The 284497-nt window shown below is 51.2% G+C and overlaps 4 protein-coding genes and 4 long non-coding RNA genes across 21 annotated transcripts in view; 3 read left to right on the top strand and 5 right to left on the bottom strand.

Moving 5' to 3' along the window:
• The window catches only part of CDCP2 (CUB domain containing protein 2), a 14340-nt gene extending 2424 nt beyond the window's left edge, over positions 1-11916 (bottom strand). The window contains exons 1-5 of the mRNA XM_038535543.1: positions 11838-11916; positions 8250-8597; positions 5311-5646; positions 4041-4394; positions 976-1154 (exon numbers count right to left, since the gene is read on the bottom strand). Coding sequence (XP_038391471.1) covers positions 976-1154; positions 4041-4394; positions 5311-5646; positions 8250-8597; positions 11838-11916 — 1296 coding nt within the window. The remainder of the gene's footprint in view (positions 1-975; positions 1155-4040; positions 4395-5310; positions 5647-8249; positions 8598-11837) is intronic.
• A 13753-nt stretch (positions 11917-25669) lies between these two features.
• CYB5RL (cytochrome b5 reductase like) lies at positions 25670-45411 on the bottom strand. 5 transcript variants are annotated; one of them, XR_005359760.1, is made up of 9 exons: positions 45256-45411; positions 42199-42489; positions 41142-41290; positions 37801-37888; positions 34337-34441; positions 32514-32606; positions 31030-31233; positions 27120-27449; positions 25670-26471 (listed from the first exon to the last, which is right to left on the bottom strand). XR_005359760.1 is itself a non-coding variant. In XM_038537460.1 (8 exons), the coding sequence occupies exons 2-8, from the start codon at positions 42391-42393 to the stop codon at positions 27246-27248; spliced, it is 1038 nt and encodes a 345-aa protein (XP_038393388.1). In that variant the 5' UTR covers positions 42394-42489; positions 45256-45411; the 3' UTR covers positions 25670-27245. The 5 variants fall into 5 exon arrangements, 3 of the variants coding, with proteins under 3 accessions (XP_038393388.1, XP_038393390.1, XP_038393389.1); XR_005359761.1 differs by lacking the exon at positions 25670-26471 and adding an exon at positions 28048-28144 and having other exon boundaries at positions 27315-27449; XM_038537460.1 differs by having other exon boundaries at positions 25670-27449.
• Positions 45412-45458: 47 nt separating this feature from the next.
• Positions 45459-59917, top strand: MRPL37 (mitochondrial ribosomal protein L37). Its single transcript, XM_038537450.1, has 7 exons — positions 45459-45857; positions 49049-49232; positions 49327-49442; positions 52280-52465; positions 54361-54518; positions 57440-57643; positions 59291-59917. The coding sequence occupies exons 1-7, from the start codon at positions 45512-45514 to the stop codon at positions 59366-59368; spliced, it is 1272 nt and encodes a 423-aa protein (XP_038393378.1). The 5' UTR covers positions 45459-45511; the 3' UTR covers positions 59369-59917.
• A 2355-nt stretch (positions 59918-62272) lies between these two features.
• On the bottom strand, positions 62273-227094 carry SSBP3 (single stranded DNA binding protein 3). Of its 9 annotated transcripts, none has more exons than XM_038537451.1 (18): positions 226938-227094; positions 225956-226028; positions 225652-225713; positions 222904-222988; positions 110214-110303; positions 88125-88205; positions 87138-87197; positions 82984-83050; positions 82814-82890; positions 75819-75907; positions 75080-75128; positions 74391-74426; positions 73791-73845; positions 72339-72409; positions 65254-65332; positions 64977-65005; positions 64742-64843; positions 62273-64050 (listed from the first exon to the last, which is right to left on the bottom strand). In XM_038537451.1, exons 1-18 carry the CDS (start codon positions 226991-226993, stop codon positions 64021-64023), a joined length of 1191 nt encoding a protein of 396 aa, XP_038393379.1. In that variant the 5' UTR covers positions 226994-227094; the 3' UTR covers positions 62273-64020. The 9 variants fall into 9 exon arrangements, with proteins under 9 accessions (XP_038393379.1, XP_038393381.1, XP_038393382.1 ...); XM_038537453.1 differs by having other exon boundaries at positions 75819-75883; positions 226938-227093; XM_038537454.1 differs by lacking the exon at positions 88125-88205.
• LOC119871884 lies at positions 65964-70161 on the top strand. Its single transcript, XR_005359762.1, has 3 exons — positions 65964-66313; positions 69614-69672; positions 69850-70161. It is a non-coding gene; the product is annotated as an uncharacterized LOC119871884 (long non-coding RNA).
• Positions 227095-231239: 4145 nt separating the features above from the next.
• On the bottom strand, positions 231240-235462 carry LOC102151517. Its single transcript, XR_005358910.1, has 4 exons — positions 235301-235462; positions 234129-235010; positions 232226-233460; positions 231240-232087 (listed from the first exon to the last, which is right to left on the bottom strand). It is a non-coding gene; the product is annotated as an uncharacterized LOC102151517 (long non-coding RNA).
• A 16247-nt stretch (positions 235463-251709) lies between these two features.
• LOC102151468 lies at positions 251710-274869 on the bottom strand. Of its 2 annotated transcripts, XR_005359758.1 has the most exons (5): positions 274518-274869; positions 274028-274268; positions 271768-271883; positions 270728-270885; positions 251710-252769 (listed from the first exon to the last, which is right to left on the bottom strand). It is a non-coding gene; the product is annotated as an uncharacterized LOC102151468 (long non-coding RNA). The 2 variants fall into 2 exon arrangements; XR_005359759.1 differs by lacking the exon at positions 270728-270885 and having other exon boundaries at positions 274518-274868.
• Positions 274870-277692: 2823 nt separating this feature from the next.
• LOC111096117 lies at positions 277693-280227 on the top strand. The gene is made up of 3 exons (XR_005358909.1): positions 277693-277752; positions 278535-278721; positions 279808-280227. It is a non-coding gene; the product is annotated as an uncharacterized LOC111096117 (long non-coding RNA).
• The last annotated feature ends 4270 nt before the right edge of the window (positions 280228-284497 follow it).

Raw genomic sequence — 284497 nt, 5'->3', positions numbered from 1 at the left:
TTTAACCTGTCTCTAAGAATGCAACATCTGAGGTGCTTGGGCCACTCTGAGGGCCCCAAACCTGGAGTCAAGGCCTCAAAAATATACAGATAGTGGAAAAAATTCATTTGTAAGCCTCGCTGCCTTTGGAGGGAAGTGGATCCTGTCACTTGAAAGGCCCTTTTGTTCTGTGGAGCCCAGGGACCATTTGGATCACAGGTTGGGGAGGGGGCAGCAGGAGGCAGCAGGGCTCCAACAGCTCTGCATGTTAAAGGGGTGAGGCCCGGGTAGTGGGGAGTTCCCAGGAGAAGGGAAGGCCTCCAAGGATGGTCAGGGTCAGGGCTTTGCAGGAGGAGTCTTCAATAGAGGCTTTTGGGGTGGGTGCCTGGGGGGCTCAGGTGGCTAAACGTCTGACTCTTGATTTAAGCTCAGGTCATGATTTCAGGGCTGTGGGATCGAGCCCTGTGTCGGGCCCTGCACTTATCGTAGGGTCTGCTTGTGATTCTCTCTCCCTGTCCCTCTGCCCCTCCTGCTCGTGTTCTCTCTCTCTCATAAGTAAATCAATATTTTTTAAAAGATTTATTTATTGATTAATGAGACACACACACACAGAGGCAGAGACACAGGCAGAGGGAGAAGCAGGCTCCATGCAGGGAGCCCGACGTGGGACTCGATCCCGGGTCTCCAGGATCACACCCTGAGCCAAAGGCAGACACTCAACCACTGAGCCACCCAGGCAGCCCTCATAACTAAGTTAATCTTTAAAAACATAGGGGCTTTTTAGTTGTCACTGGGTTATACAGCAGGGCCCCCTTCTCTGTCTCCCATTTGAGCTCTTCCTCACGTTCACTCTGCTCAAGTTTGTTGCGTTCTGTGTCCAGGCTTGTGGGGTCACTGAGTCAGGAAGAGAAGCTAAATTTTCAGGAATGGCAGGTGCCTCTCAGCAGGAGTCAGACCCCCTACCCTGGGCCTGCCCTCCCCCAGCCCAGCCCCTACCTGAGACTCGGTGCCGCAGGTGTCAAAGCGGGCCTGGATCCTGAAGGAACTGCCCGCTTCCTGGGCGGCACAGCTGCGGCTGCCCAGGTAGACCTTGGTCCGCTCCAGCGGCGCCAGCGCCTGTGCGGAGATCAGGATCTGGAAGTCCGTGCGGGAGCAGCTCACGTTCACGGGTACGACTAGGAATGGAGGGAAGGAGGGAGGGGCTGGAGGCCTTAGGGGCAGGAGGTCTGTCCTCACCATCCCGAGACCCCACTCAAAGGGAGGCCTAGAGTGGCGAGATGCCTATGCAGCCCGATGGGGGTGTTTGCGTGTGTTGTCGCATTTAACTGCATCAGACATGAGCTCCCCGGGGCAGGCACCAGGCCTTCTCATGTCCTCGAAGCCCAGCTCTCATAGCAGGTGCTGTGAATGTTGAATGAATGAATAAATATTCTTAATCACAAGAAGAGCTACTATTTGCTGATCTCTTTGCCGTGTGCCTGGCAATTCATTCAACCATTTAACAAATATTTCTTGATGGCTTACTATGTGCAGGCACTATTTCAAGCACTGCAGAAATAGAAATGGAAAAAAAAAAAAAAAAGAAAAGAAAATCCAACAGCCCAAACTTTCTGCCTCCTTGGAGCTTACATTCTAATTGGGTAGGGGGGCAATCAGTATGTAAAATGAAAGACCGGTCACAGTGGGCTGCAGGAAAATCAAGCAAAGAAGACAAGGAAAGCAGAGCTCGTGTGTGGGGCTGGAGGCAGAAATGCAGTGTTCCGGAGGGCGGAGAAGGAAGCCTCACTCTCTCCCCATGATGACACTGTGAGGTGGACACAACTAAAACCCATTTTAGTTTTGGAAACTGAAGCTCTGACAGGTGAAGTTGTTGGCAGTAGTTGAGTTGGGATTTTAACCATCGTTGAGTCTATAGGATGGAGTCTACGGGTGATCCCTCCACCCCATATGGTGGGCCCTGCTGCCCTCCAGTCCAAGACGCGTGACTTTCTGTGCCTGGGTGTATCCCAGCATGCATGTGCGTGTGTGCATGTGCGTGCGTGTGTGTGTTTGTGTGCATATGGGGGCAGTGCCTGCCGGGGTGGGGGCCGTGGAGGGGAGAAGGGGTGGCTGGTGGCAGGAAAGGGAAGAGCTGGCAGGAGGAGGCCTGAACTCTCAGCGCGTCTCCGGGAAATGCCTCAGACATGTTTCAGCCTCTGGTGTCTGGGCAGCCGGGGATTTACGGGCCTGCCATCTCCCACGATGATCTTCGGTGGCGCTGAACTGTGTGTCACCCCTGATGGATGCTGAGGTTGTCCTCCGGCCAGGAGGCCGCGTGCCGCCTGTGCCACAGCTGGAGCCTCGCCCACCACGAGTGCCCCTGTCTGACCCTGGGCTCCCACGGGGATCTGGGGAGGGGGGAAGGTGGGGGCTCCTGCCCAGGAACACAGTCGGGTTTAGAGCTGCCCACCTTCAGTCTCTGTAGGCACCAGAAGGAGAAGGGGCTTGTCCAAGATCCCACAGGCCTGGGAGAGGACCCAGGCCCAGAAACAAGATTATCAGAACCAAAGGGGACCTCAAAGATGCCTCAGCCAGTGTCCTCATTTTACTGAGACCCTCAGAGAAGAAACAACCTGCCAGCTAACTGAGGCAGAGCCTGTGGCACCCGAGTCCCTGGAGTGAAGCCCTAGTGAGGTTGCTCTAACAAGGGACAGCTCCCCTTAGCCCCAGGTTACGGATGGAGCCAACTGAGGCCCTGGAGGGTGGGTCTGCCCAGGTGGCCTCATTGCCACTAGCTTGTGGTGGCTCTGCTGTGTCCTGCCCCTTCACCACTTGCATATAGAGTAGAGACAGAGGGAAGATGTTTTGAATGCAGACCAGGCCTGAGACACGTGAGGGAGAGAAATCCACCTGCAGCCGAGGCAAGGATGTCCCCGGAGTCGGGCACTGGGACCCGTGCCCTCATTCCATCTGCATGACTGCCTACAAGGGCATTCATCATCCCCTTGTACAGATGAGGCCACTGGGTGACCAGTAAATGGCAGCATTTGGATGTGGCCCTGGTCTGTCTGTGCTCAGCCCTGGTTTCCTCCCCACTGGGCTCTGTTGGGCCACCAAGATGGTAGACACGGGTTCTCATCTTGGCCGGGCCCCTGCTGCCCACATGACCTTGGTGAGGTGTTTCCTCTCTCTACCTCCCTTTCCACACCTGCACAGCAAGAAGCTTTCACCTGCTCAGGCAGAGGGCAAAATGGGTCCAGAGCATAGGCTTTCCTGGGCCTGTGGGTGAGGGAAGGGTAACGAACAGAGGGGAGAGAAGGTGGTGGCTGCTGGCCGGCCAACCTAACAGGTACTATGGAACCTGGGAAAGCTTCTTCACCTGTCGCTGTAGCTAGGCGTGGCCACCTGACCAAGTTCAAACTCATGAGACCAAGAAGTCTTTTTCTGAAAATGCTTTTGCTTTCCTCATAATAGGACATTTGTAGCTGGCATCTCCCCTACCCTCTCCCAGCCTTGAACATGGACGTGATGATGTCTGGAGTTGTAGCAGCCGTGTTGCAATCAAGAGGCCATCAGAATCCCAGAGTTACCAGCTGAGACAGTGTTAAGTCTCTGAACCAACAAAGCAGCTCCTTAGCTCTAGATCTCTCGTGATGTGAGGAAAACAAAAGCCATTTGTTCAAGCCACTGTCGGTCAGGATTTATGACCGATACAAGCAAAGCCGGTCAGCGTCTCCATGGTTATACCGATTGTTTATCATAAGTGATATGGACATATTGTGTGTACTGGCCCTGGAAACATGGGATGAACCACAGCATGAGAGAGGCCAGGGTCTCAAGGGGGAAGGAGACAGATGAGGGGGAATTAGGGAATGTGGAGCTGGAGGCTAGAAAGGCAGGGCTCTGCAGTCATGGAAATAAGCATGGTCCACATTGGCAGGGTCCCCAAGGTCCCAGAGCAGCAGCCACCCCAGAAGAGATTGGAGGAGCCAAGTGGTGGGATAGAGGGAGGAAGGTGCAGAGGAACCCAGCCTTGTCCCTCCATCCTATCAGCACCACCCACACCCTCACCCCCAGCTGACCTCCAATGTAGGCCACAGAGAAGCCCCTTCGGGCAGTGCTGCGGTCCGTGTGCAGCAGAAGCAGAAGCTGGTTTTGGTTCGAGGTGACCGGCGCTGGCAGGTGGTGTCCACACCAACTGCCCAGTAGGGGTGCCTCCTCGCTGGCCCCATCATAAGCTGACAGATGGTCGAAGTCACAGGTCCTGGTCAGGCTATTGGGACCCTCCAGATCCAGGTCCAGGAAGAACACCTTGACCCGATAGCCAGGAGGCAGGCGGATGGTCCAGTGGCAGTGGATGTTGTTAGGGTAGGAGTCGGGGTACTGTGGGCTGGAGAAGTTACCCCGCACAGCCGTGTACACCTCCTGGCATTCTCCTGGATTGGGGAGGGGGAAGGGGTCGAAGAACAATGATGACGAGTGTAGAGACTGTGACCCTCTGCTTCACGGCTTGGGCAGTGGGCACCGTAAAGGTCCTGAAACCACCCTGGCAGGTGGTGGGCACCATGGTCGGCAAATCAGACAACTGATGCCAAAGCCTGCTTTAAATCAAAACTAACTGAAGACTAGGACTCTCATTCCCATCGGCAGTCCACTTCACGAGTGCTAGTCCTGTTAGGAATTCAACAACAAGACCTAATACTTGTCCCCAGAGTTGAGTTGAACATTAGACTTGATGGACAATGTGGCTCATGACATGACCTTGCTCATTTTCTCACTGCCCCTCATCCAGCTCTATCTTTCAGTCTCACCAAATACCTAGCCTTGGAGCACTGAACCCTCTCTGCCTGCCTCCCCGCCTTCATGCCTACTGAGCTCTCGGTCTCGAATACCCTTCCCTCCCTCTGCCTCTGGCTAACTCTTCCAAAGCACTACTCAATTCTCTCCTCCTCCAGGAAGTCCTCCATGATCCTTACTGTTAACGCCGATCACAGTGGCTTGTCCTTGTCTATTTCCTCCTCTATCTCCTCCACCGTCTAGTTCATTTCACTGTCAAGGGTTCATTCATTTGGGCAAACATCAATCGAATCTCTTCTATGTGACAGATACAGAGACAAATCCACAGGAAGTCACAGTTGGGGGGAGGGGGATCAACGTGTGAATCACAAACATAAAGGATAAATGTTAGATCATTGCTGCAGAAAAACCTCCAGAAGGAATCGAAAGGACTAATTCTGAGTAAATCAGGAAGACTTCCCAGAGGAGGTGACATGCTTCTGCCTTGGCACTGGCCAGGCAGGGCCATGCACAGCATGCACAGGGGACTCCAGGGATGTCCCCAGCCCCTTCTACCTGAGAAGTAGTAGGCCTTGAAGCCCCGGCCTCCGATGTTAAAGTCGGACTTGAAGATCACCTGCAGCTCGTGGCCCAGTGACACAAGAGTGGGGGGCCTGGTGCTGCCACAGTAGTGGTGCCCGTGGGCAGGGACTGACCCCTCAAGGACGGCCACGTAGTCATAGGTGCACTCCTCATTGCCCTCCAGCTGGAAGTCCACGAACACCAGCTTGACGGTGGCAGCGCCAGAGGCCCGGATCACCCAGTGGCACTCCACGTTGTTAGGGTAGTTGTCAGGGTACTCAGGGCTGGTGAGGACCCCCGAGAGGCCCGTCAGGACGCCACCACACACATCTGCAAAGAAGCCCTCCTGAACTGACCTTTCTCCCTACCCATGGCCCCTCAAGCCTCCTCCCTTGGGAACCGGATGCCCCCCAACATGCCACTTGGATGGGTATCTCATCACCATCCACTGAGTGCTTGCTAGGTGGCAGGCACAGGCCTGGCACTTGGCATCGAGGCCGTCTTTTGACACCATTACCGTCGCCCTAGGGGAACGCATAGTGGTTCTCCCCCATTTTATGGTTGTGAAAATGGAGGCACAGGGAAGGTGAGTAACTTACCTGGGCGGGGGGGCTGGGGGGTGTGTCACCCAGACAGATCCTGAGACAGGGTGTGAGCACAAGGAGTTCATTTGAGAGATATAAGGGCCAGCAAAGGGCACTGTCAGGCCTGCTGCCGAGCCCTGCTGGGGAACCCTGGGGAATGGCATCAGGCACACACTTCAGAGTTATGTCCCCCAAGACAAAGGGAGCTGAGGCATTTGTACAACAACTCCAGCAAGTCCAGGCCAAGGGCTGCTGGGGATAGAGGGGACCCACTGAGACTTTAGAAGAGGGCTTCCACTAGGGATGTAGAGGCTGGCAGGAGCCGCTGAAGGGATGAGGCCCCGGGAACACGGGCAGGGCCCTGACAGCATGCCACCCAGATGATAACGGATGCAGGGCCTGGGCACTCAACCGTGGGGTTCTCACTGTCCCCTCCTACCAGGCCCGTGGGGCACAGAGGCTGGGGTGCCGAGTTTGGGAATGTTCTCAAACTTTCCTAACAGAAGAAACTGAGGCTTGGAGAGAGGATCTGGTGAAGTGGAGATGGGTGTGAAGTCTGAAGACAGGTGTCCTCTCAGCTTGTCTCCTATTAGGGGTGTGACCCTGGGCAAGTGATCCAGGCTCCCTGAGCCTCGAGAGAATATTAGAGGTCAGAACCTGCCCAGCCAGATCTACCAGGGGCAGTCTCACGCGGAGTCTCAGAGGCTGGCGAGAAGAGGTGGGTGATGATGAACGCCCTGACCAGCTGGAGGCCCCAGCAGGGAGGGGCACACTGCTATTCCCCAAAACTCCAGAATCTCGCCCCAGGGATTGGCCTTTGTGAGCAGAGTGCTGCTCTGGCCGTGTTTTTCACGCTCGGCCGTGTCATTTTGAGAAGGCACACTCCTTCTCTACTCGCAACTTTCTTGTTTGTGAAATAAGAGGGCAGGTTTTGACAGCCTGTGAGATCCTTTTCCATGTGAACACCCTTAGCAGAGGCTTTCAGACTGTGCTCCGGAGCTTCGCAGCAGGCCCCGGGGCATCTATCTGCCCGCATGTGGGGCAACTTTCATTCCTGTGCTGTATCCAAGCTCTCTACGGTGCCCTGAAAGACAGCGTCCACAGTCACAGGTCATATGTATAAATGTCACTCATTGGAGGCCATCCGTATTGACTTCTGTTTTCCGTGATTGGCTTATAATAAGTAAACGCTAAAAATACGAACTTAGAAAATACAGTAAATGCCTACCAATAAAAATACTGTCTTTATCTCTTTTAGATAGAAGGGATTATCGTGAAGTTCCATGTGTTTTAATGGTACTCCTGTTTTTAAAAATGTTGGAAAAGATTGCTTATGGTATTATGACTTGGATTTGCTAACATTTTAAAAAACTAAGTCTAAAATTCCAAAACTACAATGCAATTAGTCTGTGATTCTTGTGCTTCAGCATGCTACAGTTCTGTGCCTCCCAGGCCAGCTCGGGGAGTGGTGTCCTACCTGAGGCACCACCCCCCCATTGTTGTCTGGGGACCCTGGGTGCCAGGAGCCTCTGTGGCTGTCTGTCGCTGGAGCTGACGTGAGTATGGCCTTGGGCTTAGGTCTGGGGAGAAGGGAGGAGGTCTGAGTATATGAGAGGCCTGGAAGCAGAAGGAATGAGTCAAGAAGAAAGGCAAGCCTAGAAAGGGCTCTGCTCCTCTCGGTAGACTAAGGGGCCTGCTTCCAGGCTGAGAGAGAGAGGGTTAGGTTATATCACATCAAGTGTAAGAGGGGTTAGGAAAGGCTTGAGGAGGGAGGACGTCACCGGCTCCACACAGATGGCCCTCGTGCATCTCTTACTCCAGAGGACTTGGGGTCCCTGAACCTGCGAAGTGATGGGGTGCTGCAGAGGGGCAGGCAGCAGTGGCAGCATGATGTCCTCTCCTTTGTCCTGGTGCCATGACATGGGATAAGGACAATAGAGGGGTGCCTGGGTGGCTCAGGTGGTTAATCACCTGCCTCGGCTCAGGGTTCATGATCCTGAAGTCCTGGGATCAAGCTCAGGGAGGAGTCTGCTTCTCCCTATGCCCCTTCCCCCACTTGTGCTCTCTCTCTTCTCTCTCTCAAATAAATAAATAAAATCTTTTTTTAAAAAAGAGGAAGGATGATAGCGAGCACAAGAGGCCTTGCTCCTGCATACAGTGAGACCCTCCCAGGGCTCCCAGGACCACTGCCGTGAAGGTGGGGACCCACAGCCACCATGACCACAGCTGGAAGCTGCCTTTGCCCCTGAGCTGCGACAGCAGGGTCACCCCGTCTCACCCCACCCACTGCTCTCCTCCCCACCCCCGACCTCCACAGGGCCCCCCTCTTCCTTGCTCAGGCCTCCTTGCCTTTCTGGTAGCCGGCAGAAAAGCCACGGCTGGCCACGTGCTTGTCTGAGTGGAAGACGACAGACATGACGTGCCAGGAGGAGGTGAAGGGCGGCGGGGGCACCTGGCCACAGAACCTCCCCAGCAGGCTGCCCTTGTCCCCGGACGCCCCGTTGTAGACCTCCAGGTAGTCGAAGCCACAGGAGTCGTGGTACTCCAGGTCAAAGGCGTGGAAGGTGAGCAGCACCGAGGAGCCCTCGGCCACCACGATGAGCCAGCTGCACTCCGTGTTGTAGGGGTAGAGCCTGGGGAAGTTGGGGCTGGAGAAGTTTCCGGAAGGTGCCGAGAGCACGCCCCCACATTTGACACCTGGGGCAAGAGGGAAGAATGGCTCAGTCCGTGCTGGGGTCCTGGGCGGTGGGCCCAGCCACGAGGCTGGGTCTTCGGAATGGGTGGGGGAACATGAGGCCATGACCCTATACTCAAATTCCTTTACGCATGTTTGCTCCTTCATCTGCTTAATCCTCAAATACTTTTACCAAGCACTCTTTTACTCACTCAACAAATATTGTCTGAGTGCTAGGTAATGTTCTAGGTGCTGGGGTTTCAGCTGGAGCAGAACAGACAACAATTCTTGCCTTCGTGGAATTTCCTGTGTGGTTCTGACGGGGAAAACATGATAAACACAAGAAGTAAAATACAGAGCATACTGAATAGTGATTAGTGCTACGGAGAAAAGTAAAGCAGGGAAAGGAGACAGAAACGTTGGGGCGAACCTATAATTTTAGATAAAACGGTACTATATGCCAGCCCCTGGGCATGTGCGGTAGGGAATTTAAAAATAACAAATGAGCCACCTGGGTGGCTCAGCGGCTGAGTGTGCCTTTGGCTCATGTGGTGAGCCCAGGGTCCTGGGATCAAGTCCTGTATTGGGCTCCCCGCAGGGAGCCTGCTTCTCCCTCTGCCTGTGTCTCTGCCTCTCTCTCTCTGTGTCTCTCATGAATAAATAAAAATTTAAAAATACTTTTTAAAAATTACAAATGAAAATAAAATTACAAATGATAATACCTCCACCCTCAGTGAAAATGTACACAGCCTACTGCAATGGTACAAGGACATTCTTATGTGCACATACTTGCTTATATTTTAATTTTTTTTTTATTTATTTATGATAGTCACAGAGAGAGAGAGAGAGAGGCAGAGACACAGGCAGAGGGAGAAGCAGGCTCCATGCACCGGGAGCCCGACGTGGGATTCGATCCCGGGTCTCCAGGATCGCGCCCTGGGCCAAAGGCAGGCGCTAAACCGCTGCGCCACCCAGGGATCCCCTGCTTATATTTTAAAAAAGAAAACAATGTGAAGGAAACTAATAAAAATGATTGTCAGGGAAAGGAGTAAACAGAGGGAGGAAAACAGGCATGAAGCTAGACCTCTTTCAACGTTACCTGTTTTATAATTTTGACTTTATAATCATCCCTTTTAATATAATTTTTAAATTAGCAAAAAAATTTTAAGGAACCCTTAAATATCCCAAACTGAAACAAATAAACGTAACTATGTATTGAGTTGGAGGCATATTCACATGGTGAAAAATGATTTCAAATGACTTGGAAATACACTTTTTTGACCGTACCTTCCCAGTGGGATATATGCCCAGGACAAAATGAAGCACAAAGAAATCTGAAACTTGACTCAGGAGGCTTAGTGTTTGTAATCACAGTCAACAGCGCTATTTTACAGTATTTTATGAACCGGAATAAAGCACGTATGTTCATGTCCACAGAAGCTAAGATGTTCCGTGTAAGAGGAGAACGATACAACCGTAAAATTAAAAAATTAAAGAGAACACTTGTGATCCTTGATTTGAATTGAAAACAGTATGAATTTAAGGTTTATTCTTATCTCTAAAAAAGAATGAATTTCCGCGCTCTCTTCACTGAAAAGGCCAAAAAGCATGTACCAGGCCCGTGCTGACTCAGCAGGGCCCTCCGTGGGGAGCGCGCTGTGGAACGGGGGTGGCGGTCCGCTGTGCCATAGCGCTGCAGCCACACGCGGCCCTGGGGGCCCAAAGGACGGAGGCCTAATCTTGCTGAGCCACACTGCTAGGGGAGGGACAAAATCCACAGGGAAGGTGATGTTCGGGTATGACCAGGAGGGATGAAGATTGTTAGTTGGCGACAATTTGGAGGGAGCAAATGGCCCAAACTCACAGGCACTTTGCCTCCCCGAGCCTCGGTCACGCATCCGTGAAATGGGGTGGCTGTGAGCGCCGAGGAGACAAAGCTTCTCCGAGGGCAGCGGATACACACCCGGTTCAGGTGTGCCAGGGCGGGAATCCCCTCTGACTTATGCCTTGATGGCAAGGGGCCGTTCCGTCCCCTGCCTGTCCTTGTCTTTCCCCAGCCCTGCCCACAGGACAGGAAAAGCCCTGGAGTGTTGGAGCAGGACTCCTGTGGCCAAGGAGGCCCTGGGTGCTGGCACAGGCAGAGGCCTTGTCCTCCGGGACTCAGCCCGACGACTTGAAGCCTAGGGTCACCCTGGGGCCTCTAAAACCTGGGAGGCTGGAAAATGAGAGCAGCTAGCCTCTGTTCTCTAGGGGGACTAGAGGAAGGAGCAAGACACCTGGGTACCCAGCCCCCCTCTGCCACCGACCAGGTGACTGGCACGTCACCTCTCCTTCTTCGAGCCCCACTTGAGCCTGTAGGAAACCCAGGCACTGAGGGCTGTTTGTGGAGCCCCACGACGTGCTCGCCCCTTGGCAACCAGTGAAGTGATACTGCTTTAGAGACAGGCCCATGACACAACAGTGCTGGGGCAGCGCAAAGCGACCTGGGACCAGGATGCTGGCTCAGGGTTCTGGGAGCTCCAAGGAGGGAGCTCTGAGGCTGATGAAAGGATGTGGAAGGCTTCCTGGAGGAGGTGGTGTTTGACTGGGGTTTGATAGATGGGCCAGATGTTCTCAGAAAGCAAAAGAAGGAAAGGGACCTTTCAGAGAGAGGGTACCCTGGGGCAAGAGCTCTGAGGCCGAGGCATCTCCAGGAGGGGGTATGAGGCTCTGCTAGAGCACTGGATGCCCAAGGGACACAGGGAACCGAGGCTGGATATTATTCAGAGATTGGGGCCAACCCTGGGAGACACCGAAGGCCATTTTAAGGAACTTGGGATTTTACCTGGCTGGCAGTGGGGATGTACAGCAGGTTTTTGGGAAGGGGAAAAAATCCTCCCTCCAGCAATAAACCTTGCGTTGTTTTTTGAGCCAGTCCTTTAGCCCTTGGTAACTATGCCTTCTTGCACAGGTTACTTAACCTCCTTCTGCCTCAGTTTCTTCATCTGTAAAATGGAGGACTCATCCCCACCTTGGAGTTTGTCATGAAGATTAAATGCAGTCCTATTTGTAAAGCATCCAGCACAGAGCAGGGGTGCTGCAAACACTGTCTTCCACCATCTCAGAAACAAATGCACCCTCGACTCAGCCGCCTCCCACCTCAAAGGCCTCCTGCTTTCTGGCCTCCCGTACGGAACCCTCCTGAGACCCTGGCAGCCCCCCGTGCCCCTGGCCTGGCCACCCTCCACCCCTCCCAGACCCTGCCTGTCCTCGGCAGCGCCTACCTTTCATGGCTTGGGCCCTGGGGCCTGGGGCCAGCAGCACCCCTGCCAGCAGCAGACAGGACGCCAGGTCTGCCAGCATCGCCTCACCGGGGCCCCCACGGGTCTGCAGAAACTGGGCAGGTTGGGATCTGAGGGTCTGGAGCCAGGGAAAGAGAGGGGAGTCTGAGAGGACCTCCAAGTTAATGATGGCCTGAATAATTCATCGGGCCCTCGAATTAGTAAGCTGATCCCCGGGTGCTTACTCCGTCCCGCCCGAAGGTGACGGATCTGGTGTCAGCGGGTTTACACATTCTGAGATCTGCACTGGCCGCACTGTAGCAGGAAGGGAAGTAACTTAGGGTGGGAAAGGAACCCGGTGGTGGAGAAAGGGCATGGGTTTGGGGGTCAGGCAGGTCTCACAGCCACCCTAGGTCAGCTCGAGCTGGCCAGGTGGCCTTGAACAGGTCCCCTGGACTGTGGGTCTCAGTCTTCCTCATCTGTCTAGTGGGGCCATTCAACCCTGCTTGTAGGAAATGGCATACGGCGACATGTGCTGCAGCCTGATGGGAGGCCCAACCCCCCACCCACCCACCGGGGTGCAGAAGGGACCCTCTAACTAGGGGGACAGGCACATCCTTCAGACATGCCTAGATTAGCTCAGACGGGGAGCGAAGGACACTGTTGGAAGATGATGGAAGAAGGCAGCCGAGACAACAGAACGGGAGAATTGTCTTGTACTGCTCCTAATGCGACCACGGATCTGGGCCACAGTGTCAATTCTGGCCAAAAATATTAGATATTCCCTCTTCAATGGGTCCACAAACCATACCTGAGCATCGGTCTGTGCCAGGCTGTGTGCTAGGTGAGAGGTGGCAAAAAGGCCCTCAAGGGCTCTGTGTCCAACAGGAAACAGGACCCATTTCCTCTGGGAGCCCTACTGGGCTCCGCTCAGCCCAGCTCTCGTGCCTCAGCTCCTTCCCTGGGCAGAGCCCCCTCCAGGACAGGGTGTCTGAGGGACACGTGGCACATTCCTGCCTCCCAGTGAGGAGCCTGGGCTGTGGTTTGGCCAACGGGGTCTGAATCCTGGCTCTGTCACCCTCTGCCACTTTGGTCAGGCCGCGGCAGCCTGGGAAAGTGGCCCAACCTCCCTGAGGCCCAGCCTCCTGAGCACGAAGAGGAGAAAGCTAGTCACTTGTCCTTTGCCGCGAGGATGAGATGGTTCGTAGGAAGCCTTAGCCATCGCCTGGCTCCATCCTTCGGAGCAAGCACGATTTTTATTTACCTCAGAGGAACTCAGAGGGCCATCTGCCAGACCACGTGTTGCCTCTGGCCCATCTTTGCATCAGGAGGTCCCCGGGGAGCCCTTTGCTGCCAGCATGGGAGGCCACCTGGAAGGTGTTCAGCAAAGAGCTTCGGGGGTGGTTAGGCCTGAGGGATTGGCTTACCTTTGGGGCTTGACTGGCAGCAACAGAAACGTTCTGCCGTCCCAGGCCCTGTGAGGGGACAGGAGCTTTTATCACACCCGCTGTGTATATGAGAGAAGGTGCTGGGCCTCAGCCAGGAGCCCAACGTCGTGTGCGTGTGCCCTTCCAACGTCACAGGCACACAGATTCCCTGTCTCATAGAAGAGGAAGCTAACACCCAAAGGGAGTTAACATCACAGGAAGACCCTGTGATGAGCAGTTTATCTGGGAGGTGGTCCCGGAAGCATAGGCAGGGGCGTGGGGAAGAGAGCCGGGGATGAGAAGAAGCCAGTTGAGGGCATGTGGATGAGCAGGTACCATTGTGGGAAACGGAGGCTCCAGGCCCATGAGCACCTCCGGTGGCGGTGTAGACTATGCCCACGCTGCTCCAGTGAGGGGTGAGGAATGGCCCGAGAGCGCAGGAGTTGAAGACAAGCTGTCTGCATGCCTAAGAATGGTGAAAGCCATGGAGCCGAGGCCACGGTGGCATCGACTGAGCCATCCAGAAGACTGTCACCATTAGTGTGATTCCACCCTGGGCCTGCTACCCCTCGAACCCCTCACCTCTGAATGTTCCTCCTTCATCTCACTCCTGAAACAGCCGTCTCTCCCACACTCCATGCAACCTCTGCTCTCTTTCCCCCACCCTTCTCCACACGCCTGGCATACCCTTGGCCCCATCTTCTCTCTTGGGCTTAGATTCCAGGGTCAGGCATCCTGCTCTTTCATGACACCTGCTGGACAAGCCCCACGGGCCACATCGTCCCCTGCAGGTCTGGGCCTCTGAGCACAGCTGGGCAGGATCCCGGCACCACACAGCCAGCACTGGCACCTGTTCAGCATCCCCGGCCTCTCCGTGTTCCCCTGGCTGGCCCTCTCTCAGACCCTCCATGGACATCATCCCAGATGGCCACCTGTCTCCCCCTGCAGATGACCTCAGCCCCTCCTGCTGAGCCAAAAAGACGTAAAGCAGAAACCCCTTCATCTCTCAACCCTTATCCTGTCTCCAAGTGCTCATGTGTCCCTGCCCTCCAGCCTCAGGGGACGGTGGTTCCACATCCTGTCTGAGGCCAATTCCTCTCCCATGCCTGGAGCCTGCCCCCCTGGCTGCTGCAGGGACCTAACCCTGCATGAGCTCCCCTCCCCCCAGGTCCCCAGCCTCTCCCACCTGGCTGCCCATCTCCCATTCCCATTTTAGGCACGCAGGCTTCCCCATCATGGGGGTGGCTAGGATGCAAACGCTTCCCACGAGCCTGTGTTTCCCTCCAGCTCCCACCCCTACACATCTGTTGGCTCTCACCCCTACCCATCTTCTTGAACTTCCATACTTCTTAGCTTCACTTTCTCCCCTCTTCTAGGGTCTGCAGGGATGTGGGTATATTGCTACCACAAAAAAAATACCCTCAGGATTTGGTCAGCAAAGAGCAAATCACAGATGATGGCTTTTGGGCTGGCAACCGGTGGTAACCACCAGAGTGCCCCTTGGGCCACTCAAAAATCCTCAGCGACCCCACCCCCCAAATTGCCTCTCCTCTGGGGCTTCCTATTCTAGGTGGTGGCACTACCAACCCACTGAGCTGGAAACGTAGCAGCTGCCTCAGCCTCCCTCCCCTCATCCCCATGTACATGGTTCTGCACTTGAGCTTGGCAAGGACCTGAAGCTCTGAAACCATGGCTCCCCACACCCCACCTGGCTCCTGCCTGCCTACTTCCCTGGCTTGCTTCCTTCCCCTCCAAACTGCTCTCTGCCTCGATCTCTCCAAAACACGGACCTGACTGTGCCACCCCTCTGCTTAGCATAAAATCCCAAGTCCCCTGAGTGGCATTCATGCTTCTTCAGGACATCTCAGATGTCCTTCCTATCTTTCTTCCCCACGTCCCAGCCGCTATCATCTCTCTCACTCACTGTGCCCCTCCTTCTGTCCCATTATCCTTTGACAGACTCTTACTCATCCTTCAAAACATTGCCACCTCCTCCAGAGAGTTGTCCTGCCCCCACTCCAAGCTGGGAGAGTGCCCCCTTCCCTGGGTACACCCCTAACATGGAGGGGATCCCCTGGCTTTTCTGCAAACATCCTCTTTCTTCTCGGGCTTTCGCTCCAGTGTCCGGCACGGGGCTTAGGCTGGAGCACATCATCTCGTTGTCCCCATTCCCACTGCACACCCTCCTCCTAGCACATACTACATGCTCAGCAGCCCCCAGTAGATTGAAAGCCTCGGGAACACACAGCTAAGAAGCATCCCTGTCGATTTGAGCCCATGCTCACCTGTGTCCAATGCATGTGCTCCCCCCACCCGTTCCCCGCCCCGACCCACGGGAGTGGCAGGGGGTCTGGTGTTGTGATTTTGCCCAGAGCTCCTAGAACCAAGATCACGTGGGTTCAGGTTGCAACTCTGGTAGTTACTAGCTGTGTGACCCGAGACAAGTCACTATGCCTCTCTGGGCCTCTGTTTACTCAGCTGTGAGATGAGAATGGTGGCCACCTGTCAGGTGTCGTGAAGACCAGATGTGGAGTGTGAAGAAGACTGCCAGCACTCAGCTCTCTCTTCCCATGTCTTCCATTTGTGTGGACCCCCAGGGCTACACAGACCTCAGGGCTGCTTGCTCTGTTCTTTTTGATACTCCTGGAAGTCACGTCTGGGTGGGGCCTCCCCTGGTCAGCAGCCTGGCCTCGGCTTCTCTCCCAGTCCCCAGGGGAGGCGGTGGTGAAGGGCCGTTAGGGAGTATCCAAGCTGCCCACAGGACGGTCCACCCCGGGGGCTGGGGCCTTCCAGCGTCTGTCTGTGCAGCCTCCCACAGCCAAGCCCTGAGGACACGCTCTCAAACTGCCAGGGGGTGTGTTGGCATCAAGATGATTCTCCTCTCCATGACTGGCTCTGCAGATGCCCAGACGCCTAGCCGACGCGAGGGCTGTCCCTGAGGAGCGGTGTGTCTGGGGTGGGGGCTGCTGCCACGTGTGCCTCTGCAGACTCGCCCGTCTCTGGGTGCACCTGAGTCATCGGCTGTCGTGCTGTTTCCTGGCGGACATGAGCCCATCTTAGCGTCTCTGAATCAGGCACCAGGCACATTAATAATCTCTGTGGGTGACTGTCCATTCCTGCGTGTGAATATGCCCTTTGCAACTGCATCCAACACTGTGCACTCATAACTATTTCTTTGCACACCTGCTCATCTCTGTGCATACTCACGATCACGCCTGCTCCTGCTTCTGTGTACCCACATGTCTCTGTGTCTAGGGATGTGCATGCACACCTGCAGGTGCCCCGCTCCCTCTCTGGATATATACAAACATTTCCGAGGTATCATCCCTTCCTGGGTGCTCACCTGTGTCCGAGTGCAAATGTCATAGCTGTGGGCATGCATGACCGCGTCAGGGGGTGTGTCCCTCTCCACACGTACATGCTTATCTTCACACGCTCATGTCTACTATAGGTCTGTGCCTCGGGTATCACGGCTGGGTGTGCGCATCTGTGCCTGAGTGCTCATAACCAGGTGGATATGCTAGCACAGCTCTGCTGGGCACGTCTACATCTGAGGCTCCTCTCCGACCCTGTTTTGTTTTCCTGTCTACCTTCTGTCTCTCCCCCTGGGTACAGGGAAGGTTTCCATGGGACAGTGAGGGTGCCGCCTCCAGCCTCCTCTGCTGCTGAAGTCTACACTGACAAAAGGGGGTGCGCCAGAGGGCAGTGGGCTTCTGGCTGGGCTGCAGGGAGCCACATCTCCCCACTAACGGGGGCCCTGGGGACTTAGGGGAGCTTCCGTGAGGATAAGCCTGGTGGCAGAGGCCAGGAGGTAGGGACACCAGGGAGCACCCACACCCTCTCTTCCCGAGGTCGGCAGGGACTGGCCCTGCAGGGTGGGAGATGGGCCCATCACATCCCTGACTTTCCCTGCGGGGTCCTGATAGAAGGCCACGGGGTGGCACAGGGTGAATGGGCGAGCGTGTGAGGGAGAAGCAGAAGGGGAAAGAGACAGGAGGGAATAGACACAGCCAACAATCAGGAGAACCAGTGAAGGGAAGGGGCAAGAAGCAAGGTGGAAGCTGGGGAGGCAGGTCCTGATGACACAAGGCTGGTGGTGGGTGGGGGTGGAGTCCCCAGGGCAGCAGAGGGGGGCTGAGAGAGCCCCAGAGCAGCCCCAGGGCTAGGTCTCCGTGAAGAGGACACCGCTTCCCTGCCCCATCTCTCCTCTCTCCATGTCTCTTTTCCTCCCAGTCGCTCTGCCCTGTCCTTTCCCAAGGCTACACCGTGAGGGCCACATGCTGGGAATGATGGCCCCGAGGACCAGGGTTCCTGAGAGGCCCCAGACAAGGGCATGACCTTCACAGCCTCGGGCCCCTGGGCCTGAGAAGTGAGGAAGGGACTGAGATCGCCCCCATTGGTGGGGCCTGTCTGGCCCCGGGACCTTCCACACCGTCTCTCACTGAATCTCCCAATCACGCAGGGAGGGGCTACTGCCCCCACAGGACAGCCGAGGAGCTGGGCCTGGGCAGGGTGGGTGCCCTCAGTCCCAGGCCAGGGAGGGAACCGGGGGCCCTTCGTGGGACCTGTGTGCCCTCAGCAATGCTAGGGCACTGCCAACAGCCTGGGTTTAGTGGAAAGGGTGACGGGTCTGGGTTCAAATCGTCCTGGTTTTGGACCCGTGTTTCACATCTGACAGGCAATGACACTTCGGGCAAGTCACTCACTGGAGTCTGGGTTCCTCATGTGTGCAGGGGGCTTCTTAATCCTGCTCCCATCTCCCTGGGCTGCTGTGTGGACTGAATGCAAGATCTGAGAGGCCAAAGGGCTTTGCAAACTGTGAAGAACTGTGCACTGTCACTGTCTGGGGTGGGGGCGGCACTGCCCTAACAACTGGGGTGACCATGATAGTGAGCTGGGCGGTGGGCGAAGCCCTTTGTGTCAGTCAGGTCATCTCCTGTAATCCACACGTGCCCTCTGAGCAGGCCCTACCATCACCCAGCGCGTAGACGGGGGCACATTGATGACCCAGGATCACAGGCCTCTAAGTGGCAGGACTGGCATTCCAACCCAGAACTGTAGAGCTGCAGGGCTGGTGCTGAGCACCAGATAGGGGTTGGGGGGTCCAGGGAAGTCTGACACAGGGTGTTCTGGAAGGCCAGGAGCAGAGGGGTGGGAAAGGTTCCAGAAGGAGGCCTCCTCACTTTCCCCACCTTTCCCCTCCCTTCGATGGCCAATTAGTCCTGCTTCTTGGGCAGCCCAGGATCTTTAACAAGGTTCAAGGCTATGGAAGGAGAAGCTGCCCTGGTGACACCTTCCCTACTCACCGTAGAGGCTGCTGGGATGGCCGTGCCAGCATTTCAACCTCCAGAGATGTGTCTGCAGTTCTCTACTGCCTCCTCTCCCCTCACCAGGCCCTTGTGTCCCTCTCACCCACCTACCACATCCCAACGCTCACAGCCCCCTCGCGGCCCATCCACACCCAGAGTTCAGGCTCGTGGGAGCCTTCCCAACCCTTCTGCTTTGCTCTAGATACCAAGCCTAAGACCTTTCTGCCCCATGGCAACTGTCGAGCTCCTGTTGTTTGCCAGGTACGTTCATATCCAGACCTTATCCAAGCTGTGTGACCTTGGCAGGTTCCTTTCCCTTCCCCTCTGTGTCTCAGTTGCCCTATCTGTAAAATGAGAATAATGACTTAATAGTTGCAAAGGGTTTAGAAGAAGAGTACCTGGTGAGTAGTGCATTCTATTTACTAATTTAAATTCATTAATTGAAATGAAGTTAAAAATCCTTACAGCAAACCTTGCAAGGTAAGGGTTGCCAGGCTCCATTGTACAGTTTGGTAATTAGAGCTCAGAGAGAGTTGCTTTTATGGAGTCACATATTCAACAAGCATCATGGAGCACCTCCTGTGTGCCAGGCCAAGGCTCAATATTTTGTGCACTTTATCCCACTTAACCCTCATGGCTCTGTGAGGAGGTGTTCGTATCCTCCCAAGGTTTCTAAACCCCTCCTGGGAGGTGGGACTATCCTGGGGAGGACCCCTGGCTGCTGATTGTCTGTCTCCCCTGGCACCTGGTCACTGGAGAGCAGAGACCTGTATTCTATTACACAGCCCAGGGCTCAGAGAGAGTGCTCGATAAATATCCATTGAGAGAAGGAATAAAAGCATCCCTGGCTTACAGGTAAGGAAAGTGAGGTTCCGAGTAATGAAGTGATTTGCCTGAGATCACACAGAACCACTCGAGGGGGAGTTGGGGTCTGAGCCATCTTACAAGCCTGTGTTCTTTCTCTGATGCCAATTCTACCCACAGGCAGACCCATGTCTGAGGAAGAAGATGGGGTCTGAGCCAGTGTGCAGACTTGGGGCAGAGCCTTGGAGATGCTCGGAGTGGCAGGGCTGGGGGCCGAGACCCCTGCAGCCTGATTTGTCACTGAGAGCCCTGGTGACTCCAGTCTGTCCACCTGGTTTTCCCCTCAGGCCACTAGCCTTTTTGGTCATCAAGAAGGCTCTCCAGGCTCATTCATGTTTATTCTCATAGCTTCTGTGACCCTGGGGGACTGCAGACACCTCCAAAGTCAGTGTCTTTGAAAACCCAGCAGAATGTCCACACACACGCAGGTGTTCAGAAATGTTTGCTGAACACAAGAAGGAGGGAGTGACTTCGTCCTCAGAACAGTCCAATGAGGTGGAACTTATTACGCCATTGAGGAAACAGGCTCGAAAAGGAGGGATGTGACCACAGCATCGCATGCTGCTGGAACATCATCTCTGGACGCCAGGAGCACATGTGGGGTGGGCACCAGGCGGCAGGGGGTTGAGGAGTAAAAAGATCTGAGAAAGGAGGCCCTGCCAGTTGTAGATGGCTCTTCAAGAGAAGCTGGAAATGTGGAAGGCAGAGGGGTTGAGAGATGGAAGGCGCACCCTTCTCTGGGATAGCTTTGTCATCATGGGGGAAACTTGGATAGGCTTCCTGGCTCGCCAGATGGAGGCAGTCGAGGCACACTGGAGATCCCCTGGAGCCTCTCTCTGGAGCTTTGGGGGCACTTCCCTGAAGGTGGTCATGTTGCTGGGCATGGAGGTCTGTCTCATGGCAGCGAGCCCTGTGGCCCTTAGAGGGGACAGAGGAAGGGGACCACTGCCCACGAAGACCCCCTTGTGGGCCAGGCACAGAGCTGCACACTTTGTTACTTGATCTCCACCCCAACCCACAGTCATGTGACTCCCACCAGCTCATTCATTCATTCATTCATTCATTCAACAGATGTCACTTCAACATTTGCTGACCAAGACATAGTGCTAGACAGGGCGATGGGGAGGGAGCCGGCAAGCTATGGACCCTTCCCCATGCAAGAGCACTACTTTCTCCATCAAGTGCTTTACCTCTTGTGCATCTGTGTCTTTCCCTATGAAACAGGGAAGATTGAGAGAATTGAGATACCTTAGCCAACACTGTTCTTGTGTCACCTCTCCCACATGCGCACCAGAAGGGACTTGCAGGAAGTCCCTACAAGCACCGGCTCCTGTGTCTTTTTGCCTGAGAGCTCCTCTGGCTGCCAGACTCTGAGCTCACCCCCAGGAGTCCACAAATTCGGAGAGTTGGTGTCTCTGAGCAAGCCGCAGCCCCCCAGGGACAACGGGTGTCACCCCTACTTCCTCACCCCCACTGGGGCATATCTGAAGTGTGTTCTGCAGGCTTGTGGCCCGACCCCAGTGGGTGAGCTCCAGCTGCCCTCCGGGGTAATCTGCCTATCAACAAACCCTTTATCTGCTCTCCTCCTGAACTGCCTCACTGTGCTTCCTTGAATCACCTTCCCAATAAATTTCTTGCACTGAAATCCTCGCTCAGGGTCTGCTTTGGGGCAAAGCCAGGCTGGAGCAGATGACCAAACCCTGGCATTGATAGATAGTAGATAGATGTTCAGTAAATGTTGTTTACTTCCATGGTCATTTTCACTTTTACAGAATCAGACATCTTTGAGAAGAGAGTCGTGGCTCCAACTGAACCACAACAGACTCATCAGTGTCATTCCAGAGCAGTGTGGGCCAGAGGTCTGGGGCTGCAGGGAGGGGGTGGGAAGGGGCCATGGGCCCTGGGGCACTTACTGTAGGCTGAGCCACTTAGAAGCCAGGTAAATCTCTGCACCTGCAATTATAAGGTTATTTTCTGTGTTCTTGGTTTTAGGAACTATTTTCCACTCCACTGTCCTGAATTGTACGTTCCAACCTGGGGTTCTATGTTCAACACCATTGGCTTCAAGCCCAAATTTGATGCTCCTTGTTACAAGCACCCTCATTACCACCCAGCCAGGCCAGGGGCGAAGCTCCTCCATGTCTGGGTGGAGGAGCTGATGCGGGGGCACTTGCCCCTAAAGTTGGCCAGTGTGGCCTACCACCTGGCCCAGTGCGCCCACTGGCCGCCGAGCTGAGAGTTTCGATCTAGCACCTGGGTAAGGCTGTCCCCTGGCCCCATTACAAGCTAGCATGCTCCACCAGCACCGGGAGCAAGGGGCAGAATGACATAGTGGTCTCCAGCTGGACCCTGTGGGATCCACGTGCAGACAGCTTCGCCACCTCCCGCTATGTGAACCCCATGTTCTTCAAGGCACTGGTCCACACCATCTATTGATAGTGAGCCCTGTGGCATGAGGGTTCCTGGACCCACGTGGGGCCCTGTGCTCATTCCTGGCACAGAAAGCTCAGCAACCTAGCTCACCAATCAGTGCCCTGTGCAAACAGCACCCACCCAGGTGAGGCCAGCAGCTCCCACAACTCACGGTCAATGCGAACAAGAAAACGAACATGACGCATCTACAGTACCCCTTCTCAGGCCACCCACACCACACTTGCAGCTGTGTTCCTTTGCCGCTGGCTGGAATTATGTCAACCACGTACAGCTCCCTGCTGGCTGTACAGATCAGAAGCTCTGAGGGGCAGATATCTAGGTCTTTGATTAATAAAAAATGGGAGATGAATTAATAATGACTTAATACATGCAATTTGGGATCAAAATCTTCCAAAGCATGGGGAAAATAGTAAAAAGGGGAGCCCTTGATGCTGGGAAGTTTGAGAACAAGTGCTGTTCTCAGAGGCCAGCCACGAGCCAGGCACTGCTGGGAGACGAGAGAAAGGAGAGGACTGGGTTCTCATGCCGGCTTTGTGCTAGGTGCTGTGCTTGAACACCACACACATTTCCTACAACCTCACATAACCCTGGGAGACAGTACAACCATCCCCATTGTAGATGAGTAAACTGAGGCTCCGAGAGGCCAAGTTATTTGCTTTGGATACTTACACAATTGTCAGGAGATTTTTTTTTTAAAGATTTTATTTATTTATTCATGAGAGACACACAGAGAGAGGCAGAGATATAGGCAGAGGGAGAAGCAGGCTCCCTGTGGGGGAACCTGATGTGGGACTCAATCCCAGCACATAGGATCACGCCCTGAGCTGAAGGCAGATGCTCAACTGCTGAGCCACCCAGCCTTCCCTTGGCAAGAGATTTGAATCTAGGTCTTTCCCACTTAAAAAAGAAAACAAAATAAAACAATATATAAAAAAAAAAAAAACCCAAAGAGTCTGAAACTGCAGTGTCTAGAAAGTCACTCCAGTCTGCTGTTTATGAGTTTATGAGGAAGAGTAGAGGCACAAGCAGAGGGAACAGCATGTAAGCTGAGTGCCAAGGTTGCTTCTCCCACATATTGTTGTCCCTGGACCAGGTCACACAGTAGGTGCTCATGACAGTTTCAAATGGAAACTGGACAAGCCTGGAAGCTTAGAGGGCATAGCCTATCCCAAGGGGGGTACGGATGACTGTGTTTAAGCCTCTAGTTTCTGAAGCACAGTGACCAAGTGCATTTAGTCTTCTTTTAAAAATCTTTCATTATGGACCTATTTCAAATATGGAAAAAGCAGACATCAGTGACCCCATCAGCCAGAGTCACCCAATGTTCGTATTTGGTCATATTCATTTCAAATGCTTTTATATTGAAGTGATGCAGATAAAAGAAGAGCCCTCACCCCACACCATCCCCTGAGGTCACCACCATCCTTACAGTTTGTGTATCCCCTTCCTGAGCATTTGCCATGATTTTCTGTTTTTAAACTTTGAAAATATTGGTATCTCACTGTACCTTGCCTTCTACAATTTGGTTTTTGCTTAAGTATTATGTTTTATTTTTGTTTTTACTGAGTTTATGTTGATACATGTAGATCTAGTTCATTCATTTTAACTACTGTAGGTTATTTTTATTGGTTGAATATAGAACAATTTATTTCTCTATCCTCTTATTGATGGATGTATGGGCAGTTTTCATCCTTTGCTATTTCAAATGATGCAGCAATGAAAATCTTCATACACATCTCCTGGTGCACTCAGGTGTCACATATAACTTTTATCACAACTGCAGCGTGTAGGAACTTATGCACCCCTCTGTGACCTTGCAGAATTGTTTAATGTCTTGGAAGCTCTCTTGGAAGCTTGGTTTTCCTCATCAGCAGCCTGGGGTATTGGTGTGTGTTTTGGTGACGATCAGGTGGTTCAACATCGAGGAGACGTATATTTTGCAATCTGTAAAGTACTCCATATTCTTTGCTTGTTATGGGGGTATTCCACATTTGGGATGTGCTGAGCACACTCTGACGCTGGGGAAACAAAGCCCTGGGGCCCCAGGACAGGCCCAAGATGTGCTCACCTGCAAATGAGGCAGCTGGAAAGGCGCAGCAGCAAAAGGATGCATAAGAACCTGCTCGCTCACCTGGTGCACTGGTAGAGGAAGGCCTGGCTTCAGGGAGGAAGGGAACTGAGCTGAGTGAGTCCTCAGAGGATGGGGAGGCAAAGGTCAGTGGAAGAGAGAAGGGTGGAGGGATGGCCCAGGCACAGAGAGCAGCAAGTGGGAGGAGCTCTACTGACTGGAGAGCCACAGAGCCGGTGCTCATGCGGAACCTAAGGGGGTGGGCGGGGGGGGGGGTGACAAGGCAGAAAATAAGTCTGGAGGGGCAGGCAGAGCTGAGATGTGGTGTCCTAAGGCAACAGGGAGCCACTGAAGGATTTTATGCAAGGAGGTGACAGGCTCTGATGTGCATGCTTGGAAAAGCAGACCGAGTGAGCTCTGGAGATGCGCTGTTCAACACCGTACCTTCAGTCAACAACAATGTACTGTGCACGGAAACCTGTTGGGAGGGTAGCTCTCAAGTGTTCTTACCAGAGTTGGAAATCAGGTCTGGCTCCAGCGTGGAGGGAGTGAGACCAGTGGGGGGATTGTGGGAGATCTGCAGGCAAGACGCCCAGGGCCCCAAACTCAGGCAGGTGTCCTTTTGCTGCGTCACCCAGTCACTCGCCCCTCAACGACAGGCACGGGTGCAGCCTCAGCAGGAGGGGCGGGCAGGATGGGCAGCTGACAGAGCCTCACCTCCAATTCAGAGTCCATCCTCATATGCCCCAACCAGTCCCCTTCTTAGGCTCCCTTATTATCTTGCAAGGCAGGAGCTTTCAAGTCTCTGGACTATATGAGCCCTTTGGGCATCCTGGTACCAAGGGCCTGGCTGGGTCTCCACCATCACCCCACGGTAGGAGACCCCAGTCTAACCAGACTGTATGGATGCCGTGGGGGGTGAGGGGCAGAGAGGGTGACATGTTCTAGGACAGGAGGGGCTGATGGTTATCGCTGAGTGGCTGTGTCTAACGTCTAAATACCCTGTGTATAAAATGGGACAAAGACACGAAAGAACTGCCCCAGAGCCTCATTTCCCCCAACTCTGAGTGACAGTATTGCCTTTGAAGCTTTGACCCTTGGGGCAGTGGCATGTCTCTGGCCCCCCAGAACTAGGCTAAAAGCCTTGCCATCCACTCTCCTAATACTTCTCTTTCTAGAACACTCATCCTTTTTAGATTTATGAGTTTAATTTCCACAGTCCTCGTGGGGTTATAAGCTCTGCGGTGGAGTGACCAGAACTGCATCTGCCTTGTTAACTGGAGTTTCCCTGGTGCCAAGAACAGAGTGTGGCTCATGACAGGCCCCCCAGGAATATCTGTGAGAAGGAAGGGAAAGGAGGGAGGAAGACGCCCACGCTTCAGGAGCCTGGAGCAGGAGGGTCTCACCCAAGTCACAGGAGAGGCAGGAAGGGATCAGGGCTCCTGCTCCTGAGGCTTAGTGCAGTCCTTGCTGCTCACTACACCCCGTGGAAAGGGGCTGCGCCACGGACCACTGTGTCCCAAAGCACAGGCCACGGAATGCTAGTCTCCAAAGATTCTAGTGGACAAAACCATCCTATAGTTAAATAAGCTTGGAAAACTCCGAGTTAAACAAAATGAAAGAAATTTCTTGACCATCAATCAGACTTTTCTGATATGCTTGTGTGCGCAGGATTTTTGGTGGAGGCCCCCAGCAGGGACTGCAATACTCTGCCTGTAAAGCGCAGCCTGAAGCCTCTGACCAGATGCCCGCCAGGGCTGTTTACTGAACACGGCACAGCACGGACATGTGCGGCAACATTTGAGATAGGAAAATCCTATCTCACAAATAGTGGTAACTGCAAACCCCAATACAAATGGGGTGAAAACAGAACTGCTCTGGTTGCAGGGGGCCTGGAAACCCCATCTGGCTGTCCCCTCACTGCTGCCATGCCAGGAACCCCAGTGTCCCACAGAGCCCAGTTTGAACATCACCAGTTATCCAACTCTCCATACAGGTGACATCAGGAAACCTGGCTTCTCATGCCAACCCCACCGTGAACTGTTTTACCTCGGGCAAATCGCTCAGCCTTGCTGGGCCTTAGTTTCCCCATTCACACAATGAGTCTATTAGACGGGATGGTTTCTGGAGTCCTGAGCTTTAATCTCTGGTGTGAGGACGACTGTGATCCCATGACTGTAATGTTCTCACTCTGCTTCTGTGGTCCTCTGACTTGGAGATTTCATGGCTTCATGTTCCAATTCCAGAGTGCCCGCAGCCAGCCCAAGCTGATGCAGCACAGTGGAGACCAGACGGTGGGAAGCAGAGTTCATTACCTGCAGTGCGCTGCCCAGGAGCGCCAGGTCCCTGGGGAGGGCTGGCCCCACATGGGATGGAGGGTGGGGTGGGGAGGGCTGTGGGGGCGGAGCAGAATCAGCAGCTGCTCAGTGGGCAAAGCAGGGAGAAGGACCCAGGTCTCCTGACTCTTGCTCTATCTTTAGATCGCCATAGCAACCGTCACCAGGGCTCCCGGCTGGAGGCGGGCTGAGCTGGCTGCCTGCGGGAGGGAGGGGTATTTGTTTCTGTACCTCTTTTGCTGGGGAAGGACTCTGGGCTGGGCTCTCGAGCCAGGGGAGACTGAGAGCCGAGCTGTCTGCAGCAGGAAAGGCCTGGGCCCAGTACAAAATAACAGTAATCCAGGGCCCACCTTGCTCAGAGAATGTGATCAGGTCACAGACCCCAAGACCGTTGTGTCAGGCTTGAGGCATAGGAGGTGCAAAGTCAAGTTCCTACTCTGAGGAGCTCTTAGCTACCCCTGTGGTCATTCCCTAAACACTTAGCAGGCAACACAGCTGAGCCAGCCCTGAGGCCACAGCAGGAACATACAGTTTTCAGGGAAGGCAGGTTTTAGAACAGGCATTTACCCCTACGGGTAGGGTAGGGGTAGGACGGGACGGGAGTCCGCAAGCCCTCTAATCTAAGGAACCTGGGAAACTCCTGCACCTTCTCCTGCCTACCCCGACTCATTCCGGGGCTGGGCACGGCTTTCCCCCACAGAGGCCTCCTTGACTCCCATGCTGGTCTTTCTCCTCCCCAGGGCCCCCGCAGCCCCATACTCTCTTGCACAGGGATACGCCTGCCTGAGGGAGCTGGGAGGCTTGTGGGGTAGATGAGAGACAGAGGTGCACAGAGGGAAAGCATTTACCTAAGGTCACCTGGCCAGTGAGCAGTGGGGCCAGGCCTGCACTCTATGTTTTCTGACTCTAGTCTGTGCTTCTTCCAGTGTCTCAGTGGCAGGATGCTGGCTGGGGCTTTGGAAGGGAGGCAAGGGCTAAAAGAGGAAGTAGGAGTCCTCGGCTAGGCCTGCACACAGCAGACACCTGGCCATGTCCTTGGTAAACTCGGCTGAGCCACAGACCAATGCAAATGGCTTTCTCCGGCAGGAGCTGACCAGCTCTTCAATCAGGTCCTGGGCCAGGCGGCCAAAGCGGGTCTTCTCCCGGTAGCTCCAGGGAAGCTTCTCCAGGGAGTTCTCCTGAGACAATGAGACAATGAGAAACAGTGCAGGTGACTACCGAGAAGTCTTCCAAGCTCACACGGTTCTCTGTCAAACGAGAAAATTGAGGCAGAGAGGTGGGAAGGCAACCTTCAGCCAGCCCTACCCCAAGCCGGGGATTTCCTGGCCCTGGGGCTCTGCCTACCCTAATGAGCCAGAGGGTGGATGCTTATCCTCCCACGGCAGGTGAGGTACCGGAGAGGAGGCGGACATCCCAGGGCACATCCCAGGGCACACAGTGAGGCAGGCCCCACTATTTCTCAGTTTCCCAGAGGGCACTCCACCTGTCACTCCAGGGGGATGTTTCCTCCCCAAGATAGGGGGCGTCCCAGTACATTTTTAAGGTTGTCCGCCACCATCATTCTGGGAGCATAACATGTGCTCACTTGTTTCATAAAGTTTTAAAGACCTTGTTGATCACAGATATTTACTGAGTGGTCACTCTGCGTCTAGCCCTGTGCAAGGCCCTGGGATGTGGCAATGTCTCTAAACAGAGAAGGTTCCTGGTCTCGCTCTGGCTGTGTGTCTCAGGGATCTGGGGCAGCAGTGCCTTAACCAAGAGGGTGGTATTTCTCACATAGAAAGGCTGGAGGGAGTATTCCACAGTGCATGGTGCCCAAGCGACCCAGGCTTTTCTCTTTCTGCTCCTCCACCCTTCACTTGTGGCTTTCATCCTAGGGTCGCAAAAGAAATACTCCACCTCAAGCTGACTTAGAGGAACTTTTTAAATGGACATTTTATGGAGGTACAACACACATACAGGAAAGCACACCAATCAGGAAATATATGTAGTTAGAAAATCTCTAATGGAGAGAAGACACCATGTAACCAGCATCTAAACAAACAACAGAACAGGACTGTCACCTCTGCAGACCCTATCAAGGCGAGCTTCTAGCTTCTGGGGCTAAGCAGAGAGACAGGAAGGAGGAGGGGGCTGGAGTCTAACCTCTGCCACCGTGTCCCAGCCGAGCAACCATGGCCTCTGTGGGCCACTGTGATGAGTGGAAGCCTCAGGGGCTTGCGTCACAGAGCTCATCTGATCCCAGAGGCCCCAGAAGACAACATTGTGGTGCTCACAGGGGATCCTCTCCGATGATCTGGTCCTTCCCATATCTGACCTCCTAGTTCTGACCTGACCCTTGAGGGCTGGGACCAGCAGGGCCCAGTGACCTTACCTGTCCCTCCCACTGCCCAATCCCCCCAGGCTAGTGAGGTTTGGCATAGCACCCCTCCCCCATATACCCAGGGATGCGGTGGGTCTGGTTGCTACCCAGGTGGGGTGGGGTACCCTTACCAACGATGACACAACAGGGTGAATGCTGTTAAGGAGATCCCGGCCCTGACGGCAGAAATGCTGACACCAGTCTGGGGACTCTGGAGAAATTTCTGGGATAGTCACAGCTCAGCAGAGAGATGTGAGCGGTGAGTCGACGTTAGGTGAGGAAGTGGGGATAAGTGCTCTGGGAGGGGGAAATGGCACCAGCACAGGCAGGCCTGGCAGCCAGAAAAGCACCGGGTACTTGCAACCAAGAGCAGACCAGTGATGCCCCAACATGCAAGGAGGGTGTGCCAGGAGAGGAGGCCACAGAGGTCGGGGCAGCCATGCAGGCTTGGCCATCATCCTGAGAACAGCGGGGAGCTGTGAAGGGCTGGAAGCAGGGTGGTGATGTGGTCAGTGCTGCCCTTCTGGCTGCAAGATGAAGGGCAAACTGGCAGGGAGTGGCTGCAGGGGGAGACCCATGAGGCTGCTGTGGCTGCAGCCCAGGTGGGCCAGGGAGCATCCTAGGTCAGGGAGGCACAGAAGGGCAGGAGGCACCTCCCACTCCATCACCCCTCACCTGCTCCTGTCGTTGACAGCCAGCTCACTCGCCTGCCCAGTCCCAGGCCACTAGCATCATCAATGCCTGGCCCAGGGCTGAAGGCCCTTTATTCCTGGTCAACTTTAACTCTGCCCTCAAGCCCAGGGTCAATGCCAGCTCCTCTGTGAAGCCCTCCCTGCTTGCTGCCAGTACCCTCCACACCCTCCATGTAGGACCTCTCCCTGTGCTGTCTTATACCAACAAGCAGTAAAAATAGGACCTCTGGAGCAGGACCACCTGGGTTCACACCTAACCCTCCACCCACTTGGTCAAGGTTCTTTTGCCATATGTATAGAACAGGCACAGTGGCAGTACAAGCCTCCTAAGATTGTGGTGGGATTAGATGATTTAACACACACAGAGTGCCTAGAACACTGCCAGGCACAAAGAAAGTGGTCAGTGAAGCCACCCCTGTGGCTGTCTCCCCATAGAAAGGTGAGTGCCTGGAGGGCTGGGGGCAGGTCGTCCTCATTTCTGACCGTCCCTGGCACCTGACATGTGGTTGGGGGTGGGGGGAGGAAGGCTGGCCAAGAGCTGACAGTGCCTGGTGCCGGCCTTCCTGCCACTCCTCCTACCTTCCTTTGACCTGGCCCTTGAGTCAGGCTGCACACTAGCCTCTGCTTTGTTCTCCGGCCTTCAGCACTTCCTGTTCCTGCTAATGCTCACCAAGCATGGCCCTCCCGATGTTCATGCCACTAAGCCTTCTGTCCCATGGACAGGCCCACAGAACCTGGGCACCGAGGATTCCAGGACCTCTGGGGCTGGGGTGGGGAAACCTGGTTCCCTGACACCTGCCCCAACCCGGTCACAATAGTGAAGATCACGGCAGTCTTTAGGGACCCTCTGATGCTGCCTCAAATAGAAAACTGATGAGAAGAGTGCTTCACAGTACTGGGCAGTGAGGCCAACCCCGAGCAACACAGAATGGGGGGAAGGCCCTCACCCTGGGGGTGTGTGGAAGAGAAATAAAGGTACAGACCAAGGAGAAGGCAGCTTAGGGCCTGGCTTCTGATGAGAAACCCTGGGCCAGAGGGGAGGGAGTGGGCAGGGTGGCTCGGGGGCATGCGGGAGGAGGGATCTCAGGGGCAGGGGTCAGGAGGCAGTTCAGTATCTGCAGCAGGGAGTCTGGAAGCAGCTTTCTTCCCATGTAGGAGCGATGTGGTGTGGTAGGGACCCTGATAAATTTGGTGAACCCAGAGCAAGCTTGCTCCACCAATTATTGATGGAATGCATGCCTACTCTGTGCCTGGCACTCTGCAAAGCACCAAAGACAGTGTGATGATCCAGACACATGATCTCCGCCAAGAAGGAGCTTATGCCCCCACTGGGGGACATCTGCGGCCTGGCCCACTGACTCCACAAACAGGCCCCCAGCCCTATACCTGGTGACGCCAGAGGCAGATGGCAGGCAGCATGGTGAGGAGGGCTGGAGCTCTCCCAGGGCTCCAGGCCTGGCTTCGCCCCAGCCAGCAGCGTGGACAGATTTGCACCTTCACCTCTCTGAGCTTGGTTCCCGCATCCACCCAAACAGAACTGTACCTGCCTTCCTTGCAAGGCACAGGGGGGTGGGGGTGGGGGTTCCCACCGGCAGCAGAGATTACTGGTATAGTGGGGCAGGGAGGCCACAGCAGGTCCTCAGGTCGGGCACAGGGGGACTGCACAGCCTCAATCTGGGAAGGAAGTACCCATGCAGGACTCACCTGGCTGAGTACAAAGAAGGTTCGGACGTTCCAGAAACGGGCCTGCTCCTGGAGGAAGGTTTTCAGGTAGATACCCTCGAAGGTCTTGAAGCAGCCGACCAGGGTGACGAAGGTCTCGTCCTCTGCGTTGTCTGTTATGCTCTGCAGGACTGGCACCATGGGGGCCAGGCCAGTGCCCGATGCCAGCATGAGGAGCTCACCGTGCTGGGGATTGGAACGGGGATGTGGCAGGTCTCAGCCTGCTCACCCGCCACATGGCCTTTTCTGGGGCTTGCCTGAACTGCACAGCACATCTGAGTTCCCCTGTCTACATCCTCCAGGAAGCCATCCTGGCTTGTGAGGTCTGTGTAACAGCAATCATGGACTCTGGGGGCTGATGATACATGAAATGGTCTAGCCCATCCTCCAAGTGGCTTAGTTGCTTTCTTGCGAATCTCCACAGGACTTTGCTTACTACCTCCCAAAGCCATTTGCTCTGTTATAGGCTGACTCCCCTTGCCAGGGAGATCTCTCTACCTCACACTGAGCTGAAATGTGCACCTGCCAAAGCCTTGTCCACTGCCCCTATCTCAGCCCTGCCCTGTAGGCTGCCTTCTCCACCCCTAGGCAGCTCTGCAGAGATCTGAGGGCCCTGACATGGATCCCTGAGCCTGCTCTTCTCTAGTCTGAGATACTATGCATAAGCGCCTAGCACGGTGCTGGCACAGAGGAGCCACGCAATAAAAGTGAATCTTTCCTAAGAGGCCCCAATGCCGCCAACCCATCACTGAATCCACGAATCCATCTCCTGGCTCTCGGTCTGTTTAGGAGGCATGATCTTCTTTAAGGTCAGTGCTTTAAAGGTTAGCTCCTGACCTATGTGGCCAAGCAGTTACCTCCTGCATTCTAGAGCTTAGGCTTCTAAGAATGCAGGCCAAGTTTTCACCACTAATGCACATCATGCCCCTGCATGAAACACTCCCTTGAGTATCAGTCATGCAGACATGGGTATAAATCCCCTGCTGTATGATCTGGCCAACTGCTTCACTTCTCTGAGCCTTGGTTTCATCATGTTAAAAATAATAACAGCTCCTCTCCACAGTAGCACATGCCTCAGATTTGTCGTAGGATTAAACGAGATGCCATCAAGTGTCTGGTGTGGATCCTGCTGCTCCACATGATTTGACCCCTTCTGTCATGGAGCCCCGCTACTGGACACACCACCCTATCCTGCGTGCCCCCAGACTCCTGCTCCCACCCCTGTCCCGTGCGCACATCCTCAGCCTCCTGGTCCCCAGCATGTGTGCTCCTCCTTCTCCCACCACTGCTCAGGGTCTCTTTTGGAAAGTCTTCCCCGAGCCAGTAGCATGTGAGAGGTCCTTCTTTTGCATCCCCACCTCTGTGCACCCTCCTCATGACACTAGTCATGCCGTACTGCCACCATTTGTGTAGGTGTCTGTCCCCCATCACACTGTGAGCTTCTGGAGAACAGGGCCTTGTCCCACCTGTCTGTGGCCCTGGGTGGGGTCTGAGAGTGTCTGGAAGGAACACATGGACAGATGCTCATATGCCAGTCTCAGGGCTGCCACGATATCCATCTACAATGAAGATGAAGGCAGAGAGGAAAGGCAGGGCCAGGGAGAGGGTCAGAGCAGCCCATGTCCCCTGGGCATAGAACCAAGCCTTAGCCGGTTTCAGCAGTCACATTTTTCTGTGTGAGATGCCATCTCTTCTCTCTTACTGACTAGCCCTACAACCTCCCTGGATAGGAAGTACAGAGACTTGGTAGGGGCATTCTGTGGACATGGAGAAGGCTTCACCTGGAAATGCTCAGAACAATGTTCATCAGGTGTCCCCTCTAGGTCAGAAGGAAACAAGGACAATCCTGGTCCCTGCTTTCAGGGGCTGGGGAAGAGCTAAAACGCAAGGCTGAGCATGGTTTATACTAGGAGTATGCTGCAGAAGAGTATTGCAACATACATACCACACATGTCTGCAAAATGGAGGTAGCAGTACCTAAGAGCTGCCGTGAGGGTAAAATAAAGTTTTATACAGCAAGTGTGAACATCAGAACCTGGCACATAGGCAGCACCATCCACGTGCCTCATAGTATTGTCACACACATGTGTGTGTGCATGGCTGTTCCATCCATGTGTAGAAGGGGAGCTGGAAGGTTTCTGCCATGGTAGCGAGCCTGGTATGTCTGGGTAGGCAGCCTACAGGTGTTCTTTCTTTTCTTCCTTTTGCCTCTCCATATCTGACTTATTATTATTATTTTGGTAATGTACAAGTACTGTATTTGTAGTAAGGAAAAAAACAATAAAAGCTATTTTTATATTAAACAAAAATAACAGAGAAAGGAATGATTCATTATTTTTCATTTGCTTTTGATTTGCTTTGTTGCCTAATTATAAAAGTAATAGGTATTCACTGTGGATAATTTGGAAGGTATAATGAAGAAAACGAAAATCACCCATAATTCCACCACTCAGAGCTACTAACACTGCATTGCATTTTCTTTTCATATTTATTCCTGTGCATTTAAACTTAGTTTTCCAACCCGTTGTATATGCAGTTTTGTACATAGTGTTTGTCACCTGATCTTATAGCATAAGCATATAACATCATTTATAAACATAATTTAAAAATCCAGAATGATATTCTATCAAGTACCTGTAACCCATTGTATTTAACTATTCCCCTGCGGCTGAATATTCAGTTTCCTCCAATTTCCTGCTATTATAAATAAAGCTTCAGTGAACATGTGCACAAGAGGCAGCATTTGGATTCTTTCCACAGGACAGACTTCCAGGAGTGGAATTACTGGGTCAAAGGATTTGAAGATTCTTAAGACTCTTGGTACGCACTGCCAAGCTGCCTTCCAGATAGGCACCAACTGATGAGAAATTATTAATTCTTGGGCACATCAGGGAAGGATATGAATATGCCAGGAAGATGAGAGAAAGGGCCTCTGAGTGGAGAGCTATGGAGTATATTTAAGGGAGTAGTCTCCACGGTGTTATAGCTGGAATGTGAAAGTGGAAAGATGTCTGAGGGTCTGATGGTACAGGAGTCCTGAGTACCAGGTATATGAGTATGGATTTTCTAGGCAATGGGCAGCCCTGGATAGTTGTAGAGCATATGCAGGCAGTTTTGTTTATTTGTGCCCATCCCATCTCCTCCCATGTCCAACCCCAAGGATGCTTTTGGGCTTGGGCTCGGGCTCAGGAAGACTACAGTGCAATTCTCCAGCCTGAAACCTAAAAACTGTGGTCCTGGAAGCTAAGCCAGGAGGGGTCTCCTGGGGACTTGGTGTGCTGGCACTGACCTGGTTTGGTTTATAGAAGAAGTCGCCGAAAGGTCCTCGCCAGAAGGTTGTGTCTCCTGTACTCCAGGACTTGACATACCGGGACATCAGCCCAGTCTCGTAGCACTGGGAGCAAATACAAGGAAACCTCACTGGGATGGATGCAGGCCAAGCGCCTAACATGGGTTATCTCACTGAATCCTCCTAGTTGCCCCAGAGTTGGTACATGGGTCCCAGTTTTCACATGAGGGCCCAGAAGCTTATCCAGAAGGAAAATGGTGAGGCTGGGATAAGAACCACAGGACCGACAGGCTTACTTTCAGAGGTCTCAAAACCACATGACTAGGGGGGTCCTGTGATGTAACATCACTGAGTAAAGAACTGGGTATGAGATGATTAATGGCAACTGACACTCACTCTACTGGGGAGACAACAGGGGGTGGTGGGGACTGTGGTAAATTGGTGAGTACATGAATGCTCCTTCTAAAGGAGGAAGTTGCTTTGCAGATTCTGGATTATGGATTATGGGAGGTGGATTATGAGGCTGATGATGCCATATCTTCTGATTTTCTAAGAGGGGTAAGAGATTCAAATTTTTTATTTTTGAAACATCAGAAATTAATTCTAAATTTAAAATGCTGTAGGCCCAAACCAAATACACTTAAGTGCTGTAATCCATTTGCAGGCCACTCATTTGCAACCTCTTCATTACCTGTCACTGTCTCCTGGCTGGATGGAAAAGCAAGGGTTGTGGAGAGGATTCCTTCATGGGAGTGGGCAGGCACCATGCTGGGGCTGCATGGAAGACAGCTAGACCTTAAGCTCCGTGAAGGCAGTCAGTGCCAGAACCTTGGAAAAGACTTCGTAGATATCTCAATGAATCAGTGAATCAATCCAGATTCAGGCCCTTCCCTTAAGGAGCTCACAAACTAGGAGGGCCAAAGTCTCACATATATACAAGGTAGAGACAGTCTAATACCCAACGAAAAGGACAGAATGCTGAGAGAGCCCTGAGGAGGTACAGTCACTTCCAATGGAGTAGGATCAAGGGTGGTTTCCTGGAGGAGGATGCATTTGAGCTGCACCTTGCAGACGAGGCAAGATTGCATTCACTAGGGATGGGAGCAGGAAGGCACACAGGGTTCTGTATCAGATGTGATATGGTCAAGGGTAGGACAGCCCAAGACATAAGAGTGTGAGGGAAAGGGGGAAGCTCTGACAGGACCTGAAGGGTGTCTGGAGTGAGAATATAACCAAGTTTGAAGGAGACTGGGCTTTGGTCACCAGACATGCTTTTGAATACCCACAGCTACCTCTGGGAGCATCTCTGACTTTGTTGGGTTCCATATGCATCAAACAAGGTAAGTCCACAGCCCTCCTGTAGGAAGTCTGGGAGGGAGGCTAAGTTCTCCTCCCAACTCGCTGGAGGCTTGTCTCAGAAGATGCCTGTTTTCTGGACCCCGTCTTGAGGAAGCCATAGCCCCAGGTATGGCTTCCATGGCCCTATAGCATAGACAGCACTCAAGGAGAAAGGAAGGATTCTTCTGTGTCTCCAGCACGTGCGTGGAGCCTGCTCAGTCTGTACTCATTAAACAGAACTGACACTGAACTTCTGTTCTTCTATGTGGGATCATGTTACCCAAGGGACCTTGGGACAGTGACATCATCACTCTGAGTTTCAGTTTTTTTATCTGTAAAGTGGGATAATGAGATTTACTCTGCAGGATGGTTACGAGATTGAAAGGAGATGATGAACATGAAGAGCTGGAAAGAGTGCCTGGTGCCCAGACAGTGCCCGAGAGATGGGAATGCCTCCCTCCCATCCACAGGGGAGGTAAACCTAAAAAACTCGCCTGCCTCCACAATTTGCAAAGACATTTCCAGCTCTTCCCAGCCAGCGGCTTAGGGATAATTAAGCATCTCTCTAAAGAGAGGCTTTCCGGTAAACGAAGGAGAAAATCAGCCTTGCAGCTGGGAGAGATCCAGCTGCCCTGAAGAACTATCTCCAGGCTTATCCTTTCAACAGAAACACACCCAGACAAGCAGCTTGGGGAAGCAGGCCATTTGGAGAGGATTTGTGGAATCTCCCAGACAAACAGTTGCGTGGAGAAGGGATCCCATCCAAGCTTCTGTGTGAGGGAATAAACACTTGGGCTTTGACTGCAGTCAGGGAAGGCAGGAGCCAAGACAGCCCTGGGGTCCTGGAGTCAGGAGGCCAGGACTTGCTCACTGGCTACACTTCTTAATACTTGTGGAGCCTTGGGTCCTCCTGGGGTCTCAGTTTGCTTGTCAGTGAAAGGGGAATAATAATTCCCGTCCTACAAGGGAGATAAAGGATGTGAAAGCTATTCTTTTTTTTTTTTTTTTGAAAGCTATTCTTAAACATCAGTGTTCCCTAGGATTCTGTTTGGGAAATGATGATGGAGACTGTATATCAGGTTGACCTTTGTGAAGCTACCGTTTCTGTAAGTCAAAAATGTTAGCATATCAAAAGTTTCATTATTTTTTCCACATAATCGTATCTTCAAGACCTCTTATACATCTGGTGTGGAGTCCTTGGGTCCTAGGGGGTGGGGCAGTATTTGTACCCAGCCCATTTTGTTCATCTCCTCTCTGCCAAGTGCCCCTCCCACCCCGGCTGCTCCCATGAGCACCTCTCTTCAACCTCAGACTGGGTACAGTTGCCACAAGACCTTGTTTCACCCCTCCTTGCCTTTGGTCATCTGTCCCCTCGGCCTGGAATGCCACTCCCTGTCACTGCCAATTTGTATTCCTTCCTCAAGGCCCGAATCCAATGCACTAGCCCCATCTACTCCCTGAGAATGGTCTGAGGCCCCACCTTTTTGCTGCTCGTCCCCTTCTATTCTGAGACAAGTGACGAACAGCTCCTCAAACCGTGCCTCCTCTGCCATCGTACGTGCTGTTTCCGGCCCTGTGACCTTCCTCCACTCCTTAATTTCAATGCACGGTTCAAACTCAGCTTCTGTGAGGAAGCCCCGCTGCCTACCCTGCACCCCCAGCTGCCCTGAATCAGGTTGAGGCCTCATGTCACGGCATCTCTCACATTGTACTGCCTTGGTCTGGCCCCCCATCCCAGGGCGGGAGTGTATCTGACTCATCTTTGAAGCCTAGCCACCAGTACACAGCAGGGACAGGAGACTTGGTTGCCCCTTCCCTGGGGCTCAGTGCTCACTCCCTCCCCGTGAATAGCTGAGAAGACGAGAGGGAACAGCATTACTTTTCTCAGTCTGAGCCTCCTTTTCATAGAATCTGTCTCTGCTGCGGTCTGAGGTGACAGCTCCCCTCCCCTGGGAAAGGAGGAGACGGGAGAAGGTTTCCTTCACTCTGACTGCACTTTCCAGCCAGCCTCCTCCCACGTGAACACTGGCTTTTCCCCCATGGGGGGCACCGCCCCATCCTGACCCAGGTGGCAAACAGAGGTCTGGTCTGTACCATCCTAAGAGCATCTGCGTGGGTCAGCTCACCTTGATTAAAACTTCAAAGTACCCTTCTGCATTGGCAGGGCTGATGGGTGTATAGGCTCTCTGAATTTCTAAGTCATCCACCTTCCCTCTGAGAAAGAAAAGCATATATATGGTCAGGTAGTCAGCCAGGCATTTGACAAACACTTATAGGTACCTACTCTGTGCCAGGCTGGGGAAAGCTAGCTGTGGCCTGGCCGCCCCAGTGGTCCTCACTGAAGGTGGAACAGAAAAAAGGAGTGTTGGGCTCCCCCACTGCCACATGCTGGCTGTGAGACCTAGGCAGGTCACTGATCCCTTAGCTGCCCCTCTGTAAAGTGGGGGCAACCATGTGTGTCCCTGTTGTATGGTTTTAATGGGATCACAGATGGGAAAGTTTTCAGAGAATCCACTGATGATGTGAGCTGTTTTTAGGACATCACTGTGGTTGGTCCTGACCTCTTCCTGACCACAGAATGAGAAAGATAAAGACTGCTAACATTTATTAAATACTTACTACCGGTACCAGAAGTATCAGAATTAGAAGGATCCTCAAAGTTGCCCTAGTCGAAAGCCTCACCTCATGCATGAATCCTTTTTATGATGTTATCAACAAGGGGGCCAGGATGATTATCATGAGCAATAATAAGAGCCATGTTGTATTAAATACCTACTATGGACCAAGCATATTGTGTACATTACCTCATTTAACCAACAATAACCCACATGAGGAAACCAAGGCTTAGGATGTTACTCGCCTGAGGTCACACAGCTGAAATTCACCCTTAGCTCTGTCTGACTCCAGAGCCAGGTTCCTCACACGACACCTCAGAGGTTCTCAGGAGCATCCAAGCACCCCTCTTTTGAGTCCTACTGTGTATAAAACTTTCTTCTCAGAGGTATGCAAACATTAAAAAGGCTCCATCCTGGGGCGCCTGGTGGCTCAGTTGGTTAAGTGTCTGACTCTTGATTTCAGCTCAGTCATGATCTCATGATCTCGGCAGGGTCGTGGGATCAAGCCCTGCTTCAGACTCTATGCTCAGTGGGGAGTCTGCTTGGGATTCTCACCCTCTGTCCCTCCCCCTTCTCGCACACATGTACTCTCTCTTCAACAAATAAATAAATCTTTAAAAAAAGAATAAAAAATTACAAAGCCCCATCCTAATGCATCAAAAGCAAGAAGCCAGACCAAAATATTCAAGAAATGCTTAGAGAACAACCAAGGAAATAATAAACACGACATGTGGTGTGGCAGGGATGCAAAGAGCACTGTGGCACCTGCTACCACAGAGGTAAACACGGACACACTCCACACGGAGGGAGCCCTCGCACGGGGAGCTTCAAGAGGCCTCCTGGAGCTTTTGCTACCATCCTGGGTATGAAAGAGGCAGGCCACTGACAGATAAAAGTGGGGACAGGATAGGAAGTAATCCAGGCAGAAGGCACAGCCTGGGAAAGACCTTAGAGGTAGGAAATGCAGAGCAAGCCAGGAACTGGTGAGTGGGTCATGAGGCTGGAGCAAGGCACGAGTGTGAGGGAGGAGTGGGGAGAACTTGGTAGGGAAGGAAGCTGGGGCCTTGGGGAGCTTCCCTGGAACACCAGAAGGGAGTGACATGGTCAGATACCTGTTTTAGGGCTGTCACTGGAGCAGCAGAGAGGGTAGAGGAGAGGGACCAAGCTCAGGGCAGAGTGCTGGGCATCCCTGATTCATGAATGGACGGTTGCATGGGGTTGTGGGCTGCCCTGGAGCCGTTGGGATGTTGAGCTTTAAGGACAGCCAGCCAGGCCACAGGCCGGATACACTGGGCACAGACACCAGGGGTCAGCATGAGGCAAGTGGCTCAAATGTGACCAGTAGTAAGATACTCTCCTCATCCTCTGGCTGTACCTATTTTTTTTTATTTTTTTTAAGATTTTATGTATTTATTTGGGGGAAGAGAGAGAGAGAGAAACAGCAAGCATGTGTGAGTGCACAGAGGGAGTGGCAGTGGGAGAAGGAGAGGTAGGCACCCTGCTGAGCAGGACTCTGAACTCGATTCCAGAACCCCAGGGTCAAAGGAAGACCTTAAAGGACAGAGGCCCCAAGGTGTCCTTGGCTATACCTTCTGTCTGCTTTGCTGGATCCTCCCTTTCCTGCCAATACCACAAATGCTGGAGTTGTCCGTTTGGCCCTTTGTCCCTCTTTCCATGCCTCATATGCTCCCAAATGCCATCCAGGTACAGGGTGATAATTCCCACACCCACATCTAGAGCTCATCTCTCTCTGCTGAGCCTCAGATCCAGAGTCAACCATCTAGCAATGCCTCCACCTGGAGGTCCCAAAGGGCCCTGACCCTGGGCAGGTGGGCTGGGAGGGGATCAAGATTGGGGGAGCTGTCAGAAGGAGGCTTGGAAGAGGAAGAAACTGCAGAAGACACTGGTAGAGGGTAGCTGGGGAGCCAAGCTGTCTCGGTTTGAATCCTGGCTGCAGGACTTACTACCTGCATGATCCTGGGCAAGTCCCTTATGCTGGAGGACAAGTGTCCTTCCTATCAACTGGCACTACTATTAGATTCATACTGCAGGCTCTAGAGGCAGACGGCTTGCCTTCACATCCTGGCTCCACCACTTCCTAACTGGGTGACCTTGGGCAAGTTACTGAACCTCTCCAACTTTGGTTTCCTCCAAATACACAGTTGTGTGAGTATTCAATGAGTTGCTAGGTGTGAGAATACAGAACTGTGCCTTGGAGAATAAATGCAATGAAACTGTTTGCTGCTACTGTTGGTTATTATGAAAACACAATCCCAGAACCCTCTGAGTCAGGCAGCACTACGTTTACTTTAAAGGTGATGAATGGGGATCCCTGGGTGGCGCAGCGGTTTAGCGCCTGCCTTTGGCCCAGGGCGCGATCCTGGAGACCCGGGATCGAATCCCACGTCGGGCTCCGGTGCATGGAGCCTGCTTCTCCCTCTGCCTGTGTCTCTGCCTCTCTCTCTCTCTCTCTCCCTCCCTCTCTGTCGATCATAAATAAATAAAATATAAAAAATAAATAAATAAATAAATAAAGGTGATGAATGGGGATGCCTGGGTGGCTCAGTGGTTGAGCGTCTGCCTTTAGCTCAGGGTGTGATCCCGAGGTCCTGGAATCGAGTCCCACATCGGGCTCCCTGCATGGAGCCTGCTTCTCCCTCTATGTCTCTGCCTCTCTCTCTCTCTCTCTCTCTCTCTCTGTCTCTCATGAATCAATGAATAAAATCTTTAAAAAAAAACAAATAAAGGTGATGAATGCAGGCTTAAGGAAAGTGAAGCAAGTTGCCTGTGACCACACAGCCAGCAAATGACAAAGCGGGGCTGCAAAGCTCTGGCCCTCCCACTGAGTGTACCGTAGGATGAGGTGCTGGCCAGGCCGCAGGCCGAGCTGGCTGTTCCTGGGGACCGCAAACCGAACACGGTAAGTGTCCTCGGTGAGTCTGTCCATGGCACTGATGCGGAAAGCCAGGAAGGTCTCTGGGCTCAGCCTAGATGGGCAGCTCTGCAACAGGAAAATATCCAACAGCTAGGCACAACAGACACACAAGCACCCACAAGCTCCTTTCTTGCTGCCCCCCAGAACAGGCTATTTATCTCTGCCTGAAAGTTTTCTGTATAGTAGAGAGTAGTCTCCCCTCCCCTCCCCTCCCCTTCATGCTCTGATCTAAGAAGACCTGAGCTTTTCATACTGAGCTGCCCCTGCTCAGAAGCCTTCTGTGGCTCCTTTAGCCACAGGATAACATGCAGTCTCTTTAGAGGGATACTCCACGGGCCTGTGGACAAACCTCAAGCTTCATTTTCTCTCCGATGTATCAGATGCCAAACTTGTCTCTGTTTTCCCTGCTTGCTATCTGGGAGTTTTTATTTGTTCAAGCTGTGCCCCTTATGCAGAATATGCATCTCCAATGTATGAAATATCTATTCATCCTTCAAACCTGCCAAAAATCCAGATTTGCAAAATTTAGAAATTGATGGGAACTTAAGATGATCTAATCCAATATTCTCATTTTCCATGTGGGGAAACTGAGAACTGAGGCCTGAGTGGTAGTGGCTTACGTGTCCAAGGTCATCCCTGAGCAGGAATTCAAATTCATGTCTTCTAAGTCTCAGCCCACTGCCTTTAACATTCCAGCCACCCGCACCTCCTTCAGGAAGTCCTCTCTGAATGTCATGACTCACAGATCTCTCTCCTGTAAAATGCCCAAACCTCATTCACTCCTGGAACGACCCCATGCCCAATTCAGGGTCACGCTTTGAACTTGGATCTGTCTGCTTCTATTAAGCACACTCTTTTTTCTCTGCTGTGCAGAGTCAGGAAAAGCTTCCCCACACAGGTGCACTGTGCAGGGCAGAGGCCAGGCTGACACTGCCACCCTGGCCCTTCTTGTCTGAGGAGCAGTGCTCTCTCACCTGTGGCTCCTCCCCATTCAGAAGGCTCCTGTCCTTGCTGGCTCGGGCTGCCTCCCACCTTGCCAGCTCTCGGTGATAGAGGTCAAACACACAAGGTGAGCAGCCACTGCCACAGCATTGAGAGGGCAAGGGCTCCACCGGCCGAAGCTGCAGCCAGGCTCCCTCATCATCATTCTCCTCATTCTCATCCGTCATCAGTGGGGCTTGAGCAGCCTGGGAGGGACAATTGGTGCTCCTCCCGGAACAGATCTGACTCTGTGAGGCCACAGGCCCAGACCCTCTGTTGTTGGCCTGAGAGAAGGAAAACATGTGGGTTACACTCTGGTCACCTCTATTTCTCCCATTCTGAGGCCTGCAGGTGTCACACTCTGTGTGAGCAGTGGGACAGGGATGAATCAACCCTGAGATCGGCTGCCTGGCAGGGGAAGCAGGCAGACGGGACACAACAATCAGAGCTGGCAACCAAAGTTTCCTGATTTCTTCCCAGACTTTGAGTGCTGAATTAAGCACTTAACATAGAAAACCATAATGAATTTAAAAAATATTTCAAATGATAAAATATAATATTTAAGTGTAATTTAATAATTATAAAATTATTTAGAAATAAGATTAGCAAACAACGCTTCTGTAGCTACCATGTAGTCAAGTACAAAGAACCTTGCTAGCAACCCAGAAGCCACTCCTATGTGTCCCTTCCTGATCACCTCCCATCCCCCATAAAGTAACCATAATCCTGACCTTTGGTATAACCATTCCCTTGCTTTTCCTTGGTTTTGCCACCTTTGTGTACAAATTTAATCACTATAGTTCAGCTTTGCCGGGCTCTTGCCTTTATGTAAACAGAATCCTACCAATGTATTCTTTTGTGTCTAGTTTCTTTCAGCAAGGTAAGTCACCCACCAAATTGCTGCATTTCATTTAATCTTTATAATGAGGCTGGTACTAGAGATGTCATTTTATAAATGGGAAAACTGGGGTCTGGGGCGGGGGGGCGGTAATAATGTACACAAGATCACATAGTTCCTAAAAGACAGGGAGGTCCTGTTTCTTGGTTACCAATCACTTCCCACAATTCCTAACCTTTAAGGCCTTTTCTACTTTTCCTGCTTCCCATGTCCATTTACACTGGAGCTTCCAATGATCCCAGAGGATGTGCTTCCAGTCTCTCCCTACACCATCCATTGGCACATCTGCCACCAGCTCTAATCATGACAGTCTCCCGCTTAGCAACGTTTAACAGCTCCCCAATAGCCTACTGGCTCCAATCTAATCTTCTTGCCTGGTGCCCCAGTCTCCTTCTGATCAGAACTTGTCCAAAACCTCTTATCATTTAGTTTTGGAAGGGCAGTCCCTCTGTGTGCATGTGCAATACATCTTTTTCTTATACTAGAAAGGGCTTGGTTTCAGAAAACTTGGTTCTATTGCTCATGAACTCTATGATTTCAAGAAGGTTTAGCAGGCTTGAGGGCAAGGATGGTGTCTTATTCTTTCTGTATTCCACCACCAAGCACAAGCCTGGCATACGGAAGGCTCCAGTGAATGGTGAGCGCTCATTTAGTTTGCAGATAAGGTCTCGGAGCCAGACCAGCCACAATGCTAGGTGTTGGGACATAAGATGTAAATAGGACATGGGCTCTCTACCTTTATAGAACTTGCAGCCTAACATGAGGTTATCTCAATCCAAACCATTTTTGTTTTGTGCTATGGACCAGGGATGCATTGTGAGTGAATGAAGTCTAGAACCCTCTTCGTGCTTTTTTTTTTTTTTAACTCTTGCAGTTTTTGCAAGATAAGTGAGAGAACAGAGAGCTCTGTGAACTGTAATCTGCAAGACAGTGTGAGGGTTATTCCTATCAGTACTTGCCTTGAACCTACCTTCTCTGGGTCTTAATTATCCTACTTCTTTGATATTTTGGAAATTGGCAGAGAAGTTGGCCAAGTCCTTCATGAACTTTTAAATATTTGGTTCCTGGGATCCCTGGGTGGCTCAGCGGTTTAGAGCCTGCCTTTGGCCCAGGGCGTGATCCTGGAGTCCCGGGATTGAGTTCCACGTTGGGCTCCCTGCATGGAGCCTGCCTCTCCCTCTGCCTGTGTCTCTGCCTCTCTGTCTCTTGTGAATAAATAATAAAATCTTAAAAAAAAAAAATTTGGTTCCTGCCTCCTTCTAGCCTCTACCTCTTCAGTATAAGAAGCGCTATGTTTAAGCTAGGACTTGACACGTTGTTGCCTCTGGTAGGATGACTCTCTCCATCCTTCAGGGCTTTTCCTTAAAGGTCACCTCCTCTGAGAGGTCCACCTTGACCCTCCTCCTTCTCCTTCTCTGTCATGCACCCTATTTGTTTCTATTATGTATTGATTCATTTAACATATATTTGTTAGTGCTAGGCATTGTGCTAGGTGCAGGAGACAGAGCAGTGAAGAAGCAAAACCCCTTGCGCTCATGGGGTTTACATTCTAGCGCGAGAGACATCATGAGACAAGATCAAAATGGAAAACCTGGCCTTTAGTGTTAAATGCTAAAAACGAAAAAATAACTGGGGGAAAAGAATGGAAAACACATTTGCCAGTTGCAACGGCTTATTCGTGGACTTTACTTGCTTTCTACCCATGCACTCTACATTCCATAGCTGTTTTATTCACCAACGCAAACCAAATGCCCATCACAGGGCCGAACACATTGCAAGCAGTTGATAAAACAGGTGTTGGTGCAAGGAGCAAAGGAACATTTTTCCCAGCTCTGGCCTTGCTTCTGGGACGCGGACAGGTAAACCCCGAGGAAAGGGGGGAAACTAACTCCCTCCTGACGCTGGGGAAGGGGCGTGCAGTCGGATGCAGCCATCTCAGGCTCGGGGAGGGGCAGCGGCGAGCAGCGGGTGGTGAGGCAAGGAGACGGGAGCGCACCCCCCACGGCCCGGGCGCTGCGCAGGTGCTCTAACTTAGGGGCTCGGAGGGAAGTACCCTACCCAAACTTCAACTGCCCAGGTTGCCCTACGTTGGGATCGGAAGTACTGGCGTTCTACCCCTAGTCCTATCCCAGCCTATCCCAAGACCACTCACCTCCACACCTGCGCCTCCCCTCGAGCTTCCTCCAGGTGCCGCCCTCCCGAGGGAGGCGGCGGGGGGAAGGGAGGGTCTCTAAAATGAAAATAGCCTGTGGGGTGGGGCAAGGCTAGGATGTCTCGATTATGATTGGTTGAAGTGGCTGCCACTCACGAAACGAGGCTTGGCGCCCCGCCCCTTTCGCTCCCAGCAGGCCTTGCGCGCGGGAACATGGCGGCGTCCAGGTAGAGGGCGTGAGGGGGACCGAGTTGGCATGGCGCTGGCGTCGGGGCCCGCGAGGCGGGCGCTGGTTCGCCCTGCGCGGCTCGGCCTCGGGGACTGCGGGGCCCCGGCACGCGGGGCGTACGAGTGGGGCGTGCGCTCCACGCGGAAGCCCGAGCCTCGGCCCCTGAACAGGGTGTACGACATCCCCGGACTGGAGCCCATCACCTACGCGGGGAAGATGCACTTCATGCCCGGCCTGGCGCGGCCGGTCTTCCCGCCCTGGGACCCTGGTTGGACGCACCCAAAGTTCCGCCGCCCGACTCCGGTTCACGAGCAGCCGCTGTACAAGGATCGGGTCTGCTACGTCTTCCACCAGCGCTGCCGCCTCCTGGAGGGTGAGGCCCTATAGGACGGGCAGGAGGGGACCTCGTGCCCCGTCCCTCCGCCCAGCACTGGCCCCAGCCCCCTGTGGCCTTGAAACTTCGTGGGTCTCGGTTTCTCCGTCTGCGAAATGGGTAGTGATTACGGCCTCTGAGGGTTTCGAGCCCAAGTGGGATGAGAAGCGCTGCTCCCGTGTGAGGCAGGATTAGAGAGCTGGAGGGGCCAAGGGAACAGACCCGGCTCCTGCCGTCCAGCTCTGTGATTCGGGGCAAGTGGCTGAATCTTCGGGAGCCGGCCTCTTCTGGGAGCTCGGGGTTCTGACTAGGTGGGCCACACTGACCCTTCCAGCTCTTAACGCCCTGACACGTACCTGTACACCGAAGAATTAGATGGAGGGAGGCTAAAGCATGCTTAATCTCCTGGCCTCTGGCCTGTTCTCGCAGGATTGGTGAAGGTGACAGAGAGGGACGTGGTTTGTGGGCACACGTGCTCTGGGTTAATAGTGAAGCCAGGGCTCTGTCTCCCGTCTCCTAGGTCCCCCTCCTTTGTCAGAGGTCAAAACTGAGATGTTTCCAGGAAGGGGTCTGGACCTAAAAGCCATCTGGCCTGCTTCTGCACCCCTTTCACTAAGAGCAGGTCAAAATGCCTGAGCCGAATAAAACCAGTCTGTGTCTAGAGTAAAACCAGAAGTTATTTTCCAGAGTCCGGGGAGGCGGGAGGGAGGGGCTCGTTTGTTGAGAGTCTCTCCCTGTTCTTGCTGTTCTTCCCTAGTCCCTTAATCACGTGGAAGTAGAGCAGGTTCTGAAAACACAAAACAGTCTCAGGGTCAGTGGGAGCAGTTATTTTCCAAAGAGTAATTAGGAAAGGAAGACGCCTGGCAGGATTTGGAAACTAAACCAAAGAATAAATCCTAGATTTGCCGGGGGGGGAGTAAGTCAACTGGCCAGCCTCTGAAGCCACTCAAACCCATTCCCAAAAGCTGAATTTCTGGTATCTAAACATTCCCATTGCCCTATCAGAATGCTGAAATGGACCTCACAAGACTTGGCGTCCCCCTCCCCTTTTTTTAAAATTTATTTTAAGTAGGCTCCACACCCAGCACGGGGCTTGAACTCACAATCCTGGGACTAAGAGTCCCATGCTTTAACAACTGAGCAAGCCAGGCGTCCCACCCTTAAGTGACCCTGGTAACATGACCAGGCTTTAGGGCAGACAGACTCAGATTTTCCTCCACACCATCACTTACAGGGTATGTGACTTGAAGCAAAGTCTCTGAATTTCATCCTCCAGTTCCATTAAAATCCCATCAGATTTAGAGATAAAGTTCCTGGCACAGGATAGGTGGTGATGCTCAGTAAATGGCAGCTCTAATAATTACATATTATTCATGTACATAGTGAATCATAAAAATCTCAATTTTTTAATCCATTGTCAAGTTTAAGGAAAAGTGGCATTGTAGAACTCAAACTCTGACTCCAGTCCCATGTTTTTTCTGCTGCACCACAAAATTCAGAAGGTACTGTTCTAAACGCTTGTATTTCCCAGGTCCTATAAGTCTCAAAGTGAAGTCTTACTGTCCTCATAGCATTTCATTTATTAGCGCAAAGTAAATTGCCTGAGAAAGTCTCCTTCAAAGTATCCTAGGCTCCATTTAATCCTAGGCATAGCTTTACAAATGAAAATAAGTCTCTGAAACTGGTGTTTTCCCAGTTGGCACAAGTAGCCTACTAACCAAAGCAGTCACCAGCCTGCCATTAACTTGTAACTACACTCATGGAGAAGAATACAGTATTAGCATCGTTTTGACGGTAGGAGACTGGTATGTAGATTTGATGCATAATTTAGGTTCCTAATGCTGGGCACTTTCTTCCCTCAGGGAAGCCCGATCTGGGGAAGGTGAAGTAAGGGAGTTTTGCTTGGCATCGCAGCCCATCCCACTGACAGTAACTGTCCTTAATGTTTAAAAATGAAGCAATCTGAATCCAATCTATTTTTCTTTATTGATATTACATCTTTTCCCGAAAAGTATTTCAGGCATCTTACAAAAATTTTACAGCACAGCCAAATTAAATTAAAAACATGGAGGTGAGGAAATCCACACAAAGGAAAAATAAAACACTGAGGTGAATACAAAAAAAAAATCCATTCTGTGAGGTTCTGCTTGCTAAAGGGGAGCCCTTAACTTGGCTCTCAGCCTGTTAATGATACAGAGACAGGGTCAACTGACTAGGCCAGTTGCCTGTTTCTGTAGTTTTATTAGAACATAGCCACACCCACTTGTTTACTTGTAAGTGGCTGTTTTCATTGCTACAGAGTTGAGGAATTGTGACAATGTGTACAGCTCAGAAGCTGAAAATATTTGTTATCTGGCCCTTTAGGGAAAAGTTGTTGACTCCTGTTATAGAGAAGAACATTTTCAGTTATGTAGTCTCACTATGTCCATAAGACAAAACCATGCTATCCCAGGAAAACCCCAACCTTCTGGTAGTAAGGCCAGGGAGGATCCTGTGTAATAAATAGAACATGTGATCCTTTCAACAAAAAACAGCAATGCATTTCATACAGCTTCTGCATACAAAAATCTGCTTAAAGATAGCTCATTATAGAAGTTCAGGGTTAGGTGAGATGTGAAAGATTATGTTTCAATGTTCCCCAACTCAGGGTCCCTCAAGTTATTCATGGTCTCTTATTTCCATTATTTAACAAAAACTATTTTCCCTTGATAAAGCAACATGGGCTTAATCCTTGGCCCACACCTAACAAATGGAGTATATTTGGTAGACATGAGCTTTTCCAATCAGGGCCTTGGATGTGGGTTAATAAAGGGATCTAGGATTTGAAATGCTGGCATATAGTCTGGAGTCTGAATCTTGCAGGCCACAGACAGACTCTTTCCCGCAAGATTCAGCCTTAGGAGCCCAGCCACCTTTGCCGCTTTTTGAATCCCTCCAGGGCAGGCACGCACCACCTCAGCCAGCTGTTGACCATCATTAGTTGGTCCTGAAGCTGAGTTGAAATCTGGCTGTCCTGGCTTCCACTCTTATTTTAGTTCTGACTCCTCAGATGTCCTAGCACAAATCCTGATTCTCCCAAGGCAGACATTTCCCTAAGATGGTACTGTCAGACTTAAGCAACTCCTACAGAATCGTTTTCTTTTTTTGTTTTTTTTTTTTTTTTTTTTTTTTTGTGACTGATTACCCCAAAGGTGTGAAGCAGGCCCTCTGGCTTACCAAGGCCAAGTTAATAGAAGGCCTTCCTGAGAAAGTGCTTAGCTTGGTCAGTGATCCAAAGAACTATATAGAGAACCAAGATGAACGCGTTCTGAATGTGATCTCTCATGCCCGTCTCTGGCACTCCACTGAAGACACCCCCAAGAGAGAGGCCTACTGGTAAGTTTCCCCCAAGGCAATAAGATTTCTGGTCAGTGGATCTTAGAGTCAACCTGTTGCTTTACATCTCCAAATGTCTCTTCTTTCTTCTAAGTCCAGTCATCGTGGACAGTCTGATACAGCTGTGTAAATCCCAGATTCTCAAGCATCCCTCTCTGACAAGGCGGATCTATGCCAAAAACTACACGTTTTCTACTACCTGGAATCGAGGTTGGTCATCTTGGTGTTTTTTTTGTTTTGTTTTGTTTTGTTTTAATCATTCTGCTCTTAGCCCCACTAACAGCTTACCAACACCACGTCCATACCTGTGCTCATTTCCATCCTTCACAGACCAATTTTGTAGGCTCAGACACATCCTCCTATCATCAGCCACAGACCAGACCAGCCTGTTTTGGGGGATAGGAGGGACAGAAAGAAGAAGAATCTTTAAACAGGCTCAATGCCTAGCATAGAGCCCAAAGTGGGGCTTAATCTCACAACCCTGCCATCATGACCTGAGCTGAAATCACGAGTAGGACGCTTAACCAACTGAGCCCCAGGTGCTCCTCAGACGTTTTTGTTTTTAATCACTTCTTCCCATGACTTAATTCACCCGTATCTGTTGAGTGCCCGTGAGTGCCTAAATGTTGAAGAAAAGAAGTAATAAAGCACAGGCAGTCTCTGCCTTCACAAAGCTCATACTTGATTGTAAGAGCCTTCTTGCTCCATTCATGCTTTTCTCTTTTTCCAAATCCATTTTCCGCATAGCTGCTAGAGTAATCTTTCTAAATTGCACTTCCCTCCCCTGTTCAGATCCCTCACTGCCTCCCAGGATCTCAAACCATTTATCATTGGATGCGACCCACTGATTTGGCTACCAGCTAGTCTTTCTGATCTTCAGTCCATCTCTACTACCCCCACCCCCACTGCACCTCTTGGCCAAATTTACACTTCAGCCACTTGCAGCTTTTTGGCATCAAGCTTTTACACCTTTTGCACTGTGCTGTACATTCTGTCTGAAGTGCTTTTTTCTGCTTTCCACATTTGGCTAAATTCTTGTCTGCAAGGCTCAGCCCCCTTCCTATGTGAATGCAGACGTTAGCTAGTCTGCTTCTGCGCTCCTTCTGCCCATCATACCTATTTTTATCAGAGCACTTGTTGTACTGTATTGGAATTCTCTAATGTCTTCTCCATCTGCCCCACTAAACTGAACTCCTGACAGCAGGGACCACATCTTACTCATTTTTGTACATGGCATCTAACAGTTCATGGCACATGAGCAGTGCTGACTGAAGGGATGGGTGGGTGATTACCACTCTGAAGTGTCTTAGGGATATTGGAAGCACACCAGTATTTTCATTGGTGGAAATCCGGAGCAGGGAAACTAGCTATGGAATGATTTGGGATTTTCAGGACCTCTGCTTGATCAGGTTTCTCCCAACTTGCCCCTTTTGAGTATGTGCTTCCTGGCAAGGAGTCAGCTATGCAGAGGTAATGGCATCACTAAGGAAATTATGAACCTCATTCATAGAGGAGTACTTGTTGGCCCATCATCAACTATTACCTCTAATTAAACTGCCCCATTTGGAGCTGTCACTGGAGGAGGGATGTGGAGGGAATTGAATTGGAAACCACACTAGAGTGGTCTGCGGGGAGAATCTAAAACCCAAGGTTAGGAGAGGTCCAGGCACATTTATCTTCTTGCAGATTATATGTGAGGAAACAGGAAATACTTTAGAAAACTATTCTTGAGGTGTGGGTGCGTTTTAATAAGCGGATCAGAGTTTATCCATGCACAGATGTAGTATTCCTGCTTTACACACCCAGTGAGGGAGACTGCATGCTAATTAGATGACAGTGCTGTTGACCAAACCAGTGTTTGGACATAGAAGATCATCGCCCTTGATCTCTTACCATTGCGTTGTGATCGCTTATTTCTAAACACCCAAAGCGCCTTCAGAGGAAGATTTGCCCCCTGGAGAAATTTCAGGAGGCCATTCTCAGGGAGCCTTTCAGGCACATTTTGCCTAGTGGCACACAGCCTCCTGTGGGGACCTCTGTGAGGGACATGTGCACACGCTTGCAGTGGCAGCTTTGCTGATTTGTCCGGTGTGCGTGTGTTTCCTCATAAACTTAACAGCTATGTAGCAGATAGGCTGATCCGTCACAGGTGAGGCTCCTGACTGGCCTGATTTTTCCTCACTGTCAGTTGTTGAAGACAGCTTGGCTCCTTTCCTGAGTTTAATAGCCTTTCTCCTTAGTCTCTAGTCACCTCCCTCCCTCAATTCTCCATTCCCCCTTCTACATCATGCCCTAATCACCTGGGTTGTCTCAGTAAACTGCTGTGGGGGAGCAGACTTCTGTGCCTTTGCACATGTTTCTTCCACCTTAACTAAAATGTTTTTCTTTCCTTTTTCTTGCCTGGGCACACTGTTAACCAATCAAGGGCAGTTTTGCCCCCTAAGGGAGATTTGGCAAAGTCTGGAGACATTTTTCATTGAACAGGGGGGAGTTGTACTGGCAACTGGTGGATAGGAGCCAGGGCTGCTGCCAGAACTCTGCAGTGCACAGAACAGTTCCCCTCACCAAAGAATTATCCAGTCCAAAATGAGAATACTGCTGAAGTTGAGCAACTCTGCTCTTATCCATCCTTCGGAAACTAGCTTAAAAGCATCCGCTTTTGGGAAGCATCGCAGGCCTCGGAGGTCAGTTTTCCCCATCTCTTCTGTCTCGGAGTATGGTTCACACTTCTGTATGCGCTTACTACCTAGGAAGCTTCTTGAGAGCAGAGGGTAACTCAATCATTTCTGGTCCCCAGCGTAGAGCAGGTGCTTGGGAAGATCTGGGTGGGGCAGCCCTGAACCCACAGAGACTGCCAGGCTTCAGGGCTCTTTGGTGAGGGAACACAGGAAGAAGAGGGCATTGGTTGGTCCCCTTGTCAGCATCTTGATCAGAGTTTTGTTTTCTGCGATCAGGCTGAGCAGCTAGGAAGGCACTAAGATTTGAGCTACATGGCAGGATGAAGGCTCTAGACCAGGGTAGACTGATTGTCTCTCTCCTCTTTTTAGAGTCTTTTCTCCTTCAGGTCTGTGGTCCTAGTGGAGCCCGACTGAACAGCAAGGATCCGCTGCCTGCCATTGCCTCCAGAGAGGAGGTGGAAGCTACAAAAAATCATATTCTTGAGGCCTTCTATCCCATATCTCCCACTATTGACCTTCAGGAATGCAATGTTTATGACGTGGAAGACAACACGGGTAAGTGTCATAGCCTCATATCTCCAGGCAGTGAGGAGATGAGGGATGCGCTTTTTCCAGAGGAAAGGAGCATACTGAATACTGTGTGCTTGGCACCTCACACGCATTTTTCCTAAGAGCCATGTAGCAGCCTATCCCCACTTTGTGGGCAAGAAGATGAGACTCAGGGAATCTAAGGGGTTTGCTCAAAGGCTGACTTTGCTTTTGATCCCTGAGGTAACTGTTACATCAGAGTTGTAATGGGTGGCTGAGGGGCTCTGGGCCAGGCGCCAAGTCCTTTATTCACAAGTCCCTTGAAAGACGCCCCTCTTTCTATGCACCCTATAAACTCTGGCCGACCTCCTGCAAGGACAGAGGAAGCCCTACAGGCCTTGGATGGAACTATTCATCTAAACTCCATGGAATAAGACACCGCCACCCCTCTGGCCACCACAACAGAAACTGGAGCATCAGGCTCGCACCCTCTAGTCCGCCCCTAGGAGTCCTAGTGCCTGCCTTCTAACCTCATCTCCACGGTGACAGCTTCTAGCAGGCCCAGCCTGCTGCCACAACCTCCCAGCTAGCCGGCCAACCTGACCTGGGCTCTTTCCTCTCAGTCCATCTGGTTCCCAGTTCCAGAGCCACCCTTCTGAAACACAGATTCTGCCCCTTGCCTTCCTGCCTGCGTGCCTACCTCCCGATGCCTCTTGGGTACAGGTGGAACTCCTCAGCTTACCATCTGAGGGTTTGGGGGGCTGTTCTCTGCCCCTGCACCACCCCTGCCCTGTCCAGCTACACACAGCACACTGTGCCCTTCCTCACCTCAGGCTCTGGCGTGCCCTCTCTCCCCTGACTGGGGTCTGTGGCCGGCTGCTTCTTTCTGTCCCCACCTCAGTAGTTCATCTTTGGAGTCACTCCTTCCCAGAAATGCTCTGGGGTCCTCCCGGTCATCAGGGCCCCTCCCTCTGTCCTTTCCCAGCCTCCAACACACCCTGCCCACATCTTCACCTGTCCCTTCGTGTGGGGCCCCCCAGACTGAACCCCTCAAAGGCAGTGGCAAGCCATGCTTGGCCTCTGTTCCTGGCACCTGGCTGTACCTGGAGCCTGTCTCAGGCTGGCTGCACAGGGTGCTAGCAGCTAAAGCCAAGACGGTGGCCCAAGGGAGGGTGTTGCTCTCAAGTAGTGCTTGCGTCTGGGTTTTTCAGAGCCCATGTTTTCCCAGCTTCTTCCTCCTCCTCACCCACTCTAACTAACCCAGGTTACTCATTCCAGAAGCTGCCAGCCTACCAAGAGTTTACTCTTAGCTGTGCAGGGGACAAGAATGATGGCCTGGCAGGGGTGTGGCTGGGGAGAACAAGGGCTAAGCTCTAATCCTCAGTGCCAGGATTTGCAGATCACTTGTGAGTATGAAGCGAGTCACTTACCGCTAATAATTAAGTAGGGAATTTTGCAAATGATTTGCTTTAAAAAAATAATTACTCTAGTTTTCAGGTTTTCTCCTATTAACATCCCTGTCATCTATGTGCTTGAATAGTGAGAAAGAGGGCGGAGTTAGAGTCAGCCCACAGGAATGACCTGACACAGGTTGGCAAAATTTTCAATAAAGAGCCAAATAGTAAATATTTCAGGTTTTACAGGCCACATATGGTCTCTGTGACAGCTACTCCGGAGACATTGTGTAAATGAGTGGGCATGGCTATGCTCCAGTAGAAACTTTATTTTCAAAAACAGGCGGGGGGCCAGATTTGGCTGGCAGGCAGGCTGAAGTTTGCCATCCCCCGAGCTGTAGTGATAACATCTGCCTTTACGGAGTCTCTGTAGTGCCTGGCACTGAGCCAAGGTGAGGTGACTTTCTAAAGGCTTTGGGACAAGCTGATGATCCTTTTTGCTCCTCTACCTGATTATGCATCTTGCAGGATTCCAGGAGGGTTATCCTTACCCCTACCCCCACACCTTGTATTTCCTGGAGACAGCAAATTTACGACCACACCGCTTTCGACCAGACCAGCTGCGAGCCAAGATGATCCTGTTTGCATTTGGCAATGCCCTGGTTCAGGCCCGGCGCCTTTATGGGGTATGTATGTGGAGGAGACCACCGAGCTACCTTATGTGATGTTGACTTCCGGCCTTACACTGCTCGAAGAAAGGAGGGAGGCACAAGGGATTCCTTCCTTGACTGAGGAGTTCTAGGGACAGGTGCTTCTATCCACCCTACGGAGATACCCTGACATCTGCCTGGGGCCTGCTGTGTGCCTGCGTGTCGTTTCCATAAGCCACTTCACTTGTTGATCAGAATAGCCCACAAGGTTTCTTTATTATCCCCATTTTCCAGTTATGCCCCTGAGCTGCAGGGAGGCTAAGCAGCTTGTTCAGCCTTACATAGCAGTGAGTGGTGGGGAAAGGGTCAGAACTAGGTGTGCCCAGCTCCTAAGGCTTGAGTTACTTGTGCTCTTGTACACCCCTTTGATTCTGTGATAGCAGAACCAGAGCACAAGGCTCCATTGGGCAGGAGGAGATAATGTAGACCTGTCTCCCAAGAGAGGACAGGTTCAGGGACCAAGATACCACTTGGTGATAGCCCCTTAATTCTCAGAGGAGGTTTCGAGGACCTGGATGGTGGAGAATGCAGGCTGAGTGGTGGTCCCACAAGAGCTACCCCCAAAATGGGGGAGAGCTTGCCCTGGGAGCAAAGGCCTCCCGTAAAAAATAACAGTATGGGATTCCTTCAGCAGGCCTGGACACTGGATCCTGGGGTGGGGGGCGGTAGGGGTGTGGGGAGTGTGTGTGTTTGTTGGGCGAGGGCTGAGAGCTGCCAGCTCCTGAGTCTGAGGCCCTCCAGGAGGAGACTCATGATGTTCTGTTTCACCTGTTTCCCATCCTACTTGATCTGAGATCTAGGTGGGGTTGCAGAGGTGTGGTTGGCCAGATGAGATAGGGAGTGGATTGGACCTTGCTACATGCCAGACATTTAATGAGGATTCTTTAGATCAGTGTTTCTCAAAGTATGGTCCTGGGTTAGCTCATGAGCATCATCTGGGAACTTGTTGAAGTACAAATTCTGCATCAGAAACTCTGGGAGTGGGGCCCAGGTAACCAGTGTTATAAGAAGCCCTCCAGGTGATGCTGGAATAAGCCCAACGTTGAAAAACACAGCCCTAAAATTTGAGAACCACTGCATTGTTTGATCCGTACAGCAGCCCTCTGGCAGGTGCCATTAGCTTCATTTTACAGATGAAACTGAGGTTCAGGAAGCTAAGTACCTTTCCCAGTGTCACAGCCAAGAGATTAGCAGCTGTTACATCTTTATGTCACCTTTTTTGTCTTTTCAGTCCTTGAAGGTTGTCTTTCTTCCATTCCTTGACTACGTACTCATGAAGGCTCTGGAAGGTTAGATGACTTGCCCAAGATCCCATAGCTATTGAGTAGGGAAGCAAGCATTGGAGCCCTGGTCCCTCCAGCTTCAAAAGATGTGTTGCCTCTCAACTCTGGGGCAGGGGAAGGAAACAGACAGAGTCGCATGCCAGGTACCCAGTCTGCAGGCTCATTGTAGCTTCTGTGCCAGCTGTTGCCAGCAGAGCATGGGTAGCAATGCTACCACTAATTGCCACCCGGTTGGGTAGGAGAGGAGACCTCCCCCACCCCTCCAGGTACAAATTATTCCTGGGGATGTGAAGTTGAGCAATTATGGGAAGTGCCTCCATGTAAAAGGTAAAATTGCTGAGAAATTTATGTACTACCTGCAGTTTTATTGATCTGTAGAGGGAGATAAGAGTCAATACAGAATTCTCAGCTAACACTTAGAGGTACTTTTCTTTTTATTTATTTCTCATGCAGCTAAGAACAGGTATTTCTAAGGCCAACAGTCCCAGTGTGGCCCACGCCGAGGTCTGACATTAGCTATTCCTAATGTCATCCAGCTCTGGAGGGGTGAACGTAGGCAGCATTTTTGAATCAAGGATGCTCTGCTTCATGGGGCCTGCCTACCGGGTCTGTCCAGCAGGTAGCCATCACCAAACTGGACTGTTGGAAAGGCTCAGTGGGGTCAACGTATAATTTTTCATCCGCACGGGACACTCCTGGGCATGAAAAGAGGTACTACCACCCGATATCATGGGATGTTAAGTGTCAGCTACAATGTTAGAGTTTTCAGTGATTTCCTAGCATGGCATATGATCCTGGCTCACCTGTCATGGGCAACCTTGTACTGAACCTCAGTTTCCCCATCTGTGAAATAGGAGCAGACTGCTGGATTCATGAGATTACCAGTGGCTATAGAACCACTGTGATGCCTGGCACACGAGAGGCTTGCAGTAGCTGGTTGCTACCATTACTGTTACCAAGTAGTGCTGATTTGAAGGGATCATCAGCAAATGTGCTGCCAGGTGAAAGCCCGGTGCTGGCACGGTGGTGTGGGCATGCCAGGGATCTGACATGTTCTCAGAGCTGCCGGGGGCACAAAGCTCAGGTCAGGCGACTGCCTGCAGGTCCTGGGCATTGTGCAGTGCCAAGCCCTTTGGAGCGAGGCACTGGCTAGTCTGCCTCCTGGGGCCACACGTCCGTGTGATGCCACCAGACAAGTCTCAATTTCCTCATCTGTCAGGCAGTTGAGAGCTGAGCAGAGTAAGGTCATATATTACCTGACCCTCCAGGTTAACATTTGGTGGAACTGAGATCACTATTTGGATTTCCCATCACCTCCTGTGCTCTGCCACTGGCCCGTCCTCACCCCCCCCCCCCCCCGGCCCCCGGGCAGGAATTACTGTCACGTGTTTATTAACCAGGAGGCCCGGGTCAGGCAGAGCCAGGCTGGGGGAGGGAGGGACGGACTCGCCCTGGATGGTGTCCTGAGCTCCTCCTCCTGTTACCATTGCCCGGTCATGGGAACCTTAAGCGGGGCAGGCATTTGTAGAGGCCGGAGCTAGAAGCTGCCTGTTCCCTGCTGCTCTTCACCCCGGCTGTTGCTGGTTTGATGGACTCGTCCCCCTCTCCTCTCAGAACCACACTAAGGTTTTGGAGCAGCCGGTTGTTGTGCAGAGTGTGGGCACCGATGGACGCGTCTTCCAGTTCCTGGTTTTACAGCTGAACACCACAGACCTGGCGTCTAACGACGGCATCAAGAATCTGGTCTGGGTGGACTCGGACCAGCTCCTCTATCAGCATTTTTGGTGTCGCCCAGTGATCAAAAAGAAAGTGGTTGTGGTAAGTCCAGCCATCTCCAGCCTGGTGATTAGAACAGGGCCATTACACAGTTTCCCCAGAGTGAGCCAAGGGTGGGGTTGAAGGAATGCTCACAAGTGGGACCCTGGCTTTAGGGACTTCTGCCCAGGATCTCTACCTGGAGGGCTTGTCCGCTAGAACGGTGCCTTTCCACCCTGGGCCCTGCCCAGTCCTCCGCTGCCCTCCTGCTTCCCTGTGCACTCAGCACGCCCAGCTCTTCACAGCGCCCCTCTGGGCCTTACTGGGTGCTGCTGCTACCCTCTCCCCCTGCCTTCCATTTCTCTGTCCTGTCCTTCCAGGGTTAGTGAAAGGACCCACCACCCACTGCTGCCCTCACTGCAGTGCCTCGGGGTGGGGTCCCTGTAGCCCGTGTTCCCCCATCATAGCACAATCCCGCTGCTATTCTGTAGGTTTTTCTCCTCCATCAAACTGAGCTCCAAGCTCCTCGGAGGCAGGGCCTGTGGACAAGGCATTCATCATTTCTTCCCACGGACGTGGGATTCGTCCCATGGCCTTGTGACTGTCACACCCCAGGGCTCTGCTGCCAGAGTCCAGGCCTGTGTTCTGTGCAGCCCCCTTGTCTAAATTCACTATGTGACGTCAGGCAGTGATAAGCGCACTGAAGGGTCAGGGCAGCGTCAGGGGCTGTGAGAGAATGGAATAGGGGTGCCGGCTGTGTCCTGGGTCCTGCACGGCCTGAGCAGGTGTGCTGCGTGGAACTGGTGTTGGGCCTTTGAAAAATGGGCTTGTCAGCTGCCTTGTTACCTCTCCCGCATCTGTCGGTGCTGTTTCTGCGCAGGAAACGCCTCTCTGCTCTGGGCCCTCTTCTTTCTTTGGCCCCGGATACCTTTGTGTGCCAGCCACAGCCACACCAGCCACGTCTGCCCTCTGCTCTTACCCTGCTCTCCTCTCCTACATGTTTCTCTGGGCTCTCCCTTCTAGAACACTGCCTTAGCGGCAGACACATCCTGGTTAGTCAGATGGCTCCTCCACACCTCTCCTCAGCTCCTGCACCCCCGTGCAGGCCCTGGCCTCAGCCTGGCCCTTCTACGTTCCGCTCTGCACTGGTGCATGTACTCCTCTCTCTGAGGCAGCCTGCTTTTGCTGTTTCTCTCTGGCCATTCTACTTGCCCTTTAAGACTCAGTCATTTGTATGGAAGACCTTCTCCCCTGCTTTCTGAGCATCTTTTCCCTACCTCTTTTGTGAGGCCTATCAGCTTTTCTCATCACTGTTGGAACGTCTAGCTGTGAGCTCCTTGAGGGCAGAACCAGATTCAAGCCACTGTTGGGCACAGGTGCAGCACAGAGAGAAGGGGCCTGAGCAATGTGTGTGAAGTAGTGAGAGATGATTTGGGGATGCAAAGGGGGCAACAGACCGCTGGTTGCAGTGAGAGGGATAGGGGATGAGGACAGTGCCAGCACACGTTCTGGCTGGAAGCACTAGGAGTGCTTTGTGTCCCCCAGCCCAGCCGTGTAGCCATCAGTGCTAGCTCCCCGCTGCCCCCCTTGTGCGTGAGAGGAGGTGGCAGTGACTATCCAGGCATTTAGGATTTACATAAAACCAACCTTTCTTTTCATTGCTGCTATTAAACCTACTAGCAGGATCCTAACGGGCTGTGTTCTTTCCAGGAACCTGTTGGGCCAACTGGTTTCCAGCCAGAGACGTTCAGGAAGTTTTTAGCTCTGTATTTGCATGGTGCTGTGTAAGCCAAGGACCGACCTGAGGTCTGAAGCCCCCTCGTCCCCCTTCACGCAGAAGATCCTGCCTCTAGAGCAGTGCTGGGCCTGCCGGAACCTCAGTGCTCCTCCAGCCTGCTGGTCTGGCTGCCAATAAAGAGCGCTTCTGGGGCCCTGGAGCCCGTGCCTGGTGTGGGGAGCTGTCAGGAAGGGCGCCCGTAGCTGCACAGCGGCTACACCGTGAGCCTGCCTGCGTGTGCGTGCGGCCCTGGGGCCTGACCTGGCCCACCCTAAGCCCTCCCTGCCCACGGCCCATCTTGACTATAGATAAGAATCTTTGTCTCTGGATTTCATCTTCTTCACCTGAAACTTGAGGTTAACATGAACTACCTTGTTTCGAAGCCCGTAGATGATGTATGTGTAGCATCTGCCACGTGATACGCTCTCTCTGATGCCTGCTGGGTTCCCCTGGGACTCGGAATTGCGGGCACATTCCATAATGACTGCAGGGAACCTGCATAGAACATGCATTGTAGATTTCTCCCTGGTATTCGGGTTAACAGAGCAAGTCCATCCCTGGTTCGGCTGCGGCCTCTCTTTCACGTAACTTCCAAGTCCTGCTCTGGGCCCGGCCCGGCACCTTAGACGCAGCATCCTCTTTGATCCTTGCATAGTTCTTGCAAGGTAAAGAGTGTTTCCACATTCAAGAAAACTGTTGATTGCCTTATTGTGTGCTGGGCCTTGTTCTGGGTCCTCCACAGAGGGGACGTGGCTGAGAGCAGTTAGCCAGAGAAGCAGTCCGGTCATGCCCGCTGCCTGCGGGAGGGCCTCTGAGGAGAGATCTGAGAGCAGTGTCACGGCCACCAGAGCTGTGGCCAAGTGGAGCCCTACTTGTGTCTGGTTCCCGGGCTTGCACAACATCCACTTTGCAACTTAGTTTTTAGGCTTGGTGGCATGGTGGTGGCTGTCTGAAGCCAGGCTGTGCTGGCTGAACCCCTGGATACCAGTGGAAACAGGAGGGGGACGGCATGACCGCCTAGCCAGCCAACCGGGGCCGTGGGAGGGGCCAGCGCTGTGGGGTGGGCCTCGGAGCTGAGCCCACAGCGCCCCCCATACTCAGGCCCCCGCACAGCTCTTCTGCAAGGTGACGCAGACAGGACTGGCGGTTTTTACCTCCCCCTATAGGTGGCGGAGCTGGGGCTCAGAGACCAGGTGGTGTAGTGGGAGGAGCTGGTTTTCTCCGTGACAGAGAGGTGATGACAGGTGCCCACTCCACCAAGTCCCAAGTGCCTGCCCCCCTCAGCCTCACCACCTGCACCCAGGCTTGGCTCACTGCCCAGGGTGAGGAGTCCAGCCTGTCGGCAACAGTGTAGCCCCTTCCAGCCGCCACCCCCCACAGTGACCCACACAACACGGGTCTCCGTCCCTGCTGGGGCATGATGGAACCTGCGACCAGGTCAGGATTGGGCCCAAGGGTACCCCACTGCAGACCTCCTCTGGGGGCAGTCCAGCTCTTAACAGTTTAAAAACACCTGCTCTGTGGCCAGCCCGGCCCCCTCTGGGAGCCCCCAGGTTGCTGGCACAGCGACTGGCTCCACCTTCCACTGCCTGAGCACCCACACACAGGTGACCGCACACGCTGGGGTGGGGGATGCAGGGGTGAGTGCTCAACAAACATCCAGTTGCTCCAGGAGTAACAGCACCTCCTGGGTGATCATGGAACAAGGAGCACAGATGTGGCCCCCAGCTTTGAGGAGCACCCCCACCTGGGGGGGCGCTCAGGGTTCTCACCCGTTTAGCGGACGTCAGGTGTGGGGGGGGGGGAGATGCGAGGCAGACCCCACTGTAGGCTGGGACCTTCCCTGACACCCCCGGGGCCCCCTGCAGCTCAGCACCCCTCCACCATGGCTTCCACCTGCACAGATGGCAGCATGGGGGCATCCTGGGGCCCAAGTGGCAGGCTGCTCGTCATTGCTGTCCCCTTGCCTGCACTGGGTCGGCCCGTGGCCGAGGCTCTACGCTGCTGGGACCGAAACCTGCCGCTGAGGATCCTCTGTGCACAGCAAGGTCCGCCCCCCTTGTTTGGAGGCGACCGCGCCGAGGAAGCAACGTGGTTCCGGAGGAGGAAGGGCAGGATGCAAGCCGCACCCCCTGGGGCCCCCTCTCGTGCGGCAGTAACCCCCCAGCAGCCGATGCTGCTGTGCCTGCGAGCCCAGGGCGCCGTCCGAGCCCCTCACCGCGGCCCCGGGAGGAAGAAAAACCATCCGCCCCGTTTATGGACAAGCCACGCAGGGAAGCAGTGGCCAAACCAGGCAATTTGCGCCTGGAGGGCCCCGGCCTCGCGGAGCTGCGGAGCCCACGTGTGGCTCCCACGGCGCTTCCCTCCGTCCTGTGGGCCTGGAGCAGGGTCCCCGGGCCGAGGCCGCAGCAGGCTCCACTTCGCAGATGGTCCAATCCGCAGGGCCCGCTGCTGAGGCCGCCCCAGCCCTCCTCGCGCCGCGGGGGGCCGGGCCCCCTGGGCCTGGGTCTCCCCATCCAGGGCGAGGCGGCTGCTACTCAGGATCCTCCCAGGCCCCGGCCTGAGGCGCACACTAGACCACCGTGGACGGGAGGACCGAGGACCGCCGGGGGGTGGGGGGTGCAGCCCCGGGTGCCCAGAAAACCGCACCGGGAACCTTTTCTACTTCCTGAACATTCTGGCAAACCAACACGTGTTCGCCAGGCAGGAGACGAAGTGGACTTTAGACGGTCCCCAAATACGGCCGTGGGGCCGCGGAGTCTTCCTTCCCCGAGCGCCCCGACCCCGCTCACGCGCCCGGGAGGAGCCGGCGGGCACCCGGGGCCCGAACCGGAGGTTGCCCTAACCGGTCACCCTGCCGTCCTGCGGGCAGTACATAAACCCCGAGCCGCGCCCCCAAACACGTCAGGAAGGGCTGCGGAAAAAAGATGTCCCTTTAATAAAACGTTATCAACATATATCGTACACAAACTACAATGTATCATAATTACTTTTCTTTCCTCTCTTAATTCAGAACCAGACTACAAGGTAAGAAAAACACAGAAACAGCTACAATGTTCCCAATAATCCGCACAAGGTCTTTTTTCAGGCAGATGGTATCTCACATAGTATGATATACATGGATCAGGGAGGGAGGGAGGAAACAGCAGCTACAGGGGCGCGGGAGGAGGGGCTGTAAATGTACAAAGAATTCGGGTGTCTTCGGGGCAAGACACGGAGGTCTCGATGGGGGTGTGAGGTGACGGAGGCCGTGGGTCACCCCTCCTGGGAGGGGACGGGCTCCACTGCCGCATTTGTCGGTTTTTGAAAATAAAAACAGGACCGGAAACGGCGCGTCTGTTTGGTTGGTGTCCCCGCCCCCCACAGCTATTCCAAAGTCTTTCCATCCAGTTCCAAGCGTACACAGAGCAATTCCGGTCAATTTCCCATCTTTGAAAAAGAAGCAAGAATCAAGAGGAAAAAAAAAAAAAGTAAAAGAAAACCCAAACTCCAGCCCTACCGGGCCCAAACACACGACGAGGATGATGCGGGCCAGGGCCGCGGGACGGGATCGCACGGGTCACAGCTGCCACGTCCCAGGTCATAGCCATCCTGTCGGGGGCGGCCTCCCCCCACGCGCGCCGGCCAGGCCACGGGCCAGCCGGCAGGAGTCTCGCTGGGAAGAGCGGGGTGGGGCGGAGGGGGGGCCGGCGGGAAGGTCCGGGAAGGAGGAGGAAGCAGTCCTGGGAGCACAGTGCATGCCACCGGGTCACAGCAAGCATCCGCCGGCCGGAGTCCTGGAAGCAGTCGGGCAGGTGGTGTGGCCCCTCGGGCCACCTGGTGGGGGGGTGGGAGGGGAGGGGGTCCTGGGGTTCCAGTTGTGCAGCCGCTGGCGCCGCCACCTCGGCCCGGAGAAACCGAGCAAAACTAAAACAGGTTCCTGACCCTCCCCTGCCCATCGCACAAACCAAAAACCCCAAGTGGAGAAAGGGGACTTGCTTTTCTCTTTCCAAAAAAGGCCTTTTGAAAGAAACCACCGATTGTAAACTGCCCAGTTTATTATTATTATCATTATTTTTAGATGGCTACAAAGACAGCGTGAGACCTCACACCTAGACTAGCTTTCCTGGTGGAAGGGCTTGGGTACAGACAGCAGGGCTTGGTTTTTTTTTTTTTTTTTTTTTTTTTTTGGCCTTTTTTCTTTTTTTTTTTTTTTTAAAAGAAGAAAGCAAAGAGGTTGACTGGGGTGGGGCGGGGGGGGCTTGCTAGAAGCTTCCATTTTTAAAAATTTTTCCCCCAAAAAAACCCCCCTGAAAACAAATTTAAAAATCCCAGTAACGGTAAAACCCCAAACAAAACAAACAACAAAAAAGTGTCACGTACATAAAAGGTCCTTTTGGGAATGGCAAGGGGTGGGAGTTTTCTGGTCATGGACTTGAAATATATTTTTATTTTGAGTTTTGTCCTTCATGTTTTATGGAATAAAAAGTTCGGCCTTTTTATTGCATGAAACTAAAATTGGGATGGGTGGGGGGGCTGGAGGAGAGGGTTGGGGCTGAGGGGGAGCAGGAGATGCCCCTCCCCCAGCTCCTGGGTAATGACACCTCACTTCTTCTTGCATAATTTCTGGCATCTTCCTGCCTGCAATGCCGGCTCTCTCAGCGTCTCGGAGAAGAGGAGGGGATCACACGCTCATCGTCATGCTTGGAGAATACTGGGGGGGCGGGGTGGAAGCAGAGACGGGGTTGTGAGGGCCAGGGTGTGGGGGCCCTGGGGACTGCAGGTGGCCAGTGTGGGGACGTGGCTGGGCGGGCAGCCCCCCCGTCCACCCCTTCCCCTCTCAAATCCCCCCTCCTTTCCAGCTGAGGAAGCAGCAGACCCAATGCCCCCCACAGGTCCCCCCCATAGGGCCAGCCAGGTCAGCCAGGGTGCCCTGAGGGGAGCCTGTCTGGGGTTCTCCAAAGCTGCTGGAGCACAATGCTGTCTCTTCAAATGAGATTTTCTAAGTAGAAGGCAGCCCCTGTGCAAGGAGACCCCAGGAACTCCAGGGGACATGGAACCCTCTTCCCCAGGACACACACACGTGGGCCCCCAGAGACCATGCTGCCCAGAGGCCCAGCGGCCAGAGCCTGGGCCTCCTGAGACCCAACCCAGGGTCCTTCCAGACACTTCAGCTTTCTCAGTATTGGAGGCATCGTGCTTCCCTGCAGAAGCCTCCAGAAGGCCCTGCCAGGGGTCAGGGTGGGGTCAGGGCCACGCAGCAGGAAGGTGAGGGCTCTGCACAGTTGCCAGGCTGGTCTTGGCCAGGAGGCTGCACAACTTGTTAAATAAGCAGTCCCAGGTCCCAGGGCTAAGAGGATGGTCTGAGGGCAACATGGGTGGGGGTGGGTGACCGCAGCACTTACATTGTCATTCTGGAAGGAGTGGAGGAAGTTCCCTCCTAGCTCACCATCGTCTCGAGGGGTGCCTGGAGGATTGCTAATGCCACTTATGTTGTTAGGAGAATTCTGGAGAGAGGAGAGAGGAGGTGAGGCCTGGTGCCCCAGCAACCTGCCCACCAGATGGGGAGAAAAGCTTTTTGGGGCCTCAGGGCTGGGGGAGGGTGGATGCCATGAGGGAGGAAACAGAGGACACACTTACTTTTGGAAGTCCATCTATGTCACCTGACCCTGCAAGGAAGGAAGACGGACTCAGTTTCTTGTTTTCTCTTAAGTGGAGAGGCCTCCGAACCACCACCCCCCCCCCAAAATCCCACACTGCTTCTGTGCCGACAGTCTTCTGTCCTGCCTGGATCTCTGAGGATCTTACCATGGGCCCAGCCAAGGTACTGGGGAACCAGGCCTGGCAGAGCCAAAGACAGTCGCATGGGCAGGGTCAGGCAGGGGGCGGTGTGGCCACGGGGTGGGCACCCACTTACCTAACGATCCGTTCATGTGGTGTGGCTCCATGCCGCCCATGCCTCCCATCGGGCCGTCGGAGCCTGGACCCATCGGGAACTGGGGGAGAAGCACAGGGCATGGTGGTTTAGTGGGCCCCAGGCCCTTTGCAGGCTCTCATGGGCTCCCGCACCCAGCTACCAAACAGCTGTGCCCTCAGGGAGCTTCCATTGTGGCAGGGCCCCTTTGCCAGGCCCCCCAAGGTACCTGACACCAGGAGGCCACAGCTGGCCCTCTCCTCGGCCCCTGGAGCTGTACAGGGCAGAGGTGCTCGGCCCTATGCACCCAATGAGGAAACAAACTCAGAGAGGGAAAGACACTGGACCAAGGTCACACAGTCATACGGGGATAGGTATGGACTTGTGCTCTATCCCTGGAGTGGAGCATATGGCCTACCGGTCAGAACCCCCTCCCCCCCCCCCCCGCCACACACACACACAGACACGTGAGGATACCAAGCCGGGGACCAAAAGTATTAATGCTTCTCCTCCCCATTTTACAGATAAGGAAACTGAAGCAGAGCGAACAGGGAAATGCTTTGCTGGAGCCCCGTCCAGAGGAGCTGGGAGGGGCTGGGAGGAACTGGGACAGGGGCCTGGGGCAGGGGCAGGGGCTTGGGCCTTTCCATAGCCTATGGATGCTGCTTCCTGAGAAATGAAGGATTTCCATGGGGGAGGGGACGTCAGCTCTACTGAGAGATTGGGGGGTGGGGAGGGGAGCAGTCAGGCAGGGCAAGGGAGGGTTTCTCTCCTGGGGACACTGCAGAGGGGCCACTGATCCCTGAGCAGAAGGCCTGAGGGGCGGGATCGGCCCTAGCCCAGCGAGGGGAACTATCAAACCACTTCAGAAAAGCAGCAACCAAAGGCCAGAGGTCCCATCACTGGGTCATGAAGGGACACTGGGGAGGGGAGAGGTGGACACCGCAGAACGGAGGACTGTCTGGCATCTGGCCTATGCTGGGGGCTGGGGACGCAGAGCGAGTCACTGCTCAGCTAGGCCCGGAAGAGGAACCCACAGCTACAGACGCCCAGGGACAGACGGGTGAGTTCCCAAGGGAGCCGAGGCCCAGGCACGGCCACAGCTTCAGGAAGAGGCACTGGGGGGGGGGGGGGGGGGGGGGGTGGGCAGAGAAGTCAGACCCGCTGCAGGGCGAGGGCCAAAGTCATCAGGGTAGGACTTGGGCAGGTCCCGGAAGCCGTTCTGGGTAGGGGGCCTGTAGGAGCACAAGGGGCAGGGGGCCCAGACCGCAGGGGCTCCCACCCGCCACCTCCACCACAGCGGCAGCCTCCTGGCCTCCTGGCTTCCCCCTCCCCAGAGGCTTCCCAGGGCCACATTTTTGATATCTGGCAACAAATTTCATACTTATTAATTCAAATGAGACGAGGACGAGGGTGACTTTTTATAGGGAGTCAACTCGGGACAACCCAATGACCACACAATCCCCAAGCACGATAATGTTATAAACAACTACATGTTTGTGTGCATGTGTGTGTGTGTGTGTGTATTAAAGATTTTGAGGTTATAGATCATTGTGTTTTCTTATTATTAATTTTTTCTAAGTAGGCCTCATGTCCAGTGTAGAGCCTAACACGGGCTTGAGCCTCATGACCCTGAGATCAAGACCTGAGCGGAGATCAAGAGGCAGATGCTTCACTGACTGAGCCCCCCAGGCGCCCCTCTTGGATATTATTTTTAACAGCTTTACTGAGCTGTAACTCACAGACCATACCATCAGCCCACTTCAAGCATACAATTCAGTGGTTTCTCGTATATTTAGAGTTGGGCAACCATCACCACAATCCACGTTAGAACCTTTTCATCATCCCATAAAGAAGCCCTGACCCATTAGCAGTCACTCCCCACCCTGCTGCAAGCCTCCCAGCCCCAGACAACCATTAATTTGTTTTCTGTCTCTATGGATTTGCCTATTCTGGACATTTTTGCGTAAGTGGAATCCTCTGTGAGCTCTGTGGCTGGCTTCCTTCGCTCAGCTCGGCTTCAAGGCTCACTCGTGTTGGGGCACGAATTAGGCCTTCACTCCTCCTTCTGGCCAAATCTCGTCGCACCGTATGGAGAGATTGCACTTTATCTGTCTACTCCAGCAGCAGACGTTCAGGTTGTCCCCATGCTTTGGCTGTTGTGAGTACCGCCACTCTGAATATTGAACAGGATTACTCTGTGGACATATGTGGTCATTTCCCACGGGCAGAGACCCACCGAGAGTGGAGGTGCCCCATGTCACGCGGTGGCCCCATGTAGCCTTTTGAGGGACCGCCACACCATTTCCCACAGCAGCTATATCATTTTCCATTCCCACCAGCAGGGGAGGAGCCCGCCCACCCCCACCCCCGCCCCTGGGTCTCGCCGGCCTCTCCCCTACCGGGCCTGGTTGGTTCCCAGCCTCGGTCCCCAGTCATCCCTGGGAGCACGTGCAGGGGCACGCGGGGCTGGTGGCATCTCCCGGACGACCACGACACTGGGTGCCTTTCTGTGTGTTTACTGGCTACCGGTACATCTTTAGAGAAATGTCTGTTCAGATCATTGGCCCGTTTTTAAAATTGGGTTTTTTCACTACTGTTTTCAGAGTTCTCTGCCTATTTTGGATTCAAGTCCTGCATCAGATATGTGATTTGCAAATGTTTTCTCCACTCTGTGGGCTGTGTTTTTGCCTTCCGGATGGTGTCCCTTTGAAGCGCAGAAGTTTTATATCGTGATGAAGCCCAATTTATTTGCTTTTTTCTTTTGTCACTGGTGCTTTCCGTGTCACAGGTAAAAAAGCTTTGCTTTCACGCAGGCCACGAAGACTGACGCCTCTCTTCCTCTAAGCCTTTTATGGCTTCAGCGCCGGCAGGCAGATGGAGGGTCGACTCTGCGCTGATTCTGGGTTTTGGCGTGAAGCTGCGGTCCGGCTCATGCACCTGCCTGGGGATAGCCAGCTCTCCCTGCACCACTTGCTTATTCTGTATTACTTTGCCACATAAATGCTATTATTTCAATAAAGCCATAATAAGGCTAGTTAACGGGAGCAGGGGATAGAGGATTAGTTAAATGAATGGTTTGTGTGAGAAAAACGTAACAGTTTTATAATGTTTCTATTCTCTAATACAGTAATTTATTTGAGCTCTTTATTGGATATTTAAATTTTGTAGGCTATATTACTATGTAGTCTTAAAATACACAAATATAAGATTTTTTTTTTTAGAGGCTAAACGCAATGGACTGATGAAACAGATATTGCTTATGTTTGATTTTTAAAAATCATGTTTCTTGGGGCACCTCGGTGGCTCAGTTAGGCGTCCTACTCTTGATTTCGGCTCAGGCCATGATCTCAGGGTCATTGGATCCAGCCCCGAGTCCGGCTCCATGCTCAGTGGAGTCGGAAGTGTGTCCCTCCCCCTGCTCCCACACGCCCACTGGCTCTCTCAAATAAATCTTTTTTAAAGATTTTGTATTTACTTGCTCTTGAGAGCAGAGCATAAGTGGATGATGGGAAGGGAGAGGGAGAAGCAGGATCCCCGCTGAGCAGGGAGCCCGATGTAGGGCTCAATCCTAGGGACCATGGGTCCTGGGACCATGACCCGAGCTGAAGGCAGATGCTTAACCGACTAAACCACTGAGGTGCCCCAGTAAATAATCTTTTTTAAAAAATTGCATTTCTTTCTATCCTATAATAGGGCATTTTTGCTCTGTCCACCCCCCCTTTTTTAAGATTAGAAAGAAGTTTTACACAAAGAGGTAGCTAACATAGTTTCTTTGTGAGGTAAATGTCTTGGATAATCCATTCAAGGAAGACATTTGTCCAGCTTGATGAAGCCTACGTGGGAACAGAGGTGGCACCTGAGGCCACATTTCCAGATGGGACCAGGCTAGGTTGAAGAGACACAGCAAGAACATGAATCCGAGCTCAGTTTTCTCCGGAGGCTGCGGTGGAGCTGCCGGGGACCCACCTTGCTCTTGTCTGCTTTTCCACCAGTACTTCTCTGGATTGCCAGCAGCTTCTAGCCCATGCTTGTTAATTTTCTTATATAGTGGTAAATGCAAAAATCACTGTGACTTGCCACTCTGCTCTTATGAGGCCCTGGCGTCAGTCCAACACGGGAACACGGAAACACCCTCTCCACAAACACATCTGTGCACAGAGTACTTGGGATTTTACGGATTTGCACAGGTTTTGGAGCCTGCAGGAATTCACTTCGAGCTCTCCTAAGAGGTGCATCACACTTTGTATCTATGGGCTGGTTTAGGGAGACAGGCTGTCCTGTCTCAAATGTCCATCATTTCTAAGCATTCTGAAGCACCGTGGATCTCGTCCTTACTTAAGCGTCTCTCTCTCTCTTTCAGGGAAAACAGTTTAAAGCACAGAGGTGATGTTACCTTGTGAGATCCAAGATGGATTCCAAGTAAGTTACAGTTTCAATCAAGAAGCCAAGAAAGCCCTGCCCTTTGCTGGTGACAGGTTTTGAGTTCTCAGGCAATCTCATTTTCAAAACCAAGTCACTACTTTGGCCAATGGGGTTTGACCCAATCCCCCCAGTGGCCCCTCATGGCTCAGGTGTGGTCTGTCCATCCTCTTCTAGGCTCCCGGTGGCCCCCTGAAAGGATCACCCAACAGTTCTAAAGCCACAGCATAGACACATCTACCTTACTGTAATTCCTCTCTACGCCCTCACCTCAACATGGTTCCCAGGAGAGGAGGACGTCACAGTGGGCCGAGCTTTCAGCACCTTTCCTGTGGCCAGCACTAGCTCTGGCCACTGTGCAGGCAGGTGTCTGGGTCTGGCTCCGCCTTCAAAAAGCCCCAAGTGTATCTGCGCATTTTGAGGAGATTGACAGGTGACCAAAAATCTTTCATTAGGAAAGCCTGGCCTCACAAGGAAGTAAGCCGTACTTCTGCAGCAGTGCTGAGGGCACGGTGGGTGGGACAGTCAGCAGGTAAGGAGTTTAGATGCCAAATGAAATTTGCCAAATTAACCGTGTGCTGTCTGCCCAATATGCAGACAGATGGGCCAAGTCTAGCTTGTGTTTGGACAGAACAACAACCGTCTTTGCTTTGTTTTCTGCAGTTTCACTAAGATCATGGTAGAAATCAACACGACGAGGTGAAGCTCCAGCTTTTGAGTCAGTACCAAAGAGCCAGGAACAGGTTTTCATCACCGTGATGTGAGGCACCACTTGGCTGCAGAAAGCTCCCGAGAGGACTAGCTCGACATCAAGATGCCCTCCTCTGTCACCACACGGGACTTGGGTGCAGCCTTCGAATCCGGAACCGTGGCCTCCTGAGCTCAGGGAACTGCAGCAGGGACAGCCTGGTGGCAGTGTCGTTGGAGGGCTGTGCCGGCACGAGGGCTGTGCCGGCACAAATCCGGGGCCACTGTCCCCCTGGTCGTGCCCCCCGCCAAGCACCTCCATTCCAATGGTTCCTCTCCCCAGTCCACTGTGCATGTCCCCCCCGCCCCACAGCTGGCACCTGCCAATCCAGTGAGGCCCGGGCAGCGCTAGTGCTGCCATCCTGCTCCCTTCCAGCCCCTTGGCCCAGAAGACAAGGTGCCCCTGGCTTGCAGCATGAAAAATCAGGCCGTGCAATCCTGACACGGGGCCGAGCAGCTGATCTGCAGGCAGAGTCGAGGCCGACCCTGTCAGGGCCCTGACCCTAGTGCACTCGAGCCCCACCCCTCTTGGTGCCATGATGTGGCCAGCCTACCAGGAGCTGCAGGCCATGAGCGCTGGCATCCGTGGTCGGGGGAGCCGTTTCCAGCTGCCGCTGAACACCCTGAGCGTAGTCCCCTGCTCTGGGGCTGCAGTAAGGGCCTTACACTCTGGCACCCAGCCTTCTGAAGTTACTGTCAAAACCCCGGACTTTGTGTCCTGGGAAGTCGTGTCCTGAACACTGAGCTTTTAGTGCTAAACCTGATAGTCGGTCACCCTAATGAGAGGCAGGGATGACTAGCATGCTGGCTGCCCAGGAGAGGGACAGGGATGGCGGAGCAAGGGTTAAGGAGTGCAGTTCCCCTCCCTCTCCATCACATGACCCCTGGTTCAGGTCCCTCTCTGCATAGAGCAGGCACCCAGGAAGCCTCATTTCAGAGGCTGCCAGAGGATTAGACATGTGCAGTGTCCAGCATGGGACAGCCTCCAGGCAGTGTTGAGCATGGTGAGTGATCCACCGGTCCTATCAGGACCCAAACCAACAAAACCAAACAAAGCACCCCAAAAGGCCCGAATAATGTTGGGACCCCAAGTCCACCCTCTGGCTCTGCAGTCCAGACTGTGCATTTGGTCACACAGCGGCCTCCTTTCCAGGTAGTAAGTTCCCTGAGTGCAAGGTCAGCGGGACTCACCTCCCCCACCTAGGAGGAGGAGCCGTCTGTAGACGTGGGTCAGAGCAGTCCTGCCCTCAGGGAGCTCCCACCTGGGAGATGGAGACAGGCCACAGCTGCAGAGCCAAGGGCCACCTGGCACAAGGCAGCAGACATGAGGGGAGTGGGTGAGCAAGAATCAGATAAAGTGGAGTCTGAGCTGCGATATCACTGAGGGTTGGGGCTTGGAGAAGCCTAGGGGGGAGGGAGTGGCCTCTAGGCCAGGCAGTGACACAAGGAGAGGCCAAGATGATGCAGAGTGTAGGAGTCCTGGGGCTCCCAAAGGGGCCAGAGGCACAGGGCAGACGGGACCCCAGATGGGCTCCAGCAACCCACAGCTCCAGACCTGAGAGGCTGAAGGGCGGCCGGGGGGCGGCACAGCCCATCAGCAGGGATGGTGTGACCCAGGCCACCCGCAGCCTAGTGGTTTCCCAAACCGACACCCCACTCCAGAGCAGTGGCAACCCCCACAGTGAGGCCAGGCACCCCACTCTGACCAGAAGGGAGGACATCACTCTACCCCCTTCTCTCCCAGCTACGAAATGGGAACCGAGTTGCCCAAGAGTTAAATCACTTTTCTGATGGTTTATTTTATTCATCTTTGGTAACAAATGGCTGAAATCAATTAAACTTGCTTTCCCCTCAGCTGATGAAGTTAATTATGATTTGTTATGGTATCTGATATGTAAATTATTAGAAAGCGGACTTACGTTGGACCGGCTGCCTCCAGGCGGCACCGGATTAATCATTGTGTAGATGTTGTCACTGGAATTTGTTGAATCTGTAGAACAGTGGAAACCCACAAGTCGGGGTGATTAATTCATTTCTTAATTAAAACAAACTCGTGGCACTTGAACTCATTCTTTTGTATTTTATCACCTAAAATCTCCTCTAAGTACCACCATTTTCTGGCTAATTTGTATTTAATGAAGATTCACAAAGTTTTTAATCACAGAAAATTCAACTGTGAAAACCACTCAACCCTGAAACGAAGAATTCCAGGATGTCTGGACAACAGTGTGAATGTGGCAAGGCGTGTGGGTGTGTGTGTGGGGGATCTGAATTCTCATCTCCCCACCCCAAACCAAACGTGCTCCCCAGACACTGCGGAGGACGATGAGGGACAGCCAGACCACCACCTGCGCTCTCCCCCAATCCCACCCAGCAGTTTTAATCAAATCGGGGAAAGGGAAACGCCACAAATTACCCAGGGGCCACCTTGCCCAGCTGATGGGACAGGAGGGAGAGGCCAGGAGGGGGCTGGAGACGAATTAACATATGGAGTGGTTTAATGTGACCCAGTCTGAATGTAGGTCATGCAGCTCATAAAAATGCAGCAGCAGAAAGAGGGAGCAAGAGCGGGAGCTGAACATCACAGCTGCCAGCCTGACCACTGCAGCTTAGCAGCTTCCCTGCTACTGGGAGCTGAGGAGTCTGGGAACAGAGGGACCCATCTGTCTCCCAGAAAAGTCTCCTTAGAAATTCAGCTAACATGTTTGTATCAGGAGCAGGCACCCTGTTCCTCAGACAGAAATCCAACTACTTTTTATTTTTATTTTTTTATTTTTTATTTTATTTTTTGGGTGGGTAAAGGTGTTTGTGGAATCCCTTCTAGATGGAAGGGTGTTCTTAGCTGTGAAAGAAGTATAAACATGATGCTGTGTGTGTATGCGTGTGTGTAGATGCCCACATGTGTGCACGCATGCCCTCTTCTGATCAAAGAAAGAGGGAGAAGCCATCCCCTGCATAGATGACCGGAAGCCAAGAGCTCTGGGAACTCTTGAGGGACCATCATGTTACACAGTGCTGGTCCCAGGAGGCCAGAAATTCCAAAGCCCCTTTTCAGGCATCTAGAGAAATGCACAGCCAGGACTGGTGCTTACCAACTGGTGCAAGCCGAGGACAGTGAGAACCCTCGTTCCTGGATCTCCCTCCCCACTGCACAGCCCCATCCTTTAACCAGAGATGAGGAGTGGCCTGGCTGAGGCCACAGGGCAGGTTAGTGGCACCAGGGGACGCCTGCCTCCTAAATCCCTAATGCCAAGGTACCTGGTGGGGGAAACATTGCTCAAGAAGAATAGTTGGTGAGCTTAGGCCTGGCATTTGGGCCCCTCCAAGACCCCTTATGATCTTAATGGTACCCTCTCCCCAAGCCTTCTCACCTGCGGGACTAGGCATGATGGGTGTTCCTGGGGGGCCACCACCACCAGGAGGTCCCTGGAAGGGAGATAAAACTGACATCAAACATCCATGACAATGATACAGGTGGGGAGAAGCCACTGAGCTCCAGTGACATCAAAGATAAGTGCTTGCCCAGGGCCCAGCCCGGTGTTAGCTCTGGTTAAAGCTCAAGCAGGGCACACGTGTTTAAGCCTTGGGAGAGCTGGACTTGGTCTACAGCCCCCCAATCATCCCCATCGTTCTCCAGACCCAGAGGCAGCTGTGGGTGTACACATGTGCTCACACACACACCAATGCAGGGAACCAGAGGCCTGTGGTGGAAGCCAGCTGGGCCACTGGGCAGCCCCCAAGATGGGGACCCAACTCTAGGTCTTGTTGGGGGATTTCTGGGCCACTAGAAGGTACAGATACCTGAATACAGCAGGTATCTGTACAGATAAAGCAGGTTCTAGCATAGTTTGGAACTTGTACCCAGAATGTGTTGTGCAAGGGAAAGAAACAGAGACCCTGGAGAAGTTCTCTCGCACATTCAGCCACATGTGGGCTGTGACACGCAATGCTCCAAACCCACACATACTTACCACGTAGGTACCAGGTGATGAGGAGGAGTATGGAATCTAAAAACAAGAAGTGGGGGAGCCACGTGTCAGAGTCACTTCCTCTCAAAGAATGTCATTGGGCTTCCAAATCCACCTGGGGACACACCCCCTTTTTGCTGGGGAAGGCTGTGGGACCCCCTGGTTAGTGTCCCTGGGACGGCCAGGGGTGTGAACAAAGCCCAGTGCCCACACTGAACTGATCCCGAGAGCCTTGGCAGGGAGCTCTGAGGGGGTGTGGACATGGGAGGTCCTCCAGGTCAAGAGGACAGGAAAGCAAGAGCTTCTCCCCAGCCCCGTGGCCTTCTGTGTGGAGCCCATTCCCAGCTAGTTCCTCTGGGTGTGAGAAGCCAGCCCTGCCAGGGAAGAGGGGATCCCCAGGGGTTTCTACGTGGAGAGTGGTCTCTGAGCAAGCCCCCTCGGCTCACACATCAGGGTTTCTGCAGAGCAATGGGCTGGGCTGGGGCCGAATCCCTGAAGGCCGCAGCACCTTACTCCAAGCCTCACTTATAGCAGCATTCGTCCCTGCAGGCATCAGGGGGCGGGGGTGGAGAGTCCTGCCGCAACCCTGCCTCTCATGACACCTCCAACCTGGGGACAAGACCACCCTGTACCCTAGGAGCCCCTCCCTCGCAAACACCACCATCACCATCCCATCCAACTGGGGTACTCACTGAGTTAGCACTGTTAGGATTTGGCCAGGGCCTGCCAGCTCCCGGGCCCCTGAGAGGGAGAGAGAGAGAGAGGACGACAATGAAAAAGGTCTTATCAACCCCAAGGGGGTGGTGCCAGCAGGGCCAGAACGAGAGGGCTGACATCACTAACAGGAAGTCCTCCACAGTCCTAGGGCCTTACACACCATCTGGTTCTCGGGGAGCAAAGTGCAGCTCCTTGAGTGGAGAACTACAAGCTCCTATAGATCACACGGAGAATGTGTAACGTATATAAAATCTCCTGTGTGCATTTTCCCAGGAAGGGAACCCACAGATTCTCCCAGGGATCTGTCCCCGCAAGGAGGGGTTAAGAAACACTAAAGCACTAGAGCAGCACTGTATAGGGGTTCAGTCTCAATCCTGTCACTCAGAGCTGTGTGAGTACGGGCAAGTTACTTCACCTCTCTGGGCCTCAGTTCCCTCATGTGTAAGTGGGGGGTAATAACCACCTCACAGGATTATTAGGAAGAGTGGGGGGTCTAATGCCTGCAGCAGGCTCTGAGCCACAGCCAGAGAGGATAAGCCCAATGCAGGGCACGGGAGCTCTTATCGCAGTGTCTCTGACATCACTCCACTGCAGAGGGGACTGACGTCCAGAGAGGTGCCCAGAATTATCATCATTCACCGGCCATTCGGGGAGTGACAGAGGGCGGGGCGAGCCGCAGGCTCTGTGCCACCAGTGGGGTCAGCTGTGCCTTACATGTTAATCCCGGGCATGGCGGGGCCAAGGGAGTTGGGTGGTGGTCTCATGCCGCTGCCATAATTCTGCAACGATAACCAAGGGTCAGTCTATGAGAAGGAGGAGGGGAACCAGAGAGAGGAGGAGGGAAGAAAGACAAACAGAATATAAGCAAGAGGATTAGTCTGTGGAAAGGATCTGATGAGGAAAAAAAATAACATATTCATTAAATAAGGTGAGGGGGTGGGAACCACGTGACAGGACCACAATGACAAGCCAGCACAGAGGGAGGCTTCGGGATGGTTCTCTCGAAAGCATGGGGATGTCCAGCAAGCCCTCACATCTGTCTCGGGTCTTGGGTGAGTAAAGGAAGTGGGCTCGGAACAGAACCGACAGGGGAACACTGCCCACATCGGAAACTCTGAGGCTAGGGGCAGGGTGGGTCTGAATGTGGAAGGAGGAGGAGTCCTGAAAGGCCTGGCCAGTGGCTGTCCCCAAAGTCCAGCACATACAGATACCCCCTTCCTTGCCCCATGTCTGGGCTATCCCCTAGCCCCGGGATCAGGATGCCTGATTCCAGCATCAGCCTGTGGGGCCTGCGACACACACAGTGCTAGAGAAGCAGGAAGAAAACTCTCGGGGGAAGAGTCCTACCTCAGCTCAGTACACCCCCCCAAGGCATAGCACAAGGGGTCACGTGAGTGCCAGATGAGGAACCTCTAGTCACTACTACCCCTGGCTCTCCACTTCCGATGCTATTTTCTCTGCAGAAGAAATGCCTTGCTTCCCTTCTCCACTTGGGCTCCTACATATCTTCCAAACCCAGCTCGAAGAGCACCTCCTCTGTGAAGCCTTCCCTGTACATCTCTTAGGATGCTCACTCCCATAATGCCTTGCAATCCCCTGACCCCTGCCACAGCCCATGCCACACAGGGCTATGATCATGGCCATGTGTCTCTCCCACTGGGCTCTGAGTACCTTGTATGTGTGTGTTGGGGGGGGGGGGGGGGGGAGACACTGTGTCTTGATTTTCTCCGTACGCGTGTCACTCCACACACCAGCCATCACAGACTGGGTGCTGAATCAATGAAGGAGTGAGTAAGTAAATGAACAGAAAGTAAAATTAGTCTGGTTGTAGCTTAAGCTCTGCCTTTATAGAATCCGAAAAATGTGAGGTTGGTGGAAATTTGACAGCAAAGAAATAGCTGAGCCCATAACCAATTTGACATACAGGCCCTGGGTTGTCCTTCTAACAATGCCACAAAGCTAGTATGAGTCCCGTTTTAGAGAAGGGGAGACTGAGGACCTGACTGCCCGAAGTCAGTACGCCAATGACTCCACCAGGGTCTAAACCTGGATCTGTAAGCCTCTAGGTCTGCACTCTCCCCACATATCTGCTGAAAGGCCATCAGGAAGAGCAAAAGGCCAGGAGGCTGAAGAGCCCGAGCTGAGCAGCTCCGAGCCAACATCATGCTGGAGCGGAGTTCTTGAGCCGAGGCCGGGTTCCTGAACATGAAAGCCGTGGGCCCACCTGCTCTCCCTGGTGTCCCTGACAGCGGCCTGGCGTCTAACAGGACACATGGACAGTGTGTAGACAGTAACTGGCAAACAGCAAGGCCTGGCATGGAGGAGGCAGGGGGAGTGGGCCACTGAGGGATCCCAGTGAGCTCCGGGACGAGCCAGTGCCAGGCCTGGCTTATAGACAGGGCCACGGGCTGGCAGGCAGAGCCACAGGCTTGAGGTCAGAGCACAGGAGAGCCCGGGCGTGGGCACGGGACACCCCAGTGCTTACTCTGGCTTAGACCGTGCCGGGTGCTCAATCATTACAACTGCTCCATCGCAGCCCCCCACTGGGAAGACGAAACCGCTGAGGGTCAGGAGCAGAGCGACAGCCCCCCGCGGCTGTGTGCACAGCAGAGCTACGGCCGGAGGCGCGCAGCCCAGCTCTGGCTCTGCAGCCGCCACCTCTGCCCCGCTGCCCTGCCTACGCGGTGGAGACGGAGAGCGGGCCGGGAGGATCAAATGAAATGACAGCTTTGAAGTGCTCCTTCGGCTCTCGGACATGCGCTCTGGTTTGGGATGCTAGCAGAACGAACACCAAAGCCCTTAATGCTGCCTTAAGCATCACAGAACCTCTGGTCTTAAAGGGTCCTCCCTAAGCCCCACGTGCAGCTCCTCAATCCCTCCACAAATCTCAGCCTCACTTCCGCCGCTGCAGGACAGGAAGCCTGCAGCCACCCCTGGCAGCCCGCTCTCCCCCGGGGCACAGCCTGGCCACTTCCAAAGGTTTCCCAGACAGAGAACTCTCCTGCGGGCTCCCGCCGCTCCTGCTGCCTCTCTGGCCCACTGCAGGCAAGGGAAAGGCTGGCCTGGGGGCTAGTGGGGGCGGGTGGGGCTCGGGCCGCTGCGGCACAGACTGGGCGATGGGAGGACCAGCCAGGTGCTCACTCCTGGGATGTGCCCGCCCATGCGCTACACAGACCCCCGGGGAGCCAGCTGCTGTTCCTACCTCTAGCTCACCTTCCAGAGCCTTCCCAACAGCAGCACGGCCACTTCCCAAGAGGGAGGCTGCCCACCAGATCCTCCCTGCTAGAGACACAGACTCTGGAGGGCCACTTCCGCCTCCCCGTTTCAAAGATGACAGGCCAGAGGCCCAGAGAAGCCTGAGATTTGCTCAAGGGTGAACAGAGTCGGGGGGTAAAAGTAGGGCTGAACTGTCAGCTGTGGGGGAAAGTTCTCAGAGCAGAAACAGCAGCCCTTTCCCCAGAGGGCTTGGCTTGAAAGCATGGTTTCAGAGACTCCACAGAAATGGTCCCCTTCCTTCAGTGCCCGCCTGTCCACGTCCCTGGACTGCAAGGTGTGCCCAGCAGCCAGATGCTCCCCCTTCCACTGCTGTCTGCACAGCTCTGCAGGGACGGGGCAGCTGGACGCCCGGATGGACCCTCCACGCAGTTTGGGGCTGGCCATAGCTACGGAGGCAGTCACCGTCTTCCCACACCCTCACCCTCGGCCCCTCTTGGCCACCCTGGACCCTAAGCAGAAGGGTCTGGTCTACCGGCAGGAACAATGAAGGGCCCCCCTGCTGGGGACCTCAGACCGGGCACCAGGCCCAGCCTGCTGGCCGGCTGGCAGGGCTGGGTCCTGCTCCCCCTCTCTGCAACTCCCAGGCGCAGGGGCTCTTCCTGGTGCTGCCCGGAGCCCGCCCAGCACTGTTGTCACCTTCACACATTCCAGTCTTTAGGACAGGCTGTCAGGACAGCTTCCTGGGCAGCAGGGTCCTGTCCTCCATCCCCCCTCCCATCATGCAGGGCCCCCTGGGGGCCCCTATGGGTGCCCTCCCCCCTCTTTGGGGAAAGTGCTTCATATGGCCCCACTTTCTCTTCAGCCAGCCTCCAGCTGCTCTGGCTAGGTTTCTGATCCTTCCATGGCTTGCTGGGGCCGTTGCCCAGAAGCTACAGGCAGCGCCAAGAAAGAGTGGGGCTGTCCTGGATCAGCAGGGAGATGCAGATTCTTCCGGGCAGCACAGGACTGTCGCTAGGGACCATGGTTACCCCACGATGTGAACTGTGTCAAACACAGACCCTCGGGGCTGCTGGCCACCTGACGCTGCCCTCCATCCCCAGCCTGAGCACCAGAGATGCTAGCAAGCAGCACCCATGCGCTCTATGAGCCCCAGCACCTGGGAGGAGGCCTTGCACTCTGTCCATGGGAGCCCGGCCAGAAGGCCTTGCGGTTCTAGACTCATTCCAACAGGAGCCACTTTCTGAAAAACTTCGCCAGAACGTTCCCATCTGATACCGACATAATTCTTTAAAGAAGGACTATAATTAAGTAGATCTATTACCTCCCTTTGGCACTGGCCGTTTCACCAAAGCAGAGTAAAGCTTGTCTGAGGCACTCAGAGAAAAGGGCAGGGTGATGGCTGGTCTGCTGGTTCGTTTGTGACATTCAGGCTAAAATGCAACACAGGCTCAGGAAGTGCAAATGTCACTCCGTCCGCCTCTGAAATCTATAAAGTAGCCCCAAGACTACACCGTAAATATTCGTTGTTGGGAAGGTTCTGGAGTGGTGACCGGCTATTAGCAATCTTATTCCCCACTTGGAACTGCAGGCTGACGGTTTCCCACCTGGGTGTCTCTGTTCTCAGCCTGGCACTGTGCCTGCAGTGGTGCTTAGCAAAGGCTGCTTCAAGGGGCTAGTCTAGTCTCTTCTTCTAACAGCCCAGGCTGTGGCAGAGACAGGACTCCCTCCCTGAGCCCAGGTCTAGGGAGACAGTGGGGTGCGTGAACACCCTGCAGGCACCTTATGCTGTTTCTGCCAAACCTACCGTGGGCTCTGTGAGGTGATCACTCAGCTGCCCACTTTGCAGATGAGGGACTAGAGGCCCAAGCCGGCTGAGCTGCGGCTGGAACCAAGTTTTCCAGCACTGAGTTCTGAGTTCGTCCCTCTCCTGTCTGTTGGGAGTGACCAAGAAAGCACCCCCAGGGGATAGACAAGAAAGGGCCAGAGCAGGAGGTAGGGTGTTCCTGCCCTCTCAGGCTCTATAGTGCCCGCTCCCTGGATGACCCCCAAACCTGTCCCAAACCAGGCCAGGCCTGTCTGCCCACATTCTGGGTTGTTCTAAGGGAGATGTGGCTCAGAGATTTAAGACTGCACTCTACCCAGAGCAGTATGGGAGACATGGACAAAGCACTTTAGGGTCTCTCTACTGATTCGATAAAGTCAAATAAAAAATAAGACATTTCCAGAGCCCCTGAGGCTCAGGGGGGAGGGGGTGCATCCACTGGCCTCATCCCGGGGCTAGCTTCTCCCTTCCCTCTCGGTCAACCCTCTTAGGACCTCCAGGAGAGTTCTGACTTCGCACCCTGCCTGGTGAAGCCAGGAGAGCCACATGGGCCCAAGAGGCCTTCTTTTGGCAAGACCTCAGCCTTTGGGACCCTCACCTCTTTAAAGCATGCGACGAGAGTGTGCCAGACTGCTGGTCAGGGACATGACGAGACACCTGCTCGGCTAGGAGGAAGTCCTAAACTTACAGAATACTCTGCTCTCAATCAGCTGACATCCATTCCCAGCTTTCAGAACCCCAGTATTATTAATACAGGCTTAACTCTGTTAATGGCCTTAGCCAGAAGAAAAAATTAAAAAAACAAAAACACACATGACTCAAAGCAATCATCAAACCCAGGCAATCAGAGTCCTAAACACCAATTTTAAGTCCCCAAGTTGGAAGACACAGACTACTTACTAAGAGTACCCCATGCCAACCGTCATGCCGAGAACTTGAGCCTCCCCCTTTGAGCGTTTCCTATTCTGCAGATGCTGGTCTCCTTCCCATTTTACAGATGTAGCTGCTAAGCCTCCAAGAGCCCAGAGGGGCGGGTGGGGGCCTTCCCAGTCCATCCTCTTGTGTCCCCAGATCCCCCAGGATGTGGAAGTCCAAGATCACTTGCTTGTCCACCCCAAGAGCATCTCTAATGGGCAGCTGAGGGACCTACAGATTCCGGACTCAGGAGAGGGAACACTCTGCTTTCAGACACTGCTGCCCCTCCCAGGAGTTCCTCAGCACAGCCACCCTGCAGAGGTCAGCTCAAAACACCCACATGGCAGGAAGGGGCCGCTCTGGTGGCTTAAAAGGAACTCATGAAAACACAAGCTTTGGGGAATTTGAGGAAAGAAAACAAACAAACAAGAAAACCAGAGCAGCAATTGGTATGGGCTTGCTTCCTTTTAGGATTATGGGGCCAAGAGGAGACAAGGACCTCCCTAAAATCTTTCAGCACCACAGATGTTGCAGCCACCACCGAGAAGAAAGCAGTGGGCTGGGTGTGCTGTAAATACAACTCCAGATGGAGCGGAGGACTCTGGGTGTGGGCAGACACCTCTCCTTACAAAAGCAGGGCACGTGTCTGCAGGCCTGTGCGTGGGAGCACTCCCCCTCCCCCAGGGAACCAGAAACCTGAGGAAGGGCCCAGAGAACGCAAACATCTGTACACTGAGTCAGGGAGACGGACCCCAAAAACAAGCAGGCTTCCAGGCAGGGCAGAAAAAGGAAGGAACACCCTACAGCAAAACCCTCCTGATCTCACTAAACGAAACTCCCCTCTCCTTATTTAGACTTCCAGGTTCTTTTAGATAGTCAGATCAGCAAACTCTCTGCCACAGCTACTACAGGAAACAGAACCACTCTCAAACACTCAGAAGAGTGGGATCTAACCATGAGAAGGTTCGAGAACAGGAATGGCCTGTCAGACCCCCTGTTGGATGGTCCTGTGGGACCCTGTACCTGTGAGGCATGGGGCTAGGTCACAAGGAGTAGACAGGGCACTTGACATCATTTTTTCCAGAGATTTCTGAGGTGTCCCTTTTGACAATGGAACCTCTCTGGTCAGAAGAAATCTTAGCTTGGAGCCGGGGCATGAAACCAGCAAAAGCCCTGGGTTCAAGTGGGTATTGGGGGCCCTGGCCGGCCTGGCCTCCTCTCAGTTGGGGTGGCATTGCTGAGAACCACAGATATAGAGACATTTCCTCTTCCTCTCACATCAAACAGGTGGGGAACCAAGGCCTATTAGGGCCCACCTGCCCCTCGAGGTCAAATGATTCACCCAAGGACAGACAAATGATGAGTCCGTTGCGGGCTGAACTAGGGCCCCTCCTTTATCTTGCCTTCGGGTCACTAGGACCCCGAGCCAGTTCAGGACCCAGGACAGGAAGGCTTTGGGATTCCTGGAGGATCCACACCACTGCTCCGGTACCAGACCCTCCACCTTCCAAATTCCTCAAACCCTGCCCATGGGAGGATCCACCAACCTGGCTGTCCATCTCCCCCTGCCTCCCAGAGGGCCCCTCAACTTGGCCTGCTGCTTGCCACAGGGGGCTGCTCCTGGCCGTGTGCAGAGAGGGCAGCTGGGGACCCCTGCGAGGTGAGTGACATGGAAAGGCCGACAGACCATGGAAGGAGGAGAGTAGGCGGGTGCACACAGATGGCCAGGGAGATGAACAGACAGACAGGTGGTTACCTGTGGGCCAGGCCCCATGGGCCCCATGCCTCGAGGAGGGTTCATTCTCTGCATCGATCCTCCCATGTTGGGGTGCCCTGCACAAGAAAGTAGGTGAACTGTGAGGTGGTGGCGGGGGCGGATGGGACAGACTCCCTGTGAGCTGTGGGAGGCCCCGCCTGGCCCTTTACCTTGTTGTCGGGTGGGATCCATAGAATTGGGCAGCAATGGCTGGGTCCCAGGAACTCCTCCCGGAGGCTGAAAGAGACGTGAGATCTGTGCTGAGTGGCTGGGGACAAAAGAGACATGCCCACCTGCCCTGGCCCTTTCACTACCCATCTGGGGGCACTCGAGAACTTGACCTCCCGGCTGGGGCTGGGGGTGAGGTCCCCAGGAGTGGCCGGCACTGAAGCTGTTATCAGCAGAGGGTGCAGCATGTGTTGGGACAGGAACCGTCACACATCCTGCTGCCTCCATGCATCTGTGCTCCTGCCAGAGCTCAGCCTCACCTTGGCCGCGCTGCCTGCCATACACCCCTCAGCGGCAGCCTGTCCCCCATGCTCACCTCCCAAACCCCAGCCACTGCAATTCAAGCCGAACCCTGTTTTTCCTTCACCCCATGGAGATGTAACTCACTCTATCCCTTCCCCTCAAGTGTGGGGTCCAGGAGACCCGCTAGCTAAAAATCCTATCACTACACAGGGTCTTCTTACAGGGGAGTTAGGGAGGAGGTGGCCTTTGAGATTTGGATGGGGAAACTGAGGTCCCGAGCCCCAACAGCCCCCAGTCACCTACTGGCAGAGCCAGGAGAAGCACTCAGGATTCCCACCCAGTCTTCGTCCTCCATATGAAATGCCTCCTTCTGACCCAAGGGGTGAAAAGGAGGCCTCCCAGAGAGTGGGGAATAGGATGCCCAATGAGAACCTATTCCCTAAAGCCTAGAGCAAGTGGCAGATGCTGGTGTGATTGCTATTAAGAAGGTGAGGACAGGGTGCCACGGGTCTCCTGAGTGACGCTTGGCACACTCACTGTGAAAACCTATTAAAAGTGATTTACTTGTGACTGAAGTTATTTCAGTGGCAACCGGGAAGAAAAGAAAAACACAGCAGCAGGGCTGGAAGGAAAGTATGCTTCTAGAACCCTATGCCTCAGGATGAAACCGAGGCCCTTGCCTTTGTGAAAACTGACCACCTTTTCCCATCTGCATTTGCCAGTGCTTCTCAGAGGCCGGGCACCTGGGACAGGGACAGCCCTCCACCCCATCCCCAGCCCTGACTGCTGCTGGGGGGGACAGCCCAGCAGGGAACTCTAAACCAGCTGTGGAATGAGGTGATGGGAAGCAAAGAAACTAGTTCTCAGTGTTGTCCCAAGCTTCAGAATGGGGTATATGTTCGTGTGTGCTTGTGGGAGGACCTGCTGAAAGTTTCCAGTGCCTGGGGGTACTCACAGTCTGTCCCTCTACCCCTGGGTCTTAGCTCTTCTGACCTCTTGCTTTCTCCCAGCCCTGCTTCCTCTCCCCAAGTTCCCAAGGTCTGAGTCACTGGAGTAGTTTGTGTCTGGCCACTTGGGGATCTGGGTTATTTCTAGACCCTGGTTACAGGATCCTGAGAGGATAAAGGCAGGCCTGCCTCTGAGGCCATCTGGTTTAGGGGAGATCCCAGCATGGGGGAAAGTAGACCGGGGACCCTCCAGGTCACAGAATACCCCTAACCCAACCCTGATGGAGCAGCCGTGGAGGTTGGGCAATCACTCCCTCTTCAGTACTCCAGTGAGGACAGTTCTCGAAGGAAGCTCCTCCTTGGGCCCCACCTAACCCTGCTGGGTCAGGAGCAGAGCAGGGCTGCCTGCAGCTTCAGAGGGAGCCTGGGCATTGCTTCCTTCCCTCCCTCACTGGAGCGACCCCGATCAGGGAGGGGACGGGACAATCCCGGCCCCCTCTACAAGCGAAGGCAGATGTGCCAGAACAAAGATAAAGGCTCTCATACAGAGAAAGTTGAAGCCTTCAAATGGAAGAAAGCAAAATAACTGCTTATATAGGGGACTGCAAGCACATACTGTGTGCTCTCTTGGAGCCTGCTCGGGAAGGTGACGCTCCGGGGCTGCCCCACAGGCTCCTGGAAATAGGCCAGTGCCTCTGCTATAGCACTGTGGGGCGGCCACAGGAAGCGTCTGCCCAGGGAAGGGACAAATCCCAACCACATCTGCACGGTCACCCAGCTGCCTGCCCCAGTCCCCCAGTCAGCCACAGGGCCGGCGGGGGCTCCTCTGGGACATGTACAGCCCGGCTGACCCCCAGGGTTCATCACCCCCTCACCTATAATCGCTTGAAAAACAGCAATGCTTTTTCTATATACAATCCCAAAACTATCACTAGGGAAGCAGGTGGGAAGATGGCCTTGTAAGGCTTAGGGAACAGGTTAATGATCCTTAGCTTCTTGTCCCCCAAAGTGCCTTTCTCATTACCCTAATACAGGGGGCCCCATGAACCTGAGCAAGTCCTGCTGCCTCTGCTTCCTCCACCTGCCACAGGGGAGGACTGAGCTCACTGGAGTGGCACAGTGCCTCCTCTTCAACCTGCAGCCCCAACTGAGGCACTCGCCACGAACTCCCCAGGTACAAAATCTAGGAAGGGCACACCCCTCCTGGAGGGCAAACATTTCTTGAGTTTGGAGAAAACTGGAAAATCGGTATAGATTTCCAATAGGGCAAGGGCGAAGGGGGTGGGGAGGGGGAGGGTTGGGACAATTGGTTTGTAACTCGAGGTGCAGATGATGGATTTATTCTCCATTTGCTCTCTTGGGCACTTGTTCATGCTTAACTGATAAATAGGAACATACATGTTTCCTCTCGTGTCCCTTAATTGCTGGAGGAAAGGCCATAATGATGATACGGAAGCATCTGCTCTCTCCACGGGGCAGAGGCCAGTTCAGGCCATGGAGAGCCCCTGGACATGCTGCGGGAGAAGGTGCTGCTGGGGCCTGTGCACGTGATGGCAGGGGAGGCCCCCGCTGGTGACCGAGGCAGCATGTGGACTACACGGAAAGCTAACCGAAGTGGGTGAGGTGCAGAGGAAATCAGCCCTGGGCTGAGAGCTGCAGACCAGCTTGATCTGGCTTACTGCAGGACTTCCCAGAATCCTGTTTCCTCATCTGTGACATACCCAAGGGTCCCCCTCCTTGTTAAAAAGTTGGGTCTCTAACCCTTGTCTGAACCTCTCCTTCATGTCACAGAAAGAGGAAACAAAAGACTTTTTGGAGAGCAAAAAAAGTCATCGGAAACCTGATCGACAATTCAACTCTACAACTGGAAGTCCCTTTCTATGATGGTCTCTCCTTGGGCCCTGGAGCTCGTACTTGGGGGCCTTTCTTACAGAGCCTGGAGAACAGAAACAATCAAGCCACTCGAGTTGGTCACTGAACTCCCAAGTTCCAAGGGCAAAGGGGCTGGACGCGCTGGTGATGCCGTCAAATTTTTGGAGGGGCTTTTGCAGGGTCACTCTAAGAATTATGTATAAAAAACACTTTGGCACGAAAAGCAATCTCCCCAACATTTAAGTTTCTTTTCAATCTTTCATCGCCAAAGATACTTTATCGTTACCTCTCCAGCTTCCTCCCACTGCTCCCCGGGCCACAATAAGCTGAACTATGGAGGGTGGCATGGGGGCCGATTTCTCCAGACCACCTAGAATTGCCAACCCTAATGGGCCAGCACAAGGCACACAACCCCAGGCTGAGAAGCCCTCCCCGTAAGCAGACCACTTTTCTAATTATACAAACAAATCCTTTCTTGTTTGGAGTTGGGTCTGGGAAACAGGCAGACATTGCTTAAAAACTCACAAATGTCCTGCTCTGCTGCATCCAGCCTCCTGATCTAAGCATTCCTATGGGCCATTTCTCCCCTTAATAGCAGGATTATATTTACCAGCCTTGGCAATTCTCAAAAGCTTCCAGGAAAAAATGCACGTTGTCAATTAACTTCATTAAGGAGGAAGACCCTTTTCCAAGAAGGGGCTGGAAGGGAGGGGCAGGGGCATTACCACCTTCTCTAGAATAGCCGAAACCCTGCATTCCCATCCTGGCTGCTTCTGCTGCTGCCCTCTGAACTCCAGAGCCAGCTGTCCAAAGCCCACCAATGAGAGGTAGGTGAAATGCTGTGAGAGGGGCTGTACTGTGGACACGGAGTGGACACAGGGCCCGCCCCAGGGACCCACCTGTAAGCTACTTCCTGCATTCCAACCTGCCCCTCCACCTCCCAGTTCTTTCCCCAAATTCTGCTTTGAGTCAAAGTCCAACTGGGGCCAAGGGTAGCTGGGTAAGGGGAGAGAGAACATGAAAAGGTACAGTACCTGGTTTCCCATTCTGATCGGGGGCCTGGGGCCGCCTGCGTATCGCGGTGACATAAAAGGCTGCAATTATAGGGAATTAGTTCAATGACAGCCTGCACTTCTGCACAGCGAAAACACGAAAGCACTCCACTCCACAAAGTCCAGTTTTGTTAAAACTGGTGATCTTTTAAACTCTCTTTCTCTCGGTGGCCTCTTCCCTCTGGGCAAAGCTTCCTTTGGGCAGAGGGAACAATAGATGCAGAGGGCACAGCCTGACTCGGCACTTGCCCATGGAGATCTATTCTGGGTGGCAGGAGAGCGTGGCTGGGACTTGGCACGGGACGCGGAAGAGCAGTTAGAGCAGTGCAGGGCAAAGGAAGAAACCTCTGCTCCCGGGAGGGGCAAATAAAGACTCACAAAGGGAGTTGTACACAAAATGTTCAGGGTGTGCGGATAAAGCTGGACACGCGCGCACACGCACACACAGAAACCACTGACAAAAGGTGGGTGGGGAGGGGAGCGAGGATTTCAGGGGGGCAAACATAATGAGAACAGAAAGGGGCCAGCGGGCTCCCTAACTTATGCAGGGCAATGGGCAAGAAAGCTTTCTCAGCAGCGAGAGTGCACACAGAAAAGGCTAGGGATGCAGCTTCGGTTACGGACAAATGGTTAACCAAACTCAAAAAACCAAACCAAAAGTGAGAGAGGAAAAAACAAAAACGCAAAGGCCACTGACAAGGTCACAGAAATAGATTTGCTTTTCTTTTGGTTTCATATCTAAGCGGGGTGTGATGTCCCAGGAATGAAGACTATTTTCGGGGGGGGGGGGGGGGGGGGAATATTTATTATTATTATTATTATTATTATTATTATTATTATATTTCGTTTGTCAATAAAGACTCGAAAACCATGGCTAGAGCACATTTTGATTTTTGTTTTTCCTCTGCTGGCTCTGTCCTCCTCGTGCCCCGCGCCCCCCGGCGGGCAGGCGAGCCACAGTGCTTTTACCTGACTGTGGGGTCCCATCATGCTGCTGGGATTGTGAGGTGGAGGCTGTGCGTGCGGCGAGGGCTGTGACCCCGGAGGACCCTGTGAGGCCAGACAGTAGAGGCAGGTTATAGATCACAGCACATGGAGAAGCGCAGAAGCTTAAAAGAACAAAAATTAAACCAAAACGAAGGGCAGGCGGCGGGCGTGCGGGCGGGCGGGCGGCGGGCTCTGATTGGTGGGGAGGTGTGCGCGGCTGCTTGGGTCGCAGGCTCAACAGTGCAGGTGGCGAGCAGGAGGGAGAGAAGCCGATGAACACACTCACGGGGTGCTTTACAGGGATGGAGAATGAAACCCAGCTCCTTTGTCAAAGCACGCAGGAGCAGGGGCCCGGGCACCGTCTACCATTGGAGCAGAGTTTGCCATGTTAAATACGCTGGTTGTGATGGGCTCAGAGAGCACAGTGAGGCACAGCAAGTGCACCTGCTCTGCAAAGTGTGCAAGGGCCACTTCTGAGCGCAGAAGAACCCAGAGAGGCCCTGCCCTCTGGGAGCTCCCAGTCTAGGGCGGGCTGGGGCAGGGGGGGATAGAGATAGGATGCGGGCTCCCAGGCCAGTCTACTGAGGGCAGGGGGCCTGATGGGTGCACAAGAATAGACAGGAAGAGTCAGGCTGTGCCAGAGATCAAACAAGGAAACAAAAGGACGGACCATTACCGAGCACCCACTCGGAAAACTTTGCTAATTCACCTTCACTTAAAAATGGCCCCATGAAGTGGGGTTTCTCATTCTTTTTTACCAGTTAGGAAACTGGATCTCCAGGTATGAAGGCATCTGGCCACAGCCACACAACTGGTAGATGGCAGAGCCAGGATGAGACACCTGATGGATGCAAGGTTCACCCAGGCTCCTGCAGCCCAGAGCTCAAGCAGGCAGGTGCAGAGGAGCTAGGGGGATGGGGCTGGTGGTCTGGGACTGCTGCGTGGGTGGAAATGTGGAAGGGCTGGGCCTTCCACTCCAGTTGGCGGTGAGCCACCTGTGGTTTCAAGCTGACTCCAGAAACCGTGGGCTATGCTGACCTTGACTACCCCCACCCTAAAAAGATGGGCAGGAAAATTCACTTAAACCATGTGGTTGGTCAAACTGGGATGCAACCCATTAGTGGGTGGAGGAATCAATTTAGTGGGCTGCAACCATCGTATTCTATAAACCTGGGACAAAAGAAAAGAAACTAACAGCTCCATGTGTTTTAAGGCAGGTATTTCTCACTAACTTTTTTCACATTTATACATACGTGTGTCTATGTATACTGGTTCACAAAATCAAACATATTTCCTACTGTGGGTCAATCATAAAGGACAAAAAGCCCATCTTGGAAGCTCCTTCCTACTTGGGATGCTCAGAGCTGGACCCTGGTGCTGTTGCTGAAGAAAGTGCCCTAATTCACTCTTCTCTGCCCTCGAGCATGTCATTACTTGTGGAAGTCACGTTTGAGAAAAATTCAAAACCTGCACAGGGGGCGGGGGGTTGCATTAAAGAGGAGAGATGGAGAGAGAATCTTTGAGATGCAGGAAGGATTTTGTCAGCCTTCTCCTTCAAAGCCAGGCTGCCCAGCCTCCTGCCTGCTCAGCAAACTGCGGGGAGCTGGGACAGGGCAGAGGGGCAGGGCAGAGGGGTGGGTCCCAGCCGGTGGGCCTGGAGACCCAGAGAAGAGGTGTGCAGGTGCCGTATGGGAAGCCAGGGGTGCCACTGAGGACAGGCCTGGAGTTTCTTGGCCAAGTGAGGGGCTGCTCACTTCCGGAGAGCTCTGCAGAGCAGATGTTCCCCTACCTGCCATGCTACTAATTTCAACAAGTGTGTGTCTTTCTAGCGGCTGCCAGCAACGGCATGGTTTGTTACCATGAGCAATTTTCTTAATTAACAGACATTAATTAGCCATTTAGCAATTTTGCAAGCATTTGTTTAGCGGCTTTCCTAAACATGAATACCACTGTGATAATGGCACTGATTAGAGGGTCCCCTAATTAACAGTACAGGGAAGGAAAATTGAAATCACATAAATTAAAAAGGGAGGGGAAGCTAATGAAGGCGGGACATATTTGCACCTGCAAGTCTTTTGTACCATGAAACTTGGGTGCAATGTAAACAAAATAAGATAATTCAAAGCCAACCCCCAGAAAAAGAAAAATAAAAAGAACGGAAGAAGAGGGTTTGAGGGTGAGGTCCAGTTGCCAAGAGGGGGCAAAAGGCCTTCTGTCGGTTCCCAGCTCTTGGCAAGAAAGGAGCGCCTCCTCCCTCCAACCCTCGTGGCCCTCCCTGGTAAGACCCAGTGCTTCCTTAGAGAGAGCAGTGTGTCTCTGGGCAGGACCCCACACCTGTGGCCCCATTAGCCAGGGGAGGCAAGTAGTGGCCGAGTCAATAACTGATTGTAGAAAACATAAAGAAAGCACCCAAGAGTGTCTGGCCCCCACAGGGGGCCTCAGTCATTGGCAGTCCCTACTAAGGGCCAATGCTTGAAACTGGGTCTGGAGGGCCATCCCAAGCTGTCTCTCAGCCCTGGATTCTGGCTGCTCGGCCCCCCCGCCCCCAACATCCAGAGGGCAGGCTGGTATGTGCGCCTCACCTCTCTACCTCCTTCAGAAGCTCCCTGGCTGGACTCTCAGTGAGTGGATGCCGCACAAGCTCGCCTCCAAGTAGCTCCTCAAGGCAAACGGCCAATGAATATTAAGGGCTTGGGAGCATGCGGCTGGTCAGTGAGGCTCCGGCCAGCTCAGCAACTTCTCTGGCCAGTAGGCTATTAAGTCTAGGGAGGAAGTGGCATTCTCAGAAGTCTCCCCCAGTAACTTGGAGCCAGGGTTTGAAACAAGAGAACCCTAGCCTAGGCTAGCAGTTATCCAGAGAGAAAACCCCACCAAGATCTCAAGACAGGTGAAGCTCAGCACTCGTCTCCCACCCCAGGGTCGGTGCTGACCAGACTGCTTGTGTATTTCCCAGCATGGCCCCAAGGACCACTGGGAGCTCTATGAGCTGGAAGCTTTTCTTCCATGAAGTCAGAAGCCTATCAGTTCCCAATGGCTACCCACATCTAGCCAAAGTTCCATCCTCCATCTTCCACATCTCTGTTACCTCCACTCAGCCTGGAGCTGTCTGCCACTCTGTGTCTGGACTCTGTCCCCGAGATGGTATGTGACAGCACATGGAGGGACCCTAAACACTTGGCACATTCTCAGGAGAGAGAATAGGGCACCACACTGGAAATATTTGCTTCTGTTAAGAAGACAGACATTTTCCCATTTCCACAAGGAAGGACAGAATTTGCTGCCCTGTGGTTTAGTGGGGCCAATAAAACATCTCTCTCTCATACCAAGCATCCTCAAGGAGAGATCAACAGGTAGGTGTAGAGAAAACAGACTTTGTGGTCTTTTCAACTCATTACCCACTTGGTCAAAAGGCTACATAGGAGGCAGACCAGAAAGGATCTTGTTTGAGAATTTTGACCTTTGTGGTTATGTTGGTCTCTTCTCTCCCCCAAACTGATCAGACCTGGCAGGCAGGGGGAGAAGTTTAGGGTAGAAGGTGGGAGAAGGAAGGAGTCAACACTGATGATGAGTTTTCCCACACAGGACGGCTCCTCCATGGGGCCTTCCCAGCTTCTACTTGCTGAAAACTTTAGAAGAATCCAAATTAGGTGTCTGAAAGCCTGTTTGGCCAAAAAGAACCTCGAAGTCCAGCTCCACCTAGACTGTGGAGGCGTTCTGTCTCGGGAACTGCCTAACCCCCTCCCAGCACGCCACAGAGCGGGTAGTCATCAGCAGGCATCTGCGATGCAGAGTACTGTGCTAGGTGAGTTGGGGGTCCCACCGGAAGCTTGGGAAGAACTCCACCTGCCCGCAGACTGTCAGGTGACCCTGACAGATCATCACTTCTTCCAATGTCCTTCATTCACAGGAGAGAAAAGAGATGCTGAGGGCAGAGGCGTGACCTGCCCACAGAGAACTCGCTGGTGGCTGAGCCACATCTAACCCCAGCCCAGGGATCTCTTGAGGATAATCATGTTCCTGTCCATTGTAGGTAAGGAAACAAGGTTTGGAAAAAACAGGGTTCAAATCCAGACTCTGCCACCAACAGGGTTTCTCTTCTGCAGTCGGTTAAATGGGAATAATAATGAAGTCACATGTCCCACACAGTGGGAGTGGCCTTCACCTGCGTTAGCTCGTGTAACCCTGAACTCCTCTCTGGAAAGGCTGTCTGTCGCTCCATGTCACACCTCAGAGGAGTAAGGCCACTGAGAAACTATCAAGCAGTGGAACCAGCCTCAAAGTCTGATTCTAGAGTTCCAGGTGGCCTGAGCTGACCCACTACTCTCACAAGCCCACCAGCGGAGCCTCCGTGCCACACATGGCACATAAGGAACAGAGAGGAACAAGTCCAAGAGGCTGAAGGACGTGTGGGTGCAACTCGTCACTCAGCCACACACATTCATATTCTAGATGCTGGCCTTGGGTGCCTGGCTAGCCCCATATCCTGGGGATGGGTCACAGAGGTGCATCAGACCCATCTGGCCCTGGAAACTCCCAGGCTAGTTGGGGAGAAGGATGAGGACACAGTGACAAACAAGCTCAAGTGTCGGTTTAAAATGCCATGGGGTCCAACAGACGGTGACAGGTAAACTGAGGGCCAGAGTTATCCACAGAATGTTGGCCACCAGGGAGCTTGGATGAGAACTGAGGTCCCTGGACTGGTCACAAGTCTTTCCCTGCAGTGCACTGCCCCCCCTCTGGGGTGACAGCAGGGGGATGTGCACCCAGGGGAGACCCCAATCAGGGAACCCTGCAACCGAGTCTGGGAAAAAGCAGCAGCAAATGTGCCCACTTCCTGCCTGGGCCTTCATTCTGCCCCAGACCCTGGTAATGGACTTGCCACTCTGTCTCAGGCAGTCCCAAGGTCTCTGACCGGAGATAGAGAACTCCCGCACTTCCTTTTTATTCTTTCTCCTCCAATTCCAGCATTGGGTAGTGTTACATCTAGCCGCCTCTGAGAGCCACTTATGCAGGGCCCAGAGAGATTCTGCTATGGGTGTGATCGAAGCAAACACTGGGCTGTTTCACTAAAACCCTGGACATGGAAAGTTCAGTGAAAGAGCCTTTGCCATCACAGGCATGGTGGGGAACAGAACACTCCCACAGCATGAGAGACCCAAGGTCTCTGCAGAAAGGTACTTCAGAGCATCAGCAGGGGCCACTTAGGCCTCTAGGTCACAGGTGGGCTGAGTCCCTGTACTTCACCTGAAGCCATCCTCGAGAGGTAGATGGGCTTATGAAGCATGATAAGGAAAGCTTCCAGCTCCACAGCCCTGGCATCTGATCCCAGCTCCTTCAGGATACAACGTGAATCCAGTTTCCTCATCAGGAGAAAGGGACATAGCAGTGGGGTGGTGCTGCAGACGGCGCTAGGAGCCAGGGAGGTTCCCAGGCTTCCGCAGTCACGCACCTCATGCTCTGGTGGCCACTCGCTGCCTGTGTACAGGGAAAGCTGGAGCTGGGCCTGCTCTGCCCGGAACACTCTTCTCAGCCTGCTGAGAGCCCACACCCCCTCTCCTTCCTGAAGCCTGCTCTGCCCCAAGTGCACTCCGCAACACGTGGTGTCTTCCCCACACATCGTGTCTCATCTGTAGAAGCCACACAGGCTGCTCAAGAGCATGAGCACTACCTTCTACCCCATGTAGACATCCCGGTCAGGGCCCGAACAGGGCAGCAAGGCTTGGCCGACAGGCAGACCCCATGGCCATGGTCAGCCAGCCCCGGGGTGGACATACCCAACACCTTTGAGTTTAAGGAACCAGGAAGAAAAATTAGTACCAACAGGGTGACCAAGCTGGTCCTCTGAACTAAAGATTCTTACAGATAAGAGAGTCCTTTAAAGTAAAAAACAAAACAAAACAAAAAAACCCACGGTGATTTTTTTTTAAGCTGAAAAGTAATAAAAGCTATATGCCAAGTTTAGTATTTCCAAAACTCCCCGATCCTTCCCCCAGCACCACTGCACGCTCCCCAAAGCTGCCTTTTCCCAGACCCTCAGGAAAACAGAGCTGAGACTTAACTCCAGGCTTTCTGGGTGCAGAGGTGAGCAAATGAGGACGAGCTGTGGCCAGTGCCAAGCGTTGGGCCCCAAAGCCCAGGGGCCTCGGGCTGGAGTCCTGCCTTATATCCCTGATCCTTGGGCTGCTCATCTATAAGGAGGGAGAATTCAGGTGACATGTTCCTCACAGGGAAACCATGAGAGTACTCTGTGAGCTGCTAGGTGCTCACCTCTGGCCAAATTTGTCTTGTATCTTCACAGAAGGCCTTAGGGGAAGGCCTTGGAAGTTTTAGGTGGCTCAGAGACCAAACACTCCACCCATCCCCATCTCTCCTCACTCATGGGGCCACTGGCCCCTGGCCTGGCAAGGCTGGGGTGGGGAGGTTATCGACCGGCAGTGGAAACAGACGACTTGCATTATTAGGGGCCTGTGTAATCTGCCTGTTGGGCGTGTCACTTTAATTGAGTGAATATAAAATTACATTAATTACACACATGGTAAAAGGCATGTGGCAGACAATCCAATTTGCTCCTTGGACACAAATGCTGACAGAAAATGCTGTAAACCCATTCTGGGGAGAGGGCCAAGGTGTGCCCTAGTGCTACAGACACCCCATGTCTGTGAACACAGTCTGCTTTGTCCCTGGAGCACGAACCTGATCACCTGGCTGGGTGAGGGAGCGGGGAGCTGTAACCACCCTCCCCTTTAACCTGTACCTCATCAGAGGAAGTTATTCCTTTATTTTGACCCTATGGGAACAAAGTTGGCAATGGCTTGCATAGTTGCTTTCCTATCCTGTCTCTAACTGTCCCCTCCGTGAAAGCAGACACACATGCTTGTGTGTGTGTGTGTGTGTGTGTGTGTGTGTGTGTGAGGTACGGGCCAGAAATGGAACTGAAGTTACCAACTCAAGGGCAGAGGGAGCCTGGGCCATCTGTGTGCCCACCCAATGGCATGAGCCCCAGAGAGCTCCAAGTCAGGGGCTGTTGGCTACCTGGGAAATGAGTCCATAAGAATCATGACCCCCTGGGGGCACCAGACAAGGAGAATGGGTATTGCCAGAGAGAGGTAAAGTGGTGGTGGCCCATCTTCCTGGGATGGTGGGGAAGCCATCAGTTAGAGGGAGCAGGACAGTACACAACGTCTCCCTCTTGGGGTCACCTCTGCAGACTATCAGCAATCTACACAGCCACCATGGTCCACTCTGTGCAAAGATCAGCAGAAGACTCATTGATTTCTGTCTGAGCAAAGGCCCCAGATGACCTCCCCTTCTCCCTGCACCGCTCTGAGGAGCCAGGACAGTGCTGGGCAGACGACAAGGGCGAGAGGTCCGCATACGTGTGAATCTGGCGCCAAGACACTCACAGAAGGTGCTCAGCAAATGTTCTCAAGAGACATGAGGCACGCTTGCCCCATAGAGACGGAGACGCAGAATCAGCAGGCAATGGTTTTTCAAAACAAAGGGAGGAAGTGTGGCAAATGAAAGTAGTGGCAGTGTCCAAGACCTAATGCAGAGTTCTGGCACATACCGCCCCCGGCCTCTTTCCCCAACCCTATGTGTAGACAGGAAGACTGAGCCCCGTCTCTCTGGTCCCGGGGCCAGGTTCAGTGCCCTGCACCACACTACATACCCAGGATGGAGGTGGGGTCAGCTGCAGTGCGAGGACCCCAAAAGCACAGCCACCATGCTGAGCAAGGGTAGGAGGAGGCAAACTATGGCTCAGGGCCAAAGATGGCCTGCTGCCTGTTTGTGTAAATAAAGTTTTATCGGCATACAGCCATGCTCATTTGTGTACTGTCCAGAGCTGTTGTTATGCTTCAGTGGCAGAGCTGTGACAGAGACCAGATGGCCCACAGAGCCTAAAATATTTACTATCTGGTCCTTCACAGAAAATGCTTGCTGACCCTTGGGAGAGGTAATGGCTTTCAAGGTTGAAGAGGGGGGAAAAAACTGGGGTCTTTTAAAATTGTCGAGGTAAAATAAAACAGTGTTATATCTACTTTCTGATTTTTTACCTTAAATCCCTCCAATAAGACAAATGAAACAAAGATTAACTCTACTGACAATAAGAAAACTGCAGTCCAATGACATTACAGTATTATTTATCAGAGCCATGATTTTTCCCACTGAACAGAAATGAGCTCTGGACCAGGGGTCAGCAAACCTGAGCTCTATTTCTCCTACCAAGATGCCACATGGCCACTCTTATAGCCCTGGTTTTTGTAACCACTGGTCTTAAACAAAATGACCTTTCATCACTATAACAAAATAGACAGCATTCCCATCCCCTGGCTGGTCCCAGAGTATCTCCTTGCTGATCATCTCCCCAGTCTCATTCTCACCACAGTACTGGGAAATGAGCTAGTCCCTCGAATGCCAGCACAGAACATTCTGGGGGCTCAACTGCAGCCCTAAGTTCTTTCAGCAAGTTCACACTGTTTGACCCTCTCCTATACAGTGAATTAGCTCTAGGGTTATCTCGGGGCAGGGCTCTACCTTGAATGGCTACGGTCAGGATAGGGTGGGGGACAAGAGAGGTGGCTCTAAAGCTTTGGGGCCCCCCTGCTAGAGATTCTTTGTATGTGCCTGCATCTACATAATCAGGCACCCTTTCCAGGGACACAGGAAAAAGCATCTGCGGAACGTGTGCAGGACCTAGTCTAGCAGGCGTGCATCAAGCCACTGGGTCCTAGCACCCTGGAGGGAGTGCTAAGTGCTGGAGATACATGAATAAACAGTACTGCAGACCTCCCTGAAAGAATCCCAGGCTGGTGGGAGAGACCGCGGTTTAACTATGACCAAACAGAGACAAGGAGCCAGGTATACCAGAGAGCAAGAGACAGCAATTACAGCATCATCACATTCAGGCAAGGCCTGGAAGGATGAACAGGTGTCCTCTGGCAGAGAAGAAACAAAAGGCGACTCTGGGCTGAAAGACGGGAGCCTATGCCGGAGAGGCAGCGTGGGCATAATGCTGGAGGGCCTTATGCACCAGGTGGAGACCCTGGGGCTAGGACCTCTGGATGGAAAAGTCAGGTCATTAACCTTTCCGAGCTCCTGCATAAGACTGGCAATCAGATTGAGGTCTTGGGAATCACACATCCATTCCCTTCCTTTCCAAAGATGCTTCTATTGTGTCTCTCAAGTTAGAAATCGAGATTTGTGGCCAGTGGAAGACAGAGTTCATAGCTTTCTGGACACTACACATGGAATATGTACCTGCTCTCCCTTTAAGCCATACTCTAGCCCTGAATAGCTAGCCTTCTTTAATGTTGGCAGAGGAGCTGGGACCCAGGGGAAGGTTTCCAATACCCAGGCCTAGCCACCATGTGGGTTTCTAGCCAGGATCCAGATAGTAAACCTCTCTTCCCACGACGTATACTCATGGCTGTACAGACCAACTCTGTAGGTAAGCTGGAGAGGTAGTAGAGACTGACCTGGGATCCAGAACCATGCCAATCCCCGGGAACAACTAACTTTGCTAAGAGAACCAAATCCCCTACAACCAAAAGCTTGCCTTTACTCTGAAAATGGAGAGTGCTGCAAAGATGCATCCTACTCCTGCCCACCAGCCTCCCTACCACCTCTCACCAGTGCTAAGGCTCCCCTGTTAATCACATCAGCATTGGTGAAGGCGAAGCGCACATTAAAAAGGCAGGGCTTCATCCACCCAGAGAATTCCTGTTCTGCTTTAGGATCTCTGGACACACGCACGCATGCAGCCTTCATCCCCCTACCCTTTCACACCCTGACAGACAATTCTGAGAGTAAAGATCTCATCATATCCAACCAGGAAAGGGAGACAGGGGACTCTGGAAGCTACGCATCCAGGATGCAAGAATTCACCCCCTACTGACAATGAGCAGAAGAGGGTTGAGCTGAGAACAGGAAATTCAGCCAAGATTTCCCCTTTGGTTTGCAGCTCCCTGGATGACCGGGTGGTCTCATGTTACCTCCTCCCTGAAGGAAGCAGCTTGGGGAATGGCCCAAGATCTCATTGTCCTTCCTCAGCTAAGGAGAAGCAACAGGATGGGGCAAAGGAAAGAGGCAGGACTCTGGGAAGAAATGGGTTTAGGAAGCCTGCCCACAGCTACTCCGCAGTGGGTTATGTAACCTGGAGTGCCTCAAAGAAGCACAAGGCCAGCTTGGGGTGTGTGTGTGGGGGGGGGGGGGGGGGGGGGCCCACGAGTGCTGTTCAATGAACCCCGGATTCATGGTCTAGGAGCATCATCTGCAGTCCCTCCATCCCCACCACAGTTGCTCACCTGGCCTGTAAAGCTGGATGCCCCACCCATTCCCAGAGAGCTGGACGACTGAGATACTGGGAGTCAAGTATTTAGTCCAGTGCTGGGAACTAGCCCTCACCAAAGGGAGGCTGATGATAATGCAAAGCTGTGGCTCAGATCTTCCCCACCTCGAGCAATCCTTCAGGAGCCCCTTTCTTTGGCGAAATTTTCCTATGACCCCGATCCTGGCATGCTGCCTCCTTAACTGCCCAGAGTCTCATACTAGAAGCATGCCCCTTAAGTGCCCTGCTTGATGCTCAGTGCTCTTCAGCAAACTCTGCGGGAATCGTCTGACCCCTGAAGTGGTCACTTATTTCTTCTGCCCCAAAAGCCTCTGATGTCTCAGGGGACAGGAGCCAGATCTCTTCTCTCACTGCACCTCCCATGCAATCCTCCTGATGTTGGGTGTTACAGGTGGGCAGACTATGGCCCAGAAAGGTAAAGCTGCTGCTCCAGAACAGACTACAGGTCTCTAAACTCTTAGAGCCTTTCCATAACTGCAGAGTAGGTTTCTTGGGACCAGATACTATAACTACTCTGAGGAAGAGGTACTTCATCAGATCCACATGTGGGACATGTGTTTTTTGACCTTGGGACAAGGACAGGGCAAGACTTTGTCAAAGTCTTCTTGAATAAAACTGACCCGAGACTGAAAGACTTCGAGAAGGGGAGGAGAGAACCATGCAGTCTGGAGAAGAGGCCACACAGATGGGCTGGAGGAACGGAGGCTGGGTCTCAGCCTAGCCTCCTGTCCTGGGGGATCAACAGCTCGTTCAGTAATGGTGTGAAGGCAGCAGGGCTTAGATCACAAAGAACTGTGTCCTACCAAGAAGCTGGACCTTAGTTCTCTACCACAGGGATGCCATCAACAGGAAGAGTGCTCCAGGGAGGGGAATCAGCTGCCCGCTGGCCTGCAGTTAGCCCAGGCTGGGGTCGGCCCTGTGGACTGTGAACACCTGCAGACAGGTTCTGCTTGGCCTCCCGACCCTGGAAGCCAGCATGGCACGGCAGAAAGCTGTTGCTTGAGTATCGCTGAAGGAACAGATGACTGAGCACCTCCCCTGGAAAGAAGGGCTTGTGCAGATGTCTGATCTACCTTTTATTCGACTACATTTCCAAACTCATAGCTGGTGAAGCTGTTCCTATTTTACAGGTGGGGAGCTGAAACTCCCAGGTGAGATCCACTAGTGACAAAACTCAGGATGACTGGCAAAGACCTAGCCCCCTAGGCGGGAGAGCTGACATCAACTCACGATAAGGAGTTCCTATTAATGAGCCCGGCAGGAACAGAATCAGAAGCTCCTAGACATACAACCTGCTTCCCTGTCTCTACCTCCCCTGTAAGTTCCCACTGGGTGGACCAAGGAACAAGGAGTTAAGCCAGGTAGGGCAGGATTAAGTGAGATACACATTAAAAGAACCAAGCAGGGCCTGGGGCTTAGTAGGTGTCATATACATCAGTCTAACAGAAGGGCTAAGTACTAAAAAGCCAATCAATCTCGAAAATACCCAGAACTTCTCCCGCACATCACTGCCCCCAAGGCTGTGCTGAGTCCCTAAGACTTACTTCTTGGAAGAATTCTTACTGTGGCCCTTGCCCTTGAATGAGCTACAAGACCTAGCCCCACCCTGACCCCTAGCTCTGAGGGAAAGAACAGCCCCAGGACATACATGCATCCACAACACAGAATCCTGAGTGTTTAGCCACCCCAGGCATCAGGCAGGGCTTCGTGGGCCTCATTTCATGGCATCCTCACAAGCGCCCAAGAGTTTGGGGCTATCTTCACTCCCAACACCAGGTGAAACAATAAAGTTCGGATAGGTTAACAGTCTTTTTCAAGGCAGCCGACATGCCAGCCCAGGCCACGTGACCTCAGGGCCTCCAGGTAGGATGGAAGGCCTTCAGAGAGGGTGAGGAGGGGGATGGTGAATGAGCTCCAGGGGCTCAGGTGCTCAGCTTCTGACTGCTGATCAATATGGATCCTGAAGCCAATGGGTCATGTTCCCATGGCAGTGATAAACCATCACTGAACACGAGTAAATGTTTCTATGTAGAGTCCTTTACAGAGCTCCAAAGAGAAGACATTGCAATTTGTTGAATGAGCTCCTCTGTGGAGGAGCAGCAGACTAGTGCCCAGAGGGGTCGGGTAACCTCCCCCAGGACACATGGCCAGGAAGTGGCACTGGGGTGTCTTGCTCCAAAGTCCAAACACGGGGATCCCTGGGTGGCGCAGCGGTTTAGCGCCTGCCTTTGGCCCAGGGCGCGATCCTGGAGACCCGGGATCGAATCCCACGTCGGGCTCCCGGTGCATGGAGCCTGCTTCTCCCTCTGCCTATGTCTCTGCCTCTCTCTCTCTCTCTCTGTGACTATCATAAATAAATAAAAAAATTAAAAAAAAAAAAAAAAGTCCAAACACTATGCTTTGTGTTGCCCTCTTCAGAGATGTCTGTAGGAAGCCTCTCCCAGGGCTGATGCTCTGCTCCTCCTCATCACTGCACTGCATACAGAGCTAACGTGGTGTCCCCTGGTTAGGCAGCCCCCAGGGTAGCTCAGCACCCAGCATGGAACTGACACTTCATAGAAGCTGTCACCTGCCCCCTGGCCGTACTCTTACCAAGTGTAATCCCACCATTTTGGTATTGGCAAGAGACAGAGACTTGCTGGATGACAAGTAGGCCTGGCTCAAGGACTTCATTTATCTGAGGGCCTTCATCTGGGGGAGGGAGTTGTCCAGGAAAGGTCGGCTGAGGAGTTAATTTAGGCAGAAACAGGACATGAACCCCAAACCCACATTGTGGATCTGCTGCTATATCCCAGCCCTTAGGACAGCACCTCACAATTAGCACTCGGCAAGATGTGAGAAAGCCCTCTGACCCCGGTCCAGCCCCCTGGCCCAGCCCCGGCTCCCCGAAGGGCAGTTTCCTTTCAGCATGGTGTGATCGTATTCAGGGGGGTCTACCCTGAGCCACATAATGCCAAGGCATGTTATTATAGGATTCCACTGGAATTCTCCTCCTCCAATCTCTTCTGCTACAAGGGCTGAGGAATTTGACCTTTTTTTTTTTTTTTTAAAGGGGGAAAAATAAAAAACCTCAGCATGATTTGCACAGAAGGTGGAAGCAGGAACACAGGAGGGTCTAGCCCCTTGGCTAAGTATGAAGAAACAAAACAAAAACACAGGGGGCTCCCCCATCCTCCTGAAAGGTGGGGGAGGATCTTGCGGGGGGCGGGGGGATAGTCGGCGTACTGGGACAGCTTTCAGACACAGGGGAAAATCTAAGAGAAAACCCAGGACTGAAGGGGAAAAGGATAAATCAGCCCAAGTTTTGAGCACACGGAAGTGAAGGGGCTGCCAATCCTTAAGGACGGGATCCATAAAAGTCAGAGATCTGAGTCGGCTTACAGCTCAGGGGGAGAGATGGGACAGCCTGGGGTCTCCAGGGGCTTAAGGAGCAGCAGCAAGAATGAGTCCAGGCCTCCTAGACCCAAGGGTCCTTCCGGAAGACGCTCCCCTTCCTCTCCCCACAGAGGGAGCAGAGGCCCGGGGCTGGGGGTCCCCGGCGGGGAGGCAGAGGTGCCCAGTGGCCGGGCTCCCTGGTGCTGGGCCGGCTCCGCGTTAGGGGGCGGTCGAGGCCCGCGGAGCAGCCGGGTGCTTTGTTACCGAGCAAATCTCCCAGGCACTGACTGCTGATGCAGAGCTAACAGGGCGGCAGACACTGATTTATGTTCAACTTTCCATTTCATCAGCGAGAGTTACGGCGACACGCGGAGTTCACGTTTTTCGGAGGGGCGGAGAGGCGGCTCGAGTGTGCAGACGCACACAGGCCCGCACGCGCGCACACAGGCACACGCGCCAGGCCTTGCCGCAACTTTGTTTTCCCTTTCAGGAGGGAGGGCGAGGGGCCCGCAGCCGGCACGCAGCCCGTGCCCGGCACGTCAGGAGTAACCTTTTGTCCGCGGTTGCTAGGAGCCCCGCGCGGTCATCTGCCGCTGGGCAGACGTTAGGCACCAGGCTGGCTGCCGGGCGGGGCAGGAGCACAGCCTGACCTTTGTGGAGGTGCTGTTGGCAAGAAGAAAAGGCCTTTTTCTCCCCTTCTCTCCTGCCCTGGCCTTTTCACACAGGCCAGGCAATTGTCGGGGGAGGCTTGTGTGTGCATGCGTCCATGGTGGGGAGGTGGAGAGACAGCCCAGGTGACAGTTTCCCAGTTTCCCAGCAGCCAGGGGTTTGTTTCGACAGCCCTCTCAAGCACTTAAGGCCCAGAGAGGGGAGGATGGCTCCCCAAGGACACACAGCAGGACTGGACTCAAACCAGGACGTCCCACAACCAAGGCAGGGGTCCTCAGGCGTAAAGCCAGCTGCTGGCTTCTTCACAGTAGCCAGGGGAGGGGCTGCTGCTGCGCTTGGAACAGGTGGGGCTGGGGTGGGAGCGACCCAGGGCCCAGCAGTTGGGGTGCCCCGCCTCCTCTCTAATCCTTCCCAGCGGGGGTGACCCTGCCTTCTGTCAGGCTGGAGGCAGAAGGCAGGGTGGGGGCGGGAGAGGAGGGGGTACTTCTGTCCCCTGAAGAACTGGCACACTCACCCCTGACACAGCATCTCTGTCCTCCTCTCCCAGAGAGACCAACGCATCTATCAGAACCTCTCCTGTCTGCAGCAATGGGGGGGGGGGGGGGGGGGGGGGCGCAGACAGTGCAGTCCAGAAAGGGAGGGGATTTGCTCCCCAACAGACAGGGTGTTCATCAAGAAGCTCTAGAGCCTACCCCCCACTCCAGGGCCGCCTTCCCCGAGCAATTCCCTGGCCATTGTGAACCTCAGTTTCCTCATCCAGAGTGGGAATGCCGTTAGCTCTCAGATGTAGCTCACAGGGTCAAATGGAATCACAGAAAGGGGTATCTTTTCTAATCTAGAGAGTGTTCCACCAACACTACAAGAGGAGGTTAGACAGTTCCACTTTAGGACCCGAGAGCACTGGCTGGGAGCCTCCAGGGGCAGGCGGGCAGCCACAAGACCACCTCCCTCTGAAAGCAAAAGGTCTGACAGGGTAGGAGGCCCCTTGACAGCCTCTCACTACCTCAGCTTAATGCAAGTCAGAACCCTGGGCATCCTCCCAGCTCTGCTTCTCCCCACTCCCACATCCAGCATGGGGCTGTCCGTTCAGGGCAGGGAGCCCAGGCCACTGCACCCAGTCACCAGTGCAGCCCAGGTCCTGGCCAAGTCCCCCTCCCCCAGAGAGCCACAGCCTGAACCCACATTCCCAGGGTGGCCAGCCTGCCACAAGCCCAGCTCTTCCAGGTCACTGGGGGTCTTCCTGCAACCCCGTCACTCCCCTTCTTAGCAACCTTCCATGGCTCCCCTGTCTTTACATTAAAGTCCTTCAAGTGTCTATCCAGGCCGCTTGCCCTTTCCCACCTACGTCCTGGCACACTGTGCTGTCTCCCCAGTCACTGGCATCTGCCTGCCGCTCAGGCCTCACTCCTCTCTGAGAGTTCCTCAGGGAAGTTTCCCAGATGGAACATAGGCTAGGCCAGATGCTCCTTCGCCTGCCCCCAAGGCACTGAACTCCCAGTGGAATCACTCCCCGCCTCCTCCACCAGACTGTGAGCCCCTGGAGGACAGGTCCACGGCTGCCTCTTTCATCCACAGTGCTCACCAAGGCTGCGTGACTGGGAGGCCACTATGCCCTCAGAGAACTTGCCTGGCCCATGGGCTAGGGGATATCCAGCAAGTCTGCCAGGCCTCCCATGGCTTAGGTCCAGGCCTCAGGCTGCCATCCATCAAATGGAGACCCATGCCCCTGCCCATCAAGTCCTCCTTTGGCAGCAGGCTCTGAAAACCACACAAACAAGGTGGTTTGCTTCTTTCTAAACCTCTTCTAGTCCCGCCCTGGCCCTAGTTAGACCCTAGAGAGGTCTTTCCTGCCTCAGCAGCTTTCTGCCAAGAGAAATGTCAGCTCACAGTGCTGCTGCCCACTTTCCACCGGAGAGGAAGGCAGGAAACAGACAGCACTTGGCCCAGTTTTTGGGGAGCACCTGAGCTGCTGCCACTGGCATGCCCTCACTTACTGGGCTTTGATCATCCCTGGAAACACACCGTCCCACCCCAAGGCGCTCAGTCCCCAAGGCTCTCTCTCTACTGGGCATTGAATCTCTACTTGGTTATCACTGGTGCCAAGCAGCTCACTACTGTGTTAAGTTGGCAGGTAGTAGAACCATCTTCCATACAAAGACTCAAATTGGCTTCCCTCTTCTTCTGTCTGAGGGATCTCAGATCTGAGGACTAAAGCCTTGCAGACTGCGGCAGGTCTGAGTATTTCATTTTTTCTTTAAGATCTATTTATTATTTAAGTCATCTCTATACCCAACGTGCGGCTCAAACTCACAACCCTGAGATCATGAGTCGCATGCTCTTTTGACTGAGCCAGACAGGCACCCCTGGTCTGAGTATCTTCTGTCTGGCTGAACATTAGATACTTCTCGTCAGTCATCAGAGCCCTCCTGAGGCGGCTCCTCTCTGAGAGAAACCCCAGCTACTTCTTCGAGAAATAAGGAGAGTGCTCCCTGTAATAGGAAAGGTCCAAGGTCGTGTGTATTTATCTCTCCCTCTTAGTTTTGGATCATTTCTCTGGTTTCTGGACCATATACATCATATGCTTCTTCTCCTCTTTCCCCCCTCCCCCCTGCCCACAACTGAGGGGGTGGGTTCTCTGGGAGTAGGCCTCAGAGGTGGGTGGACTTGGCTGGCAGGAATGAGAACTCACTGGAATGGGGGCGGAGGGGGGGGGGGCATGTCAATCCCTACTGTGCCCCACTACAATGGAAAGAATCTGGGGATTGTTCAGGGCAAAACATACTGTGCATTTGGCAAAGGGGGTTGGGCCCTCTAAGATTGTCTTTTCCAGAGAAGGCTCAAGCTCTAGCCCTTAGACCTCAGCAATACCCGTCCCCATCATCAGTGTGGCTCGCCCCCAGGTTCCTGCCTCCACAGAGGTGACAGAGAAGGCGCAGAGTTAACCGTTCTGGAACAAAGACCTGGCCCAGACATAGTGCAGACCAGGGTGCTCCAGCAGCACCAGCTCACCCAACAGTCCTGATGAAGCCAACAGTCCTGAAAAAGCTCCAGCAAACACTGCCAGCAAACTCTCCAGCCTCATCTCCTACTGAGCACCTATGTATCACCCACCTCGCTGGGACACCATCCCAAACTGTGTTGCCCCCAGGAAGCCCCCAGGCAGGCCCCGGCTTCTCCATTTCTTGCTACAGGGCATGGGTTTGCCCATCAGTGTCTCTGGCAGGCTGGCTACTCCTGGGGGCAGGCTATGACTGATCAGTTCTGGCCCAGATTCAAGCCCCTTGCTCTCGCAGAGGTGGCCAATAACTATCACTAACCACAGTCCCGTCTGCCTCTGGGCCTCCATTCTGCATCTATAAATGAAGTACGGACTAGATCAAGAATGCCAAATACACAGGTCACATACTACCACTTACATCCCTGTGTTCATGGCAGACACTGCCAGTCAGGATCTGCTGAGCACACACACAGCTTCAGAATCCTCCTCAACAGTGTTCCAGCAGCTACCACTAACAATCAGGGCTGGCGCCTGAACAGAAACACTGCTTGCGTTTCAGAGAAGATGGCTAGGGTTCCTCTTTCTCCCTCCATCATTTCCCTCCTTTTCTCTTATTCTCTATCTTCTCTCTAGAGAATCAGATTTGTTATCTGGGCTGCTGTGGAAGAATGCTGGGATCCGGAACCAGCTGGCTTGGGTTCAGATGCTGATTACAGCCTGCAGCTGATAACTCTGGGGCAGGTCATACACCTTTCTGAGTCTCACTTTCCCAATCAGGCCTGCCTCCTCTGCAGAAGCACTGGGATCAAAATGAAAGTAAGTCGCATGTCTACAAATACGACATAACTGAAAACAATCACTGGAATTTAAAACAAAACAAGAACAGAAACAGCCTGTACTCAATGCTCCCTTCTTCGTGACTCCTGCCCTCCTGCAACTCCCCGGCTCTAGACCTAGAAATCCTCATTGGATGTTGCCTCCCTTAGAACTACCTTAGGGCCAAGGAGCTGGGGGCCCACTCAGACCAGCAGGTCTAGCCAAAACTAAGCGGAGTGTGCCAGATGTGCAGCCCAACTGACTTAAGCTGCATGGGGGAAAAAAATGCCACTGCTGGATTATGTAAAACCCATCTGGAGCCAAACCAGAAAATCCAAGTTGGAAAGGCCCTCAAAGACCATCTGGTCTACCCTGCTTCATCTACTAGTGAGGAAACTAGGGCCCAGGGATGGGGAACAACTTGCCCATGGTCACTCAGCAAGTTCATGGACAACCGGGACTAGGGACTAGAACAGCTGTCCTCAGGCTGTTGTCTTCTGCATCCTTCCCCACTACAGAACACCACCCCTGGACCCTCCCAGCCTGGTCAGAAAGAGGATCTAGAACTCTGGGACTGGCTGGGCTCCACTTCTGGTAACGTGAGCAACACAAACTCAGTTCAAACATTTCCTGGGTTCCTAGTGCACACCAGTTGCTGGGGATGCCAAGATGAAGGCTGTTTTTTTTTTTTTACAAGGAATGCACACAGTAGAATGTCCTTGCTAAGTTCTACCATAATGCCAAAAAACCCAAAACATTTCCCAATATTGTGAGGTATAGTCAGGCTGGGTCCCAAACCATCTCTTTGCCGGCCCTCAACTTTCTACCAGAAACATCTCATACCACAGGACTAGGGCACTGTGCATCTCAGAAACCTAAATAAGAAAAAGCCCACAGATGGAACCTAACGTGTGGACAGCCAAACCTTCTGACTTCAGGAGTAGCCTTGCAATCTAAGGAAGTAGCCCCTGTGTTCCTTTCTGGGCTAGGATGGGGGGTAGATAGCTGCTCCCTCCCACCCACCCTGGAGGCACTACTGGCTTCAAATTTTAGCACCAACTGAGGGGTGGAGTCCTGATGCAAAAACTGGGCCAGCCACCTTAGGATAGGATCTGGTCAAAGCTAGATCAGTCAATCTGGGCTGGCTCCCTGGTGCAGCAGAGCTGCCCACTCAGACTGTGGCCAAGCAGGGAAAGAAGTGCAATTGTTGGCAGCAGATAACACCTGATAGCATCTCTATTTCCCTTCTAATATCGGAGTGGCCGCCTGCAAGATGAGCGAGGGGCAGGGCCAGCAATCAATAGCTAATATTCCCTCTGTGAGCTGGCCTACTCCGGAAACGGACAGTCACTACCTCCTTCCAGAGAGATACCCTTTCCCTTCAGCAGTGACCCAGCCTGAGTAGTTCAGCATCACAGCCAGGAAGCACTGTATCCGCCTTCATCTTCATCTGTCTGATTAGAAAATGATGTCCTCACCTGAAGGGGGGCAGGAGTGGAACGATGGACACAAAGTCACCCAGGACGCAGAGAGGTCCCTGCTCAATGTCCCCCCTGCCAACTCCTGGTGGTTCATCCTGACTGGGGATCAGAAAAGACCTCCAGTCAAGAGGATCCAAGTGTTACCTCTGTTTGATAGTGGCTGGAAGTGGCCAAATAAGGACAGGAATCAGTCTGAGCTTTCTGACCACACACCCCTGAACGTCACAGGGGAGGGCCCGAGAAGTATGTCTGGAATTAGGCCTTAACCATGGACAATTATACCAAAGCAGGAAGTTAAGAGCTGCCCACATATCAGGCAGACCTTGCCTTGCCCCAGACTCAGGCCAAAATAGAAGTCAATGGCCTATTTAAAAAAAAAATACAGTTCGCTATTGTCCACCTCTTCCCACCACAGTGGCCTGTACTGGGCACTCAGATGCCAGCAAGCAGCCTCAACAGGCATGCACACACACACAGGTGGAGCCTGGCACCTCGGGCTCTGTCCACCAGGCAGGAAAGCCACAATTGCACTGTATCGAAAGTGTCCATGCATTGTGTGTGAGGATGCATAAACCTGGGAAAGAAGTCCCAAGCAGATAAACACCTGTGTGAAAGGCCACCAACTGGTACACAACACTTGTCTGAAGTGCCCAGAAAGAAGGTTGCTCCTTGCATGGATGATCGTCTCAGACAGTGGCTCTTGGGCTGCCCTGCCCCTCTGGGGAAAGGGCAGATGCCTACCTGGCTTTCTTTCTTGAGTCCATGAGGTTTCCAAGATTTGAATGTCTCATTCTCTTTCAAGTCTGGCCCCTGGCCCACGTCTGATGCCTCACCACAAGCCAAGCCCCAGGCAGTGCCTGGTCTGGTCTAACCTGGAGCCTACACACAACCATTTCAGAGGCTGTACCCCTTTGAACTCCAGGGTAAGGCTCCAATTCAGGCAGCAAGCTAAGAATACATAGACATAAGTGTGGCCATCCAAAGCTCTCAACCGCTATCCCTATGCCTTTCTCAATCCCCTTACTGCCACCACGGTGGTGGGCAATCTGCTCTTTCTGGTTTGGGACAACACCCAAATTTCACCTTTCCCTCCTTGGATGGTGAGCAGCATTGTCCAAACCCTTGTCTCATGGGACTCAAGATCAACTGAAATGTGAAATCTTACAAAGGAGAAGTGTCCTCTAGGTCATCCCCCACCCAGAAGAAAATCCCCTTACTATCTCTAAGAGAAGTTTGCCCCTTTTGCTAGGATGTCTTAATAACAGGGAGCCCCTGCCTCCCACAGCCTGCGTCTGACTGCTAGATGCACAAGGTATGAAATTCTGGCTTACACCAAGCAAAATTCTCTGTGGACTTTGCCTCAATGCTCCCAGTTTTAAATTCTTGGGCTTCACAGAGAGATCTTGGCCTTCTTTACTATACAACAGTTCTTTCCATATTCTTATCTGGAAGTGCTAGCCTTTCAAAGCAGTGGGGAACACAGGCAGGTTCTCAAACCTGCCACAGACAAATCTGAAAGAATGAGATGTTATACTGAAGAGCTTCATCAAAGAAGCTCCTTCCAGCCCTGCACGCTGATACCTCTCTGAGATGGCATTCTCCAGTCTCAGCCTGGTTAAAAATCAAATGAGTCCCCCCGCCAACCCCCACCCTCCCAAGGGGACTGCAGAGATAGGAGGAGGAGGAGGCACAGAGAGGACAGCAGCCACACCCAACCCTGACAGATGACAAAGCCCCCAGAGGCCGACAAGGTGTCATTTGGAGAAGACGGGGCTCCCACCCCATGTGGGACCTGCCCGTGTCTTTGGCGGGCGGAATACGGGCACAGATGCTCGTGGGATGCCGACTGTGATCACACTCGGAAAAAATCAAGTGGTTAACCAGAGGGAAAGGATTCTGAGACCTGCCAGGATGGTGGGTTCTTTGTTTTTTTTTAGATTACGCCTAAGGTTTGTAGTTTGGACAAGCAAAGTAAACAATGACGATGACAGCAGGCAACAAAACAGAAACAAAGAACAGTTTACTTGTTTAAAAAAAAAAAAGCCTTTTGTTCTAGAAGACAGCTCCACACGGACTTGGAAGCAGCCCCACCGCCTCCCCGATTGGGGCGGGCCATGTCGTGACTTCGAAGCTGGTGTGAAGAAAACAAGCTCCAGCAGAAGTGACACAGCACATGCAGGGGGGCTGCTCGCCATCTCTTTTCTCCTCTCCTCAGTTTTTGGAAGGGGTGGAGAAAGGGATGGGAAGGGTTGGAACCAGCATAAAGCAACTGTATTTAGACCATGGCAAACTGAGCTACTGCTTCTTGTCTCTCCCTCCCTCCTGCCTGCCTGGGCCTGGCCTGGAGCGGAAGGAGTACAGGACCCAGGGGGCCCAGCACATACCTGAAAGAAACCCGGAGGGATGGGGCCTCCCGGCATCCCATCGTTGGGGGGAATGTTGCCAAGCACAGGGCTCGGGGCGGCTGCTGCACTCTGCAGAGACAAGGAGGTGGACAGTTAGTTGCTGCACATACCATAAAACACTTGGAACTCCCACCCCTGGCTGCCCCCCACCCATTCTGTCTGCCCATGTCCTCCACAAACACTACCTTCCCAGAAGGGTCTCCTGCTGGGCAAGCAATGAACTCTTTGAGCCTCTGTTTTGCCATCTCTAAAGTGGGAGAACAATGCCCACACTTCTCATTGGCACCACAGTGCAGGAGTAGGTGGCCAGCACAGTGTAGCTGTTGTTAATGTACGGGTGCCCTGCCTTCCCCACTCAACTGCTTTATGAAGCTCTTGCAGGGCAGTCGAGGTGCTTTATAAATGTTTGTGCCTCCCCAAGAGGTTGCATGCTGTATAGAGAGCAGATCAATAAATATCCACAACTTAATGAATGAACAGCCTTGTTGGGAAATGTCCCTGGAGAGGCCAAAGGAGGGCGTTCGTTTTGGGCCCCATCAGGGTCTCGGGTCTCACAGCAGATGAGGTAGGCTGCCCAATGGAGGGACTAGAGGCACTTTTCTTCTTCAATGCTGCTATTCTGGCATTTACCTGGTACATCTGCCTCAGCAAATGCCTCCCAGGGGTGAACACACGTCGTTCTCCCCAGCCTGGCCCGCTTCCAGACAATCTGCATCCCACCTGCCGTGTGGTCAGCATGTCTGAGCCTGATGGGGCAAGTCATGCCCCCGCCCCGCCCTACCTGGGCTGGTCCCCTGCACACACACCCCTCCCCCACCCAGGCATTCCTCCTGCAGGACCCCCTCTCCTACCTCAACGTCACCAACCTACCCACACCCCTTGTTCCCCCTACCCTTCCGACTGAATTTGAGACTCAACAGCCTCTCAGGGGTCTGTTCTCCGGGACAAGAGTGAGCCCCCCTGGGGTCAGGAAACGGAAGGCCTCTTTCTCTCCTACAAATTCAGCAGAATTCACTTCTTCCCTTTCCTCAGCCAGGAAATAGGAACCAGAACTCCTAACTTCCAACTTTGATAGAAGGAAATGAGGTAATGTGTGAATCCTATGAACACACTACATGTAGCAAGATGAACAGATATCCCCTGGGGATCAAGACATCTGGGTTCCAGTGCTATTACCTGTACTAGCAACCGATGGGGATGGCCATGAGCAAGCCCGGTGGCCTTCCCACACCAGTTTCCTGTAAAAAGTGGGGGATCGCTGTCATCCTGCCTGCTCATTGGGGTTGTGGAGGATTATGAGACAGGATGCACTGTGTTTTGTAAACCGGGAAAGCTTGGTAATCTGGAAGCAAGGAGGGCTCAGTATGGGCATGCACTGGGTGTCTCAGGAGACCCAGGTAAAGAGACTGGGGTGGGGATGGACTGGCCAATCTAGCCCAACATTTTAAAATGCTTCTGCCTACTGAAATGCAACCCTCTCTATAATTAAAGAGACTCTACTAACCATCCTGCCATGTGTTGCAAGCATCCTCAAACATCACGAATGAGGACAGTGAGGTCCATGCCGGGTAAGAGCCCCACTCAGGAGGGATGGAGGGAGGGGCCACCTGCCTTGCACCCCCACCCCACCCCAGTATTATCTGGGTAATGGCCACCTGGGAGAGTATGCTAGGCTATGCATTAGCTGCACCATATGTCTGTGTTCGATGGTTCTGTGGAAATGCAACTTTTCAGGATTTACAGCCAACAGTCATTCCTCGGAAGCAGGGGCAGAAAAGTTTGAAAGAAAAATAGGAGTGACGTAAACAGGCACCCACGTTTTCTTCAAGTTCTTTCAAAGACTGGTTTTACATATAACTCTTTAATCCTGCAGGTACTTATTTTGGTACAGGATACAGATTCTACTCTTCAGGCATGACCTTGCTCCACTCATTTGAAATCCGGAAGCAAAAATCTCACAAAGGCTTGGATCTGTTTCTATGCTTTTAAATTCTGTCCTAAGTCTCTATGATTCCATTGTCTCGACTAGAGTTTCACTATGTATTTTACTTTCTCCTCCAATTCTTCAGTGGAAGTTTTTGGCTCATTTTCACCTACCTATCCCTCCAATGTCAGATCATTTATAAAAGTCACCCTCCTACCAAAAGAAAAAAGTTCATATATAGTGTACACACACACACACACACACACACACACACACAAACCCGGAGTAGTAGAAATGACATCTTTCTCAAACAGAGGGGCCCTCCCAGAACATGGTCTTTCTCCAACCACTCACATCTCCCCACAAGTTCTGCAGTTGAGCAGGTTGGGAGGTCAACGACCATAATTAACGGGTAGGTGGGAGTAGTAGGCAACAGCCTGGGGAAAACCAAAATCCTGTCTTGCTAAAACTAACTAAATGTTTTATTCAACAAATGTGGCACTGACTTGTTTGTGGGACGAGGACGAGAAAGATGGAGTTCCTGCCTGGGGAGGCCCTGGGTGATGTGTATGGCAGGAGCCACTGGGCCTGACGCTAGAAATAGGCTGGGTCCCTCCTGCCACCCCCTCTCCTGCCCTGTCTCTCCCTGAATACTGAGGCAGCCTCTGAGGTGAACACAAGCACCCTTGCTTGACAGAGACACAAACGTCTGCGTGAGGAAAGCAGACTCAAGACAGCCCTCTCCCATTTCTCCTCCTCCGTCCGGATCCACTCCTCCCCAGACTTTAACCCAGGACAACACTTTGTTTTTACAGAAAGCTCTGGAAAGCCTCACCAACTTGATTCTTTAAATTAGCATTTATCATTTAGCATACAACACTTATTAGAGAACACAGCAAAGGAAAAAAGAAAATTAGCCACTGTGTTTTCTTAAGGAATGTCAAGAGCACTTCCCCTTCTCGTTAAACAGCCAAAGAAAACATGAGTTTTTAATGAGTCTAATATTATATAGAAGTATCATTACTTACCCAACTTAATTAACATGCATTACATCAGTGTTCGATACCTTTGGTAGTTACAAAATGGTACCTCTTTGGTATTTTTATTTTTTTGGATCACTACCTCTTGAAGTGGTCTATGCTGGCCACTTGTAGATCTACTTTTATGGTAAGATGTTCATGTCCCTTGCTATTAGTGTATTTGACTTTTTCCTTAGTGGTAAATAAGAGCTCTTTATATTTTAAGGACATAACATAAGGATATCTTAGAATTTAAAAAAAAAAACAAAAAACCTCTTAAATGAAAATTTGAACATGGGAGCATGACTTACAAGGCTCCCTCCCTCTGAGATCTCATTTCCCTACAAAATCTGAAATGAGTCCATGGTTCTAGGAACTATGGGTTGGTGGGTGGGCCATGGTTCTTTGAATGTCAGGGCTGGGGTAACTATGTTTCTAGAAAACAGATGGTGTAGTTCTCTGACATCTGGGTGGAGGACAGATTTTTGCTACCCTCCAAGGAAAGGAAAGCCATGTTAACAGTGATTAAGGTGGCAGGAAACTGAGGAGACAACTTTCATCATTCAAAGCCTCATCCACAGCAGCAAAAATAAGCCAAATAATTAACCTGAATTATGACAGTTACTGCTATTCTTTGATTACGAAGGCAACATGTATTTATAACGGGAAAACTTTCAAAAGGGCAGAAAAGACTGAAGAAGCAAAAGAGTGGCCAGCAGTGTTACAGGGCAACAAAAGGGTTAAGTACTAACTGCTGCTCACAAAACCCAATCCATTGGACCCCCTTCTCCCACCCCCGCACCTGACAGCAGTGGCTGTTTTACCTATCTCCGAGATGTGAGGCATACAGCAGGTGTTCAATAAATGATTACGACTTTTATTATTCAAAGACCTGCTCAAACCTGGCCATCTGGAGCCAGGCCTTTCCGGACTGCTAAGAATCGGCCTCTCCCTGCGGTTTCCAGCTTTGAGTTAGAGCTCCATTAAGGCACTCAGCAAAGCGTCTCATGTGAGTTTTCTCTAAAAACACAAAACCCAAACCAAAAGCCCCTGACACTCACTATAGCTGCCGGGGCTGTGGTGGGTGCCGGGGATGGAATCCTCCTGCTGGAGCAGGATTTATAAAGAGCGTTGGATTTTGAAGCTGGAGACCTCCCTGTGGGCTCAGGTCCTGGCTAAGAGCCTCAGTTTCCCCACATGTCCAACGGCAGGGCAAGACATGACAATCTCCAGGGCCCTTCTACACTGCTCTTCTCAACCCAGTCCACACACCCAGGGGGCAAGGGACTGGAAAGAGCAGGTCCTGTGTGAACAGGAGAACAGTCCTCTCTCCGGAGGACTCTGAATTTTAGCGCTTCTCTGTTCACTACAGAACACTTAAGAGATCAAAGATTAAAAACCACCCAGAAATCTCTTTGTTATCAGAGCCTGCAGGTAACAGCCAGTGACATCTGAGCTCCCCGTGCCCAGGCCCCCCTCACCCACATTTATCTACATAGGCACACATATGTGGACTAAAAAAAGTAGAATCAAATCAGGCATGCAGTTTGGTAACTCATGCATTTTTTAAAAGAACTAACTGAAAATTCTTTTCTAAATAGAAAACAGGCCTTGCCCTGGGTGGTGTGGCCCACTCTAGCCAGCTGCTTCCTCCATGACTCAGGGGCAACAGTCCTCTTGAAAAGCTCAAGGTGCCTCCAGACAAGTGCCTGAAGCTCCTCAAGCTGCCCCGCAGCATACTGTCTTTTTGTTCGTGGCCTGGGAGCCTTCCAAGGAGGACTGATCCCACAACCCTCTCCCTTAAGAGTAGGGTTTCTTTACGATCCCATGGTGGTTACACAACCACCAGGCCCCCGGGCTTCACTGCAGCGCCTCACCCGCGCCTCACCCTGCACACGGACTGGTTTCACACACGCACACATGCCTACAGCGACAGGCATCCTGTGCTAGCAAGTTGATGTTCAGGAGAGACCGCCATGCCTGTGCTGAGCATCCCAATGTACCTCTGACAAGCCCACCCGACACCACTCAAGTACAAACACACTTGGAAGTCTCAAACATGCTGCTGGGCCCCTTTCTCGCTCTGGAGCAAGAAGTCCCCTGTGGCTGCAGGAATAGCATGGTCAGTGCAGAGGAACCAGGAGAAGCTCCCAGAAGACTCTCACCTCGTAACTCACAGTTATCTTGTGGAAAGTGACAAGTGCTCAGGCTTCCTTCTCAAAGTGTGGGTCTGGAGGATGTACCCTGTAAGGTGTTATCTTCCAACCCCACCCCAAGAACCCCAGTTATTCTCACTCACAAATTAACATGGGACAGCTCCCTCCCTCCCCCGCATCATACCCATTTTCCCTCTTATAAAATGATCCTCGGGGTGCCTGGGTGGCACAGTCTCTTAAGTGTCAGACTCTTGGTTTCAGCTCAAGTCATGATCCCAGGGTTGTGAGATCAAGCTCTACGTTGGGCTCCAGGCTCAGTGTGGAGTCTGCTTGGGATTCTCTCTCCTTTTCCCTCTGCCCCTCCCGCTTGTGTGCATGCACTCTCTCTCTCTTTCTCTCGAAAATAAACAAATGCATCTTTAAAATAAAAATAAAAACAATCCTCTGTACACAAAGCCCCTAGAAAACTGAATAAAAACAAACACTCCAAGGGAACCGTGGGACTCCTGCCAGCTTGGCCGCCCCTCCTGACTTAAAAGGCTGCAAAATGGAACTTTGTTCTGCAACCCCCTCCCTCTTCGTCCCACCCCAATACTCAGGCCTAGGCATGTAGCAGCACAGAGCCCACATGCAAAACCACCAAGTACAGCCTTCCTCAACTGAAACTCCACACAGGCCATGTGGCCAAGCACCCAGGACACCACAGGGTGTGTGGCATGTGGCCGGGTACATGCAGCTCGGCAACACAGGTCACTCAGAGGAGTGAAGGCACCTCTGTGCTGCCTACATGAGAAGGGCAAGTGAAAAATGATGGTCTTTGTGGGACCAGGGGAAGGAGGGATGCTTGCAACGGTATCATCAAGACAGAGGCTTCAGCAATCTGTGCAAAATATCGGGGTGACCTGGATCCCTCTGGGCCCAGTTTCCTAGAGGGAATGTTAATCTTAGCAGGAGAGATGAGCCGGAGATGTAGACAAGGGAGTGGAGAGAATGTCATCATCCAAACAGAAAAGGCCAAGATAGAGAGAAGTGGGGTCAAAATAGGGAGAGAGACAGAAGAAGCCTCTAGATTTTACACACAGATCATAGAAGAGAATCTGTTCTGGAGAATGGGGACTCTAATTCTGCAGCTTGGAGAAAACACAGAGCTGTTGCTATGTGAAGAGACAGAACCAGCTGGCATTAAAAATAGGTTTAGATGACACACAGGAGTGAGTGACACAGGATCCCTGCCCCAAATAGCCAGGGGGCAGTCATGTGGAAGGAGGAGTGGACGTGCAAGATCTCTTGGTGCCAAGGGATGGCTCTGGGTCCAGAGGTAGATGCTCAGAGCTACAAAAAGCTTTTCCACATCTGAGCATCAGAGTGAGTTGCCTCAGAAAGTGATGGCCTATGTTAACTTGGGGTGGCTCACAGCTGGGACACAGCAAGAGCATGCTACAAATCGGAACATGCGGGGTTGATCTCTGTTCTCCAACCGACACCCATGCTGGCTGTCTCAGCCTCAGTTTCCCCTCTGTTAGAGGGGAGAGCCACATTACCCTACCACTGTCTGGTGTTTCCCCCTGGGAATTATTATCATAGAAGAGCTCTAGAGTGAGGGTCCCTGGACAAGGGCTCCCACTTTGGCTGCAAACTACCTACTGTGTGACCTGCTCAAGACTTCTTGCTTCCAGCCTCTGCTCAGCTCCAGACAAGGTGCCTGAGGTGCTGTGGTTTTGCTGAAACAGTGGGCATCACACTGAGATCTCAGTTGAGTGACCAGAAAAAGAGGCCACGGGTAGGCAAAAAAGACCCTGACCTGCCATAGCCAGGCCATCAGGCCCATGTGAGAGCTGTCCTGACACCAGAGCTTCTTCCCACATCTCCTGGGTGAGGGGGATCAATTCAGGGACATAGAGAAAGGATGCGCAAAGAAGCAACTGTCTTCCATCCTGACCCCAGAGATTAGGACAGAGAAGAGAATGGCTGACTGACTCAACAGCCCCACAAAGAGGTCATTTCTGTTTAGCAGTAAGGAAACAGGCACAGAGAAGCACATCATCATAAGTGGCTCTGACTTTAGTCTCCCTGTCCCTCCACACCCCCACCCCAATCTTGGGTCCAGAAACCCCAAACAGTCTCCCTGCCACCCTTGTAGTTCCCCAGGAGGGTTCTGTAATGCTTTTTGACACTTATGACAAGAAACAAGAGATCATTACAAACATGAGGCAAGCACAAAGCAGTCTCTGCATCTGAGATCATCTACACGTTTTGCTCTTCTTCCTAAGTAGACTGACCTAACCCTGCTCCTTCCAGCAAATAGCTGAGCTGGCCTTCAGGAAGGGGTGTGGTGGTGGTGGGAGTGTGTGTGTGTGTGTGTGTGTGTGTGTGTGTGTGTAGGAATGCATGAACCCATTGAAAAGTCTTCTGGATCTAATTGGCAAATTACCCTAGGAAGAGAAGGAAAAACAAGGTAGGTGGGAGCTTGAAAAGGTTACAAGGGCTTTACATGCGTCGGACGCGCTCGGCAGACACTCGCTCTGGGGCTGCTAGGATGCGCCATGCCTGCCAGGGCGGCAGATGACAGTGCATGGCTCTGCCCTCGAGGTCCAGAGGAGGATGAAATGAGCCGCGGTGACAGAGCGGAGGGGTGTGGGCAGGTGCTCCAGGCGGGCGCGGTGAGGCGGGGATTAGTGGGATCAGGGAGGCTTTACGGAAGAGGTGGCACTCAAGCCCAGGCCTTAGAGGATGGCAGGACTCGAAGATGCGGGCGGTGATACAGAGGTGAGAGATTACCGCTGTCATCTCAACCCTCCCCGGGAGCCAGGCCCGACAGCCTCTCTTTCAGAGCATAGATGCTGCCAAGCCTCCACCTCGCCAGGCTCTGGCCCAGCCCAATATCGGGGGGTTGGGGGGGGGGGGGGAGGGTGGAGAGGGGCAGCGTGCCTGGGGCTTACTCACTTCCCTCCTTAAAGGGGGACTGTTCTGCAGGAAGGCAGTCAGCCACCCACCCCCCACCGCTGCCTGAACTCATCCAGCTACTCTGGCCACAGCTTATCCAGTTCCCCCCAGCATTCCCGACAACCCAGTAGGGACTCCACATGAGGACATCAAGGGATCTGTCCAGGGTCACAGAGCTCAGATGGGCAGAACTGGAAGTCAAGCCCAGGTGTGCTAAAATCAGAGCCCAGTTCTCAGACACATCACAGCTTCTCTGGTCTCAGTTTCAAGGCTGATGCTCCAAGATGGCTTCAAGATGTTCTCTGACCAGAGAACAGAGGTCAGGGTTTAAGGCCCAGCCCTTCCATTCTCCAGGAGCCCTTCACAGGCATCTCTAAAGGGGGGAGCCCTCTATCTTCTTTGGGGCGTGGGGAACTTGAAATAGGACTCTCAGGCAACAGGTCCAGGCAGAGACAGGTGATCAGCAAACAGAAGCCCCTGAACCAGCGACACAGCACCAGGCCGACATCAAACATGCTTAGTTCCTAGGATTCCATGAACATGAAGCAGGCCAGGGAAGGAAAGGGGGTCAGGGCTATCCACAGACATCTTCTGCTCAACAGAGGTCGTGCTTCTGAGGAGTGGCCTCTCTCTACCCCATGTAGAGAAATAGGATTTCATTGTTAAAAATGAAAACAAAGGCACTCCAGTCAGGATATTCCCAGAATGAAGAACTGGCTTCTTTCCCTGTGCTGAGAAGGCCAGGGCCACCATGCCACCGGGCCTTGCTCATCCATCCCAGGGAGCACCCAACTTCTGGGAACTGGATCAAAGGGTACCGTTTGTGTAAGAGGTGGAGTCCCACATAATTAATACCTGGTTATATCATGGATGCTGGCCAGGGCACCCTCCGCCATGTGCAAACACCTCTCTGGCTGGGCTGCACAGCACAGGGCGCGGGTTCTAGGCATGTACACGCAAAACGGGGGAGATTAAGGGCTAGAGGTGCCCTCACAAATGAACAGTACAGAGTGGATCAGCCGCACACTATTTGTGCAACACTGATTCTCTTCTTAAAGAGAGATGAGCTTCATGGCCTGGGTTTACACCATTAGCCCCCCCCCCCCCCCACACACACACACACAGTCTTAAAGGAGCTACTTACAACCGCAAACATGTCATAGTAGGCCAGTGACAGCTCCTTAACAAGAACACTGGCAGTTGCCTCTGCAAGGCAGAAAATTCCCTGGCGTGGACCCACACACACGCTCAGTTCCAATGACAACTTAATCCTGCCAGGACTGAGGTGTGCAGAGAACAAAAAAATTGCCTGCTTCTAGAAACTTTTAACTTTAGAAGAAATCACTAAAGGCATGACCCTCAGCACATTTTTCAAAAACAGGAGACCACACTTTGCTTGGCTGGCGCCAAATTTAACGGGGACAGTCACTTGCCCTCGGCTCATCCTCTGCTGCAACAGGACAAATGTACAGTCTGAAAAGTTCACTGGGGTCCCCTGTTATCAAGGCCAGAAAGGCAGACACTTGGCCAGAGAAGCCAGTGAGTGGCCCACCACAGTGGTTTGCATGACCGGTGCACAGGCTCAGAGCTGAGCAGATGCCGCCTCCGCCTTGAAAGCACGCATTAATTGCACTAATTTAGCTAACAGTCTCTGTTTCGTCCCCCACCCCAGTCAACCAGCATCCTTTGGTACTGCTGGAGAGATGCAAGCTGTTGGCTTTAGTGTTATTTTGTCAGCCATTAAACGATTCATCGGAGTCATTAATTGATTTATTACTGCTGCCTGCTCAGAGGGTTTAGCAAATAGAGAATGATGTAGGTCACAATGCAAAAGGAAATTGGACCAAACAACACCATGAGATGCTGGGCACTTAGAGAGTGAGCCACTGTCCACTCGGGAAGCCCTCCATGCCCAGCTGTCAGATGGGGGGACAGCAGAGCTGGCTCTCCTGCCTGAAATCCGGGTGCCAGACTGCCTCCCGCTCAGGCGCTGGTGCTGCCAAAGACGTAGACAGCAGAGAACCTTGTCCAGAGGCCCCTGGCAGCTGGCTCCCAGGCACCTGCCAGGCATGATCACCAGCAACTGGGTACGAGGGGGAGAGAAGCCTTCACTGGCCCCCACCCAGGCCCGTGTGTCCACCCTCCGGGGGACTACGGAGGCCAGGGAGTGGTCCCAAGCCAGGGCTCTGCTCCTCTGGAGGTAACAGGCTCCTGCCACTCTCTCCCTATCCCTGCACTGCCCTCAGGAGTGCCGGGACAGCAACAGCTGACAATAACAGGTGCCTCCTAACGCCTGGCCCTTCAGGACTTCTCTCTGACCCTGGCCACAGTCCTGGGTGGTGGCAGTGAAGAGAACAAGCACTTAGTTATACAGCAGGCCAGGGCACAGCCGTCCTGGGTATCGGACCCAGGTCCTCCTGACTTCAAAGTCCACATCCCCTTCCCTCTACCATTTAGCTGACACCACAGGGCACTATGGCTCAGCCTCAACAAGGACTCCAGCCAAAACTAATCGGGGGAACAAGACACCAAAGCAGCCCCCTTCTTCTCAGAGGCCCCAGTGCCTCATTTATAAAGAGACAGAGTCAAGGTGAGTGAGGCCTGAGGCTCTGCAAGAGAGAAAGACTGTGGGACTCAGTTCCTCCTACGCCCCTGAGGCACTGGCCCCGCGAGATGCTGATGGCTTGGCTCTGCTGCCAACACAGATCATAGACCCCAGGGGCCACTTTCTGGTGTGCATGCTCCTCTTGCTGGGGCAAGCCCTCCCATGGTTTCCCCTGCTGCCCTACCTGCCCTTCAAGCCACAGCCCAAATGCAACAGGTCCGGGAAACCTTCCCAGAATCCAGCCAGGCACCGAGTAGTTCACGGTGGAGGTCTGCTGCACTAGATTAGACTAGAGAGAAGTAATTCTCATCCTGCCCTGCTCCCAATTCCTCGGGTTGTGAGCAAACACAAGGGAGTGTTGTTGAGATGAAGGAACTAGAATGTTCATTTTACAGAAATGTTAACATTCCCAATAGGAAGATTATAGGGTCACAGATTCTGTGTGTGAGGGTGATGGGGGCGGGGTGCTATACACATATCTCCCTCTCTAAAGCAGGAAAGGTAAATCCTCTGGTACCTTGTGTGCCCAAAGAACCAAACACAGCCAGTCTGGTTGACTCAAGTTCTATAATTACAGGAATCAACCCCTCAAAAACACATCACACTCCCACCCTGCTCAGTGGCACTGTGGAACAGAGCCCACCCTAGCAAGCTTTCAGAGTGAATCACCTCAGAGGGTGATCATTTAGTTTGATTCAAAAGTGATGCAGAAGGGCTGAAGAGCCAGGTCAGGTATACACCAAGAGCTGGTCTGCTTTGGTCCTTGATATAGCCCCAACCCACAGAGCTAAGTCTGCAGCCTGCTATGGACCCGTGGAGGATTCGAGGGCAGGGTAGGAGTTGGGGAGGGCCTCTTCAGAGCTCCCACAGAGAGGTCCACAGATATTTGCTGGGTGTCTATCAGGTGTGTAAGACAGGGCTTTCTTGCTAGCATTGCCCCAGAACGGGTCCAGAGCATCCCAGAACACATATCCTTTTGGGATCCTAGCGAGAAACCTGCTAATGAGGTGGGGCCAGGAGCCCAGCTTGGAAGCACCAGAGATGACCTAGCCAGTCAAAGGCTAGGGGACAGAGGAGTTTATCTACTGAGAATTCTGACCCAAACATGGCTAATAAAACGGACCCAGAATTTCCCATAGAGGTGGCACGCCTTCTACTCCATATAGGGCATTGAAACTACAAAAGAAAGTCTTTATAGAGAAGCTCATCAGGGTTCAACAAGTGAGATACTTAAAGTCTCATAGAGAAAGAATCATCTATTATCATGGACACATATTTAGGACTCCAGCTCACGAAGGCCTTTCCTTTGTCCGTATTTACTTGATGCGCACACCCAAGTGCCCTCTGCACAGGTTGGTCCTTCTCCCTGGACCACCCCTCCACACTCTCTCCCAGGGTGATGCCTCTTCGTCCTTTATGTGTTCTTCATCACAGCACTTGCCACATCTAACTGTTAATTCCTTATTAAATTCACCAGCTGTCTTCCCAGGGACAGGGGCAAGAATGATGTACACAGCACAGACGAGGTGCAGGCTCAGTAAGTATTTTTTTGGATGAATAAAGTCCTTGCAGAAATCCTGCTTTTCAAGAATATCCACTACATCTACAAAGTCAAATTCTAAGACTAGTTAGCTCAGTCACTCACTAACTTACCATGTGGCTACATCCATACAACCACTCCCTTCCCTCTAAACAACACATACATATACCCACACCCACACAAAATACCCAGTCCTGTCTTAGAATACACTGTTTCCGTTGTCTGCAAAAGTCAAGCTTTGGGGATTCAGAAAAACCTTGGTGCTACTTGGCCCTTTGTGGCAAATGACTTGGGCAGGTCACTTCTAGACTCACTGGTCAGGTCAGTAAAATGGGATCATCTTTATACCTCTCCTCCCAAGACAGCTATAAATTAGCTAAAGCTAACATCTGGGCAAAGCATTGATAGTTGTGAGGCCATGACAGGAAGCTAAACTCCCACTTTGGAAGGAAGTCGAGACTAAGCCCAGTGGACTTGGTGCAGTAAGCGGATTTGAATTATGAGCTGCTGAGATCTGGCCGCTTCTCTCAGCCCTCTTGGCCACGCCTCTCTTCCATCTCTAAACCAAAGCCTAGTGATATTCTCAGATAGACTAGATGTCCTGGTTTTCTATCTCCCTGAAGATAGAGGTCTGCACCACTGACCAAGGAGCCTCTTTTTCCAGAGACTCCTTAATGAAGCTGAGAGAACCTGCCTACCACCTATGGGGCTTGGGGACACAAAGGTGGGAGGGGCCCCTCCTGGGCATGGTGGGAAGCTGAGGAGGGCTGCAAGGCAGAGGTTCCACTCTGAGATGCCTTTCTCCTTGTTCCACAAAATGCACCCCGCAGACAGGAATCCTCTGCCAATCGGAGGACTGCCCTTCACAGCTGGACCCTCCAAGCCACAGGTTTCTAAGAGACATGGTTCCTGCAATCAGAGATGAGCCACAGAGCCAGCCCTGAGCTCACTCAGGAAGAATGTGTCCTCTTCCTCCTCCTTGATTCAATCCCTCACTTCACATGGAATTGAGAACCTGAGAAAGGCAGAGAAAAGAGGTAGAACAGAGACCAGGCTCTAGGAGCCCACAGGGCCCTCTGGTTGCACCCCTCTTCTGCCCTCTCCCGCTGCTTACCACGCCCTGGGAATGGCTCTAGCCTCTCACCAACCAGGCCTCAGGTCCTCCACTGCCCCAGGGACACTGTGCTACTTTTGCATTCTCTCCCAGACAAGCTCCCTATTACCCTCCATTTATCTACCTATAGAACTCTCAGTCATTCATCAACAGCCAGCTCAAATGTCCCTGCCTCCCAGCCCAGGGCAAAGTCCCTGAGAAGGTTCGTGAGCTAGAACTCAGTATCAGAAGATACCAACTTTCACCTGCAAGTGTCTCAAGATCATCCAATAGAACATTCACTGCCAATGAACTCCTTCCTACCCAAGGGCTGCTGTAGTAAAGGGCAGAGCACAGTGGAATGAGGGCCTCCAGGTCCCCAGCTAATTCGGAGAGGCAGGCAATTCACCCCGACTCAAGATGCTCCCTCAATGCAAGACAACACCTCTACTCGGGTTGGCATGAGACTTAAAGCAAACAAGGAGATGATAAAGGGCTGTGATCTCATGTCATCCCTTCCCTCCCCCTCCTCCAACCTCCCTCTTCTCTTGTGCCTTGAGCTTCAGTCATGGGGAACACTCTCTGGTTCCTAACCTGTGCCCAGACCATCATTCCCTCCCAAATGCCATTTCAACTCTCCATCTGACCCTTGGGCCACCCTGGGCAGGATAATTTTTTCATTTTCCAAGCCCATGTGAAACTCTACCAGTGACTCTTCCAGTATTTTCTATGTGGCCTTATTGGAAGGACAAAAGCTCCCTGCAGGATTGTTGGTTCCAAAAAACAAAATCCAAATATTTACTATGCCTAATAATCAATAACCATCGAATGACTGGAGACTATGAAAGAGCTTTTTGGACAAAGCTAGGCCTGGCTCTTCTGGGAAATTCCTTCCTTATTTTCCACCTTTAGAAAGATGTAACTTTAAAGAACTGAACAGACTTTCATAAACCCAAATGTGAAAAGGGACAAAAAGGGGCCATACCTTCCAGTGTTTCTATGTTTTTCTCCTCAAGCAATCATTGCAGAAGAGAAACATGGAAACCCTGGGAAAGGTTTGAATTTGAATCTTGCTTCTGCCGTAGCTTGAAACTTGTGAGTCACAGAGACATGGCAGGACTATCCATGATGGATGACCAAGTGCCCCCCTCTGCTGCAAACACGTCTAAAGCAGTCTGTTTTTCTTCTGTTTTGTCTAATTCCATTTGAGGCCATGGCCTGGGTCTTCTCCACCAAAGACATAAGTTTTTAATGAGATTTGGGTAATCCACAGGCCTTCAGAAACTTTGAATCTAGAACTCAGAGAGGAGGGGCTCCCATGGTCCCTCTATTGTAGATGTGGCCCCAGGCTCACAGACATGGGTCAAGGGCAAGAGTCGGGTCTGGGACTTAGATGTCCCAGACATCCAAAGATGTCTGTACCTTGGCAGTCTCATCTGTAAAACTGGGCTAATAAGCCCTGCTTCACAGAGTCTATGAAAGTTAAGGTTCTGCAGCCTCCCCTAGAACTCTTCCTGGCCTCCATCCATCGGGTACTCAATAAATAAGTACCTGTTGAATAGACACTCCTGCTAAAACCCTCCTCTATGCCTTTGCTCTACTGAGGAAGGCCTCACTCACCCTGAGGGGACCAGCCAGGCAGTGCTCACCTGTGGACCCCCCTGAAGTTTGCCGGCCATGATTCCCAGCAATGGAAACAAGTCACCACTCAAGGTGGGCACCAAACCTCCCAACGACTTGGACGTGGGAACTCTACTCCTTTGCTTCACATCTGACTTGTCTTGCTGGTAAAGGTCACGATGGTGAGGTATCTTCACAAGGTTACAGTTCTTCCTGCTATCACAAACCAATGTCACCCACCCCATGGCCCTGGCGGGAACCATATAGAAGACATCCGTCATAGAAGGGAAAAAACCTTAACCCTGCGACCAAGCCCTCTGGTTCTGACACCAGTTTGGGGCCTGGTCTCCTCAACCTGAATGTGACCATCTGTCAAATGGGAAGTCGTCACTACCTGCCTGGCCTACCTCATGCAGGAATGTGAGGCACAAATATTGAAACAAACACAAAACCTGGTGTTACCCGAAGGACAACACCCCCAGTCCCCAGACCACCAAAGTGGCAGGAAGAAAGGAGGAAGCTGAGGTGACAAAACCCTGGCTAGCTGTGCCACCCACCCCCCCACAGTCCTTCCCCTCACCTACAAAACTAAGGGAGTGGGGATTGGATTCCTGGTCCTTAAACGTGGCTGTACATCAAAAGCACCTGCAAGCTCTGCAACCACCCAGCTGCCCACCCTTCCCAGGCTGCAGGGATCCAGCTTTTTGGGAGCTCCTGGATCAAACGTTCTAGCAGATTCCTCCTGGGTTCTGCCTCTGCCCTAACCAGGGAAAATGGACCGTGGGTCCAGCGATGACTAGCCAGATGGGCAGTCCTCTCCTGCCCCTTACCCTCCAGGCTCCCAGGAGGCCTGCAGGAAGCCTCTGGATGCAGGTCGGGGCTTAGACAGCCATCCAAACAGGTACGAGCCCAGATGTAATTGGCCTCTCGGTTAAGCTTTCTAATCTCATTAAAGCTGCCTGCATCATGCAGACCACAGCTCTGCATTTAATAACAGAAGAGCACTGCCCTGCCTGAGGTAAGCTGATTAGGTCTGGGGAGACCCGAGAGGACGGGTCTGGACCATTGCCCCCTGGCCCGCACCGGACCCCTCGGCCCTTTCCACGCCATGCTGTGTGCAGATGTCACAAACTCAGACTGTAAGAAGAGGGGGCGTGCTGCAGAAGGGGCAGGCAGGCAAGAAGTGTTTAGAGCGGGCAGTGGGGGTGGGGGGACACAGGGCCAGGCGTGCCACCCACCTTGGAAGCCAGCGCTGTCCCTAGGACTTTCGATACATGTAAAGCATCAAGTAATTTTATTCCCTATCTTTCCAGGGTGTGATAACACCCACTGCACCCCAGGAGACAGCTGCCCCTCTGGGCAGAGTGCAAGGCTCACAACTGCTTCCCTCCCCCTTCCCCCACTGTCTCCCCCATTCACAGTGGGAAGAGGGCTATGGTCTGGAGTCCAGACAGCTGCTCTGCATCTTTGGAAGAGAAGACCTGTCCTGCCAGCACCCTTCCCCCCCCCCCCACCCCTCTGAGAGGAGGTATCCCGACGTCCCTTCCTGATAAGTGTGTGAGGAGGGCTGAGGAAGTATCCAGCTCCTGGACATCAGTCAACGTGTGCAAACATCCCTGTGCAAATACATGTCATCCACTTCTCGATCATCCCCTCTATCTAAATACATCCCAAGAAAATAACTTGGCAGTGGTGAGAAATTCTGCCACAGCTCCAAAGTAGCAAACACACACACACACACACACACACTCATATACTCACACATACTCTCATACACACACTCACACACTCACTCTCATACATTCTAACACACACACACACTCCTACATTCTCACAGTCATAAACACACACATACTCTCATACACATTCTCACACACACTGTCATACACACTCACTCTCATACACATTCTCACACATACTCATACACATTCTCACATAGTCTCATACATTCTCACACTCATACACATTCTCACACTGTCATACACACTCACATACTCTCATACACATTCTCACATTCTCACACACAGTCTTATACACATTCTCACACTGTCATACACTCAGTCTCATACACATTCTCAGTCATACACTCACACATACTCTCATACACATTCTCACTCACACACTCATACACATTCTCACACTGTCATACACACACTCTCTCATACACAATAACACACTCTCATACACATTCTCACACTCACATACACAGTCTCACACTCATACACACTCTTATACTCACACTCTCACACTTATACACTCACAAACGCTCTCATACTCTCATGCATTTATACTCACACTCATATACACTCACATACACTCTCACACACTTATACACTCACACTCAAATGCTCTCTTACATACTCTGTCACACAATCACACACACACACACACACACACTCTCTCTCTCTCTCTGCTCTGTTCAAGGTGCCACACTGGGTCAAGGACAGGCATGGAGACACACACACACAGTCAGCAACCACCCAGAGTAGGCTAGGGGTTCGGTCCTGCTGAGAGAGGCTGGTTGTTATTAATATTTAATAGGCAAGATAATATTTTCGAAGGGAAGGGATTCCACGCAGGTTCCGAGCCAGGCTCACACAAATGCCCCATCCAAGGGAGATGTTGGGGGCACGCCCAGCCAAGTACACATACACACCCATCTCCACCCCCTGTGGGACTCACATTAAGACATTGGCAATTTCCACTCCACTTGCCAAGAACCCTGCCCCGTGGAAACAAAGGCAGCAGTCATGGGGTGGGCTAGCGCATCTTGGGGACCTGGCCACTGTCTCCCCAGTCCCATCAGTTCACCAAAGAGGAAACAAAGGCCCACAATAGGAGACAGATGTGCCAAGAACCTGGCCAGGGTGCCACTTATTCCATCACACTTTCATTCTTTGGACAATTTGGATAGTGGTGGCTTTAAAAAAAAAAAAAAAAATGCCCTCAGCTATATCTAAGCTGCCTACAATCACCACTAAGCCCACCCTCTAGGGCACAAGAGCAATCAATTATTAGGGAAATATCTGAGGGTCAAGTGCATGTGGGCAATCCTCCAACCATGCTAGCTCTAGGTGAACCAAGCCAACGTCTCAGCCACCATACAATGCCTCAGTGCCCATCCACCTCACTCTCCATCCAGACTGGGTCCTCAAACCTGGAGCACTCACCAGTGTCCTCACTGCTGTAGCTGCCCCAGTCCTCCCCTGGTCCCTGTTCCTCTCCCCAGATTGACCTAACCAGGCCACTAACGATGCAGGTTCAGAAGCTCAGGGGACTGTATGCTCTGGGCTGCATACCAGCTGGACTGGGCCCTTCTCAGTTCCAGCTGCGCCCACACAAACCCTCCTTCCTGAATGTAGCAAGTCTCTTCAAGCTTCTGAGTGTTTGCAAACTATTCCTTTACCACCCTGCAATGCTCTCTTCCAAATACTCCCCTTTAGGTCATCAACTGCTATTCCTTTTTCCTTTGCAGGACCCATAGAAATCTTCCCCGAATATAGGAAGCCCTCTGGGTAGAGCCTTCTCTTGGGATCCAGCAACAGGTCTCTTGGAGCACCATCAGCATCTGCTATGTAACCTCTTTCCCACTCAACTGTGAGATCCCACAAAAAGTCTCTTAGGCATCTCCCAAGGCCCAGCTGAGGATCCAGCACACCAAAGGCACGTTTAGGCCCACTCCATTTTCCAAAAAACCCTTCAAGTCTCAGAACCAATACCAGAGACACTGTTCAATCCAATCCTAGTTGTTTTAAGTCAAGAAAATGAAGGCCCAGGGAGAAAGAGAGAGTGTTAATATCACACAGCTCCTTAGCAGACCAGGCTGGCAGCGGGGCCTGAGTCCTCGTTGACTCCTTCAAATAGGCCAAAAGCCCCCACAGCAAAACCAAACTCAGGAGAGTGCTACCAGGACCAAACATCCAAGAAAGAGGGGCAGGAGAGAGGTGTGGAGGCAGCCCAGGAGCCCCAGAGAAGGAAATGGGACAGGCCAGCCTGGAAACCCCAAGTGGAAACTATTAAGAGTGTCCTAACCAGGTGCTCGACAATGACAAGAGGAAGGACCAAGGACAGGACCTGACACAGGGAGGAATTCAACAAACATATGCTGTTGCACAATTCATGGCACAAATGACCAATTATAAACCAATGCAATGCATGGTATCGTACAGGCCTGCACTGGGCTCCAGGATCCCAAAGAAAGGAAGGATTATTTCTGCCAGAGGGTGGGGCAGTCTGGGACAGCTTCACAGAGTGGTGACATCTGATCAGACACCATCTGTTATTTTTCTCTAATTGTTCCACATGTGTGAAATTTTGATTCTAAGCTAGAATGTGGACTCCGAGAGGCAAAGGCTGTGGCTACTTCTCCTGCTTTCCCCAACCCTTCTCTCCAAAGCATCCATTTGACAGGGCTCCTCACAGACACTAAGGCAACACCAACAGGAGTGACGAGCCACACCTGTCTATTGCAAAGAGGAGGTAGAAGCAATGCTTCTGGCTTCCCACAAGTCTGCTTTACCTGCAGAAGCTCCCTGAAGCCCATCAAGGAATCCAGCAGTGTCTGGGGCACTCCCAACATTCCAAATGTCCCATGCCCCTAGTGTGGCATTAAGAGATGGACACCCTTAGGCTCTTGAACACTTCCTGTACCTAACGGGTGGCACTAAGTCTTCTTCCACACCTTACCTGCTTCCCCCTCTCAACAGCCCTGCAAGGTAAGAATCAACACCCCCACTTGACAGACTGGGAAAACCGAGGCTTGTAGAGAAGTCACATTGTGAGGTCAGCAGCAGGCCCACGTGGGTCTTTAACCATATCACACAGCCCATATTACTTCTCTGCCAACAGTTTCCTATACAAAAGCATCACCAAGATTGCTTGGTAGGAATGAGTTAGTGCCCATCCAGATATCCCATCTGCAAAAACACTACCACCAGCAAACCAACTAACCTCTGGAGCAGACCATACCTGGTGGGGGTCACTCACACAGACCATACCATACCCCAGTTTCTACAGCTGCACCCTATCTTCTCACTTTCCAGAGGCTTCAACACCCCGCCCCGCCCCACCCCACCCCCCCCACACAGCCACATCCTAGTTTCCATAGAAGCCCAGAAGAATGCAAACTCCAAAGATTCCCTTTCTTGTTTGGATAATGGCCACTTCGCAATTCTCCCTCCCACACCAGGACCCTCGCTGCTCCTGAGCAGGCGTTCAGGCCAGGGAGAGAACAAACGGGAGGGGATGAAAAACACACACAACAGTAAGCTGCAACCCAAACAGAACTAATCCATTCAGAGCCCAAAGAGGCTGAGCAGATGGGAACCCGGCATTCCCCCGCCCGCCACCACCCTGGGTTCCGGGGCCTTCACCACAGTGTTATAATTATAAAGGGTGACCCAGCCACATGCTCTGGGGGCCGCCCCTACTCCCAGGCACCCGCAGGCACCGCCTTCATCTGGTTTGTGTTTGGAGCCCTCCCCGAGCCTCCCCCAAATCATATGCACAAGGGCAGGCATGCAAACACCCCAGCCTTGGGACACGCTTCCATGGGAAGGAGGGAGGTGCCAACTTTGTGCACGCCCCTCTGGATTCTGGGCAGGAGAGGCAAAACACCCCTAGAAAGGCTCCCACCCCCATTCTTCCCAGCCCAGTGTCCCCTACTCTCCCTCTGAGCACCTCCACATGTGCAGGATGACATCTTCCTTCATGGCCATCTGCGTCTGTCTTCTCCACCCAGTGTGTGAGGGCAGGGCCAACCTGTGTCATTCATGGTGACACCCCCAGTGCTTAGCACCAGATTCAAAGATATGCTGAATGAATGCAGTCACAACTCCAATTAGGTATACTGCCAGTTTTATTCCCTTATATGTATTCCTGTTTTTAAGCCTTAAGCCCCCTGAGGATAGAAATCCTGCCTTGTTCATTCCCTCCTCAAGGCCTGGCACTTTGGGGGTCCTCAATAAATACTTCAAGCAAAGAAATGACCATTCACCGCCTTGAAAACACTGAAGATCCACAAATGGAGGGATAGCCACCGGATCAGGGAATGTGAGGGCCTAATAGAAGCTTCACCCTGCTCATTTGTAAAAGGAGGGAGAGTGCCTTCTTTGCAGCCACAGACAAGTCAGTGTGGCAGATGCAGGACTCGCATCTGGGTCCTGAGGCCCACCCTGCCATGGCAGAGGAGACAAAAGGCACCAAAGATGCACTCACTGCTCTAAAGAAGCGGGTGATCTGGCGGGGCAGACGAGACAGACACGTGAAACAATTAGTGAACAAGATAACCGCCAGGCTGACGGTATTATACCCTGATATAATAAAGTACACGCTGTACGACACAATTAGAGACAAGACTGAAGCACACTGCACTAATTACACAGGACAAAGAGTGAGCAAATGGGAGCCGCTGGGCTGCTTGGAGTTGTCACAGAGGGCTCTGGAGACCAAGGAACCCGAGGTGAGTCTGGGGTGGAGCCTCCACCAGGAAGCCTCTCCAGATTACCACTCCCTCCTCAGTGCTCCTGCTCATTCCCACCCTGAGCTGGCCGATCCCTCTGTCACTTGCGGTCCTTCTCAGGCAGTCTGATATCGACCACCTGTGTGGTCAGCCCAGCGGCAGGTGGCAGGTCCTGGCATCAAGCCAGCCCCTGGTAACCAGTCAGGGTTCATCATTTCAACATGCACAACCACTATCCTGAGCCTCTGCATGCATCACCTCATTCAGGCCTTACAACAACCCCAGGAGGTGAGGGCGTGTGCTTCTGCAGATCATAAGCTCAGAGCTGGAAAGTCCCCTTCCCAAGGCCACAGTGCCAATAAATGGCAGAGTCAAGAGACAATATAAACCATGTCCACTGCTCTACAGATCTCATGCTCCTAAATCTCCACATCCACATGGTCCAGCATGGAAGTGGGCTACCGAGTACTTCAAGATGTGGGCAGTTCAGAGATGTTAAAACAAAGACCAGATCTCAAGGACTTGATATAAAAAGCCAGTATGTAAAATAACTCATCAATTATTTTTACAGTGATTATATCTTATATCTGACTTATAGTATTGTGGACATACTCATTTATAAGTATACTACTGATATGAATCTCATCTGTTTTTTTCTTTTTTTTAAGATTTTATTTATTTATTCATGAGAGACAGAGAGAGGCAGACATAGGCAGAGGGTGAAGCAGGCTCCCTGCAAGGAGCCTGATGCGGAACTTGATCCAAAGGACCCTAAGATCACAACCTGAGCCAAAGGCAAACATCTGCTCAACCACTGAGCCACCCAGGTGTCCCTCATACATTTCTTTCCACTTTTTTTTTAATGTGACTATGAGAAAATGTTAAGAGGATAGGTGTGGTTGCATTCTTGTGAACATTGTGATGTTTGTGAATGAATGAGAGCAGGATGCAGAGAAGAGGACAGGAGGATAATGAAGGTAACATTTCAGACAGTAGGAAGCACAGAGCCAAAGAGTAGCGGGGAGGCAGCCCTGAGCCCTGAAGGCTGGATGAATGGGGGTGACGTTCGGCTAGAACTAGTGGAGGGCTCAGTCAGGTATACTGGTGCCAAATGACAGAAAACATGGAAAGCAGAGCAGGACTCCACCCTGGGGGTTCTGGTAAGAACAGGCGGCAGAGCTGTGGACCACACAGAGAAGAGAGCTGGGAACGATGGCCCAGTGTGACTAGTGGCCTAGAATTAGTTGCCCACCCAGCTGCCTTGTAGAACACAACAGCAATTTCTCAATTTCCTGAATTAAAGAGCATTGGAGTGGGTCTCCCCCCCAGGGCCAGGAAACTTGTTCCAAGTGGGCACAAACGTTCTGTGGTCACAGGGTTAGTCTCACGAGGGGGAGCAGAGGAGGCCGTTTGGAGGAGGAAGGGCTGGTAGGGCAAGGCCAAATGGGGGTTAAGGAAGTGAGGGTGGGCAAAGGACACGGCAGGTGGGGCTCTAGAAAAACAGGTTATTTTAGGCAGAAGGTGTGATGTGTGCGTGCAAAGGCTGCCTACATGGTACAGGCAGAGGCAGAAGGCAGAGCCTGGAGGGGTCGCTGGAGCCAGGCCCCAGGATTTTCTGCTGATAAAGACTAAATACCATTGGTGCAAGGCTGGAGGTTGAGTCTGGGAATGTGGCCAGAAAACTGACCAGTCCTCACTCGTGGAAACAACCCCTGGGCCTGGTCCAAAGAACTCTCAGCTGTTGACTGTTGAGAAGGTGACCCCAGAGAACCCCAGAACACCCCTCTCCCTGGCACCGCCAATGCTACCACAAAGGGGTGAGGTTCACGGGACCGATGTGGCCACTTAGCATACCCAGTGAAGATCTACCATGACAGGCAGAGAGCCAGGCAGACCAGTGCCAAGGTGTCTGGAGGGAGGTGTGGCAAGGGGAGCACGGCTGCAGGTAACAAATTCCAGCTCTGACATCTGCACCCTGAAAACCTTCGGGCTGTTAGCTGGGTAAAAGAGGAACCACAATCTTACTCCCCAGGGTCCTTAGGAGAAATCAAGTGATTCGGGAAAAGTGAATTACCCAGCACAGACCCAGGCCCTTCCCTTTCCAGTGTTACTGGTCCCCCGAATGCCTCCCTTCCACAGTCGGGGAAGGCACAGCACCTGCCTAGCACAGTGGGCAACACATGAAAGGCATTCAATAAATAGTAAAATTTCTATTATCAGATGTCATGGCTGAGGAACAGCAAATTAGATCCAGTTAGGAGAACAGAAAGTTACCTCAGTGAGCAATCACAGGGCCATGGAACACTTCTTAAAAAGAGAAGGAAGCGTCAAGCTGCAGGCCACTGCCTGCATTTGCCAGGCTGGGCAGCTCGGAGCCAGGGCAGAGCAGCAAGGTACTCAAGTCTGGATCTTCTCATAGACAAACGTGAGAGCCAGAAGGAAGCTCGCAGGTGAGGTCAGGGCTCACACAGCGTCACCACAATGTGGTTCTCTCTGGTAGACTTTTTTGCCCTCTCTGTTTTGTCCCAAGCCCAGGCACCCTGACCTGCTAGTCATTTTCCCACCCTTCCCTGTCTTCTACCAAGATCCACTCCTACTCTTCGTCACTTGTGCAAACACTCTACCCTTGGAGGCCCCAGGGACATGCCACCCACGTTCCTCTGTGGCCCTTCCCAGACCTCCCCAAAACCTGACTGTGGTGCCCCTCCCCCACTACCACTCGGTCCCCGACTCCTGGCACCCTTCTATCCAGGCTGGCAGCTCATGGGTTCCTTTCTTATTCCTCCTTGTAAGCCTCCGTGGCCGGGCAGGACTAAGTCTGGCCCACACAGAACCCACGAGGCCTTCCCAAGGACAGAGTGGAGATCATACACCTGCTAAAGAGTGGGAGGGATGTGATAATGTACACCTTGGTGCGATAAGCCTCAGGCTGGTGTCAGCCCTGTGTCACACAGCACATCCACCGGAGGACAGGGGAAAAGCTACAAGTCTGAACAGGCATAGAGTTTCAGGCCAGGACACCAGGTTTGCTATCAGCAAACATCAGGTTATCTGAAACCAGGCTGCGTAACAGGTAAAAAGCCATGTCCACAGCACGGCCTCACCTGACACCGTGTTCACCCCTTACCTGGGTTATCCCCTGGGGAAGGGGTGTGTGAGACCAGCACCCTGGCATCTGACGTTGCTCAGGAGCTATTATGGGTAGTATCACCGTAAAGTGACAGAAACAGTTTTTTGTGTTCGTTTGGTGCAAAGCACTTATTACGCTCACTTCTCTCTACCTTCATGCCAACCCCAAGATGTAAATACTTTATATGACCCATTTCACAGAGCAGGCAACTGAGGATTGGATTGCCAGGGTCACACAGTTGTAGCTGGCAGAGCTGGCATCTGCCTGATGCCGAACTCTTTCCGTAACCACTGTAGTCTTCCCCACTGGCACCCACCACCATCACTCACCTTGAAACTCAATCTGGAGATTGCCAGGGGGAAATGATGAAGACTCAGATAGGATTCCAGCTGTTCCCTGTTCCCATAGCCCCCAGGATGGATGAAACACAGATTTCAATGGGTCACCCAGGCCCTGCCGCCCTGGAGTACCCTATAATCCCATCACACTCTATTCCTTCTGCTCTTCTGGCCCTAGAATCCTAGGGCGCACTGCATGAAGGAAACCACTTCCCTAACATTCTGGCTGCCTGGCAAACACCACTCTCCGATACCAAATCAGCTCTAGCATCACCTTCCCTACCAATCTTTATACCCACTCCTTGTTTCCCCTGAGCCTGGAGAAACGCCCTCTTCTCTCTCTTCTGTGCCTGGCTTACCCTGGCCTGGACCCTGCATGGAACTACATGCTGTACCGTACTATGCTCTATCTGGCTTTACGTGATGGTAGGCTCCTTGAGGGCAAAGAACCCATCTTAATTTATCTTTGAATCCCTAGTGTTGTAGAATAAAGTAATGTTCTAAAGCACGCGCGCGCACACACACACGCACACACACACACACACACACACACCCTGCCAAACAACTCCCAAGCCCCTCACCAGAACAATATGAAAATAACAAAGAAGATTAGAATAACACACCAATTCGGAAGGGCAGGGAGTCATCCCTAGGTCAGCTCAGAAAATTGAGAATACCTAAGAAAAAGGTAATCTCTGCGGCTGGCTTACGGAAAAATCTCACTGATTTGGAATAATTAGGGATAGAAGATGGAAAGCTAGTATGATTTACCACTGTGACAAAGTTACAATGTACTTCTGACTGTATATGAGACACATACAGAATACAGCTTTAGTGAGTGAACAGGGCCCATTTGTCAACAGCATACCCAGAGCGTGTAAGCAAACAGAACACACTAATTTCGAGCAGTGCAGACTATCAAGCAGGTTTTGTTATCTTCCTGCATCTTAGGACACCACTCATTTGCTTGGCAAATCTGTCTTCCAGCCTTGGCCTGAGGGAGTGAGGCATGAGCTCTGCCTTGAGGGCAGTTATAAAATTTCCATCAGACCCCATCAAACTGAGCCGCCTCCAAACAATACACAATTCTGCAAGTAGCCTAATGAGAGCCAAAGTTTCTACAACAAGCCAGATCAAGTCAACATAGTCTTGAGCTTTAGAACTGCATAGCAAGAGAAGGGAAAGGAAGCTGGTTCTCAAAACAGTCAGCCTTGCATCCAACTGATATTTGGGGAAATGTCCCTATTAGGATTTGAAGCTGATGGCACTGTGAGAAATTACTTGTCCTTCCACAACATATTCAGTGGGCTGGGAAAACAGCAGGCGGTCAGAAAGTTGGCTTCTCTACCATTCCTGACACCACCCAGTAAAACTCAAAGACTCTGGAGTGGTCCTGAAAATCCCTAACTCCCCAATTGCCCTGTACTAAGAAATAACCAAAAGCCTCAGCCACTGCCAAAAAAGGAAAAAGAAAGAAAACCCCAGGAACACGGCAAATCCATGTCCAACTCCTTTGCCCCTTAGAACAAAACCCATTGCAGGCGCACACAAAGCAGGAGAAGGTTGGACAAAGAAGAGGCCAGGTCACACTCGACAAGGCGCTTTCTTGTCGTTTCCAAAACAGAACTGTCCTCTATTAAAACACTCTTGTTGCTCGGATGTTGGGGGGGCGGGGGGAGCACGCACAAATCTCAAAACAAAAGATGAGCCGTGGCAGGGAGGGGAGGCCTGGAGCCTGCTCCTTCTCCCTTGCACACTTCCCAAGTGTTTGAATGCCCGCGGATCTCGGTCCCCGAGCTGGCAGCTGTCTGTTATTATCCTAGCAACTCCGAGGGCCCCAGCACCAGGGAGCGTGTCCCGAGCAGGTGAACGCCATCTGCCCGGCTCTGACAAGATGCCCGTCTTCTCGTGCCTGCTGCTGCCAGCAGGCCATGGGGACCTCAGGGAGGTGCAGCCAGCCTCCCACCCTCTCGGAAATGGTTCTTCAATGCTCAGCCAGGCTTTCTTCTCTCTCCCCAGGGGCCGTGGGCTCAGTCACTACCTGGCATTTATCACAGAGGGGGAGCTCTTTTGAAAAACACTTGGTCACCTTTCATAGAAATTTCTAAAGGCATTGAGAGTATGCTTTTGCAGGGTGGGGGAGGTTTGCACAGAGTTGGGTATACATACAGAGGAAAACAGAGCCCACCGACACAAACCTTCCAGGGGTTAATTTTAAGAAAGACCTTTAATTGATCTACTAAGAGAAAAAAGTTTTCTACCTGCCTTTTAAAAAGCACTCCCCGCATTAGCGAAGAAAACATTCCCAACACACCCTGGCCCATTTCCTCCTGCCCCCACCCTGGCTGTTTTAATTGGGGTAAGTGGTTCCCTGATGCAATTTGCAAAGTACTCCTCCAGACCATGGGGAGAGCAAGAGCTAAGTGGAAAAGCAGGGCTGGGGTGGGCACAGGCCCGGGAGAAGAGCGAGAAGGCCAAGTGCTCCCGTCTGCCTCTTCTGCTCCTGGGAAGAGGAGGGTCCCCACTCCAGGTGTTCTCACTGGCTGCGCTGTCCAACAACTGAAATGCCTGCGCCACGTGTGACAGGCGGAGCTCCACTTCACGGGACAAAGCGAACCACATGTGGAGCCGGCGAGCCGACAAGCCTGTGAGAAGGGTCTCCGTGGGGTCCGACTCAGGGCTCTCCACACCAGGAGCTAAGGGCACCTGCAGGGAGCACACATCCCCAACCTCACCTCTCCGGAGTCTTGAGCAATGAGAAATCTGTGGTTTGGTATCTTTTGAGCCACACAAGCTTCCCTGATGCCAACCAGCGACAGACTTCCTTGTCTTTGCTAGGAAAGCCCAGTGGGGACAGGCACAGGGAGAGAACAGGCCACCCCAGAAGGGGGCAGCAGAGTTCCGGTCTGGCCTTGGGCAGCCTGGGCTCTGGAAAGAAACCCACCGACAGCCTAGGAGTTAGGACTCGGGTCCCAGGACTGAAAATACCCCAGGGAAGGGGGTGACAGACACAGGCACTTTCTGCTTTGGAACAAAAGCCAGAAGGCAACGAGGAAGTGTGGAGAACCTGAAGTCAACGATGGTCCTGACCCCTATTGACTGTGGGGCTCTGCGGGACTCTGAGGATGAAGACAAGGTGTGAGATCCACCTAACGCAAGAGGCCACTTTGGGGCACACTGGGGCAGTGCAGGTGCAGGCTGGGGAGCCCTCAAAGGACCTGGCCAGCAAGGCCTCCAAGTCAGCCCTGTCAGAAAATAAGCAAGACATGCAGCCCACAGGGGTGATGCAGCCCACAGGAGTGACGCATCTTGGCCTTGTGACCACCACAATCACCACTGTCACACCGGGAAGGAGCTGCGGGCCACGAGGTTCAGCAAAGCAGCCCAAATACATTGAACAAGCAGCCCTCTCATCCCCCACCTTCCACCTCATGCCCTGTGCATAAGAGGATCTGATTTCTAAGGTCTTCTGCCAGAGAACCAGCCAAATTATCATCACCATACAAAAGCAAGAACGCAGCCAAATGAACAGTCCTTGAATTACTCCACCCAAACTCCGTGTTGCTAGGGTCCCACTGGCATCTATAGCATTTGGACAACTGTGCCCAGCATACGTACGATACAGCTAGTGAAAGCTCGTACACATCTGTCCCAGCCTACACCCAACTGCCTCTCCCCTAGCCTACACTGGCCTCGCTGCCTTTTCTCATTCTTGTGCAACAAAGCAGCAGCCCACAGGAAAAGGGCTCCAGCCCACAGCACCAGCTCTGAGCTTTGTAGTATTTCAAAGGAAAGGGATTGTTTGGGGCAAGTGGTCAAAAAGGGCTTCCTTTCACAAGGAGGGTGGAGCTCACGATGAGCCTGGAAGAATAGACGGGATTTCACAGAGAACATGCTCCCGTTCACTCCTCCACAGCCTCTACTTTGGGCTCAAAGGAAAGTCATGATCTGTTCTATGCCGTTAAGGCTGTCCCATCTTGTCCCAGCTCCTGAGCCCAGTGTTCAAGCCAGACCAACCCCCATGCCCAGAGATGCCAAGACTCAAAACCTGCTGTTCCCACCTGGGAGGCAGAGGCCACAGGACAGAGCCCCGCTGAAACCCCTGGGTGTCTCCTCCCCACTAAGCTCCCCTTCCAGATCGGGGTATTGAGCCAGCTCTCTGGAAATGTCTCCTCCACTTTGAATCCACTTTGGAAAGGCAGGCTCGGTTGGGAGGCTGGGGAGGAGCTGGGATGGGAACATCCTGTCTGCATCAGGGCATGGGGGTGGGGCTCAAAGGCTGCCCACGTGTGCTTCAGGCTTTTTTTTCTTCCACTGAGCAGGAAGTGTTCATTCGACCGACAAACAAGCATCTAGGGGTCGTGGTAGGGTTAGGGCAGTGAAGCCAACCCCTGATTTGTGGAAGTGAATAATCCAAGACAATGGGTGTGTGACAGCAGAGAAATCAGCTCCAGATGCAGGCCAGAGCCAGCTGCCCAGGGACCAATCGGGTAATCAATCCTGTTGATATGTTTATTCTCAAAAGGAGGACTTGGGGGAGGGGGCTAAGGCTCCGGCCCAGACAGACAATGGAAGGCATCTGGGAGCTGGTCCTATGAGGCACCCCCTCGCAGGCACAATCCGGCAGGCACAATCTCGGGGTTCTGTGTTCTCTTCTGCTTCAGGACTTCCCTGCTCCCCAACCAGGAACTTGGGGGAAAGGGAGATGACCACACCGAAGCCAGTTGTGTGTCTGAGTTTTCTGAAATCAACAGCCAAATCCCCTAGCACTGAGGGTCTTGCCAAAGTGCTGGAGACCAGAGACCCCCCTCCAGGAGATGGCCGGCTGAAGGCTGCCCATCACCTCTGTGCAGAGGCCTTAAACTGATGCTACTTAGGGTCAAGACTGTCAAGCTTTCCCAAAACAAGCCTTCCTGGAACCTCAGAGCAGCTAGTTAATGGGAACCCTGGGATTTTCACTTTGCAGACCTACAAAGTATCAAGGTGGGTGAAATGAAAATGGGGGACTGGTAGGGCCAGTTAATAAGCAGCAGAGTTAGGCCCAACACCAGAACTCCCTTCCTATCCTGGGGCTCTTCCCAGGCACCCAAATAGCTCCCGCCCAAAACATGTAACGCTAGACCAAATCCCCAAGGGGAGATAGGATTACTTGGTTTTCTGCCAGATGTGGGGGAGTATGACCACGCAATGGCAAACCACACCAACCAAGCATATGGGACACATCCCAAAAAGCAGGTTTGAAGACCTAACATGGCGACGCCTGGTTGGCTCAGTGGTTGAGGGTCAGCCTTAGGCCCAGGGCATGATCCCAGAGTCCCAGGATCGAGTCCCACATTGGGCTCTTTGCGTGGAGCCTGCTACTCCCTCTGCCCCCCTCTCTCTCTGTCATGAATAAATAAAATCTTTAGGGGGAAAAAAAAAGACCTAACATTAACACCAATTCTGTGGAAAAGCAGAAAGAATAAAGGACTCTCCCCTACTTCACAGAGCCCTTACACCCACAAGAAGATGGGCATGAGAACCCTTCTATATGATCCAATGTGACCAAGAGCTGTAGCCTTATTTAAGTTGTACCCAGACCTGGCTTGTGCAGTCTCACCAATGTTGGCAAGGCAACAGGGACTCCATGCCTGGCACACACAGGAAGCTTCAAAATGCAATGACTTGTTACATAGTTAGTTAAATGGATAGAAGAAAGCTGGGCCTGACACCTCTAACACTGCTTCCCAGGACAAATATGCTATGGTCTTAAATATTTCCTTAGATCCTTCCTAAAAAGGACCTTCCCTGGAGGAAACATGTGTGGAATGAGCATCCTAGTTAAGCAGTAAACACCTGGTCACTGCTGTACCCCAACAGGGACCAGGGTGCTGGCTTGCACTGTCCCTTCCCAGCATGGAAATTCCATGAAGTCAAAGGTCACCTGGGTACGAATACTGGACAAGGAGGAATACTTGTTGAATTGCCCACCCTTTCTTGCTGGTAAGGGGAGCCCTTGATGAATAGGGAAGGGAGAAGGGAGTCGAAAATCCTAAGAACAAAAGAACGGCAGAGCTTGTCACTCCGGCCCTGATCATCCATGGCACCCTCTCCAGCCATCTGTCACATCATATAGAAATTCCCTGCGTGTGATTCTGTCTGCCTGGAAAGACTGCTGGCTCCTATCCATCTCCCTATCCCCACTGAGTGTGGTGCCCAGGAGGCCCCATAAACATTGTTGAACAAAATGATGAGCCAGGGCACCATCAGAGCCTGCTTGTGCACAGCAAGCATTGGCCACGCCCACTCTCCAAGGCTAAGGCTTTCTAAACCATGCAACTTCCTCTCCTTAACCTTGAAAGCACAGAGCTCACAATGCACACAACAGCACGAGATCACACCTGGCCTACCTTTGTTCCCATCAGCCGCCCTCTCCTCTCTCTTGGGCAGCTGTGAGTCCCTGGCAGTCAGGGAACAGAAAGAACTCACCACACTCCACCTGGCATTATAAGAAGCACACAGCGGTCGGACTTGGTGGTTGGTACAAAAAGTAGAAAAGTCAGGGTTATAACATTTTTCATCTAGAGCAAAAAAAAAAAGAGCTTCCTTTAAAAACGTGTTTCGTAATCCCCAGAGCAAGCAAAAATGCAGTTAGAATACCCATTTATCTATTCTAGCATCAGTATAAATCAAGACAATCCTTTTGAAAATAATTTACCAAAATGACTTAAGGATCTTGAAAGGAGAGCCCCATACTTTCTGACCCAGTAATTTCACTTCTGGAAATTCATTCCAAGGAAATAATCCAAAATAAAATGCTAAGATGTTCACTGCGGTGTTATGTACCATGGTGGGGTGGGAAGGGGGAGGACACAAAGGTCTATCCAGTAAGAAATGAATAGCTAAATAAAAACCTAGGCAGCCATTGAAGTATAATCAGGAATAATTAGAAGCATGCTCATCAAAAGAAAAAGCAGGCAACAGACACACGTGTAGACCCAGAGAGCATTTTGTCCAAGTCTAGAAGTTGTGATAAGATAATGGTGGAAAGCATGTTTTCCTTTCAGTTTCCAAACTGTCCCTCTCAAGCTGATGCTAAAGATCCACCTTAGGTGAGGGGAAGAGCCATGCCTGTGTCTCTGTCCTCCTCCAACCCCTCTACCTCATGACCAGGCCTGGGACTTCAGCGAGGGGACAAGAAGTCGGGGAGGACTCTGAACCATGGCAGCCGAACCTGGTTTCAAGCTCTGTTAACAGGACACCTCCGAGAATGACATTTAACCAACAGGAACCTTCCAGAAACATTTAAATACCCCCCTAAACTGCCAAACCAGGCAGGCAGGCTTCATATATGGTGTGCATGCGCATACAGAGAGCCACGGTCCTCAATACACAGAGACAGATACACCATTCCATCCCCAACAGCCACGGTGGCCAACTTTCTGCCCCAGTCAGCCATCTGGGGCTCAAAGGGAAGGTGTCAGATTGATCACCAGGGTTGGATTAAATTTTTTTTTCTTCTTAAATCCCCTTAACTGAGAAAGCAGCTTGAGCCAATTCTGCTTTTCTCACAGACACCAAAACACCAAGCTGTAGTTACACCAGTTCATCTTCACACCCCCAGCGTTTGGGGGAGGGGAGGACCAAGCTTCCAAGCAGCTCTCCGCAGTCTCACCTCCTGGGAGAGAAACTAGAAGCACAGGCTTAAAGGAATAGGAAGCTGGGAAAGGGCCACATCCCCAGCCACCATCCTCACTGTACCCCCACTGCCGCCAGGGTCTCCTTCAGAGAAGGAGGTGGCACTGCCTCCCACAGGCCTCTCCAGATCCCCAGCTCAAGCAGGAATATTTCCCTCCCTCCGCTCTGCTCTGCTATCGCAAAGACCTTCTAGACTATCACACTACTTGCAGCCTGACCCCTGCCACTTAACACATCCTTATAACTTACTGAGAGAGTGATGGGAGAAAGAAGGTTATAGTGTCCCAGGATACACCAGGCACCTTCTTCCCACGATCTCTTTTTCTCCCCTCAGTGATCTGACCAAGGGTATTCCCATTTTATAAATGAGCAAACCAAGTCTTGGAAATGCTGCAGTTCTGTGGTTGAGTCCTTCATATTCTAGACTTTCTACACCACACTGGCTGTTGCAGACTGTGCTCAACAGAGCACAGGACAGGGGACCATTACCAGGCACTCAGTGTGTGCCAAATGCTCCTACATACACTCTTCTGAATCCTTCTACCAGCCCGGAGAAGGAGAACTCTATTCTCATCCCCAATCTCCAGATGAGAAAACTGAGGCTCAGAGAAGAGCAGACTACCTTCTCACCCAGCTCCTAAGTGATGAGCTAGACTTGAGCCCACCCCCAACCCTGTTCAATTGTCCAAAGCTCCTCCAGGAACCAGCCTGCAAACCATCTGTGTAGCTCCCAGCCAGGTCTGTACCTAACTGTGTGTAGGTACTCCAGACATGTGCTTTTGTTGAGGGAGAAGGGAGGCAGAAACCAGGGTAAAGGAACTTCCCAGGATTTACCTCTAATGGGGGACTTCCAAACACACAAGCAACAGCAGCAGCAGCAGCAGCAGCAGCAGCAGCAGCAGCAGCACAGGACCAGGGTTCTCCTGGGAGAAGAATGCTGCCTCCTGGCTCAGCAGCTTCTTCTGAACCTTACAACCCACTGCGCCCATCTTTAGCCCAACCACTAGGAAGATCCTTAATCTCCCACCAACTCCCAGTGCAAACATGCTGTTTCCTGCTTTACTACCCAGACCCTCCCTGAATTTATTCATGATCAACCTTCCAGGCTGATGCCAGCCTTCCAAAGACACAGTGAACACCTCCAGGAAAAAAAATGGCCAAAAGCAGGTTCTGCATCAATTTATTAGGTTATAAAAAAAGGGTCCTAGGGGCAGCCCAGTGGCTCAGTGGTTTAGCGCCGCCTTCAGTCCGGGGCCTGATCCTGGAATCCTGGGATCAAGTCCCGTGTTGGGCTCCCTGCATGGAGCCTGCTTCTCCCTCTGTGTCTCTGCCTCTTTCTCTCTCTCTGTCTCTCATAAATAAATAAAAAAAATTTTTTTTTAAAAAAAACAAAGGTCCTAAAGAAAGAAGGGGGGAAAGCAGTGAAGACATGGTGTTTCCAGTATTTCTGCTGTCCTTGCATTCGCCTCTTCTCTTTCAAGGAGGCAGGTGGTATGGGAAAGGCCTAAGGAACGAGCCAACCACAAAGATTAGTGCTCAGGAGCCTCGCTTCAAAGTCACTATCTAGACAGACTCCACAACTTTCCAGGTTTTGACAGGAGAAGGGGGAGGGGCTCTCTCAGCTCACAGAGTCCTCTGAAATGCAAGGACCAGAGGCCACCTCCTGCTGCTCCCACCATCATGGGCACATGGTACCTGTTCCACACCAAGCAGAGCAGAGGGGGTAAGGATTCAGAGGTGAATCAGAAGTGCCCCTGGCTTCCAGGGCCTTCCAGTCCAGTGGGGAAGAGAGCCACCACAATCACCAGAGACTTCCAAGGGAAGAAAAGCACCAAGTAAGTTATGTGGAAGATGGGGCACCTGGGTGGCTCCATTGGTTTAGCATCTGCCTTTGGTTCAGGTCATGATCCCAGGATCCTAGAATGGAGTCCTGCATCAGACTCCCTGCTCAGTGGAGAGACTGCTTCTCCCTCTCCCTCTGCCTCTCCCCACTCCCATTCATGCTCAGGCTCTTGTGCTTTCTCTCTCAAATTAATAAATAAAATCTTAAAAAAAAAGTTATGTGGAAGAAAAGCCAATCTCTAAGATGAGAAATGCTGGCTGGCTCTGGGCTCTGGCCCCCATTCCCAAAAAAAGAAAAAGAAAAAAGGAGAAGGAGGGGAGAGGCCTGGCTTCAAAGATGCCAAAGACAGAGGTTACACTGAACAGGTTTTAAGTTAACAGCCCCGTTACCGGACAGTCAGGATCTCAAGTATCATCCAGGTGCTAGGAACCTCGGAGCAGAGCCACAGAGAGACAGGCCGAGACTTCAGAAAACAAGGTGGAAGAGATCAGCACGAATAATTTCAACCCACAATCTCAGTTAGTCCAGCTACTAGCACCATCCCCGGCAAATGGAGACATTCAACCCATGCTTTTTGTGGGATGAATGAATAAATGGGAATGCCTGGAAAAGAACCTGGAGCCTAGTCATAAAGGGTAACCTGCCCCTCAAAAAGCAAAAGAGCATCAGGCATCCTGGGTGGAGGGGACTACACATGCCAAGGCACAGTGACACAAGGTAAGGGGGCATATCCACGAACTCCAAGAAGCCCCTCTGTTCATGCCTGAATGACAAGGGATGCCCAGGGCAAAGGTCCCAAGTCCACAGGGCCCTGGGCTCAGCTGCAGAGCATGGGCTGCATCCTGAAGCAGGAGAGAAAGCAGGGGTGTCCAGACACAGGTACAGCATGGCCAGACTGCCATCACAGAAGCAAGAGTTCCAGGGGCAGTTTCAATTCACAGTCCAGTGTCCCCCGTCCGTTTCCAGGTAAGGAAATAGAGGACCTGAGGAGGTCCAACACTTGCTTGAGGTCCAGTGGCTGGATGGTGTCCATCCCTGGCTTCCGTCCCAGGGCTCCTTTTGCCACCCATACTACTGTCCTGAGAGCGTTCACTGCATTACCTAAATATTCCAAAAATGCCACAGAAGCTCTTTTGGATGAATCTGCACAAACAAGTGGTCCGGCTCTGGGGCCTGGGAGGGTCTTCACTGGCCTGAGCCCCAGCTTCTGCCTCCTGTGAAAGATGGGGAATAGATGCTGAACCGAGAGAGCGGCCATGCAAACCAAGTGAGGGTGTGTACAACGTTGGCATGTTGACCCTCTGAAGGATGGCTGACTAGCATCATTCACTCATTCAAACACACCTGAGTGTCTCCTGTGTGCTGTTCTGATCAGGAAGAGGAAGCTGGAGACCACTAGGACAAAAATGGACAGAATGTTTCCCAGAGTGGACGGCGGGAGCAGGGGGTGCAGGCTGATGGCCCTTGGTCTATAGAGTGAGGGATTAGGTAAGCAAGGAAGAAAGTGAAGCCATGTGTTTTATACAATGTTTGCCTGCTTGGAGATAAAACCAGAATGCTGGCTGAGAAAGCAGCTGGGAAAATGGAATGCAAACTGCTCTATCCTGCCCCTTCCAAAATTCTGAGACTGAAAAATTAGTAGGTCTCCCCAGTATCCAGGGCTGTCGTTGGGGTACAGCTAAGGTCTGGATTCCAGCCTTCCCAAGGCACAGTGTATGAGATCACTGTTCAGGAAAGCTCTGATCTGATCAACATCCACTATCCAGTATCCACTATCCTTCCCGTGGCTGGCTGGCTGCTGAGACAGGTGCAACAGGTGAGAGAGAGTAACACACCGTTTCAGGCAGTAAGGGTTTGGTGAACAGTGTTGATGTGGACTAAAGAACTGCATGGACTTGAGCTCTTAGGAGGTGTGCTGCAGTGCTGCCATTGAAGTTTTGTGGCTGGGAGGACTGGACAAGGAAAAGGCATCAGTGGGTTGAGGCCTATGTGTACAAGCAGCCATGGCCAGTAGCCCACCAGCAATGACAATGGCCAGTCTTCTCTGATCTGGGTCAGGAGGCAAGTCCCTCAAGGACCCACAATAAACAGCTCCTTCTTATCACTACCACCTAATAATGCACTTGGCACATAAATTCAAGATGGCACCTACTAAATACCAAAAGATAACAGCCAGGCCAAGTCAAGCAGGGACACAGCGTGTGCACTCAAGAGATGCAGAAGGCAAGGCCCTTTCTCCTAGGATGGGCAGAGGGAAGAACAAGAAGGAACAGCTGTGGTCTCCAAGAAGTAAGTCAGCCGTGTCCCCTGCCCCTCCAATCAATGAAGCCAGGTTCAAACAAAACCAACAGCCCAAAAGCATGAAGTCAACTAGCGTTACCAGATGGCTTTGAAAGTCTAACACAGTACCTGTCATGGGACAGACACCCCATACAATCAGTGGTTTCCTCCAAAACTGCCCCTGGAACCTTAAGGGTGGCGGGGGTGCTGAAAATAAAAACAGACAGGTTCCCTGCCTTCTGGGACAATACTGATAAATAACGACTTACACTCCACAGGTCTGCTCACTGAACCCTAGCCTATGATTTTCAAGGAACTCAGGAAACGACTCCAGGCTTTCTGGACAAGGAAAAGGCAGGATATCTGAATTATTAGAACATTCCAGGGGAGGGCAGAGGAGAGACGTCCAGCATCCTTCACCCTCCCCCCACCCCATCCCAGCACTGGGAACCAGTGGTGGGCCCTGGAGCAAGTCAATAAAGCTCCCAAAGCACCTAAAACTACTCTTTAGGCAAAAGAAGGGGGGGGGGGGGGGGGAGGAAACTTTGAAAAAAGAGAAAAGAAAAAAACCTCTGCCTCTAGGGCTTAATTAGCTTTGTGAAAGGCCAAGAGATGCACAGATAACAGGTACTTTTGCCAAAAGAGGAGAAAACTAAACTACTCCTGGAAACAGACAAGATCCATGTCCCCAGCCCCCAGGACCCCTCTAACAGGTGGGGCTGGGAGTCAGGCCCTGGAAACCAGTTCCTCCAGCAGGGCAGGATGCCAAAGCACCCTGTGGAATGAGGCTCCCCATCTTCTCTGGAGAAGGTAGCAGGCGCTCCAGCCTCCTGCCCCAGCCTGCTTTGCCAGCCCCTGTCCCAACAGGCAAGAAAGGACTGCTGCTGGCCTCACCTGCCATACTATCTGCCTTCAGGCAAGCAGAGGGCAGAGAGAAGGCCTGCAGAGCGCGTGGGGGGGGGGGGGGGGGGCGGTGGCGCATAGTGGGGTGGTTCCATCTTGGATTCCAGAAGTCTGGATTCTGGTGACAGGGGAGGCATGCAGTGAATTCATCCAGTTCTGGAGATGAAAAGTACTGACCCGGGGGATCCCTGGGTGGCTCAGCGGTTTGGCGCCTGCCTTTGGCCCAGGGTGTGATCCTGGAGACCTGGGATCGAGTCCCGAATCAGGCTTCCTGCATGGAGCCTGCTTCTCCCTCTGCTGTGTCTCTGCCCCTCTCTCTCTCTACGTATATCATGAATAAATTAAAAATCTTAAAAAAAAAAAAAAGTACTGACCCTGTAAGGATTACAGGTGAACCTCTGCTTCTACCCATAAGCAAGGCTGCAAAGACTGGGGAGAAGAAGGTGGGGAACCAGCAAAGATGAGAGTCCCCTCCCTTGAGGCTTGCAATGGCTCACCTCAGCAGGTGGGGTACGGCAGGTATGCCTCTGTGCCCCACCCCACCCCCACAGGAGTTAATGAGTATCAGTCATTGAAAGTCCGTGGCACGAGGTATTGTACCGAGTTTTTACAAGAACCTGCTCACGTAATCCTCAAGCATGCTCTCCCAAGGATATAGCCACAGAGTGGAGGAGCTCGGAGGGTGGGGTGGAGTGGGGAAGACACGCAGAACTTGTTTCTTGGAGATCACAGCTGTTCCTTCTTGTTCTTTCTTTCGCTCATCCTAGGCCCCACTCTTCCAAGTCACATCTCTTTTCCAAATACCCCTGAATTCCTGCGGTTAGTGACCAAGAAAGCTGGCATTCAAACCCAGGTCTGTGGACTCCAAAGTCCCAGCTCACGGGCACCAGACGCGGAGACAAACTCTCAACAGTCTCTGGGCTGTGGACAAAAATCCCTCTCGGCAATCAGAGAAAGAAGGATCAGGAAAGGGGTTTGCCCCTTTCAGACGGCCCTCTGGCATGGCCCCATTCCCTCGCCAGCCCCTGTACCACCACAGGGGCCCCCACCATCTCTGGCAACCCTGAGGACAGCCCCAGTCCCCACCGCAGAGATGGCTGTTCACTCAGTGATGCCACAGGTCAGGCAGCGGGAAAGAGCAGCAACCCTCAAGGCTGGTGTTCACCCCGGGCGCTCCCTGGAAACCCTGTAAGGCTGCAGCTTCGCCTGCCCACCTGGCATTCCCTCCCCAAGGCGATGGAGGCAGGCCTTGCGGGGGAGGAAAGGAGAAAGCCAGCCTGATTTACAGAATTTACCAAATGGGTCAGTTTTTCACCAAGTTCCAGGGCTTTGGGGAAAGCTTCAGGTTTTTAGGAGAAGTAGATTAATGGCAGGGAGTTAATGGGGCAGTGATATATCCTGCCTGAAATTTTCTGAAAAGTTCTGTGTTGAGGCGTGCAAGTCCAGTGGACCTGCCATGATTTAGTACGGCAGCCCCTGAGAACGGGCAGGCCCACTACATCGGTAAATCTGCTAAACGAGGTAGTTTCTGGAGGGCGGTTTATAAGATATATGGCCTGACGTGTTGCCAAACTTCCCAGCTAGCTGAGCCCCAAATGTGAAGACAACGGGAGAGCCAAGGCAGAAAGTTGGCCCCCCTCTTCTAGGAGGCGGGAAAGTATGCAGGGAGCAGCCAATGCTGGAGAACCAAGGAAAGCTGAACTCAAGTTCCCTGGCTTCCTGCTTGGGCGGGGGTAGGGTTCAAGAACAAAGGAGCTGAAGAGAGCAGAACCAAGAGGGAACTCAGACATCATCCATGTAGTAGTACCATCTTTCCAATGGGAAGACAGAGCCTCAGACACTAGCACACAGGGCAGCCTGGTGTCTCGGATCAGGATCTGACTCTACCTGGGCAGTCACATCCCTGCCCACCCCTCCAAACCCCAGCCATACCCCTCTGCCCAGGCCTGCCCTTTTCTCAGAAAGCCTCTCCTCTGATCTCACAGGGAAAGGGCAGGATGGCCCTGTGCCTCTCTAGCTCAGGTATCACCAGGCTCACCAGTTCATCTGGGAACTACAGACATTGCCTAAATGAAGGAAGACAGAGTCACCGAGAGTATAACCCTCCTCTCCAACAAGCCCTGTGGGGAGAGATCACACACACCACCCCAAGTCTTTCCGTAGGCAACATACACGATCACAATCATCATCCCAAGATGAGATGCTCCCTCACTTCGTAGCTCCCACTGATGTACAGGTCCGTATCAGATCAATTACAACACCATCATTCCCCGTTACCTTTGCTGAAGGATTTGATTATTGGATTAATTTATAATCTGCCTTCCTGGTTGTTTTTCTGCCTATTGCTCTCTTTATACCAAAATCACATGTAAGTAGAACTTAAACAGTCCAAAAAGGCCTTTGAATGTCTCGACTGCTGATGTCAACTCATTAGAAGCATTACTGCTTCTCCTCTGTTTTTCTCCACACTCCTCACCTTATTCTGAATCCCTAGAACCAAAACCCTTATCTGTGGACTTAACACAGTGCAAAGATAATCCAAGGGAAAGTCCTGCTTGACATCAGAGCTGTGCTTTCCAGTGGATTTCCAGCACCCACCCCAGCCATCTGGGACACCTCCACTCGATGGCTCAGCAGGCGCGGACTGGGAACCGGGCACAGAGGGCTAGGTACTGACGCTGGGTCCCTTTCAAGGAGAGGGTGCGGCGGGTGGCTGCAGCAGTGGGGCTTAAACTCTCCAATCTCCCTCCTGGAGCTCACGGTAATCTGATGATCACAGTGGATAATTAGAGTCTCTTATCAAAACAATTAGCGGATGAATGAACAGCCAGTTCTGTCTCCAACACAACTGCACAAGAGCAGCAAGGAGGGGGAGGCAGAGGCAGGGGAAATGACAAACTGCAGCCGCTGGCCATCCTGCCCACGCCTGGGGACAGGCGTCCCAATTCTAAAGCACACTCGTGGCTCCAGCCTCACTTTGGACTCCTCCACGCCCAGGCCACCAGCATTTGCCCGGAATGCCCTCCCTTTGTCAGCCAGCCCGGCTCCTTTCTCTCCTACTCTGGGAAGAATCTGCCTCACCTTCCTCCACCCTCCTCCCTACAGTTTCATGCATACCCTCAATTTACTCAGGAGCAGCACTCAGGGCTCTTACTTTCTGTGGCTACTGGCACCCAGTAGGGGCTCCAGAAACGCCTGCTTCTCTCCCTCACGACTGATGCGAAGTGCTCCATGGGAATACCCAGGCCGTTCCACCCAGTGCCCTCGTCTGCAATCTCATTAGCTAATGTTTAAAATTCAAAGCTCCTCCATCATTCCCGTGTCTCCCCATCTGTAAACAGGCCTGTGGGTCCAATACCATTTGTTTCCACCGGCAAAAATACACAAGGATTAGCCAGAAAGCCCTCTGGAAACATAATCCGAAGTAGCCTGGATCGGAAAGTGGGACCGATTTGCCTGAAGAGGGGGTCCCCTCCTGCTCAGTTTTTGGACATAGGAAATGAGGCCAAGGAGAAGGTAGGGGACACAGGATGTGTACAGGGCTCTTGCCAAGAGGTGACCCAGGGGAAGAGCCTCTGGTTTCTAAACACAACTGAAGACACTGGGAGGTGGGGGTGCACCACCTCAGGCCCAGCCTCTCTAGGGTCTTACCCCAGTGCCACCCCAACAGCAATACATTCTGGGGTGTGCTGGTGCCATGGGGTGTCCCCGCCCCATTCCTGGTGTTCAGGAGAAAGGGAGGGAAAAGCAAAGAAAGAGAGGAGGAAAGGGCAGGGCCCAACACAGAGTTCTCCCATCTGCTTTTGTTTTCCATTGCGTTCCTTTCAAGGTCTGGGTTCTGCTAAGCCCCCGAAACCCATGGCATCATCTGTCCACTTCCCCCTTTACAATCTGCCGCCCTGCCCGCTCCTGACAGCCATCAATCACTCTGTAATGTGCTGACCCCAAGGCTCAGGGGACGGAATTTTCAAGTCAAATGTAGCCGTTAACATAAATAAAGCATTGCCCTGGATTTCTTCCTTTCTTTCTTTCTATCTCTTTTTTATGATTCTGCAGCTGCTACTGGGGACTCGGTAGGCAACAAAAGTGAGGCCAGACAGGCAGAGTGGAATGGCAATTCTACTTTTCTGAGTCATAACAATTATGACGTGGTGATAAGAAACATTTTCTATGAATTTTTAAGCACCAGTTATCGTGTTTTGCAATTGTCCCCCAGGAAAGGAGGACAGATTCTACAGGCTACGAGCCAACTGTCCTGAGCAAGGCAGACCCCGGGGTCCCTCTGGCAGCCCACCCCAGCACACCCCCCACCCCAGCTGGGGCTCACTCTGCATCTTAAATAAAGCAGTGTCCTTTAAGCACATTTACATGCAAACGGCTTCCATGTACCAAATATAGTTCCGTAAGCCAGCGTTTATTTTTAAACATGAAGAAGAGTCTCCCATAATAAAGCTCATGATAAATGTTATGATCCTCAAAATGGTTTTTAGGGGAAGAGGAAGAGCAAGTCAGGGGCTGGGCGGGAGAAGGGAAGCTCTTCCCCGGGATGGGACTGGGAGCAGGACCAGAGGAGGGGGATCGGCCCTTCTGGCCCTTCTGCTGCTCGGGGCCAACAGGACTTCTGTCCAGACAGAACCCTCCCCCACACGGCCCTCCCCTCCTCGTTCCTGCACTCCCTACACAACAGGGGAGCAATGAGCAAAGACACCGTCCGCGATGCCAAAGGGACAGTCGATGCCAAAGGGACAGTCGTCAGAGATCTAACCCACTGATCCAGAAGAGGGCAGGAGCCCCGTAAGAGCCAGGTGTCTGCAAAAGCTCTGTTCACACGCTACAGCCAGGGCCTTTGAGTCAAAGCCAGGCTCACTTGAGACTGGAGGGCAAGGTAACTATAAGCTTCTGGCTCAGCTACCGATCTTCTGTGTGGCCTTGGCCAAGTCACAGCACTTCCCTGGGTCTCTGTTTCCTCATCTCTGTAATGGCAGAAGCTGGCCTAGAGAGAACCCTGCAGGTTCATTCAAGGCCTAACTATGCATGACTACCTCTCAAACCAGAAGCTCCACTGGCGCTCTCCCTCAGGCAGACGGCAGCTTTGCCCATTGGGGTTTCTAAGTTCCTCAACCAATGGAACAAGGTCTTGACATCCTCACTTACATCGTGAAAGACCCTGCGGTTCCTCCAACTCCTTTTGGTATCTTTACAAAAAGCCGCGCACAATAACAACAGGATATGAAACCCACAGACTGATTTGACCCTCTAGTGGCATCTCCCTCACCTGTGGCCCAGCCCTCTTCCAGAATCATCACTGAGCATAGAAGGTGCCAATACCCCACCTTGGAAATGTGGTGCTTTGTATCGCCACAACAGGCACTCCCTAACACCAGGCCTAACTTCCTCCATGTTATACTGGAACAGGGAACCAGTGTTTGCCGGTCTCAGAGGCCCAGGGTGGGAGCATATGTTTTCCCTCCCTAGATCCTAGGATCCTCTGACTGGTGGGTTTTCATGGGAAGTGAGAAGGGTCCCCATATGGAAGCAGCTAGATAGAAGCCAATGCCTGTTTCATGGGTCCAACAGTAAAGTTCCAAAAAATATTCTGGAAACTACCAGACTCAAAACTGAGGAAACAAATGTATCTCCTGGACTTTCTGGAAGAAAGGGACTTTAGGAGTCTAATCCCCAGTCCCCACCAAAACTCTGCTTCTGGAAGAGAGGGATATACCACTGAAGGCTGGTGGCTCTGAGTTTGAATATGCCTGTGACCCTGAGAATGAATGATAGACTTTTTTTTTTTAAAGGCTGTTCAAAGCAGACACATTTAAAAAGGCTGCATATTTATCTTTCTGACATTTTTAAATACGTTGCAAAAAGCAGAATCTTAAATCAAGGTACATTTTTAAAAGCATGTTGTACCAGGGACAAAACAGCTTCCTTTCTTCCTTGAAGGAGCATGCCTTCTGTGGAGCAAGGATTGCTGCATGTGACAGAGTCTGGGCCTCCTGCATAATCGATACTGAGTTATGTTTTGGAGGCAGCAGGACAGCCCGCCAGGCAGGAACCTGCAACCACACAGAGCCCAGTCAGAGCCTCTGTGTCCTACCTGGGCCTCCAGGCTCAGCCCAGGCCCCATGCTACAAGGGAGCTGAACTCACCTCAAGGAAGCCACGGGCTCTGCAAGGGCTCCCCAGAAGCAGACATTTTCCAGACCTAATTCAAGGATCCAGCTCCCTGTCAACTGTTCCAAGACACAATCAAGCAGGGAGCCCCTCATTTCTTTGGAATCTGGATGCCATGGTGGCAAATGTACCACACAAAACAGCTGCCCCAGCTGCACTGTTCTCTGAAAACCAGGGGAGGGGTCGGCCCTGGGGGCTGTCCTCCTCACCCCACAGTTCACATTAGGGCTGGCGCAGGCAAGGGAGAGGAACCCTGGATTTGCTCTTTGGGAGGATTTTGGTCAAATGTTACATGAGCTGGGGGGAGAGCCTTCAACATACACTGAGGAACTGTGCATCCCAAATGATCCAGGTTTCCACCTGCTGCCCAGCATACTGATGCCCAGCATGGCCTGGTTATACAAGTATCCCAGTTCAGATCCTATATGGTCCCTAACAAACGCACATCAGAGGCTTGAGCCAAAGGAGGAAAGGGACCTGCATCGATCCCTCACTGCAGGCAACCCCCAGAGCAAAGAGGGCAGAAACAAAAACCTACAGGAAACTGCTCTCAAGGGCTATCGCCCATGGGTTCTCCATCACACCTGACCCAGAAGGCGGCCTGGGCCAAAGTCTACTGTCAAAGGAAAAAAAGCAACAGTCAGCTGCTGCCACTATGGAGGAAGGCTACCCCAAGGGACCACAGTGCCACTCGAATGAGGATTGGTGGTGACCATGAGAGCGGTGCTACCCATGTTGCCTTACCCATGTTGCCTTACCTTACACTCCACTTCACCTGCAGTTCAGAGGGAGTTAATAATGCCCCCCCATTTGCCCGGGTTCATGTGGCACGACCCACTCACCTCCAGGTGCCTCCTCCAAGACCACTCATCTCTTCCTGTTTCACTCACCCTTGTGGTTACATTTGACCAAATTCCTCCCAAATTCTTCCTGGTATCAAGTATAAGATGTTACTAGAAATTGGCCTTCCAGCAGTCTTTTGAGGTAAAGGGGAGCAAAGGCGACCCCTTCCTTGTTTGCTGGGGTCCCTCTCCACCATCACTGGTCATCTCACTTCCCCCCGTCCATTCTCTACCAGAGTGAACAGAGGTGCTCGGTGCTCCCTGCCTGTCATGCTCACAGTGAGGACACAAGTACTGTCTGCTGACACAGACCAAATCTCAATACAACCAACAGCTCCAACTTTGTACCAGTTCACATTCCTCCCCCAAGCCTAAACCAGAAGACATAACCGGCTCAGAAATCCCCCAGGACAGGCTCCCACCCACACCACCACCAGATGGCAAAGAGACACCATGAACAGATGCCCCCAGCCCCCCCCCCCCCCAGGCCACCCTGACTCTGCCACCTCTCTGGAGCACTCAACTCTGTGTGGAGGATTGCCACACTAGTAGTGGGGACAGGGTCCTGAGGTGCCTGTTAAGGCAAAGCTTGGGACCAATGAGGAATCAGCTAATTACAGTCACTGAAGGCATTGTTAAATGGTTTATTAAACTTTGCAAAGAAAAATACGTCAACATCCATCAATGCAAATGCTTCTCTATATACATCAAGCCCTTGAATATTTCCTCCTAAGCAGAAATAAAGCTTTACACATGTGTATGCACATAAGCACGTGCCCAAAAAAGGTAACCTCTGTATGTAAAATCAACTATGTAGAAAGGACAGGTACATGCCTGGCTGGAGAGACAAAGGCATATCATCTGGATGAGGGCATGTTATACCATGGAAGTGTGTCCGTGCATGGACACAATACTTAGACCAGATGCTGAATCATTTCCAGATGCTACTGTCTAGGACTGCCTTTGTTAGGGAAGAGGAGAAAAAAGCTTGCCCTTCATGTCTAGATACTTGGGTTCAGGTTACATGAAACAGGACTAGTTCAGAAAATAGTGCAACTTCACAGCCAAGGCAAAAACCCAAGAACAAAAACCATACCAACAGGACTACAGGACCAAGCCAGTCACAAAAGGCCGAGGACTCTGGGTTTAACGCTAACTCCCCTCTTTCCACCAGACACGTGTGGTCTCACTTGGACAAAGCAGGGGGTCCCTCAGGCCTAATAACAAGGCTGGCATGCCTCCCACAACAAAATCCAGTGGCGTCTGATGCAGGGGAGAGGTCGCAAGATTTGGCTCCTGCCTGTGCTTGGCCATCATGCCTGCCTCAGGGCCACGCCAATCAGCTGGCCAGCCCTCCATCAGCAACCTCTCTACCCTGAGCAGCTGCCACCAAGGGCGGGCAGCACTGGTGCCCACAGCATGGGTACACAGAAAAGAGAACTGGCAAAAAAGGAGCCAAGGACCAGCATGATCCCTTGTCCCAAGCGCCCACTGGCACCCAAAGCCAAGGCAACAGTCCCCTGGTGAAGCCAGAACTTGGAACGCACGCATGCCCTGCACCTACCAACACAGGCCTTTCCCATCAGCCCACATCACCTGCCTTTTCCAATAGCCTGCAGGCACAGGTCCACGTGGGTCCCACTCACTCTTGAAAATCATTAGTCACAGGCCTGCAGGGCTTGGAAGGTCACTGGAGGTTATCTAGTCCAAATCATCTTATCGCCCAGATGAGAAACCAGGGCTCAGAAAAGTTAAGCAACTTGCCCCAGGTCACACAGCTCAGAAGTTGAAGTTAACTGGATCCCAAAGCTGCCTGGCTAAGCCCATGCTCTTTCCACTCAGCTAAATTCCCGTAAACCAGCTGCCCCTACCAGTCCTAGAAGGTAAAGGAAGTAACAACGGGGATAATCAGACAGTGGCGGCCAAGGAAGGAGCAGCAGTGGCAGCAGAGGACAGGAGGCCTGGGTGGCAGCCACAGTCGCCACAGCAGTCAGCCCCGCAGAAGCCGTGGCATGTGGAGGACCGGGGACCTGAAGCCAGAAGCCCCAGGTGCCAGTCCTGGACTCACCATGGACCACCGGCCGTGCCTTGGCCATGTCAAGGTGTAGTCAGAGGCTGTTCCCTCATCAGTAAATGAAAGGGCTGGACAGGAGCATCTTGTAAGCTCCACCCCCCACCCCCAGCCCCGCGTTCCCAGTCTCCTGGCCCTGACTATAGCGGTGCCAGCTGGTTATGTGGCCTCCAATGAAGTCACCTCACCTCTCTGTGCCTCTGTTCCCTGGCCTGAGACAAGGAGGTGACAGGACGGAAACCAGAGCTCCTGGGTTAAGAGCACCAAGAGGCCAGGTGGGCCTAAGGAGTGCCCCCCAGAGGCCCAGCGCCAGCACACTGGCTCCCCCACCCTTCAGCCAAAGCTGCGGGGGGACAAGGGGCCTGAGTGGGAGTCAAATGCATCGGAGACAGGCTGAGTGCCCACAGGGGACCAGAAGGGACAAATAAAGCGTGTCACTCCTGGCACTCGGGTCAGGAGGCGAACAAACACACGCACACGCCTCCTCCCACGCAGCATTGTTCCTCGTGCCTCCGTCAGCAGTTCTGCCGGGCCTGACAGCCGGGGCTTCCTAATAGGGCAGGCTGCACCCGGCGGACACCCGGTCACTTCCCCTCCAGTGGTCCACCGGGACATGCCACTGCCTGGGGGTGGGGGAGGTGCCAGGAAAGCCGGCCTTGTCCTCTCCTCAACAAAGGACGGGGAGCCAGCCAGCTACCGGGGGCCCGGGGGGCCTCTCAGACCCTACACAGGTGGTCTCCTCGGTCCTCCCACCTCTTTGGGCATCCCGGACCATGGGCCCTCACCTGGCAGTGGGGAACTCCCTACCTCCCTCTAGGGGCCTGTTCCACGACCACCTGGTGCCTGGACTTAGGAGAGCAGAGGCCTCTATTTATACATCCACCCGCAGGCTGTGGTTCTGCCCTGGATCCAAACACAACAGCGTCCTGCAGACAGGCTGCCTCACAGAACAAAGGACACAGCCGGCTCCTGCCCTCCCCCCTCCCCACCCCCAGCAGTGGCAGCCATGTCCAAGGTCATGGGGCCTAGGTATTAACAACTCTAAGCCAGACAATCTGGGTTTGAATCCAGCTCTGACACAAGCTCCATCATCTTGGGCAACTGACTCAACCTCTCTGTGCCTCAGTTTCCTGATCTGTAAAACCAAATAGTAACAGAATTGATATGTATAAAATTAACAATTTTGGTAAAAAAATAAAAATTAAAAAAAAAGCAGCAGCAGCAGCAGCCACTCTTTGGAATGGCGCTTGGCACACAATGAGGACCATACAGAAGTCAGGCATCATTAAAACCACCTTCAAGCTCAACGCCAGCATTTCCTCATCCAGCACCCCCACCAGCTGCTGACCCTCTCGTTCACCACAGAGAGCACAGGCTCTGGTGCTCTGGGTTCCAGTTGGCTCTGCCACTTCCTTGCAGTGTGACACTGGGCAAGAAATGCCATCTCTCAAGCCTGGGTTTCCTCTTCCAAAGAAAGAGGCTCTTCTGACCTACCTCAAAGGATGACTTTAAGGATGGAATGATAATGCATGTAAAGCACCTAGCTATTATTATGAATTATTAACAACAACAACATCATCCTTCTCCTCTTGGACATGATCCTTGTTCAGCGAGCCTGCGCTACTTTCTTTCAGCCAAGGCCAACTGCCGGGACATAGGACCAACTGTCAGGTAACGCCGAGGGTCACTTTCTCACTTGTTGTTTAAAATGAAGCTCCCCATCCTGTGCCTATGAAGTTGGTATTTTTTGAACCCGCATACAGGACTTTCCATTTATACCTATTAAATTCAATCCTGTTGTTTTCTACCTGGAATGGGAGCAAGGAGGTTTTGCTAATCAGCTCTGACTCAACCAGTACAGAGGTGCTGTCCCCAGAAACACTGCAATCCCCAAGAAATCACAGGGTCCAGAGAAGCCGGGCTCTCAGAACTAGTAAGGTGACAGCCAGAGCTGTGAGGGCCTGCGCCAACTCTGCCCCATGTCCGCCAAGCACCAGAACACGAGAGACAGTTCTTACTACCAGAGCCCTATCAGGAAGAAGGGACAGTACCACACTTTCAAAACTAAAGCCACATGTGGAAACTGTTGTCATAAACACAGCCCCTTTCTCAAGGCCTCCACTGCATTCCTCCCCAGAAATGTGTTTCATTTCTTCAACATAAACACAAATCAGATTTATTACATTCCGGTGATAGTTCCAGGATGGGGATTGAGAAAGCTGTGTTTCCTGGGAACAAAAGGCATTTGTGCCTAAGTGTGCAAGGAAAAAGAGCGAAAAGCGAAAACTGCCTCCCGGACTCTGGATCTAGCAACCAGGGGCCACTGGCAGAAGCCTTTATGCAAGAGGATCTTTCTGCCATCTGCCCTGCAATGGCTGCAGGACACAGAGGCAGACTTAAGGCCGGCGTTCAAGATCCCATGTCTGGCCATACTTAAAACGGGCCCACCGTGGTCTACAGAGCTTCACGCCATTTAAAGTCTCTCTCCCCTGAAGCCAGACAGATCAATGCCACCAACCCTTTCTGGCACCCACAGTGGCCCAGCAAGGAGTGAGACTCATCTTGGCCTGTCCTCAGGAGACAAGAATACAATCCTGGAAGACAAGCACTCTGTCCCCTGGAAGGTGGTAGAGAAGCAGCTGGGGAGGCGGCGGAGCTGGGGTTCCCACTCAGACTTTCAGTTCCTACCACTTCTCTGCAGAGGGATTCCTGGGGAATGCAGGCAGGAAAAGGAAGCAGTTGGGGGAAGGGCAGGATAAATGAGTCTCAAAGAAGGGAGGACTGGGAGCAAGAGCCAATGTGACATCATGGGACAAGTACGAGCCCAGAGCCGGACAGACTACTCAAATTCCAGCTTCACTGCTTCCTGTGTGGCTTTGCACAGATGACTTAACCTTTCTGAGTTTCAGCTACCATTTCTGTGAAAGAAGAAAATGAACAGGACCATATCTAAGGTTCTCTTAGCAATGACACTCCAGGTTCTAGCTAGGAATTTTTATGCCTTTGGTGAGCACTGTTGAAACCTTTCACCAGCCATCCAGAGGAACCCACCCAAGCCCCTCCTGAAACCCTCAAAGGCCCTGGCTCCTCACCTCCCACCCTCTTCCCCTCCTGCTCTGGGGGCACTAACGTGAAGGAACTGGATTCGATTCCTGCCCAGGCTCAGTGGGCACCCCAGCTGCCATCTACCTACAGGAGAAAAAGCCAGCACTGGCCAGAGCCTCCCAAGCCCTGAGAGCCAATGGGCACCTGGCAGATGTCCCACCTCTGCAGACTGGCCTGGTTCAGCAGCTTCTCAAAGTCAACAAAGGAAGGTTTTCAAATCCTAAAAGGTTTCTCAAGCCCCTTCTAATCTGTCTGCCATTTTGTTTCGTCTGCTCAGCTCAAGTCAAGGGGAACTTGACATTTGGAATACTAACTGCAAATAATCCCACACCAAGGACAGGGCTGGCATGCTGCAGTGTCAGCATGTGGCTCACAAGGATGGTGGGGACACTCTAAGACATTCCAGCTATCTGCAGAGGGTCCCAGAAGGCACATGTTGGGTCAGGCCCCATACCACCTGCACCAGGACCACCCAAAACTGTCAGCTACCCCAAGAGCAGGACTGTATTGAATTCACTGGCTTCTCAACACCCCACCCACAGTGTGGTTGGTGGACAAGAAATGCTATCGTGGATGCTCTGTTGGTAGAACCTATGTCAAATAAAGTGTACAAACAGTGGAAGTAGAAAAGGACAGTGAACCAGTAACCAGTACTTTTGCAAACTCTTGACGTGAGCCCCTGCTCTGAAGTAGCCATACCATACTAGGTTGCCCCAGGCAAAGTGCTATGCTCTGTATACTTCCACTCTGCAACAGATCCCACAGTTGGCTTTAACGGTGAGATCCACCAGCAACCTTGCCACTCCTGGGACCACATGCCTCAATCAGCAGGATCTGCAGGTAGAACCACATGCTCATCCCTGTCACACAAGCTCGGGCTCAGTGCACAAGACAGGCCAGCACCCAGGGTCTGGGGAGCCAGCTACCTTAACTCCTTCTATGCAATAACTCACTCAAGTATGTCCTTTTAGCAAACAAGGTGCCGGAAGTGCCAAGAGGCCTGGAGAGACACGGACTTTAAGGGCAGGCTTTGTGTGGCCCAGGCTGACCTCCAATCTCTGACCTCTGAAGCAACAAGGGCTTGGCTGACATACAGCATTTTTTTCCTCCTCAAACTTTTCAAAGACAGCATGCCCTTTGGGTATAAAAATAAAATCCCAGAACCTCAACTGAGTAATAAAGTAAGATATGATGGCTATACCCACCGGTAATGTCACGTATGTATACAAATAAAACTCAAAAGTAAATAAAACCAAAATACATACTTGGAACCTCTGATCCCCCAATTCATTAAGTCAATTCTTGCAACTCAACGCCTCCTCCAAGAAGCCATCTCAATGCCCTTTGTGATCCTAGGCGCCTCTCCCATGTCCCACAGCCCCTGTGGCCCCTACTAAGACAGTCCAGGGTCCCCAGTACCTAACAAAGCCTAGCCAAATTCAACATTTACTCTCCATTTCCCCAACTAGACTATGAAATCCTTAAGGGATAATACAAGTTGACCCTTGAACAATACAGGTTTGAAACATACTGGCCCACTTATATACAGATTACTTACAGTGGAGTGCAGTACTGTAAACAGATTTCCTCTTCCTTAGGATTTTCTTACTAACATTTTCTTTTCCCAAGTTCACTTTACCCTAAGAATACACTATATAGGGATGCCTGGTTGGCTCAGCGATTGAGCGCCTCCCTTCGGCCCAGGACGTGATCCTGGAACCCTGGGATCGAGTCCCACATCGGGCTCCCTGCATGGAGCCTGCTTCTCCCTCTGCCTCTCTCTCTCTCTCTCTCTCTCTCTCTCTCATGAATAAATAAAATCCTAAAAAAAAATACACTATATAATACACATAACACACAAAGTATGTGTTCATCCACGGTTTGTGCTCTCGGTAAGGCTTCCAATCAACAGTAAGCTATTGTTAGTATTTAAGTTTTGGGGGGGTCGAGAATAACATGTGGATTTTCCACTAGGTGGGGGCTGTCCCTCAACCTCTGCGCTTGTTTAAGGGTCAACTTCACTTTGCAAGTACCTGGAGAAAGACCTGGCATGTATCTCAAACTGAAAACCCATCTGTTGAATGTAATAAAGGAGTGGATAAGGACATAGCCTCTTGCCTCTCTGCAGCCGCCCTCCACCCCAGGAAGGAGTCTGAAGAGCCCTGGAAATCTAAGCCCTAATAAGACAACTCTGACCTATCCAGGGTGACTGCATGGTCACTTTGGGTCCCTCTGCCTTTAGAAAAATATATATACTCAAGGGACATGAGCTTGAGTTTCTATACAGACCAAGGCAGCAAAGGGAGTTCTCTCTTCCCAGCTGAGGCTAAACAGGGACCCAACCACAAACATCCAGTAATGCTGAACATGACGTGAACAATATAAAAATAGCTGCTCTATCTTTTGCCCCCACCCTTCTCCTCAGCAACACAAAGGGCAGAGCAAAGTGACACCCCTAACGAGTCTTAGCTTGTTCTTGCATGGACAGCCCCAGCCTCCTACATCTGGACCAGCTGCTGTGAGCCAACAGGGGATTCCAAATTACATTTTAATTACCATAATTTTTCACAGGTACCTGAAACCAGACCATGACAACAGCACAAGGAATCCCCAAGTATGATGCATGAGGTCCATGTTACCAGCTAGTCTGTGTGCATACCTTTTCTCCCGTGCCCTTCATTTCATGGGGTACTTTACAGTTTGCAGAATGCTTTCAGAGGCCCTCTCTCTCCACAAGCGCCAGATTAAGACAAGAGGACTTAATAGCAGCCTCTAAAGTATGGTGCCCTCTACAGAGACCTGGGGTTGTTTTGTTTTTTTTTTTTAGAAAGGAAAACTGGGGTTTGAGGCTCCAATTCTTCTCCCACAGGGCTAATAGGAATATTAAAGATCAAATAGAAAGCATAGTGAAGATTTTTTTTTTTTTTAAAGAGAATGCACCTTTAGGGTAGCTCACAGTGAGCAGATGGTAGGTGCTTAACAGACACATATGTTCCAGGTAGATGTGTTTGCCTATACAGCTAGCCAGAGAGTGAGCTCTGGAATTAATCTGCCTACATTTGAATCCAGGTTTTGCAACATTTTAGCTGTGGGATCTTGGGAAAGTTAATTAACCTTTCTGGGCCTCCATTTCATCAACTAGAAAATAAGGATGAGAATAAAAATTACTTCCCAGGGTGACTCTGAGTCCAGAGAAATAAGTGCAAGTAAAGTACTAGCAGGGCACCCAGCCCTAGCATATAATAAGCACTCAAAAAAATGTTTTTTTCTTTTTTCTTGGCTGGAGGAGAAAGGAATTAAAGCGTCTTAAAAAGAGGGAAAGGCAAAATGTACAGTTCAGCATTTAGCTCCCCATTCAGGCAGACATTGCAACGGAATTCTAAAAGGAACTGGGTGTGGTGGGGAGCCAGGACCCCATGGCTGGCCCACTCTAGTTCTACCTAAACACATCTTTCTTCCCCTACAGAGAGCATAAACACCTTCAAGGAAGGGACTGGGTCCTGTTGCTTTCTGGTTAGCCCTTAGGTCCCTGACATGTGACTGGCATAAAACTTCTGCTCAGTCAATATTTACAAAATTAATTGAACAAATTAATTTATCTCTCCTGCCTCTGTGCATTCCAGCTATCAGAAAGAAGCAGGCTGCACAAAGAAAGCCCTCTAAAGGGGCTTGTCTCTTTTCAGCTGCAGTAATATTTGCAGAGGGAGTTGGCGTCCCCATGCATGCCAGAGCCCTAGCCCACTACCGGGGCTGCTTGGGGCTGCAGAGAAGCAGGGGCACTTCCCCTGGAGGCGCTGCGGGCTCTGCTCTTGGGGGGAGGGCGAGCGGCATCAAGCCCACCCACGTCCCCAGATTGTGGGAGTCCCCACACCTGCTGAGGGGCAGCAAGAAGGGGGCAATAAAGGGGCAAGCGGCTCCCAGTGAAACCCCAAAAGAAAGCCCATAGGCAGTGACGAGCCAGTGCATGCTTTATTTTTAGCCACAAATGATGGAAAGTTACTCCCGGAATGGTGCAAATTTTGCCTCGTCACCCTCCATCCCTTTCCAGGAGGTCCAGGGGGAAGAGGAATTTCTGCAGCTCTCTCAGAGGCGGCGGCGAGGGAGGACACAGAAAAAGGTGAAACCAGGTGGGCAAAGAGAGGTGGTCTCTGTGTGAGCCACCAGCTGTCGTTCCCCTACCACCACCACCACCACCACCACCACCACCACCACCACCACCACCACCACCACCAAGCTGTGGAGCCTCCTGAGGTCGCTACACCTCCACCTCCTAGCAGGAGGTGGGGTCCCCACCACAGCCAATCCAGTAACTGGGCCCTCCTGCTGGGAGGCACAGGAATGTGGAATCAGAAAGACCAGAGTTCCCATGCCACCTCTGCTGCCTCTGCTGCGTCCTGAAGCAAGCAACTAAGTCCACTGAGTACTGGGTCTCCATTTCTCCACAAATGGTGCCTCCCCGGTGGAGCCATGGCATGGAGCAGAGGAAACACAGTGCCTGGCACCTGGTACCTCATCCACAAGCTTTTAGCCATTAAACTGGGGCCCAAATCAAGGTCTTCAAAGGCTCTGCTGTGTGATCCTGGCCCAGTCCTTTCTGTTCTCTGGGCTCCGTGTCTTTTCACCCACTAAGGGGACAGACTGGCCCGGACAAGCTTCGAGACATGCAAGCTCCGAGGTGCTGCCTACCCTGGCCTCTGGGGCTACAGGCAAAAGTCTCCCTGTTTCAAGTGTTAGAGGTTCCACTCTGAAATCATATCCTGACCTCAAAGTGGGCCCCTTGCCGCCAGGAATGTTAGGAAATCATGGTGAATTCTGATCTCAGACTGCATCCATGGGCCAAAGAGAATAGACCCTGACCTGCCATCTCTCCATTCCACAAGGATTTACCACCCCCTTTACTGTGCTGTGCTGGGCAAACAGGACAGACCAGTCCCTGCCTTCCCCCCCAAGCCTAATTGCTAAATGCTGTAAAAGGTAAGTTAATTCTTTTATTATGCTTGTGGTCAGAACTCAAAAGAGAAGTACTGGGAGCCTCGGGGGTCTGTATAACTGGAGGCCTGACCCACATAGGGTCAGGAAGTACCCTTTGGGGCTGAGATCTGAAAGATGGGCAGGTGCTAAACTGGAGACCAGAGGTAAGGGAAGGGAGGGACACACCTTCCAGGCAGGGAAGGAACACTTGGGAAAAACCAAGAGAAAGGCCAGGGTGGCTTAAGGGCACAAAAGGAGAGCAAACTGCCCCAGTTGGGGCTGGCAAGGCAGGTTCTCACAGGTGGACTGTCATACTTATGGGAGGCCTCCTCCATTCCCTCCAACCCCGCCCCCAGAGGGGGTTTGCTGGAACCTCTGGCTTTGGGTAAAGTTCCCTGCAGAGACCAAGCCAGCGAGATAGAGCTAACCCGGGCACAGCAGAGCAGGACAGCCTTCGGGCCCAGAACACGGGCATGGCATCCTGGCCTGGAGCTGGCACCTACATCAAGAAGGACCCTCCTCGGGGCAACCCGGGTGACTCAGTGGTTTAGTGCAGCCTTCAGCCCAGGGCTGAAGAGACCTGGGATCGAGTCCCACGTCAGGCTCCCTGCGTGGAGCCTGCTTCCCTCTCTGCCTGTGTCTCTGCCTCTCTCTGTGTGTGTGTCCCTCATGAATAAAATAAAATCTTGAAAAGAAAGAAAAGAAAAGAAAAGAAAAGAAAAGAAAAGAAAAGAAAAGAAAAGAAAAGAAAAGACCCTCCTCAAACACACTTTTGGTTTTTCTAAGGTTTTGATCCATCCCTGCCTCTCACTCCCACTTGTTTGACTTCTTATTTTTATTTATTTATTTTTAAACCGGGGCCTGGGGATCCCTGGGTGGCGCAGCGGTTTGGCGCCTGCCTTTGGCCCAGGGCGCGATCCTGGAGACCCAGGATCGAATCCCACGTCAGGCTCCCGGTGCATGGAGCCTGCTTCTCCCTCTGCCTGTGTCTCTGCCTCTCTCTCTCTCTCTCTCTCTCTCTCTCTCTGTGACTATCCTAAATAAATAAATAAAAAAAATAAAAATAAAAAATAAAAAATAAACCGGGGCCTGCTTACGGTCAAGTTAATGCATTTTTAAAAAGAAAGCCTCGAATGTGCTGCAGCCGTCCCTCAGCAGAGCTGGGTGGATCAATAGCCCTCTCAGCGTTGTTCTGCCTCCACCACCTCCACCACCTCCACCACCAGAGGCCAGCAGGGTGGGGCGCCAGGTCTACCCCTCCCCATCCTCACTCCCAGGCAAGGTCTCCCACACCCTGCCTTGTACCACCTACAGAGTTAAAACCCAGCAAACAGAAGGACAGACTCAAGGAAGGGACAGGACACTGGACAGTCTAAAAACTTAAGTTCTGATGTCAGCGCAGCCTTGAAATCCTGGACAAGAGACTTCTTGTACCAGTTTCCTAAGCTAAAAATGTGGGCATATGTCTAAAAACTGAGCGAAGTAATGGGAAGAGGGATGTGGGATGCTGCTGACCAGAACATCCCAAGGACCCTGATCCTGTCCCTCAGGTGCCAGGTTCCCCCAACTAGGCAGACTGTGCTCTGGGTGGAGGCACAGAGCCACCCTGCTGTCACAGATCCTCCCTGCCCACCTCCCCCTCCTACCCCCTCCCCCCCTGGTGAGCTGCCATGCTTTGAGCTCCCTCAAGTGAAAACCCTCCCTATGCCGACAGATGGGAAGTCCTAAAATACAGCGTATGGATCATGTTTCGTGACTAGCAAAACACGCCAGCCGGGACACTTTGAGAACCCGGCCGGTTTTCAGGAACAGGATTTTACACATTTCCCAGGATTGGCGGATCTGTGCTCGCCTCCACCCACCTGCAAGCTCTGGAGCCCAGATCCTGTACCAGGGAGATACTTAGGACAGGTGGAGACCTTTAGGGGAGGGGAAGCCCCACAACCAACAGGTTGGCGGTGCCCTAACCCCCTGTGGCTTTTGTTATTATCATTTACTGAGCACCTACTACATTCCTTGCTACAAATCGGGTGTTTGGCACATGCTCTCAAGTCACAAGGCCTGTGTCGCAGTCCTGACTCTGACTCTAACTCTCTGGCCCTGAGCTCGTCATTTCCCCCTCTGAGTTTTGGCTTTCTTATTTGCGAAATGGGGCTGGGAAATGAGCTGCTACTAACAACCACGGTCACTATTCACAACATCATTAACCATCAGGTAGCTGTCACCAACCCCACCCTACACAAGAACAAAACAGGCACCACAAGGCCATGCTAGTCACAGGGCACACCCAGTGGCAGAGGGGCATGGCTTTTCTGAATGGCCACAGGGAATGGCTTCAAAGGGTCTTCAAACCCCTTGACAGTTATCTGTACATGTGAATATGCATTGTTTGGAGAGAACATCCATCTCATCAGTCTTGCGAGGACCTGTGGGCCCAGGAAGGTGAAAGCTGTGCTCCATACTGGACACACACAGGAGAGCAGTCCTGGACTCTAGGACTTGGAACAAGGATTACACCCATTCCCCACTCCCTTCTCCCCAAAGGAAAGAAACTGGCTGGGTGTTTTTGTTTTTTTGTTTTGTTTTGTTTTTGTTTTGTTTTTTGTTTTGTTTTGTTTTGTTAAGATTTTGAGAGAGAGAGAGCACGCGCATGGGACCAGAGTGATGGGAAGGGGCTAAGGGAGAGGGAGAAGCAGACTCCCTGCTGGGCAGCCAGTGGGGGCAAATATGCCGTGTTGGGGTTCAATCCCAGGACTCTGGGATCATGACCAGAGCCCCCCGAGCCAAAGGCAGACGCTTAATTGACTGAACTACACAGGCACCCCAGAAATTGGCTTTTAGTAACATTAGTTACAAAGAGCTCCAGACTGGAGAAAGGAATGCCATGGGCAGTGAGCATGTGGGCAAGCCTCCTGGAAGGTAAGCCTTGTGCTACACAGGCTCTGGAATCTTACAAGAGGACTTGCAACTTGGCAAACTGAGGCAGGTGGTCTCCACTTCCGAAGGCTCTGAGAAGAAGGGAGACAGTGGCCAGGAGCCAAGCACCTGGCAGCTGAGGAAGCATTCAGTGGGGAGGGTGCTGGCCAAGAGGCACCTATGGTTTGATGGCTGGGCTCAAGCAGCCAAATGGACTGGTATTACCACAGTGCATCTGACCTTCTACGGGCAGGGGCATGTTCAGAAAATAAGTCACACCAACACAATTCAAAACAGGGTATTAACAATATTAATCTTTGGATAATGGGAAGTGCCAGAATTTTATCTCATTTCCTTCAAATGAACATACACCCACAATAGCGCTTGGAAATAAGACATGAAGCTAATTACTCACAACATTACCTATGTGAAGCACATGATCAGTCTCGGCATCGTGAATATTTGCAGAAATAGACTCCTGAGGGCCCCCTCTGGCAATGGGGGACCCAAGCCACTCCCAAAAAAGCTATCACTCTGGAGACAGAGTGAGGAGACCAAAGATACTTCCTTGGATCCCCTGTGGCTTGGTCATTTAGGGACATACAATTGTCCTCCTGTAATGACTGGTAGACGGGGCAGTGAATCTTCTGGACTCAACATGTTTTGTTATCTTCAGAGCGGTGAAGGCCTCGTAAGAGGTGAAAGAATTGAGGGAAATGCCTAATTAATTTTCTTTCTCTTTTTTTGATGGGGTGGGGGTGGGTGACAGAGGAGAGGAAGGATGGCAGAGAGAACAAAGTCCCCCCACTGCCTAAGCCCTTGCCGCCCGCAGACAGCGCTCTGAAGCCTACGGCGCACTGGTGTAAATTTCACTTGGCATGTGTGGTTTTTAGTGGCAGCATTTTGAGGATACATATAATCCTGACTTCCTATTTACATTACATTGGTTTTCACCAACACAATAACTACAAATGCTTTCTGCTCCACTCTTGTCATCTGTGTGGAAATCCTTCTCAGACAGGGAGACTGTAAAGTCGTGGGAAGAATTCTCATTCGTGGCAAGACTAATCTCAGTTCTCTCTCTGTTCCTACAGGAAACTTCTGGGAGGGAAAAAAGGGGGCTGGCCCGACCCGTAAGACACTAACCCACACCTGGCTTCCTGTTCATACACAACAAAACACAGGAGCCCTTATTTAAAAACATCCCTACTGACACGACACAGTGTTTGCCCTTCCGATAAAACAGTTCCTAGCTACCATGGCTGCCTGGGACAGACACCCAGAAGCACACTTCAGAGGCCTCCTAAGCACCACCCTCACTTGGAAGGAGGAAACTTAAGCACTGAAAAAACCTCCAGATCCAGGGGTTCCCAACCACCTCCTTCCAGAGGGCAGGGCGAATAAATCCTGGCTTGATCCAGGTGGCCTCCAAATTAATAAGACAGGAAGACAAAACCATTTCGAAGGTCATCCCTGAAGTAGCTGCATGTAAAAGCCCTGGTCTCCACAGAAGCTTCTCATGGTAAAGGCCATGCAGTACCTCCCCCTATGCAAGGCCAAGCCCAGAATCCTGCCAACACAGGATTCCTAACATGAATGTGCTGGACTGACTGAAATTACAGAATCAGTTGGGGTCTTTAAGGTCCCTTAAAACAAGAATTTGAATACGCTCTCTGGATTTGGGGCCAGCACCAGCATCCTGTGTTGAGGGTTGAACTGGGTCCCTCTAAAAGATACATTCAAGTCCTGACCCTGGTATCTGTAAATGTGACCTGATTTGGAATCAGATCTTTTGAAGATATACTCAAGTTAAGAGGAGGTCATACTGGATTAGGGTGGGGCCCTAACCTACAACTGGTGTCCTTACAAAATAAGAGAAATTTGGGCACACAGACACACAGGGAGAATGCCATGTGATGACAGAGGCAGAGCCTAGACCCATGCAAGCCAAGGAACGCCAAAGACTGCCAGCAATGCCAGAAGATAAGAGACAGGCACAGAAGGAACAGATCCTCCTCTAGGGCCTTCGGGGGAATATGGCCCTGCCAACACCCTGATTTTCAGCTTCAAACCGCCAGTACTATGAAATAATGAATTTCTGTTGCTTAAAGCCAGCCCCCCATAAATAAATAAATAAATAAATAAATAAATAAATAAATAAATAAATAAATAAAGCAAGCAAGCCTGCCCATTGGGGTAATCCTGCAGTACAGTAAACGAATCCATCCTGAATTCTTTCCAACCCTCCAACCTCCAACTACACTCTCATCCACCCCCTTCCTCCCTCTCTGCACTGTTCCCAATGCAGTGTTACATGACCCACTCTCACATCCATGCAACCACCCTTGAACTTCCACCAATATCTGCTGAGACAGGTTAGAGTCCTGTCAGGGACACAAGGTCATCTTTACTGGGTGGTGGACTCTGCCCCTTGGCCTGCCAACTGATTGCAGCCAAGGAGAATCTGAGGCAATGCACAAGGTATTAGGAAATGCAGAGATGTGGGGAAGCAGGTTGAAGGTGGGTGGAAATTAAGAGACTTGGCAGAAAGAAGGAGAGAAAAGGAGAAAGTTCAAAAAGGATCCTGATGGTCAAGGGCACAGACAAGAAAGTGGATGTCATCTCCCCTGCCCGCCATGGCCAGCCACATGCTTATAACTCCCTCCCCTTTCTACCAACTTGACACCTGCCTGCAACTTTACGTCAAGAGCCTGCCAAGCAGGTTAACACTAGAGAGCTGACTACCCACAGAGCTGTTGCATTTTGAGCTTCCACAAAGAGAAAGCTAGCCCGCTTCCATCCAGGGGCTAGGCTTTATTTGTTTTGGATTTTCAATACCTGGAACTTGGTGTGGCCACGTTAACACAGGATGACCAAGATGCTAACCAGGCAGACAAATGAGGTTAAAGGTTTCACATGTTGCCTCATGCTTGCCAACTTAAGGAGCAGAGTCACCTGAGGTCCTGAGGCATAAGGGCAGGTCTTACTCCCCTACAACCCTCGCAACTCAAGATGGCAGCCACCAATGTGCCTCAAGCAGCGAGGCCAGGGGACTGACAGAAGTCAATGGGAAAGTCATCTTCCACTTCTATGAAACCACCAGAAGCAAAAGAATCCTCCAGCAGGGGCAGTGGCAGTGATGATGGTAATACACATCTAGCCGGTTAGAGATCACACCAGAACCTTGTACCAAGGTTCTGGCACTCACATGCAAAGCAAATCCACAAAATGAAGCTGGCCTCAAGTGACAGGTGCAGCGCTGGACAGGCAGCCTAACATCTTGTTGAGAACCTGGGCTTGGTTCGAAACCCAGCTCCAACTGCCTTCAAGCTGTATGCCATGCATCCAGCCAGCAAGGATTTACTGAACACCTACTATGTGCTCTCGGTGGCCTCACTTGCAAAAATCGGGTGACAATACCTGCCTTCCTGAAGCTCTTCTGAGGACGGAACATCGAGACACATATAAAATGCCCAGCACAATGCTGGGCATATTAAAAAGAGCCCTTGTGAAAGAGATCAGAGTTATTATGGTCCTATTTTCCAAATCAGAGCTTGACACCCAAGGTCTCCATTAGTACCAACCCCTAGAATGTCAGCTCCATGAGGACAGGCAGGGTTATCATCTGTACTGTTCCCTGCTGTACTCCAGAACCTACAACTGTGCCTGGCACATGGTAAGCACTCAAATGATAGATGAACACCTGCTGGGTGCCAGAAATCTAAGGCACCCACTATTGGCAGAGGTATTAAAACGGTCATGACAGGGCAGCCTGGGGGGCTCAGCAGTTAGGCGCCACCTTCAGCCCAGGGCCTGATCTTGGAGTCCCAGGATCAGGTCCCACATAGGGCTCCCTGCATGGAGCCTGCTTCTCCCTCTGCCTGTGTCTCTGCGTCTCTCTCTCTCGGTCTCTCATGAATAAATGAATAACATCTTAAAAAAAAAAAAAAAAACTGTCATGACATGCAGAACAAAAGGACAGAAATCTGATATTATAAACAAGGATTCTGCTTCCCAACAACCGAGGAATGAAAGGGCCACAGGATCCCCCTAAATGAAGCCAAATTAAAAGAGGAAACCAGCACGGAGCTGCCTCTGGTTGCAGCCTTGGAGAAGCACACAGGCTCCACCTGAATCAAGCAGGTAAAGGATTAGTGACATCTTAGTATTCTTCATAAACTGAGGTCATCATACAAGATAGGTAGCCAAGGAGGAAACGAGTGTAGAAGCGCTAGAAAAACATATAGAAATCACTGCTTTACAGATATCTTTTTCAAGAGAGAGCTCCCACTTTAGTCAGGATTCACAAAAATGCCCCCTTTTTTAACTTTATACCCGTTTCTACTTCACGTTCAAACACCCTGGCAAGTGTCCTGAAATGCATAACACAAATTGCTGGCCATGTTGAGCTCCTTCGTCCATCACCCACCCAGGGTCCCTTCGGCCATGGCTGTTGGCTGTCACTCCAACTCTCCTACCCCAGATTAAACCTCACCAAACCCTAACCTGGGTACTGAACTGGAAATGCCTTTACCATTCCACCCCTAAGGGCTGTATCTCACCTGCCACTTCCCCCCTGGGACTATTAAGAACCACTATGATTAAGACTCAGGGGGCATCTGCATGGAAAAGCAGGACACCAGGGGGACACCTGAAGGCCAAACCACCGCCTTCTTGAGGTGAGTGACCCGAGGGCAGGTTGCTTCCCTTCCCTGAGCTCCAGGCCCACCAGCCAGAAAAACTGGTACACGATAGTAACAGTGCCTCCCCACTGGGTTGTTGTAGAGGGCTGAAAGAAAGAATAAGGGAATGGCTCCTAAGGGGTCCTCTTCCAAAGTGAGACACAAATGCCGTTACTAGGTACTCTGGTCTTCACTTTCTCACCGCGGAAGGATGGACCAACATACATGCTAGAAAACTGGCCCAAGCGCAAGGCAGCCCTTGCAAAGCAGATGGGGTCTTCGTTTTTCTCAAGTGCTGAACAAGTCCAAGAAAGGCTGTGGTGCGATTTACAAGGGCCACAGCCAAGAGAGATTTATACGCGTATGGCCTTCTGATGGCTTTCTAAGACCGTGCACACCCTCGTTTGGCTGAGGACCTCAGCAGCAAGTAATTTTCTAATTGATTCATTAGCACTCCAATCAACTACTACTTTAGACACAAAGGGCCCCACTCGGGTCTGAATGCCTAAGCCAGGGATACTGGATGAATGAACCACTCGCCTCTGGTTAGCTCGGCCCAGAGACTGTGAAGAGAACCCCCAGAGGCCCTCCAGGAACCATACCTACCTGGGAAAATTACCCAGAGTCTGGAAACAGAGCCTACACAGCTTCTTAACTGGTATTTTTTGTAATGAGAGTCTTCTGACTAGAACATGATTATGCAAAAATGCTACATGAATGAGATCTTAGGCAAAAAGCCTGACAGGAGATACAACCCCCATTACACACCCCCCCAAAAGAAGTTAGCACAACGTTCGTTTAAGTGGTGGAATGATGGGGTGACTTTTTCTTCTGCTTTTCAGAATGAGCATGTACAGGACATTTAATTCCTTCAGTTTTCTCAGGTGTAAAGCCACAGCAATTACACCCAATTCCCAGTTACTATAAGGATGAAATTAGATTATGTATGAATAAGCAGCACCCAAGAGCTGTGGGCACTGGACAGTGTACCAGCCTTACCCACCAGCTCAGTGACGAGAGGGCCAAACTGCCTCTCAGGCCAATAATCAGAGTTATGCTCAGGGAGGTTATAAATTACTCCTGTCACTTGTGAATTGTTGAAGCCACAAATGCTAAAAATTCACAGATCTCAAGGGTAAAGCTGTGATAATTTAAATATAAATTAAGCTTTAAAAACAATCCTCCTTCATTATTCCATATTCCTCTGGCATAGGAGATACTCACATAGGACAAGGTTCCTCAACAGATTCACCTAAATAAGAAGGAACATGCAGCAGATGCTATAAGGGAATGGTCAGAAACTTCACAGGCCCTCATGAGATTCAGGACCTGCTTGTTGCCTGTACACTCAGATGTCGAGAAGTCCTCAAATGTAACGTGGCATTTTGGAAAGATTTCTGACTCACCCAAGCCTGGATCAGCACTCTCAACCCACTCAAGCAGCCAGCCATCCACCCAACCCACCCTCCCACCTACCCATCACCCATCCAAACATTTCAAGGTTTATTCTCCACAAGGAACTCCCAAGAAACTGGGAACTCTCAGCAAATAGGCTTCCTTATTATGAAAGATAAAAACTTAGCAAGCACCGTCAATCTGCACAGCCTTGGGCTACATGGAGATCAAGGTACATGAAAGGACCAAAGGCCTAAAGATACTAGTTTCCTCATCAAAACCCAAAACTTCAGGGATGCCTGGGTGGCTCAGTGCTTGAGCATCTGCCTTCAGCTCAGGACGTGATCCCATAGTCCCGGGATCAAGTCCTGCATCGGGCTTCCTGCATGGAGCCTGCTTCTCCCTCTGCCTCTCTCTCTCTCTCTCTCTGTCTCTCATGAATAAATAAATAAATAAAATCTTAACAAAACAAAACTTCAGAAACTAGCACAGGACATCTTAGGAAGTTTGAAGGAAATTGATTCAAGTCCTACTTCACCTAGCAAGAAGTCACCTGTTACCCCAGGAAGTGACATACTCCAGAAAAACTGAATGTGTCCAAATTTCTTGGCTGGTAGGTATGGAGGTTTCCTCAAGTGACATTGTGAAAAGGAGTCAAACTTTTCCACAAAAATTCCTGAGAGAACCTTTGTCAGAAACTGTCCGCACTGGGTCTGCATCCACCCCACACTTCCTATGAGGCTTCGTCTCATCTCCAAACCCCCACCTCTCTTCCCCTCACCTCCCACTCTCTAGAGAAGAAAGTCATCCATTTCATGTCTTACTATGGCAACATTAACACAACAAGGCAAACAGAAAACGTGGGTGGCTATCCTGAATCTCACCTCACCAGGCTCTGGGCAGGAAGCAGCTGCATTTCACTCATCTTTATGACCATCCGAGGATCTACCATGATTGGCATTGTACTCACTACTATTATTACTGTTGGCAGAAATACACAGAATAATGCAAAATTTGAGAACCACCTCCCCCCAATCTCAATCAACTGCTTTAAAACGTCAATATGGGGGTAATTTTTTTTTTAAGATTTTATTTATTTATTCATGAGAGACACAGAGAGAGAGGCAGTGACACAGGCAAAGGGAGAAGCAAGCTCCATGCAGGAAGCCCAATGTGGGACTCAATCCCAGGACTCTGGGCTTTAGGCAGGCACTAAACCACTGAGCCATCCAGGCATCCCTATGGGGGTAAATTCTTTGCCAATTTTTTTTGCTCTAAAATAGAGGATGGTTCATGATAGAAGAACCTCAACAAAATCCATGAGGCTCAACTAAGATTCCCCCCACTTTACAACAAGCACAAAACCTACCCAACCCCATAGAATATAAGCAGACTCCGAGGGGCATCCCTTGAATGGCAAACCTGAGAACTCTAGGAGAAAACTGGGGGCACAAGGTCAGAGGGAAGAGCTGGTCCTCAAGTAGTCCATCCTCTGTGTGGCCATCAGTTTCCTCATCCATAAGGAAACCACTGAGGCTCTCCATACACCTCTGCCATGGGGGAGGGCAGGGTTCTGAGGGCCTCGGCCAGCTCTGGAGCCAATACAGTTTGTTTTCTTTATTCTGCATCTAACCAGGCTTCGGCGCTCTAATTACAACACAGCACATCTATTCTTTCCATGGAAATCAGGCCCATTGTGAGAGAAAGAATTTTGGACAAAAATCTAAGTCAAAGTGGGAAAGAACAAAATCACCTCCACTTTTATATCCTAGAGGTCCCAGAAATCTTCACGTCAACCCATGTGCCCCCACTCCACCCAGTGACTTACCCTTAATACACACACACACACACACACAAAACCCAATCCCAGCAGCTTCAATCCTGAAGATCTCTTCCTTTAGTTGTTCTAAGATGCTTCACTTGTAAAGGCCCTGTGGACCTGATCTGGCCTTCCCACCCCTAAGCCAAGAAGATCTCTCCCCGTAGGAAAATTAAAACTTAGAGTATCCAGGTGAACCACCTGAGAATCAGAACCCAATTCTGATCAACCTCTCTAGGTTCCACAGAAGACAGACAAAAGTGGGCAGAAGGCTGCCCACAAGATGTGGCCTGACCCCTGTCTCCCCCACAGTGCCGCCCAAAGGCGAGGGCTTGAAATGCATTAAAATGCCTGAAATGGACAAATTAACACAAGCCAGATAAAAACTAGCTAAAACCCTAAAGCCACCTTCTACAGTGACCAAAAAGCCAGCCTGAGGTCCAGAAGTACAAAGAGACTTTGCCAAGACGCTGCTTCCATCCCCAGACCTGGACTGAGTGATGGGAGAGGGATGGAGGACGATGAGGTCAATTTCAGTGTTTTACAGGTGGAAGACTGTGGTGCAGAGGAGACTGACCACCCAAAGTACACGGGCACAAGAAGCTGGGCTGGCCGTGGGCCCTCAGCTGCAGGTGGCACACCATGTGCCCTCCCAAGAATACTCCCACATCCCAACACGGGGTCATGCTGGCCAGCAATGGGTGACTCTTTCATTCCACTGCCCCAAACGATCCTCTGAACTGTAATCCTACTGCCTATGGACTCTCCTGATCTTATGAGGATGCATGTCCTTTTATCATCTGCAGTGTAGGTGCACCTCCCAATCCCTCAAACTCCCACCCATCAAGAGACACATTCCAGCCCAACCTTCTCACACACCTGCCATACACACAGTAGATGGGACGGTCCAACACGGACCTGGTATAGCAGGGGAAAGTCCCTGTGTGGGATCCAGAAGCCCCAGGAGTGGAATATGCCATTGCTTCTGGTCCTTAGCTTCTGCGTCTATGAAATGGGAACAGTGAGCCTCCATAGCTGTCCTCTGGGCCTTTAACCCACAGACCTCTCTGCACAGAGCTAACTCTCTCAATGGGGAGAGGCAGTAAGCCATATAAAATTCCCTGACAAACCCCAGGCACACTCAACCTCTCTAGAGGGAAGAAATTCAGAAAAGCAAGAAACCCAAGAAGCCAACCAATTGGAAATCCCTTTGAACCTGGGCCCAGGCTAACATGTAACTCTGCACAGGACACAGTGCTTAGGAAAGCACAGCCTCTACACATGCCAATTATCAGGCCCATGGATTTCTGGGCAATTACAGCCAAGGGGAAGAGAGGAGAAACAGAGCCGACCCCTCTGAGAAAGGTGTCCTCAATACAAGGTCACTCTAAAGGAAGGTCCCTCAGACTAGGAGCCTCTCTGGCCAGGACCATGATGAGACCTGTCCATTCTCTGCAGGGCCCAACACATGCAACCTCTAACCAACATCTGCTGAGTGAACGAATGAGACTAACTATCCTGTCCTACTTCTCTCTGCTCTGGGCACCAGGCTGGGAGCACAGGAGACATGCAACTCATGTGCTGAACTGAATTTCTGGACCACGTCCATCTGGAGGTATATACAGAAGGAGGGAACCCAGTGTAAATATTGCAATGGGGGGGTCTCTCCCGACCTTAAATAGGACCCCCAAAATTTAAGGATTCTTGTCCAACTAAAGACGTTCCCTGAAAATCCTTCTAAAAAGCCAGTCCCCTCTGAGGGCACTAGGAAACAGGATTCGATTTACACGGTGGTGTTTCAAGAAGGCAGCTATTGTATGCAGGAAAATGAACCGGAGTGCAGTCTTCTATCCACACCCTCCTCTTTGTGCAAGGGGACAAGTCCCACATTAGGGTTCCTGGAACCCAGCTCCCTCTCCTCCGCCCACCCTGCCTGGCCAGACCCCCATTAACGCACTGCTAGTGCCATCAACACTGTTGTTTTGGAATGTGCCAGTAATTCTAGTGGCAGGAACAGCAAGCTTTAAGCTCAGCAGAGAAACCAGCTGGAGAGGCAGCCTCATGAAATAATGAAATGCCAAACCAACCCCTACATCTTCTCCAGTCTCTCAGGTCACCTACCAGATTAGAAGGCCTGTTGCTACGGCAACCATATCTTGCAAGTGCCGGCTGAACTTCCCCATAATTTTTAACCCTTTAACTAGCTTGAGGAGGGTAGTGTGCAGGCGAGCCCAAACCATGGAGAGTTGGCTGGCTCTGGCTGTGCTTTTACAAATTAAAGCAAGGACGGAGAAAAGCAGCGGGCAGGGGGAAAGGCGAAGGTCCCACTTAAGCAAACAGACAATGCAGAAGAGAAACGTAGCACACATCCACCTTGCCATCAGCCACAGAACCACCACGATGGGTGCCGCACAGCAAACTTTTCATGCACCTGGCAACTCCTGCAAAGTGCGGGAGCCAGGACAAGATGAGAATAAACAAAGCCAGGACGGGACTGTGCCTGCCCCTCCCGGCCAGGCTCTGTGCCCCTGCGCTGCAGACTTTGCCGGGCCCTTCTGTGGTAAGCAGAAGGCGGACAGGAGCCAGGCGGAGGGGGACAGATGGCCAGGCAAGCACTGGCACTTTCCAGTTGTCTGATAGACGCCTGCTGCCAAACAAGCTCCCACCTCCCTGCAGCCCCCCCCGCGCCCCCCCCCCCGCCCAGTACACACACACACACACACACACACACACACACACACACACGCGCACACACGCACGGCTCCTGGAAACTGCATACAGCCTCCAAGGCACTGGAGCACCAGAGCTCTGGGGGTCGCTCCGTCCCTCCTCTGATCCCCCCACATCTGCAAGGCGTGGGGGATGCGCAGGCAGGAGCATCCACTCCCTCAATCGTCCAGGCTACTCTCTCTCTCCTTTCAGGGGGAAGGTCTTTCACACACACCCCCAACCCCCAGCCACTAAACCCTCTTTGTGCTCCACGACCAGAGTTCATTGGGTCCTTCAGGAATAAATCTTAAAAATGACTCTCCTCAGCCTCTCAGATTTGATGGGAGAAACTTAATGAAACCATGCAGGGGCAGAAAAACACCAGCCAGACTCCAGTACTAGGGGGTGAAGCCAGCCCCTTTACCTCACACCACACTGTCTGTTGTGGGGGGGGGCATGAAGGAGAAAGGGAATAGGGCCAGTAAGCATGAGCAGAGGCTCCTGACCCACAGTCCGACTGATGGGGGGTCCTGTGTGGTTTCCCAGAGGCCGAGAAGAGGTCTCTGGAAGGAGGGAAGCAAGAAGGGGCTAAGTCCACATGAGAGCAAAGACAAAGCCTAATAAAGGCACAGGAGGGAGGGGGAAAAGGAAGCAGGCACCCTGGGACCCAAAGGACAGGCTGGACAGCAGCAGGGGATGGAGGGTGCTGCCCATGTCTCTCGAGAGTGCCTAGCACAGCACTGCCTGCCACACTCCCGCCCCCCCCTCCCACAGCAGGCACTGGACAAATGCTGCACACACACACCACAACCCCATGCTTGACAGAAGGCAGTAGATTCAGTTGGGGGGGAGGGGCGCCTGGGTGGCTTAGTTGGTTGAGCATCTGACTGATTTCAGCTCAGATCATGATCTCAGGGTCGTGAGATCATGCCTGGCAATGGCAACAGGCTCAGCACTCAGTGCAGAACCCACTTGAAACTCTCTCTCTTCCCCTGAACCTTCCCCATATTTACATGGGCTTGCCCTCTTCCTCTCTCTCTCTCTCTTAAATAAATTTTTAAAATATATTTTTTTAAAAAGTAAGTTGGGTGGGGGGCAGGATGTACAACATGGGGGTCAGGAGTGCTTCAGTAGGTTTTCTTGGAGAGCAGGAAGGGGGTGCCTTGCCAGTGTCCCAACACTATTAGCAGAGAAAAAGGAGAAAATTCAACCCTTCCCATCCCTGTCACCTTAACTCCCTGCCCCATATTCAACCACTGTCCATCCAGCCTGGCCACCTCCACCTGTCACCCATGCAGCTGGACACCTGGGAGCAAATCCAGTCCAGTATATTAAAGTCCTAATGTTCTCTCTGCCAAGTAATTAACAAAACGTACCACAAACGGCACAGCGCCTGGAGAGGAGGGATGATTTTTTATTAGCATGTTCACCTGTCACCCAGGCCTTCCACACGCAGAGCAGTCAGTCAGTCAGGTTAAAGAGGAGCTGAGCAGAGGCTGTGGGGTGGGGGAAGCTCTGTCCCTGCCAAGAGGAAAGGCAATACTTCGGCTAGAGTTTTATCGTTGGGCTGCATGCACTGGCCACCGTGATACCTGGGGTATACCTCCAGAAAGAGCTGGAGAAGGACCCTCCAAAGCCAAGGCAGTTAGGCAATCAGTGCTCACAGAATACTCCCCATACCATCCAGACACGGGGGTGTCCTTATAGTCGAATCTCCTTCCCTAACCTACTCAAGGGCTGGGCTGTGACCACACGTTTACATCCCTCTGCAGTGTCCAGGATGGGGCAGGAGCTCCAAGAACATTTGGGAGATAAAAAGGAAATCAGCTTTTCCATTGTAACCCTCCAGATGGGCAGGCTGCCACCAAGCTTATCCATTGTTTGGTCTCATGTATCCAAATCCTTAGGTTCATTCAATAAATCCTTACTGAGCACTTACTATGTGCCAGGCATTGTGCGTACAAGCATGAGGACTAACACACCTGTCTGCCCTCGAGGAACACCTCTCATCTGGCAGCTCTTCTCTGTGCACCACCAGCTCTCCACCCCTGCCTGTGCTCAGCAGGCCCTCGGTATTTGATGGAAATGCTGGACTCTTAGACTCTCATCAGGTGCACCCCTGAGGCTTGGCCAGCGTGCCCAGTTCAGGTGGAGATAGACAAAGGCAAGGGCAGAGTCATAGGGCTTCTGTGCAAACCCCAGTAGCCAATGGCCAAGGCAAACCAGCCAGAAGCCTCACTGACAATTCCACAACTGTTAAACTAAAGACCCTGTCGTAGGGGGCTGCAGTTCTGGCCTTGCTCCAGGTTAGAAAGCACCAGGAAAAGAGACAAGAAGCCTGGCTTCCAGCCACAAAACCTAACTTAACCTGCCATGTGACAGGAGAACGGGGTACAAGTTGATTTCTAACCTCTGGCCCACAGTATCCCCCGATGTAAACCAAGGGAGTGGTCCCATCTAACATCTGAAGACACCCTAACAAGCAACATCAGGAGAGAATCACCATCCTGGCCAGACAGGGCTTTGGAACAAAGGACCCAGCAAAGAGGATTCCAGGCAGAGTGGGCACCCTGCTACCATGTCCCCACCCACCCACGCTCTCAACAACACAGGGAAATTCTACCCACAGCTCTGAATAATAATAGAAGTAACATTTAGGTAAGGTTGGGGATTAAGCTAAACCTCACATAAGAGGCAGGGATGTTGGCATTTGGAAGCAGGAAACAGGCCTGGGAACGTACTTAATACCTACCACAGAGCAAAGCGGATCACGGCCAGCTCCTGACTCAAGAGCATCTTCGCCCCTGCCACACTTCTCCCTCTTGCCAACTCCAGACACTTCGAGGGTGCCAGGCCAAAGAGTGGGGCTGGAGGTCAGTTTTGGAAGCCACATTTTCAGAAGAACATTGGCAAACCAGAAGCCAGGAGAGAAGCCTTCCAAAACAGAACAGGAGCTATTTTAAATGGAAACCCATTGGTGGAGGCGGAGAAGTTTTATGGGAAGAACAGAGAACATGAATGAGTTGCTATAATTAACCACCCCCCCAAAAAAAAAAAGCATAAAGAAGAGGGCATCTTTCTACTTGGTGGTGGTAATACCAAGAACAATTAGAATTAATTCTAATTGTCTAAAACTGAAACGTGCCATCCCATCAGGTGGTGAGTTCCCCATCACTGAACATGAAGCAGATGCCGGAGAGAAAACTTGGGCCAGGGAGGCTCAAGTTCAGAAGGGACTTTAGAGGTTATCAATTGATAAAATGCTGATGGCAGGGAAATGCAAAGGGAAGCATTCGGGCCTTTCATATTTTAAAATAGCTTTTCCTTAAGGGGGGGGGGGGGGGTAAGAAAAGCAAGGGGAAAAAAAGTGTAGGACTCCCAAGGAGGACTTGAAAATGTTCTTCCTGCCCCTAACCTACAGAGGGCTTTTTATCAACAGAAAGTTTCCCTGAGACAACCTTGGTCAAATTCTTGCGGGCTGCAGAGGTCACTGTTTTTCTGGCAAAAGCTGCAGGTGGCAACTGAGACCATGGCTAAGTAAGAAAGCTCCATTATGTAAACACTAAAATGCTTAGGGTGCCTCTGCAGAGCACAGAATCAGATAGCAAGCTGGGGAGCAGACCCCATATAAGAAATGAGGCAGACCGGCACTCATCATTTTAAGGGGGCAAGCTGCCACGTAGGCATCGTACGCCAGCATCCTACAACCTGGCATGCTGAGGGTGGACGGTGAGCTGCAAAGAGCAGTCAACACTCACCACCTACAGGGAAAACTGTTCCGATCACGAATCAGAGGGTTACCATGGACTCAAAGCACGACCTCCACGCCCTGCCGGGTATCAGTGAGAACCAAGTATATTATAATCGCTACTCAGAATTTCATTTACTTGCTGAATGCTTAGGACCTAGAACAGTGCCCCGCACATAACATGTGCTCAAGAAATACTTATAGAAAGAACAGGTATTTAAAACGAATAAGCAAACCAAGTGGGGCACCTGGGTGGCTCAGTGGTTAAGCATCTGCCTTTGGCTCAGGTGGTGATCCTGGGGTCCTGGGATTGAATCCCACATCGGGCTCCCCATGGGGAGCCTGCTTCTCCCTCTGCCTATGTCTCTGCCGCTCTGTCTCTCATAAAGAAATAAATAAAATCTTTAAAAAAAAAAAAAAAAGGCAAACCAAGTATCTTCTCCCTTAGTTTTAGAGTCAATTACGTAACTTCTTTTCTCCCGCTGATTCACCTCTCTCCTTGTGTTCAGGCTCAAAATATTACATGAAAATTATTTTTGCATTCTCCAATTCTATGGTGGGATAAAGGAGCTGTCTAGAAGCTTAGGGTAAGAAGCTATGGCATGGGAACATGGAACCCTCAATTTGAGCTCCACAGGGGTAGGAATTTTTGTCTGTTTTGTTCACTGCTTTATCCTCAATAATGTGGTACAACACTGGCACATGGTTCGTACTCAACAAACATCGTAAAAGCACGAGCAAACACATTCACTGTACGATCTTGGCACATCGCTTCTCTCTACAGGCCATCTTTTCTCAACCAGAAAATGTTAATGCCACCGGGCTCAGGGGTCCCCAGCCAGCTCTAATATGTTCCAAAGTCTGTGATCCAGGTGAGCTGGCCTACAAATGGCTTTGATCAGAAGACTGCCTGGGTCCCCTCAGGAGCTTCCACAAGGAAGGAAGCTAGGAGGCAGTGTGGTGCCATAGAAAGAACACAGGCTTTGGAGCCCAAATGTTTAAATCCCAGCTCAGCTCAAGACACAGGACTTAAGGGAATGTCATTGAACCTCCTAGAGCCTCAACTTCCTCATCTGCAAATTGGGGAGACCACGCCTAGCTACCTGTTCAGGTTGCAGCCTGGATTATAGGATAATGCACATAAAAGCCCCTTGAAAGGGTTAAGGTTAGCACAGAGCAAGGCCCCACAAACCCTCACTCACAGAGGGACCCACGTCATTTCCAGCTCTAGGCTTTACAATTACTTCTACCCTTAAGGAGAAGATGCCAATTTGGGACAAAGTATAATCAAGACCAGCTCACAAGGTCACATTATTTGAAGATTCACAATCTGTAACTTGGCCTGTCCTATGTACAAAGATGTAAATGTTTACCATGTGCAGTTCATCTCGAGCTTTTTGCTCCCTTCTCAGAAGACTGAACAGACAGTGGTTTAATGAAGAGAAGGGGAAATATTTGGAAAACTGACCACCCCTAGTAAGTAGACAAGAGCCCTTCTGAAGCTGCAAAATTCAACCCATGCTGGTGGCTGGCATGGAACAAGCAGAGAAATGCTGCCCCCAACAGAGCAAGCCCTCCCAGGCCTCAGGGAGGAGGTGAGGAGCCCATTCACCCTCCTCCCCACAGGCCGGATGCCAGCAAACAAGCAAGGCCCTAATCAGCGGTATATATCAACACAGCATCTATGAACAGCAGAAGTGACAGCCAAAATCAAGACAAGTGACCTTACTGGACATACCAGACATATTCAGGCCTTTCACACCACTATGATACTGCCAGGCAACGTGCGTTATCATTAAAAGGTAAAAGGCCTCGTTTTTTAACTCTCCCTGACTGGGAGGCGTGGTCAACTCCCCCACCACGCACCCCACCCTTTACCCCTCCCTCCCTTTCTCACTAAAAGAACGTGCAACCAGAAGTTCTCCTGGAGAGAGACTGGGGGGCATAATTAAAACAGCTCAGGAAGGAGGGGCTTAAGGCCCGGCAAAGGTTTCTTGGGTGGCTTAAGACAAAATACAGCATATACATCTTTTCATTCCTGGTCTGGCATCTTATTTGCTTATCTTCACTCAGGTATTCACCTCCGTGGTTAGGACAAGCAGAGAAGACCATCAATCAACACATCCACGCGAATATCCTAACAAGGGAAAAAACCCTCCCTCTTCTCACGGGTCATTCATTTCCTCACTCTGGCCCAGCTCCCCAAGAGCGTGCTGGGTGGTTGATGTCAATATTGCACCCCTCTGGACAATCCCCAACACAAATAGGTGCTCAGTTAAGAACAAACTTCCTCTGGGCGCTTCACTGGCCCAGCCAGCAGAGTGTGCAACTCTTGATCTCAGGGTTGTGAGTTCAAGCCCGTGTTGGGTGTAGAGATTACTTATAAACAAACAAACAAAACTTCCTCATGCCCACTGAGTGGTCTACTCCACAGAGCAGACTCTCCACCAATAGTCCTCTCGACCCCCCAAAATAGGCCAGGCAACCCCACCAGGGGTTGCTGTGTGGAAAAACAGTCTTCACTAATGAGTGGGGGACAGGCGTCTGGGCTGTGACCATCAGGCTGAGACCTCCACTGCACCCTGGACTCCCCGAGGCACCCTGGGTACCCTGAGGTGGGCCCTACACAGAGGCAGGGTCCTGTGATCCGCAGAAGGAAGTCAGTCCACCAGGAAGGAACACCCAATGGGACATTTCTCCCTCTATATGCTCCCAGCCTTGAAAGCTTCAGGAAATAGCAGGTCCCCAAATCTAACTTTTTTCATAGACCAGGTAGTTGGTTTTCTTTAAGTCCCAGTTTATCTTCTTAAGCTGTCCAAACATTTGCCAGAGTATCTCAGCCACATGCTAGGCTGCCCTGGAGGTCTGTTCTGCTTTTAGTGGTCAATTTTTTCCCCTCTTTCTCTCCCCTCAGATAATAGCAGAGCCTCCCATTTATAAGAGCTGCGTGCCTCCCGGAAGTACGAATCTGCCGGGATGGGGCTAGTGGGCCAGAGTGAAGGGTGGTCTCCAAGTGTGTCTGCACAGCACACCGCTGGTTCACTCAGCCACATGTTTACATACACGGAGAGTCTGGGAGAGGGGGGTGGGGCAGAGGCCTCCCAGCCTGCCATCAGCCATCAGGATGCGACACTCTCTGGAGGGCATTCCTGGGAAGGGAGGCACCAGGCCTTGGGAAGCCCACTCTAGCACAGAGCCCTGAACGCCCAGAGACTATTTGCTGAGTCACATCTCAGTTTCCACAGGAAAATGATAAAGACATTTGCTCGTCGTAGCTGTGTGAGATTTTTCAATCCAGAACTGCAAAGCTCTTAAAAGCACACTGCCTTGTTTTGCCAATCTGGGAAATGGGGACAAGTGTTCCCTTCTCAATTTAAAAGGGAAAGGCCAAGGGAGGATACACACAGCTTTCAGCAATGATGTAAGTAATGTGCATTTCTTCACCTGGAGCAAAAGTATTATTTTAACACAATTCAAAGAAATGTGAGACAATCTTGCCACCAAATCAGCCATCTGATACCACACTGACAGTTACAAAGAAGAGGGGTAACCTTTATTTATACTCCTCCCCTCCCCCATCACTAACCACAGTCTCCTCAGGCCCTCAAACAAGTAGCCTCTTAAAGAAACAACCTGTATATGAGTGGGGAGCACAATACTGTTGTCCCTGAAACCACCCTGTGTACCACCTTTTTTTTTTTTTAATTCTTGGGTGACACACAGAGAGGCAGAGACATAGGCAGAGGAAGAAACAGGCTCCCTACAGGAAGCCCAATGTGGGACTCGATCCCAGGACCACAACCTGAGCCAAAGGCAGACGCTCAACCACTGAGCCACCCAGGTACCCCACCACCACCAATTTTTTTATGTCAAAATAAAATGCTAAGAAAGCCATACAGCAACAAAAGCAAGATTTATTTCCTCTCTCGCTGTAAAGGTATATCATAGGGAAGATCTACAGGAGAAAGATAGAGGGAAAGGTTTGCTGTTTTGTAGTAAGAGAGCTTCCTTAATCAGACTTAGGCTGGGATTTACCATATATTACAACTCTTCAGAGTAGAGTAATTGGCATAGTTAGGTACTCCTGCTCTCTAGAGAAGCTGGACAGGCTACCTCCCCAGTTACCAGAGGGGAAACAGACCAGGCTCCTGGCAAGGTCAGGCTCAGATTTGGTCCTGTAACTCAAGTCAGAAATTCTTCCCTGCAGACTAGTCTCATGCAGACGAAAACCTTACAAAATCCAAAGAGAACACTCTAGAGCTGGGTTTGGCAAGTTAAGGTCCATGAGCCAAATTGGTGACCCACCACCTTAATATTTCTTAATATTATTTCTTAATAAAATTTTATTGGAACGCAGACACACCTCTTCATTTCTGAATTATACATGGCTGCTTTTATGCTATGATGCAGAGCTGAGTGGTTGAAACAGAGACCATACAACCCACAAAGCCTAAAATATTTACTACCTGGTCCTTCACAGAAAAAGCCTGCTGAACCAGAGTCCAACCAATCCACTACACAAAGCGTGTAATAATAAATGGGTTTCAGAATGAGGACAGCTAGTTCAGCACCTCCACTTTTGGAGATGGAGAAACTGAGGCACAGAGAGGAAGAAGTGACCTGCTAGGGTCAGACTGCTACAAAGACCGGGAAGTCCCTCCTGCCTTTCAACCTAGCACTCCTTTCAACATAAAGCAACAAAGCAACAGGTGAGGCTTCTCACAATAAAACACCACAGACCAAATAATAATAATAATAATAATAATAATAATAATAATAATAATAATAATAAATAAAACAAAACAAAACAAAACAAAACACCACAGATAGGAAAGCCTGGGTAGTTCAGTAGGTTGAATATCCAACTCTTGATTTTGGCTCAGGTCATGATCTTGCAGTCATGAGATCCAGTCCCACGTTAGGCTCCTAGTTCAGCGGGGAGTCTGCTCTAGATTGTCTCTCTCCCTCTCCCCACTCACGTGTTCTAATAAATAAATAAATCTTAAAAAAAAAAAAAAAAAAACAGTGACAGGAAAAAATACAAAAAGAAAATTAAATTCTACAAACATATTAATGTTTGGCCCAGGCTTAATATCAGCAATGTAATAAATGGGGAGGGGAAGAGGACATAGGATGGTCTAAGCAAATTAACATTCAAAAGGACAGACTATTTTAAGCCCTTTAGAAAATACCCCTTCCAAATACCCAAAGCACATGTGCTAATTACAAATCCTGCCCTCTCCCTACCCAGGCAGATGGCCACTCCTTCTTACCGCAGTGGCAGTGAACTTGGCAGTCCTGAACTGAAATGGTCTTTCTTTACCAGTTGCCTGCAATTCTAGCTTCTCTTGGTTCTCACGCAACTCTGCCCTTGAGGAGACCAAATTAGTGAGGTTTGTGCTCATTTTTACACTCTAATAATTAAGACTTCTCCCAAAAGGAGTGCTCAGCACTCTCCCCCAGAACAGTTGTGGGAAATTGGGTAGAGAGGGAAATGGAGATGGAAAAGACCCAGGCCTTCATAGAAGGGACAAGAGGGAGAGTCAGAATCCACATCTACCCTTTCCAGAGCTTTCCTCAAACCAGCACTAGGGAAAACACTGGACAACGTGAGCAGTGCATGGAGATGAAGCAATATTACAAAGTGAAAATTAATTAGCTGGCATGTTGACAGAGGCTCCATTGTGCCACACGGTGAAGCAATCCAAGTGCAAGGGCATCACACACAATGTCGAAAGGGCCTTGGCAGCCACAGGTACAAGAGGCGAGGACACTCTCTGTTGTGTTACCAACATGGTTCCCTCAAGGAAGGTATGCGTGTGTGTGTGCGCGTAATGGCTAGTAGAAGACTAATCTGGAGGTAGATTTTCTTAAAAATCTTCAACACAGCAGTGACCAAAATACAAGTAAGATTCTATTCTTTGAGAAGCTAAAGGGAAGGGCTACCACTGAGGAACAGCAAGAAGCTTGCCTATGAGCCACCGAGTGGCCCGAGAGCAGGACAGGCAGGTGGACGCCAGGAAGGCAGATGCTCTCCCACTCAAGTGACAGAACAGAGGCAGGAGGAGGCCCATCTACCATAGATATTAGTGGCTGGAAGTGCTCCTTTATCCGCTTGCAATCACTCTATCCAGCCCTGTCATGAACTGGCACTCCTGCCACCCCTACACTGCCATTCCCAGCTCTGCCAACAGCTGCCTCGCCCCACCCCAGCCTTGCTCACATTAGTTGCTACACTCCTCCAGCCGGGCTGTCCTGGAAATCCAGCAGGCTGTGCACCACTGCCGTGAAGAACACCAAATACCTGTGCTCCGATCTAAGCTCAGACATTTACCAGCTCTGTGACCTAGGTCAGGCTGCTTAACCTTTCTCCGCCTAACTCCTCACTGCTACGATACAGTTCTGGCCTCAGACTTCCTCCTCGTGTGGGCTAAATGAGTCTGTTTATGTGCAATGATATGAATACTGACACAAAGTCAAGCCTAAATAAGTATTAGTAAGGCCCCCAACTCCTCCTTCTTAGAAGGCACTTCCTCCAGAAAGCCTTCCTGAAATCCTTCCATGGTTTAACTGCTCCGCACTGGAGCCTGTAGCTCCATCTGCTGCTAACACCTCTGGTGGCATTTATAGAGGACTTATAGCTTATTTTGTATTCGCAGCTATTTATAATCATTGTTGTCCACGTGACTCTGAGTTGGGCAGGGTACTAACTACATCCATTCCCATATCCTGCAATACTGGCAGCACAACCCAGGTAACTTTCTGGTACCTTCATTTGTAGTACCTTCATCTGGTACCAATACTGGGCCATTACATTGTTCTCTCATAATTCTCTCAAAAACCCCATGATGCTCTAGACTATTACCCAAGGATACTAGATGGGGGATCTGACACTTACTCTCCCTTGGATGGGTGACTTAGAGTTACAGAGTTAGTTAGCACGCTGCTGTTTAATTCTGGTTTGCTGAAATTAAAGACACAGAGTACCCATGCAATAGGGCCTTGGGCCAGAACTGGACTGGGTTTCAGGGCTGAACCAGAGCAGATATTCACACATGTAAATGCAAAGAAAAAGTGCAGTGGGGGTAGGGTTAGGGGGCAAGGAGATTCTCCTCAAGTTTTATTTTATACACCTCTGTGTTTTAGCAATATTTAACCCAAGAAGTACTTTAACCCAAGAGGTACTAATCACATAATTAAAAATTAAGAATCGTGTTACAAAAAAAAAAAAAAAAAAAAAAGAATCGTGTTACACTCATCTCCAGCAGGACCTATAACCACTCAGATTTCACTCTAACAAAATGTTGAGATTCCTGGACAAAAGGCTTGGTACAGTCCAGCTTTAGAGTCAGACAAACCGGGCTGCCAGTCTCAATATTATCTCTCTCCTTATATACTGCTCAAGGTACCAAAATTCTCAGAGCCTTGAATCTCTTGAGCAGGAAGGGAACCTGACCTCACCCTGAGTTTTCACGAGGCTCGCGTTAAGTGGCAAGTAGCTCTAATGTAGCGGTCTGCACACAGGAGGCCAGAGTATGGCCACTGCCCCCCCTAGCTTTGAAGGGTTTCTTCTAGTCCACATCCACAAGATGGTCCTTCTCCAACATGATCTACTCGGGCAAAAAAAAAAAGAATGCTATCAACCACCATTCCTGCCCATAAACCCCCAGCCCCGAGCCTCCCCTTCTGAGAAGGTCGACCACCCTTTAGGAGCCAGGCAAGATTCTGGCTATAAAACCAGTGACAGAAACCTTCTGGCAAATGAGGCCCCTGATGTCCCATTGTCTCCGTAGTCCAATCTGTGCCTCTTGCACAAGGTTTCAGGGACATAAAAACATTCAGATAAATGGGTCTCTACTACAGAGCTCTTACATGGGGAAAAACCTCTAAATCTAAATCAATTAATACGTATGCAGTCCCCACCACTGGAGCCAAGCTTCAGCAGGGCAAGAGGAGAAAGAACAAGGGCCGGGTCCCAGCCCTCCAGCGCCAGACTGGCCAGATAAGGCCGCACAGCCAACAACGGGAGGCCCTGCACTGACTTCCCGGGTGTGGGTTACCGAGGTCAAGGCTACCAGTGCAGCTGGCATCTCCTGACACTGCTGGTTAGCACCTTTGCCAGGAACAATGCTGGCAAATGAAACTCAGACGTCTGTGAAGCAATGTGGTGGCAGTTCTGACGCACTAGTGGTTATAAGGTGTGCTGTGGATACCATATGACCCAACTGTTCCACATCTAAGAATGCTATCCTATGTGCGCACACCTTGAGCCATGAGGATGTTCACCTCTGTGTTGTTTACAGAATGAGAAAATTGGAAACAATCTTAATATCCCATAGCAAGGGACTGGTAAATTATGTTGCACTCAGGGAAGCAGAATACTTGGGTGATCACTGAAAAAGGCAGAAAGTATCTAATGACATAGAAGGGAGGAGGCTTATGAGAGCCCTTCACCTGACATCAAATCAGAAGCTTCGTGAAGAACAGACAGCTATGAAGGATGGAGATGCTATGCCACAGCCTGGGAAAAGAGACTTGTCTTTGGACTGCCAACTAGACCAACAGTAGTCGGGTGGCGGGGGGCGGGGATGATCACCAACTCACAACCCAGTCACTTCCCCACCTGCAGTATTTTTTTTTTTTTAAGATTTTATGTATTTATTCATGAGAGACACAGAGAGAGAGGCAGAGACATAGGCAGAGGGAGAAACAAAATAGGCTCCCCATGGGGAGCCCGATGTGGGACTCAATCCTGGGACCCCGGGATCATGCCCTGAGCCCAAGGCAGATGCTCAACCACTGGGCCACGCAGCATTCCCTCTTTCTTTTTTTTTTAAAAAGGGGGAAGAGGAACAGAGGAGGAGGGAGAAGAATCTTAAGCAGGCCCTACACCCAGCAGGGAGCCTGACGCAGGGCTCTATCTCACGACCCTGAGATCATAACCTGAGCTGAAATCAAGAGGTGGATGCTTAACCAACAGAGCCACCCAGGCGTCCCCCCCCCCCCACCCTTTTTAGTATTTCTGAAACCATTTTAGGATTCCTCAACCAAATAAGGTCCTGTAGTCAAACAAGTTTGAGAATCACTGTATTTTATACTATCTACCCACACCCCACTCCCTTTCTCTACCCCACTTCTGGGATCTGCAATGCATCCCAATGCACTAAGAACTCGAGACACCCTACATTTTGGAAACTGCTTACGCCTGCATTTCTCATGAGCATCTGGCTGCAGACCCTTCACTGAAAGCTGTCTGAATATGTCACTGAAATGCTAGGGAATGCTGATGGACTAGAAAGTATCCCGGATGTGGCCAGGAAGCATGGGGACCCTGTGCCTCTCACCTACTAGAGCATCTTCAGCTACATCATCTCTTTTTCCCGGGTGCACCCTCTCCACCGGAGCTGCATTAAATCAGAGGGCCACGATGGCCAGGAGGGGAGGCATAAAGGTGGGAAGAGTTCAGTGGGCAGGATCCTCAGCACCTCGCTTCCCTTACACTAGTGGACAGTTCCATTTTCTATTTTATTATTTGGTCTTCCACATAAGACTTCATGTAAAGAAAGGGCTCTCCTGCTACAAAGAAAAAAAAAAGTTGAAAAACCACTGAAGCCCTATAAGGTCCCTTCTAACTGTTACAGTTGACTTTCTTTAAATTTGTATTTCATGTGGGAAAGAGTCATCTCAAATGGAGAGGCTGGGCCAGTCTTCCTGGAGAAGGTGAGGGTTTGAGCTGAACTTGCTCCAAAAGACGCTCCACGGGTTTAGGGTTGGGGATGAACCAGGGAGTCTGCCTCTGGGCAGGAAGGTGGGGAGCGGGGTGACAGTGCTGGGGGAGATGAGAGGGTCTGTGCAACTAAGTGGACGGATGAAAAGGCACCTTGGAAACCAAGGTCAAGAATAGCCATGTGGAGGCTGGCAGCAAGAAATCGGCCGATGTTTGAAGAGTTATGCGATCAAAACAAGAGAGCCACTAGTTAGGTGACCGTGGCGGATGGTTTCTGTGGCTCAGCATGGAGGAAAGGCTGAGGTGAAGAAGTGCTCATGGTCTGGCTATCCAAGGTCAAATGCAGAATTCAAGGTTCAACTTGAATGAGAACTTCAAACTCAACCTCCACCTCAAACCTGGTATAGAAGGATGCCCAGCACAGGCCTGGATATTCAGACTCACCAACTAGTCCAAGAACATGTCCCAGGCATTCTGGCCAAGATAGGATCCCCAAGGATGGCACCCTAAATGGCCTCCTGGGCACACATACCCCTTGAGGTTATCACCCCTCCACCGCTCAGGATTCCCCACCCCCACCCCAACCCATGAGGATCTTTGTGTGGAATGGAACTCAAGGTGTCTGAAAGAGAAAGGCATCTGTGCTGCCTCCTCTATGCTTCCTCCAACCAGGAGGGTTCGATCACATTTTGGCAATTAGTGTGTCCCACCTTCCATCCCCTTCTGGATCCCCATCTGGCACTTCAATTCAAGCAGCCCTTCTTCGGTCAGCCACCTCACATCTTATGGAGCCTCTCCAGGGCCTTCTGGAGGCTGGCAGTTGGCTCTGGCAGAAAGGTACAGGACTTCCAACTGGAATCCAGTTACAGTACACATCTGACTTTCACTTATCTAGAAATCCAAACAACCAGGAAATGCACACGACGTCACTGGCCAATTTCCAGCTGGTGTGTGACACCGATGACAAGGAACTCCTCTTGCATGCCGATGTTATTCAACTAACAATAGCTGGCTGAATGTGCTATCGAAAATAATCGTGAACCTGGGGCACAAGGAAAAGAGTCACCGTGATCAACTTGCAATGTCTGACATGAACAAGGGAGGAGTGTTGGTGTGTGTGCCAAGCATGTGCCATCTGTCCTCTATACCATGACTAGCCCTTCAGATTGGATTTTACTTTAAGCTTCATCATATACTGGACATGTGACTTGGGAAAGTCACAAAAGCCACCTACCTGCCTTTTCATCAACAAAACAGGATAAGAAGCCTTGTCCATTACTCCCCCAGGACTGCTGGAGGGTGCCGACAAGCTCATGTACAAGAGACCGTGCTCTAAAGTATCCAGTGCAGGGGATTATGATATTTGAGGGATTATAGTTCCTCTCCACAAGAGTGGCCCCGAGGCACTACACGATCCTGAAGAGGCTTCTAAATCAACAAAGAATTAGCACGAGCGTGGTGGCTGTGAGGGTGACAGCCCTGATGAGGCGAGGCTCAATTCTGAACTTGAAAATGGTTCTCTGCTCCCGTCACACAGGACAAAGGGACACTGGGGTCCCTGTGTCTGCATGGATTCTTCCATTATTGCTTGGCACTAAGCTGTGGGCACACAGGCCCTGGAGACCACAGAGCCCAGTTTGCAAATCAACAGGGCTACCACCTCTTCCCAACAGTGGTGAGATGGGAGAAAAGCAATGACACCATTGCCAGAAGACCACCTAAAGGGGGTCTTGCGGTCTGGCAAAGGGCCATGCCGGAAAGCCGCCAGGCAACCCCAAAGCTATGGCCACTTCTTCCACTGCATTATTTTTGTAACTGTACTGGGTCACTGAACTGGACTTTCTGTATAGGAGCTGCACGTCCTTGTAAGACTCAGGTGTTGGAGGTCCATATCTGGTTTAGGCCAAGATCTGGTTTAGGGCAGGCTCATACACCTGTGCCCAGGGTAACTGCGTTGCTGGTGGAGTAGAGTCACTATCATGAGCTCAAGCATCCAAGTGGGGCGGGGGTGGGGGGGTGTCTCTGGAGTCTGGTTCTCAGGGGTTTGAGTGCTGGGTCTTCCATGCTGTGGGAGCCTGGAAACATCTTTTAGCTTCTCGGTGGCCCAAGTTTCAACCACAAAAATGGGATAATACCTGCCTCGCAGGGTTGGTTATGGCAGTGAAGTCACTGCACACAGGCAAGACCAGAGCCTGGCACAGACTAGGAGTCCACATGTCCATGAACAGGCTTCACCTTACACAACCGGCATGTCTGGAAGGCTCTCTGAGAAAGCCTTGGTGAAATGCTAAGCCTTGCCTTACGACACACAGGAGGGCCTGCTGGAGCCTTTCCGTGATGTTACAGGGGAGGGCAGGGACGCGAGCGAGACACACCCAACTCAGAATCTCCGTGCATCTTGTCAATTACTGTGACTGGATGCATTATCCACCCTCCAAGCTGTTTCCTTTCCTATAAAGTGAGGCTAACATCACCCCACAGGACTGATGAGAGGACCATCAATAATAATTACTAATATCGAGAGATAAGACACAATAATGAAAATGACTACTGTTTACCGGGGCTGTGCGCGTGCCAGTGCTGTGCTGGGCACTGTGCCCACATTTTATCTAATCCTGCCCAAGTCTCATAGGCTCCTGGCTTCTCCAACAAGAAGGGTGGGGGAGGGGAGCCTGCCTTTCGGGTGAGTATTTTCTACCTTGCAACCACCCCTCCTTGAGTTGCTGGGGATGACGGCTCCCAACCCACAAAGCACTCTCTGAGCATGCCCCGCAGAGCAAACTCCATCCAAGAACCTTACTTTGCTTCATGGACATGGGTTATTCTCGTTTTACAGATAAAGAAAGTGAGGCCGGGAAGACTCCTCAACTCGCCCAAATAGTGGGTCATACCATTAGTTAGCTAATGAGCATCTATCTCTCAGTGACTAGATCTGGATCCTGTCAGGCAAGACAGTGACTCAAAGCCAGGGGGGAGGAGGGGGGCGTCTCTGGATCCCGGCTCTGGGGGGTTTGAATGCTGGCTCTTCCATGCTGTGTGAGCCTGGAAAGGTCCCTTAACTTCTCTAGGGCCAGGTTTCCAACTGTAAACTGGGACAGTGCATGCCTCAGAAGGTTGGTTATGGGAATTAAGTCACTTCACATAGGCAAGACCAGCGCCTGGCACAGACTAAGAGCCCACATGTCAGCCACTGTCACTGTTCACTGTCCAAGGTCCTCCCCTAAGAAAAAGATCTGCACTTGCCTGAGACATGCTTCTCCTCTACTTACTTGTCTCTGTCTTCTTTGAAGCCCAGCTGCAACGTCTCCTCCAGAAAGCCCTCCCAAGCCCTCAAGCAGCCAGACACACCCCTCTCGGGGCTCCCCTCAGATTTGGCCTGGGTCCCCCTCCCAGCACTGACTCTGACCTATTCAGTCGATTGTCAAATCAATCTGCCTGCCCTTCAGGACAATCAACTTGATCCTCACCCAGTTCTGTACCCCTGGGACACCATGCTTTTGGCAGGACCTAGATGACATTCAATAAATGAAACCAAGTGACTGGCAAGCCACCCTTCCCAGGTTTCCGGTTCTTATGCCAGCCATCTTTTACTGAGGAGCCAGGAGTGCCAGGGAAGGTGCTGAGCATCCATCGCACATCTGCACTGCTCACAGACACCTATACCGTGACCCACTTTATGGATGGATAAACTGAGGCTCAGAGGGGCCAGATAATTAAGCTAAGGACACACAGCTAGAGAACAGCTGGACCAAGACAAGAGCAAATCTACCTGACTCCAGTAGACCTTCCTGCTTAGTCGTCCTCTACTTGGTCTTTGCTTTTCCTCCTTTTCTATTTTTGGGTGTGTATGGTTTAACAGTGATACGGTATCTTTTTGCACAAAGTGAGGTGTCCCCACATGTAATTTCCCCGTTACTAGGAACAATTAATAGCAAACCAACGGGCCTCTGCACTGGATGGCTCTGATGTGCCCAGGCCCTCCTCCCAGTGTCACCTGCACTAACCCACTGACACAGACACTCAAATGCCACCTGACTGACTGACAGCCTGGCTTCCACCTTCTTCCCTCTTCCCCTCGAGGGCCCCCAGAACCAACAGGGGAAGTTGGTTGCTAATGGCAACGGCCTTGGGAGCAAGGTGAGACCTAGCAGCCCGCTGCTGAGGGCTGGAGGGAAATTTTCAAGAGCCTCTGGGGCCTCTTTCCATCAATCAAGGCGGCCTCTTCCCTGCCTGGGCCTCAGTTTCCTCTTCTATAAAAAGCAGGCACCACCCTCCCTGATTCTAGTTGTAGAGCTGAGAAGAGTTATGGGAATCCAGGCAACTGGGCCTTGTGGGGGCAGGGAGTATGGGGCCCTGGTTGGATTTAGATGGGCCAAGCAAGTGTTTTTAAAAAACAGGAATACCTTCTGGCACCCTAGCTCAGCAGACCCGCCCCTCCACCCTCCCACCCCCACCCCATGCACACACACACACCCTGTAAGGGGCTGCTGCACACTGAGGCCTCAGAGTTGAGCGCCATGGGCTGAGCCTATTCCTGGCTGTGTGTGATCTGGGACTACTGGAGATAGAGCTACCAGTATTTTCATCCCATCATCCTTACTAGACCAGAAACCTGCTCGGACAGGTAAGACAAGCTATTCTCGACGTTTAGAGCTGACACCCAAGTTGTTCACAAGAAAAAGACATAGCTGTCTGGGGGTGGCCAGAGCAGCCACGTAACCGACAGGCTGGAGTCCTAGCTCCCAGGGCTACCCACAAGGCAGGCATGGGCTCCTCTGAGCAAACACCCAGGGAAGGCGGTCTCAGCCCCTACGCCCTTTGATACTAATCCCCTCAACTAGCCACAAAAGGGCAGCCACCCCATCCTTCAGGAACCAAAGCCCAGCCCCTCCCAGCTCAAGTTCATGACCTGGCCAAGCCTTTCCAGGATCATCAATACCAAATACCGAACATTTTCCAGAGAGAAACTGGTCTACAAATCACACTCAACTATCCTTGGTGGAGGCTTACACTCTCCCCACCTCATAGATGAAACGTCGTATTGTGAGGTCAAAGGAATGAAGCAGTCAGTGAAGCTGTTCATGGGGCACAAGCTTTCTCCAGGCCTCTGCCTCCCTCCTCGAAGCAAACTAGTACCCACTGGGCCCAGCGCCCTGCCAGGAATACTGAACACCCAGCCCTGGCCCCAGAGAACTGAAGGGGAGCTATAGCTCATGTCTACGACACCCACCCTTAACCCGGGGTGGGTGCCCTAACTGGCGGCCACTAGGGCATGATTTTGCTTTGAAATGCTTTCCATCCTCACTTTGTTGAAAGGATACTAGTCTAAGCTTATGCACAAAGATGGAACTCTGGTCTAGGGGAGGGGCGAAGGGCTGCTCCCCAGGGAAGACGTAAATGGCAGCATGGCAGGCACCCTACCTCCTGGGGTAGGAGTCTCGCAACAGGTAACTCTGTCCTATGGAAAAGTCAACAAGGTGGCAGAGAGGAGAGGAGACACCACCCAGCAGGCTGGAGGCCAATAACACAGCCCACCCCTCAGGTCAGCTGCCCGCACTGCCCACTAGTTTTCTCCTGTGAGGTTCTCCACTTGTCCACAGATGAGTCCAGGGCCTGCTTCTGTCCCCAGATGTTGGCAGGCCCCTCAAGTCAATGAGTTTATTAGCATTACGGCAAAAATCACCACAGCGAATATCACTGGAGTCTCAGGATAGCCTGACCAAAGAATGTCATCACCATTTTACTAATGAGGAAACCGAGGGCAGGGAGGTGGCCACCCCAAAGGGCACTTGATAAGGTAAACAGAAAAACCCAGAGGTGGATAACAAGCCACTAGGTACTATTAATTCCTGTTTGAGGTCCTCCATTCAGTTACAGGTTTATTAGCAAAGGAGGGTGGTGGCCCCAGCAGATATTACTGTTCAGGATGTGTACCAGTGAGTGACACACTCTGAATTCTTGTGTTCAGGTCGGAGCATCTAGTCATCTCTAGCTCACCTTCCTCAGGACTCCCATGCTGAGACTTGGCTGATGCTGCAAGGGGCCACCTCAGCAGCCAGTCCCCTTTCATTGACAGCAGTCACTCCCCAAGTGTCAGGGTGTGGACGGGAAATCGGCCCTGGTAAACCATCTCATGAGACAAGACACAGACACAGGCCACAGTCTCCCCCCTCCCCACCCCCACCAGAAGTCTCGTCATCAGGCAGAGAAGATGGTCAAGGCAAGCACTTCAGGGTTCATACAGGAATCGTCTTTTATGAAGCACCAGCTTTTAAAGAGAGAGGCACAGCCAGAGGCCTTCCTTTGGACTTTATCTGGACACAGACAGCTGCGGTGGCCCTGCCTATAACTTGAGGAGCCTGGGCGGCAAAACCTTGTCCACTGGGCAATATGGCACCAGGCCAACCCTGAGCCATCCGACGGGCACAGGTGGTACTGACCAGGCTCAAGGGCCTGGCACCGAAGGGGAGGAAAGGGGAGGAAAGGGGGGAGGACACACAGGGGAAGGAGAAAGGAGAGGTGGGGGGAGGGAAGAGGAGGGGAGAGGAGGAGAGGGGAGGGGAGGGGAGGAAAGAGCCTTTGTGCTGGCCTCCCTTCCCCCACACAATCCCCCAGAGCAACAATCAGTTATGCAAATAGGAACCCCTCCCCCAAGCCAGAGCTGCCAACTGCTCCTAGGCCCCTTCCCACTCCCTCTAGATTTCTAGGTCCTTCTCGGGTGTCTCCTTTGCTCCTCTGCCCCTTCCCTCCCTCCCTCTGCGTGTCTGTCTGTCTGTGTCTCTGTCTCTGTCTGTCTCTCTCTCTCTCTCTCTCTCTCTCTCTCTCTCTCACACACACACACACACACACACACACACACAGAAGCACAAGGCCCTTAGGCCTTGCCCATTCGGAAAAGAAAGCTGCCCCTGCCCCCCACCCCATCCCTTAAGGTCTTTGGTCTTTAGAAATTAGTTTTACCCTAATTTTACCACTGCCATACTCATTTCTCATTTGGGGGCCAGAAACAGCTAGTCCAGGGGAACAGTTCACAACTGGAAGATGCAATCCATCGCTTAGAGCTTCACAAAGTAATGTGAATACACCACCCACTTCCATCTTATTTTGCTAATTCTCTCAATGAAACAGAGTATCTGAGGGTAAAAATCAGCTTTGAGGCAGGGCCCTCACCTGGCCTGGTGGTCTATGTTGGGCACCCACCAAGTACATGGAAAGTCCAAGCTAGGTGACAACTTCCAGTGGGGCGGGGTTGTTCTCAGCCACCACCACCCCCCTTCTTTTTTCCGCAAGATACATACTTCTGATTGTTTCAGTTTCAAATTACCATCAGCCATCTAAATTGGGAATCCCAGAGCAGGCACCACAGGTGCATCAGAGGTGGATATTCAAAGCAGGCCTTATTTACAAATGGTGATGCAAATCTGCCCCATAAAGCTGGACACACAACACACAATACACACCCACACACAATACACACCATGGCCACTGTCCATTCCCACCAAGGACCAGGGCTGTGAGTGTCATCCATCCCCCACAATGTCGAGATGGCCAACAATGACCATGACCGTGACGACAGACATCTTCGGGCACACAGGGAGCCTGGTGCCTGTTGTATCTTGAGTTAAGCTTTGCCAGCTTTGAAATAAAGACAGTTGAAAGACAGCATAAATGTTTTTCTGAGTCCTATCTACAGACTGGTCAAGTCTTCTCTTACTTCCTGGGTAAAAAAGTTCCAAACCAAGGGAATTTAAAACATTCCACTCAAGGAATGCCAGAGGGCAGGCCACAGGGACTATTTTTCAAGAGGGCAAAGAGTAAAGGGTACTCTGGCCACAGGCCTTAGGGCCTCCTCTCGCTCTGCTCCCATTACTGTGCTCTCATCAGGTGAAAGTGACACCCCTTTCCCTTGGGAATGGTTCCCCCACTCCAAAACCCAAAACCCAAAACCAAAACCCACCGTGGTCCCGGCTTCCCCTGTAAGGACAGTCTCTGGGTTCCACCTTGTAAGACCTCAAAGCCACTCTGCAAACCAGAACCAGAGCTCTCCAGCCTCCCACAGTGCATTTGCTGAGAGCACACTGTCTACAGGGCACTATCCTGCCTCCTTCAAATACTTAATCTAGAGAAGGGAGCCTTAGGCGCTTTTGTCATCTGTTCTTTACAGAGAAAGAAAATGAGGCTGGAGAAATATCAGGGCCACACAGGGCACTCAGAAAGGACAGTGCCTCCCCCCACTCTCTAGCATCAAAATGGGGGTCTCAAGTCTGCTAGAGCATTCCCAGCAACAAATACCAATGAGATACATTTCACAAATCCAACAGTTTTCACGTTCTAACGGATCCCTGTGACTTTGGATAAAAATCTGAAGGGCAGAATCATATGTAAATTTGAAAAATATCATCTACCAAAACAACTCAGACGGGAGTATTGGTGAAACGTGCTAGAAAAGTGGGTTAGAAGACAAAAAGTGGCTTTGGTGACAGCATTTAAGACACTCATGCCAAAAATGCACGTGGAGACCTAGAGTCAATTTTTTGATGTAAGTTGAGAGCAGAATATAACACTTCTAAACTTACATGCCCTCTCCTATAAAGCGATGATTTTAAAAGTATAAATTAATAACTTTAATACTTTAAGGAGCAAAAAATACTTGTGGCAACAATGAAGCCACACCAACCTGCCACAGTTCTGCTCTGCATCCACACCCACTTCCACCTGCTGCAGGCCTCAGCTCTCAAGTCCTTTTTTTTTTTTTTTTAAAGATTTATTCATTTTGGAAGACACAGAGAGAGAGAGAGAAAGAAAGAGGCAGAGACACAGGCAGAGGGAGAAGCAGGCTCCATGCAGGGAACCCGACTCTGTTCCCGGGTCTCCAGGATCACATCCTGGGGTGAAGGCGGCACTACATGGCTGAGCCACCCAGGCTGCCCAGCCCTCTCAAGTCCTACATAAGGTGCCCCTCCACGCAGCCTCAGGAAGCACACACCTCCCACCAGGTTAGAAAAGCAGGCACTGGGGTAGCCCTGGTGACCCAGCAGTGTAGCACCGCCTTTAGCCCGGGGTATGATCCTGGAGACCTGGGATTGAGTCCCATCAGGCTCCCTGCATGGAGCCTGTGTCTCTGTGCCCCCCCCCCCCCCCCCCCCCCCCCCGCCAGGTCTGTCGTGAATAAATAAATAAAGTTAAAAAAAACAAACAAACAAACAAACAAACCAGGCATTGGAGTTCCCACGTCACCAGGAAAAACTCCACGCTCGTCCTCCAACAAATTAAGGTAATAGCTAGACTTTTCCCCAACATTCAATTTTTCCTCCCCCCAATTTCTGCTTAAGCCCCTAGTCATCGCTAGCTCGTTTAAAGATAACGAACCCTGGGCAGCCCGGGTGGCTCAGTGGTTTAGCACTGCCTTCAGCCCAGAGCGTGATCCTGGGGACCCGGGATTGAGTCCCACATCAGGCTCCCTGCATGGAGCCTGCTTCTCCTTCTGCCTGTGTCTCTGCCTCTCTCTCTGTCTCTCATGAATAAATAAAATCTTAAAAAAAAAAAAAAAAGATAACGAACCCTATCTTGTAACAAAGGTGGGGGTGCTCTGTTGCCCAGAAGCATGGATCTAGCTCTTCTAGAGTTTGCCCAGCCTTGTTTCTAGGTGTCACACACAGAACTGGTGACCAAAAGGGCCCCCAAACCGCTCAAGGCAGGAGATCAAGGAACTCTGATGGGGACCCCAGGGTCTTTCAGCAGGGAAGGGGGTGAAAGCTGTGCCCCTGCCACAGCTACAGCCGCAGATCCCTCTAACTAGGGCAGGAGCACCCCACCCCCCAACAACAATAACACTGTTCCTTCTGGAAGGGCTACCAACAGCTGCACCAAACTTCCAAACTAACCACCACCTTGGGGGTGCTGTGGCCCCCCTGTCTGGTTCCTTCTAGTCCTTGTCAGAAGGTCCAGGCAGGGACCCACCAACTACTTTTGTTTCATTGGGAACAGGCAAGGCGGGGGCCTAGGCGGCCACTGGAGGCTCCACTGAAGTTTCACTGGTGAGTGAGTGGCGGGGGCACAAAGGAAGGAACCGCTGGGGGAGGGGAGGCCGCAGAGCTGGAGGGCTGGGACAAAGGGGACAAGAGACAAAAGGACAGGAAAGGGAGCCTGCTTTCTCCTCTGAGGAAGGAACTCTCCCTCTAGCCTGATATTTCACTCAAACATCCCAGGCTAGCAATGGGAGGCGGCTTCAGGTGACACGGACACCCCTCCGGCCTCAGCTGCACACTGGTGGCTCCCCTGGTCATGGTCGTCCTCTGCCCCCGGCCTGTCCAGGCCCCCTTCCTCAGCCCACTTGTTCAAAGTCAGGGAGGCTGCTTTTGATCAACTGCCTCTCTCCAGCCCCAGCCGCCACCCTGAAGAGAGACAAAGAATTATTTATTTGGAGAAAAGAAAAACCCTCAAAGTGTCAGCCGGTGACAGACATGATACTTTCTATACAGGAATGAGGAGGCAGGAGCGAGGCGCCAGGTTTTCTAGTCTGCGGGGGGCTGTCACCAGCAACACACAAGCCGGCCACCCTCTGTACCCTCAGATGCTCTCAAACCCTACCTGCTTGGCCCTTTGGGTTTTTTTCCCCTTAAGACCACCACCTACCTCACCAGGAGATTGTGATAATTAATCTATATTGAAAAAGAATGTGTCCAGCACCGGGATGGGGTCTGCAATCAAGATGGCAAAATCTGAAACGTGGGCGAGGTCAGACCAGAAAGGCCTGGAATGTCTGGCTCACGTGCAGAGCCTCTGTCCCACGGTCAGGGAAACCTCGGAGCTGTCTTTACCGCAGCTCCTGATCTGTTTCGTTTTGATCTGATTTTGAGTTTAGTAGAGGAGAGACTGAGGCCATCATATTTTACATTAACAAAGCAAAACTGGCATCCACGCAGAGGCCCAAGACAACAAAGGGGCAGTTTAAGGGTGAGGCCAGAAGGCTGACTGTCACCGCCAGCAGGGGCAGCAGGAGAAAGGCAGGAGCCACCAGTGCCCTCTTCCATGGACCACAGCCCTTCTATACATAACACAGTTGGCTCCTTCCCTCCCTGCTGCCACCCATGCCCCTGCCAGGCCAGAGTCCCATTCCTCGGGACACCACTCCTTGGGATATCCAGATAGCTGAGCACCGCCAACACACCAGGCACAGCACAGGTAGAAAAGTCCCCATCCTCCCAGCAAGAGCTTCCATCATCATGCATCAAGCCCTCCACTCCTACTGTTTTGAAACTCAAGACTTTTAATGAGCACCGACTATGTGCCAGTCCCGGGGGGCTCACTCTTTCATAGGGGCCTGGGAAAGGGCACTCCCAGTCCAGTAGTGGAGACAATGGGGGCTTGAGGAGCGGTAAAGAGCCTATACTCAGAGAAAGGAAAAATGGAACTGGGCCAAATGAACCAGAGAGAGGTTGGGAGGGCTGCTCCAGGCTCCTCGGTCCTGGCTGGGCTGGGCGGCCAAGCTGGTAGCAGCCACAGCTCCCGTATCAAGTCAGGGATGGACTGTCCTCCAGAGCAGCAGATGCCGCAGTCCCAGTGGTTGAGTGACCCTTTCTGTGGCCTAGACAGGCTAAGTCACACCTCCCCTATGACTTCTATTCTCACAGATCCTCCTCACCCTCAGGCCCAACGTTTGAGTCCCAATTATACCCTGGATGGGGCCCCAGCAACTGACCCACCAAATAATAAGACCAACGATTGGGCCACGATCAGCTCTGATCAAAACCCACCTCTCAGCTCTCAGTGAGAGCTTCTGTCCTCATGAAAAGAATGCCGAGGTGACACATGCTCCTCGGAATCATTTTCATTAAAAAGTGAGGGGGAAAGTAGCTTGGGTACCCCAAATGTCAAAGAAGCTCTGGACAGGACAGGCACAGGCTTCCTGAGACACAGCAGCCCAGAGTGGCCCTGGCCCTCCCCAGGGTGAGATATTCCGGAACAAACTCACTGACTCACCAGAAAAGGGTGGCACTGTGGCAGGCACCTGTGCCTCAGTGGTGGCCTGGGGCCTGGCTGCAATGTCCAATCCCCAACCGCGGGGGGGGGGGGGGGGGGGGGGGGGGGGGACATTTGTGCTTTTGGTAAAGCCTGGAAAACTTAACTCAGGTCTGAGAGAACAAAGACCCCCTAAAAACATCCTTAAAACCAGCATATTTTTCATTCTTTCATAGTTTATGTTCTTGCAGATTTGTGTTTCCAATAACCAGTTTTTCAAGAAATTTTACTGGAATAACAGCCATGCAAGGACATTTTTGTTCCACCTCTTCTGTCTCCAAGGTACAATCGTCACTTTCTCCAAACTTTTAGCCATACCCTGACAAGGGCCCCGAATGGCCCAGCTGTGCGGAGTCGCACACACACCAACACCGGGACGGGGGAGGTATCATTTACCAGCACTTTACAGAGAAGTAAGTGAACAGGTAAGTCCAAGCAGTCAGGCCAAAATCCAGAGCCCCAGGCTGTGGCGGCCCCAGGGATGGGGCAGGCTAAGGCACACTTGACCTCTTTCAAGGGAGACCTAGAGGGTTCTTTGGTGCCCCCCTCCCCCCCAGGAGGACAAGTCCATCTGAACCTGCACAAGGTATTATCTACTGTTCAAAGATGCGCAGTTAGGATCTTAAAACACATAAACCCCAGAGAAAGGGGAAGAACGTCTATGAGTTCTGTGAGGGTAAATGATCTGCTGCTGCCCTGTCTGCAGCCACACCTCAGAGGCATCAACTATTTGATGAATGAAAGCTAAACTGACTGGGTGAATATCCAAGAAAACCAGGGATCTGCTCTAACCTCTCAGTAGATTTTGGATAAAGTGGTGTTTGAAGGAAGTGATTTCAAGCCTTGGGAAAAGCCTGTATAGCTGCTTTAGAACTAAAGCTGCCCCTCCGCTGGGGTGTCACCGGCCCGTGGTGAAGAACAGGTGAAGAGCCATTAGCAATTAGGAGCCACCGCGGCACAAACTCCCTCCCAGCCCAAAGCCTGAGCACCACCACCACCCCCTCCCGTCCCCAAATCTTGTTTATCCTCCTGGCAAAGCAAACCTTCTTCTTCTCAGATAATGCAAAGGCCAACCGTACTAGATTTGCATGGCCTGATAAAATCACCACCAACGCTGAGTGACAGGGGGTCCAATCATGAAATATTCCTACCAGATAAGCGCAACAGTTACAAGAATAAGAACCTGGCTGCTTCCCGTGATCCCACGTTAACACCACACTAAGGCACCAGCTGAGGGACAGTGTTCAGGGCTCTTAGCCAGGTCCCTGCCCACCCTCTTCCCCATCCTCTATAAAAAAATGCAAAAACCAGGCAGAAGAAGAGTCACAGGACTTTCAGCCTCAGAGATTTCAGCAGTTAGCAAAAGGTTGGGCTGAGTGAACACTAAGCGTTTCTCTGACGACATTTCATGTTGGAAGTTCCATCAATATGTCAAAGACCTAGTTCAGAAAAGCCAGGCGAACAGCAGGGCCAGGGCAGTGAAACCTGGACATATGCTGAGGGCATTAAGGCTGCAGGGAGCCACTGAATGCACCGACGGAGCCCAGCTAGGTGGGCAGCCTCCTGGTACTTCCTGATGACTTTCAGTCCACAAATACAAACTGGAATATCCATCAGGTGTCCAAAGCCCTAAGTTTATGGGCCATGCCTGATGGCTCAGATGATTATGAGAGATTTCTGAGAATTCAAGGATCTCTGAATTGAGACATGAAATATGAATAGAGATCCCCAGGGGGAGAGAGAACAGTGGTAAGCACTTCAAGCAAGGAAGAATAGCCTGTGCAAAGGCCCTGAGGAGGGAGCCTGGCCCTTCCCTTCCTTAACTACAGTCTGGGAATGTTTGGTAACCAAGTCTAAGAAACTTACATTGTCCTAAGTGAACCCTGTATTTTCCACCCTCACCATAAAAATACACAGTCAACATTCCAAAATTCCCTCAATTTTTCCCCCCACCATACAAGGTCAACCACCTTCTGACCCCTCACTGCTGACCACCCTTCCATTTTTGCAGTGGTTTCCCAAAAGCAGAGGCTTCTAATCCCTGAACAGCTCACACGCGCCTACAGTTAAAGACACACCCTAGCTTCCTAGCTGGCCAGTGGTCATCCAGGCTGCCTGTTCATGTCTGCAGAACAGGCCTGGACAGGGACAAGGGAGAACATGTTTTCTAACCAAAAGAAAAGAGCAAACCAATCTGCTCTGGGCAGCATAGGCCAGGAAGGAAGTAGGAAGTCATCCTGAGTGCAGGAAGTCCTCGCTCATCCCTAGATGAGACCAGACCAAAGCCCAGCAACAGGCACTCAGTCCTGGGAAGGGAAAGATGGTTTGGGGGTAGGAGGCAGAGGTGAGAACACTGCTCTGCCTCGTACACGATGTGCTGAGGACACACAAACACTTCTAACCAAAAAGCACTTGGTTCTCTTGGAAGCTCTGTCCTCACCCCCACTCCCCAGCAAAAACAGACTGCAGGAAGAAAATGAATCAAGTTTTACAAGCTTCCCTATTTACCCAGGACTACAAATCTATCAGTGGGGAAGCTTTTAAAATAAACTCTCTCCTAGCAATGTCACTTCCTTTCTTCTAGTTGCCACTACACACACACACACACACACACACACACACACACACACCCCACCTCTTTAACTTTAGCTGTGGATCCTGAGTCTGAAAGAATGATTCCAAATTCAGAACACACACCAATCCACCACTTGTAAGTATGTCCTACATTTTATTCGGCTCCTCTCATTTACTTGTGTGTCTAAACATACCTGGTGCAGCTCCCTAAGCAGGGATACTTTCCCAAGAGCACTGGCTACCTTTTAGCCTCTCGTTCTTTTATTCCGGAAATACTATTGGGCATCTTCTAAGGTGCTTGGCATCCTCACCCCAAAACAGTACTGCAGGTTGAGTGCAACCCATTTTACAGATGAGGACACGGAGGCTCAGTTAAGCAACTGGCACAGGTTATACTATAAGTAAAAGCCCTACTGGGGATTAGAACCTAGGCTGCTTCACCTTGTTCTCTACACTCTGGTTCGCCGGCATCCCATATATTTCTCAAAATCCAAACTGAAAAATTGCTTCCTTTAAAAAGAGACTCATTCTGAAGGCACCCGGGTGGCTCAGCTGGTTAAGTGTCTGCCTTCGGCTCAGGTCATGATCCTGGGGTACTGGGATTGAGCTCAGGTCATGACCCTGGGGTACTAGGATCGAGCTCTGAGTCAGGTTCCCTGCTCAGTGGGGACTCTGCTTCTCACTCTGCTTCTCTCTCTCCCCCTCCCCCACTGCTCATGCTCATTCTCTCTCTCAAATAAATAAAATCTTTAAAAAATACATACATATAGGGACGTCTGAGTGGCTCAGCGGTTGAGCATCTGCCTTTGACTCAGGGCATGATCCTGGGGTCCTGGGATTGAGTCCCACATCGGGCTCCCTGCAGGGAGCCTGCTTCTCCCTCTGCCTATGTCTCTGCCTCTCTCTCTCGTCTCTCATGAATAAATAAAATCTTTAAAAAAAAAATACGTACATACAAAAAATATTTTAGAAATTTAAAAAGACTCATTCTGGATCACCAGCTGCTTTAATAGTAAACTTTGAAAACCAAAGGCCATTTCAATTGGTATTTCCAAAATGGATCATGGAAAACTCAGAAAGCAGTAAATAGAGCCTGTGCTTCAACATTAACGGCACCACTCGGGGTGGTTCCTTGAGGTACAGGGTTTGGGGTAGTCTTTCCAAAACAGGGACAACGCCCAATAGGTCATGAGGAAACAGCAGCCCCTTGGCTGGGGAAATGGGGTTAGACCCTCAACCCACAGTCACTAACCACAGGACCGGGGCAATGAGAGGCAAGGCCTCTGAACCTCCTCAATGGCTTGAGGCGCTCCAGATAACATGACCTATGTGCAGAGCGCCTTACAGCCCCCAGGGCTGACCACATGTGAGCTCCCAGGAGCTGAGGAGGAGGGCAGGGAGACAGGAAGGCTCTTCTAGCAGTTGAGAGGATCCAGGCTATGCTGGAGTCTAGAAATAGCTCAGATCTCACCCCCAGTTCCAAGACTGCTTACAACCTGTATTCCAGTGTTTGCAGGGGAGGCAATGAGATAGCATCCCCCAGAAAAAAATAGAAGGACTTTCTCCATTTTAAAATCAGCCTACTCGGGATCCCTGGGTGGCGCAGCGGTTTGGCGCCTGCCTTTGGCCCAGGGCGCGATCCTGGAGACCCGGGATCGAATCCCACATCGGGCTCCTGGTGCGTGGAGCCTGCTTCTCCCTCTGCCTGTGTCTCTGCCTCTCTCTCTTTCTCTCTGTGTGACTATCATAAATAAATAAAAATTTAAAAAAAAAATTTAAAAAAATAAAATAAAATAAAATCAGCCTACTCCATTCATCCTATACTCTCCGCTGGCTTTCTATACCCCTAAATTCATGAGTGGGCCCTACCTTCTGACCCCATCTTCCTGCCAAGCAGGTAGCCCCTCTCCTATCTGGCCCACATAACTCCATAACTCCGGCATGCCTGCCTGCACACAGCCCCTCTGCCACCCACCTGTCTGCCCCTTCCCGCTACCCTACACCTGGGTACCTCCTTCCTACACCCTCACCTTGCTTCATCCATAAAGCAGAGCAGTAAGAACTTAGGTCACTCTCACATGGCTGCCTAGTCTATGAGAAAATCCTTTACAAAAAGTCAGATGCAGTTATTCACGTGTGCTGAGGTCTCTGAGTCCCACACACATCCCATACACAGCCCTTTACTCATTAGACTCTGTCTCCTGCTGCCATCACTTCTGGGATGTTGGTCAGAAAAGCCCCATGAAGTGAGAAACGAGGGAGGATCCTAAAAAGAACTCTAACTCAATGACTCGACTACTTGAAGCTGAGATCCAACTTCTCATTTAAAGCAAAAACAAAGCTGCCAAACGCCAGGCCATCCATCCTTGAAGAAAGGAAGGATTTCCAGCTAACCCGTCCAATGAAATCCAGTGTGGCCTCTTAACTAAAATCCCCCTACTCTATGGCAGGGTGTTCACGGATTATTTTCCTTCAAAAAACAAAACAAAACAAAACAAAACATAATTTACACATTGAGTGTCTTTACTTTCCAAACCATTCAGAATTAGGGAAAGGGGGGAAAAAACACGTCTGTTTCTATTTGAAACTGTCAAAATTAGCATTCAGTAATTAAAAATCACACCCTTTCTCTTAATAACCTAACCAGCATGATACAATCAGGTTGTGCCAACTCTTTAATCTAATTGACTAATTACAGATTTTAATTTAGTCAGTTACTGAACAACTGTTGACAATTTGTTTTCATTAGGGACAGAACAGAATAAATATTTAGGCTTCCAGTCACAAAGACTCCTGCAATCAGTTCTCCACCGTGACCCCAACTTCAGAGCAGGCTCTGGCTCTGGCAACATCTTGAGACACAGGTACACACACAGCTCTGGAGCCACTTCTCAGCTACAGCCCCGCACACACCTTCCGCCAAGTCCCTCCTAAGGCGAAAGCCTGAAATGCGAGCGGCGGCCTACATTCCCAAAGTACAGGCAATTCCCAAATTCACACACGTCACTCAAGAAGTGGCAAACACTTAAACGTTGTGAAGAAAAATAAATTCAACGCTACATGTCACTGGCTTTTAAGCAACAAAGTAAGTTAACAGTCAAAATAGGTTTATCTGCATTCATCTCACTGGGAAGCAAACTGTCACTGACATCTTTTTTTTTCTTTTTTAAAGAAATGTTTATAGGTTTCTTCTGAAACAATCCAATTCTTTCAAAGTGCATTTTTACCCCAAGGTCTCCACCAACTCCTAAAGTCATCTTAAAGTTTCTTAGAGTAACAGGATGGTTTGAAGGCTAGGACAGAGGCTCTGGGTTCAAAACCGGACTTTCCTATTTAATGACCTCATCACCAGTTAAGCTTCGAAAGAAAGGGATAAAAATATTTACCAGGACTAAACATCATACCCAAGCACAGCACCCGGCCCAAGGTAAATGTGCATCAGATTCCAGTCACCACTGTTTCAGAATTCACTGCCCCCAGGCTACAAATCAGGAAACTGAAGCCCAAAGAGAAGACAATGCTCGGTCGAAGGTTACACAGCCAGTAAGTGGGGAAGTTTGTTTGTGAAAGAGGACTTCTGCCCCAGGGATCCATCTCTTCCACTGTAAGCCAGCTGAGAGCAGTAGGGAACTTATACTTATTTGCAGGGGAGGGGGCTGGAGGTCTCAGGAGCATCTTCTGGAGATGGGAACCTTCCACACAGAGTCTTACCAGCCTTGGGCCACCCATCCTCCAAAGTGGGTTTTCCCTATAGGAAAGCTTTGAGCAGCCTGAACTTGGAGGGATGACCCAGAAAGAACTCTGCCTTGTGCCCCTCCTGACTCCAGGGGGAAACACAAGGGTCTTCACTCTACAAAGCCTAATCCTGGCCATTCCAAAACAAGCCTACAAAGAGCCTCCCTCATTGTTAGGTGGACAAAGCACAGATGGAATGCCACAGGTTCCCAGCCAAAGAACTCTAACCAGGTCCCTTGAAAACCCTCCTGGAGCCTGAAGCCTGGTTGGTATTTTTTTAGGCTCAACAAAAATCAAGCCTACCTCGGGATGCCTGGGTGGCTCAGTGGTTGAGCATCTGCCTTTGGCTCAGGGTGTGACCCCAGGGTCGGGGGATTGAGTCCCACATCGGGCTCCCTGCATGGAGCCTGCTTCTCCCTCTGCCTATGTCTCTGCCTCTCTCTGTGTCTCTCATGGGTAAATAAATAAATAAAAATCTTAAAAAAAAAAAAAAAATCAAGTCTACCTCAACTGAAATGGAACCAAAATTCCCAATGTGTTCTGTTGACCAGAATTCGACCAACCTGGCCTGCTCACACTAGATCCCCTGAGCTGAAAGCAGCTCTAATCAGCAACTCCATAGTTCTTCTTCCATTTCTTCATTAAAAGTGACTCGATGCATGCAATCTATTTGCCAGTGAAATATCTTCAGGCATGGAGTCTACAGGAGGTGACAGAGGATTAATAAAAAGTGACCTTGTAAGTGAAGAGATGGGGAAACTCTCCCATTAGGGCATGCAGGCCTAAAGCAACAAGTCTTCCTCCTGGCCGAGGTCACTGAAAACCAGCCCAGTAAGGAACCATCAGACCCACAGGCAGGGCTTCAGTTTTTGCCCATCTCCCTCGGGACACATTCCCACCTACTCCTCCCAGTACCAGTATCAAAACTACCCTGGCCTGGGCAGTGGGGCATCAGTTAATTAGGCAGCAAAGATGCCAAATCTGGTACTAATTCCTGGGGAGGCAGCATGGTGTGATAGTGAAAAGCACTTTTTCTAAAGATTTTACGTATTTGAGAGAGAGAAAAAAAAAGAGAGAAAACACGCATGTATGCACAAATTGGAAGGGGAGTGGCAGAGAGAGAAGCAGCTCCCCACAGAGCAAGAAGACCCAGGTGGAACTTGATCCCAGGACATGGGGGAACATGACTGAGCCGAAGCAGACACTTAAGCGACTGAACCACCCAGGTACCCTGCACTTTTTTTTTTTTTTTTTTAAGTCCACCTCCAACATGACTAGATCTCTCTATTACCTCCGTTTCCTTTTCTGCAAAATAGGAAATGGAAACAGAACTTAACACTGGACTGTTTGGAGGAGAACAAGAGATAAAGCCTAAAGGACTCAGAACAGCGCGTGGCATACAGTTAGCACTTAAACTTGCTCACTGTTCTCAACTGTTCTTTCCTTCATGAAAGGGGAAGAAGATCACGTCCCCTACATTGCCCCAAGGGGGCAAGAATTAAATAAGAACACTTTCTCGGCACATAGCAAGTGCTCAGTAAACTCGAGTTTCCTTCGTTAAACCAGGGATCTGTTATTACTAAGCCACAACCCTGTAAGTTGAGTTACTTATCTCTCAGCAAAAAACTACCACCCCAACTCCTAATGGCTCAACCTTCCATGGAAGATCGTTGGCCCTCTCAAGTAGCGGCGGCCAGAGTCCCTCGCAGTGATTTTTGCCTCATCTCTTCTCTTCAGGTTCCCTTTGACAAAGATGCTGCTAGCAAAATAATGCCAAAGAAAGTATGTGGCGACAGTCAACTAGATTTAAGTTCATTTTCTATAGCTTGGGGTCAGAATCGACTGATGCACTCTAGTGATCAAGTTTTCTGCAATTCCCTATTCCACGCATTAGCTCGCTGACAGAAATTCACTGCGGTATTTAAAGTGGCAGCCATCACAACTAACTCAAATTGTATTGGCTTCCCCGATGCTGAAATGCTCTGCTGAAACCATCAATTGGCCAATTCAGAGATAACGTGGTGGCTGAAATTCCCTGTCATGCTGTAAAATCCCTTCTGCAGCAGCTCACCAGCCCGGAGATCCGCAGCGACACCTGCCACCAGAGCCGTGGGCCGGGGCGGCCCGTGTAACACAAGCGGGCTCCCGGGGCGGGAGCTGGTGGGCAGCGGGCGGCCGGCGCTGCCAAGAGGAAGGGCCTCCAGAGAGAGGATAACACTTGCTACTGGAAGCCTTCTAAAAGACAGCGAGAAAGAAGAGCAGCACGCACACGCCCCACACCAGGCCTGCCCACTGGGCCGTCTGCCCCTCAGCAGATGGCCGAAGCCCCACGAAGCCCACAGCATCACCCAAAGAGAGCTGCAAAGTTCCTAGCAGGTGGCCCAGAGGCGCCTGCCTCCCCAGTAAAGGCTTTCCCAACTCAACGGCTGCCACGGGCATCAGGTGTCCATCTGGCCACAGACCTGCTGAGCTACCATCCCACTCAGGCCTCAGTTTCCCCATCTGCAAACTGAGAGGCTGCTTCTTAATACATGTTCTACGATCTGATGGCCTGTTCGCATCTCAGAAAGCCTTCCCAATGGGGGAACCCCAATTTATAAACCATTTCCACACGCTCTCATCCAGCTTCTAAAATGTTTGAGAGGCAAGAAAAAAAAAAGTCCAGGCCTTACTTCATGGCGTTTCCTATCACGGAGGAACCAACTAAGGCTCCAAGAGGCCAAATAACTTACCCCAGGCCATCTGAAAGAATGAGAACTCGGAACTCTGGTCACCCGGGTCCAAATCCCGCGGGCCAGCCGTGACACTGCCTGAGCTCCCACCACCAAGTGCACAGAGGCGGCCCACAGCAACCACCCGGGACTACCCGCCCACCATCCGCGGCTCTCCCGGTCGGGTCCTGCGTGCAAAGCCCCACCTGCCTACCCCAAGAGCTCACCAAGCTGCAGCTAGCATCCCCGCAGGGGCGGGGTGTGCCACCCCACAGCCTGCTCTCTCCAGCAGCCTTTTGTGACCAGAGAGGACGATCAGAGGAAAACCTCTGACGGGGGCCCCAGGGAGCAGCTGTGCTTCTTAAGGTCAGAGGACTATGAAACAGAAGTGAAATGTCAGGCGCTTCACCCAAACACACAAAGAGCAGGAGACACAAAGCCTGCCTTGGGAGCTGTGCAAACAGCGGTCACCGGGAGGGGACGGAGAATCTGAGAGGCTGGGCCAGCCTGGGTCAGCTGTGATGCCCTGAGACCTATTCTCAACATTCCTGCCATAGCCAGAGACTGAGCCCTGAAGATGTTCAGACAACACCCCCCACAGGGGCCACCTGGACCCGCAGACACACAGGAGGGCCGGGCAGGAGAAGCTGCCCAGTGGCCAGCCAGCAGGGACGAGCTGCCGACCTCAAGCGGGAGCCACTGCTTATGCAGCATTTGGCAAGCACCCACTGAGCACCTTCTACGTGTTCTCTGCATGAAGAATATGGCAACAAACACCAAAGGTGGCCACCAAGGAAACCACCAAGCACCACCCTGGAAGCAAGAAGCATAGTGGAGAAACAATTCTCTCAAGAACCCTCGGAGGTGGGAATCCTTCCCTCCTTACAGGAGGGTCATGACCCCATTTGGCCAAAGTCACTCCACTGGGGGATCCCAAGATTCCACTTCAGCCTCCTCTGGGCTTGTGGCTTTCAAAGTTTTGTCTGAGACCCACAAGAAGGCAAATTTTACTTCGCAAACCCAGGACACACGTTTACACACAGAGATCACGGAACACAGAAAGATACTTATGCTTACTCCATGTGATACAGTTGTTTCATTTTTTGTAATTGCCAGTCGTGACCCACTAAGCTGATTTCCCAAGGCACTAATGGGTCACAACACACAGTTTGCAAAACAATGCGTTACCATGTACCACTTGTCCATCTCCATTAAAACGTGTATTTAACATACTTGATCCCTGGGCAAGGATCAGACCTTTGTCGCTTTTCAATGCCCGAGTCTAACTCACCAATGTGGGGATTTATTGAAGACTCTGCAACAGGCCCCGGGAGTGGGGGGTGGCACACGGGGTAGTAGAGATAAGAGCGCCTGCTCTTCAAGAGCTTTTAATCTACGAGTTGGGAAGGGAAGAGATACAGCCTTGACCCAAATCATTCTTCTTCTGGGCTGCAAGTAGCAAGTGAATACAGACACAGAGTTCCCGGAGGTGGAAAGAAAAGAAGAAAAGAAGGGTATTCCCATGGGGGTGGTCCTGGCAGGGCCAGTGGTGACAAACACATTCCAGGGTGGAAGCAAAAACTCCACCTCAGGTGGTGTGGTATCAAGCAGGGACCAGAGAAAGGGTCAGAAGGGGCAGCAGGGAAGTTCCAGATTCCTGTATCAAGAGAAGTGGCCAAAAGAAGAGGAAATGAACACTGAATGAACAACCCAGTCCAGGTACCACCCAGGAGAGCCCTGGATGAGATGAGACACGGAGGCTCGTCTGGAGGCTGTGTGTGTGTGACCCTCGCCCTCCAATTGCTCAAGGGTACTTGAAGAAGGCAGATTCAAATCCAGGGATCCGGAGCACCAATCAACAGGTGAGGCAGCCAGTGACAGTTCCTGCCCAAGGCATACACCCTGTCACACTTAGACCATTCTCCAGCTGCCTCCCTTTTAGTTGTGAGAAGGCCAGGATCCATACAGGCCCCGTGGTGAGGTCACAAAAAGGATAGCACACGTGTACATGGTGTGTACTGGCTGCACCAAGCCCTATTACAGGTCATGGGGTGCGTACAGGTGCATAAGTTCATTTAACCCTCATGACAACCTTATACGGAGGATATACTTCATCAACCCCATTTTCCACCTGAGGGAAACGGAGAAACAGAGGCTCATTAACGTGCCTGAATTTGCACAGGTTGAAGTGAAGCAAGGCAGCACAAGGCAAAGGAAAAAGTCCCAGATCTGGATTAGGTTTGCAGGTTTGAGTCCTACTGGTGACCTCAGGTGGGGCACCTTTCCTCTCCGGAACTCAGTTTACCTATTTGTAAGATGACGAGGTGACCTCCAGTTCCATCAGCTCCAATCTTGTTATGTACATTTATGTTAAATACATTTCTCGGCTGCCAGAGAGGGTGGGACTGTTTACCTCCTCCCACCATCTGTCCTGACTGCATCTCGGTCTCTCGGAAGACCCAGACCATCTCCCACGAAGCTTTCTACGCACTTATCACATCCTGGGCTGCATCTGCCTCTTTGACGAGACAATGAGCAGAACAGGCGCTCAGTCAGTGAACCAGATCAACCCCGCAAAACTCATCGGTGTCTCCTGCTCCTGGTCTGGGAGCCAACTGACCAATGTCTCCCTGAGGCTCGGCCAGGAAACCCAAAGAGAAAGCAGTCAATGCACGGGCACCAGCTTCCCACAGACCTGCGACAGTGACACATCCCTTCCCAAGCTCACTTCCTAAGGCTCCTTTTTCAGGACGCCAAGCCTAAAGAGTCAAGTGAAATGTGAGGCAGGCTACACACCAAAAAGGATGACAACAAGACGCCAACAGAGCAGCCTCCAACCCTGTCCATCCCTGTACATCACAGCACATCAGAGCACAACTAACCTCCCTCCTTGCCTTTCTCTAGACCACTCCAGGGCAGGATAAGCAAGGACGACACTTGTGCTTTTTTCACAGTGGAGAGAAAGATCTTGAAAAGTGCAGGCTCCCCCAGTAACAAAAGGTGTGGAGCCAAAACTTGAATCCAGATTTCTGCTGGTGTCAAGTTGCAAGCCCCCCTGGGTCTTACCACTTCACTGTGCAGGACTGGGACAGGACTCCTCTGCCCCACACAGATAAGGGGTACAGACGTCTCAGGGGAGCATTTATCAGGGCCAGCTTGTGGCAGGACTACCCGCTCTGCCCCTTGCAGGGCTGTGGGGATGAGACAAGACAGCTGGTATGGAGGGAAAGACCCCATGACACATCAGGGGAGCCCAGGCACTGCAGGGCATTGTTGGGAAATTCAAGTGTTCCAAAAGTTCCTACAGGTGGGCTTGCTCTCCCAGAAAAATACGCTGCTGTCCCCATCATTTTAAACGTTTGGGGGGACAACTTTAGAGCTGCAAAGAGAAAGTAAACAAACTCACCAAGCACAAGCCACAGACAGACAACCAATTGACGTATAGGATACTTCACTCTCAACAACCATGCAAAGGGATCATCACTCCACCCTCCACAGAGGCAGGAACAGAGGATCCGCAAATCCACCCCACCAGGAGAGGACGGTGAGGCCTGGAACTTAGGTGTGCGTCCCCACCACCACTCAGAGCCCAAACCCTTCCAAATGCAGAGGATTGCAGACCCGAGAAAAGCATAACACAGGGAGAGAAACATCTCTAAAACTCATCTCGCCAAGGCTCCAGAAAAACCCCATTACCCTGGCGAATCAAAAACAAACAATCGTTATTGTCTATTTGCTGTAAGCTCCTAGCAACATGTATTAAAGAAGTTTATGTGAATCATCTAATGCACTTGTGCCATGGTCAAAATTATTACCAAGCTAAAAAAGATTAATTTTTCTAAATACTCTAAACCCTAGACGCTATTATAAAGGCTACAGCTAGTGTAACATTTCTGTTATCTTGGCTGACAGGCCCTCAAGCGCACATACCTCCCCTCCACTTCTCCCTCTTAAAACACACACACACACACACACACACACACACACGCATGCGCGGGCACAGGCATATACACACACAGGCAGGAAAGTCAGGGGAAGGGGGCAAGGCAGCTCTGGCCTGAGGTCTCCACTAGAGAACTCGCTTCCCTTGGAAAATTAAGACAGCCTAAGGGACACTCTGGGGAGAGCTGGGTGTCTCTGGCTCCTTCAGAGCACTGGCTGGCACAGAGCTAACTCTCGGTCCAAGTTTGCAAATGCGTAGCTAACAAAGATGGCATTATGCAAAGACGTGCACACGGCTGGTCTTGGAGTTCAAATGAAGTGACCACTGCCAAAAACTTTGTTTGGGTCCCCCCACTCTAGCACCACCACCACCCCCTGCCCCTGCCACAGCCCCACCTCCCACCTTGAAATAAAGGGCAAGGATTTGCAATTTGGGGTCTTGCCGCCACTTGAAACCCATTAAGGTGGCCGCACAGCCTGAGTTCTGGCAAAACGCAATTCCAGTTACTCATTTAGTGTTTAATTAGCCACCGATAGAAGAGTCTGGCAGCCTCTGGGGTCAGAGGAATTGCAGCAAACAGGGTAGAAGCCCGAAGAAAGGATGCGACACAAAGTCTAAGCTCCAAGGCGGGTGGGGAAAGAAATAACTGTGTGTGTGTATTTTGTCTTTTTAATCTGCCACACAAGGGTGCCAAGGGTCAGAGCCAAAGGCAACTGCTGTGAACTTGCCAGGACCTCTGGGCAGATGGCTAGGCTGGCTTATCTCTGGGGAGAGCACTCCCCAGCTCCTCAGAGCCAGGTCGTGGCCCTTTCCCTCTCATTCCGCCTTCCCCTGCTCCCAAAAGGTTCTGGCGGGCGTGGACACTCCCAGCCTGGCAGGAACCCCAGCTCAGCACATCCAAGGAGAGCCCTCTCAAATATCACTTTGCTATTTCAAACCCACCAAGGACGCTGGACCCCTGCCACAGAGCCACAAATACCTCAGCTCCCTTCCACGCCTAGGCCTCTGGGGCACTTTCCTAATCCCCTCTCACCGCCTGGAGACACAGGCTCCTGGAGACACAGGCTCACAGCGGGGTCAGGGGTCAGCAGAGTCCTGCTGCAGGGGCACAGGGGCAAGGGAGCCAGCCCCACAAGAGCAGAACAGAAAGGGACCTCAGGTCCTCAGAGCATAGAAACTGGGGCTCTCTGGGACCTCATGTCTAGTATATGCTCTCAGTTCTTTCCTGAGAATCACAGGAGGGCTGGGCTTAGGAGCAGCAGCCTGCACATCTTCCGAAATTAGGTACAAAGTCTCCTTTGTGGGGACACATGTATTTTCTGGAAGGGAAGGCCAGAGCTTTTATCACATTCTCCCTGCCACATGGGCCACTGCACCATAACAAACTCCCTTCCCAAGTTCCTGTCCCACTTCCACCAGTGACTCTGTAGATCACCTCTCAGGAACTTCAGACTAATTCTGCTGAATGCATTTCTTCAGTGACTCTGTAGAGGAGACACTTGGGGTCAACTGCAAACCCCTTCCCTCCTCCATTCAGCAGAAATTCTGTTCTCAAATGAGGGCTGTCAAAAGCTGAGCAGCAGAACCTGAAACACCAAGAGCTAGCCCAAGCTCTGCCACCCCATCCCCATGCCCCCCCGCCCCGACTCAGCTACATGCCCTTAGACAAACTATCTAAACTCCAGGCCTCGGTTTCCTCATCTGTGAAATGGGGATGAAACTTAGTAACACCTGACCAGTAAGGCCACCGTGACGCCAAACCACAAGCACGTGCTGAAAGGGGCTATGAGAAATGTAGTGACGTGAGCAGCGCAAGGAGCCCAGCTGCCCTCTAGCACCTTCAGCTCAGAGGCCTGCCTTAGGCTCTTCCCTACTCCACTCATTTCTTGCCATCAAGAAGAAAACACACAATTAGCTACCACAAGGAGAGACAGGGCTGCTGGGGAGCCAAGAAGGCACCAGAGACACTTCTTTCTACCAGCCACACTGACCCTAGAGGACAACCGAGCAGAGAAGGTGGCTAGGACACCACTGGATGTAAGAGACACAAGTGGCACTGGGCATGTCCACTCCACAAAAGGCCAGGACCCAGACAACAGGGTCCAAAGAACCCCAAGGGCTTTTACCAAATACCCTTGAGAACCACAGCTCTGGTCTGACTGAAGAGCTGGGAAATGACAGCAGGGTCCCTATGAGCCTCCTCCCAGGGTCAGAGCTCTTCGACTTAAGGTAAACGGATTTTTCAAAAAAAGTCTGCTCCTACACCAAATGCCCTAACACTCCACGTTGCATCTAGTCAACATCAGGGCACTCATGCTTACAAATAACGTGCCAGGTGTGTGTTGAGGGGGTGAGGGGCAGTAGACTCTGACTCAAATAAAAACTCACCAATTCAAAGAAAATTTAAGTCCCCTCACCACTGAGTCACCTGGTTCATTTCAGGCCCCACAGCCTGGCCTTGACCCATGATCACTTGATCCCTGACACTGCTATCAAGAAGAGGTGGCAATTTGCCAGGAACATAAATTTTTTTCTCCAGAACAGAGACCAGGATCTTCCCAGTTGAGGTCCTTTCCAAAGACCCTTTCAGTCCCACAGCACCTGGGCACGCCCCCTCCACCCCTGCCCTGAAAGCATTTAATACTCACTACACCCCCCCCAAGGCCTGGGTGGTACCTGGGCTGCACAGACTCCCCCACAAACCAGGAGAATCTCTGAATCACCTCAACAGCAAATGGAAGGACAGTTACTGCACACTTGTATTAACAAGAGGTAAGGTAAGGTAAGGTAACTAGTTTACCAGCATCAGAATCGCCTGGCTCAAGATCACTCGGCAAAGGTGAAATCACCAAAGGAGTATCTTCCAATGTTCCAATGGCTGCTCCAAGCCAGGCTACTCAGTGACCCACAAATTACCTATTTTTTCCTCACCCATAGCTCCTTAACCCCTTCATTCAATTAGCACACATGCCTACTGTGTGCAAGGTATTGTGGGAGCTACAGAGATGAATAGCTCTGTAGATCGATGAATGGGCTCTGGCATGGAAAAAATTAATAAGCTGTGGTTGGAAAGACAACCCTAAAAGAGAAATTAGTCGGAATAGGTACAAACAAATGACACTTGCTACGGACCTGCAGGGCTGAGCCTCGACAGTGTTAGGAGCACCAATTCTGGAATTAGCTATGGCCTGAGTCTGGATCCTCATTCTACCACTTAGCTGCAAATTAACCTCTCTGCCTCAGCTTCCTCATCTGAAAAATGGAATTAGCAACTCCTTCTCTCACCCGACCACTGGCAGCTTGAAATGAAAGACTAAAACCAAAGCACCCAGCACAGGGGCCTGGCACACGGAAAGCCGTCAGCAAAGGCTCTGTATAGATGGTTTCCATGGACAATGAGATGGAGTGATCAGAGTGTGCAGAAAACTATCACCAAAGTCCACCAAGGAGTTAAAAGATGAATAGGATTTGAATGGATAAGAGAGGCATGCATTCCAGATAAGAGGAAGGGAGCCCGGAAAGAGACAACAGCAATTCTAGCAAGAAGGAATGAGGGCTAACTAGATGGTAGCCATGGGAATGGAAAGAACACAGGAAGATTTGAGAAGCACAAAAAGAAGAGAGGGTTCCTTTTCTCAATTTTCTCTTAATTTACCAGGGGCTCCTCTGTCACCTCTGCAATCCAATGCCACCCCATAAAATACAGATGTTCCCTCTCTGTTCCCATTCATCACTCCATCCCTGCTCCCACACCACCTCAATCTCAGGCCAGTGACACCAAGAGAATTCCAATCTAAAAAGAAAGGGTTTTGAGATGCCTGGGTGGCTCAGCGATTGAGCGTCTGCCTTTCGGCTCAGAATATGATCCCAGGATCCGGGATCAAGTCCCACAATGGGCTCCCTGTGAGGAGCCTGCTTCTCCCTCTGCCTAGGTCTCTGCCTCTCTCTCTGTGTCTCACATGAATAAATAAATATTTTTTTAATGAAATAAAATAAAATAATAAATAATAAAAAGTAAGAAGAAAGGGTTTTGACCCCCGCAAATCTGTGAATCTTGGGCCTCAATCAGTAGGACTTCAACGCTTAGTAGCATCTTCTACACATTTACACCAATTTCAGTACTCTCCCCATAATTATGCCACCATTCCTTAACAAATAATATTGAAAGCAAACCCATCAAGCTTTCCCTGCCACCCATACTGTTTCAAGATGGCAGAACAAACCACAAACTGCCAGAAAAATCTTACATCATTTACTAGAGAACCAAAATTAAAAATTATTAAACTTCTCTGACAGCTTGCAAAAGATAACATAGACATCCTCTACCATGAGATTTCCTTCAAACAGGCACATCCACTAACCCCCACTCTAAAATGAAACTACTTGCACAGCAAAGACTGACCATATAGGAATTCGCTCTCCGTACGTTTAAAAGAAAAAAAAAAAAAAAAAAAAAAGCAAGATTTTTTTTTTTTTACTAGGTAGAAAGGTCAAATTCACCAACTATTTTTATATGCCTAATGTACCCTCCTAGCCTCCTCCCCCAACCTCTAGCTCAGGAAACCCTATGATCATCACCACGGATTTTCCCAGAAGAACCACATCACAAGAGAACCAGTCACCTCACCTTTTACTACTAAAAGTTTACCAGACCATGAGTGCCATTTGCCAGCTTCTCTTTCTCAGCTCTGGAGAGGGCAGAAGGACTGGTCCATTTTCTGAGCATTCTGTTCCAAGGGCATTAACTTTTCAGTCATAACAAAATTTCATCCCATTAAATATTCTCAAAACCAATGCAACCTCCAGCTGAGTTTCTGACTCCTCCGTAGTGCTGGAGAAATTTTCACCATAAAAGCATTCGTGGTAATGGGATATGACCACTTGTAACACTCAACCAGATGGGTTCTAGTGTCCTAAGCCAGTCTCAACCTCTGCATGCAGGGGACACACATGGCCTGGCCAGGTAGGTGAGCTCTGACAATGTTCAAGAAACCAATTTCCATGCTCTAGAGCTTGAAGACCCATTCCCACCCACCTTATGAAAAAGCGCAAGACCAAATAAAGCACCTCTTTCTTATGTGCATGTGCTCGCTCGCATGCATGTACACACCCCATCTACAAGGCCATTGGGAAGCAAAGACTGGAAGGAGGCCGGGAAGAACTGCAGACACTTCCCCTTCCATTTCCCATCTCCCCCAGATCATGTTTCATCTGATCATAAATTCTGACTCCAACCCATGTTTGGAGTCTAATTTTTTTTTTTTTTTTTGAGGGGGACTGCCATGGGAGATGGATATGCAACAGACATCACTCTTATAAGCATTTCATAAATCTTAAGAAACTCATCCAGGTAGAGGACGAATGACAGGGTAGCAAGTGCTATGGTGTGATGAAATTAACTATCTTCACAAGAACGTTTTGAACACAAGATTATGGACCAGCCAAGTACCTCAAAGTATACGTGGTCTTAGTGGGCACAGCACGAGCCCTCCAACACACACAAACACACACACGCGCACACCCCAAAACAATTTGAAAGACTGCTCCCTGGAAAGTAAGGAAGGAGTCCATTTCACCAAACTCTCCCTCAACCACTCCTTCTGCTCCAAAACACAAGTTTCATGTTTGCTTTTTTTTGTGGTGGTGGTGGTGGTGGTGGTGGTGAATTTTTTAATTAAACCAACACCAAGGAGGCTCAGTCCCTTCCCAGCTAACTGTCCACTCCGACATCAACCTCACATGGCTGAGCCCTGAACGCCACCATTTAATCCTCCAGATAGGTATCTACACTCTTTGCATAATTACCACGTTATGAAACACCATTCACCAAGTTAGAACGGAGCAAGGGCAGCAGGGAGGTGAGCAGAACAAGAAGAAAGGCCAGGAGAAAACAAAGACCATTGCCAATTGGCTGTATATTTGCTTCTGGTACTAAAGAAGTTAGAGCTATCCAACCCTGTAATTATTGCCAGGATTAAAAATTTGTTACTCACGTAATCATGAAAGGCTTTTGCTTCACTCGAATGTTCACAAGTGTCTCGCCTTTCAGGAGCTGCACAGTAAAGGTCCCAAAATACACTGCAATCGAAAAATAAAATAAGATCGGGTTACTAATTATCACTTGTGTACCAACGACAAGAGCACAGTGTACAGTGCTAAAGGCACTAGGTCTCCCAAAGACTCGATCCCACATTTCCAGTCTTCCTTGGGCAAACTCAGGCTTGAAAACAAAATGGACCAACCTCTTCTGGCAAGCCCGACATCTGTAGTAAGAGTGTTAGTTCTCATGGATCAGGCACCTACTGAGTGCTGGCTGCCTCACACCCGTGACCCTGCTTGCAGTGACCATGGTGCTCTAAGGCAGGCGGCTATCCCCACTTTATGCAAGGGGCAGCTGAAGCTTGGGCAGAGTGGTACAACCTGTGCATGGGTGCCCAGATAGGATAGGCAGGAATCTGGATAAAAATCCCTGCCTGCTTCATCTGTGCTCCTTTTACCAAGCCCCCACCCCCCCACCCAAAATGGCTACATTTCATAAAAAGGTTAAACTGTCAAAGTCAGGACTATGATTCATACAGGGAGCAATCTGGGTGACTGGCAATAAAGGAAACCTACAGGTTCTTAATCTCAGAGCCCAGAGCCTACACCCCCCCACCTCTCCCTCCTCACCCCTACTCCCATCCAGGCCCTCCCCCAAGGAATTCTTATGCAAGAACCATCCCCCCCACCCACTCAAAGAATGCATATCAATTAGCCAAAGGAGAAGTTATAGACAACCAAGTATCTTGTCCTTTCTTGTTGAAATAGCCTTCCTCACAGAGGCACCTGTCCACCAATCCTGCAAGTGGGGGAAGGAGAGAGTAGATATCTCTGCTCTAGGAGAGCCTAGATATCTCTGCCTCATCCCCCTCCAAAATTTGGTGCAGTCACTCTAACACTTTGTATTACACAAGAACAGACGTACAAGCCATCTGTGAGCCAGTAACACCTTACACAAACATGGGGTAGTCACTGGTATTAATACAGGGTAGAAACCCTCACCAGGTCAGGAGCCTAAGGCCCAGGGCCGGAAACCCACTTGAAGGAAATGGGCACCAGAGCAGAAGTCTGACGCCTGGTCTAGTGCTCCTGTCCCCATCACAAACAAGCTAGTTCTGCGAGTCATCAGACAAGCCATCTCACTCAAGGTGTCTGAATTCCATGGCCTGATGGGCTCTGAATCAGTGCCACCCCTTCCTCCCACCTGGAGAGCCTCAGCTGTCATTTGCTCAGGGTGGCACAAAGTAACTTCTAACCAACAAGACAACAGACACAGCCACTCAGAGCCACCACTGCTCAAGTCCAGCACAACAGACTCCTCTCTTTCAGGGGGAGCTGAGACAATGCATGAGAAGACCTGGGGGGAGGGGGTGGGTTGATAGAACGGATAGAACAAGAAAATCGGGGGCTTCCAGCAGCTGCAGAGGGAGGCTAAAAAACATTCCTTTCTGCCCCTTGAAGCTGCACATATTTGATTAACTCCTCCGCACACTAAAGATTTCTAACGCTACCAACTCCCCAACCCCTTCTCAGGAACTTTTACTCCGAAGCCCAAGATTCCGCAAAAGCCCAAGATTCTGCAAAATACCATGACGGTCGGGCACACCCACCTCTGCAAACCACCCCCACAGAAAACCTATCCCCCGCTCCTACAGGTAGAATCCTGAGGCCACAACACCGCAGTTCTGAGGTTGGCAGAAGTAATTAAAAACTCATTTTCTCTGTGCGAGTTTGAACAGATACTTCATCCCCCCGCATTTCAAAGAGACTTGAACAGTAACGTGAACCGGTGGTCAGGTAAACGCTCTAAGATCCCAAGACTCGGCACTCTGATCCTTCCGAACTCCACCAAAATATCAAAGGCCATTCTGCTTTCTTGTCCCTTTCAAAAGGATGTCAAAGACTCCACCAATCGGTCCCGCAAAACATCCAGGTCTTACGCTCACAGCGACTCACTCCTGCTGACCCTCAGCCTCCCTCCTTACCTGCCACAAATAAGAGAGAGCCAGGAACTACCAACTACAAGCACTCCCTTCAGGTCAACAGCAAGCAGTTAAGGTTCTCAGTAAAATGAAACTTTGTGGTTTTAGGGATGCTTGGGGGGGAGGGGGCTGGGGAGGAGGGCCCACAGAGGAGAGGAAGATCCAGTCAGTCTGAATCAGTATCTAAAGGAAGTGGCAGCCCCTTCTTGCTTTTCCTCAGGGTGCCTGGGAAAGGCCCCAGCGGCTTTGCTCTCTCCAGGTTTGAGCTCACAGAAGAAAAAGGAAGGGACAGGCCAGTTGTAAAACAGACCTGGTATCCTATCCCCCCCACCCCACCCCCACTCCAACTCCCCCTAATTAAAGCAGCATGCAGAATTGACCAAAAAAAAAAAAAAAAAAAAAAATCCTTCCAGGTTTTCTCAAGCCCCTGCCTGGTGCCCCAGAGAGAGAGACAGAAAAGTAGAGGAGTTTCTTTGTAAACACTAAACACGGTTTAGTAGGTTTCTCAAGAGGAGGGCAAAGAGAAGGCAAAAACTTTAGGCACCAGCCTCCCGTCTTCTTTTGCTCCTTCACCAGCCCCGGTCAGAGCGCCCAGAGGTGCCCCGGTCTGTGCCAAGCCTGAGAGCTAAGACACGGGGGGTCTGCTCCAGGCCTCCTGTCTTTGTTCACCCGGGACCCAGGTCTCAGAACAAAACCAAACAAACTACCACAGAAACTTACCACCACCACGAGTGCAAAAACCCAGGCGGTTCTCCCAATGTGATGTTTTTTTCCCATCGAATCTGGAAAGCAGAGAGCAGACACCGCTTAGAGGGGCAGAGAGGACGGGCGGGCTGGGGGCTTGGGGGGGGGGGGGTATTAGCCAAAAGGCTGTGAGGACCAACTAACAATAAATGCCAAAAGGTGATAAAAATTCAAAATGGTGGCCACAGTGGCTGCTCCTGAAAACAAAGGCTCTAAGAATAGTGGGGAAGAGGGGGTGTCAAGAAATTGGATGATGGGGTGGGGGGGCAGTCGCACTCACCTCCGACAAGAAGGTCTGTGCAGATTTCTGTGCTCCTACGTGCAGTAAATATTCGTAGACGTATAAAGCTAACCTGGAAGGTGGGCAGGGGGCACAGAAAGGGGGAAGGCGTCAGGTCGCCCGGGGCGCTCGCCCTGGACCTCGCCAGCCGGCTCCTAGCCGCGTCCGCGCTGCCTGCCCCAGGGGCCCGGGCCGGGAGGGAGGGAGGGCGGCCGGCCTGTCGGCGCCCCGGGGCGGGGGTGCGCACCGGAGGACGCGCCGCCCCGAGCCGCGAGGGCTGCAGAGAGCGGCCCCCCAAACTTGAACTTCCAGCCGGCACCGGGGCCGAGCGCAGCCGGGTGCCTCCAGCTCGCGAGCCCGCCGACCCCGCCGACCCCGCCGGCTGCCACCGTGTGCCCCGGCCCGGGGAGCGTCCGCGGAGACCGGGTCCCGGACCGCGGGGCGCGGGGCGCGGGGCGCGCGCTGGAGGGGGCAGCACCGCGCCTGCCCTGCCCTGCCCTGCCCTGCCCTGCCCACCGCCCGCCTCCCCCGCCCCCTCGCGGCGACGGTCCCCCGAGCCCCGGGCCCAGCCGGCGCCGCCGTCCCTGCCCAGCGCGGCGCCCCGAGGCCGAGGGCGGGCACGGAGAGCGCTCCCGGCCGAACAAAGCCCCCGGCACGCACTCCTCACGCCGCGGGCGGACAAAAGGAGCCTTCGGGCTGCGGGAGCCGCGGAGCCACGCGCCCCCTCCCCTGCCCGCCCCGCCGGGCCAAGTGCGGGCTCGCGCGCCCGGGACCTCGCCCACCCCGGCGGCCCGACCCCCCCGGCGCCTCCAACAATGGGCGCCCTCCCACGCCGCCCGCGGACGGCGCCGGCCCCGGGGCGCAGCACCCCCGCCCGCCCGCCGCCCGCCGCCCGCCGCCCACCTGCCGCCCGCCCGCCGCCCGCCCGCCGCCCGCAGCCCCGCGACGGCGCGGCCGCCACTTGGAGGAGAACAGGGCTTACTTTTCCCGAGCCTGCCCGTCCGAGGGCACCGCCGAGCCTTTGCCTTTGGCAAACATGGTCTGCAGGGAAGAGGGCGCCGAGCCCCGCCGCCGCCGCCGCCGCCGCTCCCGAGCTGCCCCCTCGCTCCCGGCCCCCTCCCCGGCCTCGCTCGCTCGCCCGCTCGCGCTCTCCTCGCCGCGCTCCCCTCCCTCCCCCCCGGCGCCGGCTCCGCGCTCTTTCCAGCTGTCAAAGCGTCAGCCCCGGCCGCGGCCCCATCGCCCTGGAACTCCTCCCGCGCCGGCTCGGCCCGAGCTGCCGCCGCCGCCGCCGCCGCCGCCGCCGCCGCCGCCGCCGCTCGCCCGCCGCCCGCCGCCCGCCGGCTCGCTCGCCCGCCGCCCGCCCGCCCGGCTCCGCCTGCGCCGCCCTCCGCGCCTCCGGCACCGCTGCCGCCGCCGCTGCCGCTGGTCTACTTGGAGCGCAACCGAACGTGGCTGCCCGGGCGAGGAAGCGGGGCGGGCGGCGGCGGCCCGCGACGGACGGGCGCTCCGGCCAATCGGCGCGCGGGGGCGGGCCCGGCGGCCCGGGAGGGACGCCCCGGCAGCGCCCGGCCCAGGCAGTCCCCGCTGCGGCCGCCTCCGCCGAGCCGCGGCCCCTGCTGCTGCGGCCGCGCCGGGGGGCGCCGGGGGGCGCCGGGGGGCGCGGGGGGGCGCGGGGGCGGGGGCGGGGGCGCGCGCCTCCCCTCCCCGTAGGTGCCGAGGGGGAGGGGGAGGGGGCCGGGCCCGGCCGCGGCGGGGGCCGCCGGAGGGGGCGGGGGGCGCTGCGGCAGCGGCGGAGGGGAGGGGGCGCGGACCCCCCAGCGGAGCGCCGCCGGCTCCCTCCCGCCACGTCCCTCTCCCTTATCGGCCCCTCGCCTCCCCCCGCCCGGCCCGGCCCGGCCCGGCCCGGCCCTTATCTCCCCCGCCCCCCGCCCCCCGCGCCGGGTTCCGACCCCGACCCCCTCCCCACACTCCCGGCCGCTCCCCCGCCGCCCCGCCCCCGGCCCTCCCTCTTGCCCAGTGCGCCGCCCGAGCGCCCGGCCCGGGGCTCCACGCTGCGAGCTGGGCGGCTCGATCCGGCGCCGAGGCGCGCGGCGGCTCCTTTACTACATCATTAAAATACTTCGGAAAGCCCCAAAGTGGAGCCGCGCGAAGAAGGTCCTTGGCGTGCTTTGGGGAGCCTGGGGGAGGGGACGGGGGACTTGCGCTAAGACAAGGGAAGAGTGATAGCTCCCAAATTTCTCAGGTCGGCCGGCGCTGGCAACTTAGCCCGTCGGCCTCTCCACGGGAGACCGTGCCGCTGCGGGCGGGGTACGGGGGCGTCACCTGGGCGCCCTGCAACGTGGAATGCGCGCCACAGGAATCTGCAAACTTCAAATAAATGGAGCTAAATTGGGGAGGTGGGGGGGGATGAGAGTCAGACTTGGGGGGAGGGGAAGCTTCCATTGTCAGTGACCCAGGTGTACAATGGGAAATGGGGGGGGGGGTGGCAGAGTGACCCAGCTATTTGCCGCTGACTCCTCTCTGCCCACTCTGAGAACCCCGAGTACACACGATGAGTCCCTTATTAGACCAGGATCCGGCGAAATAGGGGAAGACTCCCCCATTTTCAGACTGCGTTTAGAGCGCGGTTCTCTTTAAATGTGATAAAACATTGTCGGCACTGTCTCTTTAAAAGAGTCAAGCAGAAAAAGCTGTGTAAGCGCTGATTGGCTGCCTGTTTGGATACATCTTTAGGGGAGCCTTGAAACTGTTAGCCTAGGTTGATTTTTTTTTTTTTTTAACTGCGCTGTTCCAATAAACAAGTAACGCCCCTCCCCCTAACATGCCTCGCACCAAACAATTAAAGGATAGGTCAGTGTCCTGGGGAAAACACGTTTCAAGTAGGAAAACTCAGAACTAAATTTCTACAAAATAAAGAATAATCTCCTACCATTAAAGTTTGCCTATTTTGATCTATTGGAAAGAGAAAAGGGGCTTTTGAAAGAAATGCCCCGCAGCAAACCGATCTGCATTGGTTCAGGAAGGAGACTCGGTGCATTTTTGGAATAATGTTCTACTCCGTGTAACAGTCTCCCTAAATTAGAATACAGCCAGGCCCTACGGATGCCAATGGACGCACTCTGTTCTCTGCTGGGACCTAGAGATCGCAGGGGAAGGTGACAGATAAAGGGAAATACTGAACCCCAGTCTATGGTTGTTCGTAGGCTAGCCCCTAGTTGAGAGGTTGTTTTGTGAATGAGAAGCATGGATGTTGGGAGGGAGTTGAAATACAACGATAGGGGAGAGAAGGAAATAATTACAGTTATTTTTTCCCCTAGGCGGTTTAATTTAATAGGGCTAACTTAAGGTGCCTTAGAGCCCACGCTAATTAAATTGGCCTGTTCATCCCCTTCCCCTGGACTTCTATTTTTGATGGGCTAGGAATGGCCAGGGATGGCTTGTCAACAGACTGACTCACAAGAAGCCTGACTCATCTTGGGTCTGCAAGGCCCACGAATTACGAGTATGGTGAGTATCCATCGGGTCCTGGCTAAAGGAAAACACTGCCCTTCTCTAGCTCTATGATGGCAGCATCTACCAAGTTGGCCATGCCCTATCAGCACCAGGACTGCGCCGCAAATCTATCTGTCTGGGCATCATTTTCCTCACCTGTCAAATGGGAAAGGAGGGTTAGAAGATCTTTAATCTCTCTTGAGAATTTGATGTTCTAGGATGCTGATTTTTCCCTTCTATAGTTTTCTTTCCCCACCCCCAACCCCCACCCTGGAATAAAAGACCTTCTTCCGGAGCATATGTAGCAGGAGAAGAGAAGTGGCATTCAGGGAACCTGTGCCAGGTACTCTGTCCTTGTGGTCTGCCCTTTGCTAGGCCTTGACACAGAAGGCTTGTGATGAAGCTAAAAGAGTCAGTGAGAGGACCCAGAGAGAAAAAACAGGGAGCCCCCCAGCCTGCTAGAAAGAAGGGAGTTGACAGGCACCTGAAAGCAGGACCACTCCGCAGCCCCAACCAGGTGTGCATACAATGATCCAAGATGCAGTCCTATCAGAAACCAGTCCAAACACCCAAGAACAGCCTTCAAAACCGCAACCCACCTTTCCCCCCACTGAACACCCCCCTCCCCAGCTCCACCTTCCCTAGACCACACATCTTTTGGCCTGCTATTTCTACCTGAATGCCTTCTAACTCAACATCCCCCTTTGACCATAGAAGGCTAACATCGCCTCCTACGCTGTGCATCTCTTCCAAAACCTCTTTGCTCTTCACTCCTGGAGCAAAACTCCTCTGTCCCCCTGCTTGGTCTCATTTTGCTTGAACCTCCATAGTGGTTCTCTGTTCATTCTGCCTATTGTTGTAGCCAGTTGTTTACTGTCTGTCTCCTCTACCAGACCAGGCAGGGAGAGGAACTAACTCTGAGTCATCGGTGTGTCTCCACCACCCGGCGCAGGTTCGATACTTGTGTGCATTATCAACATTCAGTGTGCATACCAGGGGCTAGGGAACCAGGAGAGGAAAAAATGGTCTCATGCTCAAAGTAGCTCTGGGCCCAAGCTGGAGATAAGAAAGGGATACTGCCAACAATGGGATTAGATAAGGCCCCTCTCCCAACCCCACCCACCTAAACCACAGCCACCTGGAACTACTATACTTTTGGTCCCCAGAATGTACCAGGTCATTGCACGTAGCCACCCCAGACTCCTTCATTCTTTCTTCCTCCCTTTCTCTGTCCCTCCCTATCTTCCTTCTCTTCTTTTAGTACACATCTATTGAGCATCTACTATGTACCAAGCACTGTTCCAGGTCTGGGTAATTCTTACCCAGAATTCTTACCCAAACAAAAATTCTTACTCCATAGAGCTTCCGCGGTTGGGAAATCCTCTGTCCAAAAGCCTCTTTCCGTGACAGACTCCTACTAATTCTAAGATCCAGGGGCACCTGGGTGGCTCAGTAGTTGAGCATCTACCTTTGGCTCAGGTGGTGATCCCGGGATCCCGGGACCCTGGGATCGAGTCCCACATCGGGCTCCCTGCAGGGAGCCTGCTTCTCCCTCTGCCTATGTCTCTGCCTCTCTGTGTGTGTCTCTCACGAATAAATAAATAAATAAATAAAATATTTACAAAAATAAAATTAAATTAAAATTAAATCCAGCCTGGGCAGGTAGCACCTCCTCTAGGAAGCCTTCAGAGGACGCCCTCTCTGAGCTCCCAGACTGGGCCAGGGGTCCCCTGGTGGCCCCTGGGCCTCCCCAAAAACCCAACAGATTGCAGATGCACACTGCATAGGCATGGACGTGTGCATCTCCCTCATGGGAACACGAGTTCCTCCTTAGGGAATGACCCCCACTTACCCATGGAATCCCAGTGCCCAGCAACTGTAGTAGAAGGAGACTCAAATAACTAGACGACCAGAATGAGGAGGAACAGGCAGATGAGGTTGGAGAGAAGGGATGGTTAACTTCAAGCTTAGGCTAGAATGGCCACTCCTTCACTCAGCGGCCAGAACCAGGAGGGCAGAAATCTTGGGCTCTGGGATCAGCTTGGCAGTGGCCAGGCCTCCAGAAGGTGGTGGTTAAAGGAAAAAGATGTGAGGCTTGTTGGTTGTGCTTGACAAGGATGCCAGAGGATCTCCTTACCTCTCCCTGGTTTAGAAGCTCTTTTTCAGAGTTCCTCACAGCTGCTGGGGGAATGGAGCTCCCCTCTGGTGATGATTGGAATGGTCACCAAGTGAGTGTGGTATAGCCCATCCCCCTCCTGCACCCAGCACAGTGGGTCCTGGAATTGAATGGAGGCACCTCTGGTCAAAGCCTCAGGCTGCTCTGCCAGGGAAGGGGGACCCAGCCCAGGCAGGTCAGCCCTGGTTTTAGGGAATCAGGAGACTCCAGGGACCTGGCTTTCACCCAGCTCAGGCCACTCTAGTGGGACGTCCCCTCTGTGAGCCTGTCTAGGAAAGAAGGCAGCCAAGATGTCCAGGACAGGCAGGAGGATGGAGCGCAGGAGCCCCCAGGGAAGTGCCGGCTGGGCTGTCGGTTGGTTGGTGCTGGCCAACCCAACACTTCTGAACGCCTCCGGACAGTGGAGATTCGCTGCTTTGAAGACTGTTTGGAGGCTCAACAGAGATAGTAATTGGAGAAACATTCTGTAAATTGAAAAAGATGATTAGTCCTGATGTTATTAGCTCAGCAGAGCCAGCAAAAGGAGAGGTGCTGAGGAAGAAGGAAGTGAATTTAAGTACACAATCAAATGTGTTTTGAAATGTCTTGTGATGGACACACACCTGTGCTGAGACACCTTGTCGTAGCAAAATGGTTTTAGGCATTTTCTTGAATGGGTTTTGTTCTTTCTAGAAAGCACCTACCAAGTGCTCAGCCCTCAGGAGCCAGGGATGCTGAAAAGTACAAAAAGATACAAGGCAAGGTCCTCCCAAGGGTAAGTGGGGAAGAGAAGCCAATGCTGTGGTCCTTCCAAGGCTCCTGTCGAGCTTCCTCCACCTCCTCTCCAGGGTGCCTGGGCAATGAGTTCCTTCCCATGCCACCCACCACGAAGCCTTCTGAAGTGTCCAGCACTGGGACACAGGTGCCTCTTGCATCCTCCATTGGCCTTGGGCCAGCACGTCTCTCTGAGCACTTGCCGGCTACATCCTTATGCTCACCATTCCCTCTGCCTAGAACACCTTCTCCCAGACAAGCCTCACTTGCTCCATCTGAACATGGCCAGAGCCCTCCCTAACAAACGTCTACAGGATGGCACCTGTCCCTTTCATCCTGTTCCGCTTCCCTCCATAGCAACCATCACCAACTAACGTGTTATATGTTTGTCTATTTTTCTTACCTTATTCCCTCATTAGAATTTAAGCTCTGCAGGAGTTTTATACCCACTTCTAGAACAGGTACTCAATAATAAAAAAAATGTTCAACATTGAATAAAATAATTTACTTAACAAAGATTTTCTGAGCGTCTGGTATGGGCTCTGCCTCCTGGTAGGTGCCGAGAATGCCGGGCAAACGAGACAGTCACAGTCTCCTTCTGTTCGGAGCTCACAGCCCAGCGAGCAAGATAAGGGTTAATTCAATAAGCACACAGATAAATATGTCATGACAAACTGTGCCAAGTAGAGGATGCTATAAGAGCAAATACCAGAGTCTGATCCCATGGAGGAGGAGTGGTGATCAAGGAGGGCTTCTCTGTGTCGGTGACATCTGAGTTCTGAAGGATATGGGAGAGTTAACTACACAAAGGAAGGATGCTCCAGGTGGGGCAGGGAAGTCTGCGGCAGGGAGGAGCCCATCACGTCAGGTGCAGTTAGTGAGAGCTAGTCCTTGTGACCGGAGCAGAATGCCCAGCTGTCCTGCAGGTGCCCTTACCACAGTGTCAGAGAAACCCCAGAGCAGGAAACAAGAGCTCCTTCACGCAGGCGCAGGCCGGGAGGCGCCGTCAGGTAACACTTCAAGAAGCCGGTCACTGCAACAAGTGACTGGAGTCACAAGTGGGCTGATGACTTTCACACTTGTCCTAATAGATGGTATAGCAGAAAAGGAAAGAAAAAAAGAAAATATCAAGCGTTGGAGGATGTGGAGAAAGGGGAACCCTCGTGCACTGTGGGTGGGAGCATATACTGGCGAGGCCACTGTGGGAAACAGTAGGGACATTCCTCAGAATATTAAACATAGAGTTGCGATCCAGCAATTCCACCCCTAGGAAGACACCCAAAATAATTGGAAGCAGGGACCCAAGCAGATATCTATACACCAACGATCATAGTGGCATTATTCACTGTAGCCAAAACGTGGGCTCAACCCGAGTGTCCATCGACAGAGGAATGGACAAACAGAATGTGATGTATCCATAGCATGGAATGTTTCCCTGGAAAAGGAAGGAGAAAAAAAAAAAAAGAAAAAGGAAGGAAATTCTGACACAGGCAACAACGTCGATGAGCCTTGAAGATGTGATGCCAAGTGAAATAAGCAGACACAGAAGGACAAATACCATGTGCGCCTACTCATACGACTACCTAGAGCAGTTAAATTCACAGAGACAGAAACTGGAATGGGCTGGGTCGGGCAGGGGGAACTTGAGTTGTTGGTTTAATGGGTACAGAGTTTTTGGTTTGGGAAAATGAAGCTCTGGAGATAGATGGTGCTGATGGCTACCCGACACTGAATATACTGAGCACCACTCACCTGTACAATTAAAACTGGTTAAAATGGTAAGGTTTTATGTTATGTATATTTTACCACAATAAAAAAACAGAAAGGAAAAAGACTGCAGTAAGAGTGATGGGGGAGGGTACAGAAGGGGTCCAATACAGGATGTCGTGGGACTTTGAAAGGGGCACCTAAAAAGGGGAGCATTTGAACTTGTCCAGTGGGGGGAGAGGTGGGACAGAGCAGGATGTGGTGGGAAGCATCCAGAAAGCAACTGGGACCAGGCCAGGTCTAAACTGAAGTTTGAATGGGACCTGGGGGGCACGTGTGGTATGTGATTCAGACAACAATGAGTGGCATTCATGAATTTATCCCACTGGACCATTCAGGGCCTTAGGTGTCCTGCTAGGAAGTTTGGCCTTTATCCTTGCAGGCAGGGGTTTCCACCAGGGATGACCTCCTTATGCTTTAGGAAGAGCACTGGGAGCATGGGAGAAGGGAGGAAGAGGGGAGCCCGGAGGGCATGGAGTGCTCAATAGTAGGTGTGGTGAGCGGTGCTGAGGCAGGTGAGATGGGGGGAAGCCGGTGGAAGAGGATTCCCCAGGCTCAGTTGCTAATAGCCCATGAAGGTGTGAAAGCTGACTCCCAGGCTGGAGGGGGGGCGGTGAGAGGGCTGCCAGGCCAGGGGGCCCAGGAAGGGAAGCAGGTCTGTGGATGGCAAGCATGAGGAGGTCTGTCGTGGACGTGTTGAGTTGGAAAAGCCCATTGGATGTCCAGATGGAGATATCCAGGGACAGGTAGACGGTAAGTCTGGAACTCTGGAACAAAGTCCACCCTGAAGACAGAGCCTGGGGAGTCATCAACATGTAGAATTCAGCTTCAGGCCCAGCAAGGCAGCTAAGGTGACCCAAGCATAGCCTGTGGGAAAGAAGAAAACATGCGGGCAGGATGCAAATGGTGGGAACCCCCCCACAGTCCCCCACCTCAGAGCATCAGAGGTCCAGATGCTCCTGAAACCCACTTCCCACTCTCTCCCAATTTCCTTCCTCCCCCTCTGACTGCTCTTCCTGTTATCCTATAAAGGATTCTTATTTCCCAGCCTCCTCTTAAAATTATATTAGGCAAGCTATTGCTGATACAATGTTACATAACAAACAGCCCCAAAAATCTCAGTGGCTTATTATAAAGGCCATTTATTTCTCACTCACAGGTCTGCAGTCAGTCTGGCGGCGCTGCTTCAGAGTGCAGCTTGAGGCTGCTCTTGGGTCCCCCTTGCTGGGGCCCAGGCCGAAGGGCAGAGGCTGCCTGGTGTGCTTTTTCAGAGTGGGTGAGAGGAGCACCAGATGCCAAGCCAATCCATGCAAGCACCCGCCGCTCCCAAGTCACATGGCCAACCCAGCATCAGCGGGGCAGGGAGAGGTATGCCTCCCACAGAAAGGGAGGTGGAGATTTGCTACACAAGCTACCGTGAATGAGCTTCTCTCAGGCTCTGTCCTTGACCTTCACTTTTCCTTTGGGCAAGTTCAGCCATGCCCATGGCATTGACCACACCTGAGCCTCCATGATGACTCCTGAAGACATCCTCCTGGCCCAGATGTTTCTCTCCTTACCACCACTGCTCACCCCCACCCCCCACCATCTGTTTAGTTAAAAGGTATTCCCACCTGGATGTCCCCTGGGTGATTCAAAATCCCTGTGTCCAGAAGTGGACTCATTATTTCTCCCTATCCAGTTCCTTCTTGGTTCCCATCTCTGTGCAAGGCACCAACACCAAGCCAACAACCTGGGCCAGAAACCCAAGATTGGGCCTCTACTCCTTTTCTTCCTTACCCTCTACCCCTCTGCCAGAGCCTGGGTTGGTCAGCTAGATCTAGTAAGCATCCTACATTTTTCTTTTCTTTTTTCTTTTATTTCTTTTCTTTTCAAGATTTTATCTTTAAATAATCTCTATACCCAACATGGGGCTCGAACTTATAACCCCAAGATCAAGAGTCATGTGCTCCACAGACTGAGCTAGCCAGGTGACCGATAGGCATCTCATTTTCTGTCCATTCACCAGCCCCTCTCATCACTGTGGTCCAGCCCTGGATATTGCACAACCCGCAACTGATCTCTCTGCCTTCAGACTCTCCCCCAACCCTCCACCCTCTTCTTGCCAATGAGATAGATGTGTTTAAGGCACAGACGTGACATGTTTTTGCTCAAAACTCATCAGTGGCTCTCATTCTCATACAAGATGAAGCCCAAAGTCCTCAGCAAAAAAGTTCAAAGTCCTTCATAATCTGGCTCCTGCCTCCCTTTGCAGCTTGTTGTTCCCCAGTGTCCTGAGCACTGGGGATGGATGTGCTTCTTGGGAGTTTGCACTGATGGGGGAAGCAGACAACTCTACCAGTACTTATGATACTACATGACAAGTGTCACAATGGAGGATACAGGCCCCTGTGGGCATAGCGCAGGGGTGTTATGCTGGCCCAGTGGCCAGAGAAGGTGGCCTTCCTTGGACAACAATAGGAATGGGTGAGCTCTTGAGGAGAAGCTGGAGACGGAGCTCTGAGGAGCACTAGCAGTCCTGATGGAGGAGGAGCTGATGAGAGTGATGGAGGAGGCCTGTGCAGAGGGGTCAATGAGAAGGAAATCTGGGGAGAAGTTATGTAGGGAAGACAATGTTTCAAGGAAAATGTAGACTCACAGATAGTGGTCAAGCCACAGAGAGCTCTGCAGAAGCTGGCTGGCTGGTGAGGGCAGTTTGGGGGCACAATCTGAGCAGATACCCTATGACAGCAGTGGCCGTGTGGGAGGGAGGCCAACAGATAGCAAGTGCAGACGACTCTCTAGATCTTGGGCTGTGGAGAGGCCAAGAGACAGGCCAGTGCCCCAGGGGTAAGGAGCTTTGCTGTGTTTTGGTTGAAGACAAGAGGGACTAGATCCTGCATGAATGCTGACTGGAAGGAGCGAGTAGAGAGGTAGAGACCAAAGATACGGGATGGAGCCAGAGGACAGGTTATAGTGAAATCCCTAATAAGGTGGGAGGGAAGGGGTTCAACACAGTTGGAGTGATGCCTTCACTCCCCTTTGGGAACACAGACATGAGGAGACTTAGTCTGTGCCTTCAAGACACTCCTGGTCAGGACACCTGAGTAACTCACTTGGTTAAGCATCTGACTCGATTTTGGCTCAAGTCATGATTTCAGAATCATGAGATCGAGCCCCCAGTCAGGCTCCATGCTACATGTGGAGCCTCCTTCTTAAGATTCTCTCCCTCTCCCTCTTCCTCTCCCTCTGCCCCTCCCTGATCATATTTTCTCTCTCTCTCTCTCAAAAAAACAAAAACAAAAACAAAAACAAAACAAAGATGCTCATGGCCTAGGGGAGAGGGCTGCGGCTTTGCAGAGGAAGTAAGCTTGGAGCTGGGGCTTTGAAGCTTGAGCACGAATTTGCTAGGCAGAGCAGTAGTAGTGAGGGGATCCCAGGCAAGGGAACAGCATAAGGCCTGGGTATTGAGGGTGGGGAGGATGGCAGGGTGACAGGAGAGGGGAACCAGGATGTTCACCACACCCTTCCACATTGACTTCATGGCGCCCACCTTTGGTACCCCTGGACCCCGAGGGAAGGCAAGGACTGTGTCCTGTTTACCTCTGTGTGGCCCGGTACGTGGCTCCTATGTGTGCTGAGTAACGAAGGGTCCACTTCAGACAGAGTAAATCTCTCCTGAGGACGAGTGTTGTGGAGATAGCAAGACTTCCTCAGGGGGTCGTGGCCTCTCTCCCTTCCAAGCGCTGGATGCTGTCCTGGGCTGGCACTAGTGAGTGCTCAATAAATGTCGGCTACATCGCTGGAGGCCCTGTGTTCCAGACCTTTCTAGCCACCCTCTGAGGCCGCCGGGGAGGAGGTATGGGAGCAGTCCTCTTCCCCAGCTATCTGGGGCACCCAGAGCAGAGCTACAGGCTGTTCTCCGATTCGGAGCCCTGTTTCCACGGAAACAGACAGCGGCAACCATCAAAGTCCCAGCTTTCAAACAAGAGTCTCTTCCAAAACTTACTCTCACGTGATTCACAGACCTCACCATCGTGGGGGCTGCAGGGGCCTTCCAGAGGGTCCCACCTGCCCTGTGACGTGAGGGCAGAGCTGGTGCCAGAACACCAGACCCGGCTCCTATTTCAATGCTTCATCCTTCATCCGGTGCTGCCCAGGAGACCCCGCAGCCATCCTGACCCATTAGCAGGGCCTCAGTTTGCTCATCCATCCATCTCATGAGAAGAAAGTACTGGAAATGCACACCTGTTGGGCACCTCAGATTCCTGCCAGCTCAGTGCAGGGGCACCCAGAAAGCCAGGCACAGGGGTGGGCGTAGCATCCTCCTCTTCCAAGGCTGATGTCACTGGAGCCCAAGATCCGCTCCCTGGTCACTGAGGGCTGGGGTCCTGCCCCAGAGGATGCTGAGAGGAAGGAATGAGAGGACACAGGTCACCCCCCGGCACTTATCTGGCACAGGGCAGGTTCGCAGGAAAGGGACTCTATGCAGTGTCCCCTGGGCTCTGCCTCTCTCTGCTCTGGAATGCTGTCTGCCTGCTTGTGCTCTTGGTCTCCGCCTCTCCTCTGCTCTATCTTGCAGCCTGTTGCTCTGTCTCTGCTTCCCTGTCTCTACCTCTTCTGGCCTCCATGTATTGGCCCATCTCTGTCTCTGGATCTCTCCGTACAGTTCCCTCCCAGTCCCCTTCTTTTTTTTTTTTTTTTTTTAAGATTTTATTTATTCATGAAAGACACAGAGAGAGGGGCAAGACACAAGCACAGGGAGAAGCAGGCTCCATGCAGGGAGCCCGATGTGGTACTCGATCCCAGGACCCCAGGATCACGCCCTGAGCCAAAGGCAGATGCTCAACCACTGAGCCACCCAGGCGTCCCCTTCTCAGTCCCCTTCTGTGGGCTCCTCTGGGTTTTACCTGTCTCTCTGGATTTCTCTGGTCTCCCACCTGAAAGACACATGAGGACAGAGATTTTATCTATTTTGTCCATCATCGAATCCCCAGTGCCTGGGACAGAGCCTGGCACATAGTAGGTGCTCAGCAAGCACTTGCCAAATGAATGATCTGTTTACGTGTCCCTTCCTGCATGTCTGCCTCCCCGACTTTCGTCCTTATCTGCCTACTGTTGTGTGTTTTTGGACCTCTGCTTCTCTCTCTCCCTTCCTTCCTTTGTCTTTCTCTTTTGCTCTGTCTCTCTCATTCTCTCTCCCTGTTCTGTCAGTGGCTGCCAGCCTCTCTTTTACACATGGGGGCATGAGCTCGCGCACGCACACACGCACACACACACACATATGCGCGCGTGCACAAACACACCCTCTGCAGCATTCTTGCCTGTAAATGTTCCCTAGATTGCTGTGGGTTTAGGAAACCTAACTTCAATACTGCAGCTCCAACCCTCAGAGAGCCGCCTACATGCATTCCTCCCTCCCCCCCGTATTACCATTATAGACAGGACCAGGTACTGGGGCAGCCCACAGCAAAACTGGGGGGTCAGTAATTTGTTTCCAGGGCCTTCAGCTGGCTCCTGAGTCACTGTTTCCCTCTGCCTGGTGCCCCTCTTGACAGCAAGAACCCCAGGGCCAAAAGACCACTCCCTCCAAAAACTTGCTGTAGGAAAGGTACTGAGACCAACCGCTCACTGCCCTTAATCAATCATACTTTTTCTTTCTTTCTTTCTTTCTTTCTTTCTTTCTTTCTTTCTTTCTTTCTTTCTTTCTTTCTTTCTTTCTTTCTTTTTTAAGATTTTATTTATTAAAAAAAAAGATTTTATGTATTTATTCATGAGAGACACAGAGAGAGAGAGAAAGAGAGGCAGAAACATAGGCAGAGGGAGAAGCAGGCTCCATGCAGGGAGCCTGATGTGGAACTCGATCCCGGGTCTCCAGGATCATGCCCTGGGCTGAAGGCAGGCGCTAAACCACTGAGCCACCCAGGGATCCCCACCATCATACTTTTTCAAGGACATAAGAATTTCTTCTCTGGAATGCTTGGGGGAGAGGAAGGTTTTGCCTCCAGGAAAAGGAATGTTAGGCCCCTAGAAGCATGAGGAGGTAGTATGTGGAGGTTCAGAGAAAGAGGTATATAACCCCCAGATACCAACCTTGTAGACAGCCCTCTAATCGATAGACAGTGTGATGTGGGCAGTGGGCAGCACTCTATGGAGAACAGCAGAAAATCTGGTTCAATCTCACCTCTACTCCTCATTTGCTGTGTGGCCTTGGGTAAACTATTTGACCTCTCTGAGCTGCCGCTTCCTCATTTGGAAATGGGGGTCATGCTCTCATTCTTTTGGAGTGAGATTTGGAGCAGGGTGTATAAAGCACATCATGCTTCACACGTAGTACATGCTCAGTGAATGATCATTTCAAATTTCTCTCTCAGGGTGTGGATATGCCAGGAAAGATGGAGCAAGGCTGTACTACGTATCTGTACTGCACTAGGGCCCTGTGCTGGGGCTGCAGACCAGTCTTGTGCAGTGATTGCTAGCTCTAACTTTGGAACAGAGAGGCCACTTACTGCTCTGTCATTGACCTTCTGTGAGCCTTGGTTTCCTCTTCTGCAAAATGAAGGTCGTCACACCAACTCTTTAGGGGTTTTTGGAAGGTTAAATGAGATAATAGCTATAAAGTACTTGGCCAAGTACATGGCCTGGTGTGTGGTCAGGAAACACTAGCTTTCTAAATGTTAGCCCACTGGCTATCACAATGATCCCAAAAGCACGTGTTCTTTCATCCATCTTCCAGGGGAGGAAGCGAGGCTTGGGAGGGAGGGGCAGTTTACCAGGTCAGCCAGCTAGCAGGAGTCAGGGTTGGGACTGGACTCCAGTCTCTTTCTTGACATTGTCACTATTTTAGCCTCTCTCTCCCTTCCAGAGCTTCCCCCCAAACCCAGAAGCTAAGTCCTAGCTCATAGGTCTTCCCTGAACACGCTCATTTGCTCACTTTCACTAGGCAACGATGTGCTTTGCATGAGGAAGCAATACGTGGGAGCAAAATTCTTGCCTTGGGAGGCTCATTCAGGACAGCCAAGCTCTTGAATTTAACACGGAACCACAAATGGGAGAGGAGCTGGTGGGGGTGGGGAGCAAGAGCCATGAACAATGGGACATGTGAAATCCTTCAGCAAAAGGGTATCTGCTGCTGCGAATTCCAGGGAAGTGCTATTCATGAGTGTGGTTCATCTTATACACTGGCACGGAAACAAGAATAGGAGGTGTGGCACCACATTGGCACTCTGAGGCCTCCCATGGAGGGAGGGAAGAGAGGGAGGCGTTCGCTCACAGAATTACCCTGGAGACAGTGAGGGGTTCTGAAGCAGGAACCCCAGCTGGCCACACCTTGAGTCTGCTCACTCCATGGCTAAGTCCCCCCAAATGCCTTGAGGTAGGATCGTAACCCATTGGGTAACCTGGACTGGGAGGAGCTAGCTCAGTCACAGCATCTGGACCACATATGCCCCATTCTGTCCCCTAAATGGCTCAATTCCAATAAAGGGATGAGACTACTAACTAAGCCATCTGGGGGTGAATGGAGGGATCCTTCTGCAAAGAGGGCAGGAATAGAGTTTATCAGCAGTGTCTTTAGCTGATCGGAATGCCTGATAACACGAAACCCTCCCCTCCAGTTTTTGTATTTTTCCAACTTGTCAGAGCCATGAGTCACCCTCTAAGTGAAGGGATTCCCATGCCTAGGTACTGGCTGGCTGGCAGATGCCAAAACAAATCAGACCCAGTAGCGAAGTACTTGGCTAGGTTTAGCAAGGTGCTGGGGCGGTATTTTAGGTGAGGTACTGTCACTTCTTGGAAAATGACTGTCTTCAGAGCAGCAACTTTCTCTCCTAGGCATTTATGTATCCTCTGCCACTTTGCAAACATGATTCCAGTTCAAAGAGCTTGCAACAAAGAGATTCTGTTCCAGATTAAAGAGAGAGAGAAGGGGAAAAAAGCAAGAGCAAGGAAATAAGAAGAGAATGGAAATGAGTAGCGCCTCTGCTTGTGACAGAGCTCCAGATGAAGTTATAAGCTCCTTACCGGCCAAGGCAAAAAAGGAAACATGATCACTTCTAGAAGTCCTGACGTAAAGAGGATAAAAACTAACATTCATTGAGTACAATCTGAGATTTTTAACATATAGTCTTTAATTTCCTTCCTTCCCAGTACCCATACCAATAAGCCATTGTTATCCCCATTTTCTGGGAAGAAACGTGAATCTCAGATGTTGCAGTGGATTCTGTGCTAGTACTTCACTGAGATACCCTTTCCTGGACCAACACACTCATCCCACAGATCCTGGGAATTTAGGCTGCTAACAGTTTGCAGTAGTGTTCCTCCCTGGGATTTGCCTTTGGCTGCAGGGACCTACATTAAAAGTCATGCCCCCCTCAAGAGATTTCTTTTCCTGCTCTGAAGGTTGGGAGGTCCCAAAGAGATCATGTTTCCATCAAAAGACACAGTACAGTTCCAGTGAACTTTAAACCATGGCTGCTGCCTGATTACTTTTGAACTCTTTGAGCTAAGACACCATCAGCAAGGAAAAGAATCCCCATACTAGCAGAGTAATTGACCCTGGTCAAAAGGAGGACTTACAGCCATGTAGTTAAGCAACAGGAGCAGAGGAGAAGATGTGTCATGCTCAGGTGATCCACCGGGGTGTCCTTCACGCCATTTGCCTAGTTTTAATGGCACATGGACATGTCAAGCAGACCACAGTAACGCAGGGCTCAAGCCCTTCCTGGCTGAGGGTCTGGGTCTCCACCAGAAAAGCTGCCTAGGTGAGAAGAGATACTGGCAAAATGCGAGGGCACTCTAGAAAGGTGGTGGAAGGGCAATCACCAGTATCAGTTATGGCCTTGAGACTTCTACAGCTGGTGCTGTGGTTCATCCCTCTAACACTTCTCTTTCAAGCTTCCCAGGAAACAAAGCCAACCAGAATTCTGGAGAAGTGATTCCCACATGGGTCAGACTTCATGGCAGCAAATGAATCAGGACAGAGCAAGGGGTGGCTATAGTGGATGCTCTGGTCCTCCACCCAGATTTCCTCCTCAAGGCTAATCCATCTGTCCTAAGCTGCTTGAGATACTGTTACAGGGATCCTCACTCAATGTTAGTTACACCCCCTCCCAAAGGTGGCTAATGTGGAGCTGCAGTGCCTGCTACGTTGCCTCAATTTGGGACATCTCTGAAGGGCCATCCCAGCTCCACGGCTCTCTGTAGGATCAACTGAAGCTTCAATGACAGCAAGATTACTGGTCGGCTTCTGCCTCCAACCAGTCCTGCCTTCCTACTTTCTTTACAGGCACATCTTTCAAGAGCACTTCACAATAAACCTTTGGCCACAAGTCTCAAAGTTGGAGTTTCTTTTAGGGAACCCTATCTTTTTTTTTTTTTTTTAAATAGTTTCCATGTCCAGCATGGAGCCCAGTACAGGGATTGAACTCATGACCCTGAGATCAAGACCTGAGCTGAGATCAAGAGTCAGACACTTAACTGACAGAACCCCCCCCCAGGTGCCCCCCGAGGAACCCAATCTTAAGTAGACACGTGGACAAACTTACTCAAGGAAACAGCCCTGATAAACACCTTCCCCCCTGTGTCATGGAGGCAGATTCTCAAAGGAGGCAAAAGTGTTCTTGCAATGAGTTACACAATTTTAATTAAGTATTTAATTAAGAATCAAAAGGTTTAAAATCTGTATGCTATTTGCAAGAGAAATTCCCTGTTTTCCAGGTGCTATGGTTGCATAACCAACTACCCCAAACTTAGTGGCATAAGCAACAGTTCATTTGCTCAAAATGCTCAGGGATTCTGGGGACCTCAGACATGGCACAGTAGTGGTGGCTGTTCCTTGCTTTGGGGTATCTGGGCACTTGGCTAGCAAGACTCCAACAGCTAGAGGCTGAAATCTTCTGGAGGTTTCTTCTCTCACAAATCTGATGCCTAGGCTGGGATGACTCAAAAGTTGGGTTCAGTAGGATTGTAACTTGTGCATTTCACTGCATGGCATCTAGGTTTCAAAAGAGAGAACACTGAGAAAGAACATTTCCCAAATCCCATATAAGGTACATGTAACTTTATCAGCTTGCCTTAAAAGGTAAGAATTGTCACTTGTACTGTGTCCTAGTGGTCAAAGCTGTAAGAGTTCACCCAGATTTCAGGGAAGGGGATGTAGACCACACCTCTTGATGAGAGGAGTATCAAAGAATTTGCAACCATTTGTTTTTTTAAACCACACATCACTTGTGAGGATTTATCATAGGGGACAAATACACTTGTCAAGGATCTATGTAAAAGGAAGTTTACCACAACATTGTTTATAATGTTAAAAAACTGCAAACAATCTAAAAGACCAGTGACCCATAGGGATTGGTTAAATAATTTGTGGTATAGTGTGTCAATACTATGAAATATTATGTAGCTATTTTTAGAAATGTTACAATATGATGGAAAGATTTTTATAATATATAGTGAAATGGAATATGTTGGTTGTAGACAATGTATATGGGATGATACATTATGATTTAAAGAATAGGTTTTTTTGGTGGGGGAGCACCTGGGTGCCTCAGCAGTTGAGTGTCTGCCTTTGGCTCAGGTGGTCCAGCTTCCTGGGATCAAGGCCCACATCAGGCTCCTGGCAGGAAGCCTACTTCTCCTTCTGCCTGTGTCTCTGCCTCTCTTTCTGTGTCTCTCATAAATAAATAAATAAAATCTTTTTTTTAATAAATAAAATCCTTTTTTTTAATAGTTTTTTTAATTAACAGGAATTTTCAGCGAGCTAATGGAGTTTCTACTGTGCCAGCTCTGGGCTAGGCTCTGGGAATATAGAATGAATAAGAACCAGCTTCTTGCTTTGAAAGATTTTATACATTTCTGGGGGCAGGGGTGCTGCCTATGGCAAAGAAAAGGAGGGATGTTTCTGTTTGGCAATTTTCCAGAGGACCTAACACTTGAGTTGAGTTTTGAAATAAGTTAGCCCGACAAATGAAAAGGAAAGGTGTTGGCAGTTTTAGATGGAGGCTGACTCCACCCCCCACCCCGCCTGGCATTCCTTCCACCAGTCATAATTCCATTTCCATTACTGGTGATTGGATTAGTAATGGCCATGTGACTAATCCTAGCCAATGTGAGCTGAGGGGAAGTCCACCAGGGGGCTTCTGAGAAAAGCTTTCAAGCATCAAATGAAGAGATGCTAGATATGGTTTCTTTTTCTTCTTGAGGCAACTGTCGTGTCTAGGAGTGAAGACTGAATGCACTGCCATGTTCTTTTAATCGAGAAAGGATTCAATCAGATTCAACTGAATCAGATCCCCATGGTAGCAGAGAAAAGAGACAAAAAGAGCTGCTTCCTCAACACTTTTTGAACTGTGGGTTGTACAGTGCTTGGGGTTCATCCCACCTCTGTGCCAAGTAAGATAAGGCCTTTCCTGTTTGTGTAAGCTAGCTTGCATTAGGGTGTTCTGTTACTTGCAGCTGAAAGCATGCCATCACAGAAGAGCATTCCAGGTACCAGGAATAGATGAAAGACAATGGCCAGTAGTGCAGTGTGGCTTCAAGAGAAGCTGTGTGGAGAAGAAGAATGCCAAGGGCTGACAAGACAGAGGCCAGTAGAGCCAGGTCATGACAAGATTATGCCATCAAAGCTTCCAGGACTTCGTCCTGAGGGCAGTGGCAAGCTGGCCAAGAGTTTTATTATTTTTTTATTTTTTTATTTTGAGTAAAGTACTCCACACGTAGGGCTTGAACTCACAACCCTGAGATCAAGAGTTGTATACCAGGTGCCCCTGGCCAAGAGTTTTAAACAAAGTGATTTGTTCAAATCCACAGTAGGAAAATCACTCTAGTAGCTAAACAGTTTGCAGGAGAGAGAGAGACAGAAAGAGAGCAAGAGCAAGGGTGTGAGCACAAGTGAGTGCAAGGAGATCGGCTGGAATACTAATAGGCAAGGGCAGTGAGCTGGAGAGCAGGAAAAGTCAAAGAAATGGAAAAGAGACAAAGTTGTCAGCCTGGGTGAGCAATTTGACTGTGGTGGAGAAGAGGCAGATGAGGCTCCCTCCCAGGGTTCAGGCTCGGGCATCTGGGGGAATGGTGGTGCCACACACTGAGAAAGGTAATGCAAGAAGTGTTGTGTGGGAAACAGAGCTTGGTTTAGATGTGGTCTGTACCCAAGACCCAAGATGTAGGGAAGCCTCCTGAGAGGCATCTATTGCCTTTCTTCGGATAGCCACCTTGGCTGGCTTGGCTATCCCCCAAACACTGGATAGAACCTTTCAGGGGACTGGGGATGGGGGAGGTGTCTGCCATCAATTTGGCTAAAAGGGGCAGCCCTGGTGGCACAGAGGTTTAGAGCTGCCTGCAGCCCAGGGCGTGATCCTGGAGACCTGGGATCGAGTCCCACGTCAGGCTCCCTGCATGGAGCCTGCTTCTCCCTCTGCCTGTGTCTCTGCCTCTCTCTGTGTGTCTCTCATGAATAAATAAATAAAATCTAAAAAAAAAAATTGGCTAAAAGGTAGACTATGATTCAAGCCTGAACAATTGAATGGTCTCCTTAGAATCTGAACCTTGACTTATCTCACAAGATAATCATTCATCCCCAGGACGAGGTTTTGTCTTAATCTGGTCTCCCTTGAACTTAGTGCTTGAGCAAGGGTGTCTGTGCAGGAAATGTATTCGGGAAGTAATTCGAGGAAGCAGGGGAGAGAAACTGGGAAGAGAAATCTAATCCAAGGGTTATGATGTTGGATGCTCCAGCCCACTGGAGCCTTCTGAGGAAGGAAGTATGAGTCTCAGAACAGTCTGCAAGGGGATGGGGGAGACGAGAAGGGAGAAGCCAGTGTCTATTGGCCCCTGACCCCACTGGGTAAGGGCAGACACCCCCATGTCCCTGGGTTGCCCATACATGCATGCCCAGTAGGCTCCCACAGGCACCTCAGGAGGCAGCATCAGGAGAAGTTGGGGCAGAAGTGAGAGGCTGCAGCACATCTCACTTTGAAATGGACAGTGTCATGCAAACTGGGTCAAAACCTGTGCAGAGAAGACCACAGGCCACATGCGAGGCTGAGAGGATGTGAGGCAGGGCACAAGAGACGCCTGATACAGGCCTCAAGAGGCTGCTGGGTCCTGTTAACTGGGTTTCCAGAAGTCTTCTTCCTATGTTCTCTCCAACGCCTAGTGGTCCAGCTTTTCCTTTGGTTCTACAAGCCATACCATAACCTTCCTATGAGTTCCTTTTGGGCCCACGTGAGCCACAGCCAATTTCTGTTGCTTATGTGCAAAAAACTGATGGCTGTAAGAGCAAACAAGATCAAACAAGATCATAGAGATCAAACCTGGGATCATAGAGAGCAAACAAAAACTGTTGTGGAGAAAATAGCACATTTTCCTATAGTATCTCTTCAAAGTTTCCTTGGTAAAATCAGAGGGCTGAGACTTGTATGCTGAGGGCGTGGCCTCCAACCAAATCTAAGGAAGCACTTGAACCCCTACGGCAAGAGCATCCAGGTTCCCTTGCCTCTGTCACCCATGCTCCTGTCTGAGAACAGCAAAGAGCCTGGTTCTCCTCAAAAGCCCTAGATAGGTGTGCCTCAGGCAGAAAGAGGGCCTTCAAGGCATAGCATCCAACAGTGGGGCTGCTTACATCGAGGTTTTGACCCTGAGTAAGGGACTTCATGAGTTTATGGGCACAGGATGGTATTACACTGCAGTTGAAGCATATGAGTGTGTGTGTGTGTCTGTGTGTGTGTGTGTGTGCACGTATACCAACTTCTTCAGTAGAGATAGTGCTGGGGTCACTTACCAGGTGTCACTTTTAGGAAACCATGAAGAAAAGGCTGGGAAAGAAGACATCTTGAGGGCGGCCCAGTGGCGCAGCAGTTTAGCGCCGTCTGCAGTTCTGGGTGTGATCCTGGAGACCTGGGATCGAGTCCCACGTCGGGCTCCCTGCATGGAGCCTGCTTCTCCCTCTGCCTATGTCTCTGCCTCTCTCTCTCTCTGTGACTATCATAAATAAATAAAAATTTAAAAAAAAAGAAGAAGAAGACATCTTGAAAAATAAAGACAACCTGGTGGAATAGAGACATATCAATTGGTGTGTTCATTTTTTTTTCCTTCTAGGAGCATTAACTAGGCTTAGATATTGGGTACTCGTACCCCCAAAGGAGCTCCAGGTCTATAAAGCCGACAGATACAAATATAAAGTTTAATAAGAAATCGAGGGGCACCTGGGTGGCTCAGTGGTTGAGCATCTGCCTTGGGCTCAGGACATGATCCCAGGGTCCTAGGGTCGACTCCCATATTGGGCTTCCGGGCAGGGAGCCTACTTCTCCCTCTGTGTCTCTGCCTCTCTCTTTGGGTCTTTCATGAATAAATAAATAAAATATTAAAAAAAAAAAAAAAAAGAAATCGAAAGAGCCAAGGTAAGAGGGATACACAATGGAGTATTTTATCATGGAAAATCCAGAAAGACTGTCTAGAAGAGGAAGTCCCTGAGTGGGTCTTGAAGGATGAGGAGGAGTGTCCGGGCAGGTGATGGGGAATAGGGAATGGCAGACCAAGAATCAGCACGGTAAGATCTCTGGAGTGTAAAGCAACATGGGTGTGTTAGGGGACTGGGTGAAAGGTAATGGTGGGAAGAAGGTTGGGGTTTTGTACTTGATCCTATAGGAAAAGAGGAGCCTTTGAGAATTTCGTTTGGGAAATAACACTATTGTATGCACACTTTTGTGTATTTCAAATAAAACATGTGTGGTATTTTAAAAATTCAAGTAGTACAGAAAATGTGGAAAGTAAAAGCCCCCACTGTCTTCTCCTCCCGCCTAAACCTACTCAGGTAGCCTCAACAGGCAGCCAGCTTAGTTAGCAGTTTTCTGTGTACCCTTCCAAATGTTTTCTGTACACTTCTAAACACATTCATGCATATATTCTTCTCACTTCTTTTTTTTTTTTTTTTAAGATTTTATTTATTCATGAGAGACACAGAGAGGCAGAGGGAGAAGCAGGCTCCATGCAGGGAGCCCGTGGGACTCGATCCCAAGTCTCCAAGATCACACCCTGGGCTGAAGGCGGCGCTACACCGCTGAGCCCCCCCACCCCTCCTCCGGGCTGCCCTATCCTTCCCACTTCTAACAAATGAATTTATGATATTGGTACTGTGCCGTGTACCTTGCTTTTTTTAACTTGATACTATATCCTCGACCTCTTTTCATGTTATGTAAGGGTACATCTCATTCTTTTTAACAGCTTCATAGTACTGCACACCATAGGTAAACAAATCACCTTCCAAAATTATGACGCCCTTTTACACACTCACTAAGCACGTATGAATGTTGCGGTTAGCTTTCCTCCCTGTCAACATTCTAGCAGGCTTTTTCATCTTGACAGTCTGATATCTCATTGACAGTTTTGACAATCTGGTTTCTCTTTGTTTTAATTTACATTAATTAATTTAATTATAAGTGAGGTTGCTCATCTTTTTACTGCTTATTGACCATTTGTATTTGTTTTTTCAGCAAACAGCTTATTTGAATCCTTTATCTGCTTTTATGTCTGTTAGTCATATCATTTTATAAAAATTGTTTATATTTTGGGACACCTGGGTGGCTTGGTTGAATGGCTGACTCTTGATTTTGGCTCAGGTCATGATCTGGGGGTCCTGGGATCGAGCTCCCCTCTGCTCATTGGGCTCCATGCTTGGCAGGGCGTCTGCTTGAGGATTCTCTTTCTTCCTCTGCCTCTGTCTCCCCACTCTTCTTCTCTCTTTCCAAAATAAATAAATAAAATTTAAAAATTATACTTTAATAAAATTTGACATGTGTTTATAAATCACAATAGTTTATGTATGTACAGATATATTAATGTATGCATAATATACATATATGTATATGTGTCTAAATATATTAGTATATCTGTATATATAATATATATTAATTATCTTTTGAGTTTGTTTACAAGGTTTTTGCCCTATAGAAATTTATAGTTTTTTATGTTCTCAAATTTATCATTCATTTCTTTATTTTTTTTTGAGATTTTATTTATTCATGAGAGACACAGAGAGAGAGAGAGAGAGGCAGAGACACAGGCAGAGGGAGAAGCAGGCTCCATGCAGGGAGCCTGGCGTGGGACTCCATCCCAGGTCTCCAGGATCAGGCCCTGGGCTGAAGGTGGCACTAAACTGCTAAACCCAGGCTGCCCTCTTTCATTTCTTGAATAGCTTCTAGGATAATATCATAACTGAAGGTGTTTCTAAGTTATGAAATAATTCATCAATGTTTTCCTCCAGCACTTTTTTAAAAAAAGATTTTTATTTTTTTATATAATCTCCACCCCCAACATGGGGCTCAAACTCACAACTGTGAGATCAAGAGTAGCATGCACCACCGATTTAACCAGCCAGGCACCCTCCTCCAGCACTTTCATGATTTCATCATTTATATTAAAATCTTCATTCTGTCTGGAATTTAGTTTAGATATGTATATTTCTTGAGCACACACTTTGCTAGCAGCTTCATAGTCCACAACATTCCCAATTACTTCTTCCATTCATTCAACCATGACTGGATTTTCTTTACCAAGAGTCTTCCATTTCCAACTTATGAGTGAGGCTTGTAATGGACCTATGCCCAAACTGCAAATGATAATGACAAAGCAACAATAAATTTTGAAACTTGCTGTCCTGTCTATATCTGAGAATGTTTACACTCTACACAGAAGAGTAAGTGCAAATGTGGACACTTACTATGTTACAGAAAGGAGTGTGGTGTGTAGGTGAGTAAAACCGTGACCAGTACTAGTGAAGATGTGGTGGCCTGGGCATGCCCATGGGTGCTGCCGAGGCTCTACCTGGATCCAGCCCTTCTGGAGAACAGCACGGCAGCTTATGCCAGGAAGACTCATGTTCTGTGACCCAGTAAATCCACTTCTGGGGGTTAACCTGGACAAATAACCAGGGAAGCAAACATTCACATACTAGCAAGCCTATCACAATAAAATTGATGAGAAACATCTAAATAGTTATAAAACCCATAGGTTATAATTAGATAAATTAATAATGCTTCAGTCAAATTACAGAATATTTTATGGCCATTAAAAATCATGTTTTAAAGAAATAGTCAATGTTATGGAAAATGTTTATGATACAATTTTAAGTGAAAAACATGAGAATATAAGGTACTTACACAGCAGAGACATTTCCCGCTCAATTTATATTTTATGATGGGTGTGTCCATATGTGATATATACATCAGTTAGGACCTCTTTATTCATTCATTCATTCATTCATTCATTCATGAGAGACACAGAGAGAAGCAGAGACACAGGCAGAGAGAGAAGCAGGCTCCCTGCAGGGAGCTTCCTACAGGACCTGAGCCAAAGGCAGATACTCAGCCATTGAGCCACCCAGCCATCCCTACATCAGTTAGGATCTCTAAATTTGGGGTGCCTGGGTGGCTCAGTTGGTTGAGCATCTGCCTTTGGCTCAGGTCATGATCACAGGTTCCTTGGATTGAGCTCCACATCAGGCTCCATGCTCAGTGGGGAAACTGCTTCTCCCTCTCCCTCTGCCTGCTGCTCCCTCTGCTTGTGCGGCTCTCTCTCTGTCTCTCCCTGCCCTCCCCTCCCCCATCCTGGCTAAATAAATAAGATCTTTAAGAAAAAAAAGGAGCTCTGAATTTCAGTGAGTCACTTTTCCTCTTTATAAGTCAGTTTTATCCTCTGTAAAATGGGGCACTGGTGGTACTTACCTCATATGGTTGCTGTAGGAATTAAATAAGATTGAACAACAACAAAAATATGAAAAGTAATTAAAGACCAAAAAAAAAATGCCAACCATGATGGGTTTACAGACGCTTGGAATCATCTTCTTTACAATATTTTGGTACTTTTCAAATTTTCTAAAATTACACACTATAATTAAGAAATAAGTAAATGTGTTTAGGTAAGTGAACAAATTGTTTCTATTGTTCTTTAAATAACAAGTTACATGGCTTGAATATAAATGATTGAATTTTATATGAAAATATAAAAATTTGAAAATCCACTCTAATGGTGAAAAAATTTTTAGAGAATCTGTATACATAATAAAAAATGAATCTGTTGCCCAGCCCTGTACCACAAGCCCCCAGGGCTGTCTGTGGGTGACTGCCACTATTACCACTTTGTTAAGCTCTTTTTTCCTAATGTGATTTTTTAGATAGAAAAAGATTCTCACACCTGGTGACTTAATTTGGAAATGACAGAAACCTAATTCAAAGTGGCTTACTCAAAACAGACATTTTTTTTGGCTCATGTAGCTGAAAAACCCAGGAGTAGTGCTGGCTTCAGACCTGGCTGGGTCCAGGGACTCCAATACCACCCTTGCATACATATGCATTTCTAACTTTTGGCTTTGCTCTCTTTGGTTCTGGCTTCATTCACAGACAGGAGCTTCCCGCAGAAAGCCTCGAAGATGGGCACTGATGGTTCCAGGCTTATGTTCTACCGCTAGGTAATCCCCATGAAAAAGCAGCATTTCTCTCCTGGTAACTCTGCCAAGAATCCCAGGTCTTCCTCTCATTGGCTGATGTGGATCATGTGACTGCCTCAGGCCCAATCACTGAGCTCAAGGCCGTGGAATGCTCTGATTAGCCAGGTAGCCTGAAGTTTCAGCCTCATCCAGATAGAGTGAGTTCCTGAAAGGAAAAGCAAGCTTTTTAGTCACCAAAGGAGGGGAACAAATGCTGAACAGACAAAATAATGTAGGTGGCCACCACCCCGCCCTGATGCTTCTAGAAGAATAAGCATTTACTGAGTGAGGTACACTCTCCTTTTCAGAAATCCATATAAAGATAGGGGTGCCTGCATTCCTGCCAATGGCTTTGCATATGGACGGTGTGAACAACCCTGGAAGGCTTGAGTGTGGCTTAGCCCTCTGCCCAGGTGCTAACACTGATAATAGCTTCACACTGGTGAGCTGGTGAGTTAGTTTCTTAGGTTACATTTTTTGGGGCGCCTGGGTGCCTCAGTCAGTTAAGTGTCTACCTTTGGCTCAGGTCATGATCCCAGGTTCCTGGGATCGAGTCCCACATGCGGCTCCCAGTTCCTTTGGAAGTCTGCTTTTCCCTCTCCCTGCCATTCCCCCTGCTTGTGCTCTGTCAAATTAAAAAAAAAATCTTTTTTTTTTTAAAGTTACTTTTTTGGTCTCACTGAATTAAGTAAGCATTTTAAAAAGCACCTAAAATTTGCTGTGTGTCATAAAAGGGGAGGAGGACAAGCCTGGGTGGGAAGAAGGATTGTGAGGGAAGACAGAGGGAGAGTCAGGAAACATTAACTCGTGGCTAGGGCAAGAAAGGACCCATTTTCTGAGGGCCAACTCCATGCCAGAAACTTCCACAAACTTACAAATGCATTTTTCATACCCCCCAGGAGGGATGAGACATTAGCATCCTCATTTTATAGATGAGGGAACTGAGGCACAAGGACATAAAAATACTTGTCTAAGCCACTCGGGGAAACAGTAACCAAAAAAGGGACTGGAGTGCAGGTCTATCTGCTCTGCTCCATTTTGCTGGCTCGGAAACTCACAGCAACCCTATCAGGTTTCAAATGGAACCCAAAATTCTATCCCTAGTTCCAGGTCTTTCGAAATATTTCTCCCTGCAGCCAATAGAACTACCAGGAGGCTGCACCATCTAAGCAATGCTAACAGCCCTGTTTGTTATATTGGTCTGATATACCAGTAGTCTCTTCTCTCCCTTATTCAACTACATTCCCCCCCCCCTTTTTTTTAAGATTTTATTCATTTGAGAGAGAAAGAGATAGGGAGAGAAAGCATGAACAAGAGGGCAGGAGGAGAGGGAGAAGCAGGCTCCCCATTAAACAGGGAGTGCAACTTGGGACTCAATCCCAAGACCCCGGGATCATGACCCAAGCCCAAGGCAGATGCTTAACCGACTGAGCCACCCAGATGCCCCTATATCCCTTCTCTTGTGCCTCAGTTTTCGGGAAGAACTCCTATTGTTGCCATGGTCCAGGTGGAGGACAACTCACCCACTCACCCTCTTTATTAATCTCTTCATTTATCTATTTATTCATTCAACAAACATTCACTAGGTTTATATTGCCTGTGATGAAATCTCAGTGAGACAAAAATTCTCCAGCTCTCAGGGAAATCTGTGATCTAGTGGTGGTAGGGGAGGCCAATCACAGCATGTTAGTATGTTGTTCTTGGTGCCATGAGATCTATAGGGCACTATAGGGTTGAGTGGCACCCAACTCAACCCAGACAGGCTGAGATGCACTGGGAGCCAGGGAAACAGGGAAAGCTTCCTGGAAGACGTAATACTGAGAGGATGCCTTTCTTTCTTTCTTTCTTTCTTTCTTTCTTTCTTTCTTTCTTTCTTTCTTTCTTTCTTTCTTCTAGAATTTATTTATTTATTCATGAGAGACACAGAAAGAGAGGCAGAGACATAGGCAGAGGGAGTAGCAGGCTCCATGCAGGGAGCCCGATGTGGAACTCGATCCCAGGACCCTGGGATCACACCCTGAGCTGAAGGCAGACACCTTAACCACTGGGCCACCCAGGCGTCCCAGATGCCTTTATTTCTTAAAATAAATAAATAAATAAATAAATAAATAAATAAATAAATAAATATTCATCTATTCATTTGAGAGAGAGAGACAGAGAGAGAGAGAGAGAGAGAAAGCATGAGCAGGGGGAAGGACAGAGGGAGAGAATCCCAAGTAGATCCCCTCTCATCCCCCTGCCCTGTTCAGTGTGGGGCTTGCAGCAAGGCTCCATCCCACCACCCTGAGATCAGGACCTGAGCCAAAATCAAGAGCTGGACACCCAACCGACTGAGTCACCAGGCACCCCCTAAGGATGCCTTTAAAAAGTTCCAGGGCAGGGATCCCTGGGTGGTGCAGCGGTTTGGCGCCTGCCTTTGGCCCAGGGCGCGATCCTGGAGACCTGGGATCGAATCCCACGTCAGGCTCCCTGCATGGGGCCTGCTTCTCCCTCTACCTGTGTCTCTGCCTCTCTGTCTCTCTCTGTGTGACTATCATGAATAAATAAATAAAATCTTTAAAAAAATAAAAATAAAAAGTTCCAGGGCAGCCCCGGTGGCTCAGCGGTTTAGCGCCGCCGGCAGCCTGGGGTGTGATCCTGGAGACCCAGGATCGAGTCCCACATCAGGCTTCCTGCATGGAGCCTGCTTCTCCCTCTGCCTGTGTCTCTGCCTCTCTCTTCACTCTCTCTGAATGAATAAATTAATCTTAAAAAAAAAAAAAAAAAAAAAACGAGTTCCATAGTTCATTAGGAACAGAGAGGGCACTGCTGGTTGATAGGATGCAATGTGTATTAAGGACATTTATCATATTCATGGCTGTCTATCTTTTAATGAATATTTTTTTATGTGGGTGATTCTCCCTAATGAGTCCCACCTTCCCAAGATAGAAGAACACCAAATCTGAGCTACTCTTGCAAGTAGAAGGCAGACATGTGACATAGGCTCTGCCCATGCACTTGCCCAGAACTTCGATTCCAGATGGAGCAACATGATATTACATCTTGCTGGTGCAGGCAATACACTCGCTTCTGGTTTGGGGGGCAGCACAGTTTGCAGAGTTGGGTCCCTGACGTAGATGTGGCATTGGTGCTTGTGGCACAGTACCACCACTTGCCACTACACTGAGGTGCTAGCATTTGGTGTTTGGCTATGATAATGGCAGTGACAGCATGTTCTCAAATGACCAGTTCTGCAGTTTTTCCCAGAAATGATGTTTATTATTGAGTCTGTTTCTCTAATTCTCCTGATGATTCTCTGAGCTACCTCACAACCTGCAAAACACACCATTTCTTCAGCCCTGAATGAAACACAAAGGGAGATGCTGTGGTGGGTGATGAGGTGTAGCTGGGCCAGATCACGGAGGACTAGAGCCAGCTTAGGGGTTAGGATGTAGGCAATGGGGAGCTATAGAAGGACATTGCAGAGGAGTGGCAATGCCTTGGTGATATTTTGTGGACGCCAAGGGGAACATATATACAGACTTAGAAATCATGAGGTTGTAGGATAGGATCCTTATTTTCAGATCCATGGAGGGGTAGTTTTTTTTTTTTTTTAAGGTTTTATTTGTTTATTCATGAGAGACACAGAGAAAGGCAGAAATATAGGCAGAGGGAGAAGCAGGCTCCCTGCAGAGAACCTGATGTAGGACTCGATCCCAGGACCCCAGGATCACACCCTGAGCCAAAGGCAGATGCTCAACCACTAAGCCACCCAGGTGCCCCCATGGAGGGGTAGTTTATAAAGTTTGAAAGAGGGATTATAGAGAAATGCTTAAGAACATGGACTTTGTTCATGCTCTGTGCCTCGGATTCTCCATCTATAAAATGGGAAATAAATATATATCTCACTTTTTGAGGATTAAATTAGTTAGGGATGCCTGCCTAGCTCAGCCAGTAGAGTACGTATGCAACTCTTGATCTCAGGGTTGTGAGTTTGAGCCCCCACATTGGATGTAGAGATTACTTAAAAATGAAATCTTTGGGATCCCTGGGTGGCGAAGCGATTTGGCGCCTGCCTTTGGCCCAGGGCGCGATCCTGGACACCCGGGATCGAATCCCACGTCAGGCTCCCGGTGCATGGAGCCTGCTTCTCCCTCTGCCTGTGTCTCTGCCTCTCTCTCTCTCTCTCTCTCTCTCTGTGACTATCATAAATAATAAATAAAAATTTTTTAAAAATGAAATCTTTTTAAAATTTAATTTTTAAAAAATAAAATAAAATTTAGATTAATTTACTTGAGAGAGAGAGAGATGCCTCTCTGTGTCTCTCATGAATAAATAAATAAGATCTTTTTAAAAAATAAAAAAATAAGAGAGAAAGAGCACAAACACATATGAGTGGGGGTGGGGGTGGGGGGGACACAGGGAGAGGGAGAGAGAATCTGAAGCAGATACCATACCGGATATGGAGCCTGACATGGGGCTCGATCCCATTACCATGAGATCATGACCTGAGCTGAAATCAAGAGTCAGACACTTAACCAATTGAACTACCCAGGCACCCCCAAAATAAAATCTTCTTTAAAAAAAGTATTAAATTGTTAATGTTATTAAGTGCTTAAAACAGTGTCTGGCATTTGGTAAACGCTCTGCAAATGTTAGCTATCGTTATTGCAATCAATACTGAAAATGCTGGGACTTAGATGGGACTTAGAGTGACAGGTCTCTGGTCCTTGTTTTGCCTCAGCTATGGTGTGTGACCTTGAACAAGATGCTTCCTCGTACTAGGCCTCAGTCTCTGGCATAGGAAATGTGAAGACCAGATCTCTGATTCTGCTTCCGTGAGAGTAGCCAGTTCTTACCTCTGACCTCCCAGATCTGCTCCTACCTCAGTTCCCCAGGGGTACTTGGAGCTAACTCTGACTGGGGTCTTTCATCATCTGACCTCTTGGTTGATGCAGTTGACCACTCTCTCCTTGGAATGTGGTCTCCTGTGGCTTCCTTGATATCCCAGGGTCCTGGGTTTCCTTCATCCTTTCTCGCTGCTCTTTTCTACATCTTCCTGGCTTTTCATCTTCTGTCTCTTAACGGGGGCTTCCCGGAGGCTTATCCTGGGGCTCTCCACTCTTCCATCTGCACTCTGTCCCCCAGGCCATGTCTTCTGTTCTCAAAGCTTCTATCACCTCGCAATTTCTAGGCCTACATTGCCACCTGTCTTCTGGACAGCTCTCCTGGATATATGTAATACATCAAAGAGAATTTATCATTCACTGTCCACCCAGACTTATAGTCCCCTTCCTAGATGATGACACAACTATCACCCACTTTGATGCCCAGACCAGAAGCCCTTGTTCTCATTTGTCACTGAATCTTGCTTATTCTATCCTCTCAGAGTGTCTTCTTTACTTATCACAGCCTCTGCCCTAGTCCAGGCCCCTTCACCAGGACCTTTGCACCAGCCTTCTCAGTGAGCTCACTGCCTCCAGTCATGCTTTCTCTGATCCATGCTATGTACTGGTCTATGGGTATAATCAAGTAGAGCTTATTCCAGGAATTCAAGTTTAGTTTAATATTCTAAAAGAGATCAAAATAGATCAATATAATTTATTATATTCACAAAACAGATAAATATGATCATTTCAATAAATAGAGAAAAAAGACATTTAATAACATTCAATACCAGTTATAATAAAACTGAGCAAACTAGCAATAGAAGGGAACTTCTTTAGTCTGAGATAGGATAGCCACAAAATCCTAGAGCTGAGAGTATATTTAATGGGAAGTATCAAACATTTTCTTCCTGATGTCAGGAACAAGGCAAAAATGTTCTATCACACATTTTTGTTCAACCATTATACTAGTGGTCCTAGCAAGGATGATAAGGCAAGAAAAGCAACAGAATAGGGCACCTGGTTGGCTCAGTTGGTGGAGCATAAGACTCTTGATCTTAGGGTTGTGAGTTTGAACCCTACATTGGGTATAGAGGTTACTTAAAAATAAAATCTTTAGGGGCACATGGGTGGTTCAGTCAGTTGAGCATCTGACTCATGATTTCAGCTCAGGTCATGATCTCAGGGTCCTGAGATCTAGCCCTGCATCAGGCTTTATGCTCAGCAGGGAATCTTCTTCAGATTCTCTCCCTCTGTCCCTTGCCCCACTGGCTCTCTCTCTCTAAAATAAATAAATAAATCTTTAAAAAATAAAATATTTTTTAAAACCAAAAATATATCTTTTTTTAAAGGTTTTATTTACTTATTCATGAGAGACAGAGAGAGAGGCAGAGACACAGGCAGAGGGAGAAGCAGGCTCCATGCAGGGAGCCCGACGTGGGACTCGATCCCAGGACTCCAGGATCACACCCTAGGCTGAAGGCAGGCACTAAACTGCTGAGCCACCCAGCGATCCCCAAAAATATTTCTAAATAAAGTATTAGAATGAATTAAAAAAATTTCTAGATCTAAAGACAATATACAAAAATAATTTATATATAAATAAATATATATTAACAATTATATATCTAATAATTTATATATATATATATATTAGCAATAAACAATTAGAAAATGAAATTTGAGGGACACCTAGGTGGCTCTGTTAGTTGAGTGTCCAACTCTTGATATTAGCTCAGGTCCTCATCTCAGGGTCATGAATTCAAGCCTCACACTGGGCTCCATGCCAGTTTTTAAAAAAATGAAATTTGAAAATGATGCTATTTACAATGGCATAAAAAGCATCAGAAATAAATGTAATATGTGTAAGATCCTTACTCTGCAAACTTTAAATATTGCTGCAGAAGTAAAAAAGGACCTAAATAAATGGAAAGAGAAAGGATGTACCATGTTCATGGATTGGAAGACTCAATGTTGTAAAGATACAAATACTTCTCAAATTGGCCTAATAGATTCAATACAATTTCAATAAAAATTCCAATAGATTTTTTAAGTTAATGCCCTGATTTTAAAATTTATTTATTTGGGGATCCCTGGGTGGCGCAGCGGTTTGGCGCCTGCCTTTGGCCCAGGGCGCGATCCTGGAGACCCGGGATCGAATCCCACGTCGGGCTCCCAGTGCATGGAGCCTGCTTCTCTCTCTGCCTCTCTCTCTTTCTCTCTCTGTGACTATCATAAATAAATAAAAAAATTTTTTTAAAAAATTTTATTTATTTATTTTTAATTATTTATTTATTTATGATAGTCACACAGAGAGAGGGGGAGAGTCAGAGACACAGGCAGAGGGAGAAGCAGGCTCCATGGACCGGGAGCCCGACATGGGATTTGATCCCGGGTCTCCAGGATCGTGCCCTGGGCCAAAGGCAGGCGCCAAACCGCTGCGCCACCCAGGGATCCCTGATTTTAAAATTTATAAGAAAATTCATGGGGCGCCTGGGTGGCTCAGGTGGTTAAGCATCTGCCTTTGGCTCAGGTCATGATCCCAGGATCCTGGGATCAAGCCCCGCATCAGCTCCCTGCTCAGAGGGGAGTCTGCTTCTCCCTCTCCCTCTGCCCATCCCCCCACCACCTTGTTCATGCTTGCTCTGTCACTCTCTCAAATAAATAAATAAAACCTTTAAAAAAAAAAAGAAAATTCAAAGAAATTAGACTGATTGTTGTCTAGTTTCTAGACAAAACTAGTGCATTGTTGGAGAAGAACAAAGCTTGAGGAGTTATAGTGCTATGTATAAAAGCGTACTATAAAATTTTAACAATTAGGACAATATAGTATTGGCATAGAGTAGACAAGTAGACCAATGATGCAGAATAGAGAACCTAGTAATAGACTCACACATATATTTTTACCTAATATATGAAAAAAGGCCACTATAATTCATTGAAAGGAAAAGAGTATTTTCCTGGAAAGCTGGAAATTTGAGGAGGAGAAATCTTGATTCCTACCTCATGCCATACACAACTCTTTTTTTTTTTTAAGATGCTCCATGCCCAATATGAAGCAATACTAAAGCTTCTAGAAGAATACATAGGAGAATCTCTTATGATCTTGAGGTACATAAGGATTTTTTTATCATATCACATACTCACAAACAAAAAAAATCAACCATAAAGGAAAAAGTTGACAAGATAAAAGATAAGGGAAATGAATGTCATTAAAATTAAGAACTTAAAAAAAATTTAAGAACTTTTGTTTATGAAAAGATACCACCAAGGGACACCTAGGTGGCTCAGTGGTTGGGCAGCTGCCTTTGGCTCAGGTCTTTTTTTTTTTTTAATATTTTATTTATTTATTCATGAGAGACACAGGAAGAGAGAGAGGGACACAGGCAGAGGGAGAAGCAGGCTCTATTCAGGGAGCCCAACGCGAGACTGGATCCCAGGACCCCAGGATCACACCTTGGGCTGAAGGCAGCGCTAAACCGCTGAGCACCCTGGGCTGTCCTGGCTCAGGTCTTGATCCTGGGTTCTGGTATGAACTCCCATATTTGGCTTTTGCAAAGAGCCTGCTTCTCCCTCTGCCTATGTCTCTGCCTCTCTCTTTCTGTGTCTCTCATGAATAAATAAATAAATCTTAAAAAAAAAAAAAGATACCAAAAAAATTAAAAAAAAAAAAAAAAGATACCACCAAGAGGTGCACCTGGCTGGCTCAGTCAGTAGAGAGTGAGACGATTTCAGGGTCATGAGTTCAAGCCCCATGTTAAGGAGAGGGATTACTAAGAAAATAAATAAATAGGGCAGCCTGGGTAGCCCCGCCGTTTAGCACCACCTTCAACTCAGGGCGTGATCCTGGAGTCCTGGGATCGAGTTCCATGTTGGGCTCCTTGCATGAAGCCTACTTCTCCCTCTGCCTGTGTCTCTGCCTCTCTCTCTCTCTCTCTCTCTCTCTCTGTGTCTCTTATGAATAAATAAGTAAAATCATAAAAAAAGAAGGAAGAAAGAAAGAAGAAAGAAAGAAAGGAAAGAAAGAGAAAGAAAGAAAGAAAGAAAGAAAGAAAGAAAGAAAGAAAGAAGAAAAACTTAAAAAAAAAAAACACTATGAAAGTGAAAAGGTATGCCACAGACTGGGAGAAGATACTTGCAATACATATATCCAACAAGGGACTTACACCTAGAATATTTAAAGAACTCATATATCAAGAAAACAAACCAGACAACCCAATAAAAAAAAAAAAAAAAGAAAGCAAGAGGGGCACCTGGCTGGCTCTGTCAGTTAAGCACCTGACTCTTTGATTTCAGCTCAGGTCTCAGTCTCAGGATTGTGAGCTCAAGCCCTGTGTTGGGCTCTATGCTGGGTGTGGAGCCTATTTAAAAAAAAATAAAATAAAATAATAGGGATCCCCGGGTGGCGCAGCGGTTTAGCGCCTGCCTTTGGCCCAGGGCGCGATCCTGGAGACTCGGGATCGAATCCCATGTCAGGCTCCCGGTGCATGGAGCCTGCTTCTCCCTCTGCCTGTGTCTCTGCCTTTCTCTCTCTCTCTCTGTGTGACTATCATAAATAAACAAAAATTAAAAAAAAAATAGAGTAAAATAAACAAGAGACTTAAACAGATACTTCAAAAATTGCCAGTAAGCACATGAAAAGGTGCTCCACATCATTAGTTAATGGTGAAATGCAAATTTATTTTTTTTAAAGATTTTTAAAGGGCAGCCCTGGTGGCACAGCGGTTTAGCGCCGCCTGAAGCCCAGGGTGTGATCCTGGAGTCCCGGGATCGAGTCCCACATCAGGCTTCCTGCATGGAGCCTGCTTCTCCCTCTGCCTGTGTCTCTGCCTCTCTCTCGCTCTCTCTGAATAAATAAATAAATAAATCTTTAAGAAAAAAATATTTTTAAAAATTTATTTTCTTGGGGCATCTGGGTGGCTCACTCGGTTAAGCGTCTACTTTTGGTCCAGGTTATAATCTCAGGGTCCTGGGGTTGAGCCCCATGTCTGGCTCCCTGCTCAGGGAGGTGGGGGGTCTGTTTCTCCCTCTTCCTCTGTCCCTTCCTCTGCTTGTGCTTGCTCACTTTCTCACTCAGATAAATAAATAAAATATTTTTGTGATGTATTTTCTTTAGTCATCTCTACACTCAGTGTGGAGCTGGAACTCATGACCCCGAGACTCTGACAGAGCCAGCCAGGTGCCCCAGTGAAATGCAAATTTAAACTACAATGAGGTACTATTACACATTTAGGAGAGTGGCTACAATGAAAAAGACCAACATTTTCAAGTGTTTGCAAGGATGTGGAGCAACCAGAATTCTCATATGTTGTTAGTAGGAAAATAAATTGATACTTGGGGATTCCTGGGTGGCTCAGCAGTTTAGCACCTGCCTTTGGCCCAGGGCGTGATCCTGGAGTCCCGGGATCGAGTGCCGCGTCGGGCTCCCTGTGTGGAGCCTGCTTCTCCCTCTGCCTGTGTCTCTGCCTCTCTCTCTCTCTCTATGTCTATCATGAATAAATAAATAAAATCTTAAAAAAATAAATTGATACCTATTTCTGAAAATTGGCAGTATTTGCTGCAGTTAAACATATATGTTTCAGGAATTCCAATATTGTGTACATACCCAACAGAAATGAGTGTGCATATGCTCTCCAAAAACAAGATACAAGAATATTCATAGCAGCATTATTTAATAACCCAAAGTTGGAAACAACCCAAATGTCCATTAACAGTAGAATGAATAAAAAATATATGTTTTCATACACACGCACACACGCACAGAGTAGATTATATAGCCATGGGTAAGAACAGACAATTGCCACATGCTGTAACACAGTTGAAACTTTTGGGCAAAATGTAGGGCAAAAGAAGCCACACAAACATACATACTATATGATTCTATTTATACAGAGTTCAAAAACAGGCAAAATGAATATATGGTGGTAAAAATCAAAATAGTGGTTACTCTTTGGGGATATGGCTGGGTGGGGGCATGAAGGAGCCTCTGGTCACCAGAAATGTTCTCAGTCTTGATCTGAGTGGTGGTTATAACTTATCAAGTAGTTCATTTAAGATTTGGGTGATCTACTATTTGTAAACCACACCTCAAGTTTTAAAAACATTCAAAACTTTAAACTATCAATGTCCATCAGTGTCTCCTGCTGCTTACAGGAGAAAATCCAGATTCCTTTTCAGAGAGCTGATCCCCATGGTCATCAGCTCATTGTGTGGCTGCCACCATCCCCCTCCTAGACCATAAGCTCCACAAGGTCAGGACAGGACTGCACAGGACTGGGACTACACTTCTTGCGGCTGTAACCCCAACTCCTAACACAGTCCCTGGCAAACAGAGGAAGCTCAATCAATACATATTTTAAGTAAATTAATGGATGAGTAGTGGCTTTATCTCGTTCCAATAGTAACACTTCTAAGCTCCCTCTCCAGCCTCCCCCAGAGGTTTCTGGCATCTTCCCAGCTCTCTCTAGCAGAGTGGCTCAATCTTGCCCAACAGGTGGTATTCTTGTACCATCTCTACTCTTTCTGGAATGTCCTTTCCCCTTTCTTGTCCTGCAAACTGCTGCTTCAGACTCTTCTAAACCCACCCACGACCCCACTCCTTCATGCTCTTAAAACTTGAATCTTTAAAAAAAAAAAAAAAAAAAGATTGGGATGCCTGGGTGGCTCAGTGGTTGAGTGTCTGCCCTTGGCTCAGGGTATGTATGATCCCATGATCCCGGGATCGAGTCCCACGTCAGGCTCCCTACAGGGAGCCTGCTTCTCCCTCTGCCTGTGTCTCTGCCTCTCTCTGTGTCTCTCATGAATAAATAAATAAAACCTTAAAAAAAATATTTCATTTATTTATTCATGAGAGACACAGAGAGGCAGAGACACAGGCAGAGGGAGAAGCAGGCCCCCTTTTGGGATCCCAATGCAGGACTGGATCCCAGGACCCTGGCATCATGACCAAACCGAAGGCAGACGCTCAACCACTGAGTCACCCAGGTACCCACTATGTCTTTATTTCTATGGCTCTACAACTCCCTGACTGGGAGACCTTAGGCAAATCACCTAACTCTCTGCGTTGGCAATTCAGTTTGCACACTACGCTTTTCCCTTGCTGTGCCCAGAAGGCTGACCTCTGTGGAATCTATCACCTGAAACACCTTGCCTTCTGATTCCCTATGGATTCAATCAGTGGGAAGTCCTCGAAGAACAGGAAGAAAGGGTATTCGTGCCTCTCCTCCTATCCTCATTTTCTACATCCATGGCTCCCAACAGGTGCCCCCACTTTCACAACCCCAGCTTCACTTGGTGCTAGTGACAACCTTCTCACTTCTTTCCCTACAGACCTATAGATGATAACAGCTCCCCACTGTTGCTAAACTTGGGCACCCCATCATCCCTTGTAGGGATGAAGGAAGGTGGGGGCATGCCTTGAAGGGTGAAGGAAACTTCACCCTTTCCATCCTTCTGTTGTAAATAGTCCCTTTGTTCAACTCCGCAAGAAACACTTCAGTTGCCATCTGTTTCCTACTGGGACTCTGTGTCACATACTCCTTAACCCTCAATTCGTTCGTTTGTAAACAGTGAGGCAACTGTGATGATTGAATGAGATGGTGTGTATGAGGTGCTTTGTACAATGCTGGCCTTTGCATAAGTACTCAAAGAACATAAACTACCTTTATAATTATGATTTTGCCCCAACACTAGGCTGTGAGTGCTCTGTTTCATTTGATGAAGCTCAAAAAATATTGTTGAATGAATGAATGGGTGAGCAGTGACAAAGAGTAAAATAAGAGTCACTGTGTTACTTATAGAATCTTTGTGTTTAGCTGAAGAACTTTCTCAAAGTAGTGAGCTCCCCATCTTTGGAGGTGTTCAAGCTCTGGAAGTAGAGAAAATCAGCTGATGGTGATGTTGAAACAAAGTGCAGAAAGCAGGTGGCATATGGAGCAGGGGGTGTCAGTTAGACTTTTTCAAGACCTTTCTAGCTCCAAGTGTCTGGAGTTCTCTGACTCTAGGAGTCAGAGGAAAAGAAAATAGAAAATCCTTTGGCTCAGGTTTTGAAGAAAGAACAAGGATAGATCTACACAAGGACTCACAATATTTTGGTTCAGCCTTTAAAAACCAGCCGCAGGGGGATCCCTGGGTGGCTCAGCGGTTTAGCACCTGCCTTTGGTCCAGGGCGCGATCCTGGAGTCCCGGGATCAAGTCCCGTGTCGGGCTCCCGGCATGGAGCCTGCTTCTCCCTCCTCCTGTGTCTCTGCCCCCCTCTCTCTCTCTGTCATAAATAAATAAATAAATAAATAAATAAATAAATAAATAAATAAATAAATAAATAAATCTTTAAAAATATAATAAAAACCAGCCTCAGGCAGCCGGGTGGCTCAGCTTCTCCCTCCTCCTGTGTCTCTGCCTCTCTCTCTGTGTTTCTCGTGAATGAATAAATAAATAAATCTTTAAAAAACAAAAAAAAACAAAAAAAAAACAAAAACAGCCTCATTTGCAGAGGAGCAAATGAAGCCCAGAAAGAGGAAAAGATTAGTCCAAAGTCACATAGAAAGCTAGAGCCCAACTCCTAGCCTGTTTATGCCTCCACATGTATTACAGGGGCACCTGGGTGGCTCAGTGGTTGAGCGTCTGCCTTTGGCTCAGGTCATGATTCTGGGGTCCTGAGATAAGAGTCCTGCATCGGGCTCCTTGCTCATGAGGGAGCCTACTTCTTCCTCTGCCTGCCAATCCTCCTGCTTGTGCTCTGTTTCTCTGTCAAGTAAATAAATAAAATCTTAAAAAAGAAAAGAAAATGTATTTAAAAAAGTAAAAGAAGAAAATGGGGCACCTGGGTGACTCAGTCAGTTGTGTTTGACTCTTGATTTTGGCTCAGGTCATGATGTCAGGGTTCTTTTTTTTTTTTTCCCCAAAGATTTTATTTATTCATAGACAGAGAGAGAGAGAGAGAGCAAGAGAGGCAGAGACACAGGCAAAGGGAGAAGCAGGCTCCATGCAGGGAGCCCGACGTGGGACTCGATCCCAGGTCTCCAGGATCACACCCCAGGCTGCAGGCGGCGCCAAACTGCTGTGCCACCGGGGCTACCCCGATGTCAGGGTTCTAAAATTGAGCCCTGTGGTGTTGAGCTCTGGGCCAGTGGGGAGTCTACTTGAGATTTTCTCTCTCTCCATCTGCCCCTCCTTCCTCTACTCTCTCTCTCAAATAAATAAATAAAGCTTTTGGGGATCCCTGGGTGGCGCAGCGGTTTAGTACCTGCCTTTGGCCCAGGGCATGATCTTGGAGACCTGGGATCGAGTCCCACATCGGGCTCCCAGTGCATGGAGCCTGCTTCTCCCTCTGCCTCTCTCTCTCTCTCTCTCTCTCTCTGTGTGACTATCACAAATAAATAAAAAAATTAAAAATAAATAAATAAATAAATAAATAAATAAATAAATAAATAAAGCTTTTTAAAAAATAAACAATAGGGATGCCTGGGTACCTCAGTGGTTGAGCACCTGCCTTCAGCCCAGGCGTGGTCCTGGAGTCCCAGGATTAAGTCCCACATCAGGCTCCCTGCATGGAGCCTGCTTCTCTCCCTCTGCCTGTGTCTCTGCCTCTGTGTGTGTGTGTCTCTCATGAATAAATAAATAAAATCTTTAAAATAAGTTAATAAATATGGGCAGCCTGGGTGGCTCAGCAGTTTAGCACCGCCTTCAGCCCAGGGCCTGATCCTAGAGACCCAGGATTGAGTCCCAGGTCGGGCTCCCTGCAGGAAGCCTGCTTCTCCCTCTGCCTGTGTCTCTGCCTCTCTCTCCCTGTGTGTCTCTCATGAATAAATAAATAAAATCTTTTTTAAAAAAAATGTAAGTAATTAATTTTATTTATTTGCAGAATCAAATGCACATCATGGCAATGAGTCGGTGAGCTGGCAAGGAACCAGGCTTGAGGTAGGGAGGGAACATCCTCTGAGATCACCACTAGACAAGATATGGGACGGGGTGGAGACAGGAGCATGTCCTCACCTTTGGGGAACTCCTGGGGCAGAAGGAACAGATGTGGTTAGTGTGGCCCAGAGCAGAGCAGGGGCCCCTGGGAACAGCTACAAGGAGGGAGCTCTCAGAACTTTCTAGCAGAGGGATCCGTGGGAGGCATGAACTCCTCAGTCCCTTTGGGGTGCAGCAGGAACTCTGGTCACTAGTTGCCAGTTTTGGAAAGGGCCTTCATGCCCAGGTTGGGGAGAGGAATTGGGGGTGTCTGAGGTTTCTTCCCCAAGCCAAAAGATTTCAGAATTTTCAGGTTGGAAAAAGTAAAATTCACCTGGGTGAATATTCCCACAGGATACTGGAAGCATCTCTATGATATCCCCCTTGACAGCCAAGATTTATCTGGAACCCTTTCACTGGGAACCCTCCCACGGCCTCCCACTGCTCCGGGTCCCCTCCCCTTCTCCTCCAGAAGCCAGGGTAGGGTTAAGAGGTAATTATCAGATCACGGTCCTCTTCAGACTCTCTGGTGTGGCCCTTTACACAGAGAATAAAGTCTCTGGGTTCCAGGCCCTTCTGGGCTGGCCTTTGCCTGCTGTCTAACCACTGTCCTCGGACTCCTTCACCCCGCACACTCCATGACGCTGGCCTTCTTTCTGTGCCTTACACAGGCACATTAGCTCATTTCCACCTCAGGGATTTTCATTTGCTGTTCCTCTATCTGGAATGTTCTTCCTTCAAATCAAAGCACACCTCCTAAATGCTGAGGGGTGCCACCTAGATTTCCCACTGGGGATGAGGTACTCATTCCCCACCTGCCCTCAGTTGAGACCCCCCGTTGGAACGCCTCCCCCTGAAGATGGCTGGCTCCCCCAAAGTCTTGGCCCTTCCTGTGAGCAGCTACCTAGTGGCTGGTCAGGGTGAGGGTACAAAGACTGGGCCCATTGTCTGGAACAGGACAGCTTGGAGAGGCTCTTCTGGCTCCTAGATCCGTGGAGGGGGGCAGCTGAGGCCTTTGTTGTGACTTGAGTGTCCGGGACTCCCTCCTTTCCCCTGCCCTGCTTGCCTCACCCAGAGGTGTGGAGCCAACCCCACCCCTGCCCCCACCCCTGGAGCTTCCTGCCCCCACTCTCCCGCTTCTGGGAGTCCCACTGAGGCAGTCTGGTGGGCACCTCTTCCTCATTTGAGTCTCAGCTCAGACGTTATCCTCCTTGGCCGCCTCCCTGCTCACCGTGTGCGACCTCACCCCACCTCTCTGTGTCTGCACCCTCTTCTGTATCTAGCACCTTTGGAAACCACCTCTTGTTTTGTTGGTTCCTTCCGTTCATGGGCTCTCTCTCTCCTGGATGCGAACCTCAGTTTCACAGGAGCAGCTGTCCTGTCCTCCTCGGCTGGGAACTGATGCCACACCTGGTGCAAAGTTGATGCTCACCAAGTATCTGTGGGCTCCAGTGAGCAGGTGAAGGGGTGAAGCTCCGCAGGAGGGACGCCTGCCTCTCGGGCTCCTCCCCAGCCCCGCCCCGCCCCCAGAGCCCCAGAGCTGGGCGGTGGGGGCCCCTCCCCCGTGACCCCGGCTGAGCTGGGGCCTCCTGGGAGGAGGGAGCCTGCAGCCGCCTTGGCTGCCTGCCCTGTATTGATCAAAGCTGGGAGGCCTGCTGGCTGAGGTCTGTCCCGGCCGTGGGGGCGGGGGAGGGGGAGGGGGATCTGGCTGAGATTCATGCGGGGCTTGCCTGGGGCTGAGTGGCGCTGGCTAAAGATCCATCTGCTTTGGGGGGCTGACAGCACCCCTTCCCCACACTTCTGAGGGGAGGCCAGCTTAGCTAGCCCCAGGAGAATGGGGGGTAGAGGCTAGGCTGCAGTTGCTCTTGGACTTCCAACGCTCTTGGCCTCTTGCAAAGCCCTATGTTTGATGCACATCACCCTTTATGGAGATCCTACTGGGATCCCTCTGTTGGGGCCTCTATACAGGCCTTCTATACAGGCCTTCTAGCACCCTCTGCACAGGACTTTGCAGGACCCAGGGCTGAGGTTCCCAGTGAGCCTGGGTTCTGTGGGGAGTCACATTTGTCACAGCTCACTGTGATCCAGGATGAAGGAAAGAAAATAGCGTGGGAGGGATGCTAAGGATACTCTCTCCCTTCAGAGTCCTGACTCAAGAATGAATAATCAGGGTAATTCCTACTTGCCCAATAAAGGCCCTTGGTCCAGAAAGGAGAAACAACTGGCCCAGGGTCACATGGCTATTGGCAGTTAAGCTGGGGCTGGAGCCCAGTCTCCCATCTGGCAGATGGACTCGGGAAGGAAGATGCTCTGGCATCCCCAGCACTCTGCATGCATGTACTGAGCACCTCCTCTGGGCCAGGCTGGGTGATGGGTTCTAGAGATGATATGAGGGTGGGGTGAACCCACCCTGACCTCAGGAGCTCACAGCCCAGGAAAGAACATGCATGGACTCTTGTGTATACATACATAACAGTAATCCACACTGGTCCAGTGATGGGAAACCACAAGGCAGAGGAAGTGACTGCATCAGAGATATGCTGGGAAGACCTTCTCCGGGAGGAAGTACTCCCTGAACTGTGTCTGAGATGGGTGATATTGAAAAAGCAGGGACATGGGGAAAAGGCAGAGTAGTCCAAGCACGGGCTCAGCATGAGGAAGACACTCAGGCTGCCGTCTTCTGTTGCCTGAGCAAAGGCCACAGCCCTTTTCCAGGCTCCAGACTCTGGCCTCCCTGCCCTTCTGCCCACAAACCACCCCACTGCCAGAGCAAGTGCTCTGAAACACAACTGGGATCATGTTACTCTCCTGCTCAAAGCCCATCAGTGGTTTCCTGCTGCCCTCTGGATAATGTCCTGTCATCACAGAATCCTAGAGGTCATTTCAGACATTCTATGTCCAGCCACTCCCAATTTACAGAGAAGAAAACTGAGGCCCAGAGATCATATAGTGAATCAGGGGCCACTCTGGAACTACAACAGTGGCCTTCCTAGCCCTGGACAGGGCTCTATTTCTGGACACTGCATCCTCTGCCTTCCCCTGAATGCCCAGCGGGTATTTAAGGAGCATCCCCATCTCTAGCTAAAGTTTCAGAATAGCAAAGCTGGGAGGGACCCTCATTTTACAGAAGGCAAACCAAGGCCAGGAAGGCAGGCCAGCTTTGCAGTTACTAAAATACTTGCACAAAGGTTCTTATTTAACTCTTACGACCTTGGGAAGTAGACGGAGTAAAAGTTATCATGCCCATTTGATAGGTGAGGAAACTGAGGCCCAAAGAACAGAGTGATGTGATGAGTCAGGGTCACCTGGTGGCTTCGTGTATTCATTCTTCATATATGTGCTCTGCATGTGCACTGTGGGGTGTAAGCCGGGATGAGACCATCCTGTGTGGGGTTGCTCACGGTCTCCTTGGCAATTCTGCGAAGCTGGAGCTGCAGTGCACACCAGCACAGGAACCCTAGGGCTGGGCAGAGCAGGGTGAGACTCTCAGGGGGTGATCTTTCAGGGGAGTTCAGTGTGGGAGCTGGGGAGGGAGGGAGTTCCAGGCAGGGCCTTGGCCAGTCTCAAGCTTCCTGCCTGGCCTTCTTACCGGAGCTCCTTCCTGGAGGATTTAAGACTATGTTGAGCAGTTGTTTTAAATTTCCGGGCAGGGGGCTGCAAAGCAGGGGGGGCTGTGCAGGCCGTCTGGGGTGTGGGCTGCTATTTACCAGGGCCCTTTGTGGGATGCAGCTCTCCAGGCTGGAGGCTCCCACAATTGCTTCCAGCTGGGCTGTCAGCCAGCCGGAGGAGTTGGGGGTAGGTTGGGAAAGGGGGGTTGTGGGCCAGAGAGGAGGTCAGGGACATGAGGGGTCCCTTCCAGCCTCCAGGATCCCCTCTACCTCCTTGGGTGGCTGCAGTTGCTGAGGTATCAGGCCTGGCTGAGCATCCTTGAACACAAATGTATCTATAAACTGGGAATCCATCCGGCCTGGACATTTCAGAGCTTTATGGCCTTTATACACTTAATCTTTCATTTCCTCTCCCCTGCTTCATCTCTCCGCTCACTTCCCCTCTTTCCCAAGAGGGATTGCTCTGCTCCCCCTCCCCCATGGCCTGTGGAGGCTCCCTGGCCCCTTTGTCAGAAGCTACCTGTGTGTGCAGCTGTCCGGGCTCCCTGGATCTCTGTCTGGGCCCACCATTCATTCCCTTTCCACCGACAGTAGCAGATAAACAGGCCTGGCACAAACCCCTGTGTGTGGCACCCATAGGACAAACTCCTTAGCCACATAGCCAACACCTTCCAGCCTCCTCTCTGCTCCCCTGGGGTACAGCCCACCACCAGCCCCAGCATAAGGAACCACAGTACCTGTGTGGTGCTCTCTGCCTCGCCCAGAATATCCACTGTCCATCTTTCCCCTTGGTCTCAGGCATCACTCCTGGGGCGGGTTGGAGCCTGTCCTCTCTGGGTGCCTGCAGCCTTCTCTGTAAAAGGAGAACACTATTTAGTCTCATTTGTCTTACAAGCTTATGGATAGATGAAGGGGAGTCAAGAGCTTTGGAGGTTGTCCAGGACCCTATGAGTTCCAGTGTAGGGAGGCTAGATCCATCTGGGGAGATCCTACTTTGATGGAAACATATTACTTTTACATCAAGAGTCATTTTGTGCTCCTTTTGATAGAATCCTAGAACCAGATTCTGGGAGCATGGCTTGTCTGTGGTACCCCAGTGCCGGGCTCAGGAAATCTATCATGTGAGAGATCCTCTGGATCTTTCCCTCCATCTTATACCAGAGACCAAGGTCCAGAGTGTGAAAAGAACTCACCAGAGGTCACACAAGAAAAGGGCAGAGTTGGGACCAGTTCCTTTAAAATTTACTATGAAATTAGTTAGTGAAAAGAACCCCTATAGCTGGAAGCCAGGAGTGCAGTCCTCTCTGAGCTTCTCTGGCACTCTCCCCACCCCTCCCCCACCAGGTTTCCTTCCTGCCAATTCTGATGGTGGGGGTTGGGACTCTCCTGTGAGGCTCCTCCCGCCCTCCTGTTCGTGTTCTCTCTCTCTCTCTCTCTCTCTCTCTCTCTCTCTTTCTCTCCTTCAGTGAGAAGCTCTTAGAGAGCTGGGCCAAGCCTTCGGGGAAGGTGGCAGGTCCCAGCTGCAAGGCCTGGTGGGTCCCACACTCAGAGAATGAATCTGCACTGGACAAAGAATGTCAAATGTCCCTTTTGTTCTGGGGATGGTGTGGGAATAGAGCCCTGGGGCCAGTGTGGGGAAGAATGGAGCAGGATGGGTATGTCCGGGCTAGGATGGTAGGATGGGGTGAAGGTGCACTCTCTGGGGGTCCAAGAGGGTGAAAGGTCAGACATGAGTCTCTAGGGCTTTGGTGCTGGGGGGAGCCACCTGCCTAATCCCATAGCAAGGTGGTGGGAACCTTATAGGCCTGGGTCCCATGGCTCTCAGTCACTAGGCTTTCTCAGTGCTTTTCTCCCCACAGCACGTGCACCAGCGGTGGAGCCCATTAAGGTGCCTGGTCTTCAGTGAAACCCCAAGGGGATGGCCTGATCACACCCATTTCACAGGGTTGGGGAGTGACTTGTCACTAACTACTCAATGAGGGAAAAGCAGAACCAGAATTTGAAATTAAGTGCAGCGATGCCTGGGTGGCTCAGTGGTTGAGCACGCCTGCCTTTGGCTCAGGGCAAGATCCCGCGGTCCCGGGATCAAGTCCTGCATCAGGCTTCCTGCAGGGAGCCCGCTTCTCCCTCTGCCTATGTCTCTGTGTCTCTCATGAATAAATAAATAAAATCTTTTTTTAAAAAAGTGAAATCAAGTCTAGCTCTAAGCCAGGGCACTTACCACTTTTCCCTTGAGGCCAAAGGTCACACCTGGCCAGCTTTTAACTGGACAAAGGGATCTTCAGAAAGGTGAAGTAACTTTGCCTCTGGCCACCAGGCCTGTTTGGGACAGGGACTGGCCAGGCCAGCCCTCCTGCCTGCTCTAACTGGCTTCAGCCCTGAATCACCTTCTCTGGGACAGAGGGCCTCAGGACACGGGAGATGCTCTTCTTCCTCCAGGGTCAGTTTATGCTCCCAAATTTCATCTTGGAACCCTAGAGTGAAGAGGAGGAGCGCGGAAGGTGGCTCCTTACCAGTTGTGTGGTGTCTGTCAACACATCTATGCTCTTGGAGGCTGAGTTAGCGCCCCTAAAAATAGGTTCTGCCTTATAGGGTGACCGGGGGAGACCTCTAGGAGACAAGGGAGGCAAAGGTGAGCAGCACTAACCAGGTCTCCGTGCAGGCCATTTCCCCTCTTTCCTCCTCCCTGCCTCCCTCCTTCTTGGCTCATCGGCCTTGAGGTCAGATCAAGCCTGATTAATGGGCCTGGGAAGCGAGTTGGGCAGGAGCTGGGAGAGACAGGCAGGGAGGGCAGGAGAAGGTAGGAGGCAGGAGAGGGGACAGGGAAGCATCTAAGGAGGCAGAAGTGGAGGGAGAGAGCCTGGTCTTCAGATTTCTGTTCAGAGGCAGGAATTCATTTCTAGGGGCTCAGAACACTTGAGTTACCCACTGCAGTCTCGCACTCTAGAACCCTGGACAACCCTTCGGTACCAGAAGGGACCGAACCCTGCTCCTTACCCCAAATTGTTCAGATGAGACCAGAATGGGGCCTTGAGAGCAGCCTGTCCTGGCACTGGATGAACCCGCACGGTGGTGTCTCCTTGGACCCAGGTCTCCCAGGTCTGCTCCACCGACGCCCACGTGATCCTCACCTTGCGCTTAAGGCTGAACACTGAGCCCCCTGCACCAAGTGGGGGACTCGGCTTCAGGGTGTCTCTCTGTTGGGTTGGATGGATTCCTCACAGAAGACGCTCAGGCCCTTTAAAAAGAAATAAATAAATAAATCGAAGACCAGATTTAAAGTCTTGCCTGAATGCTCCCAGCCCAGCTTCTCCCTCCCTCCTCCCCTTGGAGCTCTTACAGCCCCCACTGCCTGAGCCCCTCCAGGGCCCTTCAGCCTCCCAGCTGAGTGGGAAGAGCAGGCAGGAATCTTGTGTTCCTGAGGGTTAGGTGCTGGGGCCATGCTTGCACCTTTTCCTCTCTGCCCTCAACCTCCTAACAATCTTACCAGCCTGCTAAGGTGGTTACAGCAGGCTGTGTTACATCCCCACTTGTCCAGAACCTGGCAGAAGAGGAAGGTTGGGCTGAGAGAGGGTGGGGGTGTCTGAGGCTGCGTAGAGGCAGAGCTCAGGAATGTCCTCATCTCTTCCAAGTTGAGCTCAGAGTTCTTGCCTGGGCTGCCCTACCCAGGATCTCCAGGATCTGAGTGCAGGGTCAGCCATAATGGGCAGACAGCAGAGTGGGAAGAGGACTCAGAGACCATTTCATATGGCCCGTCTCATAAGGATGGAGACAGTGACCCAGAGGAGGCAACGGGCTTGCTCCGGCTTCCACAGCAGATCTTTGCACATGCCATGCAAGGAGCTAGGGGCTAGAGAACACAGTGAACAAAAAACCATGATGCTAGATGGAGCTCTTACTGATGGCGACCAGCAATGCTCTTGGGGTTCTGATAAGGGAAGTATGGTGGCCCAGAAGGCTTCCTGGAGGAGGTGATTTCTGAGAACTGAATGGTTGCTGATGACAGGCAGGGATGGAGTGCTCCAAGCGCTGGAGATTTCCCTATTCTCCGCTCCTCACGGAACCACTGGAGAGTAATAAGAGATGAAGTACCCTCTAGCTTAGAGTTACCAGGTAAAATACAAGATGCTTAAATACAAATTTAAGTTTCAGATAAACAACCAAAAATTGTTTAGCATAAGTATGTCCCGTGCAACATTTAGGATATACTTATACTAAAAAAATTAATTCATTATTTATCTGAAATTGAAATTTAACTGAGGGGACGCCTGGGTGGTTCAGCAATTGAGCGTCTGCCTTTGGCTCAGGGCCTTATCCCGTATTCCCGGGATCGAGTCCCACATCGGGCTCCTTACATGCAGCTGCTTCTCATCCCTCTGCCTGTGTCTCTGCCTCTATTTCTGTGTCTCTCATGAATAAATAAATAAAATCTAAAAAAAAAAAAAGAAATTTAACTGAGATTCTTGCATTTTTATTTGCCACATCTGGCAACTTACCCCAGCTGCCATGGAAAGACAGGGTCAGAAAGTCTGAGGCTGGAGGCCAGAGGTAGTGGGGAGGGGGTGAAGACACAGGAGATGGAGTCTAGATGGAGTAAGAAGGAGAAGGGAGAGGCAAGGCTTGTACCCTGCTGTCTGAGCAATCAAGTCAGGGCATGGAGGAGGCACTGCCCCCCCCCCCAGGGTGGGTAGTGGGAGACAGTTCAAGAACATGCTGAGTTTAGTTATGGACAGTAATGGCTGAGACTCCCCAGGGCCCTCCTAATGGAAATAAATGTTCAGGTGATGGCTAGGGACAGGAGAAGAAACGTCATGGCTAAGGTGCTACTAGCAGAGTCCAGGAAAGGAGATTCCAGTTGAGAGAAGAGCGGGGGGCTGACACATAGCAGCGGCTCCCCACATGCACCCCCAACTATTGGCTCAGGGCAGGGTCTGGGGGGCTGGTGATCCACTGCAGGGGTTCCGGTTCCAGCAGTACCACCCCAGGTTTACCTCTGCTAGTCTCTGAGGACTGGAATTTAACTTTATCTTCCCAAAGGTCACCTTGCCCACAGCCCTACCCTGGGGGTGGACATTCCTCACATTCCGTGGCCCTCACGTGAGGTGGCAGGTCCAGGTTTCCATCGGTCCTCAGCTCCTCTGGGTAAGCCTTACTGAAGGCCTACCATGCATCCCCAGGGTCTGGGTTGGGGGGTCTGACTGATCTATGTTTGAACTCTGACTCTGCCCCCTATCTGCTCCTGGGCCCAGTTAGGTGTCCTTCTTGAGCCACCACGTCCTCACCTGTAAATGGGGGCTAATTCTGACAGGAGTGTTGCGGGGTCATGTCTTTAAAAGCACCATACCTCAGCACTTGGCATTCACTAGGTGCTCTTAATACCGATTTTTCCTTTGCCTTCTCTGAGCCTCAGCGTTCTTCTTTTTAAAGAATAACATAACCTGTCATGTCAAGCCAGGGACCGGCATGTATGGGCTGCGAGGTAGCTGCGTGGGAGGCCCCAGAACCCCATACTTCTCAGGTCCAGCAGAGGCTAAAGCGAAGTCTGGGGTGACCTTGGCCGGGCAGGGAGCAGGCAGATGGACAAGTGGCTGCAGGCTCCATGACACGGCTGCTGGGAAGCGGTAGGCTGGCCAGAGGGCCTGGTGGCAAAGGCTGATAGAAACGGGCAGGGGAAGCCCGCAGTCCAGTGCAGTCGGGCCTCTGCTCTGGCTCTGTTATCTCAGCTTCCCCTATCCCTGCCTCCAGTCCCTCCTTGCTCCCAGGTGCGGGATACACACAGGGCCGGGGCCAAGGGGACATGCCACCTAGAGCCCAAGTTTATCATTCTAGATCATAATCCAGGTGCCTGGTATCTGGAATTCCCTGCCCAAAGGGCTCTGAGATCACTTCCAAGACCTGGATCTATTCTCCCAGTGGGCTGTGCTGCAGCCTGAGGCCTGAGGGATGTACAAGGAAAGACCTTGGACATGGGGTCTGCACACAAAGACTTCTCCAGTAGGCACGAAGCAGGTGGGAAGAGAGCGAAGAACCTGGCAAGGGGACTGCCATTTGAACTCTTGCTCCAGATATCCTCATATTTGGTGGGCCACCCCAAGGAAGGGTCAGTGTCCGAGGAGTCTCAGGATGGTAGTTGGAGACTTTGATCCAATGATGGGCCAATTTTACCTGTGGATTCCCAGATCCACCCATGGAAATTCATATTCTTGGACTTTGGAGAAGATTCTAGAATTATTTATTTATTTATTTATTTATTTATTTTTTAGATTTTATTTATTCATGAGAGACACAGGGAGAGAGGCAGAGACACAGGCAGACAGAGAAGCAGGCTCCATGCAGGAAGCCCGACGTGGGACTTGATCTCAGGTCTCCAGGATCACACCCTGGGCCGAAGGCAGACGTTTAACCGCTGGGTCACCTGGGTGCCCCAAGATTCTAGAATTAGCATATCTAATAAAGATGGCTAGAGACCATGCAGGGAGCTTTGTGCCCAGCATCCCATTCCCCATCTAATTCTTTTTGTTTTTTTTTAAGATTTCGTCTTTTAAAAAATATTTTATTTAAGAAAAAGAGAGTAAGAAAGAGCACGAACAGGGGAGAGGGGCAGAGGGAGAGGGAGAAGCAGATTCCCTGCTGAGCAGGGAACCCAACACAGGGCTGGGTCCCAGGATGCCAGGACCATGAACCAAGCCAAAGGGAGATGCTTAACCAACTGAGCCACCCAGGTAGGTGATCCTTAAGACTATTTTTAGGTAACCTCTACACCCAACGTATAGAGCCCAAACCCACACCCCCCCAAAAAAGTTGCATGTTCCACTGACTGAGCCAGCTGGGTGTCCCCCATTTAATTCTTACAATAAAAAAAAACCCTACGGGGTTATTGTAAGGTAGGTAGCTGGGAGGAAACTGAGGCATGGCAAGAAGATTTGCCTAAGACCTTCCAGCTAGCAATCGACAGAGCTGGGATGGGTCAGCACAATATGATATCAGCCTTGTACTCTCCTGCCTCTCCCTCACTCCAAAGAACCCTCCCAAACGCCAAAACCTCAGAGATAACAGCACTCAATTTGGGTCAGAAGTCATTTGGACAAATTCTACTTGGTTCCAGGAAAACAAAGCTTAGAATCCAATTATGAAGCATAAATCCTGTTCTCTGGTCTGGTGCGGGCCCTCACTCTCCGCTCACTCTGGGGTGCTCTCAGACCCTGGCAGGGTCTGTGACCATCCATGTATGATGTCTCTATGTTGACGTCCCCAGCCCAGGCCTCCAGGTCTCTTGGCTCCAAATTCAAGTGTTCTCAAGCTGAGCAGCACCCCTCATTCCCAGACCTGCCCCTCTCCTGGCCCTGCCACACCATCAGTGCTCAAGCCAGTGTCTGTGTCCATCCTTAACTCTGCCTTCTCCAGCTACTTCCAGTCCATTGTTCTTCAACCTGCTGGGTCTACTTCCTTCATAGCCAGGAACCTGTCCCCATCTTCCATTGACTTTGCAGCTCTCTTTGTTCAGGCCTCATCATCTCCCTGAAGGACGACTGGCTCTCCCAAGCCACTGCATATATGGCACCTACAGTGATCTCTAGGAAAGCAAGGGACAAGTCATGCCTCTGTTTGAAACTCTTCAGTGGCTCCTGTCTCAGTGCCCTTTGACTAAAAGCCAAGCTTTCCTGTACTCTCCAGGAACACTGAAGGGCTTTGTAAGTCTCCTTACACCCCTCCCCACCCCCCAGGCTTATTCCTCACCTCTCTGTCTTTGCTGCTGCTGTTCCCTTTTCCCCTGGATTTCCTGGCTAACTGCTACTTGCTCAGATTCCACCAGCATGGCCTGCAGGAAGCCACCCCTGCTGCTCCCAGACCGGGTTAGGACCCCTGCTCTGGCTGCCCTGGCTCTCTTGCAGCACCTGCCACCTGCACTCATAACAACAGCTGATATTTATTGAGTGCTGACTCCATGTATTTTTCTTTATTGACCCATTTAACCTTCACGAGCACCCTAGGAGACAGGTCCTATGATCATCTCCAATTTCAGATGGGTAAAAGGTTAAGTAAATGGCCCAAGATCACACTACCTGGGGATTTGCAACCAGAGTGGCTGCCCGCCCCCCCCCAAAGCTGGCCTCTAATCCTAGGATGCTGCCTCCCGCTGTCCTGTGGGTGGACATTGGGGCGGCAGCGTCGGGGGTGGGGTGTGTGTGGCCGGTCCTGGGTGGCTCCTGACCCATCCGGGCGCCCAGGCGCTAGCCCAGGTGCTGGCAGGGTACGTGCCCGACGCCAGGCGCTCCCGCCCTAGTCTCAGGGCGCTGCGGGGCCGCGAGGGCCCCCGGCGACCCGGGCGTCGGGCGGCCCAGCTGGGGCGGGCTCGGGGCCAGATGGGCTGCACCGCCACGGGGAGGCCGGGCGGCCGGGGCGCGCGTTGCCATGGGGACGGGGGGCGGCAGCCCCGCCCCGGTGGGCGGGGGAGCAGGTGGCGGGACGGGGCGCAGGCGGGGGGAGGGGCCGGAAGGGGCCCGCGGCCGGCGCTGGAGGGGCGCGCCCCGGGGGTCTCCCCTCCCTGCCTCCCGGCTCCCGCCGCCCCCTTGGCGAGTCGGCTCGCACTCCCTGCCTGCGCATCTGGCCGTAGGCCACCTCCTCCACGTTCTCCTTCCCGGCCTCAGTTTCCCCGGCTGTGGGGCGGCGGAGCCCGACCAGGACATTTTCATGCACGCTTCAGCGCATGTACTTTTTATGGCTCTGGGAGAGGCCCGGAGGATTCAGGCTTGGGTAATTTCTCATCCTCTTCTTAGACGGAGGCACGTTCTCATCAAAGGACCCAGAAGCGGGGAATGGCAGAGCTACAAGAGCTGGTGGACGGCCAGAGCGGCCAGCCGAAGCCCAGAGAGGGCCAGGAACCTGCTCAGGGTCACACAGCCAGTCGCAGGCTACAGGATGAAAAAGCGGGTCCTAGCTTCCCAGGGCTCCGCCCATCAGGAGCCAAAACCCAGGTTGCCAACGGGAGAAGACAAACGCCCCCGCTCTGGCCAGATGACAGGAAGGCTGCCCGGGAGCGCACACCTGAGACAGGGGCTCCCCGTGTGCAGCAGAGACCCCCGTGGGGCTCCCACCACCACTCACGCCCTCGCGACCTGCATCCCACCGCTGCACAGCTGGGGCCATTGTCCTGGCCCTGCAGACAAGGTGTGGAGGTTGTGTCCTCCCTCGGCCCACCCCACCCACCCGTGGTAAATGCTGTAAATGATGAGCTGGGCCCCCAGCCGGCAGCATGGCCCCAGAGCTGGGCCTCCACACCTCCCCAGACCCCAGTCTTCTCTCTGGGAGGCCCTGCTGTCCTTCCTCCTGCCTCCTGCAGGACCCTTCTGTGAGCGCTGCAAGCCCCAGCCAGGGAGGGGGTTGTCTGGAGGGCAGGCCTTGCTTCCTCCCTCTGGCAGGAGTCACTGGGGACTGACCCTGCCCTGGTTCCCTGCTGACGCTGGTGGAGGGTGGTTCTGGCTAGGGGTGGAAGTACAGAGGAGCAGGGCAGAGACAGGGTCTGTGCCTTTAAGGTACAGCTTGCTGCTGGAGTGCCACACACACACACACACACACACCACAGTCTCCCTAGCACACAGTCACTCCGTCGCACAGCCCCACACACACACTCCAAGCTCTGTTCTCTTTCCCTCTCTCTCTCTCTGTCACCCTCTCTCTCTACACACACACACACACACACACACACTCCCAGGCTCTGTTCTCTCTCCCTCCCTCTCCCTCTCTCCACACAGGCCTCCACACTCAGTCACACACAGAAGCATCCACACTCTCTGCCTCCACCCCCTCCTCCTGCTCTCCCCAAGGTCTAGTTTTAGAAAACATGGGCTAGGGGAGGAAGGGCAAGGACTAGGAGTTCTGACCTAGGAAATGGGCCCTGCCTCCTGTCCCTCCCCAGCCCACAAAAGGGGGCTTATTTCCCAATTTGGCATCTCTGCCTGAGTCAAGGCTACAGATAGAAATAAAGAAGCGGGGCAGGATGCCGGTCAGCCTCTTGGAGAGGGAAGGAAGGGGGCTGCTTGGCCCTCCGCTGGCCTATTGGCTAGGAACCCAGGAAATGGGAGGGTAGGGTGGGGTGGAGGATCTCCTTCCCCCTTACTCACTCAAGGTGAACTCCCTTCTAGCACAAAGGAAGCAGATTTATGGACAAAAGTACATGAGTTAGCTTAGCCCTAGAGGGATGAACCACTTGACCCTTGACTTCTAATGAAGAGGCCTTTGACCCTTCTTAGGCCATTTCTCACCTTTAGTCAAATCCTGGATTACAATTCTGCCCTAAACTTGGGAAGAGAAGTCCTTTTCCCTTAATCTTAAAATTTTTCTTGCTGTAGCTCCATGTAGAGGCTGGAAGTCCTCTGCCTAAGGGACCCTCAGTCTTCTCATCTCAATGTCCTCTAACTATTTGTGGGGAGCTCCTAATCATCCTTCAAAGCCCAACTCAGGGCAGCCCGGGTGGCTCAGCAGTTTAGTGCTGCCTTCAGCCCAGGGCGTGATCCTGGAGAACCAGGATCGAGTTCCATGTCGGGCTCCCTGACATCCTGACATGGAACCTGCTTCTCCCTCTGCCTGTGTCTCTGCCGCCGCCCCCCCACCCGTCTCTCGTGAATAAATAAATAAAATCTTTCAAAAAAAAAAAAAAAAACCAAAAAAAACCCCCAAAAAACCAAAAAAACAAAGCCCAACTCAAAATCTGTCCCCTCAACTAGAGGGCTTTCCCTGTGTCATTCCATTGGACAGAATGAGTTCTGTTTACTCCTGGGCATCTGGGCTTCCTGCACTTTCCACAGTTCTAACACTTCTGTGATTTAACGGGGGAGTGTGTACCTGAGCTGTGGACGTTGCTTTTCTCACATTTTCTCATTTATTCATCACCCCCTATCTGCCTCTGTGGTGGGGATTAGGATCCCCCTTAACATGTGGGAATGCTGCAGCTCAGCTACATCACTTGAACAGCTAAACAAGATTTGAATCCATATCTGCCTGGTATAAGATGTTGGCCTTTCCTCCTGCCTCTCACTATTCTTCATAGGCACCTTTTCCTACAGGATACTCAACAGAGGAAGAGCAGTTCTGTGAAAGGAACCGAGGTCACCACATGGACACTGAAATGTGCCCTCTTCAATGCAGCAAAGCTTCACCAGGCATCCCCCAGCTACAGCCCCTGTTTTGGGTGCTGGGATATAGAGGCACAATAGACACAGTCTTCCCATCCTTGGGGATGACAGGCACACACACAGGCAATGATGACTTAGGATGGTTGGGGCTGGGATTCTAGGAATTTGGGATCCCACAGGAGGTCCTGGCTCAGACTAGAGGCAGAGAATTGGAGAGGTTGACAAAGGGCTCCACAGAAATGGTGATAAGGGAGCTTGAAGCCAGGGTGGGAACCAGCCCGCTAGATGAGACATGTGCAAAGATAGATTGGGGATACCACTGAAGAGTCTTGAGTGCCACACAAGAAGCACCCCCGCAGGTCTTTGGCTTCACTGGCCCAATACCCCCAATGGCTCCAAGGTCAGACGTTCTGCTAAGGACCTTCCTGACAGCTGCTCTTGACTTTGGGGTTGGGGGAGTCCCAGAGTTCCCTCCAAGAGCTCCCCCAGAATCAGGAGAAGGAAGGTGACAATGACTTAAGATGGGCGACACCAGCTTAGGGTTCCTTCCCTATCCCCACCTTCATGGGGGGGTGGGGACCTGGCCAAGGTGCTACAGCTGTTATTGAAGTTCAATGAGGGAAATTCCTTGCTCAGTAGAGTTGATTCCAACATGAAATGCCTGGGTGAAATTCTTACCTTTAAATTTAAAAAAAAATTTGTTTTTAATTTTTATTTATTTATGATAGTCACAGATAGAGAGAGAGAGGCAGAGACACAGGCAGAGGGAGAAGCAGGCTCCATGCACCAGGAGCCCGACGTGGGATTCGATCCCCGGTCTCCAGGATCGCACCCTGGGCCAAAGGCAGGCGCCAAACCGCTGCACCACCCAGGGATCCCAAATTCTTACCTTTAAATAAAAAGATGAAAAGCAGCACTGAGAACCTAGGTCAGTTTCCTTAAAAAAATGGTTGATATTAGACCCAAGAGCCAGAGGCGCCCCACCCAGGATTTCCCTAATGTCCAGTCATCGGTACCTCTGCCACGATGTCTGCTGTTATCTGCCTACCTCAATCTACTTAGTGGTTTTCTTTGAATTAACTCACTTTTACAAAACTTTAACGAAGGAAACTGTATCTATACTCTAAATGTTTTGGCTTTCCAAAAACAGACAGTAAATCTAAAAGTAAATTCAATGAAAACAAAGCAATTCTAGCTTAGCTACTCTTGCTTGCTAGGAGGCCTCTCTCTTTGCTAGAGAGGGAGATTAAGTCGGTGTTAGGTGTTAAAGACATATTAGCTTCACACTGGCCTTTTCTCCTTGACTTCAACAGAAGAAACGACTTTCCTGAGATGAGCTTGAGGTTCCATGTTGTGTGTGGCCAGGTCTGGGCGCCATCCCACCCAGTGTACCCGACACACGCTTCGAGATCCTCGGCCTCAGTTGAAGCCCTTTGGTGGGGAGAGAGGAGGAGACATATTCAAGGTCATTCAGTAAGGAAGTAGCCTCAGAGGCCAAGGACCCAGGATCTTGCCCCAGGGTGGGGCTAGTTGAAGGGGAGCCAGGCCCAGTGCTGGCGTAGGAGAGCCAGTCCTGGGCTGTGACACAAGAGGCTCGGCTCCGCTATTGCCTATCTAGATGTCCCTGAGCACGGGCCAACAGGGCTCTGAGCCTCAGGTTCCTCATCTGTGCGGAGGACTCTTCTACTCCCACATGCCACTCTTATATCGCCTCCAGGACTTCCCAGAAGGCAGAAACCCCTCAGGAGCTCCCAGAGCTTACAGGGCAGAGTCCTGACTCCCCTGCAGGCGACACAAGCCCACCCCCACCATCGCCCCCACGGCTTGACCCCTGCTCCCCCCTCCAGCTCCTCCCCTTCCAGCCCAGCCACAGCCATCTGCTGAGCACAGTGCCTGGACCTTCACAGGCACACGGCATCGATATTGGTTGAATGAGTGAATCAGTGAACACTTTGCCACTTGCTCTGTGCTGCCTCATTGATGCATCAGCTGTTCCCTTTGCTTGGAATGCCCTTTCTTCCTTCCTTGGTCTCTCAGCTTTGATTCACTTGCTAAAACCCTGCTTAGATGCACCCTTTTTCTAAGAAGCTTTGCCAGAAGAATTTCCCAAAAGAGTTCATTACCCATTCTTTCAACAAATAACTACTGAGTGCTTCCTATGTGTCGGGCATGGGGTTGGGGGCTGGGGAGGCCGGCAGGAACTGGGCAGAGGAGTCTTCCTCCCTCCTGATCTCCCACCCTTCAGAGCCTCCCGGGGCCTGGGCCCGGCTCTGGCTGCTCTCACCTCGGCCACATCGAAGCACAGCAGCCCTTTGTACCTGTCTGCTCCTGGACT

This window comes from Canis lupus, chromosome 5 (assembly GCF_011100685.1).
Source record: "Canis lupus familiaris isolate Mischka breed German Shepherd chromosome 5, alternate assembly UU_Cfam_GSD_1.0, whole genome shotgun sequence".
NCBI classification, from domain to species: Eukaryota; Metazoa; Chordata; class Mammalia; order Carnivora; family Canidae; genus Canis; species Canis lupus.
Note: the sequence above shows the minus strand (reverse complement) of the source record. Positions and strands in the feature narration are given on the sequence as shown.

What these genes read in the sequence shown, in the direction of transcription:
- MRPL37 (XM_038537450.1), top strand. Translation starts at nt 45,512, where the DNA reads ATGGCGCTGGCGTCGGGGCCCGCGAGGCGGGCGCTGGTTCGCCCTGCG. An exon ending in CCCAAGAGAGAGGCCTACTG is followed by an intron (nt 49,233 to 49,326) that starts GTAAGTTTCCCC and finishes CTTTCTTCTAAG; the next exon opens with TCCAGTCATCGTGGACAGTC. An exon ending in TGACGTGGAAGACAACACGG is followed by an intron (nt 52,466 to 54,360) that starts GTAAGTGTCATA and finishes TGCATCTTGCAG; the next exon opens with GATTCCAGGAGGGTTATCCT.
- SSBP3 (XM_038537451.1), bottom strand. Translation starts at nt 226,993, where the DNA reads ATGTTTGCCAAAGGCAAAGGCTCGGCGGTGCCCTCGGACGGGCAGGCT. An exon ending in GACGGGCAGGCTCGGGAAAA is followed by an intron (nt 226,029 to 226,937) that starts GTAAGCCCTGTT and finishes CCCACCTTCCAG; the next exon opens with GTTAGCTTTATACGTCTACG. An exon ending in TGATGGGACCCCACAGTCAG is followed by an intron (nt 87,198 to 88,124) that starts GTAAAAGCACTG and finishes CTATAATTGCAG; the next exon opens with CCTTTTATGTCACCGCGATA.
- CYB5RL (XM_038537460.1), bottom strand. Translation starts at nt 42,393, where the DNA reads ATGACGGATGAGAATGAGGAGAATGATGATGAGGGAGCCTGGCTGCAG. An exon ending in TGAATGGGGAGGAGCCACAG is followed by an intron (nt 41,291 to 42,198) that starts GTGAGAGAGCAC and finishes TTCCTGTTGCAG; the next exon opens with AGCTGCCCATCTAGGCTGAG. An exon ending in ACTTTGAAGTTTTAATCAAG is followed by an intron (nt 34,442 to 37,800) that starts GTGAGCTGACCC and finishes ATTTGCTCCCAG; the next exon opens with TGCTACGAGACTGGGCTGAT.